This window comes from Parasteatoda tepidariorum, chromosome 8 (assembly GCF_982258835.1).
Source record: "Parasteatoda tepidariorum strain Cologne lab strain chromosome 8, Ptep-v5.0, whole genome shotgun sequence".
Lineage (NCBI taxonomy): Eukaryota > Metazoa > Arthropoda > Arachnida > Araneae > Theridiidae > Parasteatoda > Parasteatoda tepidariorum.
The window spans coordinates 65,403,557-65,691,914 of NC_141762.1; the positions used below are offsets into that span (position 1 = coordinate 65,403,557).

The window sequence follows — 288,358 nt, forward strand, 5'->3', positions numbered from 1 at the left end:
TTTTTAATGACTTTGTTCTCAATCGCTTAAACAAAAGAACTTTTCAATATATATATATATATATATATATATATATATATGACCTACTGCAGATCCCCAAAATTCAGCTCATCTTTTAAGGGAATGTAGTATTCTTGGCTGCTGATGAAACAATTGTACTATAACAATTGTAATGTTTGAAAAATACAACAATTGTATAGCTTTGTGAAACCGAAATGTTCAGTGTTTTCGCAGGAAATATTCACACATAAAATGAAATAAACAGAACTGAAGGAAAAAGCAGTTACGGGTGGTTGGGGAGTTTATCCTCTTAGTAGAATTAAAAAACACAAGACATATATACAATGCAAAATATGAGGATGTTTTTATTTCATTTGATATAAAATAACAGTTTTGATTTCAAGAATATCACTTGTTCATTTTTGCAAGATCGTTTTTTTCCTTTGATTATGTAATAAATAAATTTTTTTTATACCCCCTACCAATGAAACAAAAACCTTTAAAGGTTAATGAATTCCTTCTACTCCCTCCAGTTTATATTGTTGTTTCAAAGACTCTGTTTTAAATGTCATGTCAAGTTCACCATTTAGCAATAAAAAACAAATAAATATTTATTTCGTATATTTAGAGAAAACTGGAGGAAAAAAGCTTTCCTTTATACTCATAAGTAGAGGAAAAATAAATGTTTAGAAAGAGAAATACCACGTATTGAAAGTAAATGCCACCTGAATTTCTAATCAGTGCTATCAATTTCTTACGTCCCATATGAATTTTATGACGCTGACATAAACGGCGTCAAGGATGTTGTAAAAACTAAGACAATGACGAATACAGGAAAAGACAAGCCATTAGGGGCCATTATGATATAAAATGTCGATTATTAAGCATAGATCAGATATTGCTGATTCTTAAGTATTTAATCTTCTGACTGGTACAGCTAAGTAACTCTTTAATGGAAGTTTGTTTTTTGTTAGTTATCTTGATATTTTGTGAACTAGGTTTTTTCTTACGAAAATGCGCAACTGGATACAATGGAAATAAAACCAAATTGAGTTACCGGTGTAATAAATAAAAATATTAACGTAATTTAAACTATTTTCTGCAGGAAAATTCCATGCTTTAATGATAAAGTTTCGGCATTAATTATATGAAACTTAATATTTCCTCATTTCATTTCCAATTTGAAATTTCATTTCATTCATGATTGAACTTGCTGCAATCCTTATACGGGGCCAAGTTGAACTATATGGTTACTTAAAATATTATTCTGTGTTTATTTTAAATTTAATTAGACGATTGAATAGGGAAAACTGAATTGAATTTTTATCTATTTAACTATGTTATATAAAACGGTAATGGGTATGTTTATTGATAGCAACTAGTGGCAAGAAAGTACTTTCGAGCTGAAATATATAGCAAGTAAGCAGTCATAAGCATGAAAATCGAAACATCTAAACAAATCATCTGCTTTTTTGCTTTGCAAAAAAAAAAAAAAACAGTCTTTTTAACCCGAGATCTTTTTTAAAACTTCTATTGTATTTTAAAACTCAGAAATTTAGAATTGTGAATGTAATATATCATAATTGCCGACTTTTGTACAAACTATATTGAAAAACTATGCTTAAATTCTAATCAAATTCAAATTAAATTTCTTTATTGCTTTTTAAACTTCATTCTCTAACATTTTTCTCCACTTCATATGCACAAAATTAACGAAATTATCTTTGTTATTGATGAAATTATCTAATAGTGAGGGCTTTGAGCAAAGATTTCGTCAAATTAAAGAAATAACTTATCCTCTAAGTTGCGAGTTGAGGGGAAAATATTAGGCTTAATGTTACATATCTATTAGAAATTACATCACAATATTGAGAAAGCACGAGTGAGTTAACAAATAAATCATTCGCAGGAGTTAAATCCTTGTAACTCACCCCTGCACCATCCCATCAAACAGTGGACACTCATTCAAAATAACTTTCAGCAAAAAAAAACTTCCAAAAGGCTCTGGGTTGACAGCAGAATTAGAATGCCGTCTTATTAAATATTTGACAGTTCGTGTTTTGGTAAAAATTACAATATATGAAGAAATGAGTTTAAAAAATTACAAAACAGAGCTGGAATATTTCTAATTTGTCAAAAATAAGTGTTTTATTTTTTAAGCCCTTTTTTAAAGTGCCGCATAACATTCTTTTTCTTGCTAAACTATCTCATTATATTCTAATTAGTGAATAAATATTATATATTATTTTTATGTATTAAGCCTTATATATAATTTCATATTTATTCATTTCAATATATTCATCTCAATCATATTTATTCATTTCATTTCAATTTTAGTATTATATTACAGCCTAATAAACGCTGTTTAACTTACTATACTTTTTTTAATAAATTTTTAGCGAAGTTATTTGCTAATAAAACCTAATTCTTTTAGAATGGAGATGTTCATAAATAAAAAATTTAGTTTTCAATCAATGAGAATTTAAAGAAATTTGAAAAAAAAAATTCCAAACAGCATAGTAGGATAATATTGATAAGTAATTTACCTTTATAACTTATCTTTTAAAAATCATCTGTCTTAAAAGTAACTTATAAGGACGATTGTTCGAAGAAAATAAATTCTAGTTTTAATTTATAGTCCTGATGGTAGAAACTATTTTCTAATTTGTTTCTTGCTCGGAAATTAGTTTCCTGTAGCCAAAAATGAAATAGCACCGAAGCTAAGCAATTTAGGAGGAGTAAAATGCAATACTCTTTTATTTAAAAGGTATCTCATTAACTGCTTGTCAAAGGAAGTACGTTTGCACAAGATATTAAAAAACTCAGATTGACATATCAAAATTACTTTTTACCGTTCAATTAATTTTTTTGTCAATATTTTTCATATACTCTGATTAAAAATCCTTTGAAAGTAATCAAGTATGATATGCATTTTTGGGATAGATGGTAGGACTTAATACTTTTCAATTTTATAAGTGATAGCTTTAATTAAAAAGTATCAAAACCTCCATGCTTAGTTAAAGGATAATGATTTCAATGATTGAAGTTTTCGTAACATAAGGTAAGTATTTTTGATGAAGTTTTGGAGGACATCTTCATGTCTTCTGGTGAGGTCTTTTTCATTATTTTTTATAATTAATAATTAAAAATTGGAAGAAAAAAGAAGTACTCTTATAAATTACTGTACTCGATAAAAAGGACTATAATGTCTTTTATAATTATCATCAGGTGATACATTTCCTTTTCATACATATTCCAAAAATTGAAATGAAAAGTGCATGTGAAATTTTAATTCATAGTTAGAAAATGTTTATATTTCTAATTTTTTATTTAAAAGGAAGTTATTTAAAATGATGAAGTATACGCTTTAAGAAAAAATTACCGCAAAATAAATTTCGCTCTGGAATCTGTTTTGTTTTTCAAACGAATTGCTATAGCTCGTTCACCAGGAGTTGGCACTTGGCTCCGCCTTCATCACGTGGTATACGACGATACTATTTCGCTATTTTTGGGAGAAGGTTGTGAGCAATCCTGAACAATGTTGCTATTTGGCGATCGTTTGGCAAAAATATTTATTTCGCAAACTTTATGTGCATTTTTTTAACAATAAATATTTCATAAATTGGATGATATTTTGCACCCTTTTTTTATGATATTTCTTTCTTTTGAGTGAATAGTTTGTCCTTTATGAGACATTTCGCTGGGAGAACAGCAGTTTTTAAATTTAAACTATATTTAATTAGCTAGTGTAACAAAAGGTATAATAACAGATGATAAAGTAAAGTAAGTGACTGAAAAAGAATTCACTTTTTGTGTTTGGCTCAAATTAAGGGTTGTCTCAATTTCAACAACGGAGATGTTTCTCTTCTAACTCCCGCGCTGAAATGAACTCTGCGTCCCAGGAGGTGGAGTCAAGTCTCAACTTCTGGTGAACGAACTATACTAGATTATATTTCATTGGATAAATTACAAGTTTGCCCTTAATTTGAGACCAAACTAAACACAGTATATTTTTGAAAAAATGGTGCTTTATTAATGAATACATTCTGTAACATTACTAAAACTTTCTCACGACGTTTTACTAGTTTATCCTGCATGTAATTTCTTCCTACTTTGTATTCTATCTTTACGGTAGATAGAATTCTGTCATTTCAGCATCATTCCGCGAAACAAAAGGGGTTAAATCAGGTGAATATGGTGGTTGATAGAGGATTTTCTTTAAGTTCCTTTACCTTTTAGAGGTCTATTGAGTAACATTAGATTGTGATAATGGAAGAATAAAATTTTTATAATTACTAAATTTCCTGTTTTTTTTCTCTCACATGATTCGTTTTCTACTGCTTCTTATTTTAATGGGCATTTGGCTGAGATATCATTCGATAAATTTAAGATATTCATTAGATAAGCTGCATTTCATTACTTTTTTTTAACTTTAAATACTTTGCAAACCTTTCAAAAGTTAAAATTCTTATTTCTGAAAGACATATAGTTGCATGTAAAAAATACTCTTTCCAACAACATTATTTACAATCTGAGACTTTATATATATATATATATATATATATATATATATATATATATATATATATATATATATATATATATATATATATATATATATATATATATATATATATATAAAACTGTTAAAAGCACTTGCATTGCAGTATTACTTTTGATACAATTACAAGAATACTCCTTTTAGGTATTTGTTTGACAGATATGAATTCACTAAGAGCCGAAATACTCTGTTACACCCAAAGGAAATAAGAATTTCAGCTTTACGCTTCGTTGATTTCCGCCTTTTCCGATTTCAAATAGCAGTTCATAACTAAAGCTTATGAATGATGATTTCTACCAAGAAAGGCGTTACGCTACTACTCTTATTTTGCCCCAAAATAAATTTCAAATGGAAAGAAATTTTTATAGAAAATTTTTATATGCTTAAAAGTCACTTTGAAAATGATTGTGTGGGACAAATTCATTTTTGTAGTACATTTCAATGGTTTTTTTAAAATAAAAATATATAACTTACATCAATAATATATAAAAATGTGTGATTGCAATTTGGATACTACTTTCGTTTTATTCATTTTATAATATTGGCAAAATAAATAAAATATGTTAAGTAAAATTTGTCGTAGTTGAAAATTTCCACTCTCTAAGACTAGTATAATGAAATATCTGAGTTTTATTTTGTAAAACATGATTAACAGAAAGAGAAAAGGATCTTAAATCTTTGCTTCCCAATAGATTCTGCTGTCTATTCACAGTGCAACAAGTATTGCTTGAAAATGTTATGAATACTTATTATTTTCCAGAAAACTGAAGTAATTTTGTTTGAAATAAAAAATACCATTGTCACATTCCGCAAGAATAACAGGAAATTTAATATTATGTATTTATATATATAATATATGACATTTATAATTTTACGATATAATAATCCTATTCGGGCAAATCCGTGGCAAAAAATCTAATGTTTAACATCGAATTTTTTAAAATAAAAACGAAAACGAAATGTTAATAATTTTTCTAAAATCTTCAATATAAAAAATATAGAATTAAAATTCCACCATATTAATATTAATAATTTATAATTATCATTCAACCTTATCACTTATAATCTTTGAATTATCCAGTATAATATTATTATCTTGCCCAGGATTCAGATTAGGGCCAATCTAAGGTAACTTAGAAACCAAACGCGCTTCTGTACTTCTCTAAGAACGCTTCATAAGTTGATCCCATCATCTATATACGCTTCTGTATTCGTATTTTGTAATCCGGCAAACAAGTTGCGAAAATATTTTGAAAGGAATTTTGATTCAAAAACATGGATAATGTTTTTTCAACTTATTAATTAATACATTGAAAGAAAGTATGGTCAAAACTACCAGGATATGGTTCAAATAACCGTGTTTCTGGATCTATGAGAGCTTTAAAAATCTCGATACTTTTTAGTGAAGCTCTTTAGTAATGATTTAGGTTAAATTAATTATAAAATGTAGTGTTATGATCAGTGATAAAATTTTGTAAATGTGGCAAAATTTGGCAAAACCAGAAAATCCGTTAAGCCTTTATAAATTCAACGGAAAAATTACAAAATAAATGATTTATAAATAATTTATATTTTTAATTTAATTACCAAAATTATGTTCTTTTTTCAAAAAATATTTTTAGCATACAGCACGATAAATTTAAATTTTTTTTTTCCTTTTTTGCTAAATATTTTTTATCGAAATAATAAGATATAACTCTTGCTTTTATTGCTGATTTAAAAATAAGCCAATCTCTTTTACTTGTACACAATCAAACAGCAGCAAAACTCAAAATGACAAAATTATGTTTCATATAAGGCCGACCGGTCTGTGTAGGGGGCAGGGAACTGTCCTTGCATCAGAAAGGTTCTGGATTCAAATCCCGGACAAGGCAGGGATGTTCTTTTCTTCTCTGTACTATCTGTCTTCACTGTGGGAGCGACGTTGGCCCACTTAATATGGTGCCCCTGAAAGAGAGGCCAGCAAAATCGCCCTGTGTATGCCTGAATTGACGGATGTTAACACAGGTGGGCATTGGAAAAAAAATGTTTCATCTAAGCAACAAATGTTAGAAATAAAAACAAAAATATCGCATGCAAGAAACGTTTCCTAACCAAGTCTTTTAGCCCTAAAGCGTAAAGTTTTCTCTGCGTCCAGTTTTAGAACCGTTCTTCCCAATGATATTTACACACAAAAGTTCAAATAATAAAAACATCGCTATATTACTTTGGAAACATAAATTAAATTCTTTTAAATTTTGATCACTCCTTTTACAAAGTCAGAAAATCAATAAGAATTTAAGGAATTTAGACTTAGAAGGAATATAAAAAAGGAAAAAAGCCCTGAAAGCAAAATAACTGTTAATACCAACACTGCTTTTAAGTCAACATATGTTTTTCCTTCCCTTTTTGAAAAAAAAAGAAACTCTTTTAATTTATTTTAACAGGATGTATAAACCAATGTAAAGTTTAGGAATTCTAAAGAACTTGATTTTGAAAATGGTGATGCAAATTTGAAAACATTAAGTTCTTCTGTTTTTCTAAAGTAGTAAAATTCCCCTAGGTAAAGTGTGTTCCTGAAAAAATAAGCTTAATTTTACTCATTTATATTCTTGTTGTCCTTTGAATTCAGATATTTTTTTTGTTTTTTCTTTTACATATTAATATAGATTATCAAAGAAAATGTATTTGTCAGAGATCTGTGTTAAAATATGAAAAATGAAAACAGGTAATTGAAACTTTAACTGCAAATTTGTATGAAAATAGTTTGTGACAAAAACTCATTAAACGTATCAAAATTGAAATGAGAATTAATTTTACTTTTATTACAGATCAATAAAAATACAATACTTTGGATTCCAATGGGACAAAGTTTTGTTTAAAAGCAACATATTGGCTGTAGTAAACATATAATACATTGTTTAACAATGATTTTGCTTTCCTTTTAAAAAATGCATTACAGATTTCTTTTTATAATTTTTATTTTTTCTTTGAAAAAAAATTATTTCACAAATTGGTCTGCTACATACTTTATTCTAGTAAAACTACATTGTTCAAAGATATCTGTTAATTTACGGAAAAAAAATGTCAGCTGGTAAGCCAGTGTAAAACCATGTATTTCGCAGAAAAAATACTGCTGTTTGAAACAAAGGCATGTTTTTAAAGCAGATAAGTAGTTACCCCACTCGTACCGTCCACCTCCCTTATGACAAATACTCGCACTCCGTTGGTGAAGTCAGTTAAGGCGTTGCTCATACCGCTGGTTGGAGAGTGATTGGTTGAGAGCTCGATCCTGACAGTCGACAAAACAACCGGCGTGCATAAGCAGCAAGGTCCTCGTTAAATCTGCCATGGTTGAAAGTCGTTAGTTGTGGTGTGGAAAATTTTAGAGAAAGGTTCCAGCTCAGTCTTTATTCAGTTTGTCTGGCTAGTCTCGAAATTACGTGGCGTTCCTAACGTGGTCGTTAAAGGATGGATCCCTAAAGAGGGGGCTAAGTGCTTGACCACGGTTAGGTGATGATCATGATTTCAGATTTTTTTTGTGACAAATAATTAAAAAAAGAATACTGGAAGTCAGGCATTGATATTCAACAGTTAGGCATTCCTAAAGCAGCTCGTGGCAATCCAAAGAGTCAAGAAGTTTAAAAATGCTCATTAATTTTGAAACTTAGGCATGATGGTGGTAAACTTGTTATCGTTAAGCCCCGACTGCCTTTAATTTTCCGTCAAATTGGGACGATTAAATTTTGAATCGAACCCCAGTACTTCGAACCATATTTCCTCGAATAGTACTTCGAATTACATTTAATAGGACCACAGTACGTCCCAAGGATAGTTCAGTATCTTCACTACTGAGCCAATAAGGTAGAAACACCTACCACTGAGTCATAGTAAAGAGTCATCTTCACTTCTGAGCCAATAAGGTAGAACCACCTACCACTGAGTCATAGTAAGGAGTCATCTTCACTTCTGAGCCAATAAGGTAGAACCACCTACCACTGAGTCATAGTAAGGAGTCATCTTCACTTCTGAGCCAATAAGGTAGAACCACCTACCACTGAGTCATAGTAAAGAGTCATCTTCACTACTGATTCAATAAGGTAGAACCACCTACCACTGAGTCATCGTAAAGAGAACCTTGATAAATGAACACCAACTGCAACAAAACGAGACCAATAACTATTAAGGAAAGTGAATTTTGAATATCAAAGCCAGTTTTCCTGCCACAATAAATTATGAAGATGTGTCAAACAATTGTTATTCAATATTATTTTTTTAATAATTTCTCAGACATTTAAGCATGCTTTGGTGCATTTAAGCACGCTAATCATGTAATATTTGGCCAGATTTCAATAACTTATTTTTGTTTTTCATTCATTAAAAATCGCATGAATAAATCATCATAAGAAAGAAAGAAATAAACAATGTCTTAGTACGTTAATTTTCTTTGTAACAATGTATTCCTTCAAATAAGGATATATTATAATGATTGATATTTTCATGTATCCTAAATTGCAAAGTATAGATTTAAGTGCATTGAGGAAAAAAAGAATTATTTCTTTACGTTTTAAAAAGATTAAATTTACAAAGATTATGTACGAAAATGTTTCGAAATCATTATCATACAGCATATCGAGTTTTAAACCAGCATTAAACTTTTATATCTCAGTGAGATTATCGGTTAAAAATCGGAATATTTTATCTTAATGACTCTCTTTTAAGAAATGCTTTTGAGATTTAGGGTAGTTGATAAAGAAAACTATTATAAGCATAAAACCTTACTGTTCTATTGAAAAGAAGATAAAAGAAGTGGAAACTATATTTAGAATATTGCGTTTCAGAAATGAATATCTAAATTACGTAAAAGATGTGTGCAGTTTCAAGGAGTTCATTGATTTTTAGATTAGGTTTATTTTATAGTGAAAACGAATAGCATATTTTTTGCCGATATGGGAAAAAACTACTTTTAATTTTATTAGCAGAGTGTGCTTATAGTGAAATGACTAAGAAATATTTCTTTTGCACTTAGATAATACTTATAATTTTTGCTTTATAAGTCATATCAAACATAATTTAACATGCGGTTTTAAACTTCAAAGGCAATTTTAAAATTCAACATGTTGCATGATTTTCTTATCATGCATGTTTTTAAATTTAAATATTTTGAAAGTGATTTCGAAGAAATAAACTATTGGTAAGTTTTTAAACAGTACAAAATAATTCTTTTAATTTATTACATGTGTTTTATGCCGAGAAAAACAATATGGTCAGAACTACCAGAATAAGGTAAAATTTACTGTGAACTAATTTACGGGAATATCAAAAATCTCGGTAATTTTGTGCATGAAAGAATATAACTTAGGAATACAGAATATACGAAAAAATGAGGAAATTTTACATGTTGGCAATATAAAATGATAGCCTTCTTTCGTGTAACAGTTTGAACTGGGAAATTTTTTCCCCTTTTTTGGTCTTTATAAGAGTGTTAAGAGTGTATATCTGGCATCATGTTATCTTTCGCTCTTAATTTTCTTTATTACTCATTTTATTTGTTAATTTTGACATCAATAAAAGGAAAATCTTTCTGGTGCAATGGATAAAGGATTATTATTTAAGGGCAAAAATATCAGTATTAATTAAAAAATTTTTTGGTGAGATTATAATTTAAAATGGTTTTGTCAGCACTACGAATTTCAGCCTTGTTATAGCATGTTCACGAAAAACAAATCGAAAACCGCGTTTTTTCTTCTTCTTTTTTTATTTCAATTTTAATAGTTAATATTTCCTTAGTTAATATTCAAATCGTAATTTCTTTTATTTCAAGAAACTTCTTGTGAATTTTTAAACACAGCATCGAAATTTAAAACCCCTAAGTCTCATAATTTTTGTACGACAAAGTAAAATCTAATGTATATATAAAAAGGGAGAAAAAATCGTAAAAAAAAATTAAATTCGCAATAACTTTCGAACAAAGTTTAACTTCTTAAAAAGCTTCTATTAAATTCATAAGCAAAAATTACGTTTTCAGCTTGACTTAATGGGCAATGCTGCTGTCTGTTTGTTTCTTCCCCAACAAGTTTAACAGTTAGTAATTCTCAATCTAATTATCAAATCTTAGTCTTTGATATGCCATCGTAATTCTTTTTCATTAAACTACCCATCTTAATAATTTTACTTCTCTTGCGCAGCAAATTAAAACGTAACCTTAAATTGAACAGCTGAACACCTAAATAAAGCGTGGGGGGCCCTTTCCGAATTTTTAATAAAAAGAGATGCTTCATATATTTTCTCTTGATACGTCCTATTTTATTTTATTAAAATTCAAAAAATAATGCAATTTTACAAGCAAGCAGATTTAAAAATGGCAACTTTTTCAAATCGTTTTACAGATTTTAATTATTTAAATTTTTTTTTTGACTGAAATAAAGCATTTTCGGCTAAACAATGTTTTTTCTCCAGTGTGAAATAATAAAAAAAAAGCTAACATTAACCACCAAAGTTTCATTCAAAATATGAATACACTTTACGTATAAGGATTAGAAGAATTCTTAAAGCTATTATGAAAACATTCTAAGAGCATTTTTATCATTAAAACAGTAATAAAAACATCATTATCATGAAAATATAAACATTGTTATCTTGAAAAAATACTACTAAACGAATATAATAATAAGAGTATTATTATGAAAATATACTAAGAATATTATAATTGTAAAAAAGTCATAAGTACTAATAAGAATTATTACCATGTATTATTATCAAGAAAAAATATTTATAAGATCAATATTTTTCTTTCCGCTGTAATTCACAATGTCTATAAGAAAGAATCAATTTCTTTGTTTTCTTTTTGTCTAAATAAAAATGGTTTGGGTAAACTCTATTTTCCCCTCTTTTTTTTCAAAACCAGAAGTGTAGGATTTCAAGTAAAAGAAGTGAAGATTTTAAAAGACCAGCTTCAGAGAGCTTTTAGAGTTCCTTTGATCCGTTTGATCTATAGAAATAACCTTACAAAAAAGGTATATTTTGTTAGAAGTCACAACTCGAATTTTTTCAGCATATTTCCTTTAGGCCTAAATCTATCTTATTATTCATTTAAATTCAAAGACAGATGTGTATTTGAATCAGAAAACTTCCACAGAAAAAAATATTTGGTAATACTGGATAACTCTAATTTGCGTATTAGATAAAACTTAAGGTAACTTTAAGATTTAGCGGACAAAATGATTGTTTTTAGCTTACGTTAATTCTATAATTTGACTTTGCTAAATGTCTAAAAATTGACACCAAATTTTTAAATGTTGCTTTAAGATTTATTTCATTATATGTTAGTAAGAAAATTTCTGTAATGTTATAACATTTTAAAGATTTATATTTTTAATGCATTGCAATTATAACACAATTGTGTTCATGAAAGAATATTTCAAATAAGCATCAAGCATAATCTTTGTTTAGTGTTGGTTCGAGGTCACAATTAAGAAGTAACTATATTATTTCTAGATAAGCGTATAAGCATTCGTATAAGCATGTGTTTCTTTTGTTGTTTTCCCACTAGCAGCATCGTATATATGAAAAATATGATCGGAAGGTATTCTGTGCTCAACAAACCGTAATGAATGAATCCACAATCTAAGTTCAATGGGTATTTATTTTAAAGTTTATTTGAGTAGCCTCATTTTGCGAAGACATCCACCGGTGGTGACCGGGATAGCCTGGCTGGAAGGGCGCTGGACTCATGTTTGTGAGAACGGGAATTTGAATCCAGGCGGCCGAAGACTCCCCATGTAGTAAATGATGACAGGTACATGTTAAATCTGTAAGGTCACAAAGTCCTCCATGTCCCCATAACAAATCAATACCTCTGGAGGTACTGAATTGGACATTGATCGTTCTCTGAATTCCCGGATGAATGGGTGTAAGAATAGGTCCACCTTATAAACGGGTGAGACGGGTGGGTGTGGCAGAACTCAAATACGTGGCCATAAATGACGAACAGGACACTGGAAAAATTATGCACGATACTGGAATAGTAACACTGGAAAACAAGAACAATCGCACCCCCTCTGCCTTAATGGCAGACTACTACTAAAACAACAACATCATCATCCACCAATGGCATAGACAATTTAAAACCGTTGATTATAAGTACTGTATTGAGCCATCAATGACTGTCATCAGCCTACTAAATTTGTCATAATTAAGTCTAATAACTGAAGAGGCTATTGCGTTAATTTCTCCGGCCATGTTAAAGTGTCGCGTTTCTTGAAAAGAATATTTTCTTTGGAAATTTTATCCAAAGCGTGGGAAGAATTGATCTTAGGTAGGGTATGTATCGTATAATTAATGGACACATTTGTTTACTATACGAAAACTGGTCCGCTTAATTTTAATTTGATAAATGATTTGAAGTAGTCTGAACTTAATTTTAATAATATGCATTGAAATTGGATCATTCTTTTACGGAAATCCTGTATTATATGACTGAGGAGTATTCTCTTTTTACGTTTCCTTAGAGATAGATTATGTAAAGCTACAGACATTAACAAATTTATGAACGAACTTCTCATGTTTTTTAATCTGATTATTCACTTCAAGTTGCAGCAAATTTATTCAAAATGCGTTAAAAATATCTCTTAATCATTGGAAGCTATCTTTGTATTACTTTGTACTTCCACAACAAATCTTATCGATCTGCGAGATATGAGCTAGTTAGATGGGTAAGAGCTCCTCCTATATGAAAAAGAATTTATTCAAGCATTTACTCTCGGCACATCTAAAAAGCTTTAGATATTTTCTGAGCAGCACGAGTTTGTTTTCGTCTGTGAGTAACTGCAATTTTTGAGACTTGTAAGGCTTTAATCTCTCTCATTTAGGATCTGTTTCTGGCATTCGCCAAACTGATATACTAATTCCCATTTCACGAGCAACCATTCAAGTCCTCGAATTTCGAAGAACTTGCTGGACTGTCACCACCATGGTTAAGCTCTTTGAAATGGCAGATAGCATCAGGCACTGTTTGCCGGGGGACATTATAAGTACAATATTGAATTAATGTATAAAATGGCCTGTTTCAGTAAGATTTTATGCATAAAAAATTGAAAGTGTCGAGAAATAAAATTTTATTTAATTCAAGGAATTTTAAACGTTGTTCTTATTGCTTAAGTCGCCGTATATCTCGAAAATTAAAGACCAAAATGTTCCAAAAGTGATTGTATTCAGAACAAAAAATGTTAGAAGTGTTTCTTATTTTCTATTTCAAAGAAGAAAAAAAAAATCATAGTATGAAACTTCTACGTTATTCCAACTTTCTCAAATATATATATATATGATTCAAACTTAAACCTTGAATATGGATGTCTTGGGATATTCATCCACTTTTAAATGCACCTGGATAATTTTTAAAAATTTTTTTTACGCACATGCGCTGTATAAAGCAACTACTTCAATTACTCTTATCTGGCGCAGTTATCATTATTATTTTTTTTAATTTTAAAGCAAGAATTTAGTTATCAGTTTAAAATTTATTCAAACGATTTGTTTAATTTTTTTTAATATTTAAGCTATAGCAGTGGCACTAGACCTAGTATATATTTCGGACATTTACCAAAGGTCTAGTCATACTAGGTCTGGTTAAGTGCCGTTGCCCGGTATAAATTTGCCCGGTATATCCTACACTGATGTTTTTTTAAGGTCAAGTGCCATTGCCCGGTATACCCTACACTGATGTTTTTAAGGTTCAGTGCCACTGCCCGGTATACCCTACTCTGATGTTTTTTAAGGTCAACTGCCACTGCCCGGTATACATTTGCCCGGTATACCCTACACTGATGTTTTTTTGAGGTCAAGTGCCACTGTCCGCTATACATTTGCCCAGTATACCCTACACAGATGTTTTTTTAAGGTCAAGTGCTACTGCCCGGTACACATTTTCCTGGTCTACCCTACACTGATATTTTTTTAAAGTCAAGTGCCATTGACCGATACTCCAAACACTGATGTTTGTTCCAATCTATCGACAGTAAGTATTAAAATATCGAATAAATGTAATTATATCCACGAATAAATTAATATCAAATCGGATGTAATAAATATTTCGAACATTCACCAAAGCGACTAGTTTGATTGTCAACATTCACCAGTGAAAGTCAACAACCACCGATTTCGGTCATTCACAGTAACATGCACATCATTTACATAATAACCTCATCAGGAGGATTATTTCATACTTTGCCTAAATAGCATCCGGCATTTCAAAAAATAAGAATAATTGGTTTCGTTGGCGACGATCTCGTAAAGCGATAAAGAATCATGCATAGTACAGGTAAGGAAGATATTAACCTCGAAGGAAAAGTGGATGAATACCCCAAGGAACCTTGGATATGTAATAATATATAAATAAACTTAGTTTTGATGCTTATGCAAACTCGTGTATGAGATTTCTTTTAAAGCACTGTGTTAAAAGCACTTCTTTATTAAGTAAAGAGTTTCACATTTGTGAAACCTAGTTTGTGAGGTATATTTTGTCGGGATGCAAATCCTATTTAAAATGTAAGATAGAACAAAGAAAGAAGCCCCGTTTTTTATACACAAGAATAAAACTCTAATCAGTATTTAAAAACAAAAATTCGACGCGATATTCGATTTTAAGATTTGAAACAAGAGGCACATTTCCAAATAGGATTAAATTGCGGTTTCGTACTTTATTGGATTTCAATTTTTGTTACACTAGAACATCTCATTAAGCAAATTTCAAAACAGTAGTTTCAGGAAAGCTTTATTTTTAAAAAATGATATATATATGCTTAGTAAAGGCATATGAAAAGAAAAGAATATGTGGTAAGTTTTATTTTAAACATTTTCATTACATATAATTTTGAATTACCCTTTAAACCAAATACAGTAATGTTCATAATAAGTAAATAATTTCTATCATATATATTACATGCATCTAAAAATTTTCAATTAGTTATTGTAATTGTAAAATGGACATAATCAAGTGACTTCAATGCACTTTTACGTAAGTCTGAAAATTTAATTTTCGATGCTTTATTCCGGAAACTCATGCATAAAGAGATACCACTGTGCAATTGCTAAAATACTTTGAAGGTCAAGTCATTAATCACTAGTTCTATTTCACTCTAGTTTTATTATTTAATACTGATTGGTTATGAATGAATGTTTAAGAAAAACTAGTTTGCTACATTAAGAACTAATTTTTCTTCAGTAGCACTGTAATTAATTAATTGCCATTAGTTTGCTTTAAATATGCAGAGAATTCATGCATGATCAGGTTTGTGTTAATTTGACGTAGCCACCTCACAGCTCAGAATTTGCACTAATAATTGAGTTCGATACTTTTTTTATTCATTCCAATAACAATACATTTATGAATACAATATCAACAAATTTTTTCCAAGTTATGTTTATCGTAATTTTTTATTGTTTCAGAAATTCTTAAGAGCTAACAATTAAATGAAGATAGGGCTAAAATACACAATTTTTTAACATACAGAAATATAATGTAAGAAATGTAAATTGTAAACATAAGTAGGAGAAATTGGAGCATATTCATGCCAAACACTCGTGTTAAACATGTTTTTAGCAGGTTGTTAAAGAAGTTTTGTCGTTGCCAATGGTTTTCAAAGTTAGTCAGACGTTTTTTTTTCCTGGGATTTATATATAAACCAAAGATTAAAACAATTGAGCATAGTGTTCTGTTATTATTCTGAAAGTCGAAAGCGTCATCAAGCAGAAGTGATATTTCTTAGTTTCTTTTAATAAAATTTACAAGTCAAATATTTTATGAAAATAAGGATATTTCTCCTAAAGTACTGTGTTTTTCTTTTGAAAGTTAAAAGAAAAACTTTGCATTTATGAAACTTAATGGCTTCCTGCAAAACATCTTTTCTTGAATTTAAAAATCAAAATTGATAGTAGAACGCAGCCCTATTTTTCTTATAAAAATAATGTAATTCTTTAGAAGAAGAGTTGGCTCGATATGATTATCAGATATGAAGTTCTGATGCAACAACTCCTTTTAAAAGTATTAAATTGTGGTTTCGTTCTTTATTGGATTTATTAGTTTGACATGATTAAACCGAATGCGATGAATTAGATGAATCTATTTAAAATATTATCTCAAAAATTACACATTGCATTATTTTGGTAAAATTTCAATGCTTTGAAGCAAAACAAATATTAAAATTTCTTCATAACTCATATAGTATTTTCATGGATCTCAAAATCATTAACAAAGAAAAACCGGAAAAATAATGATTTATGGCAGGATGAAACTTTATCAATTTTTATTGTACCGATTATATTGTATACCTTTTATTTAATAAACCAAGTGAAATAATTGCTTTTTTTAAGCATTTTGAATATGTATTTTTAAATGAGTCTTGTAATGATCGACAAAGTTATTGCGAAAGTGATCAAATGTAAAATAGTATACTATTCTCGTTGAAATTTTCTCGCTTCATTATCTTTATAAATATAACAACTCTTACATGCCAAAGGTGATAATCAAGACTTGAATGGACAGAACATTTTAAAACATAGTGAAAAATGAATTTAAGTAAATTTATGACTTGAGACATGAAACTTTTTTAACTCTACAAAATTAACTTATTTTGTCGATTCTTTGAGATTCGTTGTTCTCAGTTCATAACTTTTCTTTCATAAATTTCGAAAATTATTATTATATATAATAATAATTTTCGAAACCATTTACTATTACGAAAATACTATATATTATTGATTATATTCAATATATAATCAATAATATATACTGTTTTCGTAATAGTAAATGGTTTCTAAAGCCGTTTCAAGCTAACCCTTACATTCTCAGAAATAAAACTCTCAATCTTAACGATTCAGCAATCTTTGAGCTGTATAAGTAATTTTGAGAATCATTTTGTGATTAAATCACTTGATTTGTGAAGAAACGAGAACTCTCAAATGTATGACGAAAATATTTCCTGCACTCGTAACCTCATTGCAATGCATCATGTGGATTGTTCATTAGATCGACAAAACTATAATGGATGGACTAGACCGTCGAAACTGTTTTAACGCTACGTCTCTTTGTTCTGAAGAAGTTTTCCACTTACCAGGAGGATCCTGGGTTCGAATCCAACCTCGAGCATTAATGTAATTTATCCCTTTGATCTAGCTGTCCTTATACTGTTGGGGTGACGTTGATCCACCTATATGGCTCAAACGGAGTGATCAACAGTGTCTTCCGTTAGATACCATGAGATACTATAAAAACCATGCGGTATTTGCATTTATTGTGGTGCTTTTTTGTTTTTAAAAATAAAATGGAATTTTTAAATATTTCTTCTTTTTTGACGTAGTTTTATCTCGACGAAGTGAGTAGAGATAGTTATTTTATAATTTTTTCAAATATTCACCTGTAGCATATACCAATATGCAATGGTTTTGTCAGAAACAAATAAAATTTCAGGAAATTTGAGCATAATTTGCCTTTTTTGGTACTGTGTGAAGATAAACTATCGAGCGAGGAAAATCTATCTTTCGACAGTAAATCAAAACACCAAGAATGCATAAGAAGATATGAAGCAGCGCAGACACTTTAAATGAGTCTTAATGATTCATATATATAAGACATCCATTATTCAATCTGTTGTTCGTGAAAATCATAATCACTTACAGAAGGATATAGACATAACTTAAAAATATTTTCTGTAAAAATAATTCAACCCTAATCATGCGACTTTGCATAGGTTTATCACCTTGATAATACCATATCATTTATAACAACAATCCAATTTTCACTTACTATACAGAACTGTAAGAGACACAGAGTAAGATGAAAATCGCTGTTTAAGTTATTATAAAGTAAACAATTTATTTTATATTTCAAACAAGTGATATTTTTTCTTCACCAAATTCTGTTATCGATTTAATTTCATTATCTTTAAGTATTAATATTATTTTTTGTATGAACTTCAATGAATAGAACTAATCACTGAAATCGTTCCGTTAGAACTCTAATCTATTCGAAATATTTAATAGCGGGTGTAATCATGCAGCGAAAGAATGTCACCGGCATATTTAAATGACGCTCAATGTCTAGGTAAGTCGAAATATATGAGATTCAGTGCTTAAAGTTAATTTACTGTCTAATTTATTTTACTTTAGCGAGATAATAAACCGGAAAGGTTACTTTCGCTTCCTTAATAGCCTATTAACTCATCGAGGAAATTACTAAGTAAAAATATTTTAGCCGAATGTATAGTTTTCCAGAGAGAGAGTTTTGATTCCTCCTTTAATATTTTCACTTATTGTTTTTCTTTTTAAGCTAAATCGATTACAGAATACAAAAAAAAAATCAAGATTGATGTATTTTTTTAACAATGTGATTCTTTTCTAATCTATTTACTTAACTGAACACTATCTGAGTAGCAGACTCATGTGTACTTTTTTCGAAAGAAAGTTTCGTTTTATCTTCAATATTTTAATTTTCTTTAACTAACATAAATATGGGACTAAAAAAAGTTTTAAGCAAAGTGTTTAGCCGAATATGGTTTTTTCCAAGAGAGAGATTTAAATTTTCCTGTAATATTTTCTCTTAATGCTTTGCTCCTTTATCAAATAAAATTTGTGAAATAAATCCAACAAAATTTTAATTTCTGTTTGATGCCTTGCTTATTTAATATTATGATTTTTAATAGTCTATTAACTCATGGAAGAAATTATCTGAGTAAGAAAGATATTTTACGATTATTAGTAAAAACGATTGTAGTAAAAACGACTTTACGATTATTAGTTCATCGAAAAAATTAATATCTTTAGTACAAACTTTATATATGATATTTCTGGGTATGACTTTTTATATATGAAAATATTTATCCCGACCTGCCCCAATTCAGGGCATACGGGTAAATGTTTATTAAACCAAGTAAAAACAGAAAAGAACATAAAAAGCAAAAAGTGCATAAAATACAAGAGTCATATGCCAACAGCTGGGTGGGCCGCCATATAGTGCTTAAAGCCGACGGCCCACCCTTATATTGAGCCAAATTACAATAGTGTTGAAGACCCCAACAAAGTTACAGGGAATACAGTATGTGTTACAATATATAATTAGTAGTTACAAGATATAAACATCAAAATAAAACAAGACAATTAAAAATATGAATACAATAAAAAAAAAAAAAAAAAAACTTTCTTCTCTTCTCCTTTTCCGTCTATTTTTGTTGATAAAAACGCTAAAATCGAATATACAAGTGAGTAAAAACAACTAGATGAATTAAAATTAGTGTTGAGGAATTAGAACAGAAGACCAACGGAGTCCCCCAGGATGCTCAAGTTTGAAAAATATAAAAGGGGAATGACGCGTTAAAATAGAAGTGGATTGGCAGTTCAGGTATTAAGGGGAGACATCAAGTCAACCTAAGTGTATAGGGTCCATCGGATCGTCCATTGTAATGGTATCTTCTAGTGTGCTTTTAATAATTTCTCTAATGATTTGTTGCTGTTGTTTTGTTCTGCACCACTTTTCGATTGGTTCCCTGATGTTAATATGATTCCCCCGGAGTGTCGAGAATTTAGGACATTCTGCAATTAGATGTTGAACCGTTTGGCTTTTGCCGCAGTATTTGCAGCTAGATGATTTCTGAAAAAATCTCGATTGATGTTCTCCGAACACTCCGTGGGCGGTATAGAATTGGTTTTTGTAAAAGTCACAATTTAAAAGTTTATCGCTGACTTTTGGAAAAAATTTGTTGGTATGTCTCCCGTTTGATGAACGGTCCCACCTTTCTTGCCATAAATCTCTGCTGACCTGCCGTAGTTTATAATTAAGCTGTGGTCTTGTAATAGAGTAGTAAAAATCTACTCCACTGAGCAGAGTGCCCGCTTTTGCTAGAGCATCCGCTTCCTCATTTCCAGCTTCCCCCGCGTGAGCCTTGATCCAGTTGAACCGGTAATTCCTGTGTTGAATAATACTCTTAATGTTTTCGACTATAATGTCCCTTGGTGTGGGATTCTCTAGGGCCTGTAATGAGGATTTGGAGTCCGAAAAAAGTACTAACTCTTGTATATCTGCCTCAATTGCCCAAGAAACAGCCAGGTAGATGGCGGTCAGCTCAGCCGGGTATATACTTGATTCGTCATTTATTCTGACAGACTGTTGGTGTATAGTTTCGCCGTTGAGTTTGACCAAGAAGCCACAACCAACTTTGTATTCATATTCGTTGGTTTCGTTGTTAATTACCTGCCTTCTGCTTCCGTCCGTGTATATTTCGTACCCTGTTCCGCTTGGCCCGCTGTATCCCGTATTAATAATCCTTAATTGAGTTGGGTCGTAAGTACAATTTGGGGGCGGGAAATATTCGTTCAGGTATTTAATCTGGTAATCGCTATCGAAGGTATCCTGATTATTGTTATTCCAAAATTGTTGCTTAATTGCGATGGATTGTCTAATTGTTAGGTCAATTGGTGTAATACCTGCGAGGATCTGCAGTGCCTCCGTACTAGTGGTGGAGTAACATTTAGTGATGTTTAACAGGGGAATTCTTTGGATGGAAATAAGTTTCTGATTAAGCTTAACTTTATTTGCATACCAGACGGAGGCACCATATATAATCTTTTTCTCGATAGCTTGTTTGTAGATGAGTTTAAGAATTGCTGGGTTTAAGCCCCATGTTGCTCTACTGTAGTGCTTGATTTTATCATAAAAGACGATGATCTCATTCTTTAGGTTCTCAAGGTGTGGGATCCAGCTCAGCCGAGGGTCCAGGGTGATCCGGAGGTACTTAAGGGTCTTAACATTTTTAAAATATGCGCTGTTCGTGCCCTCCATTTTTATGCACGGGAGTCTACGGACACATTTTGTGCCCTTGGGAAACGTAATTGCAAAGGTTTTTTCTGGTGCGAGTGCTAATTTGTGGCTCTTGTCCCAGTCTGTCAGGTTCTCAATAATAGTAGAGGCCTGTTTATCTAGTTGATAGAGTATTGAGTTTTTAGTTAAGAGAAAGATATCGTCGGCAAATGCCAGCAGTTTGCTATTGCTAAAATTAAAGTTAGTTAAAAGCGAATTGATGAGGATGAGCCAAAGAACTGGTCCTAAGGACGAGCCCTGGGGAACTCCAATATTGGTTGAAGATATGATGGTGGTATCATTAAAATTAAAACCAACAGAGCGATGGTGTAAAAAGTCATAAACAATTGCCAGTAGTGAGTCGCTAAGATTAAGATTGTTCAACTCCCGCTTCAAAATGTACCAATTTGCTGAATTAAATGCGTTTTTAATATCCATGGCTATGCCCACGGTATGACAACCCTCCAGTTTTGATTGCTTAACATAGTCCACTAATGTTCTCAGTGCGTCTTCGGTTCCCCTGCCTCTCCTGAAGCCATATTGATCACTATGAATTACATTATTGATTTCTAAGTGGTAGGTCAGTCTTTGCGTAATGAGTTTATCCAGAATCTTGCCCCAGGTAGAGAGCAGGGAAATTGGGCGGTAGTTTTGTGGCCGGGTATGATCTTTCCCAGGTTTGGGGATTAAGCAGATCGATGCAATCTTCCAGCTATCCGGGAAGGCTCCATATTGCAGACATTTGTTAAGGACTCCTTTAAACCAAGTCTTGTTACAATAATAGAGATCCCTAAAGACTTCTGAGGGGATCCCATCTGGACCCGGAGCCTTGTTTGTTTTCATATTTCTCACGACGTGTTCCACTTCAGCAGTTGTGAAGTGTTGAACCGAGATGTTCTTAAAGTTAGGTTGGATGTCAGGGTCATTTACAATTGGAAAGTGGTGGTCCAAAATATTTTTAATTGAATCTCTATAGTTAGTGGTGGGGGTTCCATCCTGCTTAACAGTGAGGTTGTTAATCTGCTTTCTTATATCGATACTTTTACTGCATTTATATGGCTTTCCAAAGGCGGAGTTCATAGTGAGGTTGCTCAGGTACTGTTTGATACCTTCTCTTTTATGATACCGAATCATTTTGCGGTATTTTGCCAGATTATGGTTGTATTCCGCTCTATATTTGGTCCTCTCAAGGTTGTCAGTTAGTCGTTGGAATCTCCTGCGCAAAGCCCGAACTTTCTTCCTCATAATAGTAAGGGTTGGTGTCCACCATGGTTTACTACCCTCCCCGCTATTATTCCTCAGTTTATATTTATGCTGCTTACAAGACTCGATAATTTGCTCGGTGACCCTGTTTATAAAATCATTCAAGCTTTCCCTGTCGGTTATTAGGTTGGGATCATTAGAATCAGCAATGTAAGTCAGGTCGACTTTTAAATTAAGCCAGTTTAATCTATTATAATGAATGCGATTAGGTCTATTAAAGTTTAGGTCAGGGGAAACAATATGATCTGCTTTAAAGTTACACATGATGACTTTTTATATAATATTTTTGGACAAAACTTTGCTATGTTTATATATATAAATAATATATTAATATATATTTCCTCTTTTGAGGGAATTAGGAGTGGTTTGGTAGGAAGAATATAATTTCTTTCTAATTTCTGTCTCGTATTTTTTTCATTTTGAATTGAATGATTGAATCTTGAATTGATGGAACTAATAGTTTAGAAGTTACACACGTTTCATGTATAAAAAGAATAAATTTGTACTTGTACCTGTTTACACATCTGAGATTGTTACCTAAAAAAGATTGAGATTGCGCAAATGCTTTTTCCTTACGCTGCTTCAATTGTGATTATACAGAAGTCAATTTTATACATCGTTTGGAAGTTTTAAAGTTTTTATGTATGAAAGGTCCTATTTTCGACTCGTTCCTGTGTACAAGCTTTCCATTGCTGTTTTCTAGGAACTATGGTAACATTTAAGATACATTTTCCAATGTAATTCATCACAGTGAACTGAATAAGACTAATTCCAAAAATCGGAATAATAGCTTAGAGATTATAAGGGTTCATAATAAGTAAAATACAAAAAAAGTAAATTTTATTAAGAAAAAACCCAAAAATTTTTGCTTTTGAAATATTAGCTCTTTATATACACTTCTACTCTCATTCGATTCGATGAGAAAAGATACCTGGAAACAATACCTCAATTGTCGATATAGCAATGCAAGACACGTAAATAAGAAAACAAAATTATACACATTTTGAACGTAAAACGCTTATAACTTTCAAAAATATTACTCGGTATTAGTCTTATTCAATTCTGTGTGGAAAATTGAAGCTGGTCTTGAATAAATTCTCTTCACCTACTCGAATCATCTCCATTTCTCTCGATAAAGAATTCCAAATCATCCCCATTTCTCTCAATTCAGAAGAGAGAAGGGAAGTTTTAAGGTATCATTTATAACATAAAGCTTTTTGTTAAAAAATATCCTGGGAATTAGTTTTTCAAAGAAAAAGCCTTACTTTACTTTACGTCGAAAACATTTTTCCAAAAGACAATTTTAATTTCTTCTTTATAATTTTCACTTCATATATTGCTATTTAAATTGCTTTCGAACTCACTAAATTTTTTATGCTCTATTTCTCGAATAATGTGAAACAATTTTGGTTGAAAAATATTTATGTTTGAATTTTTATAATTTTTTCTCTCCTCTGCTTCAAACGCGCATATATATATATATATACATATATATATATATATATATATATATATATATATATATATATATATATATATATATATATATATATATATATATATATATATATATATATATATATATATATATATATATATATATATATATATATATATACCTTGTAAATCAATTTAATTATGTCAACCGAATTTCTTAATCAAATGTATCTTTTCATTTTTCTATAAATCATTTCCAAGTTATTTAGAGAGTACCATGCCAATTGTTTGTGAACATCTTCTTAAATGTGAAAATTGGCAAATATAAGTTTCGCCGGTACAGGTGCTTTAGCTATTTTTATAATAAATTATTAATTCTTAAAATCTCTGTCAAATAAAAGAAAATAAATATAAATAAATTACTTAAGTAGAAAAAAAGTTGAATTTGCTTGTACCTGGTGACTGCATTGGTGACTTTACCGCCTAGGTGTAAAAAGTAGGTAAGAAAGAAAGTAAAAACTTAATAAAGTTACTTATTTCTAGTAAAAACTAAATCGTACTAAATCGAAAAGTACTGTGAAAAATTTGTCTTAAATATTTCTTGGTACTCCTCCGTTGACTGGGTGCAAAAAAATTCAACTTTTTTATATAGTTATTTATTTTTAAATGGCAGACAACCTCCAAAAACATACAAATAAAATAAATAAATAAATAATAAAAATTGAATTTAATCTCACTTTCTTGAGGAAAAAGAACCTTTTTTTAAAACACAAGAAATATTTTCATTCGAAAATGAAAAGAAAATCCTAAAAAAAATTTCACAAAAATATCTGTGTTTTAAGTGAAATTTTATTGCTTGGAAATATTTGTTTAGTTTCAACAAAAGTTAACCAAAAATCGATGCTTGTTCACATTAAATATCAGCTGTAATATTTTCAAGTTTGGTTAACAGAATTCAAGAGAAATCTTACTCCCCAAAGCAAATTTATTCATAAGCATCTTGAACCATATGTTCTGTTAGAAGCAATTATCTAGCACTTTCCAAAGTAAAGTTCTTAGGTTGAACAACAACATCCTGACGGAGCCGGATCTTCAAATATCTGCTCAGCGATGCCTTTACTCCATATCTCTGGCTTTTCCTTAAGCTTCGTTTTATTGCCATAAAGTTTCTGATATTCAGCTTTAGATCCAAATATTATTGATGGCTTTGGTTGTACATAAGGTTCAACAGAATATTTCTTTATTGGCCATTTATATTTGAATCGATATTCAGAAATAGCCGGCTCGTTTTCATGTTGTATGAAATGGATCACCTTCGCCTCATCGTGACTTTTGACAAATAAGGAAGCTGGATCAAAGTATTTCTGTCTTAAATCATGTTTATCATATCCACAAAGGCAGTGATTTGGCGTAATATGGTGGCAATGTACTTTGGTACAGCTAGTTTCTGGAAGGTAGCCAGTCATGACGATGGGGTTTGAAGAATGAAGATTTTTAAAGAAATGCAAAAATTCTGTAACGTATCATAGAAGACAAATAAAGTATTGTTTTGATAGAACTATGATTTACAACTTCAACTTAAGACTCATAACCGATTTTGCCATTTTGAAAATACAAAGGTCAGAAAAAATATGCATTTATTAAAATAAATATTTTAATGAGCTAATATTTTTTAAAACAATAAATGCGCCACTTTTTCTCATCTAAAAACTATAACGAGGTCTAAAAGGATGTGCTTTGAAAATGAAATCGTTAAATGTTTTGAGTTTAAAAGAAAACAACATCTGTTTAAAAATTCCTGCATTGCTTTTATTTATCAGTCAGCTTACAGCTCAAGCATTTGAAGTTTAAAAATTATAAATGAATTTTTACAATGACAGTATAATAGAAGAAAACTTTATGTTGTGACTGCAGCATGACTTTATTAGTTGTAAATAGATTGTGCGAAAAAGTGTTTAATTATTTATAAATCTAATGAAATTAGAAATATGCTAAAACTATTAAAAATACTTTATAGGAAATAGACTATGTTACTATTAAAACTAAAGTTAATGTGAAATAATAAATGTAGAAATTTCTTTTACATTTATATTTTTATGAAATTGAGATTAAAAAGCTTATGTTTTTAATCTAACTTAATTAATTTATATTTTCCCCATATACTTAGGCGAACTTTCATTTTTAGCCTTTTTAAATATTCTTTAATTTCCTTAACATATTTTGTTTACTGCATAGGACGTAAATGTTTTATTTTATTGCATCATCACCTTTTTCCATAAAACTTTGTAGAATTTCCTGTGTTTTAGTTTCTTCATAGCTTGGTATTTACCTTCATTGAATCTGTTTCGCCATAAAACTTCTTTTACGCGATGTTTTATGGTGAAACTCTTTCCGTATTTCCGATCATAATCTGTCCAAATAGAAAGTTAATTTGACAAAAATTGTGTAATACGAAGTGTATGATATAGTACAAGACCTGAGCGAAGATATGTTAACTCTAACTTATTTTTAATAATCTTTTTTTATAACAGCTTTAGATTATACAAATGTGTATTATTTAATTTATATCATCGAAAACAAATAATTCAAATCCATAACTAAGAAATTGCATTTTGGACATTTAAAGTATAGTAGTCTGAACTTAAGTGCTTTATCTAAACTAGGTCGTATGCTAGAAACAATAAAAATAATTAAAAATTTCTTATATGGAGTTTTAACTGCTTTCTACATCTTTAAGTATGTTGTTCTCCTCTAGCTGGGACATTGTTTACGGCCATATACAAATATTTGATTATTTGTAATGAAGTCGTATTCCCTCTTTTTCATCATGAAATTTATAATAGTTTTCTGCACCCATAAGTGCATTGTTATTCTAACTGGAACATTGTTTATGGCCATATACCGAGATTTTAATTATTTATAATGAAGTCGTATTCTCTCGTTTTTATCATGGACTTTTTAATAGTTTTCTGCACCATTGAGTACATTGTTGTCTTAACTGGAACACTGCTTATGGCCACATACCGAGATTTTGATTATTTATAATGAAGTCTTACTGTGTCTTTTTCGCACCATTACATAAATTGACGTTCTAACCCATATCAACTTTTTTTAAGCAATATTTCATTTGATTCATGCATCGGACGATTTTTTAAAACGATTCCATTGTTGAACTACTATTTTTTAATGCTTACATCATGTAAAAAATCTTCTATATGAGTTTTAATATGTTTGTTGCACAAAGAAGTTCTAAACGAGGACGTATCTTTTCAATTTTTTAAAACGATTCCATTGTTGAACTATTATTTTTTAATGCTTACATCATGTAAAAAAATCTTCTATATGAATTTTAATATGTTAGTTGCACAAAGAAGTTCTAAGAGAAGACGTATCTTTTCAATGCTTAGTAAAATTTCAACACTTCCTGATCGAAAAATGCACAGTGCGTTTTAGTGGAAATCTGTTTAACAGTGAATGTATCGTTTTTTATTTTATTATCAGTTTGCATAATGGAATATTTTATTATTCGTTTGATTTCTAGCTAAAATTACTGATCTCTATTATTTTCCAGGAATCTACAACATCGCTTGTGGAATACTCTACTCGTAAAATCTACAATATCAAGTAATCGTTTACTTTTAAAGTTTCCAGAGGGATCCACTGTGATTTGAGAAAGAATAAACTTTTTATATTTCACTTTGCTTTGATGTCATTGTTAAAAGCTCCTAGTCCATGGTTTATTGGAAAGAAAATAAACTTTGAGAAGCATAAAGAAACATTTTTTTTCTTCTGCGATTAATATTTATAGATATAAAATGTTAAAAAAATAAAATACCTAATGATAAATACGTTGCTTTTAGTTTTCTATGAGTTATTTCTATCTTTTAGATCAAATGTAGTATACCTTATTTATAAACGAGCAATATAAGGTTCTCTATAAACATTCTATTTTCTGTCCTTTTTACATCGCCTGCTGTCTAGATAATTTAGTGAGACAGAACTGAGTTTAACACCTTTATGTCCCCTGATAGAGATTAAATACGAACATCAGACTCCATTAGGAAGTAAATGTTCCATCAATTAGTTCCTGATAGACGTTTCTGAGATTTTACTTGGCCTTAATATGCTGCTAATAGTAGGCTTTCACAGTTATTTAGATGCGCTGTTAGAAAAGTTTGAAAGCTTATTTTAAATAATGTCTATCAAAAATGATAATTATAAAAATATTTACGTTTAGACTATTTACCTATTTATTTAAGCGCGTTTATTATTATGCATATATTTCAAGATATTCTCCATATTTAATATATATTTAATCCTCCGATGTATTTCAGAATGAATATGAAAACTTTTATAAGCACTTTTATAAGTACTTTTATTAATAATAGCAATGTGTGTCTAGCTTTAAATAATTATGTAAAGAGAGATTCATTTGTGCAATCGTTAAAATTAAGCTAATTTTATGCTACTGGTTTTAAAAAGAAATCAGCTATTTATATTACTTTGACTTGGGATAATTATCAAAGACCAGTTAAACCTGTATATTAATGATTTCATATCTATTATACAATATGCTTCAAAATGAGATAAAAAGAAATTGGCGACGTACATTAAAATATAATAAATTATAATTAAACTATTATAAAATATAATTAAATATAATATATTATAAAATATAATTAAAATATTTCTGGTACATCATATAAAGAAATTGAGCTGACGAAGGTAAAGATAATTTGAGAAAATTATCTTTAAAGTTTATAATTGGGAAAAACCTGTACATTCCTACCAAGTTACTTAAACTGTTGGCTGCATATTGTTCCCATTTTTGGAGTTTTACTTTCTCAAAAAGAAGTTTGTCGAAAATTAGGCAAGAACAGTCAGTTATTATTGTTTTAGAAACCTTCTTTGATTCTTGGAGACTTATAGACTGTAGCTTAGAACATTTCTCCATTGAAATCTATGATATTTATTGATATAAAAATATTAATGTTAAATAACAAAATTAGAATATTATACACAGGAGTAGCATATGTATTCGTTTTACAATTGTTGGTTTTCTCGAAAACCAGCTTTCTTCATGATGATTATCGAGATTTCTTTGAGTTAAATATAATTTTTCTTTGTTGCATTTGAAAAAAATAGAATGTCTTTTCCTATATTAGGTGCTTGTGGAAAAGGCGATTTATTTGCTGTACCTATTAGATAAACTTTAGAACAGTTTTCTAACAGGAAATCAATTAAAACTGTAACATATTTTACTGCCGGAATGCACATTTGAAGTCTTATACGTAATTCTTATATTGTTTGTATAAAAAGGGGATAAGCGAGATAATAATTCTGAGGTTTTTGAGCGAGTCAATGAGAAACGTAAAAAGCGTAACAGTATTGATAGCTACATTCGAAATAATCAGAAGAATAGAATCGGGAGTAGTCAAGAAACTGTTACCATATCGAGGTTACATGGAAAACATAGAAGCCAAATAATCGTCGACGCGCTTACTCTCTCAGAAATAAAATTCTCACTTTTGGCGATTCAGCAATCCTTGAGCCAAATTGTTAACTTTGAGAATAATATTGTCATGAAATCCCTTGGTTTTTGATGAAACGCGAACTCTCAAATATATGACGAAAATGTTCATGAGCTCGAAACCTCATTATATTGCAATGAGGGAGATCGGGACCTAGAATGACGAAACTAGTGGAAAGACTTGGCGATCTAAAATAAAATGACGAAGTAAACCGACTTGCTGTATGGTTTTCAGAGCGTTGGTCTTCTGCCAATGGGATCCCGTGATGGAATCCCACTTGGACATGAGTGCAATTTATTGTCCTGTTTTATCTGACCCTTTGTGTTGTTAGGGGGACATTGATCAACTTGTAAGGTTTCTCAGATAGGATGATTAAAAGAAAAAATAAATGATTTAGGCATTGCAAGCTGATTTTCGTTCCTTTTTTTCGCAAAAATTAGAAAGACGAAATATTTATTTAATTTGGCAAAATTCATTTCCTCGTAGGAAAGAGAATAGTTATTACGTCACTTTCACAAAATATTAGTTTGGAGCATATGACAAGAAACGGATTCGTTAAAAACGAGGAAAGTTTTGTGATATTTGAGTATCTATTTTTGACAGTGTAGCGGATGTGCTTTCGAAGCAAAGTTGATAAACGTTATTGTGGGAAACTTCGTGCAGATTAATTGTTTAACATAAGTTGAAAACATGCACTCTTAGTTCTCAACAAAACGGTTTTCTGTCAGGTCGAATAGAGGAATCACTGTGAAGTGGCTTAATATTGGTAGATTTAATAGGTTGGGCAGGAAAAAAAATAATTTAGTTGTCAGACTGTGGCTGGAAATTAATGGTGCAAGGATTCTTGACAAAACGTCTGTGAACTCCAAAAATCGATGATGTTAAACTTTTCAAAACACAGTACGCTTTCTCCTCAATATGAGGCGTAATTTTACTTAGCAGGGCATACAACGGAGATTTCGAAATTGAAAATATTTTTCTGTTTTCAGATAAAACTTGCATTCTTTTATTGTAAAAAAATTGTTTCGCATTATTATATTATATTGCTTCATCATTCTTTTTTGCCATAATAGTTATGAAACATCGGGGCACAATAAATGTGAATTTTAAATGTCTTAAAATGATTTTAGCAAACTTTAATTTATCGTTCACTTTGAAGAAAATAATGTTAACATTTTAAATTCCATATTAGACTGTATCTTTTTTTAAATTTTAAACGAACTATAAGAACTCATTAAACTTTAAATGAAGACACTACTTGCCGCAAAAGTATCAATTTTACTTCTTAGTCTTTAGTGTGTTCCCTAATTTAGTTAGAACAACCCATTAATGTCACTAATGAGTTAAGAAAAAACTTTTCTATTCATGTATCGTGTTGTTTTTTCAATAATTATACCCAATTAAATTAATACTCTGGTAATGGATTTGTTATATCCTATTACTTGAATGCAATTATTCAGAAAAAAGTGTATTAAATTCTGAAAGAACTATAATTGTATTTATCAGCAACATAAAATGCTATTATCATTTGCACAGTTAATGAGCTTTTTCGATGAATTGTAAACAAAGAAAGATACGAATTTCGTGAATAAATATTTACACTTTTTATTAACACTATTAGGCATCCATGATACCAAAATATTTCAGATGTCATTAAGAAGGATCGTAGATAGTTGTTAGAAAAAGAATAAAATACATATTAAGTTTTTTGTGTTACTTCTATTTCCTAAACTGCAATGATCAGTTATTTTAAAGCATCATAGTAAAGCATGTAGATATAGCTTCGTTTTTATGAAACTTTTCATACTTAAGCCATGTTTTCATACTAATATAGGCATCGAAGTTCAACTACTTTCGTAGATTAAATTTTAAAAGAGTGAATTTAAATTGTCCTAAATATTATTAATAATTCACCAATTAATTAATAGTGGTTGAATTCTCAAATAATAGTGGAAGGTTGGTTTTACGAATCAGCAACAAGTTTTATCATAAAGCCCAACAGGGATTATAAATGATAAGAAAAGTAACCATGCAAGCTTGAAACTATGTTAAAATTAACTATGCTGGCTCAGACGCTATCAGATTCTCATTAAGCTTGCATAAACAACCCTTTTCTATCGAGATTGAATCTTCCTTTACAAAACAAGACTAGGAAAACCGTAAGAAATCGAGAATTAATCATCATTCTCTATTCCAGAATGGAAAAAGTTCTCAAACTGAGGATAAATTCACCTTCTCTAGGCTTATTTTAGATTTTATGACCATCACTGAAACAGGTATTATTTGCACAGGCTTTTATATGCATTCTTTAACATTTTAAAAGTGAAGGTTGGTCTGATCATTAAGTTTTTAACGCTACCAAAATGCCACATTTCAGAGCCTGGACAGAGTTAGAATGAAATAAAAAGGCAAAAACAAGTTTTGAAGTAAAAGCTAAAAAAATGATATTTTTTGTTAAGTTTTTTGTATGCCTTTATTCATTTTTAAGGAAACAATCTTTCTATACTAATATTTTTACTAAGTTTTGAAAAAAGAATTAATCAGTCAACCGCTCTATGTCAACCAGAGGTTCCTTAACCCCTCTGTGCTAAGGTTGCCTGCTATCTGGGATTGTAAAGTAAAATTCACCAACCTTTTTCTATATTGTAGAAGAAAAACGAGGAATGGAAATAGTATTTTTCTGACTAAAGTCTAGTGAAAAAGAACAATTAACAATTGCAAAACGATGTGTACACACATGGCTATTTTTCACATAATTTTCATTTCAGTCCATTCATTTCACAATTCATTACAAAATCTTTATAGTTTTTCTTTATTATAATGTTTGTAGTAATTATTTTAGATTTTCGTATCAGACTAAGAAGACCTTTGAGAAGTGAAATTACTTCATCGTAAGCGCCAGTTCACCCACTTTACCGATAATGCGATATTGGGTTTGCAATGTTTTTAAGCTATACTTTGGTCAGGAATCATCTGAAGAAACATGAAAGAAACTTCAGCTCTATTATCTTTTGTCCCTGGAAGAATGATTAACTAAAATTCACAATCAAATGGGTACCTGCTCATTGATCAGGTGTAGCAGCGTCGACCTTTAATCAAACATGATAAGAGCTTTTAAAAGCCCTTGATAACATATCCTCAAATGTCAAGGAAATCTAATTGTTGCCTTATCGTTTCAGGTATCCTATTTGAATAGAAAAATAACTTCATACGGACATTAGACGAAGAAGATCTAAATTTGGATGGCAATTATCAACATAAAATTGATAAAATTTATGTTGCTGAAGAATCTTCTGGCGAAAAATATTTAACGGATTTTTATTGTCACTGAAAGTTAACTGTGAATTAAAAAAAAACGTGAATAAATTTGATGAGTAAACCGCGAAAATTATGTTTAAAATTTTATCTCAATTGAAATATATGTCTGCGGTACCAAACTTGTTTTAATACAATAAAGAAATCGGGCTCTTTTTTTATCAAATGCTTTTCATTATTTAAATGTACCAATCCGTTCAACTGCAAGATCAAAAATTATTGCAAACTAACCATGGTTGTAGGGAAGCAAATCTAGTAAGAGGTGAAGCTCTCTACTTTGTAGAAGCTGTGGTATAATATTTATCCAAATTTGTTGTTGAGCAGTTTTAAATATTTTGTCATGGAAAACTTTATTTCAATTTAATACCAAATGGAGCTTTTATACACACTTTGGTGTGCCTAACACTACATAAAAATACAATTCAAATTCACTTGTACACAAGACATGTTAACTCGAATCTATGTCGGGGTTCCTTCTCATCGATGCAGGTTGACATTGTCGATAACAATTCTCCCCACATTGGTGACCCTGACGTGATGTGAGCAAGCCTACCTTGACAGAAATGCCCACTTCGATGGATGTTCCGCATTGAACAGTTGACTTGCTACTTGTGATCGCGACATTGTCCACCTCCTCCCGCTGTTGCTTCTCAATCTCGCTCAGGCACAACGTTGGCCTGTATGCACACGACTGCGAGTGGCAACTTCGGAGAGACCACTAACGTGAACTTAATACAGCTCTCAGGATTAACATTTAAAAAGTACGATGATCTTAATACAGCTCTCTCGGCTTCTCCTTATATTGTCGATGTGACTATTCCCCCATTGGTGGCCCGGACGTGATTTGAACACGCCTACTTCGATGGATATCCCATTGAACAATTGACTTGCCACTTATAACTGAGGCATTATCCAACTCCTGGAGCCATTGCTGCTCAGTCATGATCACACACAACGTCGGCATGTATACACTCGACTGCTAATGGCAACACGGGACTGTTCACGACCATGAACGTAATATAGCCCTCACGCTCATCATTTAAAAAGTGTGGTGATCTTAATACAGCTCAATACAATGCAGCTTAATACAGCACAGTTTTAAATTTCTATCAACTATATTAAATGGTTATATAATGTATAATTTCTCTCTGTGTCTGGTCTGTTAAGCCTAATTTGAATTCATCTTAATCTTATCTCTGTGCTATATGTATGTTTTGTCCCCATAGTAATTTTAATTTTATTAAATAATAATACACATTCTAAGCTAGCTGTTCTTACTTTAAATCGTATAGCAACAATAACTTTTAGTGACTCGTATTTATATAATATTTTAGTGTTATTATAAACTTTAGTGTTGTTGCATAATTTAAGTTTTGGCCATTACTTTGCATCAAAAGTAGTGCAAAGAAACATATTTAATGTTTCACCACACATATTTATGGTGTAAAGTAGTAGACATTATTTTCGGTTGATCATATATATATATATATATATATATATATATATATATATATATATATATATATATATATATATATATATATATGTACTGAAAAAGAGTAAACACTAATTTTACAAGGGCATTAATATAGCAAAACATTTAAAATTAAACAAAATGAAATTTGTTGGACATATTTTCCACTTAAATACAACTACCCCAACTCATGAAATTTCCTAACAAATTCTGATACACTAAAGGACAACCAAAACATTGATGATTGAACTCAATTTAAACTGACCTTCAAGCCATAAGAATATTTATTTATTGATTTATTGAAATTACATACATTTGCTGACTTGTGTGCTCAATATAGGCTTATAAGTCATTGTCAAGTAGAAGATACAGATAGAACAATTCAGAGAAAGACATCACAAAGAATACATCCAGGGTTACGGCGGGATTCGAACCCGCTACCTCCACGCTTAACAGAGCGTTTGAACCGGCGATACCGCTCGGCCAGGGAGGCCCCCATAAGAATATTAAAACTGGAAGATTTGACGGTAAAGAATAATGGAAGGCCTTAGGAAAAACGAAAGACCACCTCAGACTTTTATGTGAAAGATGAAGCTAGATTCGTCTTTTGTTGATTTTAAAATTAATTAAATATTAATTTGATGTCATAATAAAGTCATAATATTTAGTTTTGTTTGTTTGAAAAGTTATAATTCAGATTTTTTAAAAATTCTACCTTTTAATTGAGTTAATATATGAGTAAATATATATAGTTAATATAAAAGGCCATTTATTGAGTTAATGTATGAGTTTTATAAAGTTTTCAAAAAAAAAAACAACTAGAGTACCACCAAAACATCAATGGTTTTATTCAATTTCAACTGATTCTTAAAATTGTAAAACTTGGTGGTTCAGAAAAATACATGGCGTAGCATTCTAAATATGGCGGAAAATCACCTATTATGTGAATTATGAAGCTAGATTAGTCTTTTTATTAATTTCACAATTAATTAAATATTAAAGTGGTGATGCAAGGAGATCATAATATTTAATTCTGTTAAAATTTGATTTTTAAGAATTCTATTTTTAATTGAGTTTTCAGTCGTTCTCTTATTTTTTTCACCAGTGTTGTGACGATTTTCTAAAAGAAGGTTTTTGCGAAAAAATGCAGAGGTTGAAAAAATATTCTACTACTAAGATATTTTTGCGATTTCCTTTTAATATTCATAAATATTTTCTGCTAAATGGGAAGAATTCCAAAATTTTGAATTAAATGTAATGTAAACTACAATTACTATTAAATTATAAAAATTTCAACTTTGTAATCGAAAGGATATTTATAGATATATTTTAATTTTAAATTTTCAACAATGATGTGATAATTCTATAAAAGTTAGTAAACGAAAAGAGAGAATGAATAAATGTTCTGATATTACTTATTTTTACACTTTTTTTAATAAGTTTTCTTCCATAAATTTTCTCTGCTAAATTAGAAGAATTCGAAAATTTCATATAAAATGGATGTAAATTACAAGTACTGTTAAATTGAAGAAAATTCACTGTGATATATATAAATCCATTTTAATTAAGAATTTTGACCAATGATGTGATAATGTTATACAATTCTGTGAAAGAATGAAAAAATGTTCTGCGAATATTTTGCTTCAATAATTTTCTTTTAACTTCTATTAATCTTCTTTGCTAAATTAGAAGAATTTAAAAATTTCTTGTAAACTATAATCACTATTATTAACTATATTGACTAAATATTTTGTATATAAACTACAATTACTGTTAAATTATTGAAAATTAAATTTAGCAATCGAAAAGAAGTTTATAGACCTGATCATGAATTTTTACCAATGATGTTATAACTCTATATAAGTCTGAGAACGAAAGAAATGAATGAAAAAAAAATTCTGCTATAACTTATTCTTTCCCTTTTATTTTAACGTCGATAAATATTCTCTGCCAAAGGAGAAGAATTCCAAAATTTTGAATTAAGTGGTACGTAAACTGCAATTAAAGTCAATTAAATAATTGAAAGTCAATTAAATAATTGAAAAGCTATTTATACTGACTGCAAGTATATACTGCTTACAAAAGAAAAACAATCAGTGGAATTAGCATTAAAAAGATAATCAAAAATAATATATAGCTTCCGCCTACTATATTCTATTTTCTCAACTTTATGGCAAGACTACAAAAGATTTAGTAGCCTGGCTGTCCCATAAATGAAATTAATTGCAGTAATCTAACTTCATTAGAGCCCCGTGTTCGATTGATCCCGGATCTTCGATTTCTGTTTATGGCCTTCAATAAGAATGCATTATTGGAAGTTTACACTTAATTGATTCAAATTTTGCTGCTCAACAATGAAATTTTAGGAATTTATACTCATTAATCAGCTGTTTTTAAGTTTTCGTTCCTTAAATTTAAGAAATTGAAAAAAATCCTAATAAATTTAAGTATTCCTTATAGGGTATGATTTTAAACAGAATTGTCTAAAATAATGTTTTTATTGCATATTCCTTGACAGTATTTCTTAAAATTTTGTATGACATCAGGATTTTTTTGAACTTTTCTCTATAAGTTATTTGAGGCTGAAGTTCGGTGAGATTTTAGTGAACACTTCAAATGATGCAAATGAATCGAAGAAAAAGGCCCCTAGAAGCTAATACCATGTTGTAGTTACCAAAAGAATCTTTTACTCTTAACTACTAAATTAATAACATAAATGTAGCTCAGAAAAAATATTGTGAAACAAAAAACAAATGAAATTTTAATGTTTAATTTAACAAAAAATATCTCAGCTTGTGAGAAAAAACACAAGAAAGTTCACTAAAAAGAAGAAAAGAAATGTTCTACTAATTCTTTTAAAAAACAAAGAGAAAACGTGAACTACCAATACAATATGTCCTTTTTTAATTTCATGCTTTTGGCCAACCTGGTAAAATATGACTCGTCAATCTTCAACAGCAATTTAAAAATCGTATGCTACTTTGTCTTTGAAAGTAATCGTCTACCACTATGTCAATCTTCAACGTACCACATATCTAAATCTTAAATGTCATTGCTTATAGACATTTCCTTATTTTCTTTTTTCTTTCTATTATTTTTAAACTATTTTTTAACCATTTATTAAGCTCATTCTGAAATATTTTAATATTTCCTCACGTTTAATAACCTCCTCAAGTTTAACTGTTGTGCGTTTGTTCAAATGAATATAGTACACAATATTTTTGGTGCTCCAATGATTAAATTTCTTTTCTCCACAATTACTAATTTTTTTTTACATCTGAATACATGTATAGTGACACAGTAACTAAAATATTATAAAAGGAGGGATTTCTGTTCAAAACAATTTTAAATGCAAAACTATAGCTATCTTCCTAAAGATTATGTAAATTTGGCAAAATAGCAATTGTTTTAAAACTTAATGTAAATATATAACTTTTAATTTTTTTCTAATAATTCAAATATATTTCATTTAAATATAATTATTTATTGCCTTTTAATGATATGATTTTAAAATAGAGATGTAAATTGATTCTAATGCGCATGAAAATATGTGTTGTCAGTAATAAAAAACAAATAAAATATGAATGAATAAATAAATGACAGAGAAAAATAAAATAAAAAATGTGACTACGTGCACAATTAAAAAGGTTATCTCAACTCCAAGAATGGTTGCAACTGCCTACCAAAAGTTTCTAACATGTAAAAATGAGCTTCAAATTAAACTATAATTTTCCAACAATTCCTTTTTTATCATACGCATGCTTGTATGCTCATGTGTCTACACTGGGATCAAACGTACATGAAGTATCATACGCATACTTGTATCATGTAAAGTAAAATCAATTTCTGGGAAAAAATGTATCATACGCATACTTGTTTTTCTTGTTTAAATGTTTGCATTTGGCTGAAGTGTGATTGAGTATCAAATCAATGTCAGTTGAATACTTAGAAATTATTTTCTTTTGAAAATTCGGTGAACATTCAGAGAAAAAAAATTTTTTTTTCGGAGTTAATTTTACTTAAAATTTAAAGGGTATTATATTTAAATTTCTTTAAAAAAGTGAGTGAGTTGAATGTTGTGTATAAGAACAATGTATGTTGTTAAATTCGTGTTTATAGTACTAGAATGCCAGCGACAAAAAATATTTCCATGAATTAAAATATATATATTATATGCTAGCTTTGTAAAAAGTTTTAGTAGTAATGCTACATATTTATTTTCAATTTTTTTATTGATAAGATGTTTCTTATACCACTCGCCATACTAGCAAGCCGGCTGTTAGAAACCAAGAGAATTTAGGGCAGAGGGGCGCGTTTCTTGTGCTTTTTGTGGTGACAAATATGGCCAAGAAAACGATTTCAGCCGCGCACACGTCACAGCCCGTTTTACAGCCTATTCATACTCTTTTAATTCATCCACTGATCGTACACCACCCAATTTAGTTCCCCCAGAAGGATTGATTTTTAATGGAAACTAAGAGAACTTTGTGACCCCGTCAGATATAACGTGAACCAGTCACCTTTCAATACACGCGGATTCAAACTCACGATCTCTCGAATACGAGCCCAGCCTCCTACCAACCAAGCTATCCAACACCATCTTTTAAATGAAAATATTAGAATCCAAGAATGATATACACTTATAGTACTGTATAAGAGAAATATGCACATTTATTATTTTACTCTATGTAATTAGCTTAATTCAAAATTAAAGGTGTTTTTTTTATTAAAATATTATTTTTTCTAACACAAAAACACAATTAGATTATTTTAATGCATTTCTTGTAATCGTTATTTCTTTGAACCCAACAAATTAAATGTTCTTCGAGAGCATTTAAAAAAAAAATTACTTTCACTTAAAACTTAAGGGGAAAAAAACCTTGCATTTTAATGTTATATTTTTATTCCCATTTCCAGTTTCGTAGAAATCTTTGAATTTAGAAACTAATTAAATGCATACCAGGAATTTTCTTATTTTTTATGTAGAAAAGCAATGTTACCTTACTATCGATTGTTAGATTAAAAAAAGAAACTAGGGAGATTTTTTTAATTTTGCAGTAGTACATTCTCAGTTGAAAAAAGAAGCTTTTACTACTTCAAACAGTTTTTATAATAGCTTTTGTCGCCTGAAATAAGAGTAACCATTCTCTTAACAATAGTACCTTTTATTTTCCCATTAATTTAAAATGTTTATTTTAGGTAAATTTAGAATATAATTTATTCAACTCCTTTTATCTTTTTTTAAAAAAAGTTCTCTTTTAATGTCTGTTAAAAAAAAGAAAGAACAGTTCAAACATTATCAACGAAAGAGTTTTATCTTATTATAATTTGTATTATAATAATTTATATTATTGTAATTTATATTTTATTCAGAGTTAAAAGAAATTTATTCACGGTGTCCTGTCCTGACCGCAAATAATATACTTTATTAGATTCATTGTTAAAATTATTAACATAAATGTATTCCCATTAGGGGATAAAAATTATTATGTGAGGGAAAAAAAATGAAAGCCGAACTACAAAAAAAACAAGTGGGCAGCGCTTCTCCTTCAATTTCTGGCTGTCCTCTACAGGAGTGGACAGTTCACCCAAAAGGTGACGGGAAGGAGAAGAATGTCGACATTTTTTCTGAAACAGATGCTGCAGTTTTCGGTTTCAGAATTTGGAAATCAAAAATAATATATTAGCGTTCCAATAAAAAAAAAATGCATTTAAAGGCATTTCAACGTATTGTGCTTGCCTCACATTGTATTTTTTTATTTTATTATTATTGGCTGAGTGGTAGTGCTTTGCGCTGTCGTGCCACAGGTCATGGGTTTGATCCTCTGGACGGGCAAGACTGACTCAGCTTTTCATCCCTTCGGGTCGGTAAAATGAGTAGTACGCTTGAGGACTAAACACTGGGGGTTCCTCGTTTGCCTGACCAATCATCCGGAACATCTGTTCCTGCACTCCACAGCCCAAGGACAAGAAAACTGAGATGGATGCAGTTGGCCTTGGCCCTCTATGGGCAGTCGCGTAACTGAATTTAGTTTAGTTTATAACTAAATTTATTCATCTTTCTTCAGTTGTCGAGATAATTTTTTGTCCATCAAGTGGCTATGAATTTCACATAATTTTGTTCAGAAAAAATGCAAGTTCAAAGAATAACAAGCAATGGCTGATAATGGAAGAGACTGGTGGGAGAAATACCTGAAAAATGTACACTAGCCAACTGTTAGAATGAGCGAACCAGAACATTATGTGAAGGAATTATAATAAACTTTAGCGCTAAGAATATTAAAAATGATGGTGACTACTTTATACCTGAAGTTATGCAAATAAATATGCGTGGTGTCTTACGACGCCAATAACTGTCCATGATGTTTAGCAAAACGTTTTTGAGTTTAATGTAAAATAGATGTCACTATTTTTGTGTTTTGACGCCTTAAAATGTTTTACAGTGAGCTCCGTAAAATCTGTGGCATAATGCATAACCAAACTTGTTGCTGAACAGACCAAAAATTGAGTGTGAAGGAACATTATTGTTGTTGTTGTTACTTTACGTCGCACTAGAGCTGCACAATGGGCTATTGGCGACGGTCTGGGAAACATCCCGGAGGATGATCCGAAGACATGCCATCACAATTTTGATCCTCTGCGGAAGGGATGGCACCCCCGCTTCGGTAGCCCGACGACCTGCGCGCGAAGTCGAGCACTTTACGGTAGAACAGTTTAACGAGAACCAATACCGCACACCCTCGGTCCCTACGCAGACTGATCCAAGTGGTCACCCACCCGCACACTGACCGTAGCCAGTGATGCTTGACTTCGGTGATCTGCTGGGAACCGTGTCTTAACGATCAGTTCACTGCGGGACGGAACATTATCATTCAAGTTAACACTAAATTGAGCATTCTTGTAAAATTAAAAGTCTGCAGATAAAGCAAAACAACTCAAATGCAAAACGCTTACACTAAGCTTGCCATACGTGACATTCACATCAGGCGTGAATCACTTTTACCTTCGTAAACTCGAATGTTGGCGCACAAGATAGAATCAAATTGAAGATTCTCTTCTGGGCCGTTCTCTTTACGAGTGACATTTCAAAACAAATAAAAATCTTAAGATAAAATTTACTCCTTATAATGTGTTTATGTCCCAAAAAAATTAAAAAATATTGTCATTGTAAATCGGTTTAAAATGAAAGAAGAAAAGGAAGAAAAAATTTCCGATATAACGCAAAATAAAATTAAAAAAAAATGCGTTTAAATTAATATAACAGTTATAACTAATATAACAGTTAACATAAAGTTCAAAGAAGAAAACATTATGTTAGTGCTTTTAACTTTATTGCATAAAATAATTTGTAAAAAATAGCAAATTAAATAGTTGGAAAAAATAATTGTAAAGGTAAAAATTACTATTGCATTTGCTACATACATACATATATATATATATATATATATATATATAAATATATATATATATATATATATATATATATATATATATATATATATATATATATATATATATATATATATATATATATATATATATATATATATATATATATATATTATATATATATATATATATATATATATATATATATATATATATATATATATATATATAACTAATTTAAAAATATTTTTCTTATTAGTGATTTCAATAGTGCAGGAAATTCAAAAAGGAATTAGAATGTAGAAGTAGAACTCAAATGGAATTTTCAATTCAGTAATAAAGAATTATTGAGAATGATTCCTAAAACCTACTTAAACTGTGCTCTTACTTAATAAGATTTTCGGCAAGAAAGTTTACCGATTCCATTTTCTCCAGCTTAAATATTCTCCGAAAACGAAATCCAATTTTGTCTTTTTGAACTATTTGAAACTTACTTCATTCAAAAAAGAGCTCGGTTTAAATAAAGAATGCTTTGGATTAAAAGTAAATAAAAAGAAAATATTTTCTTTCAAGGGAGAGGGAAAAAAATATTTGCCTAAATATATATATATATATATTGGTTGAAGAAATTGAAACTGCAAATTAGGATTCTCAAAAATAAGTGTGTTGCAAGAAAAAATATTTTTTTACGAAGTTTAAATCTTTCTGTTGAACTGCCACATTTTCTATGAATGTTTTTTAATTAGTGCACCGCTCGTACCAATAGTGCGCTATTGTTGGATTGGAATAGGATTGGAACACACCCACACGCATATATATATATATATATATATATAAGCTAAAATATTGAGAAAATATGGAAAATAATAAAAAAAAATAATGACAAGAGAAGAAAATTATTAACAATAATTTTTTAAAAGTATTTTAAAAACATAATTTACAATATCTTTAAACAAAATAAATAAAAATAAATAAATAAATAAATAATTAAAATTTGGAGAACAAAACTAAGAAAAGATATAATCTCTTCATCAGCTCACACGATTATATCCGCAAAAGGAGTGCTTTCCAATATTGTATTAATATAGCCAAAGCAAAATATATTAATACAACAGTGTGAGGAGCACTCAAAAAAATTGAAACGAAATTGGAACATATTAAGTAAAAAATATGTACTAAAAAACAAACAAATATATCAAGCAATAAACTGAAAATAAAATGTAAAGAGATTAGAGAACAGTACACGAAAGGAAATCTACATAGTGAGGAGCGAATTAAATGAACTTACGCATACCGGAATCTTTCAAGAATGATTTAAAATATTTTCGAAATAAGATTGCCAGATTACAATATATGAAAACAGAAGCATAAATAAAGTGATATCTTATGGCACGTTCGTACTGCGAAACAGAAGCGCGTCTAATTTGTTAGTTACCTTGGGTGGGCCCGAAAATGGATGCGTGCAAGGTAATAATATAATGCAGGATAATTTAAAGTTTGTAATTAAAAATTTTGATAATTAAAATAATTATTAAAAAAAAAAAAAAGAAAAAAGAGAGAGAGAGAGAAAAAAGAAAGAAACAGGATTTACTCGTTTTGAATTAATTTTCAGCGGGAGCCAAATTATTATTGCTGCTGAAATCCAAAAACTAGGCTCAAAGAGCAAAACCCTAAACACACGAAATTAGAAGACGAACTAAAAACGGAAACAAAAAGAAAACGAAAGTAAGCTAATAGTAGATAATATTAAGCGCTAAAGTAGTTTTATAGTAGTTTTTCTCTTTGTTTTTTTGTGCTATATATATATATATATATATATATATATATACACACATTGGTGTGTGTGTGTGCATATATATGCATCGATACATATACATATAATTTTAAATACAATTGAACAAAGAAAAGTATCGTATTAATTATTATAAAAGACTTCGTCACTTTTTTTTTAAATTTCCTTCTTAATTCTTTTGAATTTAAATGTCCACGATGGATCAGTGGTTCAAACCGCTGATCTGTCACTTTGAGGAACGGGAGTCAAATCATTGAAACATCATTGAAACATCAAATCATTGAAACATCAGTTCGACGGGTTCCAGCTTATGTGGGAAGTAAAGGCAGCCTACGATTAAATTTATCTGTATTTCTCCAATCGTGTCGTTGATGTCAAAATTTTGGTGATTTTTTAACTCTCGGCGTTCATTTTGTGGACGGCGTCTATTCTTTTTCAGTGATCTTTTATGTAACAATTGTTATTTCATGGTCCTTAATGCATACTTTACAGGCTGAACCAATAGTTATTACAATATAAAATTTAAAGTATTTCCTAACTTGAAATTTAAATATTTTTTTACGAACTGTGTCAAGAATTACTTCAAACGGAGTTAGTCCGTATCCTCACATTGAATTTTTTCTTCTTTTATGTAGAGTAACTAATCGTCATTCAAAATTAGGTCCGAGAATTGGCATAGATTGATTTCCAGGACTGCGTTTTTAAGTAATATTTGCTGGATTATGAATTTAAAATTACTTGAAACGAAAGATACCCTAAAATACTGACCATAACTCAAAAATTTATATAAATTCACATGTATTCTCTAAAGTTGCTGACAATGCAATCGCAGTTAAAAGGGACAGAGCCATCTGGATCAGCTGACTCATGAGTAGACATATCGGGAGCTGTGATTAAATCAAAGGAGAGAAAACGTTTCAAATTTGAAATAATTACTCTTCGGCACGAGTTTCCTATGGCGTTTTCTTGACGTTAAGTCAGGGTCGATTCTGTAGCCTTTACTCAAGGAACAAACCTCAGCAACTATAAATAATATTTAATTTGCTAATTGTGTGATTATATCTTCCGTCCTTCAACAAGATTTGCTGTAGTAGGTATTTAAAAAGACTTGATTCGATTGCTAGAATTTAAGTTATGTTACTATTAAATAATAGCTTATCTTATTATAAATGCTATAATACTGTACATTATCTCTATTAACTATATCCAATGTCGAATTTTTCCAGTTTTCAATTTGTATGCAAAAATTCTCTTATAAAAATGCACAATTTTGACCCCCATTTTATGTTTATAAATATTTTTGTCATCACTTATGTTATATGTGTTTTGAACTAATAATTTTTTTTTCATTTAAATTTCTGCTGTCCAAATCATTGCTTTTTTGTTAATAAAGAAGCAAAGGCTTATAGTACCAATAAATGGATTTTTTTATCATTTTTAAATCTCGTATGTATGCCAAAATACATTAATCTATTAAAACTGATTTAAAAGCTATTTAAATTGACGGTTTATGACTTTTCGTAACTATTGGTTGATTTTAATTTATGTTTAAAAAATGATATTAATTCCTGTTGTGGGCGTTTAAAATTAATATGAGATTGACGGTGGAGTTTTAATTAAATTTTCTATATCCTAAGCTATTATTAAATTTTCTATATCGTCTTATACTCTTATGGTATGCCATAAGCAGATTTCAAGATTCTTGACATTTAATTTAAATTTTGATCGGCTTAGATTCTAACGTTGTATTGATTATAAAATTTTCCGAAATTTGCTGCTATAAAATAAAGTGTTGAATGGTGATAATTTTAATTTATATGATTTTTTATTCTCTAAAACTATTCTTCAAAAAATGAGTTTTAAAATTTATTTTGTTTTTAATTACACAATTCTTGTGTTTTTCTCTTGAACAGTTTGCATACTAAGTAGGAAAATTTTGCTATAATATATATATCAGTTACAACTCAGATTTATCAAAAGAGTACTATTTAGAAAACGAAGATTAATTATAAAAACTTTTAAAATAAAATTTATAAGTTATTTCATCTAATTTCTCAGTAAAAGTAAAAAGTATAAATGAAATAAATATGCTTCATTCTACATTTTTTTCATATTCATTCTATATTTCCTTCTAGTGCGTTTACTAATGTAAATGTTTTATAAGTGTTGATTATTATTTATAATAGCGGGTGTAACATACACTACTGCTAGTTCATATTTTAAATTTATTAATCTATATTGACATACATAAAATGCATTTATATTGATTGATAAAGGAAAAAAATTATACAGATCCTTATACAAATATAGAAAATATAAAGATACATATACAGATACATATATACAGATACCTGTACAGATAAATATACAGAAAGAAAAATATACAGATACAGAAATGTTCGGAATAAGGAACTATTTTCTCTTAACTTGCAACTGAGTATAGAAAAATTATATTGTGTTGTCATGGTAAGAGAAAAAAAAACTAGTAAAATTAACTTACTATAAGGTAAAATCCCGGATAAAACCGTAGTTCTGTGTAATTAAGCCAAAATATACGGTATTTAAATCATTCATATGGTAATTTTTTAGTTTAGGTATCGGTTTACCGGAAATTCTGGTTTTCAAAATTATAATTCTTATCAAAACACATTATGATAAAAATTCACGAGCGAAAATTTAATTTAACAAAATAAATAGTTTTATGCCATGCGTTCAGGTATAATGATTATAACCAAATTTTACCACATTATGAAACAGTATATTATTGTTAAGTTTACCAAAAATATTACCGTAGCGCATCAGTTAAGAGTACCGAGATTTTTGGTGTTACCATAAAGCAAGAAAGATGTTAAATTTTATCATATTATAGTATTTATGAGAATACTTTTTCCTATGTGTAAGGCTGCACCAATTTCATCACTATGAAGTTGACGTCTTCTGTGATAATTCCATTTTCTTTGATTTATGTTTAGTTTCTCTTGTGCCAGGTTTATTCCGGTGGATCCTCTTTCTTGTGTTGGATACTCTTTTTTATGCTTTTACTCTGCTTTTGTAGGTCAGAGAATTTCTTGGAAATTAAAAATTATTTGTTTCGAAGGGAGATCGCTTGGAATTCAGCAACTTATGTATCTTTTACTATCTTTCATTTATTTATTTTAGTTTAACTTATATCAATTTTCACTGATGTGCATCTTAAATTCTATTGGTTTTTATTACTTGTAGCTGGAAAGAGTTTGAAATTATTATGTCTTACAGTGTCTTGTCCTGTGGTTGCTTCAAAATTTACCTTTCAGGCTTGTCATTTTCAATGTTGTGTTATTTATTCTTTTAAAAATATCCCATGATAATGTTTTTTAGTTGACTGAAATCTGTTACAAAAATATTGTATATCTTGCTCTCATTGTCTTTACTAAAGCAAAATGCAAAATACCGGTCACCTTATAAATAATATATGGAGAAAAAAAAGAATTTCAATGACTGAACCACTTGTTCAGTTTCGATTGCTTATGTGTTTGAAATTGAGAAGTTTAACAGAAGCGGCTAATCTGACTTACAGGACAGTAACTAAATTCAGATGAGCAAAACATTCTCTAAATTTACGATTTTAATATAAAACAAGGTAGTCTTTTGAATAAATGTTTAATTGGATAAATTTAAGCAATCAAGTAATTGCAGAATTATTTTACTACAGAGGCAAATTTATATTATGTACTTACTTTTAGACATAAAACAAACAGAAATCTACAAAAATTCTACAGTTTTAAAAACAATTTAGCAATTAACGCATTTAGATTTATTTTAAAACAATGCACTAAGAGGAAGCCATAATTATCATCCATCATTCCAAGGAACGATAATTAATCACTTCGTTTCCATCATAGTGTAAGCAAGCGCAATAATTAAATTTATTACTAGACCACAACATTCCCTCGAGAACTTTTACCTCTGTAATATTTCTTTCTTTTCGCCGAAAGTAAGAAAAATGGAAGTCCTTCTTAAGAACTTCTTTTGTTTCATTTCCTATTACACGAGCAGTCACTATCTAGCTAGATTCTTTTTATTATCTTTTTCAATCTTGGGAACGAATCATAAGTTAGGTGTGTTTGCTGATATATTTTGAAAAAAGAAAATATCCCTGAAAAAGTAAAAGACTAACTCTGCAAATAAATATGGCATTTAAGAAGTCTTAAAGCTTTTTCGTTGTTTAGGTAAAATTTATCCTAATGTGATTAATTTTGTGTTTATAAATTTAAGAAATTGATTAATTAAATATATTTTTTTTAAAATGACTAAAAACTACCGTTATAAAAATAAAAACATAGTTAGGGCGCAGGCAATAGCATTTAATATCATTAAGAAAATATCCAAATCATAGAAATTTTTTTTGTGATCATTAGAAAAGATCCAGACATTAGCTGCATGTAGGTGTAGTCGGATTAAGCGCCAAACACACCTCGTGGAGAGCTGGATGTCGTGAGTTCGATCCCTGCAGTCGACGGAACAATTAATATGTATATACAGAGCACGTTAAATTTGTGGTTGCATGGAGAAAAAAATTCGGGTAAAATTACCGTATTGTACGGTAGTGACATTTCTGGTTAAGAGGAACATAATTCTGAAAACTAAAATATATTTAAACCATTCATTTGGTAATTTTTTCCGTTCATATAGTAAATGAGATTCCAATTTTCTGGTTTCCAAAATTATTGGTCTTATCTTCATACACTCAGTAAAGATTGTAAAACTAAAGAGTAAATTTAACCGAATAATGGTTTTAATGATATCTTGATAAAAGTATCAAGTTTTCCCACATTTACCATATTTTATCTCACATAATAGAATCAATCTTAATTTTTCTAAAATCGTTACTAAAGCTCTTCGGCAAAAATTAAGGGGCTTTTTGCTGTTCCCATTGAGCGAGAAATACATCAATATTTACCATATTTTACTAATTTTGAACATGCGTTTTTCTCAGTGTGAAAGTCCTATCAATGGTTGTGGCAGGAAATCTTTGAAATCATGGGTAAAAGCTCAGACGATTAGAAATAAGTCAATATTATTTTAAAAGTATAATATCCTGAAAGTGGAAGAAGACCAGGTGATATCACCCAAGCTCAAATAGAGAAGCTCGTTCTAGTATTAAGAAATAAAAAGAAACCAGAATCGTTAAGGGATCCATAATTTGGCTAAATAATTAGCGATCAAAGGTGAATAACTGCTTATGTACAATTTTCTAATGATCCTGTGACGATTGGATCACAATGTGCTGAATTTTGAGGATCACTAAGTTTTGATAAAAAAATAACGAAAAAAAAATTATTCTCTTGAGAGCTATTACACAGTGAAGATAGGCTGGGTCGTGAAAAAATCCTTGCTATATGCGCGGCAAATTCACTTCATCATAGAATCGGCCTTCATGAACCTAAACCGATCTTCCCCCATATATATATATATATATATATATATATATATATATATATATATATATATATATATATATATATATAGTACACTGAAAACAAAACCGAACCAAAAATCTATATCAAAAATCTGAACCAAAAATATTATCTACTATTAGCTTACTTTCGTTTTCTTTTTGTATCCGTTCTTAGTTCGGTCTTCTCTTTTCGTGTGTTAAGGGCATTGCTCTTTGAGCCTAAATTTTTGCATTGCAGCAGCAATAATAATTTGGCTCCTGCTAAAAATCAATTCAAACCGAGTAAATCCTGTTTTTTTTTAAACAATTATTTTAATTATCAAACCTATTAATTACAAACTTTAAATTATCCTGTAATATATTACTACCTTGCGCGCATCCATTTTCGGGCCCACCCAAGGTAACTAACAAATTAGACGCGCTTCAGTATTGCAGTAAGAACGTGCCATAAGACATAACTTTATTTATGCTTCTGTTTTCATATTTTGTAATTTGGCAATCTTATTACGAAAATATTTTAAATCATTCTTGAAAGATTCTGGTACGCGTAAGTTCAATTTATTCACTCCTCACTAATTAGATTTCCTTTCGTGTACTGCTCTCTAATCTCTTTGTGTTTTAATTTCTGTTTTTTGCCTGTTATATATTTGTTTGGTTTTTCGTATATATTTTTTACTTAATGTGTTCTAATTTCGTTTCAATTTTTTTTAGTGCTCCTCACACTATTGTATTGATATATTTTGCTTTGGCTATATTAATACAATATTAGAAAGCACTCCTTTTTGCGGATATAATGGTGTGGGCTGATGAAGAGATTATATCTTTTCTTTGTTTTGATTTCCGGATTTTTAATTTTTTTATTTTTTATATCAGAAATTATATTTTAAATATTTTTGAAAAATTATTTTTAATAATTTTCTTCTCTTGTCATTATTTTTTATTATTTTCCATATTTTCTCAATATTTTAACTTATTTTATGAGTTCTATATACTTGCAGCTAATGCGCAGTTAATAAAACTTATTAATTTTCTTCGTTTATATATATATATATATATATATATATATATATATATATATATATATATATATATATATATATCATGCATTTAATCGGTTGTCCAGAAAAGAGTTTGTGCCAGTTTTTTCTAGGTGTTATGTAGGCAAGTTCGAATTCAATAGAAAAAATGGAAACAAACGAGAAGAGATGGAATTCTAAAAAGTATTAAACTCCATTGAACGAACAATAATTGAAAAGATTCATTGAAGATATGCATGACTTCATCCATGTTTCAGAACTCAAAATAAAATTGTTGGAGCTCCATATCCAAATAGAGCAATTATCATACACCAAATCGTGTGCATTTCCGATTTCTATTTATTTCAGTTCATACGAAAATCTTTTTATTGAAAAATTGGTCCAAAAGAGACAAAGGTTTCAAGATGCTGATTACTACTTTTAAATATTCTAGAGAAAAATTCTTTTTTAAAAAACGAGTTTCAACATTTTTTTAAATAAAAATTTAATTTTGAGAGGAACAAGTAGATTGCTTCAGTTAAAAAAAAATTCTTGCATAAGTAAAAGTTTCGCAATAATTTGTGAGATTCTTTAATTTTTTTTTTTTACCATCAAGTAATAAAACATATTTTCTTGCTTGAGCTTTCTTTTGCAGCCTCTAAAATTAAAATATATTCTGTGAAAATTTCCGGGCCAACTAACGGCAAGAAGTACCGGCACTCAAGTTGCTGCTACTTTTTACAGTAAAATTCCTTTTTATCGGAACATGTTACGGAACAACTTATATACTGTAATTTTTACATTAATAATTACCGTGAAAGCATTCAATCAATCTAATTAAATAAATATTACTGCGAAAATTATGATACAACATTTTACGATCAAAATGTATTTTATGGTCAAATAGTTTTTTACAAATGATGTACTCAAAGTGCCAGTACTGTAATTTTATCCGGAATTTTTTCAGTTTAAGAAAATGAACATCTTGATTTAAGCTGAAAATATAATTTTTCATTATTGTTAATGATAATTGAATACAGTGTAAGAGTAATTGGGTTTTTAAATTATGAAAACCTCTCAAATATTTAAAAGCTTAACAATGATTCGTGAATACCTTCTCTTTAATATAAAAGTATTTCACCATCCAGCACTCCTCCATTACATCTGATAGCTTTTTCAGTCTCATAAATGAGAATATACGAAGAAAGAGTTTCTTGATAAGTGCAAATGGATTCCAAATGCATTCTTCAAACCCTTGAGGCGAACACAGAGCACGCAAGACATTTGAAATGCATTGAAAACTGGCACACCTTATTTATATCATGACTGAAGAAAAGTGTCCAAATGATTCTTCACTTTCGAGAGTTTTATCTGAAACTCGGTGATTTAAATTCATGATTTGTTTGTCATTTTAAAGAGTAAAGTCCACCATTTTGAAAAACTTGCGAGGTAAGATTCTAAACGAAGTATTTTATTCTTGAGTAGCATTGATTTTTTAGGAATGCTTTTGCCACATTGATTTAATGGGGAAGTATTTCTTAGATATTTTTTTAATAAATATATATTAAAGCTTTATTAAATTTGATTTATGGAAAGACCTCAGCATTTTTCTTGTAATTGTTTTGTAACTTATGTTTTCAGTTTAAAGAAAATAAATATAAAAACTGTTTATAATATTTACATTAATATAAAGATATTACTTCGCCTTATAAAGTCTATAAAAATTCCGGATCTAACAAGGATATAAGGTGCGACACTTAGAGTGCGTCATCCGTAAATTACATTTTACTGTAAAATCTATTTTTGCAGTAAAATGTAATACCGTAAATTTTTCAGTAATATTTATTTTATTAGAGTGACTTAGTGATTTTACTGTAATTACAACTGTAAAAATTGCAATGTATCAGATGTTTTGATCCATAACATGTTCAATTAAAAATGGGTTTTGTAATGCCAGTATTTTTTACCGGAATTTGATCTGGAATTTTTCGCAGTGTGTTTAAAATTCGTAAAAAGAATTTAGTTAAGAATATTACTATTCGTTATACTCTTTTTAAAATAATGTTTTTAGCATTTAAAGCATAATGAGCAATAAAAATTAGTTGAAAGTGGTGTAACTATTCGAAGCTATTTCCCAGCATTTTGTTCTGAACTAAGCAAATGTAATAAAATAATGCACAGTGTACACAATAAAAATAATAATAAGTAATTGTCAGATTTTCACGGGCTAGAGGACTTAAGCTTTAGAGCTCGGATATAAAAAGGTATTATTTTGTCAGGAGAAAGGTCGAAAGTTTTAACAACTTAATAGCTTCCACTTTTGTGTATAATATTTTGTTATATCACCATTTTTGTGTATAATATTTAACCCTATCTTAGGCTCATAATTAATTAAGTGCGTAGAAAAAAATTCTAGTAATAGTCATAAAACTTGTTCATGAGACAATATTCCTTGTAAAAAATTACGTTTAATAATTATTTCTTCTTCATTCGTTAATTCACTATTGATTGAAAATTTTAAAAAGCAAAATATACAAATTTTTAAATTAATTTAATCTACTTTATTTTAATCATACAATTCAAAATTTGTAAATAATCTGATTAAAAATTCCTGCGAAGCAAACATTTAGAAATTGCCCTTCGTTCAGTTGGAGAAATATGCAAATAATGAAATTACCGAGACAAGTCCTAAGCTGTCAATAGTACGCCTGCCTAAACTATTGGTACCATATTTCCTCGATTGTGTTCTAAGTAACATTTGAAAAAACCCAAAACTATCCAAACTACTTTTTTAAAACTATCCAACTCAGTCAAATAAAAATGGAGTCAGAGAATTATTTGTTTGACTTTTTAATTAGCGTAATTGAGGTTAGGCAAACGAACCTTCAAGGGGGAGTTTTATTATTTGAAAATCAGCCGATAGTTAGAAAAATCAGCGGTCATTAAAATTATTCAGGGTTTTATTTATTTATTTACTTGTGATTCATTTCGCGCATAGCGCAGTTACATAATTTTTCAAGCAAAACCACTATCCTGTTTAGTCTGTAGTATCTGTAGTCAAGATTCTACAGCTAGTTAAGGAAACCATTTTTATTCTAGTATTGTAGGGCATGGGGTAAAATTAGCAAGAAATTGAAATAAAACAATATGGTCCTAACATAAATTGCTACGAATGCTACTATTCCTACTATGCTGCTAAGATTCTAACATAATTGCTGCATAATAATTGCAAAAACATAAATTGCCTTTAGTTACATGGTTTAAAAGAACTTAAATGCATCAGTGTAGTGTATCTACCACTACAAAAATACAATTCCAATTCACTAGTATATAAGACATGTTAACTCGATTCTATGCTGGGGAACCATTTCATAGATGCAGGGTGACATTGTCGATAACAACTCCTTCGATTTAAACACGCCTACTTCGATGGATGGTCCACATTGAACAGTTGACGTGCTACTTGTGACCGCGACATTGTCCTCCTCCTCGCGCTGTTGCTTCTCGATCTCGTTCACACACAACGCCGGCCTGTATCCACTCGATTGCTAGTAAGAACACAGGAGAGACCACTACCGTGAACTAAATACAGCTCTCAAGATTTCCATTTAAAAAAGTACGGTGATCTTAATACAGCTCTCAAAACAGCAATGAATCAACAAGTGGTATCTCATTCATTGAATACTATCACAGATAAAATTCTGGTGGGGGATTACAGTAGTGTATCTTCAACTAGTCACTAGTCATAACAATGCACTAGTATATTAGACATGTTAACGCGGGTCAATCGCGGCCTTTACGCGGGGTTGGGGTGCATTTTCATTGATGACGATTGACATAGTCGATAACTCCTTCCCCACAATTAGTTTAATGAAATTTGTTCGTATTTTTATTTTTTTGATACATCAGATGCTTCGTCGCATATGATATGGGACGAAACATTTTCTTTCGTCCTTCGAAGCTAATAAACACTATTTAACTTGATGACTTATTAGTGATGACTTATTAGTGACATTAAAAGTAAAAGAAAATGTGAATTACTATCGAACTAATCAATACAACCAATAAAAACACTTTTCTTTGTTTAAGATAGGAACAAATGCTTAACCAAATCTTGCTAAATTTTTTAGATTTTACTTCTTCAATCATCATAACCACCGCACAGGCAAAAGCCGTCTCAACAAGTCAGTTCTATCTGGTTAGATCAGACTTTAGGTTTCTCTGTCTATTAATATTCATGATTTTAAAAAATTTTCCACAAAAGAAATCTATCTGGGGTTTGTTCTTCTCCATTTTTGGCTGCCAGTGAACTTTCCAAAAGTCAACTTCTTAACTAGACCATCATCATTTCTGTAGATGTGACCCAACCATCTATTCCTTAGAATTTAAAAAGCTGAAATTATCTTTGATCGCTTAAACTTTCTATATAATTCATAATTGTACTGGATAGTCCAAACATAGGTTCCTTTAAGAGCTTCGAAAATGGCTCTGAGATATTGCCTTTTATAAATGGCAAGAAATATTACGCAATACAAAGGCTGTAATCATTTCATCTGTCTCGGGATATTACCTTCTTATCAAAGAAAATGTTTCACCTAATCTGATTGAATTCCTTAGATATTACCTTTTAAAGCTAACAAAGACTTTTATATAATACCAAATATGAAATCATTATAAATGCTTTGTAGGTTTTAAGAAAAATAAATATATTTTAATTAAATCTCCTTAGATACCATATTTCTCGATTCCTAATACGAACGTAACCTGATTCGACTAAATTCTTTAGATGTCGCCTCTTAAAGATAACAAGCACTTTTGCGTAATACAAAAGCTGAGATCATTCCATCTGTTTCGATGGTTACAGAAAGATAAATCTCGAGCAGAGAAGGGAGAAAAGTCATTTAAATTGTAAGGAGAAACGGAGAATCCTAATCCTTGTCAAGATTGAGAAGTATCTACCATTAAAATTATGCATGATGGTAAATTTAAAAAGCTGGATTCTGGGCTCTATTTGAAAAATTATTCTAATAAAAACTATTTTAAGTAATTGCAAAATTATATGATTGTAAAAATGAATATTTTACTGTTCATCTGTCAAGAAAAGTCATTAAGTATTTATATTGTAACACTGATATGACTTACGTATATATCAAAGAATAAAAAAATAATAATTTAAAATGATAAATACGTATAAATAGTTTTTTCAATTATTATATGAAAATCAAAACAATAATAGTTATATAAAAATTAGTCGAATGACAGAATTGGTCCATCATCCATGGTCGAATGACTGGTCTTTAAAAAAGTAATTTAAATTTATGATTTTTTTCTAACATTGTTACTCAGAAACTATTTCATCGAATTCATTTAAAATTTGTATTTTGTTATTTTAAATTACATAGTTTCAAATGGTCTAAATATTTGTAATACTTTCAACTTGTAAATATACATGAAAGTCTTTTATTTAAACAGAATTTTAAACACAAGAATTTTTTCATTTGTAATGAGAAGTAACTGTGGGATTGTGCCTTGTAAGAACTTCCAATGTCAAACTCACTTTCACAATTTATCTATTCAAATTTCGGTTATTTGCTCTACAAACTATTAAAATAACAGCTTTTTATATTGACATTAACTCGCTTACATTCAAAAAAGTTAAATTCGAATTTTTTACCCTTTCTTAAACTTGATAAGTGAACAATTCTTAAGTGAACAGTTTTTCAAATATATATATTTCTACAGGCCCACCGGCCAGTGTAGGGTCAGGGAACTGCATTAGAAAGGTTCTGGTTCCGAATCCCGAACAAGGCATGGATGGTCTTTTCTTTTCTATACTATCTGTCCTCACTGCGGGAGTGACGTTGGTCCACCTAATATGGTGCCCTTGAAAGAGAGGCCAACAAAATCACCCTGTACATGCCTGAATTGACGGATGTTAACACAGGTGGGCATTAGAAAAAAAAATATTTTTACAGTTTCATTACTATTTTTTATTTTTACTATTGTTAATTTTTCTGTTGTTAATTTTTTAATTGTTAATTTTTCTATTGTTAATTTTGAAGTATTTATATTTTTTATTTGTTTTATAAAAATAAATATTTACAAAAATTTTGATCAAAACCTTCATTTGAGAACTTGTATTTAATAATTAATCTGAATAGTAAGTAATTAATCTGAATCAAAAATTACTATTTCGCACCATCTGACGTGTAAAGTTTCCTAATATAGTATTCTTATAGTCTACTACTTTTTATCATTGAAATGGGGGTGAAATTTTTTTTAAATGAGTTCAAATAAAAGTTTGTAACAGGCCAAACTTTCAGAAAATTTAAAATTTTTGTTGAAAAGAATGAATGAATTTTCTTTTTCATTAACATGAAAATGCTTGAGGAAAAATTTCGTCGTAAGAATATAAAAATAATAATTTTCTGTCCCAAGTCAATTTTGTGTTATATTGTTTGGACAATATATTTGTAGGTTTTTGAAGAATAACCAATATATTCAATTTGATATACTTTAGTTTTAAACACTAATTAACCAATTTAATACTTAGTAATTTTTTAATAAGAATTCTGAGTGAAAAATAAGAAACTTTCAAGCGCAATAAGTAATTGATTAAAATTATTTGATCTGAATTCAAGAAGGCATTCAGTTTAATTTTTTCGGATATCAATTTACTCTTGTTCTGATTAAAATGAAAAATGAATTATTTTTCGTTTATCTCATATCGAATTTTAAATGCAAATTATATTTATACTTATTATACTTAAGAAATTTTCTAAAATATTTTCTACCTATAATAAAAGTCAAATGTTATGTCACACTATAAACACGTAAATCCTTACTCATCTAAAAGATTGAAAAATGGAAAATATTTCCTTAACTCTTAACATTTTTATAATAATTTCAAAAATAATATATATCCATTTTAAGAATTCATTTGGACATATTGAGATTTACTTGAAAAGAAGCAATCTACAATGTCAAATAGTACTTCTTCAGAAATTTAATCAAACACTTTCTTTAGGAAATCATTAGTAATGTTTAAAAATTTTGTTTGCTTATAAACCTTATCAATATTAAAAAGTTAATTTAATATTGATTACGAAGAAAGTACTTTTTATCAAAATGTTTCAAATATATATTAATTTAAGAGTATATATTTATCATAATTTAATACCATCAGCACCAGTAACAAAGTGAGTTAAAAAAATGGATTCTAATTCATTCTCTCAGGAGACGTTCCCAACTCATAAGATCTACTTGTCTGCAAAAAAAGCTGTAAGCTTATTAAGTTTATCTTTACGTCTTAAAACTAATGATAACGTTCGATAGATCTCTGAAACCTTTCTAACCACTCCATGGAACTATACCTTAGGTATTGATTTTTAGAAGGAGAAGAAAGAAGCTACACAGACAGTTATTGAATTTGTCTAGCTCTTGATTTAGAAGAAATTCATTTATTAGCTTTGATTTTTTTCCATGCTGAATAAAATTGAATAATATGGGAGTCAGAAAGGAGAGAGAATTTGTTAGGAAGGTATTACATTTTTCAAGAAATCTGTCATTCAGATAAATGCAGTGATTGTTAAAATAATTTCTTTCTTTATACGAGAGGGGGATATTATTTATCTTTTTATTGAATTATTAATTAATAGTAGAATTAAATTTGTATGAGTATAATTTGGATAGAAATCATTGAAACTAATCATATCATTCCATTTTTCACGAAAAATTATTGAGTTTTCAGAAATATATTTCTTGAAAGCTTTCGTTACCCTATAAAAATATTGTTTGAACAATAGGTTGGAATTTTAACGAGCTTCAAACGTCAAAATGACTGAATAGCTTTAACTTCGACTAAAAATGTTACATTTTCGTCAATGTCTGAAATGCGTTTATATATCGTAAAATCTATATAGGATTTTTATGCATCGAATTTTTTATTGTTATTATATTATATATATTATCGCCAAAAAAACCATTCCTTTATTACTGCCTGTAGGTGAGTTTTGGCTGTTTTGCATTTTCCATCTGTTGCCCTTGTAAAATATGTTCTAGAAGGTCTAGTCAAATTAATTTATTAAAAAAACCGAAGTAAAATTGCATTAAAAAGAGATTTGAATATCTCTCCCTCCATTATAGAGAGACGCACTGAAAAGGTAAATACAGATCATTGCGATATTTACTATAAACTTTTCTTTTTAATTGATCTTACACTAAATATTAAATAACTTTTAAAGGACTTCAGATTTGACTTCCTGAAATAAAAAAAATGAATAGGCATAATAAGTAAAGGGGGGGGAATATGGAAGAAATAATGACAAAAATGGTTTAAAAATAATTTCATTTATAAAATCCATTCACTCAAATGCTTCTAAAATACATTGATAAGGAATAGCGAGTCAACTTTAATAAATTTTTGAATTTTCAAATTTTTGTAAAAATAAACATGTTGGTAGAATTTTTCATTATATTGCTTTCTTCTTATTATTTTGACTTAACACCCACTCACATTCTTGAACATCGAGATCCTTCTTTTTAGCGCTGGTGTTTTCACACGATAGCGAAAGGTCAATTGTTGAATAAATAATGTTGAACGACCAGCAAAGGAGTAACGAGAGAAGTTATGTAAGATGGACTTAAACAAAAGGGTTCTATCTAAAAATACAAATTTGCAAAAAGATTTTGTTCATTTTCATATTTCAATAAATAAAAGAAATTTTTTTTTGAGAAGCAAAATGAGTGATGAAGTGTGGTCGTGAGACCATTAAAAACGATCCGTAAAAAAATTTATTAAGGCACCGAAAAATATTTTTATTTCCTTGATTTACGATTTGTGCAAGAATAATACTTTCTTTGGTTTAAGTATGACATATGGTTGAAAAGCTATCAAAAATTGTCACACCCTCTTAAAATCTATGTCAAAACGAATGAAAGAGGTTCTGAAATCGAAAGGATATACTAAATATTAGTTAAGAATAAGAAGGAATGAAATTATGAATAGCATTTTCAAACTTTAAAATAAATAAATAATAATGCAAATTTTTTTTAAGAATCAAAATGGGTGTTGAGGTGTGGTCATGAGACCGAGAAAATGTGTGAGTGCCCCCTGTAAGCAAAGCATCACAAAAAAGAAAATAATTACGGAACAAAAAATAAATGTATTTTCTTGATTCAAAATTTGATTAGGGATAATAATTTTTTTTTTGGTGTTAATATGATGTATGGTTGAAAAAAATGCCGAAAATTGTAATAGCTTCGTAAAATCTGCGTCAAAATGAATGAAAGTGGCTCTGAAATAAAAAAGATATACTAAATAATAGTTAAGAATAAGATAGAATGGAGTTGAGAACGTTTTCCTAATTCAAAATAAATAATAAAGCAATTTTTTAAGAAACAAATGGTGAAGTGTGGTCGGGAAACCAAGAATATCTTTGAGTGTCTACATGCAAAGAATTAAAAGAAAAATAATTATAGGTGTGGTCATGAGACCAAGAAAATGTGTGAGTGCCCCCTGTAAGGAAAGCATCACAAAAAGGAAAATAATTACGGAACAAAAAATAAATATTTTCTTGATTCAAAATTTAATTAGGGATAATATTTTTTTTGGTGTTAATATGATGTATGGTTGAAAAAAATGCCGAAAATTGTAATAGCTTCGTAAAATCTGCGTCAAAATGAATGAAAGTGGCTCTGAAATAAAAAAGATATACTAAATAATAGTTAAGAATAAGATAGAATGGAGTTGAGAACATTTTCCTAATTCAAAATAAATAATAAAGCAATTTTTTTAAGAAACAAATGGTGAAGTGTGGTCGGGAAACCAAGAATATCTTTGAGTGTCTACATGCAAAGAATTAAAAGAAAAATAATTACAGGTGTGGTCATAAGACCAAGAAAATGTGTGAGTGCCCCCTGTAAGCAAAGCATCACAAAAAGAAAATTATTACGGAACAAAAAATAAATGTATTTTCTTGATTCAAAATTTAATTAGGGATAATATTTTTTTTTTTTTTGGTGTTAATATGATGTATGGTTGAAAAAAATGCCGAAAATTGTAATAGCTTCGTAAAATCTGCGTCAAAATGAATGAAAGTGGCTCTGAAATAAAAAAGATATACTAAATAATAGTTAAGAATAAGATAGAATGGAGTTGAGAACATTTTCCTAATTCAAAATAAATAATAAAGCAATTTTTTTAAGAAACAAATGGTGAAGTGTGGTCGGGAAACCAAGAATATCTTTGAGTGTCTACAGGCAAAGAATTAAAAGAAAAATAATTACAGGTGTGGTCATGAGACCAAGAAAATGTGTGAGTGCCCCCTGTAAGCAAAGCATCACAAAAAAGAAAATAATTACGGAACAAAAAATAAATGTATTTTCTTGATTCAAAATTTAATTAGGGATAATATTTTTTTTTTGGTGTTAATATGATGTATGGTTGAAAAAAATGCCGAAAATTGTAATAGCTTCGTAAAATCTGCGTCAAAATGAATGAAAGTGGCTCTGAAATAAAAAAGATATACTAAATAATAGTTAAGAATAAGATCGAATGGAGTTGAGAACATTTTCCTAATTCAAAATAAATAATAAAGCAATTTTTTTAAGAAACAAATGGTGAAGTGTGGTCGGGAAACCAAGAATATCTTTGAGTGTCTACATGCAAAGAATTAAAAGAAAAATAATTACAGAACGAAAAAATTCCCTTGATTCACGATTCGTGCAAGAATAATACCTTTTTTGGTTTAAGTATGATAATATGGTTGAGAAAAATGTCAAAAATTGTAAGAGCCTTGTAAAATTTCTGTCAAAACGAATGAAAGTAGTTCAGAAAATAAATGGATCGACTGAATATTACTTAAGAATAAGATGAGTTATAAATCTGTTTTGAACTAATTGATATGCTCACTAGAGTAGATTTCTTTTTCGATCACAAATATACACAATTGAATGCATCAAAAATACACGTAGCAATTAATAAGCAATTTTGATAGACATAATAATGTTAATTTTATAGCAGGTATTGCAAGCAGATAATGTTAACTTTATTATATACTTTCATTTAAATCATAAGGTCAACGCGATTTGCTTATGTATGAATAAATAGCTTGTCGGTTGGACTTCGTCATAGTTTTCAGCATGTACGCACTTTTATTTGTTGCAATTTACAATGACTATTTTACATAAATAAAGCTGAACATAGTTGATACAGTGCTCGTTTTTTTCAATTCAAACGCAGTCAGTAATGAGCTTGATGGCTTAAACTTCAGATTTTTTTAAGTAACTGAAAGATACTAGTTTGCCAAATAGTCTGACTGGGTGCAATGCCCGAATCAGAAAATTTCACTAATAGGAAATGACTCAACATCGCTAAAAATATTGCTTAACAATTAAAATATACTTATCTTTTATCTTTATACACCCATTCTGCAAAAAATTTCAGATCAAATTACGGTATAAATTACCGGTACTTTGGATGCTCGTAATGCTCATTTTCCTTTAATCTTTATTATAGTAATATTTATTTAATTAGAGTAATTCTGTGTTTTTACAGTAATTTTTACAGTAAAATTACGGTATATCAGTTTTTTTTGTTCCATAGCATGTTCCGGTAAAAATGGTTTTGACGATATAAAATATCGATCTCCTGAATGCCGGTACTTTTCACCGTAATTTGATCCGGAATTTTTTACATCGCGAGTTGTCTTAAGCCATAGACAACATTTATGAGACCTATATATTTCAGTTGGATTAAATCTCAAATAGACATAAATAAGTTTTTTTGCCTGAAAATGATAAGAAAAATGTGAGGATTTAAAAACTTTGGAACATCTGGGTAATTTTAAAGTTGAAGTTGAAAAGCATTCCCAGACGCAGCTGAAGTATGCATTTATATATTTACGAAAAAAAAGTTGAATAAATGAAACGCAAGGAAAAACAATAAAAAAATGAACGAGAATTTCAGTTTCCTTTAAATAAATTACTTTCTGTACCAAAGTTTATTCATCACAGCTGCCTAACATTTTGATGGATAAAATTTCAAAGGATGATTTTTTTATCTCTGAATCACGGAACTGGAAGAGGATATTCAACTTCATGCCTTTGCGATCTTCACCAGAGCTGGTTTGAAAATCTCATTTATAAACTAAGATAGAACGGTTGTCAGGTATAGTTTAGTTGTTCCCAAATTAACTTTCTGTAAATCTAACTTAAGTTTTGTAATGTTTCTTTTTTTTAATATTTATAAAAGTTTAAAAAAATCGATAAAAATTGATGTAGGTATTTTTGGATAAGGCTTAAAATTGTGTTAAACTTCAATGAAAATAGAGAAAATTTTCGATTAAAATAAAGCTATAGCAACAAAAAAAGTAGTATGAATAATGAAAAAGTTAATTTCAGTACTATAACAAAACACTTTCTTCAATGTTAAAAAAATGAATAAAAAAAAAACAGATTAAAAGAGATAAATCCAAAGAATTAGGATTTTTCCAATTAGGATTTTCAACTAGTTACAACAAGGTAAAAAGGGAATTGACTAATACGATAGGAGAACTAGATGAAACCAAAAAAAAAATAATAATGATGTCAAAGTTTGAGGATAGTGTGATTCGGTGGTTAGTGGCAAGATGAAAATCACTTATAAATGCATAGAGGGTAGAGAAGAGCATACCCGCTACAGCCCATTTGGGACGGAATTAGACAATTGAATGGACAAAATGGTCAACACGGAGCAAAGACCTCCTTTATTTTCCAGACGAGCTGGTACCCATCCATCGGAAACTAGATATAAATTTGCAGAAAAAATTATTTCCAAGTTGTTCCAAAAATAAAATACTAGAAGGGTCATTGACAAAATTATAAGAATTTTTCTATTTTATAGTTTTCTACTAAATTATTGCTATAATAATTCTAAATGATTAGAAAGCTCAAACCAACGATTCGAAGTATTATTATTTTTACCTTAGTTGTCGACTTTTATCATTAAAGCTTATGGCTACGTTTGGTTAGCTCACTCAAATTATACAGTTGTATAAAAATATCTAAAATATTCCCAGTGGTAAATGAAACATGGGTTACAATCCCCTTGTCATTGGTTAACAGTTAGAAATTTTGTACTTTCGTGTGACAAAATTGCGGGTTAGTTTCATCAAAGAGTCTTCCACGAAAATGGGTTTCTCTTGCTTTCCTAAACCGTTCCTTTGTTCTATGGGTCGGGTACAAAATTACAGGGCAACAGAGTTGAGCAATAATAGCCACAAAACCAGTAAGGTTGGGCTGCTCTATCCTGGTGATAGCATGATATAACATTAATATGTGATATAACAATGTATATGATGTGATATAACATTACCACAATGGCGAGAGAAAAAAACGGTTATAGTTGGAAATTTCATGAAGTTATTACAATTATTTATACACAAGGCAGGTTTTTTTTCTTTTTCGTTTTAATTTTAGGTTTTAAATTTTCGTTTATGAACAGTGAAAGAATGATTGTTTGATGGATTTACTACTTCTCAAATTAATTGTCTGAAAACTTAAAGGAGATTTTGTTATATGGTGGATTTACAGGGTCGAAATAATTTAAAATATGTAAAATAAATATAACAGAACAAATATCCAATTCTGAAATAAATATTTTTAAATAATGTTTAAAAATGCATCAAACTTAAAAAAAAGCTTAAGAAAAATAATTGATAAAGTATTCCGTAAATTGAAAAAAATATTGGACTTGCTTATAATTTTATATTATATTTTATTAAGCTAAGAATCCATTATGTAATCCATTTTTACATACACATATTTCTTATGGTTTAAAAATCCGACTTATAACCTAAGATGGAACTGTTGTCAGCTGTAATTTAATCATTCTTATACTCGCCTTCTCACTGCGAAAAAAATCTGGTAAAACTACAGTATGCAATGATATTTCTGGCAGAAAAAAGCATAAATCTGGAGAGAAAAAAATTAAAATAAACGTTATTTAAACCATTTATTTGGTAATTTTTTAATTCCTATAAAAATGATTTGCATGCAATTCTTGTATTCAAAAATAAAGTTCTTATTACCACGCGTTTAGTAAAAATACAAAATTGAAATTAAATCTAATCGAATAATAATATTCTGATAAAATAACCAAAAAAGTGCTTTACAAATGCTATTTATCTAACTATTTACTTAGTAACATTAAAATTTTGACGTCTATGCTTTTCACCAAAAAGTATGGTAATAGACTGTTTACACTTTTATTGTTTGTTAAAAAAACATATCTATCAGATAATATTATAAGAATGCATCACATTACAACAAAAATTTATCTGAATCATCAAATATGTCATTTTATTTTAGAAAAATCGGAACATTATCATTTACGCTTTTGCAGTTATGTTTTTATTTATTTATTTCTACAAACATACGCACTATGAGTAAAAGTACATCGAAAAATTATGTTTTAAGGAAAATCCATTCTTTTATTAGGAAGTATGAAGAAAACTATTTTTAATGAGAATTCTTTTTCCAATTTTACTGCTGTCATTAACCGATAAAATACCAAATGAATAAATTCCTCATTCTTTTTCAGTAGCATAATTAATCTTTAATTCTTTGCGTGAATCATAAATCGATTCTTATCATTTTTGAGCTACGTGAAAACGCAGCTTGAAAAGGGATTATTGAACATTATAAAAGTAGAATAGTTCAAAGTTAAAATGCTTTGGTTTTTTTGAGCTGTAAAATATTTTGTTGTGGTTTTGTACTCTTATTCTAGCTTTATAAACGCTCATCATAATTTTAACTCATTTAGTTACATTAACTATCTTAACAAAGTAACTACTATGAGTTCTTGAACTGCATATAAGCCTGTTTATAATAACCATATCTCTCTTAAGTAACGTGAATGATTATTAAGAATATATTCCGTAAATGTTTTGAATTACACTTCTAATAATTACAAAAAATAATAAAAATCATTTGGTGGAAATTAAATATTAACGATATCGCAGCTGATAATAAAAACGATTGGTGGAATATTTATACCTTCCTTTGTATGAAATAAAAAATTAAAAATGGCTCTTGATGGGGTTTTTAATTACTATTTTGACCATATTTAATTATTATATTGACTATATGTATTTATACAAATATATAATCCTTATGAATATAAGATAAACAATATTGATAACTAGCATAAAATTAATAAATTAACTACAAGGAAATGTTATTTATTATATAAATATATGCTGTTTATTGCATTAATATATATTTTTCATTTAGAATTGATCAAAAATAATTATGTATCTTACTTTTAAAACGTTTTTAAACTGCATTATCATTCTATACAGAGGATAGTGTTTTCAGTAATAATTACAAGTTGTTTAGAGTAATTATGCGTGTAAAGATTTTCCAAATGATAAGGAGTATAAGAAGAATGTCATATAAACTGCTACTTTTAATAAATATATATATTTAAAAGTAATTAACAAATAATTGTGTATCCATGCATGTATCTGCATAAAGTACTTTAAAAATTCATTGTCGTTCTATAATGATGAATTATAGGAATACGAGAATGGTAATGATTACAAGATGAAGGATAATAATTACGAGTGCATAGAATATACATAATGTTGGAGCGTATAATATGAATGATGTTCATATTGAGAGCATATGCTGTCTGAATACAAGCCAATAAATATTATGTTTAAATAAGTTTTTCTTATTAAGAGTATAATCAATAATTTATAATAATCTTCTATTATTTTTGGTTATAAATAGCTGGGGCGATAAAAAAACTGTAAAAATAATAATAAATATAAGTGTGTAGTTCATGATAGCTAAATGAAGATGTCTAAAACACCATCATACCGTGCTCTCTCATATTTTATTAATAATAATAATAATGCGTTGTTTTATCTTCATAATGTACCTGTTATTTTATTAAAAATATAGACTTCATATTTAAATAAAATCTATGGAAAGAATAATATTTAACATCGCATTACATGCTCATATTTTATTGTATTTTAAGCGATGACACTAAATTAAAAACTGAATATCTTGATGATTTAAGAATTCGTATTTTTTTATAATATAAAAATAGTGAGATGCTTTTTGGTTGGTTTATATACACGTTTCCTTAGTTAAACAACTTAAATAGGTTTTTTGAATTGAAACGTTACCATCAGTTGCATTCAAATATATTTTAAATTTATAATAGATCAAAAATTTTTATAAATTCGATAAATGGGTGCTTTTAAAATTACACTGAAATTCTATGCCGAAGAATTATAGAATCGGTGTGATGATAATGATGAAAAAATGCTTAATAACAAGTATGGGTAGGATATTTGTTACTAAGCATTTTTTCATCATTATTATATCATATTCACCATTATCATATTAATTATGTGTAATCTTAATTATTTTGATAGCGTTGATTATGAGTTTAGGATGCATACCTAGAAACGCGGTTGAACGGGAAAAAAATAATAATTGCAATATGTAATACTTCATTTCATAAAAATTATTATTTATTGTTCGTTCTATGATTTTTATTTTTTATTTATTTTATTCGTAAAACTCTCTTTCGGTAAATTGTTTCATATGATACGGATGTTTTTTTCTTAGTTTATACGTAGCTTTACCAAAAAACTAATTAAACAGAAAAAATGAAAATATTTTACATTTAAAGGAAGCCACACTGAAAATGAAAAATTACGGATCAAATTATTGTAAAAAATATCTCTACTTAGAATGCTGGTACTTTTTAACGAAAATTCCATTTTTATAGGAACATGTTACGAGGTTAGAAATCCGATGCCCCGTTATTTTTATAGTAAACATTAACGTGAAATAACTAAATCACTCAAATTAAACAGAAATTAAGTAAAAAAATTACCATAAAATCACTAAATTACTCAAATTAAACAAATATAACTGCAGAAACTATGATATAATATGTTACCGTAAAATTACGTACATTGAAATGGATTTTACGGATGATGCAACCAGAATTCCTTATAGTGTAGCTATTTTAGTATACAGTATATTTTATTTAAAACTGTTGAATATTGATAGTTCCGTTTGAAAACTCTTTAGCGATAACATTTTATTGAAAGCTAAATCCCCAGATTTCCATGCTTTTTTGTCGTGGTGCATTTATTCAGCGGTGTTTTGGTGCATTTATTCAGAGGGAAACAAAATATCTATTTCTCCCTTTCTTCTTGTTTCCGCCTAACGTGTACTTTTCTTATTTCTTCCACGTTGCTGATTTGAAAGCGGGCAGTTGATGTATATATATATACGCAGAGCTCCGAAAACATTTCACTTCTTTTGTTTATTTATTTTGCACCTGGAGTCAGAAAATGGAGTATCGAATATTTTATGTGTCACTCAAAAATGTTTCTAAGTGAAAAGCTTTTTGAAAACAGCGCCACTGAGAATATTTTTGTTTTAAAATATTATTTATAGTGTGTTCTGTAGTTACCGCCCTAAATACAATTTCAATGCTAATTAAAATAAAGTACCATCTGGAGACTCTGACTAATACTTTGTGATAAAATAAAACCGTTATTCTCCAAGATGTTCGATATTATGAACAATACTACTACTGAAGTTTATTGTGAGGATAATTATTATAAGAAACATTTTTAACTTTAATAAACAATCAAACTGGTCCTGTTTATTTTAAACCCAACTTTCTTAATAATCGTCGAACCCAACTTCGATTTCGAAAAATTCATCTTTTGCTTTGCAAATTTTGAGTTTTGATCCCCTATGTTTATACTGTATAAAAATAACTGCCAATTTTACGGAATTTGTTTTTCATATATAAAAAAAACTCTTTTGAGATAAATACATTTTTTTAAAACTTTACACAAATACCCACGAGATGCAAAAAATTCCCTTTTTTTCAAACAGACTTTTTCTGTATATTTGACGATTTAAATCTGTTTTTCACAAAATAGTTTTTCTCTGTTTTTTATCCTAATCATAATCGGATTAAAACTCTCAATTCAAATTCTAGTTTTGGCCATGCAGTTTTGCTTATCGTAAGATATGCTTTTTTTTTTTCAAATCATTTTACGATTATTTTCTATACTTGCTCTTACTTTGAAGAAAATACTTCATGGTGTTAAACAATGTATGAATAAAATTCTCATTCAACTCCATTGCTGCATTCATAAGTTACCTGATTATTATTTGTCTTTAGAGATAGATATTTTCATAATGATGAACCCATATAGTTTTAAACGCTTTTGCACTAACTGTAACCAAAAGTAAGACCTTTCAGATAAACGCAGTTTAAGAGTTTTCTTTATAACAAGCCACTGGAACCATGGTAGCTCAGGGAATAGAGTGTTCGCCTTCCAATGAGGAACATGGTTCAAATCCCATCATTGCTGGTCGTTACGAATTCTCCATACGACTAGCACCAACCACAGTGCTGACGTAAAATGTTTTCAGTGGTAGACGGATCATGGGTTAGAGTCCTTTTGCCATCAGGCTAACCGTAGGAGGTATTCGTGGTTTTCCTCTCCATATAACGCAAATGCGGGTTAGCTCCATCAAAAAGTCTTGCATGAAGGTTAATTTCCGCCAATACTTGATCCATTAGTTCCATTGTCTTCTGCATTGGGTTCAAAATTACAAGGCTGTGGAGTTGAACATTAGTAGTCGTAAACCCAAAATTGGGTCAGTTGTTTTACGACGGTTATGAAAAGATAATAACAAAACACTACAGCTGTTGTGTCTCCAGGGACAGAGCTGTCACCACGTAATTACTGTGGTTTGAATCCTGGCGTTGTCTAGTTATGCAAGTTCTGCTCTTAGCTCACACTGACCACAATGCACAGTTAATTCACAGAGTTCTTATTGTTAAATTTTTGTTAAAATAACAGTGTTTTCTTGTTAAAGTAACAGTAGTTATCTGCTTAAAAATCAGGCTTCTGTTCTTGAACAAAAGTATTTTTCTTTCAAATAAACGGTTTCTGACAGATTTTTTTCTGTCAAATTAACATATTTTCTTAACAGAGCAATTTCTTGACAAAGATTTTAAATTATATAATAATTGAATTCATTATGGAACACTTTATACACATTAAATATTAAAACAAATGAATTGTTAAGATAAATTGTGATAACTCTGACTGCTTTAAGGATTAAAATAATTAGTTCGAGGAAAATTGGTCCACTTCAATTCACAAAGCTCAACATTTCTTAATGTGTATTTAACCACCAAATCTCTCCAACCATTAGCAGATTCTAGGAAATAAATATCTGACTGCAAATGTAGATCAAAGAAAAGGAGCCAAGCAACTTGAACTGGGGAATTTAAGTAATCTGCTCGCATCTCCAAACTAATTAACATTCTTCTGACAGGGTGCCAATTTCAAACACTGTTTAGAATTCCTGAATCTCTGTGTTTTACAGGACCTATTAGGTTGCAACATGAGTGGAAATAATTATCCGCCTTAAACAATTACTAACGTTCTAACATGTTAGGTTATATAAGATGACAGTTAGAGTCTCGTTAAATAATCGATGAAGCGTTCTGAGATTCACTAATTATTTATAAGCATTTAATGGTATATACAAGTCCCTACGCTTTTGCGTGGCTGGATATAACACTTTTGTTTACCGTTTGATATTTTTTCTTTAAAAAAATAACAATAAACTAGACATATATTGGCATAATTAATTTCATTTCGCTGTCTTATTATTTATTTGTAAAATAATTGATATCCTTCTTGAGATTTAACTAATTACTTGGATTCATTTGAAGAGAAAGTTGCTTTCTTTTGTGTTGAGAGTTTTAAGAATCCGTTACTGTGAAAATTATTAGGGTAAAAAATACCAGTATCGTAAAATTCGTAACATGTTACAGAACAAAACATCTGATATACTGTAACTGCTACAGTTATAGTTATTATAAAATTACACAATCACTCTAATTAAATAAATATTACTGTAAAAATTATGACACAATATATATTTTTAGTAATGGATTCTACGGTAAAATGGCTATCACAAATGATGAAATCAAAGTGCTTGTACTTTATACAGTAATTTCGTTAGGAATTTTTTTAGTGATAATTGCTTTCAGTGTACTAATTATTTTATTTTTATATTAAGTGCTGTTGTATTTTTAAACAGCATTAGAAGTGTTGTATTTATATCCTAAACGGCAAAAAATATTAGTTTTGCAAGAAAACATTTTCTTGATTTTTTTGGGTTTTACTAATTTATGATCCAAACGGGCCATTCGGTTCCTACTCAAAAAGTACTCATAAATGCCACTACTTTGCCTTTCCTACTTTGCAGATAGATATCTGACTTGTATATTTTATCGTCATATCTCAGTATTATGTCTTATATCTTAAAAATATTAATTTCTAAATAGTTCATAGAAATTTATTAGTTTTATTTCTGTGTGTTATTGGCTTTTAATATGAAAAGATCTATAATGCTAGTATACCAAAAATTTATTTTTATAATATTTAGAGAAGTTTTATGTTTCGAAAATATTACCCTCTTAATAAATCTGCATTTTCTGTCAGCAAGAATGTTTTGAAAATGGTTTTTTTTACAGATTTGAACGAGATGACAAATTATAGACGGCAATGGAGCTTGCTTCATTTTTTACTTCTAGTAAGCGTCATTCAAAAATATTTGACTTCAAATGCACTTATTCAGAATAAAGTTCTGAATTTTCATTATTTCGCAAGCCCAGAGAACTGATAACTGTAATATATCTCTCAAATCCTATGTACATTCGGAAATATTACAGTGATATTTCATAAAGATTTTATTATTTCTTACTATTTTTTAGAAAAATAGTAATTTTTTGGAAATTTTCCAGGTTGTGCCTGGATAAATATTATGAATGATTCTTTGCTATATTTATGTGATTCGTTCCGCTCCATTAACTAATGTACAGAATCTGTTTACTTTTGTATTTCTAATTCCTTTAAAGCGTTATCTAAAATGAATGGCATAACCAACAAGAAAATGCATTTTCAGAATATTTGGTGAAAAGGAAGATAAAGCGTAATAGGAAGTAAAAATGCTATACACATTAGGGATCTACACTAAGATGCAAGAGAGTGAAAAATTCATCATTAAAAATCTAATGGATTCATTAACGAAGAAAGAGAGAAAAAAATCCCAAAACTGCTTGACTGGAAAAATTTGCGAAAAAGCGAAAGTTGACTGCTTGAAACTCAGTGTAATATGAACCATCAATGAAACTGTTCTTAATATTTTCATTCTATCTACCAAATTTTTAAATAATTATTTGCAACCTCTTACGTCAATACGTTGCTAATTTCCTTTTTGAGAAGAGTTCAAAAATGTATATAAAGGGAGGTTTTCCAAACTACCTGCAAATAAAACTCTCACTTTTGACAATTCAGCAATCCCTAATTTATATTTCTTTAATTTTGAGAAATATTGTGTCACGAAATCAGGTAACTTGTGACGAAACGGGAACTCTCAACTCATTCCTCATCGTAGTGCACAGTGGGAGATCACGAACAAGTATGACGAAATCAAGATGAAGACTAGAGGATCGAAAATAAAGTCATGAAATTAGCCGTCCGGGTGTATGGTGGTCAAGAAGTTGGCCTCGTATCAGGAAGAACCCGGGCTGGAAACCCTGTTGGGGCATAAGTGCAAAAAGGAAAGACCAAATATTTCTTTTTTTTGACGAAATTTATTTCCTAGAAGAAATGACGATAGTTACTTTGTAACTTTGACGAAATGTTTGTTTGAGGCATATACCAGGAAACTGTTTCTTCGAAAACGAAGAAAGTTTTGTGAAATTTGAGTTTCCATTTTTCATACTGTGCATATAGTCTGGATTTGTGAGGAGACCTGAAATACCCATAATCTTGTTATAAATGTGTTTTGTGTTTGTGGGCGTTTTACAATTTCTATCGTATGTTAGGAGCAAATAATGCACTTGACGTAAAAAAAGAAAATAATCAAACTATATAAAAACGAAATACCCACTGTGACCCAGGGGGTCATGAATATTAGGGTTCCACAATTTCCAGACCAACGGCATGGTTTTAATAAAGTAGTCAGCACTACGCACAGGCCTCCTTTGCTTCACTTTCAAATTTTGAGTTATAAAATAAAACTTCACAACGTAATTTCCTAGTAGATTATCGAAAGATTAGATTATTAAATTTCTTATAGATTATTGAAAACAGTGGGGAACTAATTTTTTCTTTCATTTATACAAATGCCTAATTTTGACTGATACTGGACAGGGAATTTTAAACCTGAAGCTAGATTTTGTCTTTGTGCAGCAGATTTATTTTTAAATATAGCATTTTTAGTATTCTTTAGTTGAATTGTGAAAGTTTGAAACATTATATAATGTATAACAGAGGGTTGCGCAAATGTTGAAATTAACTTACGGGAGGGTTAAAACTTCTTGAAATTGCATAAGAACCTATGCCAGTAAATATAATTAAACTTGGTAAAAGATGCCTATGACCTATTCAGACTCACAATAAGAGACAATCAATTCAGGATAGGGGAAAAGTCCCTTTGTGTCGTATGACGACAATTCTGGGTATGAGTTCTCATGTAGACGGTGATCAATCATGATAATTTTCCCCACCTCGTCTAGAAGATTATCGCGACGTTTATGTGACTTCTTTATAAATATAACTTTTTTAAACTTATAAATTTCAAACAAAAATTGACTAAAAATTTCAGAAAAAAACAATAGTTTTGAGAGAGAAACCGATTGCAGATTTAAAATCAATGACGTGAAAATAAAAAAAAAACAAATCACATGCCGAAATTGCTCCCTTTAAAACATTAAATATCATTGAATACCTACCAATTTTACCTTAATGTATTTTTCTGTCCTCTGACAAATCTAAATTGCGTTCTGAGTGTCATTGCTGAACAATATTATGCAATAGAAAGTTTTCCCTGTACCTATTTGGAATGTTTTGTCTATATCAATCAGTAATTATTTTTATCTAAGTCATTAATTATACTTTTTTCACGCCAACTATAATTTCTCAATAAAAATTATTGAGTGATTTTGCATCATGGAACTTCTTGAATGATTTTCAAATAGCAATCATTAAATTTTACTAGAAGTAAAATTAACTTTTCGCAAAAATGAAAGAAATGTGAAAAAACTAAAAAATTTAATTTGTTTTTATTATAGCTGAACAGTAGGGAAAAAATGCAGCCCTGGTTAAAACAATAAATATCTTCCATATATTATTTTAGCTAATAGTATTAGCTGTCTATGAAATAATAAATTACACATATTAAGTAGCAAAGAATGCAACAGGAATTTATAACTATCATCAATAACGTTGAATCACTAATTAATTACCAAATATTTTATGCATAAAAGATTGATGGCTAATAATATGTATTCCCATCTTTCTTTCGAGATTAAATGGCTTATTTTTAATCAGATTCATTCCATTCATTTAAGAACGGATTCTTAAGATAAAAAGAAAAACATGACATGAAGGGCTTACAAGGGCTTTTCATTTTACAAAATGTCTTTTCTTAATTAAATAAATTGATTGAATATAACTTCAATTAATTAGAATAAAAACTTTGACACTTTGTTTCGCTTTATAAAGAAAAATAAGCAAAAAGCTGATAACATTCTTAATTATTTTCTTGAAGGAAATAGCATTAGAATTTGTCAATTTAATTAGTAAACTATAATGGTACTTTCTATTTAAATATATAAAATCAAAATTTAAAAATTTATTTATTTTACTCAAAAATTTATTTATTTTAATCTTACTTTTATATGTGCCAAACTAATGCACACTTTACTTATTATATTTTAATCATTTATAAGTTTCTGAACAATTTATTAATTTACAAACCATATATATAATAAAATATATAAAAACCATATTTAAATAATAGGTGTAAGTAAAGGTCAAATTGCGTTACATTGTACCAGGTAAGCAATGAAACATTACAAATAATGCAAGAAAAATTTAAATTTTACTACGTAAAGTATATAATTTTTAAAAAATTTCCAGCCCAGTTAGATAAAAGAGAATTCAGAGCATGATTAATAGAATAAAACAAAACAAAAAGTAAAAATATTGTAATATTTGGTGAAAAGTTGAATTATGATACAATATTAAAAAATATTATTTAATCTCATGCTAACCTGGCTAAAATAAGTTTCGGAAATTAGCTTTTCTGCTTTTCTAATCATTTGCTCTTGAAAAGATAGATGGCGCTTTTCTGCTCATCCCAGAAATTGTAAAAAATATTGCTATACATGTCTTTTAAAAGTAATTTACGTTCAACTTAATTTAAATTTATGATTTCTTCAACTGAAGGTCTTTGTTAAAATTTCTTGATTTTAACAAAATAATCCTTTAAAAGTAATCCTTTTATTATCCTTTTCAGATATTACATCTGTGCCAAATATTATGCCTTACTTATTTATAGGAGTTTTATAGTCTATAACTTGCTTTGATTTCATAGTACATAAAAAAATATTACAAATCGCATTGGTCTAGATAGCAATATTTAATTTTCCGCTCTTTCTTTACACTTTCCTCGTTCTCATCAAAACCTGCCGCATGAGGGGGTGCAACTTTTTGCATTTCACTAAAAAGCAAATGCAATTTTATTAAAATTATTAATGCAGTTTGGAATCAGTTCAGCCTCTGTAATTCATTTGCTTGACTATCTCTAACTTTCTGAAAAGATCTATAGCATTAAAGTTAAAGATTGCATTACTATAAATTGATTTTCGTTAAACATAAATTGATATTCGTCATAATTTCTTCAAACTTTAAGATTTTAGCGCTGTATAAGATCTTTTTGGACTCATCTTTATAAAAGGGATTCTCTTTTTTAAGATTCAATTGTAAAATCTGTAGACCAGTAAAGTATTAAGCTCTTTTACTCAAACTACAATGCTGCTGTTAAATCTGATCTATAAATTAAATTTCGATATTCTTTTATTTTTCGATTGTAATTGACATTAATGCATGAAAATTGTGAGTAATTATGATTTTTAACCTATTACTGATGTAATAGACCTGCTTAATAATTACCAAATTTGTTAGAGATGGATCATAGGCAGTTTTAACTTTGCAAATTTTAGAATGATGGTGCGCGGAGACACAATTCTAGTAAAATTAACGTATAGTATAGTAGAGACATTTCTGATTAAAAAAAAACATAATTATGGAAATGAAACTAAAATATACGGTATTTAAACCATGCATTTGGTTACTTTTCTATTCTCATGGTTAATGTTTACCGGAAATTCTGGTTTTTAAAATTATAATTCTAATTAAAACATTCAGTAGAAAATACTAAACTTAAATGCAAATGTAACCGATTAAATTGTTTCTATGCCATGGTCAAGCTATTCATGATAAACTTACCAAATTCTATCAGATTTTTTTCAAACTTTAACATTTATTACAAAGCAATATTTCAATATTTATTTTATTAAAATCATGACTAAAGCGCTCCAGTGAAACTTGCCGTACTTTTAGTGTTTCCATGCACCCAGAAATACGGTTAATTTCACCATACTCTTGTAGGCTTTAACCATACTTTTTTCCTCGGCATAAATAATAGATTTCTCTCTCAAACTTGCAAGTAATGAAATCTACTGTTTGACCTGTTACTTATTCCTGGCGTACTAGACACGTGAACTATTTTCAAAGTATATGCAGACAGTAACAAATCGTTAACTTTTTAGCAGACATTTAGCCTGGTATAAACCACTTAACAGAATTTCGATGTGCGTAGAAAGGATATAGATCAAGTATACACAATATATTTAATTAAATTATTTTAAAAAGACAACTTAACAAAAGCAAACTAAAGAAAACAACTTAACAAAAAAAGTTCTTAAAATATATGACTCGTTTAAATTTAATGCAAATCGGAATAAAATTGCATAACAACCAAAATATTAAATCATTTTTTTCAAGGATTATAAAAAGAAATTACTAAGTTTGTAAATAACTTTGAATGTATTGCAAAGTTTCTCTGTTGCTTTAAAAAAGTAAAATCTTACGGATCAGTGAAAAAAAATCAACAAGACAAGAACAGCGTCAGGAAAAATACCACCTCACAGATGGAAGTGACAGATTTATCCTACCAAACCCTCTAAGGAAAGTTAATGCTGAGTCGAGTAATATAAGGGCCTACGCATTCTCATTTTTTTATGTCTTGAAACATTATTTCAGAATGAATGGTTTTTTCACATTTCTGAATAATGGATCAATAAAAAATGTGGTTTTTATACATTTCGTATTATAAAAATATATAAATATGTATATATATATATATATCAAAAAGTACATAATGGTTTTATTCTAACCGTCCAAACATATAAAAAAAAGAAGTTTTCATTTGAATATTTCTGCCTGAAGATTTTGTGAAAGAATTTACTGATTGCAATGTTATTTATTTGCATCTGCAGGTTACATTTTAAAAAGCGGATTCTCAAATTTTATGAAACTTTCTTCTTTTTTGACTGGGAATTGTTTCCTGGTATATGCTCTGAGTAAAACTTTTGTCCAAGGGACGAAATAACTTTGGTCACTTCTATGAAGAAAAGAAATTACATGGATGCGATAACCTGGTTGGCAGGGTGCTGGACTCACGTTTGCGAGAACGGAAGTTCGAATCCAGCCGGTCAAAGACTCCCCGTGTAGTAAAAGGTGACTAGTGCACGGTAAATTTGTCTTGTCACAAAGTCCTCTTAGTAATTTTCTCGTTTATACGATAATAGTTTATCAGAAGTTCTGGTTATAGTTTTGACTATCTCAATTTAAGTTAAAAAAATATGAAACTGAAAAGTCAAATAAATTTCAAATTAATGCTTTTTATGCCACGCTCTAAAGTGTCAAAAAATTTACCAAATTTTACCACAAATTTTAAAAGTATATTTTTTTTTGTTAATTATACCAAAATCATTGCCAAAGTGCTTCTATTAAAAAAGATCAAGCTTCCCATAGAATTAAAACAAAAGTCAATTTTACCATATTCTGGTAGTTCTATCATGTTTTTTTTCTCAGCATAATATTTGAACTAGGACATTAAGAAATCCAATTTTTTAACTTTTAAATGGACTGCTTTTAGAAATTTTTAACTTTCAATTACTAAGCTTTCTACTTCAAAAAAATCTAACATTTACGACAAAAGTGCTTAATTGATTATGTCTTACCTTAGAACATTTTGAAAGTTGATGTTGTTTTTTTACTTGTTGGATAAATATACATAATTACACAGTAATATTCATCTTTTAAGATAATTAAAAAAGTAGTCAAATATAACGTCAATTGAAATCTGTGGTAGCTCTCTTTTCACGCATATTAGCGTTACGACTGATTATTCAACTGTTTTTTTTTAAACGATTTCCTCTGTAGTACGGAATGGTATATATTCTGAAATGTTTGCTTTTTTAAAATCCCAGGTTCAATTCATATATATGACCGAATGTGCATTCATAACGCTTTTATTTTAACTTTTATTTCTTATCACTTTTGTATCAATCTATATGTTGCATTCAGCCACATTCCTTCGACGAAATTCGTTTCCTTAATAGAATGATAGTATTTCCTTCAGATTGGTGGAAAGTGTGCTTGGTCTTAACTTGGGTTATTTTCCAAGAAACGGTTTTTCCAAAACAAGGAAAATTACATGATGTTCACGTATGAAAAAATTGTTAAATTATAGCACTGTATGGTAACGTCATTTCTGGCAAAAAAAAAGCGTTATTCTGTTTAATCCCAGCAAAAACATAAGTTCTGGCCATCTTCGAAATTACTGACGGTACTGATTGAAAAGTGAAGGTGCAAATTACTGTCAGCTGGGTTGATTGCTGGGCCACCCTATGAACTTTTGCCAACATTGTAGGAAGTGTTGGGCCTGTACATTACAAACAGCCGCATCCCGTCAGTCTGTATCTACCCAATGGGCCACCAAGTTAAAGTTGTCTGCTGCCGCCAGTGAAGCGGTCGAACGAGTAACTGTAACTGTGAATTTATTGTTTAGAAAAAGAAGCACGTTGGATTCTTATAATTTTCAAAAAAGGTAAGGTTTTATTTTTTTCTATTACATTGAAGTTATTATTTTAATCATTTTTGATTTACTATTGTTCAAATATGTTTACGACGTGCAGATTTCGGTTTACAAAGAACCGCGTTTGAAGTGCTGTTTTGGCGCTATGTTTTAGATTGGCAATCATCTTAATTCAATTAATACATCATAATTAACACCTTTCTAAGATAGAATAATACAAAATATTAAATTCAATTCAATGAAAATGTACAGACAAATGTTTTATCAACACCAAGATCGCCGCCGAATTTTTAGCGACAATCGAGCAGTAGCACGCCAAAAACAAATATAAATTCTGTTGTATGATGACTCTTTAAGTGCAATTCATAATATGTTGTAGCATATGATATAAATCAGGTTTATCTAAGTATATTATGAAAATAGGTTTGTATAATAATCAAGAATTTTCATTAAAACTTATTTCTTTATGTTAAATAATATTTAGATTTTAGTTAACTAATTGCTGTTAGTAATATTAAAAATTGTTTCTGTTATATGTATTTCATTTTAATGAAATTTTTGAGCTAAATTCAAGTATAAAAATAGGTAAAGGTTTAATAATTTATACTAAATAGTTTAAATTAAGATGAAAAATTTATTTGTACATGTTAATATAAATAATTGCGAAGAATCGTGCTGTGAATTCTTAAACAACCTAAAAAAAATATAGATTATGGAAAGTTTTTTAGCACGCAGTTGCTCATACTTAATTGTATATTGGCTAACCCCACTTATACAAAAAAGAAATATTACAAAATTCTTTTATATTTTGAAATCAATGTTAAGTTACTTCATAATTTTTGTTAAGAGTTAAGTGAATAATGTTTTTATTGTGAATTTCAAGTTAATATTCATATAAAATAATGCCCGATTTTTATAGGGATTACAAAAATATATAAAAGTTCAATACAATATGAAAACAAAATTCATACTCAATAAAAATAACAAACAACTCTTTTTCTATTAGTTTTAAAAATGTTAGAAAACCTGTTAGCGCTCTCCATGAATTTCTATAGGTTTTCTTATTTCTTGCTGTGTTTATTATTAATTTAATGAACTCGCACTCGTATTGGTAACATGCGATCAAAATTTCTACTTTTCGACTAGTTAGAGTACTAAAATCTACAGGAGCTCTGTACTTGTTGACAATTTAAATTACAATCATTTCCTGACCGCTATAGACAGAATATAATACCATTTTATTTACAAGTACAACTTCTTAAAAGGATGTTTGACCACTTTCGAAGTAGCCGAGGTGCTTCAAATTTAACTTGTATTCTATTGAGAAAACAAGTTATAACTGCTTCCAAATCACTGAAAGCTAAATTTATAATAATTTTTTGCAGAGAATCTTTCAGTGGAAATAAAAGTTTTTCAATTAACTCCTTGAAAGATTTTCAATGCTAACCTTATATTTTGTGATCCTAGAGCCGAACTTAGAAAATTTTGTTGTTTTATTGTTGACAATTCTGTTAAGAAAATTTCCTGACCTACAAGTTATTTTTCTCATTCTAATTTCTGAAAAATATTATTCTAATTTTCATTCAAACGTTTTGAGTGCCCGTTGTGTAATGCTTTTTAAATTTTTGCTGAAAGTTAAGCGAAATTTTTTTTACTGTATATCTCAAGTTAATATTCACATGAAAGTAAGACCTTTTTTTTTCTTTTACCTCTTTAAATGTTAGAAAACCTGTCCCAGTCCTCCATGAATTTCTGTAAGATTTATTACTTAATGTATTTATTATTTATTGAATTATCTCGCTTTCATGTTTGTAACAATGGTAACTTGCAATTGAAATTTCTACTATTTTCCAACTGGGTGAAGTACTGCGCCTCTGTTCTCATCAACTTCACTTTCCAAGTAGCTGAAGTGCTCCAAATTCAACTCTTATTCCATTGACAACTTACATCTTATCACTTAAAGGAATTTTTTTTTTCTTAAACTAAATATCAAATCCTTATATTGAGCTTTGTATGGAAGTGCTAGACTAATATAATTATTAATAATAGTTTATTAGACACAATATGCTTTAATATTAGATTCCATTGAACACTAATTTAAACGTAAATTTACGAGTAGTTTGAAACACGGCTTAACGAAAAAATCTAGCCGCTTTTTTTTTATTGATAATTTTCTTATTTTATTTTCATAATCTGTTTTGGCTTGAGCAAAATAGTTGTTGTTTGCCTGTCAGTCTGACCACAGCAAAGTGAGGGTTTAAACGCACATATTTTAAATTATTGTACTAGGGGGCGAACCATATGGAAACGACAAAAATTTGATTATAATCAATTTGAAAAGTTTTTTTCAAAATAAATTAAATTTCAAAAATGACTTTTATGTGAAACTGTTCTATTTTACATAAATTAAATTGAGAAAAGCAACTATTACCAACCAATTCCCCTGATACAAATTTTTAAATTTATTAATAATTAAAATGATTTATCAATTAACTTATTTTTTTTTTCATCATCTGCAGAATCTTTGATGTGCATAAATAATTTAATATTATTTTGAGAAGTAATATTTTAATTATTATTATTTGAATTATGATTTTAAAGAAGGATTAAGGACATTTTAATGTATTAAGCGAATTCATTTATAAAGTACAGTGAATTCTCACTTATGCACCAGTCTTTGGGACCAAGAGAAAAAGCGTATAAGATTTAAAAAACAGTAAGTTCATGCAAATAAGAAAAGCTTCAGATTCAGCAAAAGCTAAATTTACAATAATTTTTTGCCGAGAATCTATTAGTGGGAATAAAAAAATAAATTTCAATTAACTCTTAGGAAGATTTTCAATGCTAACCTTATATTTTGTGTTTTTTTTTTATTGTTGACAATTCTGTTAATAAAATTTCCTGGTCGAAAAGTTATTTTTCTCATTCTAAATTTCCTGGCCTACAAGTTATTTTTCTCATTCTAATTTCTAAAAAATATTTTTATTTAATCTTTCTGGGTGTCCATTGGGTAATACTTTTTAAATTTCTGCTAAGAGTTTACCGTAAAATATTTTTACTGTATACAAGGTAATATTTACATAAAAATATGACCTTTTTTTTCCTTTTAGCTTTTCAACCTGTGCCAGTCCACCATGAATTTCAGTAAGTTTTTTAACTTTTATCATATGCAGAATCTTGGATGTACATAATTAATTTAATATTAGGTACTTTGAGAAGTAGTATTTTAATTATTATTACTTGAATTATGATTTTAAAGAAGAATTAGGGACATTTTAATGTATAAAGCAAATTTATTTATAAAGTGCAGTGAATTCTCCCTTATGCATCAGTTTTTGGGACCAAGAGAAAAAGTGTATAAGATTTTAAAAACAGTAAGTTCATGCACATAAGAAAAGCTTCAGATTCAGCGAAAGCTAAATTTACAATAATTTTTTGTGGAGAATCTTTAAGTGGAAATAAAAAAATAAATTTCAATTAACTCTTTGGAAGATTTTAAACGCTGGCCTTATATTTTGTGATCCTAGAGGCGAACTTAGAAAATTTTGTTGTTTTATTGATGACGATTCTGTTAATAAAATTTCGTAGCCTGCAAGTTATTTTTCTCATTCAAATTTCTAAAAAATATTCTTCTAATTTTTACTTAATCTTTCTGGGTGTCCGTTGTATAATGTTTTCTAAATTTCTGCTAAAAGTTTACTGAAAAAATTTTTTACTGTATATCTCAAGTTAATATTTACATAAAAATAAGACCCTTTTTTTTCCCTTTTAGCTCTTCAAATGTTGGTAAACCTGTGCCAGTCCACCATGAATTTCTGTAAGTTTTATTACTTTTATCATCTGCAGAATCTTTGATGTGCATAAATAATTTATTATTTTGAGAAGTATTATTTTAATTATTATTATTTGAATTATGATTTTAAAGAAGGATTAGGGACATTTTAATGTATTAAGCGAATTCATTTATAAAATACAGTGAATTCTCATTATGCTTCAGTCTTTGGGACCAAGAGAAAAAGTCCATAAGATTTTAAAAACAGTAAGTTCATACAAATAAGAAAAGCTAGATAGAAAAGTTTCAATAGCTGAATAAAACTACAAATAGTCGTGAATAGCGGCTAAACCTTCTAATTGTTTTTAATGATTTCGAGTAATGTTTTTGTCATCTCTGTTTTCGCGTAAACTGAGTAATAGTAATCGCTATAGCTTTACATTCCTTGACCAAAAACTAACGTTTTAATTGGTGGTGGGAAAGACACTGCTAGATAAATTTTGAAAGCATATGGGTGGTATATATGGTGGTTTCAATGTGGGTGGTGTGATAGATAAGACACCTTATTCAAATTCATATAAAAAAAAATGTCTTCCTAGAAACAATAAAGGTGAAAAAAATCTCATAGGGAAGAAAAATGAACTGTATTACTAGATCCAGTAACTTATTTCCTTTTATCTGTAACGAAGATTGTTTATTTGCTTTAAACTGAAAACTTTTTCTAAAAAATGGGATTATTTTTTTCTATTTAAACAAAAAATAAAATCAAAATTTTAGACTTTTAAAAAAAAATTGTGTGCTGAATTGAAATATTTATTTTCTGAATGATGCATAAAGAATTATAATTATTATTATTTTCCTATATAATGATCAAGGGCCTTTGAAAACCTTTGTATATATGCAAAAAGCACATAAAAGAGGTGGCGCAGAAGTGATTGGTCACTGTATGTAGTTTTATATTTTAATAATGGTTATTAATTTTCATTTTAATCATTCACTTCCCTATTCAATGAAAAAAAGTGTTATATTTATAAATTTTATTGATGTATATAAAATATTTTTTTAAAAATTTTATTAAGTACAGTAAGATTTTGATTGTGAAAACACAATCATATTTAAAAACCTACCTTGTTAACATAGCTTAAAAACGTGTAGGTTAAAGAGAAAAAAAAAAGTAACGACAAAGTACTGATTTGAAGCATCTTGAAACTAACCTGTACAATATTGAATGCCTTCTAAGACATTATTTGGTAGAAAAAATTTTTGCGATAAGAACAATTTTTTAGTCCAAGCAAATAAAATGCCCCGTAAAAGTTAAAAAATTCTTAATAAAATGTGTAAGTAAATTTAATTTATGGTAACTAAGAAATAATGTTAATAACACCTACATTTCACTTATTTATCTATTCTTCAATAGTACAAAATATTTTTATTTGGCAAAAATATATACACCTACCTTTTTAAAAACAAAAAAGTTTTCTTGAAACAGAAGTTTAAAATGTAAACACATTAGGAATCTCTAAACTAACATTTAAGTGCGACAGAAGCAAAAAGATTATAGAAATCTTACGATTTTATGAGTTAAACGAGATGAAAAACATCAGAACCAGTTTAATTGCATATTGAAATGTTGAAGTTTTTAAAGATTCTTTTTTAACTTTCCGCCCTATAAACGGGTTGTGGTTGTGTGACGTGGGCGACCCTGCTTCACCACAGGTGCCCACTGGGTAACGAGAAGAAAGTAGTAGTTCTGGGATTCCTGTGGCCAATGGGACAACCCCCCAATGCCTGCAATTTAAAAAAAAAAGGGAAAAAAGTCTATAATAAGGAAACGCCCATTGTAACGCTCCTGTCCTTGGGCAATCAAACAGGTTTAAATGTTTTCAGTCTAATTTTTCTCTGAATTATTCATTAGATTTAAATAAGTTTTGTTTCTTTTTATTTGTGGCCCATAATGTGTGTATCCTATTACAGAGTTTATTTGCTAGAATTCGAAAAGTATATGTTGAAAGTGGTTAATGTGCAACTCCTGCTATTCTAATCTACAGAAAATGACAACTAATTTTTCTGTATCAAATAAAAATGCAGTGTACCTCCTCGAGAAGGGCCAACCGTCCTCACTGCCCTTTGACGACACTGTCTGATAATATTCCTTTTAAAAAATTTAATGTGTAAATGATGATTACACACTTTTAAAATTATTCGTGTTAATAAGTTTGATTCAGATACCATTACAAATATTTACTTTCTTAATTCTCAACTGGTTAAATTTTTAAAAGATTTTTTTAGTATCAATAAGTTTATTAAAAGAATTCTTAAAAAAATTTGAAATGAATATTTTTTTTAAAAATATGTACCTTTCAATATTTATTTTTAATTAATCGTTTATTAGTTAATAGTTTAAGTTATGGAAAAAGCCTTCAAGTTTAACAATATTTTTTTCTATTGCACAATGATTTTCTATTAGCCTGTTTTTTTTCTTTGTAAGCTACAAATTTTTCTCATTTTGATAATGGGTGAGAACTACTTTTTGAAATATACATGTAAAATAGTAGGTATAGGATGGTAATTTTACAGTTGTTAAGAATCGAATTCAGCTGTTACATAATAGTACACATTTTGTTAACTATTTACGGTGTTAATTAAAAGCCCTTTAAAAACTCGGTGTACCCTTTTTTTTTTAGGAAGCACCTTTCCCTTTTTTATTCCTAGGCATAGTAATGGAGTATTTAACAAATATTTTTTGTTAAAAGAAGGAACTAAATTAATAAAAAAATTTGAAGAAAAGAAATTTCATCAGAGATGTAAACAATTTTATTAATATTTATGTAAACTTTTCATTTTTTGTCTTACATCTATACCAGTTATATAAAGACATTACGGAAATCGTGACATTGGTCAAATCTGTCGTTATTCTTATCTAGTTCTTGTGTTTTTTATATGAGGAAAACATTAATTTCACAAAGCATCACCATTAAAGTAATTTAAGAATTTATTGATTTATAAAGTTATTACAGAATTGTAAAATTATCTGCCTTTTTAACTAGCAAATTTTGAGCAACCTTTTTTCATATGGTTTCAATTCTGGTTTCAATTCAATACATATTATTGTTTTGATGCCTATTTTAATATGAAAAATGTTGTAAATTTTGAAATTTTTTTTGTCAAGGGTATACAATTAAAAATTTAATCATAAAAGTAAAGCGAAAAAGAAATACTATTGATACATTCGTGCATGTAAGTAATATATATTTAAAAGTAATTTTTCTTCTATACCTTTCCTTGAAACAATAATTTACATTAGAATATCATAATTGTTTTAAATATTAAATGCAATAAAATTGAGCACCATAAAATTAATGAAGAAAAAACTGCATGTTTTTTAAAATTAAATATTTTCTGAGAAAAGGTGAGCACAAAATTAAACACCCTGAATAACTTTTCATTTAACAGTTAGATTTTCATGTACTAGTTGTCAATCTTAATGGATTCGTGGGTCAATATTCAATAATTTCATTCAGAAAGGAATTTTATGTTCAAAATCTTTCTAAATTATAAGACAGGTGTATGTTTTGCATGGTGTTACTAATTTGAAGACTAATTTGATGAGTCAAAATTTATGAATGAAATGATAAAAGCAAAAACTTTTCGATAGAAATTTTAGTTTTAAAAGCTCATTTTCACAAAAATACTTATGTTTTTAAAATATACGATTTGCATAATTTTTATTTTATTATCCTCTCTTTCAGGAGAACTCTTCTGTGCTATTCCAAGTGATTCTATGTAGACAAAGATATGATTTCTCTGTTGTTTTTATTATTTTTAAAATTAAATTGAAATTTGTGTAATATTTGTATTGATTAAGATTATGTCTTTGTATTTATATGTCTTTGTATAATAAAATGTTTGCAAGAGACAATGTTGATTATTCATTTAACTAATTTCAGGGTACATTCAATTCATTACATGACTATCTACATTAGTACATTTTTGTCCAATACACCTATTTTTTGTTAAATTTGCTGCAAGACTAAATATAATCAGTAAAACATGAATTCATGATCAGTATCGCACTAAATGATCATCTCTGGACAGCCTCTTAATATTATCGGCTGTAGGTTGTATTTATTTTTGTATAGGGTACAATAGTATCACTAGATTCCTTAAGAACACAGCTTTTATTTTAAAACATATATATACTGACTACAAGCTATTATAGACATATATATTGACTTCAAGTTAAAACTTGAAAAATTACTTGTGAGATACAGAATTTTCATAATTCTGGACAGCAGTTTTATTATTCTGCTTTTAAGTAGAATATCACTGTAAAGAAAAGATTATTACATATGTTTACCTAGTTTAAAAATGTATTGATAAGTGGAAGCATAGATTGTGCACAGCAAATCTTTAGGACTAAGGGGTTGAACTGTGTAAAAAATATTCTTTGCATAAAACAATTTAAATGAAAAAATTAACCTAGAAATATTTTCTTAGTTCATATATTAATAATTTATTCAGAAATGTATTAGATAGCTAGATATTTATTTAGCTAATTGAATTAAATAAAAATTAGGTTTGTGGGTTTTAATTACTCCTGTAACTAGGTCAATGACCTCTCGTAAACCTCTATAAACTAAAGGGATGCTGCTGGGTGTATATAAATTGCTGGCCCTCAATTATTGATTCATTGATTACCCTCTACTGGAAAATGTCGGGCAATCACTCACCCAGCGCGTTTTAGACAGTAACTGCTGGGTTAGGTACTACCGGCCATCGATAGGCCGGTATTGTTGGCTCGACAGAAGGCCAGCCATTCACTTTAGTACAGTTGAAAGTGACTTTTGCCGGCACAGACCCGTCGCTTTAGCTGGTGGCAAACAGCAGTTTTGTGGAGCTGGACCTACAGATTTGTTTTTGCTGGGATAAAACCAAAATATAGCGCACTTAAACCATTCATTTGGTAATTTTTTCGTTCAGACAGTAACAACTTACAGGAAATTCTGATGGATAAAAATACGTATTTTCACAGTAATATGTATCGTTTAAGATAGATTGTATGGGGAATAAGTAGTCTAATATAACGTCAATTGAAAGTCGTTGTAGATATCTTTTCACTCACATTAAAGTCTGCAATTTACTCACATTAAAGTCACAGCTGATTTTTCATTATTTTTTTCGTGGTTTTTAAACCACGAAAGTTCGATGCTGTGTAGCTACGATGCTCTACGGCAAAGACACATGCTGCATGGGACACGGGTGCACATGTTGACACGCGTGCTTTTTAAAAATCCCGGAACCATTCGTAGCGATGACAGAATGTACATTTTACATTTTATTTCTAATCATTTTTGTATCAATCTAATCCTTGCATTCAATCAAATTCTTTTGACGAAATTTGCATTCGCAAAAAAAAAAGATCGATTGAATTTCCTGCAGATTGTTAGAAAGTGTGGTGGGTTTTAATTTGAGTCATTTTCCTGGAAATGATTTCGTCAAAAAGTGAGAAATTTACATGATATTCACATATAAAAGTTTTTTTTTTTTTATCAAACTAAGCACTGTATGGTAATGCCATTTCTATTTTATTGTAAACCATTCATGTTGCAATGCTTTATTATAAACCATACATTTGTTAATATTTCAGTTCATATGGTAACAGTTTAAAAAAAATTCTGGTTTTTAAAATTATTGTTTTTATTTCTACACATGTAAAAAATACAAAACTGAAAAGAAAATTTAATTGAATAAATGATTTTACGGCATGCTTTAAGATATAACGAAGCTACCAAATGCTCTTACTTATTTTTGTCACATAAAAGCTTCGATAAAAATTGTCGAGATTATTGGTATTCCCTTAGAACCAGAGAGATTAGAGAGAGAACCAGAGAGATTCGAGAGGGAACCAGAGAGATTAGAGAGAGAACCAGAGATTTTGAGAACCTTGTTCTCAAAATTCTAATTCTAATTATCACGCATTTAGAATAAAAATACAAAATTAAAAAATTAAATTTAAATGCATGAATGATTTTTATACCATGCTCTAAGAGATCATGATGAAATTTCCTAACTCTTCCCCATTTACCAAATTCTATCACGCATTATAAAACCATTGTTTATTTTATCAAATTTATTACCAACGTGCACCGATCGAACTTTAAGTGATCAGGGAGCTGACCTTACGTCAAGAAGGTCCTGGGTTCGAATTCCGGTAAAGACATAAATGTTCTTTTATTCTCTGTACTGTCTGTGAGAACAACGTCGGCATGGCCATCTAAAATGGTGCCCCTATATGGTGGCGGCAACGTCGGCCATCTAATATGGTGCCCCTATATGGTGGCGGCAACGTCGGCCATCTAATATGGTACCCCTGAAAGAATGGCCAACAAATCTACCCTACTAATGCCTGGATGACCAGTGTCAATCTCTTCGGCATTGGAAAAAAACATTAAAGTGCTTCTTTAAAAATTGCCGAGATTTTTGCTGTTCTTATAAGACCAGAAATATATTAAATTTTATCATATTTTGGTAGTTTTATTCATCCTTTTTTATAAGTGTTTGATTATCGCTAATATGCAGTGTAATGAATTAAAATTGTGTCTAATTTAAATCCTTCTAATGCAATATATGAATGCAGAAATATTCATTGACATCATTTTATTTTTTCACTAGAAATATACAGCTTTTTTCATTTCCATCCAATACACAAACATCTATACATTTGCTGTTTCAATTGACAGCACAAAAATTATATTTAGCTGTCATTAAGGGCAAATAAGATATATATTTCAATTTAAAATAACATAAATACAGTTTCAATGTACAAATAATCATAAAACAGCACACCTAGCTTTTTTATAGTTTCCATGATTCTATTGGTTGTCTTATAACATCCCAATGCAATCGTAGGTACTATGTTGTACTTTAATGGTGCTGCTTCTTGTTTCAATCGTAATACATTGTTTCACAGAATTAACATTAAATGCTTACATGAAGCTACACATTTGAACCTGATTTATAGCGTAAGAAAACTGGTATATGTTTAGTAATTATTTAATAGTTTTTAAGGTAAAGTGGATAAATTTTAATAGATTGAAAAATGAGTTAAGGATTATTAAAAAAATAAAGAAAAGCTTTAATATTTAAAAAGCGTGTCGTAGAATTAAAGATAATAAATAACGCATATTAAATTGTAAAAAAAGTTTTTTTTAAAAATAATTTCATACACTTATATTATTAAATTGCAAAAAAATAAGAAAGAAATTTAAAACACAATATTTTTTTCTAATTTTTTTAAAAATTATTAATTTAATAACTAAATTTTAAAATCAAAAAAATGCTTTAAAACAAAAGAAAGTTTTATGCAGGTCGAAGAAGAAACTGGTATAAGTTTAGTAATCATTTAGAAGACTTGATCTTAAGTAATAGTTGGTAATTTAATAGATTGAAGGATGAATTAGCGATTATTTTAAAGAAAGAAAAGATCAAAATTTAAACAATGTGTCTTACAATTAAAGATAATAAATAATGCATTTAAAGTTGAATAAGAAGTTTATTTAAAGTGGTTTTAAGCACGGAAAATGATTTCAAACAGAAATATTACGAAATTAAAAAAAATATATTTATGAAATAAAATTTTTTTTGTAAAGTATTTTATAATAATTGACTTGAAAACTGATTTTCAAAATGAAAAGAGAGTTCAAGAAAATCTAATTAAATTCGAACAAAAAATCGGCATGTGTTTATTATTCAACTCTACGACTTAAATTAAGTTACGGTAATTATTATTAATAGTTTGAAAAGCAAGTTAAGGATTGTACAAAAAAGAAAGAAATGATAAAAACTTAAACAACGTGTCTTACAATTAGGGATAATAAATAATGCAAATAAAATTGGAAATAAAAGGTTATTCAAAAAATGAATTCAAACACAAATATTACGAGATTACAAAAAAAAGAAAGAAAAAATAATTTTGATACAGATATTTCTAAGTTTTTTTAAAATAATTAACCTTAAAACTAATTTTTAAAAATGAAAAAATTATTTAAAACAGAAAAAAAATCTAATGAAATTCAAAGAAAGATTGTATAAAAAAATTGAAGATAGATTGAAAAGATTAATAGTAGAAAGATTGCAAGAATTATACAAAAACGGAAAGAAGTGATGGAAATTTAATCAATGTGTCTCACAATTAAAGGTAATAAATATTACATATAAAATCTAAAAATGTTGTTATTTAAAAAAATTATTTCATACTTATATATTATAAAATTAAAAAATAATTTTAAATCATCATTTCAAAATAATCAACCAAAAGACTAGTTTTCAAAAGAAAGAGAATTAGTTAGAAAAAAAATCTTATTTAATTTGATTAAAAATTGGAACAAAACTGATTAAAAAATTAAGATTGCTATTAATGTTAAAAACAATTCCTAACGATCAAAAACAGAAACCTAATAATTTAGAGATAAATTTTATAGTTATTTTAACACTGAAAATTATTTGGAAGGTTACAAAATTAAATACAAGTTAAATTATAATACATTAAACAATATCAATAAAGTATAAAAAAAATAGGTAATAAAGAAAGTATTTTTAAATTTTTTAATTATTTCTTAAATACATTATTTTGCTTTAATAATTATGAGTTTAATTATATTTTACATATAATGTGTTTGTATTAAACTTATTAGCTCAATTATAATATGATAAACTGTACAAAATAGTACATGAATAATTTCCTAATGCATTAAATAATTTAAATAGGATTAATCAATTCATCATTCATTTGAACAAATATGTTGAATTTTTAAGGAAAATTCATAGATGTTTTATTGATATACTTTAGGTAAAAATTTTTTTGAAGGAAATGTATGAAACTTTAAGAGTCTTACATCAGAATGTAATCATTTTAAACTTTAATATAGAAGCTTATAATAATTTGAATATACGATTAATTTTGATATTTATTAAGTTAAATGGAATTAAAATATGAATAATTGTTTAAAATTGCATGCATGATTCTGGGTTTCTTTTATCCTATCTGCAAAACCAAGGAACTAAAACTACTGCTTATGAAAGATAAATCTAAGCGGCTATTATCTAATTTATTTGCGATTAATTGCATAGAAATAGAAGAACAAAGACTTGAATAATTATGCTAAAGTGTCCTAAGATTAAGTTCTTTAGATTCTCCGTGTGAGTCTAATTCAATTTTCGGTCACTTAAATTTTTTTACCAAATATTGCAAAATTATTCATTTTTTTTAATATTTTGTATTAATAATTTTGTGTCACTACATTTTATGCGAAAATCGGATTCATGGTAATATTTACTTAGAATTATTCCTATTAGTACAGTATAACCCCTATAATAAGAGTCTGGTTAACTGCATTTGATTGCGCGATACACAGTGGAATAAATTTCTGACAAAGCGCAACTTTGATGCCTGTAGACGAAAACTGTAAGTAAAACTAACTTCTGTATTTTATTTTTGTAGTTTTATGTATATGCCTAAGGTTCTTACGTCAATCTAAGCAGTTATTATCTAACGTATTTGCAACTAGTTGTAGAGAAATTGAAGAGCTAAATTATGAATAATTCTGCTCAAGTTTTGTAGATTTTCTACGTAATTCTAACTCAATTTTCTGCCATTTCAAGTTACAGTTCTTCTGTATTTAGCCTGAATATTTCAAAATTATTAATAATCTTTAAATTTTATATTAATAATTTTGTGTCACTACATTTCTATGCGAAAATGTCATTCATAGTTGTATTTACTTGGATTTTTTTTTTAATAGTATAATTCTTATAATTATAGAGTCTGGGTAAACGGTGCTTATATTACCCAGTCGAGCAAATTTTTGACATGCGCAGCTTTGCAGCCTATAAATTAAAATCATAAAAAACTAGCAGATTGTATTTTAATCTTGTAGTTTTATGTAAATGTTTCAGGTTCTTTCGTCAAAATAGTCAATAATTGGACACATAATTTTAACTACGACTAAAAATATGAAATGTTACGTACCAATGCTCTGGTTTCCATAGCTGATTTTCGTTGCACTTTTAATCATATTAGTTAAACATTTGTTTGCTATTTTTCTCTTAGACAAAAAAATCTGTTTGCCTAGAACAACCGAAAGAAGAAAATTTATGCAGTGCAGAAATACGAAAATGGTTTCTTGTTATTTTCACAATTACAGATATTCCCCAGAACTGAAATTCAACGGCATCATCAAATCATCAAAGAATATAGTTCATTATACACCCATTTTAATACGAAATGACTCTGAGATTTGAAAGATCTAATAAAACTTTAAATATATTTATTCTATATCCAAATATGCATTCAAATTTAAATGTTATTTTTTGTCAATGTCTGTTTAAGTATGACCTGCACATGTGCCAGATTTTTAAAGTCACAATATTTTGATAGTAAGTTTTTCATACCTAAGTTAGCAAGTTTCAATAATTACTGAAAAAAGAAAAAAATTAGCTTTGCACTACTTAGATTTACTTTACAGGTTTTTTTAATGACACAATCTTCATAACCCAAATAAACCATAAAAGCGTATGCTAATCAAACCTGCCGCACTCTTAATTAGCATATTTCATTTTATGCTCGCCTTTTTTTTTACGATCAAATTTTTCCACGTAGTTGTATATTCCAAGTCTATGTAAGGATATCAGGCTGTCCTTCATAAATTTTGACATCACAAAATTTAAAATATTAATATTCTCAACATTGTTTCTAAATATTTTTGCTTACAGCCCTCAAAAATGTATAATCTATATCATTTTTTCAGATTTTTACAAAATGTGGTATTTAAACTGAAGTATTCAGCTTTTATGCATTACTTTTATAACCATGAAACTTAAATATTAATGAGGTTTAAAAGGTTACAAAATTTTTGTTAAATATTTTTTTCGAAAAATATATACTTGTTCCTTTCTTTTTATTTTTGAACAACAAAACTAGTAAACTCAAAAGTATAAACTAATTTAAATTTTTGAATTTTATTTTAAACTTTTATCTGTTTTAGCTGATTTTTATGAATTCCAGGTGTTCCGCAAAGCCCATCTTCAATGTGTATTTTTGGAATCTTATCGGAAATGAAATAAAAATAATTATTTAAGATAGGAGAAATCAAAAATGCTATCGAAATCTGGCAATTTACTGATCAGGATGGTGACTTTAAAAAATATAAAACAAGTTTAACTGTAGGTTAAAACTTAAAGGTGTTACGGCTAATGGTCTTTTCATTTTTATCGATCACCTTTCGCAATAAAACCTATCTTAATGTTTAACTTATCCACCTGTGGCCGACATAGACTAAGAAGCCTACCCCTGCAAGATTTATAAATACGCTTAAACAAAAAATTTTAAAATTATAATATGAAATAAAAACATTATAAGGAGCCGGTATTTATTATCACTCATTTAATTTTAACTTTGATTAATTTATTTATTCAAATTTAAACAAATTATTTTTCAATAATAATGAATTAATAATTGCAATGGAAATGCGAAATTTATAAAAAAGTACTAAATCGAAACGTTGTAAAAACTTGCTGATTTATTCCATTGGAATGAAATTTATCTTAATAATTAGTGAAAAAAATTCATTATCTTACAATTTTTATATTTAGGGTTAGTCAAGGATTATTATTATTTGTAAAGTGAACAATTAAAACATTTAATAAATGGAGAAAAAAAATTGTAATTCAAATTGGGTTATTTTCTTCTGCAGCGTGCGCTCTCAAAATTCTTGCGCTCCCCGTACCACGGGGTTTACACCGAAAATTATTTATACAACTGATAACCTTTATATACTGTGATTTGTCAGATCTGGATATTTTTTTTCTCCTATCAATTTGAGACCTCTAATGTGTATATTTCTTATTATTTTTGATAAACAAAATTCTAAAAATACGTAATGCGAGCTTTCTTTAAAGGACAATCTGTACAGATTTTAACGTTTTGCTTCACATTTAAATACCCTCAAAAGATATTCAATTAAAGTTTTAAATTCATATTTTTGAGTTAATGATGTAGAAAAAACAAATTAATTAATATCAAATTAATTAATAGAAAATCAAATTAAAATAGTTCATAAAGATAATTTCAGTTTGGTCGGCTTTTTATAAAACATTTGTTGTCTTCTACACTGAAGGTTACTTAATACACAGAAAAAGTAAATAAATTTACACACCATAACACCGATCTCAAGCTCCTAAACATACATAACATTTAAAAGGTTTAATAAAGCTCGTATTTTCTGATGAAACATCGATTCCCGATACAGCATTGCTGTTACACAGATAAATCATTTCATTTCCATCTTGATAAATATATTAGAATAAAAACATTTCTCTAATATCTTTACCCTAAGTTCATATAGGATAAATATATGAAATTTATAGACATATCTATACGCTTTGATAAAATTCTTCTCTTTGCTAAGATGAATCGATTCATATGTATCATCTTGAAAGACGTACACACCAATCTGGTAATTAAATCATCATGATCATGTTAAGAACTTCAAGATAGCGTGAAAACGAAATAATAATGATTTTAGAATAATCATCATGGTCAAGATGAAAAAGGACAAATGGAAAATGAAACAGCAACTTAACTGACGGTTTCAGTTTAATTAAAAGATTTGTTTGGGACAACATGTTCGGGACAACTACAAACTATAATATATATATCCGTCTTGATTCATGGATTTCACGAAATAATGAGCAGACAATAAAACATTCTGTGGGATATGATGATCCCATGTAATGGTAAGCACCATCTTGAACTACAGCTTTGAGCCTCAGTAATCTTCGACAATGAATCTTCTTAAAGGCAACTCTTCCAATGGAATCTCATGCGTGCTGATTTCCACAGAGAATTCAAATGCCATCCTCCTTGTTGAGATTTTTCTCATGTTTGCGGAGTAGTGTTGTTGTTGTTGCTGTTGCTGCTGCTTTCTGGAGGTGTTACTAGGAATCTCCACAATCGTAGTTCATAGGCGATTTCCTCATCTCGATCATTTGCATGATGCCATTCTCTTGTGGTACTTCCATGGCGGCCGGGACATAAGTAGTACCTGGGATGCATTTGGAGCACTGGCGTCTCAGCGCTGGGCGTTGTCGGGAGGCTCGGCACTTGACGGCGAAACGAAGCTCCTCCGCCATCTCTGCACATAGGGACTGCTGTAAACGATATATCAGGGGCAAGTATTATAGTTTTTGTTAAATAACTCCTTATAAATAATTATTGCTTTATATAAATATATTCATTGTAATCATAAGAAATTCACTAGCATTTATAATTATAATTTATTACTTCTTTCATAATTTCTGTATAAATAAAGAAATAAAACTGTATATGGAATGATCTTGGATCTGTATATGGAATGATAAAACTGTATATGGAATGATTCAAAGTAGAAGATTCAATCGGGTCAATAATTCTTAATGAAAATTTCATTTATTCGAGTTTCCTTATGTTTGTGATTTTCTGATATTTTTTATTAAGTAATTAAATACTTCACAATTATTATATTAGAAGTTTTATAATTTTTTTTTTTTTTGTGTTTACTAAACATTTCAATCATAATATTCGACTTAAACTAAGAATGTTTTATAAGGAAACGTCATGTTTTATAATGAAATGTATAGCACAATATTTTATAATGCCTTGTTTTATAATCACGTCATTTACACATTTCACGTGCTTCATAATCACGTCAACACGTTATTTGATGATTAGCAAAGCGATTGTTTGAAATTTTGCGGCCCATATTAATGAAAAAATCTTTAGTATTTTTAAATCTGTCTGATAATTCTTAGGCGTATTGCAAATCGCTTATATGCCTGTAAAATAGTTAGGAAATGTTCGAAGTGTTACTTAATAGTGCTAGTTTTACTTAAGCATATGACAGTAAACCTTTAACTAATTAATGAACAGTAAGCCTTCAGACGTTTTAGAAAACTGTTCGAAAAAAATCATGGTAATTTAAAATAAATTTTTTTCATCATTTAAAAGTATGTAGGCTCAACCCAAAAGGAAGAAAATATCAGGCCGATAAGAAAATACTGGAAATTTTCAATCAGTTTGAAGCGTTATAAAATAGTAGCGGCTGTTTGCAAATGGCTATATTATTTGATTAGCCTACAGCATGTAACTGAACTTAGTGTCTTTTTTGAGGAAAAACAAACCTCTTCCCAAATTATTCACAAAAAAGATAAAAGTGTACATAGAATATCTCTATGTATTGCTTTAAAATGAGTTTACAAATTACAAAGCTATTTAAATGCTGTTACCTATTATACTATTCACACTAAATTATTGCATTATTATGAAATTATGGTATACTTGTAACAATATTATTAAATGCCTTAAGATATATGAAAGCTTTATTTTTTTTTAATCACATAATTTGATTTTTATTTAGCAATGATTTAAACTTGATTGCACTGATATTTTTATCATAACATAATTAGCACTAGAATTTCAGTTAAAAATAAAACTTATGTTTTAAAAGTAATTAAAAGCGTAATTTATTCTTTTAAAATTAGTCGGCGAAAAAAGTATTTGTAACGCTTTATATTTATTTTTTTATAAACTTCTCCCTCTTTTTATTACATGCGTGTTTTGAACTTCAACCATATCAGTTAAATTGTCGAGCAGCAATATAGGATGACATGCTTTATATAAAAACTAAAATATACTAAATGTAATTAAACATGTTGAAAAGATTGTAATAAAACTGCATTAGAATGTGCTAAGTTTGTAAATATGACGCAAGAAGAGCATGCATTATAGTTCTTGTATTTGAAAACCATTGCGAACGAATTCATAAAAAAAAAACAAATAATTGAATTAATTAAAACGATTTATAAAAACTTTGATGACAAAAGCGATCTAAATTTGTTAATGAAAAAGAAAAATTAGAAAAATTAGAGAGGTAACATCATGAGTAAATTTAGCCATTAGTATTTCTTTCGTGAATATCTTTTTTATTTTTAATTTCTTTTCTAAAATTTTAGATTGCTGTATTATTTGATCGATTTGTTGTACAGTTCTTCTCAAATTCTTGGATAAAAACAGGATTTAAATTAAAATAACCTAACTTAAATAATATACTAAATGTGTATACATTATTTGCATGCCAAAGTGCTTAACATTTTCTTCTTTATCTTTTCCCGCTATATCTTCTTCATTTTTCTTATTTTTTTATTCTTTTTTTATTCTATTATATCTTATAGTTTTAAACAAATTATGTCATAGTAAATGTATGTTAATAGTTTTTTATCTCTGAAGTGGTCTACCAAAATTAGACTAAATTTACAGGTTCATAAATTTCCAAAGAGTCTAAGAAGATAGAGCTGATTCTTTGAAAAAAAAAAAACATTTCCAAGGAAAAATTGAGCCATTGAACATAGAAACAGAAATTTCTTGAGAAGCTTTACACTAGGTACTGTTCTTAAGAAAGTTATCAATTCATAAGGGATTCTTCTAATATTAACTCTGAAGTGGTCGACCAAAATTCGAATAAATAAGTAAGTTCATACATTTTTATGTATGTAAGCACATAATTCAAAGTGTCTTTAGTATCTAGAGTTTACGCCTTTTAAAGGGATCATTCAGTAAAAGTTTAGAAAAATAATAAAGTATCAGCGTTCAGCTAACTAAATCGTAATTCCTTAAACATACATAATTAAATTCATCCCAGATTAACTAATTAAATCAAAAATCCTGATATATAGAGTAGTCCCTAAGTGAAGGGATGTATTTCAAGTTCCAGTCACTTTAAAGTTATTTAAATATTTTCATGTTATATTTTAAAGTAAAAAAAGCTTACAGAGGTTTTTAACTTAAAAAAAAAATTTAATGAATTTTTATTTGTCTCTGAACATTTAAGGTATCTCAATCAAACCCAATGTCAATCAGTTTCTCAATCATTTTGAGTCACTGAACGATTGTTTAAAAATTCATCCTATAGATTTTTTTAGCTTATTTTTAGAGCCGTTCTTTCAGTTATATTTACAAAACAATACATATTCTATTCACATTTTTGTTTCAGAATTTTTTCTTAATTTTCTTAACCGTTACGCTATCGATATTTCATGCTATCAATGAAAAATATCATTTTCAGGTCTATACATATGTATTTATTATCATTATTATTTAGTGCACCAGTATATTAAATTGTGCACAGTGAAATTTGGATTTTTACTTTTCGTAAAGTATTATTATTGACAAATATCTTTTTGGATATGATAAAAGATGATTTCTAGAACTAATTCTCTAATAAAATGGCTTTAAATTATCTAGTTACATGCCTACTAACGCTACTAAGCCTCAATTAGCGAACCTTTCATGCCAAGCAAATATTTTCTTTATTTTCCCGGTATCAGGCTCAATATTAGCGGAAGTCATGCTTTAAAAAATGTGGTAACGTAATGATTAAGAAAGCAAAATAACCATGCAACACATGCGTATTTTAAATTTTAGTCAAATAAAACAAGGTAAAACTTTAATAACAAAATGTATATCTATGAACTCGGTAGAATAACCGTGCATCTTTACCTGTAGGTAACCGCGATTGAATCCGTCGTTGTACTTCTGAAAATTAAAATTACTTTGTAAAAAAACACGCCGTGCTTTTGACACGAATACATTATAATTTATTTGATTAAAATAATTCCAATTTAAACACTTTTAATACGAATAAAGTAATTTAGAAAAAAGTAAATTTCTTTCACTTGAACGGCAATGTATTTCAACTCCATTCATACACGTATTCTAAAAAACAGTTATTAAGTTCCACATTTTTTTAATGGAATCAGTTTGCAAGGGAAAAACAACTAATTATTTGTGTTTAATAATTCTATTTAGTATAACTTCTATACTAAAAAAATAGTTAACGTTAAAAATAATATCATTTTACATTAAAGTCTTACATTATTTATTTAATAAGTTCTAAGGTTAAAAAAAATAATAATAACTGAAAAAAAAAACAGTTTTTCGGTTAAAAATTATTCGGTTTCTAAAAATTATTTATTAAAAAGGTTTTTTTTTAAATAAGTATTTAATCCATATTTCCGTACGCAATTCGTTTTAATAATTAGAGCATAAGAGAGTATGCTTATCTTGTTTACAGGTGTTTGAGTCGTATTTTAAACTGTAGGCAAAGAAGTAATTCCGGTTTTTTAGAAATAACACTGAATTTTTTCCATTTCAAGACTTTAATCTGTTAATTAAGTCACATGAAGTCTTTGAAAAGATTGGAAGATATTTGACTTTTAAAATGTTATTTCTTATATCGAAAAACTTGTGCTTTATTTCACATTAAAAAACTGGAAAAAATTTCTTGCCAATCAATAATTTTCTAAACTTCTTTTAAATGTGAATATTTACGCCTGTTTTTTTGTTTGTTTTAAAAATTCCAAATCCATTTTTTATTCAAGTAACATGAAAATTTCTATTCACAAAACATAAAAAATACTAAATCAAGAAATGTTTTATTTGCGATATGTTTTAAAATCATTTCTTTGTCCAAACTGCGCTCATGTTTGTAACCTATTGTTCAAATTTTAGTGTGTAATGAAAAATCTCGAGTAAATTTTATTTTTTTCATTATATATTTAGAATTGTGTTAGAGGTTTTCTAAGTAATTTGAGATCATAGTTATAATGCTAAAAAATATTTTATTATCAAATATTTTGTTTGATTTTGATTTTGTTATTGATTTTGTTTTTAACTCAGTATGAAATCTCTATATTAAATTTTCGAGTGGAGAATAAAGCTTTATAACTGCAAATATTTATTAGGTGTATAACTGATAGTAACTGATATTTTCTAAATATCTTAATGTCATTATTATTTATAACTATCTTGCAATTGAGTATGCTTATAATTGCATAAATACAAGAAGTAAAGTTACACACTTCAGTTATACTTTGAATCAATAAAAACTGATACTGACAAGTATAGATAAACTACGGGTATAATTTTAATCTATAAAATTTGATACTGACGCGCGAGTAACGCTGCAGGTATATTTTCAAAAGAAAAATTTAAAACTTATACATGTGAGCTAGGTGCAGTTTATTTTTTCTTGACAAAATCTGATACTGAAATTGAAAAAAATCTTAAAATTAATACCTAAAAATAAATTATATTAAATAATTTGTTCAGGAATGTTTCTTACTTACAAAACTTATCAATGAATAACTCGTTTTGAAATTCTTTATTTTCGTATTTTATGCGTTTCTTTTTAAAATGAAGAAGGATAAAATTATTTTGTGAAAATGAACTTCTAATCTTGTAAAAAGAGTAAAGTTTTCGGAAAAATATTATTTTATAAATAAATCAACAATTCACAAACACTAAAGTCAGGACTTAAAATATACACTGGTAATAAACGAATAACCTTTATCTTTAAAGTCAAATGGTGTTTGTTGCGTTTATAAGTTATAATGAATTCACAATTTTTAAAATATAATCTGGATGTGCTTAGAATTATTGAAGAATTATTGAGAATTATTGAATTAATATACGTTTTACTTTATATTTCTTAGAAAATCTTACGAACATAATTGAAAACATTTATAAGAATTGTGTGCGATATCTATTAGTTATAAATTATAAAAGAATTTTTTTTAAAACTGGAATAAAATTGGTTATATTTATCACTCGAAAATCAAAACAACAATTCAAAAGCAGTTTTCATTCAAATTTAATTATTCATATAGCAAATACAAACACTAAAAAGACATAAATGTTTCAGATTTCGTACACTATGTAATGACAATCATGCATGTTTTTACTTAAGAAAGAAACGTAAATGATTTTTTGTTAATAAAATTCAAATCTTTTTAAGGGTTATTACTTTTTCTTATTTGTTAATTTTATCCATTATATCTTCATGAAAAATTTATTAATATTTTAAAATCAGCAACATTTAATCAAGGGGAGCCTGTCATCGTAATAGTTTATTTTTTTATTTTTCTTTTGTCATCCATTTGAGAAAAATAATGTATGAAATTATTACTATTTTATCAACAGTTATCTTGTTAGAAAATACTGTTCACCTGGTACATAATGTTTCAAGTAATTATTTACCATTGTCTTAAATCACTAAAAATTAATAGCTAGTATTATCTTTTTATTTTGTAATATAAAGAATTTAAAAAGTGGGTTTTTTTTCTGCAAAAAGTTTATTTTAAATAAAGAAAAAAAGAAATTTTTTCTTACTAATAATTGTTGTTTAAGTAAAAAAGCATCGTTTTCTATGCGTAGAGTTTAAAGTTTAAAGATATGTTTTATTATATTCGAGTAATCCTAGATGCATTTAGAAACTTACTTTAAAAAATTATTGTCGATAAACTTTAAATAAACTCACTTAACTTTTTTACATAAGTAATAAGGTTTCGGTAAAATTGTATGGATAAAGTGTCCAACAAAATTATTTTAAAGAGTAGGAGTTACGTATTACAGTGAAACCTGCCAAGTTGACCACCCTTGTAAGTTGGGCACCTGCATAAGTTGAGCTCAATTATCAAGAACGGAATTTTTCCTATATAATATAAAGAAGCAAAACTTTTGCAGCTTGACCACCTGCCTATCTTGCATGTTGACCACTGAAATAAGTCAATTGTGTCTAGGAGTATTATGAAATTATATTCTAAAACCCTCATAAGTTGACCAGAAAAAAAAATTCAGAAAATTTTCTGTCATTTTTGCAATGTATGTTAAAATTTCACTTGTTTGGTGAAATAGTGTAAAAAGCTAATCTAAACCCTTTTATGAGTTGACCCTTAGGGGAAACTGTAAGGGGTCAGCTTTTGACCATTTCTTTCATCCGTTCATTGAAAACAGGTGTGTTAGTTGAAAAGTTGCTCTTCTAGTTGCAATAGTGAGCATTTAAATAAGTGAATGCTCTGAAATATGCTTTGATCCTTTATTTATGGTCTTTGATCTTTAAGTGTAGTAAATAAATTTTAAAGTGTTCAAATAATTTTATTTTGTTAAAGTTTTCAAATTACATGTTTTCGTGTTCTGATATTTTAAGAAATTATACTTATTAAACACTTCACATGCATAACTAACGAAATATTTTTTTTTAAAAAAATTAGCTAAATATTAGAATTATATGTATCAAATTGAAGTTCATTCAGGTTTAAACACATTTCTTAAGATATTCATTTGCATATTTTCTGAATAAAATTTTTAAGTCAAGTAAAAAAAAAAAAAAATTAAATATATAGCAACATGATATAGGAAACGAAAAAGTAAACAATGACCCACCCCCTCTATAAGTTGACCACTAAAACAATGCACCACAAGTGATCAACTTACACAAGTTTTACTGTGTATAATTTTGTACGCGAGACAAATGTTTTAACGTATCGTTAAATAAAAAATTGAAATTACGTACTATAAAACGCTAAATTCTAACATATTATAATCAAATATTCTATCACACTGTTAAATACAGTCGAACTCGCTTATGATGAGAACAAAGTGACAGATGCAAATCACTCGTAAAATAGAAATAATTTTTATAATCGTGGTTCAGCAGCCGACTCAATTTTGAGTTTACGACTATTCAGTAGTCTTGTAATTTTGAACGTAGTCCCGAAGACAAGGGAACTCTTGGATCAAGTATTGAGGGAAAATTGCCCACATAACCTACATTTGCGTTGCATGGAGAGGAAAACCACAAAAACCTCCTATGGTTAACCCGGTGTCTAAGGCACTCTAATATATAATCGGTCAACCACTTAAGATATTTTACGCGGGCACTGTTGTCGGCAAGAGCCCGGTGTGATATTCGTATCGACCAGCTATTGCTGGAATTCAGTACCTCATTGGGAGGTGAACGCTCGAGCCACCACGCCTCAATTAGAATGAATTAGAATCTCTTTATACGGTTCGTTTCTTTTATTCATGCTTTTTTTATAGCCTGAGAAATTTTTTAATATTCTTAGACTTCATAACGACTACTAATTTTCAACGCAATTTTGAGCCCAATCCAGAATACAAAGGAACTCCTGGACCAAGTATAGGTAGAAATTTGCCTACAGACTTTTTTGATGGAACTAACCGGCATTTGTGTGACATGGAGAGGAAAACCACGAAAACTACACACTGAGAGCAAGGAGATTATAATACATGATTCGTCAACCACTGAGGATATTTTACGTCAGCACTGCTGTCGGTTCAAGCCGGATGCGGAATTCGCATCAGTCAGCCTTCACTGGGATTCGAACCCGGTTCACCTCATTGAAAGGCAAACGGTCGATCCCCTGGCTAAAAAAATACTGTCCCGGGTGAGAACTAGTAATGTAACATAATTAAAAAAGTGCTACAACAATAAGCCGGTTGGAATACATTAAACTATTATAAAATAATTGAACTAGGAACTGTAGACGTAACCAATTTTAACTAAAGGCTCTTTTCATCTAACCATTTTTTAATGTTTTCAGTATTAACTAGAATTTCCCCATTGCATACTTAATAGTATTTAAGACTGTGTACTGCATTAATTTTGAAACAAATTTAAGAGAATGCTCTACAGCGGAATAAAAGCTTTATTTAGTTTTAAATACTTAAGTAATATATGATTAAACGAAATAAAAAAGTGCCATATAAACCATGAAGTTTAAAATGCGGAAAAATTTTCCAACTATCGAAATGCAAACAAATTATGGCAGGATTACTCTGGATTACGCAGTAGCAAAGTAATCCTGCTGTAATTTGTTTGCATTTTGGTATTAAAAAAACATACAGTATTTGATACTTTATGGTTTGGTTCTGATTAATCTCTTTTCTACTCTTCCTTAAATTTCCAATGGAGGAGTAGCAGATTTTGTCATGATAAGTTTTTCTTACTTTATAGCTTCTTAGAAATCTTTTAAACATACAAACTCAGAAAACCCAAGTCATTTATAAATTTCTAGTTTCATTTTTTTTAAAAAGAAAATTAACTACCCATTGGGGGGAAAATTAGCACTGCATTGAGCACAAAATAATCATTTTTAAGTTCTAAGGTCTTGTATACGTTTTCTTTGATCTTTTTCAAAAGATTGCTGCCAGATTTTTGATTACTGAAAGTTTGACTGAATTTTCGCTTTATTTTTAATAACGTCGAATCTATTGAACAATTTAAATAGACTTTCTGTAAATGCTAATATTCTTTAATGTGTGGTCAATTAAAATTTTTTCTTCGACGAAAAGATCGCTGTGTTCTCTTCTTATCAAAAACGTAAGACTATAAAATGAATGTCACACTGAAAACGATGAAACGATTTGGACATACTCCTCACAAACTTTTGAGAAACACATCCTACCATATATGGACCATCAAATTATCTCTTGAATGATTTACATCTCAACAAACACCCTTACTAATAGTGATTACCAAACATACGCACATCAACCACTACCTTATTCTTGACTCATTCGGTTTCCTGATTCATGGCAAGAAACATGAGAGATCTCATTTTTTTCCCAATTATTACTCATCTGAAATCAATTTATGATTAATTTGAACTGAATGAAAGTTTAGCTACTTTTTTGAAAGAAGTAAAATTCAAAAAAAATTAAGCGAAACAGTCTGACGAACTTTTACTGTAAACTTCAATACAACAAAATAATTTTCAATAAGCTTATGAAAATTTCTCTTGAAATCCAATTGATACCCTTCACAACAGTGTTTTGCATATGTTTTTTAAACAATAAACCAACCAATTTGCAAAAATTTCTTTGTTAAATCAGAGCTCGCAATAACCAAGTTCGACTGTATAAGGTTTTTCGTACTATGAGGTTTTGTACTTACGGTGTAAACGTACTGAGGAATATTATTTCTCAATGGGGTGAATATCTTGAAAACTATTCAAGAATTCGAACTAAAAGTGTCACGTTAGCATTTGAAACGAAAAACAACAGAAAGTTAGGAAATATAAAATCGTGCATACCTACCCTCGCGGATTGAGCACTCTTCTTCGAATTCCAGCAAAACTCCGCCACAGCAGTAAGTATAGCTACTGCTAAACCACACATGAGCACGACAAAGACACCACCGATATTGTCCACTCCTAGTGCGTTTGCTTTACCGTCTTTATTTTTATCATCTCTAGAACACGTGATGCCCGGACTCTTCCACCACTTGTTATAGAGCATTTGTATGACCCCTTTTTCTTGAAGATCAAGGATTGCCAGGGAAATTTTATCGCGCCACGGGGAACCTGAAAACAAGAATGTTTATTATATTAAGAGATTGACATTGTAGTATAGCATGTAATTCACCACTTGCACTGGATGGATGTGCAACACTCGTCAAAATGCTTTAGACGAAACTTATCAACAGTGTACTGTACACGTCAGCAGGTAATTATCAATGAAATATAAAATATATTTGTGATTCGTATTAGAAAAACGAAAAAGATTGTTCTGATTTCTACCAGGTATGTAACACCTAACTTCTCGTAATGAATTGCTTTTAGCCGTTTTGTTAAACGTATCCAGTAGTTTTATTGCCAGTGCTAGGGTTAAAAATAAATACATTATCTATCCCTTAAAAATTTCAAGGGGTTTTTGAAGTAGTTTTGAGGTGTCAAGGTTGATTTAAGTTGACTTCAAAAACAACCCTTCAATGTCAACATCTCAAGGTTTATAATCAAGGTAAATAAAGTTGTCTCATTCACACTTGATGTTGTTATGAGGTAGTCGAACATCTACTTTGGAGCAACCAGCTTAGAGAGGTTATTTTTGAGGTTTAGAGTCCATTTTTTTTCTACACTTCAAGCGAATAAGTATATTTGAGGTGTGGATAATTTCACCCAATCTCAACTAAAAGTATTGCTGAGATATACATGAGGATAATTTTTCGAGGTGTAAATGAGGTTGAAATTGAGGTTTATTAATGAGGTTATTTTCGGTGCAAACCACAAAAAATATTTCAACCTCGGTTACATTTTTTTACATCTGTTAACCACAAAACACCATACTTTTTTTGTAAGGGATGTGACTAATGGGATATCTTCACTTAATCTGTAGTGTAGAGGCATCTGGTTTCAAACATAGAAATTAGAGAATAACACATAGATAAGATCTCGCATTGATAGCATCTGATATAGAAATATAATGATATAGCATCTGTTGTAGAAATATAATGATGTTTGGGAATATTCCTATTAGGAAGAAATGGGCTTAAACTCGTGTTAACGTTGCATCATATTGACTGAATATCATATGATTCTGTGTTTTTTAAATTGATTTCTGGGTAATGAAAAGTACCACCTTCACAAAAACTTATGAAGACAGGATTGTTTTTGGACAAAGATCCAATGTCCAAAAATCTTGCATAGACAATGTATAACGTGTGAAATATATTGCATTCCTTGTAACTCGTTTGAGTAGAACTTCACGTAAGCGATTTTGTGTATTTATATTATAGAGTAAAAATGCATAATATTGAGTACAAGTGATGTGTTATCCGTTATGAATTTTAATTAAATTGTGTTTAATAATAAATATTATTCCTCCTTCCTTTTTTTATGCAAGATTTTTTCCGTAATATTTCACTTTATTAATATTTAATTATTTTTTCTTATAATTAAGGCTTTTTAATATTCTTAAAATTATTTTGCTTGAAATTAAAGGTGAGAAAATTATTGTTATTAATAGTAACGTTGATGTTTTGAATTTTATTGATAAAAATGTGGTTTTATTACTAATGCATTTGACTTTAAGAGATTTTTATACCAAAATACCTCATGCTCAAATATTTGAAATTTGTAGTGGCATATATGATAAATATTTATTTAATGAAGATATTGATAAGTCTTATTGGACAGATATTTGTACTTGAAAATGTTCTTTTAATGACTTTGATTTTTATAAACAAAATATAGGGATTCCACAAGGTAATTCTTTTTCTGGTGCTTTTGCTAATATTTTTTTGCATTTTTTCGAAGCCAAATATCTTGAGTTTAATTGTTTTAAAGCTTTAAGATACATTGAAGATTTAATTTTATTTAATTATGATAATTATGATTTTATTTTTAATATTTATCCTAAAGATTTGGTTTCGAAGAAGTCTAATGATAATTTCTTAAATGTTGAATATGTAGATTTTAAAATTGATATTGTTAATAAATAAATTAAAATTTGTGTTTAAGATAAAAGGCTTTTAAGTTTAAGGTTATTTTTTCCGTAATTTTGATACTAATTTGTGCAGTAAAAGTTAGAAAAAGTAGATAAAGAGGCAACAAGTAATTTTTTAAAAAAATTGGAAAATAATAGTTTTTCTTTTAATTTCTGTAATATTGAATTTAAAATTGAAAAAAAAAGATTAACAACTCTTAACTTCGTTTTCTTTTAATAGGGCAAGATCAAGTCTTTGGCCGAGTTGCTCCGGTTAAGCATTTTTACTAATAATGGAAACTGCTTTCTTGCTACTTATCTTTTCTTTTTTCTTCCTTCTGCGCATTAAATTAATGGGAGTTTTTTTTTTGTTGCTAATTTCAATTTAGTTGAGGCTTTGTAGTCTGTTGTGTTCTTTGGTTTTGGGATTTATTATTTTCAAGTAAATTTTTGAACATTATATTCTTTTGTATTGTTTCGGTATAGTTTTGTATTTGGTTTTTGAAATTTGTATTATATTTTCTCTCTACCTGAACTTTGACAAGTCCTTTGAGGTACAGAGAGAACAACTTAAGCATTTGTCGAGCTCTCGAGAGAGAAATGGTTTTGCATTTATGACTCCCGGGGCTGGTACCCCCGGTCAGCTTCGGTTGTCAAATTTTTCATTGTTTTTCTTTATTTATTCTTCTGGTTTCAATTTCCTTTCTGAATTTCGGCTGCATAGAGCGTTTTTCCCCTTGATGTGTAGTTTCTAATTGCTATAATAATTTCGATTTCTTTTCTTATTATGACCACCAGTCAAGTAAAATACATTACCAAATACTTGAAGTACATTTTCTGAAGCAGGTTTTAACATGCGTTGAAGTCTTTGACATGCATCCACAATTACAGAGAAAGATGTTTTTAATGATTGATTTCCAAATGATTGTGTTCAAAAGGGGGAATGGAATAAAACATAAAGATTTTTGTCTCATTATGCCTGCTTTAATTAAAAATTTAAATACTTAATAAATATTTTTCAACATTAATGTAAGATAATAATAAATTATATTCCGTGATACAAGAATAAAATTTATATTAATCGACAAAATGAAGCAAGACAAAAAAAATAAAGAGTCGTTGTTCCCGTAGTGGGAGCTTTGGCACCTACTGGGTTAATGGGAACAATAGAACTGGAAATGTTTGAATCTATGCTAACCGGATCGAATGTTATCATCTTTCAATATTTTTTTTTCCTCTGTTTAATCTAAAATTAGATTCATTGCTTTGATTTTCTTTTTCGGACTATTTAAACACACCAACTCTCCACTATTAAATTTCCGTGAAATTGTCTTAAATTATAAGAAAATTCATTTATAATTTCATAGTTATAATTTAAGTGTGTAAGAAAAATTATCACACATAATAATTTTGATGGAATTAGTGCTCTATTGTACAATTAAGACTTTGAATATTTTTATAGTTAAACTTGAACTCTTTGATTCTTATGTTTAAAACTTGCGATAAACTTACCCATGGGTGTAGCGATGCCGTATCCTTTCGAGTCCAACAGACCCCCGACTTGGGTCAAGTTGCAGTCCCTTTGAACCATATAATCTAGCATTGTAGATTCCATTAAGAACGCGTAGTTACCCTCCAGCACTCGTTGCACCCCTTCCTCGTAAGAGCTCACGAACACTCCGGGCCTACTCTCCATGAATCTCCACATTTTTAGATATGTTTCAATTTTTGAATCCTGAAAGTAATAACAACGAAGAAGCGCTTTTAATTAATGTACAATCAAGCTTACGTTTTTAATTGATATATAATCTCAGCTTAAACATTATTTTAACTATGCAAACTACGCCAAATAATTAATTAATCAAAAAGAAAGGAATCTAATATTAACTGTAATAAAATTAATTCTTCGGGGTTAAATTTCAAAATTATGAAAAAAAGAAAAAAAAAGCTAATGTAATTAAATATATGTATTTACCTTAATATAAAACAACTAATTACAATACACATAAAATATTACTAAAAAAATATAAAATTGAATACTCATAACACTATTAGATTTCGCTTGACTGCCACACTGTCATAAATCTCGCCCTACTTACCAAGGTATAGTTCGTTCACCAAGAGTTGGCACTTGGCTCCACCTCCTCAGACGGAGAGTCCGTTTCAGTGCGGAAGTAAAAGGAGAAGCGTCTCCGCACTTGAAATTGAGACTAACCTTAATGCTTGCCAAACGCAACGAATTATTTTTCAATCACTTCCTTCGCTTTATCATCTGCTAGTATGCCTTTCGTTGCTCTAGCAAATTAAATATATTGCAGCAAAATTCTCAAAAAGGACAAACTTTTCACTCAAATGAGAGAAATATCATCAAATTTATGAAATATTTAGAGTTAAAAAATGCACATTAAGATTGCTAAATAAATATTTTTGTTATAAGACGGCCAAATAGCAACTATGTTTAGGATTGTTCACATCCTTCTGCCAAAAATAGCGAAATAATATCGTCGGATACCACGTGATGAAGCAAAGTTTCCAACTCCTGGTGAACGAACTATACGCATACGTTGACCTGCATGTTCTTGAGTGCATTATTTTTTAATATTATAATAATATAGATTTAGAAGCTTCATACAAATCGCAGAACTACTAAGCTAAAAGAAAAATAATTATACAATAAATTATATAATATTTAAAATTAGTTAAAGTTTTGAGCACGAGGAATTAGCATCTTTTTTTCGAAACTTACTTCTGTTTTTGTGAAATTCTACCCAAATAAAATTATTGTGCTGCATCTATTTGTGGAAATAGATGCAGAAAGCTTAAATATCCACGAATATTTCAGTGAAGGTAGAAATATTTCAGTTCAGTATTTCAGTGAAGAAATATTTCAGTTCGTGTTTTTAGAAGCTAAAAAGCAAAGGTCCACAAATGTGGTTCGATGTAATGAAGAGGTAATGGTAATGAAAAAAAAAAAAAAAAAAAAAAAAAAAAAAAAAAAAAAAAAAAAAAAGGAACTCACCCTAAAGAACGTCATAGTGGAACCGCCTTCCAGCGTGCCGTATGAAATCTTGCTCTGCTCCGCCAGATCTTCGACGCTTTCTATTGGCGTTATCATGCGCTCTACGGTAAGGAAGGCGGCTAAATTAGCCGTATATGATGATATCATAATTAGAGTAAAGAACCACCAGATGGCGCCTATGATACGCGTCGATGTCGCTTTAGGATTCAAGTCGCAACCCTGGTGCATCAGGGTTACAATTGTAAACCAGAAACTGAAAGAGAAAGTTTTGAGAACTGGTTACATGTTTGTATCTTGGAAGAATCAGACATTTCAAATTTATTTGAAACTCTTTTCATATTAAATAAACTTTATTTCAAAAGAAAAAATGTAAGGGCTGCCGCCAACACTGCTTCCGGTGTACATTTTAACGTTGACCTTTTTTTTTTGCTGCCCAAAAAAACAATAGAACTTAGAAACTTGAAATAAAAAATATATATGATATTCGATAATTAGTTGAAAAATTATTAACCGTTAATCTTAATTAAAAAAACACCGTACGGGCCGAGCTACAGGTCGCAGAAATGTAACTATAGAAATGAAATTTGGCATGTTGAAAGGACCACATTTGTTAATGAATTTAACACAGAATTTCGCTTTTTCAAATTTCCAATTTATTCGAAAGTTAATGTAATGGAGAGTTAATGTCATTCTCTTTTAAGCGCCTTTTTGTGAATTTTTTTTCTCACTTTTTTTGTTGCCTTTAGGTTAAATTTTACTTTGCTGCTCAAAATCTATGGATTTATAAACTTAAAATTACTAAAGTGTGTATTAAAATATGCAAGGAGGTCAACGGATTGAAAAAATTACGATTCGAATATTAGTTCAAGAATTATTAACTGTTAAGTTTGATATGACATTAATAAAAAGAACGTATATCTTCTGAAATGCAACTACAGAGCTGAAATTTGACGTGCTGAGAAGACTATTTTATATTATAATTTTAACGAAAGCTTTTTTTTTTTTTTTTTATTCTTATTTGTTCGAAAATTATTACAAATTTAAGTTCTTTTTCGAGATGTCTTTAGTTTTTTTTTAAAAAAAAATTAAATACTCATTCCTTGTTGTAGAAAATTTAAATTAAAAAAAAGTTACTTAATTTTTTCGTCATTTGTTTTACTTATTTTGATGTTAAAAGTTTTTAATTAATGAAATTTAATAAGCATTTTAAATACAACAATTCAGATATAAACGAATGTATTATTACTATTATTCATTGCACCATTTAGTATAACAACATCATGATGAAACAACTGAGTTTTTTAAACATATAGTTTCAGTAGAAATTTTGAAGAAAATTTTATTTATTTCAAAATGTAAATATTTTCCTGACAAAATTCTAAAAAAAATTAAAAAAATATTTTGAAAAATAAACTTGTTTGGAAAGTGATAAAAAATTTACGAAGTAAATAAATAAAAATAAGAAGGAAAGAAAATAAAAAAATTCAAAACATTTTTCATGTAAAAAAATAAACTTTTCGATTGTAACAAAACATTTTTACAGAATCTTGCATTTCGAATTTTTGCAGAGACTTGGCATTCTGCTGGGATTAAAATTTACAATCCAAACCTTGAAAGTTGTAAAAGTGTCGGGATTCTGTAATAAATTCACGTGCCTTTTTCTCAACAAAAATGATTAACTATTGATTTTTTTGAGACAGGGAATAAAAAATATAATTGAGTAAAACTCTAATTCTCAATACATTAAATTAGTATAGAAATTTTTTAAATGGTGAAAATGTTGTAAATTATGGTTTTTAATCACATAAATGAATTTCTTCTTTCTGAAACACTATTTGCATTCATTCTTTTAAACTAGGAGGCTTCGCCCCCTGCTCGCTGGCGCATTTGGCGATATCACACTTATAGAATTGAAGGATTTGTTACTTCAAGCTCTCAGGTATCTTAATTTTGATTTAGTTGCGCTTCTATGTCATTTTGATATATGTTGCTAAGTTAACTTTCAAAAATTCTATGGCTGGCAACAGCATTTTTATTTTTTAAGTTGTTTATTTTTATTTCTTCTAGAATTCGTTCTTTGTTTAGCAAAATGTTTTTTAACCTAACAGAATTCTCTGCCGACTGTTATCTCTGTAAATGAAGAAAATAAAGTAAATATTTAAGTGTTGTGAAAAGAATCTTATTTAGTTGTACAAAGTACTTCATTAAAAATGAAAACTGTTGCCACCGGCGGAAAAGAAATACAGCCAAAATTTGGGAGCTACGTAAGAGAATTATATATACTAGATAATAATTAAAATAATACAGAAATACAAAAAAAATTAGCGTAATAATCGCTTTTTTTTCTTCTTTCCGTGCTATACTTTCCTTTGCCACACACAATTCTGTTATAAAATTTTTAAAAAAAACTTGAAAATGAATATAATTTGAGAAAATACCATACTGCTAATGAAATTTAATATACTATTTAATTGCGTAGATTCAACACTATCATCAACATCCTTTCAACATTGTAGTAAATAAATTTTGTCTAAAGCGCTTTAAATTTTAATGGCAATAGTACAGTTTTATGTCGTTTCAATTATATAAGTAACTACGGTTAGGAAGAAGTAATAAAGCAAAGCAGCTCACCCACTTAAAAACGTTTAAATATGTGCATAAGCAATCATTCAAATTATTAATTAAAAAGATTTCACGTAGAAATGCTTAATTTATTTGGTTTCTAAGCGTTGTTTTAAATTACCAGAAAGTAATTATGCCGGGATTAAAGCAGTTTTACTAAAAAACATGCCATAGCTATAAATCATATTTTTATTCGATTTAGATAAGTTATCTGGATGTAGAAACTCTAATACTACACAGATCAGTAGGTGCTAAGTCCGTATACCGAACGATAGATGAGTTGATTTCCGGATAGCAAATCATGTTAAGAATTTCAATTTAAAACTGCAGTTTCTAGTAACACATCAATGAAATAAATAGAACTGATCATAAATATATTAATTTAAGAAAAAACCACTCACCTATTCCCAAGGCTGAATTGGTTTTCCATAACGTCACATTCCGTAACGCAAGGATGAGGATTTTGCCACTCATATGGACTAAACCTTGCAACAATGAACATCGTACCACTGACCAGGACATAAGCAGCCAGCACGTAAAGCCAGATGTCCACTGCAAGGGGGCTCATGAAGGAAAAAAGTCTCACTGGCATATTTTTTGGCAATTTGAACAGGATTCCGATGCCAAGATTCATGAATGGTTTTGTGAAATCGATGACACTTTCCCTGGCATAGTTTATGGTCATTGGTGCGACAGCTAGATCAGCGTTCTTTCAAAAACAAAATGAGAGATAAATTAGTTTGCAAATAAAGATTCAATTTTTCTGATAATTATTAAAGATTCTGTTCTATGCATATTAATGTAAAATAACTAAATAATGCCACACTATTTATTAGGTACGATAAAATCTTTAGATAAGAACAAGCTGCTGGTGATATTTACATACTTTTTGATCTCTGTTGCCAGATTATTTTAACTTGGCAAATCATTTATTACGGTTACGTTTACAGTTAATTAAAATATTTTAACAAGGTATTGCGATTTAAATTAGGAAAGGATATTAATTGAATCACATATAGGAAATTTGAAAGATTTAAAATAGCGGCTTATTAAAAACACTGGCTCATTCGCCGTTTCGAGAGAGTATAAAGAAATCTTGATCATAAACTTGAATTATTAATTTGTTGAAGAGCTATAAAATTTTTAATGGCTCCCAACATATAAGAAAAAAAACATACTTTTAAGTAATCGTCACCACTTAAACTCTCGCAAATACGATTCGCGTCAATAATAGTTTGTCTTTTTTTACAGTCCTCGAAATGAAGTAAGGTCAAAGCATTTGTGCTAGCATTGGGGTATAGGGGAAGGAATAAGGGGCAATAAAATGGAATTGTAAATTGTTTGAGTAGTGCTTTTACTTCTCCATTTAGTACACATTCACTAGGTCAATCACCCATTCTCATCAAATTTCAACATATAGCAGTAATGCTTGATTTCTTTTAATACTTTTAATTGATACTACTTTTTTAAAGCCAGCTTTTTAAAGGAAACACTGCGATGTGAACTGTTCAGATCACTTTTCAATTCGTTATAAGCTAAAATAAGGCATCAACTTGATAAGTATTATAATAATAAAAGTTTATTATAATATATAAAAAAATTTGGTAATTAAGTTCCGCCTCTTGATTTTTATTAATCTATAAATTAATTTGCGTAATCCCTATTTCGCCTATACATTTAATTGCTGATGCACAAATGCTAAACTTTCCTAATTTAGATATTCGCTAATATATCGATATGTTGATTTATTGATGAACTTTTAAATCGTTGTTCCTTTTTTTATTTATTTCTTTATATAATACTAGGGGGCTAAGCCCCCTGTTCGCTGCAGCTCACCAACCCCGATTATTGCTTTGCAATATTGCTTCGCAATAATTGTATTTTCTTGGCAGAAAGCAATTTTTCTATTAAAGTTAAAATTATTCACTTAACATACATGTACTAAAAGGAATTCTGTTTACTTACTCTTGTGCCTCTACTTCCCACTTCTAAATATTACTCTCAAATATTACTTTACCCAAATATTAGATCTCTTGGTGAACGGAACTGATTTTTCGAAGTAATCATTTTTTAAAACAACATTTATATTCTTATAGTATTATTGTATTATTCAAACAAATTTGATGAGTTCACAACCATAATTTAATGCTCTCGCTAATAGTAGCAGTACTGGAAAATAAGTTTAAATTGGGGGTACAAAAATATTTAAAGAAAAACAATTCGCGATCGCAACGCTCGAGTACGCCGTCTAGCGGGAGCCTGTAAATATCGGACATTAATTTATCACGTTTTCATTTAGTTCCATCAAAGTCATTGACTGAATCAGACGCCATTTTTTAGCAGCAAATAGGAAACAAAATTTCCCTAAGGAAAAGGCCGAAGAACTTGAAAAAAATCTCCAGAATATTAGTAAATCTTTCAGGAACAGAACACGCCAAACATTTGAAGAAAAATTCTTCAATAATTTTTAATTTCTATTATCAACAAACTTGCAACTGATGACTTCCGATTTCGGATACTGTTACAGATGTGTGTATTAAGGTAAAATGCATTTCTTCTGTCTTCAATTCATTACGAATTAAAGTGAAGTCAACATTGCTTTCGTCATTCCAGTGAATAAATATGAATTCAGAACATACAGAATTGTAATAGTTATAGAATAGTATATATTACTGTATCCATATAATTCGGAAAACAACAATAAAAAATTATCCAAGTTACTTGAAATAGTGCCATTTCTGCTGATTCTTAATTAATTTAAGTCGTTTTCTTGGTAAGTTTTTTTTAATTTTGAAAGAATAAGTTCAACTAGAATTCAGCTATTCTGTTTTTAGCTACATATTCAAATTCATATCAATTATAAAATTTTGCTGTGTAGTATGTTATCTAAAAGTAATGAAGGTATAAACTATGTATCTATTATTTGAGAATAAAGTTTTCAAACAAGGAACTTATCATTTTGGAATTCTCCGGGAATCATAAATCAGGTAAGTGCAATGATTTTTACAATAAAAAATTTGCTTGTAAATATTTTTTTTTCATTTGATGATGGTTCTCTACACTACAGAATGGGTTTTTACGTCTGATTAAGAACTATAAGAATAATAAAAAAAGAAACAATATGAAAGTTTTTATTTCAATGTAAAGAATTCTTAAAATCGTTTTTTTATCCTAAGAATTCTTTATTTTCCGTTTTTTAGTTTATAATTTTTTGATAAAAATTGTTCTCAAAATACTTTTTTTGAAAAATTAAATGGTATAACATTATGTGTTTATGTATACTTCTTGTATATTCCAATGTTTGAAGTAATATGATTCAGAAAAGTATGGAATAAAAATTCGGTACTAACGTATTAACGCCACCGCCGCTACAGATTTGGCGGTTTTTAAGAGCCGCTAATCTACACTTAAAATTTTTGCGACAATTCATAAAATAAAACACTTTATTTAAAATCAAAATAGTTAATCGGATTTCGGTGGAAAATGAGCCGATATAGAGTTTAGCATAGATTCAAAACAATCATATCGCCATATGAACTCTGATGAATAAGATTCCAAATGAAATAACATTTCCAAAACGTACGTTTACCAAGATAAAGTTTTATGTTGTGGGAATTGGTACATTTTCGTTTTTTCGGTAAAATATTTCCCTCCTGAAAAAATAAAATTGCATCTTGTTTTGTTTTTGGCAAATCCCAAAGACGAATATTCGTAGCACTAAAAATGGCGACAAAAAAGAATTGTCTTTTTTTTTTGTTTTTGTTTCGTCAGCATTCTTTATTTTACGTTTCTTAGTTTATAAATAATGATTTTTATTGAAACTTGAAATTTTTTGATAAAAATTGTTGTCAAAAAACGTTGTTTACAAAATTAAATTTCATAAAATTATGAGGCTTATGTATACTTTTTGTTCATTTTAATTTTTGAACTTATTTTTTAATTCTTAAAACTATAGAATGTAAAGTTTAAATGGGCCTTTCATGTTATATCATTAAATTTAGTAATACTATTTCTCGGGCATTAGGTTTTAACTCTTATAAGAATATACATATTTTTTTCTGTTAATGTACAAATATTTTTCCGATGTGTTTTGGATGTTCCTTCTCTAATAAAAAGAGATACCATTTTGTTTTCGGTTGTACAAGAAAGAAGATCAAGCATTTTTCTTTTTTAAATTTAATAAGCCGCATTAAAGAAGGAACGTTGCAATGCTACACGCTACATTAACGACGTCTCCAGAGTAACTGAATGACGGTTCATATAGAAATCGCAGGTAAGCGTCTCATACAACAACGCCCCCTATAGTTCGTTGCGATCGCGAATACCTTTACGACTATTGTTAACTTTGTGCTTATGACAACCAAAACAATATGGAAATGAATGAGGGAAAACTGGATCCTACCACGTGATTTTCTGGCCAATAAAAATGCACCGACAACAATGGAAAACTGCGACACCATCATTAGAATTTTATATATAGTAAGATAAGAAGAGAGTGAAATGATAACAAATCGTCAATCACAGAACACTTGCGGTCAGCAGCGCACAAAACAGCCAATTAATATTGAGAACACATGTGTAATAATTTTAGAACGCATCGGTAATAATTTTTACTAATCCAGTTTTTCCTTATTCATTTCAATATTGTTTTGCTTGTCATCAGCATAAAATTAATAAAAGTCGGAAAGGTATTGTTTCCCTTTAAATATATTTGTATCCCTAATTTTAAGTTATTTTCCAGTACTGCTATTATTAGCGAAAATATTAAATTATGGTTGAGAACTCATCAAATTTGTTTGAACAATATAATGTTATAAGAATATAAATGTTATTTTAAAAAATGATTACTTCAAAAAATAACTTTTGTTCACCAAGAGATCTAAATGTTTATAATACTAATAGATAGTAATATTTGGAAGTGAGAAGTAGAGGCTCAAGCGTAAGCACACAGAATTCCTTTTAGGAAATATATGTTAAGTGAATAATTTTAACTTTAGTAGAAAAACTGTTTTCTGCCAAGAAAAGACAATAATTGCGAAGCAATCATCGGGGCTGATGAGTGGCAGCGAACAGGGGGCTTAGCCCCCTAGTTTTATAATAAGAAACATTTATAGTAACGGTTGCCATGGCGATGAGCTATTATTAAAAGAAATGGCTCATGATTACTTAAAATTACTATTAAATAACGATAGTTATATTTTCTCGCCATTTTTTTTACTCAAGTTTAAAGGTAAAGGTACTAATAAAATATAGGCGTGATTGTGGAATAATAAGGAGAATTCTCAGATTTACTGATTATTCCAGTCGTAAGATTTGCCGTAACTGTGATGAGCATCTTCAAGCGCGCTTGAGCCAGTGTTAGAGAAGTACGTGCAGTTACTTAATAACTTATGTACAAGAACGTACTGGATGATAAGTAAAAGTGCAAAATTCCTCGAATAAAAACGAATTAACACAAAGTGAAAACGAGTTTAATAAAATACTAATATAAACCAGCAAGTTGACACAAATCGATTAAATCGCAAACAACAAAAACATAAATTGTAGGACGTTTTCTGTTTCTTTGGTTTTACTTCAATTGATTATAAAAAGAAATTCTGGAAGTTTTTAAACTTCTTAGATTTACGTTTCATTCATGTTTCATAAATTTAATTCATTTCATTCTAAAGAAAATTCAGTTAGCAAATTAAAAAAAAATTCTACCCAAGATTTAATGCAATATATATTACGAAGTACTTTTCATAAATTCATCTTTAGCTTTTACTTATTTTAAGTGTTTTGTCTGTGATTCGATTAATAAGAAGCTTAGATTATCTGAAACAAATATAAATATTCATAGGCATTAATTAATGTAATGAAAGATATTTATTTATTTATTATTATTTTTTAAACTTAGTACTTTTAAATTTTTTCAACTTTAAATCTTATTTTTTTGGTAAACAGAACACTGAATATCATTTAAATAATTAGAGAGCTCGTGTATGTTTATGTAAATGAAGCTCTCTGTTTCTTTCTTTTCATATAATTTCAAGCGTTTGCTGTTTTAAAAAGAGCATTGTCAAGTATATATTTTGATCAATGGAATACCAATGAAGCATATATAATGGGCTTCCTGATTCGTTAATAATCAATGAATTTATTTGGTTTATCAATGAAATTATTTTAGCGTTGTGCCAAGTTTCTTGAAAACGTAGTTGGAATTTTTAATGGGCTTTTGAACAACGAATAATAATTTCCAACGAGTTTAGAAATAAGCATATATATATGCCAAAACTATGCATAATATGAGGGAAATAAAAGCTATTCATAATATTGCTTTATTAAGAGGGATAAGGCAATATTACAGCCGGTTTACCATTAATGTAAATCTCATTACGAAGAATGAAATAAAGGTCGTGAAACTGATAATAAAATATACAAACTGTTTATAAAAACGATAAATTTTTTATATTGAAATAGTTTAAATAGTACATAAGTTTCAATGCTACATCAGTAAAACATTTCAGTTTACAGCTAAATGTAAATAATAAGCGATGGAAAACATGAAAACATTTAATGCTTAGTAAAGTTTTTTGTGTTTACTTTTTTTCCTTGTGCACAGAAAAATGATGCAACATTATAGCATCGTAACATGTATGCTATTCATAAATATTTTAAGGGTTCATGTAGCTACAATGCTAAAAAGCAGTGAGATCTTATTACAAAAGAACATAGTTCTATCTTCGTTGACAGTTTAAGCGCACTCATCTTCTAATTTAAGAGATGCCAGTTTTCTTAGAAAGTGAAGCATCTTGGTTCAGACAGGGCATAATATAACCGGCATGATGTCATGAAACTGGAGGACCTTAGAGGTTCTCGGAGGAAACTGGAGGACCTTGACCGACACATTTGCTGTTGCGAAGGAACCTTGCAAATCATTTGATTTTTTAACGTAAGGTTAGTCTTTTAGTAATATAATAGCAAATACTGAAATCTTCTTCTCGTGATTTTATGCGTTTTAGATAAGTAGATTGTTGTAAGTCCACAATTTACGTTTAGGTACAGATCCAGTTTAATTAGATTGAAGAAATGGAGTTTTATTTCACTAAGGAGCTTTATAAATAAAACTCCTGACAAAGTAACTTTTTCCGTAACTTTAGTTAAAAAAATAAGTTAAAAGAAGAAAAATGATGCTTATTAACTTAATGAATGTAGTAAAATTAAGCATCAAAAAATTTTTTTCTTTAAAATACTGGTACATGTTATTTTTACCCATTAAAATTTGTTTTTATACTTTCCATAGCCGTGAGCCCGATGCAGCAGCCCTCCGGCACGGCAACGGGAGCTGCAAATTAACACAGCGCTTGCAAATTGTTTTCCAACTCATATATATATATATTTTTAAGTAAAGAAAAAATTGCCAGCTGAAAAAGCCGAGGACAATTAAAAATTAAAAAAGAAATAAAAAATGAAATGCTTTTTTAATAATAAAAAATGAGGAATAGTTTTTCTTCTTTTTCGAAATTTGATGCCGAAAAAAAGACAATGTTCATTTTTCTCGTTATTGTTTTATTTATCTGAAAAGCACCTGAGATATTATGGTAATGACTTTGTTCTGAAGAAACTTTTAATAGGCGCAAAACAGAGTACCGTCAAAAACAATTCTATTAATTTCTACCTAAGAAATGAAGCATTTATATTTCTATATTGTCTTTCCAAGTATAAGTCAATTTTTTTAAAATATATATTTCTTTCCTTCGCATTCCTTAAATGAGTTCAGTATAAGCATCTGTTTCTTCTCCTTTTAAACGAAGCTAAAGTATTGTTTATAAAAATCAAAAAAAAAATGTAAACAAATTAAGTATTTTGTGATATTAATTTTATAACATTTAATCTTTGAAAGTGCGTTATGTGTTAAATTAAGCTTAAATTTTGCAATATTTTCTGCCTGACTGCGTTAAGTCAACAGATAGTGCTTCATACTGACTCTATAAATATTGTTTCTGTAACCATGAATCGAACAAACTTATTTAATGGCTCAATTTATTTTTTAATTTGAGTCCATTTTAAATTTGTCTGAAATTGCGGCAATATGTGATTTTACAGCTTTACACTGTTTATATAAGGCAATTTAAAAATTATATATGTATATATAATTTATAAATTGTAATTTTTTTGACTGTTGTCAAAATGACTGCTAGTTCTAGGTACAAAGGCACACAATTCGTATTATCAGTACTTTATGAAATACCTTTTCAATTATTTCTTTGACCAAACCACTCCATTCACCGGAAGTGGTGTTTTCTGCACCAAACTTGTTATCAGGCACCAAGTACAACTCGTAGTTGAAACCAAGCAATTCCGCAATCGTCCGCAGGAGGTCAATACAGAAGCCTTCGAAACGGTCATTTCCAGTTAAATTGCGGTCACTTTTTAGCATCACATAGGGTGTAGACTAATGGGAAAGGTCAAGCATGGAGGAGAGCACAATGAAAGAAGAAAATAAATCTAATAAGAAAGCTTACCTAAAGATTCTAGAAGCAAAAGTAACAGGATTGCAGTATTTTGGAAATACAGGGTGTCCCTCGAATCGCACAAGATTTGATTTTTAAAAAAGACAAATTTTTACTTAAAAATTGTAAATTTTCTAGATTTACAAAATTTATATTGATATAGAATGCCCTACGCATAATAGGACTATGTATAATAGGACAGATGGCCTCCGCATTTTTGCTGGCTGAACTGCACTTTTTTGATGATATTTTAATGACCATTAGATATAAATCTAACTGAATTTTGTTCATACAGTGCTCGATTCTTCTCATAACGTGGGTGTATATAGGATTGTCGTTTTAAGTGTTAGATTTGTCAAAAAAAGCTTAAAGCAATCAGTCTAATCCAAAAGAAGGATAAGGTTAACTTTAAGCTGAGTGGACTAAAGCAAAAAACTACGTCAATCAAGCACAAATAAAAGTTCATCAATGGACATTTTACAGTTTCGGATTTGCATACACGAACCTTTCTCAGTTACTAATCACCAATAAATCTGTTAATGCGTTTTTAGTGTGGTGCTTCGTTTTCAATAAATCTAAACTGTCAGCTGTTTCATTCTCCATGTGGACGAAACTTTATGGAGCAATGACGCTAATTTCAAATCTTGTTTGAATTTCGGGACACCCTCTAAAATTATTAATAGTTAGAACATTTTACATCGCAGGATTTTTAGTGAGGGATATCAAGCTTTTTAAGCATTTAAATGTGATGCAATTTTAGATCTTTGCATCAAACAAATTGCCTATGGTAAAGTCTAATGGAATTATTCAGAGACTAATATCTTCTACTATTGAGCAGATCCTGATTGTTGAAATTTTTTTTATAAATTTTATTGTATTGGTTTTGTCTTATTTCGATTCTTTTACTAACCTTTACCAATAATTCCCTCACCATGCCGTTCCAATCTCCATTCGAAGTGTCTACAGCTCCATATTTTCTATCTGGGACTAGTTCGATAGCATAATCAAACTGGAGCCGATCAGCAATGGCATGGAGGAGGTCTATACAAAATCCGTGAAAACGGTCGTTACCTTTCAAGCTCGTATTTTCTTTCACCATCACGTAAGGATCAGCCTGCGTATGTAAAGAGTTCTTACTAAAATAAATTTTAGCTAATTCAAATGCAATAAATGGCATATTTAGTATTGTACCTCAGTCAGATAATTTTAAGTGAATTTTACAGTCAAATTTGTCATTAATTGACAGAAATGTTTCCCAAGATATGATCTGAGCCGATGATTCATTAGACTAAGGAAATAACTATCTTCCCTTTTTTGGGGAAACATATTTTGCTAAATACAGTAGGCTTAATGCAACATATCGGTGAAGTGTTTGAGAGTTCGCTTTTTATTAAACATACGTAACTTCGAGATAAAATGACTGTTTTTAATAACAAAATAAACCTCGAGGATTTCTGAATCATTAAAAATGAGAGTTTTATTTCGGAGAGTAAATGCAGTTAAAACTAGAGGTAAAATTTTTAAAATACTTGACAGTGCAAACTGAAAAGATAGTAGAATGAGTATGCATTCATTACTTTTAGCTATTTCCAAACTTATAACTCGTAGAAATAATAAAAGCACTATCTTGATCCGACAGTTTTTATTAAATTTGCGAGTCTAAATTACTGAGTGTTTTATTTATTTTTAAGCAATTTTGAGTGCTGCAATAAAATAAAATTGAAAAAAAAAATTACGAAAATTTACAAAACATACTAGAATTTCAACCTTCCTGTCGTAAGAAAAAATCTATTATACTTTAAAAGACATTTCCTCGTGAGATAACGGAAAGTGATCAGCAACAGTTACAGTGACTGACCGTAAAAATTAATTTATACCCAAAAATCTAACGTTACAATAAAAATACAGGTCTGTCTGCAAATGTTTCTTCGCAAAATCTATGGTCACTGACCGTAAGTTAAAGTTACGCTCGTAAAAGTAATGTTCAGTTCAAGCCTTGGCGTTGTGTGAGACTCAAGTGATTTGTTTGACGACTCAAATCGAACCGTGGAACGATGTAAAAAAGTATAATGCAGCCATCTACCAAGGAGTTAAAATTTGGGCATGTTCGTTGTCACAAATGTGGAGAGGGTACTTTGGTTACGGTTGTGATCAATTTAGAGACCTGCGTGCCCATTGCCTCATGAGCTAAAAAGGTGTGCACCAACAAGTTAAGTTTATTTTCCATAATAACCATATAAATAAACTGTTAACTCTACTGAACAAACGGTCAATTTAATTGGTTTTGCTGAAGTTCCTTACGTTTATGGATATTGGAATTTTTTTCTGAAACAAGTGATCTGCCCGCATAAATTAATAGCCAACTTCTCAAATTTAGCTAAAATTTCTTATAGAATAACATTAGTAAATTTTACTGTAGAACCTTAGAACATTAGTAAATTGTACTGTAAATTTATGAGAGAAAAATTTATATTTTTTAAAAGGAATTTATAAATAGCAAATCTTGCAGCTGAAGGAAATTGTTATTGTAAATAAAACTTGTTCGGTAGTTGTTAAAAAATGTCATTTATGATAGAAAATATTTCTCAAAATGAATATATAATTTATTAATAAATGAAATTATATTTTTTGCTTTTAGTGAGAAACAAAAGAATCCTGCAAGAAATAATTTCTATAACAATAATTCAAACATGAAGGAAGAGCTAATAAATTTGTTAATGCAAATTTCTAGAGTAGAATAAATTTGAGTAAAATATTCAACTTTACCCGTTTGAAAGAAATACTTCTTGAAGAATTTAAGATATTTACATTAGAATCTTTCTTTACACCTAACATGGAAAATCCATTTCAAGGTGCTATTTTTTACAATTTAGACGACGCTAATGCATTTCTGATGAGCAACTCTATCAGATTAATGTTAGAATTAGATGCTTCATGAAGGGTTCTTAAAATAATAATTACAGTTTGTTTAATGGGTGATGCATCTCATTTAGTAATGCCATTATTTTAAATAATTGAATAAACTGAAATAACTAACTAAAACAAAACAATGTATTTATTTATATATTTTTAGAAAGCAAATACTATCATTAAGGCATTTTACTAAAAATAAGCATTTTTCAAAATAATATTTTGCATAAAAAAATTAGTAAATTGAGATCTCATATTTCTTTAGCTTCTACCGTTTGCTCATGAAACATTTGCTAGCAATGAATTCTTTTTTATGCGAATATTTCAAATTTTATTTAAAAATTCAATGTATTTAAATATTTCCTATGTTAAGTCATAAAAATATAATTGATAAAAAAATTATCAAAAAATATTAACTAAATTGTTTAAATTTCCCATCATGTCCGACTTTCATCAAAATAAATAAATAAATTGCAACATCTTAGAGTATTTTTGTTTCTTTTTTTGTAACATTTTCTTTTCTTTCTTCCTTGAAACACAATCTTTAAATTAATTTTGCTTCTTAGGATTATTATGCATCAAAAAGACGCTAAAATGAAAAACAATGAAAAAAAATTTCAATTCTCTACCGTTATATTTGGTTCTTTTTTGAAAACTTCTATAGTCTGTTCTAAAATAAATCAGTATTCTGAGAAAACATTTTCCAAAAATTAATTTCTGTTATGTAAGTAAATATTTTTTATTGAAATTTCGCAATCAAGAAATAAGTTTTAAGCTTGGTATTATATTAAAGTTGCTTTTTCCCCCCAAGCTTCTTTTTTTTTGTCTTATTTCCTAAGAAAATATGTTCTATACTTCCTGTTGTAAGTAAATTTTTTTCTTCACTTATTATTTTTTAGCTTCATTTTAAGAGATATGTTTATCACAATCGCTTTTTTAAAATGCATAATATAACATCAAAAAAAAATCCATGCAAAATACTTTTATTTCTAATCTCTTTTCATGAAAAAATTGTCATTATTATTCGTAATTATTTTTTACTTATTTTTAAAATAGTTCAACGAAATATTTATGAGGAAAAAATTTCATGATGTAAAAGTCAATGAGTTTTCTATTCAGTACAGTTAATGGATCTTCTATTTCTTTAGACGTATCTCACAGTTATTTTTTCTTATATTTTGCGGAAGTTTCTTGCATTTCTTATTTATAAAAAGTTTTAATAATCAAAACCGGAATTCAAGAATTTTAAGTTATGATAAACTAGCGCGTTAAAAATTATTTTAGATTGCCTCTCAAAATGAATGTCACCATTTATTTAGGGTTGATTAGAGTTTTTAAGATATAATTTAAAAATTTTGTAAAAATTACGGTAATGTGGTATGGCAACTAAACAAAAATTTAGAATTATGTTAATAATAAAAATTAAGAATACATTTTTCATTAAAACTCGAAAATTTGCAAAAATTGAGTTTAAATTCATTTCTGTTCTGTAAAATGAACAAAAAGAACTCACAAATCTTGTCTGTATTCATGCTTATAAGCTAAAGAGCACACATATTTTTGTGGAAAAATCAATGAATAGGGAAATAAAACAAGCGATATTTTATGAGAAAATGCATGAAAACATAACAACAACAAACAAAAAATGTAATGTAATGAATTGACGATTATGATTTAATGAGTATTAGAGCAATATATTCCGAAGATGAATAAAAAAAATGGAGAAAGAGTTTAGTAAAGGGTATTACTGTTCCTGACGTCAAATTCGGTTGAACAATTAACTTTCATACGGTTTAGGTAGATGTTTGAAAGATATTCCAACTATAAATAGCTTGAGCATTCCAATCATGATTTATGGTATTCAGGATTGGAGAACTGGCTGACCACTATAACCTCTAAATATCTTCAGATTTAAAATATATTTAGACTAGATCAGTTTTCTATGGATGCGAGTTATTACGGAGTATCACACACATTTCTTCTCTTTCAAACAAAACCATCAACGCATGTTGGTCTTCTAACATGGGGTGATGGTCAATATTGATGGTGTTATCAGAAATTATGATGAAATATAAGTTGGAAACCAACAAAATATGTTGGTTCCGGAGAAATTTTTTTGTTGGACCATCAAAAAATGCCAACAAACCATGTTGGTTCTTGATGCATTTTTTTCTTGGATCATTGAAAAATACCATCAAAATATGTTGGTAACTGATAATTTTTTTTGGTTGGACTATCAAAATATACCTTCAAGCCATGTTATGAATTTGAATTGAAATGACGTCAAGAAAAATTTAAGAAATATATGTGGTGATTAAAATTAAATAGGAATTATTTTTAAATCAAACGCAATTCTTTATGTTTAATAGAAAATAATGCTTAGTAGATGCTGTCGTTCAACTCGAAACTGATTTAATTTTCATGGATGGGTAAAGAGAGTCACAAATAATGCAGGAAGTTTAAATGTTTTGCCTTTTTTTGTAATTAGATCAGATAAACTTACTTCTATAGTAGTAACTCGAAGTGTAATATTTGTGGTCCCAAATTCATGGAATGCATCGTGATTCGTTACATTCAAGCCATTTGCTGTTGACCATTCACCTACCTGAAAATAAAAAATATATCTGCGTTGCAATTTTGGGAAACAATAAAAATGCATGCTCATATTTTTTTAATTACTTTACTAGATAACTTTAAAAGTAAACAATAAATTAACATTGCTACCTTTATTAAATAATAAATAAAATTTCGTAACTTTGTCTCTTCATTGAATCGTAAACAGAAAATGTGATTTTTTTTTTAAATTTCGCACATGTTTTTTTTTTTGCTTTAATTTTATTTTATGAGATAAATTAAAAACGGGCAATCAATGGAACTATGGAATCAGGGCCAGAAATTTCAGCTTTGTAACTCTGCTTGCCTTCAAGAAAAACTTCATTTAAGAAAATCAACCTGCATTTGAGTTGCAATCAGGGGAAAATAACAAAGGTATTCCACGGTAAAATCAATGGTAAATGGGCAAATAAGTAAGTCGAAGAAGGGTTTTGAATTTGAGTCGGAAACAGTCTCTGTATTTAAGTTCGCTCTCAAAAATGTACAGTATTAAAGTTAGCAGCAATTTGATTTATCATTGAATCAGTACGTTACATATTTATTTAGAAACGCCTATCCAATTTATTTTTCTGCATTGTTATTACAAAGCAACTTATTTTAATTCTGCTTTTGGTGTTCTAAATAATCTGACAATATGACATCAATGTTTAGGTCTTTTGATCTTCTGAAATAATATAAAACTCCTGAATAATAAGTCTATCAATCTTTCGAAAGATTTTGTTCTTTAAGTCAATATGAATTCTTTATGGTCATTAGTTTCTGACTCTTCTTTTTAAAATATGAGCAAACTGTGCTTAAAATGAGTAGTCAAAACTACCAAATCATGGTAAACGTTAGTGCTCTATTGGAACATCAGAAAGCTTGGTAATATTTATCAAAGCGCTTTGGTAATGATTTCGGTAAAGGTTGTTGACGTATGCCTGTTTAGGCAGTGGGGTTGCGATTGTTCTTGTTTCCCAGCGGCGCCATCTATGGCCAAGAATTTTAGGTAAAGGTAACTGTAAAATATAGTTTTATGATATGCGATAAAGTTTGGCAAGTGTGCTTAAACTTAGCAACTTTATCATCATAACTTAGCGAATGGTATGAAATCCATTTATTTGGTCAAACTTACTCCTCAGTTTGAAATTTTTACTAAGTGTGTGTAAATAAGAAGAACAATTTTGAAATCAGAATTTCCAGTAAAGCTGTACCATATGAACCGAAAAACTACCTAATGAATGTTTTAAATACCTCATATTTTTGTTTTATTAACTGGTATTATGCATTTTTTTCTCCAGAACTGTTATTGCTACGAAGAGTATGATATTTTTACAAGAATTTTTTCCCCTCTCGTAATTTCTGTTTGATGAATGTGTTACTTTAACTACCTTTTACTCTTTATTATATATAAATAAATATTTTAAATGTATGGTCCTTAATAATAAAATAAAATTTTCTTAATAAAAAAAAGGTAAAATTTTCTTAAATAAAAAAGCAATAAAAAAACGAGCAAAGCATTTACTTAAAATGCTAAATTCCTCCGAAAATTTAAATATTTATAATGTGCCATTCATTATTTTTGACATAATTCAACGTTTCTAACCTCAGAGAAAAGTTTAACTAATTTTAAATAAGTTCAACAAAGATAACTTACTTTTTCCATATTGTTTTGTCGTAATTTCAGTAAATCAAGCTTTAAATTGCTACGGCGACCTTCTTTGAATTGAATTTTTCCTGTCAATCCACAAAATTCAACCTAAAAAACATAATAAAAAAGAGTAGTTATCATATTTCTAACAATTTGGAATTTTGTAACAAAGAACAAGTTTGAAAAACATAAGGTTAATTTATCAGCTTATTCCTTTAAGCCAAATAATACTTTTTTAAGTTGCTGCGAAGTTAAACCCACCTGTTCTCTCAGTTCCCCTACCCCCGTGGTTGACTCGCAATATTTTTTTAAACTCCATATTTTTGAGAAAATAGAGGTCATTTTGCTTATTAAATACATAAGTACAGGGTGTTCCAAAATTATCTTTACATCACCTGGCTTGAAATTGATGACATACTGGAAGTGCTTAGGGCCACCAATGGAGCGCATGTTGAAGTGTACTAAACAAAACTTTATTGGTTGCAGTAATACATGCAAAAGACAGAATATAAATATCTTGTTTATTTTCGAAGTTATGAATTTTTGAAGTTGAAAAGAGAATTTTGGAACACCCTGTATTATAATTTTATGTAAGAACAGGCTGTTAACATGTCAATTGCAACTAAATAGAACTTGGGCTTGAGAAATAATTAACTATATTAGAAAAATCAACAAATTATGTGACACAATAGGAAGCCATAAAGAGGAAGTAATTTTACTTATTATCAATATGTAACTATAACGAGTGCAAAAAAGGAAAACCGAGTGTAAAAAATGATTTCTTCGAGGGGGTTCCGCCTTTTTACGTGAATAGTTTACAGAAAATGCCCTGAGAAATTTAAAAGGCAGCAATGCGTATACCAATGGTCACTTGACTTGTCTCTTATATGAACAGGGGCGGAAGACTCTTATTATTTGCTTAAAGTGAAAAATATTTCAAGCATTGATTTTAAACCTCTCCTGTTGTCTGTTTTATGGAAGTTAAGGGACTTATGGAATTAGTCTAGTGGGTTAGACAATTTGGGTAGTCGAAACATTAACGATGATAACATGATATTGTATAACAGTTCAAATTGGAAACGGCTCTTATCTCTCCTTTATATTTTTTAGCATTCCAATAAAGGTTAAGAATTGTTTCTGGCAACTTCTATTCCCTTTTACTTCAATTTTCTTTGCTTTACCTATTTATATTTTTGTAACTTTTGATATAAATTGAAGTTTCTTTCTTTTGAAGTCAATTGTGAGCCTATGAAATGAAGATATCGAGAGGGATAAATACATTTTTTTACAACAATACTGCAGATGGAGGCCGCTGAACGTTTTTCTGTGTATATATATATATATATATATATATATATATATATATATATATATATATATATATATATATATATATATATATATATATATATACATATACAAGTTTATCAGCCCAGGGGATAGAGAGTTAGTCACCCAGCAATGAGGTAACCGAGGTTCGAATCCAGTTGTAGCTACATGATATGAATTCTGATATGAGATATCTTCTAATATGAAATATATTCAGTAGTAATAAGACAAACATGGGTTAAAATCCCCATACATTTGGACTAATCGTGGGAGGCTTTCGTGATGTTTCCTTCCATGTAATTTTCTAGTAAATTTTTTTTTAACCGTAGATACAGTTTTACACTAATCATATTTAACGTGAGGGAACATATTTTTCTACCTGACTTAATAACGTTTTAATAACTTTTTAATCCTTAGCAATATTTAAAATTTTTCAAGCTACTCTCTTGACTTATAAAAATATTTGGTGAAATTATGAAATAGGAAAACTACCTTGTTATGGACAAAGGTTGAGTTAAATTATTAAAACATATACTTAATCGATATTTCTATTAAATATCAAAAAATAAATACAATAATGACATACTTATTCAAGGAAAATGACGAACACTACGTTTGTGTACATTCTGCATTTTGGTATTGATGATAACAGTAAAAACTTAAGTGAGTATCATTGACATATCTTAGAACTTTAATAAATGGTTGAACTAAACAGCATTTCGGTTCAAAAGATTGAACGTTTCAAACTTACGATATTACATTTTTATTTTCAAAGAAAATATAATTTATTTTTGTGCCTGAAAACAGTCACATCAAATATGAATAAATAAGATTCAAGCTACCAATAATATAGCTCAATATTACAATCAAACTTTTACCGAGATTGTACCGAAATGGTTTTTTGTATATTTAAAAAATTCTTTTTATTCTTTATAAATTGATCTCAACTTCATTTTAGTTGTGACAAATTTAATATAAAATTAAACAGAAGGAAATGTTACGTACTGAATTAACATAGTTGAAGAGACTGCTTCCGTCTGTCCAGGGCACTTCTTCTTCACAAGACACATTGGCTGGACGGAGGGTAGCCCCACCCTGCAAGGCATTTAAGCCCCACGCTAGAGCGTACACGGAATCGTAGATAAGGGCTGGCTCGGTCTAAAAGTAAAAAAAAAAAAAACAATATATTGTACTAATATATTGTCTTCTGTACTAATATATTTGTCAATATATTGTCTTCTTTGTAAAATTAAAAAGAATGAACAGTTTCAATTTGTTTCCTGTTTTATCCCAATATAATGACCTTTTCAGCATTTTACACCAGGCCTTTTTAACATTTAAATAGAGTATTCAATACTTTGCTTTTAAAGTAATTTTTTAAGATTTATTTTACAAATTTAATTTCGAATACCATAGATAATAGTAAAAGAATTTAGAAAAAAAAAATATGAGCATTTAATGGTAATACATCATGTCAGCTTAATTCCTTTTATCCTAAAGTTATTCTGATGTGTTTTTTTTTTAATTCTTGGAATGCATTAAAAGCTGTTCAGAAAGTGTATAATTTAAGCGGATCTAATCAGTTCAGAAATATTTCGAAGTTTATTGGAGGAAAGAAGAGATTTTTTGATATTTTTCTTATAAAAATATCTTTTTATATTCGTTACATAAAAAAAGAGCAAATTTTGTGCTCTGCGTCTAGTCGATTCTTATAAAGCATGCACTTGCTATAAATAATTTTTTTTTCTAAAGAAATAGACTTGAATTGTATATAGCAGTTGTTCAAAGTAAAACTATTTCAATATGCTAATATAAAAGGCGTAAATTATGAATCTTTCTTTATTATATAAGAATTAAACGATCGAAATAAAATACTCTATTAAAAATTTACATATAGGATGTAAAAGCTATTGTTCATTGGTAACAACTTACCTTTATAACATTTGTTCTATTTATAATATGGTGACCTATAGATTGGAATTTTTCCATATCTTTTAGAGTATTCTTCGCACCACAATAATCTGTGTCTATGATTCTAAATGCTGTCATATTCACAAAATTGTATTTAAAATCTTCTAAGTTATAAGTCTCTACATCCTGAAAAATACGGTGAAAAACATACTTATGGTTACTTATGATTGCTTATAGATTTACTTACAATTTGTATTGCATTACATTCTTATTGTATAAAGAACAGTTACATTCTCAATAGTATAGAGAATTATATTACATGTTTATACTATCTATAACAGTTATATAGTTATAGTTATTACATGAAATCATATGAAATGCGTATAGTATGTACAGCAGTACACTTGTAGTTATTTTAGGGGAGCACATTACATGCTTATAGCATGCGTAGCAGTTGCATACTTAATGTTAGTACAAGGAATCCCATAACAAATTAATTGTATATATAGCAGTTTTATGTTTACACTTACTATAGGGAGTGGTATTAATGATTAACAACGATGCAAATAAAACTAAAATTTTACAATAATTTTTAAATAGAGTTGAGTAAAATCAAGAAGTTTTAAACGGAAGTTAATAAAAATAGACAGTTCAGGCATTGAAAGGTTATTTTCAGCACAAATTAAGTGTAAAATGTAAATTAATTTAAGTTTCAAATCCTTCAGAGGAAATAAAGCAAATTGTTAAGTAAAAGAAAAATAATTGGAATAAACTGTCTACCATGAATTGAAAATAATTCTTTTAACAGGTCTTCTATTCTCTTCGTCAGAAAATCGTCTGCTTATAAGAACTGATCACAGTTTAAAAATAAAAAAAAGAGTAAAATAAGATCTGATAATAATACACTTTAACGAGACGAAGACCTTGTAACATTTTATTAGTTTTATGTTAAGTATAACCTTTAAAAATTTTCAAGGATTTTAAGTTACACACTTTAAGTTATCGAGAAAGCAAATATTTGTTTTCTAATAAGTGTTTAAAATAGAATATCAAGGCCATTAAGAAGACTTGAAGGAAGAAAAAAAAGAAAATTCAACCACTTAATCAATTACGAAGATTAAATGAAAGAGTATGAGTGCAATGGAAATACTGATCCGAAAGCATTAAGAATTTATTTTAAAACAGTTCCTTTTACACTGAAATATTTTGACTATTTCACTTAATATGAAACGAGAATTTTCTAAAAGCTTTTTCTTTACAACTAAATTAATATTTTTTTTCATTTCAGATAAATTATTTGCATATAGAATACTAAGTACATAATAGAAGTGGAATTGAACTAAAAGTTTTGCATTTAGATTTAAAAATCCTTAAAATAATGCATTTACCTCGACATGAATACCAATCTTTAGTATTTACATTTCTTGAATGCTTAGATTGAAATTGACATTGTCTACAAAATGTAATTATAATTGTTTAAAATTCAAAGCATTTGAGTTTAACTGGCAATTTGATATGTCTTCGAGATTTAAGGAAAATACAAATTCTATGTAGTTAATTCTTAGGCAAAATTTTTAAGTATTATCTTTTTAAGCTCTTTGCTCACTGATATATAATTCAAAATGTATTTTGATATTTGAAATAAATACTACTGTTTTGAATCATTATCGTATATTTTTCATAAAGATTTAAGTTTATGTCAAAAGAAACATATTTTGCGAATACAAACCAAAGAAAGGATGACAATTTAAAAGTTAGTAGATAGTTGCATGAAATTTCATAACTATTAACTACAGAAAGACATGTTTTTCTCATACTAATAGAAAATTGAAGTGTGCTTTAGAATTTCTTTTAAGCACGATATTTTAAAGAGTTGTGTGTATTTGCATTCAAATTAGACTCGTGAAAAATTGCATTACTTCAATGCGTAATTTATTTCTTCTTCTTTTTATAGCTAGGCGTGAAACTTGTTTTTTTGTGAATTTAATTGACGTTAATTAAATGATGAACGTTAAATAAATTTATTCTATTTTCATTTTGCATTAAATTTTATTTCGCATGTATTATGAAATATTTCTAAACTAAACAAAAGCACACAAAAAAAATAAAATTATTCACTCACAATATTTGAAAGAAATAATTTTTGAATTTAAACATGATGTTACTGTGTTTAATGAATATAATATTTCGTGAAACATTCTACGATTTCAGAAAAAGTATGGGCTTTGAAGTGTATCAACCATACATTACTATTATAAAAATATAAAATGCAAAAATACATTATATGCGAATACTTTTTAAAAACTAAAATTCTTCAATGTTTTTTTCAAATAAGTTTTAAACTTTTTTATTTCTATAAACTATAAGAAAAAACGTACTTTAAAAAAATACAGAATTGTGTTGTAGAAAAGACTTAGAAATTTTTATATTGAATTTTGACATTTCTAGATTAATTACTGAGAAAAAAGTACAATTGAAATTATCAGAATATGGTATAATTTACCGTGTTTCTAGCTCTATGACAGCACTAAAAATCTCGTAAATTTTTTCCTACCGAAGTGTTTTAGTAATCATTTTGATAAAATTTACTTTAAAATATTGTTTCATAATATGCAGTAAAAATTAGGTAAATGTGGTAAAATATGCCAATTTTATAATGATATTTTAGAGCACGGTAGTTATTTTGTTAACTTTCAGATTTGTATTTTTTACTAAATGTGAAGATAAATACATAACGATAAGTTTTGAAAACGGGAATTTCCGGTTAACAATTATCATGAGGACGAAAAATTATTAAATGAATGGTTTAAATACCGTAAATAAATATCGTAATATTATTACCAGAGCTATGGCTTTTTTTTCTTCAAAAAAATCATCAGCATTCTGTACGGTATTAAATAAATAATCCCCAGACACTGAAGTGGTATGATGTTACCCTTTTCAAAGCTTATTTTACTTCAAAAATACATAACTAGGAAATAACAGCCGACATGGCTGAAGATCTCAAATAAGGGCGCCTGCTTATGAGCGCTTAAACCTTGGTTGATTGTTAGTTCATAATTATACATTTTTTAAGCGAATTAGTTTTTTAATCACGTAATACTGTACGATAATTTTACCAGAATTTTTTCCTCCATGTTTAAATATTTTCTTGTTCATTCTAAAAATAAATCTGCACTCTTCTGTAAAGCTTTTGATTTGAGAATGAGCATTAAATACTATAACTAAAGAAGAATTCCCGCAAAAGTCCGCAGTGGGTCAGGACGTCATTGAGGTTAAGGCTGTACAATTTCGTGACTAACGGCATAATTGTTGCATTGTGGACACAGATAGCCTTTAATTACCAGATAAGCAGGTACCCATAGATCTGAAGCTGGGTGGGCTTGAAACCACCGCTAAGGATCGAACCCCAGTTTTTCACAATGACTGTTCAGCGCCTTCACCACTGAGCCATCCTGACTTAAAGTACTACATCTATAACAATAAAATGAAAACCTTGTCTCTGTGTGTCTCACTTAGAACTTCAGAACAACTTCTGCTAGCTGCCTGAAATTTGGAAAGTGTGTAGGAGGGGCAACGTTAGCCCCCATTCCAAGAAACAGTTCAAATATTTCAATTAAATTGCTCGGTAGAGACGGTTGAAAGTCTAATTTTCTCATTGGTTCTGAACTAGTTTTTGTTTTAAATTAGACTATTAATGATTCCGTTTTATCAAACAATGTAATGATAACATCAGTATATTCGCTAGCTTGTAGCTCATATTGAAGCTCTATAAAAGAAGTTTATCGCATATTTTTTAATCCTTACTTACTTTTTATTTACAATGTCCAAACAGAAATAGACAGAGAGTTTCCACTCTAATACTAGAGCATGCATATAAACAGCGCGTACTTTTTTCGAAGCGGAAAAAAATAGCAACAACCTAGCTCAAACGGAATTTACGTAACGCAATGGAAAATATCTTAACTACAAGTTACGCAAGATTGATGCGTTTTTTTCCAGCATTTATTATTATTTTATTATTATTTTTATTTCAGAAGTTCTTTGTAATTGTTAGGTTATTTGTTTTGTTTTAGAGCCATAATATGCTTAGATATTAATTGTTTAAGAATGTCTGTGTTAATGAAGACAAAAACACCTTTAGAAAAATAAATTACGATTTATTTTAAATATTTTAATTTCTCCCCATTTTTCTTGATCTTAAATTAATTTTATGCTGAATAAAATACACATTAGCGTGGGTGAAATGCGCCATTAATCCGTCGCTTATAAACTAAAAAAAGAATAAATGCTGGAAAGGTTTAGTGATGCGGATTTTTTCTTTTTGATTCTTATAGAAGAATTTATTATCTGATAGAAGAGAATAAACAATAAAATATGACAAAAACACTATTTACGTATAATAGAAATAAAATCTGGAATAAAACAGATCAGAATTGATCAGAAAATTTTACGTTCCTGCAGTAACACGCCATATTCGAAAAGAATACATAAATCCACAGAATCCTATCAGTATTCAATAATTTTTATTGGAATAAAGAAAGAAAAAAAAAACACTACTTTAAAACTAATCATGCTTGGAGATGTATTTCATTCCTTTATGCTATAAATGTAATCATCGTCCATGAGATAATGGTAGAGAAAAATATGCCAGAGATTCAAGAGTTATAGACTCAGAAAAGTTATAACTGTAGAGAGTCAACTATTCAAATTTTCTCTATCAACATATTGTTTCTTTAAAGTATTGATAAAAAGAGCAAGGGCACGTTGGCCCAGGGGAAACGTTTAGAAATCATCGTGATGCTGTCAGAGGGGTTCAGTTTTAAGTATTTTAGTTCATGGTTAGATAAAATACACTCAATGACAAAGGTACCAGTTTAGTTATCTCAAAGCAGGTTCTTATTTTATTTTGTTAAAAGTTATGCTTTTAAAATGATGCTTAGAAAATTAAATATTTTAGAATCAAAAACTATTAAAATAAAATAAAAAGTTATGTGAAAAACAATGTAGAAAAGTTACTTATTCACTTAGAGGAACCTTAAAAAATCATCTACATATTATTTACGCCATTAATATTTAATTATCTTTAATAGGTACGAATTGAAATAAAAAAATAAGGTATGTACTAAAAATCAGAATTAATGGTGAATAGATAATAATTCTTTTAGGAGAACAGTAAATTATCGCCATAATAATTTTGACGTAAATGACGCTTAACTAACTAGGTAATGGAAACTAAATGAAATAAAAAAATATGCACTTGAAAGAAAAATTAATAGAGAAAGAGTACTAATTTGTTTAGGAGAAGCTTAAAAAATCGCTAAAAGTTATTGATGGTTAGTTGAATTGTGTCATAACCACTATTGATACCATGGTAATTAGTGTCTCTTAAATAGATACCAAATAAACTGAAATAGTGGCAATGCATTGTAAAAAATAATTTTGTAACTAATAAAACTCCTCAAGTTGATATTGGGTGTGTTTAAGATTCGTAGTCATATAAACCAAATAGAAGATTTTCGCGTGTCATCGGTTGAGGTACGTTAAAAAACTTCAAGTGTGTGAAGGGCTAATACTTTCAGAGGCTGCTTTCGAGAATTCAGTATCACGTGTATATGTTTTAGTTGAATTTGATCGTTGCATTTAAAGTTATTTCAAAACGGTAAATTTGATGTTGTGGTGAAACATATGGACACTTTTACTGTTCATTATAATCCTATTTCTGTTTAATATATATCAAGAAAGATTACTATCTGATTATTTTATATCACGCCAAAATCTACCGCTATCTAACGCTTAACCACCCTAGCAACCGTTTGTAATTGACATCTTAACAGGAAGTCCAGTGGTTTGACAAACGATGTGGACACACAGGCTAATATGTTTTATTACGTTTTTAAAACAGTACTTAATGACGATCCCTCCCTGATGTCTTCACGACGTTTTGTGGAAGTTTCTACAGGCCAAATGGTCCCATGCAAGCTCTTGCAGCAATTATAAAGAACGGTAGTTGATACAATAAATTTGAATAGTTGACATTCTACAATATCTAAAGTAGTGTGCTTGACATATTTTAATTTATTTATTTACAGTTGCAGCAAGAATGAATAAAAATTCTTTTTGATTTAATGTTATAAAGTAGAGTTTTAGCGTTTCACTTCGATATAAGTAATTGAATTAGTATTGGAAGACGGGGATTAACGTTAGTGTTTTGAACTCTTTTCTTTCTGTGAATTTATGTAGAAACATGGATTTTTTCTTAACTATTCCAAATATTTGATTTTATATAAAAGTTCTATTATACGTAAAATTTTTTTTCACACTTCCTCTATTTTATTTCCGTCATTTAATAAATTCTACAATAAATAGAGAAATGAAAAGGAATCTGGATTAATAACGCTTTTTTGAATAATTCTTCCTTTAGTTTAAAATAATTAGGATGCTTGTTATCCTATTTAATACGGAGTATATTCAAAATTGAAATAAATATAAAAACAAAAAAATAAACTAATAAAAAAATATGAAATACTTAAAATAAATAATAAATTATTTAACTAAATGAATGTGCGTCTACAAACACATATCATTCTTAAATAAAAAAAAAACATGTAATAATTTTGACGAGCTAAAACAAAGCAAATAACCAAACGATTACAAAGATCTCAATAAATTCATTCAAAAATAAAAGAACTCAAATAACTCTCCTATCTTACTAGTAGTTAAGCTTATTGGCGCAGCGTGGCGCTAAAGGCGTTTTGGTTAGAGTGGCATTAATAATAATAAAATGATAAAAAAGCACGTAGCTTTTTATATATATAGCATTCGAGCGGAAACTTTTTACATATTTTTCTGTGTCTTAAAATGTGCTGCTATAAAAATTAATAATTTAAAATCAACGGCAATTGAACAAAATGTGTTTAAAATCAAAATCAATGAAGATAATGTATATATTTGTTTAGGGGAGAAGTTGGCAATTCCCATATTATTGTTGATGTAAGGCAATTATTAAATAGAAAACAATAGTAGTGCGTTATATGGTGCTTTTTTAATTAGTACTGAAGTACTCATTATAGGTTCTATGGTTATAGACTATTTATGGTCTATTGAAAGGGATATATATCAGTGAAAATTGCTTGATTTCGGTAATTTTTGCCGTTAATGTGTAGCCCAAGAGCAACAGCGTGATTACATATACATTATGAATGCATGATATGCATTATGAATGCATGACATGCATTATGAATGCATGACATGCATTATGAATGCAGATGATCTTTGCTTTGGTGGTTTGAATTTTTAAAATACAATATTAATTATCATTATAATATAACATCACTAAGAAGGGTGATGAATAGAAATAAGTAAATAAAAATTGGAAAAATTAAATATTTGTTAATTGTGACTCATGTTCTTCAGCTCTGTGTCTGCTTTAGTAGAGTGCATCAAACAACTAACAATTGATCATTAACTTTTCACTCCTTATGAATAACGGTATTCAGCTTGACTCAGATAAAAAGCGGGAGATTTTATTTAAAGAAGATCAGCCCATGACTATTCTTAGTGAGCGGTTTTCTAAAGAAATTTTATTTTATTAGGGTAATATCGTGAAAGCAAATTATTTTTTCGTCTTTAACGAAAATGTAGTTTTAATACCAGAAATATTTAAAATACGTAAAAGTACACTTACCAATGTTGTGAAATGGTAATAATACTTATAGTCATTCATTTGCACTTGCAAAATCTGGAATATATTATTAAAGTATAATTTATTAGAGACATTTAGCGTATAATTGCAAAAATGTAAATATAATAAGAAAAATACATAACTTCTGGCTTGGCATATAAGTCACGGGTTATATGCCAAGTTTAATTATCAATTGTAAACATAAAACAAAAATCTATATGTTCGAACTATGATTTAAATGAAGTATAATATGAATGAATACAGATAGAGCTTGTCGTGAAAATCAAATTAATATTTTTGGCTTATAAGAAGACAAGTTAAGAAGATAAATTGCTTAATAGATTGCACAATTACCATCTATGTTTTCATTTTATCATTATGTGATCTATTTAATAGGTAAAATTAAAAAAAAGTAGAAATTAAAAGGAAAAATCGGCTGTTTTTGATAAGATTAATGCTTTTAATTATATATTCTTTTTCGTAAATGCAGAAATTGGTAGACTGACTTTTGATTCATTGATTGAATGCTTAAAAATTTTAAAGCAATATGATTTTTGTTCTGCAATCGCATCTCAAAATTACCCATATTTAAAACGAAGTCATTTACCATGAATTGGATTTTGTTATCATTTCTAATAAATGTTACTACAAACAAAAGAATTATTTTACTGTTGATAAAAATATATGCTGGATAAAATAATTGTTTCTGTTATTATATAAAAATTTAACAACTATTATAAAATTATGTAATGTGAGCAAACGCTTAGCAAATATGTATGAACAATTTGTGAAAGTATTACGAACAATAATTTTTTTTTACTTGGTAAGATCTGTTTAAAATAAGTCAAGAAAAATGCCGTATTATAGATTTTTTTCCTTAAAAGTAAAATATATCGGAATATCATCCAAATTGCATTTAAACTTTTTTCATGACAAATTAAACTACTTACTAAAAATAAACTTGACATTTCCTGAGTTCAAAAAATGTTAAATAACTTTCAGTTTACAACAGTGCATCGTATAAAATATATTTTTAATCAAGTTGTGTCTTTTGAATAGTTTATTCAACAGCAAAAGAAATGCAAACAGAAAACTGGAACAGCATTATCGTTTGTATTATGTTTTGTTTTTCTTCTTTTTCTTAATTTATTTGAAATTCCATGCAGAATGTTGGAAATTAAAGTATCGATTTATACATATGCTAATATTACTAATTTTGAAAGAAAATAAATTCAGGTATTTTACTGACTGATAATAAACTGAATGAAATATTTTAGCAATTAGATTTATGGAATTTTCAGAAACAGAGAAAAGGGGATAGCAGAATTCGAAATTACATCATACATTTTTTTTGTAGTTAAATTCTAAAATTTCAATCAGTATTAATACAAATTTTTCTTATTTAAACTTTATTGATCAATCTTAATTTTAATTTTCTATAACAGACTGAAAACAAAACCGGAATCACACTGCTCTAATACGCCTTTTTTACACTATTAAAATAATTTTAATGCAATCACACTAAATATCAATATCTGGTTTCAGTAAATTCAATATTCTAACGGAAATTAAACTCTGTAACTAGAAATTCGTTACTTAAGTCCTAAGACTTAAAAAGAAATATTTCGTGAATCGCTAAATGTCCGCTGCAACGTTTTGACTTGATGCGTATCCTCCTAGAATTGAATTACTCCTTACCTTTACTAGTCACTCTTCTTGCCTAAGTAGTAAATATGATTAGTTACTTACAGTTCCTTCCCTTCGATGAAAAATTACCATTTATCTAAAAAGACCCAATTTCAGAGGAGTAGGTAGGGTATATATCAATAATAATGAAACTAACTTTTTTCGATGTACCTTTTCTAAGAAAGTACGTAAGATATTGCTTTGACATTTTTTGGGGATATTTGAGATTATATTGGTTGTATACTGTGATAATGTTTCAGTGCCAAGAAATTATAAGTTCTTAGCTTATATTCAAAAAAAGAAATTCAGCAAAGGATATGTTATAACAGTCATCCTAGCGTAAACATGTGTATGTAAATATTCGGTGAAAAAAAAACTGATACAATGTCTTATTTAGATGCCGAGAAGAGGTACGTAGAAAAAGGCAAGTTTCAGCATTACTGGTATATGTCCTACCAACTCTGCTTTAAAAAAATACTGATTTATTGTCCAAATCAATCTACAATGACATTAATCAATTTATATTTGTATAAAAAACATACTGATAGCCATGCTACGAGTTATTTTTACCAAATATTCAGCAATTCAATAACACGCGGAAAATATGAACGTTTGATAAGTTATTGGATGTTTTACAAATTTAAATACTACTACGTTTAGTCTGAACTATTTTTTGACAGACAATCTGCTGTAATGGCAACTAATTCCCTTTTCAGTATTGTTGTTTTATTTTCAAGATATAATATTAATAAATGTTTAATAAATTGGTAGAGAGCACTTACAGATTATGTACTTACTGCTTTGAGCAAATGTGGCAGATTGTCGGGTTTCGTGTCAACGACGATACTATAAATGCCGCGTCCTTTGATGTCCCTCAGAACGTCCCGAAACCCTTGTTGGTCCGTCTTGCGAAACACATATTGGACATTTTTTGGAACTGGCAACTTCAGAAGCTCTTGTAAGTTGATGAGGGCTGAGAAAAATTAACATTAAATTGTTAAAACACAATTTGATCCCTCTGAGAAACTAATTAATCTAGCCATTGTAAGTAGAAATTGACTGGTAATTAATATATTTAGTTAGTGAGCAATTAAGAACGTTAGTAATAAGTGGGTGATTAAAAACGTTAGTAAGTATTAATTAGGGGGTAAGTAATAGCATTAGTAATTAGTAGGTAAATAAAAGCTATAGTAAGTAGTAATTCGAGGGTAACTAATAGCCTTAATAAGTGGAGATTAGCCTTGTTGGGTGGGCGTTGGGTCCATGTCCCAGAACTCGTGAGTTCGAAGACTCCCGCTGAAAACTCCCCGTGTAGTCAATTGTGACTGGAGCGCGTTAAGTCAATCGGGTCACATAGTCATTCATGTTCCCATAAAAATCATACCACTTTGGTACTGAATTGGTGATTGATCGTTCTCTGGTCCAGGTAAAAATTACGATCTGTAAATGACTGAATGGGCTCGCCCTATAAACGGACTGTGACGTGTGTGTAGCTAAAGTCGTATTCCTGGTCATAGATTTCGAAATTAAAAAACAAGAAATGCACCCTCTGCCTTACCTTCGCTTTGCTTAATCAATCAGGCTTGCTGGTATTGGCAAATGGCATTGGAAACAATAGTAGTAATTGGTGGATGACTAATAGCCTTAGTAAGTAGTAATTACCGGTTAATGTACAATGTACTGATTTCTGGGCAACTCATATCTCTAGTAATATTAATAAATAACTAAGCAGAATGCAGCAAACCGTACGTTTCTATTTTTTTTTTCAGTTTTCTTCAATGTCTTTTTATAACCATCTTTCATTTTTGGGATACTTATTTTGTACAATGATTAGTGGCTAACGAATTGCCTTAGTAAGTAGTAATTAGTGGGTTACTTATAGCCTTATTAAGTCATTTTTAGTGGGTTACTAATAGCCTTAGCAAATTTTTTTTATTGGGCTACTTTTATCCAAGAAGTAATTACCGGTTTCAGTAGTGATTTCTGGACAACTAATGTCTCTAGTTGTAATTACTAAATAACAAATAGTTTTTGCAAGCAATAATCACAGGGTGTTCTAAAAATGGCGGCTGATTTAAGAAATTAATTAAATTTTAAAGGAATGTTTGATATAGAAATGTATGGTTTGCTGCGTTCGATATAGAAATCTAGTTAATTTGTTTTTCACGGAGTTTTGAAACTAAGTACCAAGTTCGTTAGGAGATATAGATCGGCTGACAAAGATAATCTTTTGATAAAGCAATGGTTTCAAAATAACGACCGTTTGTAGAAGCTTAACTGTTGGGAAATTTCAGCACAATTTGACATTTAGATACGAAAAAAAATTTTGCTCCTGAAACAGAACGCAGCAAACCATACGTTTTCATAAATTTTTTATTTTTCCTTACTGTATTTCTGTAACCATCTATCATTTTTGGGACATATGTTCTAAGTAGCTAGTGTGGAGAGGAGTGCTCCCGCAATACAATTTAAGCAAATCTAACTTGAGAATTAATATTAAAAAAATAAAAGTAATTATGACTTTATCGATAAAATCATATATAACTGTGTAGAATCATATATAACTGTGTGTCCACCATTCAAAGCTCATACACTACGAATATTCAAGCATTATGTGAAAAAAACACCAATTAAAGACATAGCAAAACATTTTTATAACTGTAAAATTGGTGTGAAAAACGCATATGTGTATCTAAAAAAGTTTTATTATAAACATTCATGAGCGAAATTCTTGTTTAGTATTGAAAAGAGCTTATTTCATTTCATAGTTAGTAGTAATTAGTAATAGCAGATTTTTTTACGTCGTTTTCAATTACGACAGAGAAGAACTAATTCTGGGCAGTGATGGCCTGGTCGGTAGGGCGCTGGGCCCATGTCCGAGAGCTCGTGGGTTCGAACCCCTCCGGCCGAAGACTCCCCGTGTGGTGAAGTGACTGGTGCACGTTAAATCTGGCGAGTCGCAAAAGTACTCCCTGTTCCCATAACAAATCAATACTGGCGATACTGGATCGATAGTTATCTGATTCAGGTCAAAATTACGATCTGTAGATGAATGAATGGATGTATGAATGGGTCCGCCCTATAAACGGGTGCGACGCATGGTGCGGCAGAAGTCGAATTCTTGGTCATAAATGGCGCCACTGAACAACAAGAAGCTCACACTCTGCCTTAAATTTGCTCGGTTTCACCAAGCATGCTTGTTAGTTTGGCAAGTGTCATTAGAAACAACAACAACAGAACTAATTCCTAATTCAGTTGCCTCTGTAAGCCACATTATTGCATTCATGCTGTACATTTTAGTTATGTGTTTTTATAAATTGCTATCTTTGAAACTTCAAAGAATGCTTGCACTGTACATTATAAATTTCGAATTATTATCAGTATGAAAACATGATTATAATATGTTATTTTTAGAAGATCAGAACAACGTTATGCAGTACCATTGTCGTCCTCATAAATTATGGCCACTTTTGTCCAGTTGAGGTACTTCGTCAGATCTCTAAGGGCTCGACCCAGCAGCCAGGGACTCGGAAATAAATTGATGGAAAATTCTTTCACCTCAGGCTCGACATCTAATCTGGCTTCTATGTGGGGGATATCTAAAGCATCACATAAACTTTGAATATGACTTCCCATAAGAGCATTTTGAGGACCAAAGATGGCGCTTACGCCAGAGTTGACTTGTTGGCAGGCTGAAAGGAGTATAAAAAAATTGTAGATCGTTAAGCAATTCTTAAAACAATATTTAAATATGATCTACTTAAAAACCATTACGTACTATTTTATTTATTCAAATACTGATAAAATCAGAAGTTAATATCAAATATAAATTTCCGAAAAGTATATAAAATTATATTGTTACAATTTTAAAAAAAGTTTATGAATGCTTGTTTACGCATCAATTTTTTTTAATATTTCAAAATTACTATATGGAACTGACACCGAAAAAAAGTATGGTTATATCTACTAGAATATGTAAAATTTTACCGTATTTCTGACTCTATGGGAATACCAAACACCCATTAATTTTTACCGAAGCTCTAATATGACAAAATGTATTAAAGTTTAGTAGTTCCATTAGAATATCTTAAAATATGACATGAAAATAATTTATTCGATTAAATTTTCTTTTTAATTTTGCAATTTTTACTAAATAGAACTATAACTTAAAATACAGAAATTCTGGGATACCTTTACCTCATGAACAGAAAAATTTCTTCACCAATGGTTTAAAATATTTTGGTTTTTTATTAAACAGAATTTGGTTTTTCCTCATTAGTATGCAGTAAGGAATTTCTAACTCTATGTAACTTTCTGTAACTTCTCAATTGTTACTTCTAACACTGTCAGTTGAGGTACTCCTTAGATCATTTCATGAGAAACTTGCACTTTTCACACAAAAATCGTCTACGACAAAATGTTAAATCACCGCTTACTCAAACGAGAGTAGAATGTCAAGTCTGTAAAAGGACCTTAAACCTTCAAAATATCCCTTTTTAGAATTCATTTAAATTAGCGAGGCTATTTATTCATTGAATAAATATATTGCATTCTTTTTATTTTCTTTAAAAAGCAAAACAGGATCAAATGTTTCTTTCTAACCGAATTACTTAATTTATGGATTAGGAAAAACGCTAAGAACATTTATTGCGTTTTCAAACTAGTTAATGCTGTATCAGAATTTTAAAAATTTCTAAAGCGAAATCAAACGTCCTCAAAACAGATCCATTTATTTTGAAGTTATTTATTAATAACGACATGTAAATTCTATAATCGGTTTTGTCGATTTTAGTTCGAATCAATTCTAGTGTGCAAATGGATGCCAACATCTATCACGCAAGATGGTGTATTGATAATGATAAATTAAACATTTGATTTCAAATTTCAGACATCATTTGCGTTAATTATTTAAAAGCGTTTTAATTTCAATATTGGAATTTTGAACACTAAATGATAGATTCTTTTTATTCACAAATAAAATGTCATAATTTTAATGTCGTAGTTTAATGACTTAATTTAATGGCATAGTTTAAAGATTTAATATATTTCTTAGAAAGCTAGATGGATATGCTACATACAATGGATTTTAAAATATTTAAAAAAAAGTAGTCAAAGAACCCTGAAAAAGAAAAACAGAAAAATTGCCATACTGTCTGAAAATGACATTTCTTATGTCAAAAAACAAAAAAACGCAATTATGCATAATGAAACCAAAGTGCACGATATTTCAAAAATTCATTTAGTAGTTTTTTTCCGTTCGTATAGTAACGGTTTACAGAAAATTTTGGTTTTCAAAATCATAGTTTTGGATCTTTATTTAGATCAACGATTTACCACACTAAAAATTCATTAAAACGAGGAAGTAATAACTTGGATACTTCAACTTATTTATTTTTGACTTTGCGTATTCGTTTTATTTATTGAAATAAAACAAAACAGTATCAATAAATTTAATTCGAATTCAGTGACTTTTGTTACTTCTTCAACAAGTGGTATTACCATACGACATTGCCACATATTTAGCAATAATTTCAAAACTGGGAAGTAAATTTAACCGAATAAATCGTTTTATGCCATGCTTTAAAGTATGATGATAAAATTATAAATTTTACTTCATTTACTACAAATATATTATAAACCCAAATACATGGTAAAAAAACAACAAGTTTTGGTGCTTAATCTAGCAAAATCATTATCAAAGCACTTCGGTAAAAATTTCCGAGATATTAATGCTCCCTTAGAACGAAAAACACGGTAACTTTTACTACATTCGGTCAAATTTAACTATATTTTTTTTCTCGGTGTACTAGAATGTCTCCGTGATTTCAGGATTTTTTCAAAAGGTAGAGTAATATAATGATAAGACTCATTTTAAAATTTTCAGGAGATTGTTTTCGATTTATCTTTATCACAATTTTAAAATACGATTTAAAATTTTCAAATTTTCTACTTAATTTTTTTACGATTTTTTATCACGATTCGCTTATTACCAATGAAATCATTTTATGTGTCTGAATAATTTCTGGTAAAAATTATCGTAACTTGAAAACTCCCAAGTACTTGTAATTACAGTTATAAATAGAAAAGTACTGAAGAATAATGTGTTGAAAAAATACTACCATTCATAAAAGTGTTAATCAAAAATTATTGTGAATTTTTAATTTAAATTCTTTCAACTCACACACAGTTCAAACCTTTAAAAGCAAAAGCAAAAACTTTCGTTTAAAGTTATCTGAAGCAATCATACTAAAACAAAAGCGAAATTTTTATTTTATTTTTTAAAAGAAGAAATGCGCTCTTCGTTTTAAACGCAATCATACAATTCTATATACATACGTAGAGCTGCGCAAAAACATACAACAGCACGATTTGTTTTTCCGTCCATGGAAGATTTAAAGAATTCTTTATAGAAATGTTTATCCATGACCGTCACTGGGACGAATATATTTCCTAAGAATATTTGCATAGAATATCTCCCAGTATTTGGGATTTTAGCATGGACGCACACGCCATTTTGTTTACAGTTAACAAATCTCCAAAAAGGAAATAGTGCCTTTGGGTGTTCTTTCTCGATTGAAAACAGCTTGGGAAAAAAAAACTGTTTGTACCTTATTGTTTACGGCAAAGAAATTCTCCGTAAAGGATATCGATATTTTTCATTTGTCCACGACTACCTATATGGGTTCGCTTAAAATACATCATCTCATGAAAATAAGTAAACTTATTTAGAATTAAAATTATTTTAGATTACTTTAGAGTGTTTGTAAGGCTATTAAAGATTATTTTAGAATGTTAATAAAAATCTAATGGAATGTTTGCCATTTTAAGAGTTAATCGCTTGTCTGTTTTTCTACAAAATTGCTACTCATTATTGACCCGCTCTTGTAAACACTGCGAGAGTTTCGGTATTCTCATGTCATATTAGCTCACCACTGTGTTCTTCAGTTCTTGGAAGATTTAAAGAGTTCTTTATCGAACTATTTATGTATGACTGACACTGGATGAAATATATTTCCTAAAAACACTCGCATAGAATGCCTCCAGTATGTGGTGTTCTTGCAAGGAACCACGCGTTATTTTGATTACACTTAACAAATCTCGAAAAGGGGAATAGTGCCTTTGGGTGTTCCTTCTTGATCAAAAATAACTTGAAAAGAAACTGCCTATATCATGTTGTTTGCAGTAAAATAATTCTCTGTAAAGGAAATCAGATATTTTTCATTCTTCCACTACTACTAACATGGACAGTCTCATAATAAAAAAACTGATTGAGTAATAAAATTGAAGTATTTTTTTAAAATCTTGATAAAAAATTTTCTGCACATTTTTGACTACTAGAACTTTGAAAATTGATTTCAGAAATAAAAAATAGCATTCACTTATATGCAATATTTTTGCCATTTTAAGAGTTAATCGTCTGTCTGCTTTTCTACAAAATCGCAACTCAAAATTAACCCATTTTTTTAAACTTTGTGTGAAGCGTTATTTTCTCATGTCCTATCAGCTCAACACTAAGTTTTTTAATCAGCGGGGAAACTCATTTTTAAGCTTTTCTTCTTCGGAATCAGTTAAAATAGAATATATTGAAGATTCGATTCAACCAACAGTTGACCCAATTCTGCATTAAGCAATTCTGTTAAACTCCGTAGCCTTGTAATTTTGAGCCCAACTCAGAAGATACGGGAACTCTTGGATCAAGCATTGGGATAAACTAGCGTTTGGGGAGGACTCTTAGATGGAGCTAACCGGCATTTGCGTTACATGGAGTGAAAAGCCACAAAAATATCCCACGGTTAGCCTGACGGTGAGGGGATTCTAACCCATGATTTGTCTACCACTGAGAATTTTGCTTTAACGCTGTAGTCAGTGGGAGTTGGGAGTAGAATTCGTATCAACCTGCCGCCTCTGAGATTCGAACCTGGGCTACATGATTGGGAGGCGAACGTTCTTTCTATTGAGCAACCGTGATTTAAATGTATAGATGCCAGATTAGATAGTAGATTGTATAGATGCCAGATGCCTGTTGGATACATGATAAAAGCCGACAGATTAAATTAGTATTTCATCATTCTAAAGGGCAATGCAGCCAATTAAATTACTAGTTCTTGAACCAATTGCAAAGAAACTTTATAATATCTGCCTTCAGTTTAGACAGAACAAGTTCATCTAGTGACAATAATATCTTTGTAAGATTTGAAGACTAGAGGTTCCCAGAAAAAAAAATAATAAACTTTGAAATTACTGATGACAGACAAAACAAAAGCTTCATAAAGTTGTTTTCAGTTTTGACTTTTAGTATAAAATGATTTAATTCAGAATCAAAATATTTTCTGATTACCAGGTGATTACATATAATCAATCTATTATAAAGTTTTTATGTTAAATAATGTTCTCAATGCTGTTGTGTGTCTAGTAAAATTGTAGCCCAATATCGATTATAAGTAAGTGTGTAAAAGTTATGCGAGCATGTCAAATGAATTAAGGCTGAAGATAAATAAATTATATTTGGTCAATTGAAAGTTTTCTTTGATCGCAGGTCACACACCTTGTCTTTTCAATTGACATTTTCAGGTATTTTATTCTATCGACAAAAATAAAATTGAAGGGAAAATAAAATGATTCGTGTTTAAGCATTTAAAAGAATCCGTAGGGGATTCAGATCAGCAAATACTCAATTCTATTCAGAAAAAAAAATTTGAAATGTGTTTTGAAAAATAAAGAGATATTTATTATTTATTGAGAAATACTATGTGTTAGACAAGTATCTATACTTAAAAAAATATAAGTAAAAAACAGTTGTGTTTTTAAGTCAGGTACCTAATACAAAATCAATCAATACAGGCTTGCAATCACCTAATACAAAATATGAAATGCAAAGCATGTAATAAATTCAAACATTTTAACAAAGTAAAAATGTTTAAATTTATTACATGCTAGATTATAGTAGACACGTAGATTTTATCCAGACGCGATAAAATCTACGTATTTCTATCAAACATGATTCTAATGCACATTATTTTAATACAAACTATTTCTTAAATGGTTAGGAAAGGGATACATTTTGAAGCAGATATCCATGTCGATGATCAAGAAGATCTTAATTCCAAAAAGGGAATTCTATTTTGCTTTTGTTTTAAAAATGTCTAAATAAAAATGCGTACTGAAGTATAAGAAATATCTCTGATTTTGAGACACAAAGTCAAAATTTGAGCACTGATTTATTTTATTAATAAAATTGAAGCAATGGAGATTAGTTTAAATCTGAGTGCTACGATAAATTGAAGATACAAAAATGCCCCATTTATATATTCTTCTCTAAAAAGACATGTCTTCCTTATCCAATGGGAATTAAAAAGACAAACTATTTTTCAAATGTAACTACATAATGTTTTCATCGTCTAGATAAAAAAAAACGTAGAGATGTTTATAAACTAAATAAACAATATGACTGATAATATACGTTTAAGGTATCTCTCTTCCAAAAAGAACAAACCAATTTTTTATTTATTAATTTTTATAATTAATATAATATGTATATATAATTAGCATTACGTCTATTAAAAATAAAACAAAATATTCATTAAAATGAAGCTCTTTTTTGCTTTTAAAGCTCCAATTTTAATTCCATTTTATTAAACTTTATTCTTTAAAGGATTACAAAGTAAAAGGAAAGCTAAACTTTATACCCTTCTTAAAAATATCTTTTTCACATTTTGATACTCAATTTTTCAAAGGGCACAACCTTTGAAAGAAGTTTGCGTTTTTGTTTCATTTTTACTTGTACTTTTGTTTCATAGAGGCTTTTTTTTTTGGATTAGTTGAAGAGGTTTGTTGTCCTTTCAATTTTTTCCTCGGCTTAAACTATTTTTTTTCGTAACAATGTATCAAATCTGCCAAATTCAATAAAAATGTCACTAATTTTCTTAAAGAATCGAAGAAAAAACCTTTCAGTAAAAAATTGTTTTTGGATCTAAATCATTTTGTTATTTTTAGCTCATATCTTTTAAGCGAAGAGTATAAGTAGTAATAAAAAAATTAACTAAGTAATAAAAAGTAATTAAATAGAATAGCATTATCTTGGGGTAAATAAATGTATAAAACAGCTTTAATTTTTTAAAGACCCTCCAAAATAAAAATAAAAAATAAAAAATTACTATCTCAGTAATAATACATTTGGTGAATGTTACAGTTAAGGCCAAAATTGTGGTGTTAACTTCTTTAAAATCATTTTAAATGCAATATTATTTTTTGTGATGAAACCAAAATTAAGACTTAGAGTTTTTAACACAAAAATATTTAACATGCGTAAAACTGAAAGATTATTTTGTTTATTTTAATACAATATGTGCAGTTCATTAATGCTAACATTTAATTTATTTACAAGTAATAGAAGAAGTCTTTGCGAAAATATACAGTTTTTTAAAAATTATGTTTGCTTGTACAAGTAAGAAATTTAATTAAAATTTTAAAAAAGTTGTTTTTTATGTCATTTTTTTAATATTAGATTTATCTTGTTTTCAATAACTATGGCAAACTAAGTAAGAATATGTTTCTTTAAAACAAGCATAACAAACATTATTTTTTGTTTAGTAGTCGTAAATGCTTATTGAATGTTTTGTAAAATGTTTAAGTCTTAAAATATCTTTGAAATTTTAAGTAGAATTTTTCTGCAATGTGTCTTTATATTTAAAACACAAAATAAACGAAAAAAGAAATCCCCATATTCTTAAGTAAATAATCAAATGTATTAGTAACATATGTATAACAATATAATAATCAAATGTATGAATTAGTAACGTATACTAATTACATTGTTCTTTATTTTTATTTTATGCGTTAAAATCAAGGCTGCTGTATAAAAAGTAATTTGAATTTATATAATTTCAGTATAGTTTCATGAAAGTGATTCTACATCACAGCGGTTCCCAATTTTTCTCGGTTACGGAACCTTTTCTCGAAAGAACCTCGATCTGAAGAAAACAGTGAAGATACTGTGAAAAATTTAATTTAGAAACATTTACAAAAAAGAATGAAATTTATTATTTGTCTCATCAATAACAGACATAAATTAGGGTTTAAATTAGGCAGTTGAATTCATTGGTCTGGAGCTGCTTTTCGTCTTTTTTCGCAAAATGAATCTGAATTATGGTTAGTGAAATAAGATTTTTTTTTTAAGTCTTAGGCAGGTTATAGAAAAAAAAATATTTATTCATTGTTAAATTTTGTAATTATATTTTGAATTTTTAAATTATATGATAAATAATTATACATTAAAAAGATGAGAAGTAATTATGCATAAATAAGATCAGAAGTAATTGCGGGAATTATTTTTTTTCAACTATATCGATTGTCAAACAGCTAGGTCAAAATTTATCAGACAGCAATGTCGTTTGTTTAAAAAAATCATAAAAGCATTTGAAACATTAAATAAATGAAGCCGATCTATTAAAAGTATCAGGAAAAAGTATCGGTTAAAATAAAAAGCCCTAACTCGCGGAATCTCTGTGAATTTTCCATGGAACCCTTTAATTCCACAGATCACCGTTTGGGAACTGATGGTATATCACATAGTTTCTATTAACAATTTATTAGTAGAACTGTGTTGTTTGTAATATTAATTGAAATAGTAAGGCAAATTTCAAAATTTCAATTTATTACAGTTAGTTGAAATTTAAATTTATTACTTTATCCTGATGTGTTTATTCAATCATTAAGTAGCAGATCAACTTCATTCAACTTATTATATGAAACATTAACAACTACGTAGCACCTAAGCAGTCCGAAGTCATTAGGCATAAAAATCTCTCAACATATTTAAAAAATAGCTATCTCTCAAACCATTACCTAAAGACGGCGGATGAATATTTGAAGAATTATGCATACCATTGAAGTGGAACTTTATACTTGCTATGGAGAACAGGTGCTATATTCCCTCTAAGTTAAGAAAAATAATTCCCATTTTCTTAACAGAATAATAAAATATAGATATAAGAGTGTGCAATATATATTAATTGCATTATTTTTCCATTTTTGATTTAGTATTTTAAAATCAATGTTGTAATATAAATTTTAAATTGAAGTGATATAGTTTCTGTATTGCTTCATAAAAAGGATTCTTTATCATGTATTTCTATATAGTTTCTATAAGCAATTCGTTAGAAAAAATGTGCGGTTAGCAATTGTACTCAAACTATACCGTAAAGTTGTTATTTCAAACATATTTTAAAATTTAAATTTATTTAAAGATTTACTTTGTCCTGCTGTGTTTGCTTAGCCGTTAAGGAGCCAGTCAATTTCACACATCTTATGATACGAAACGTTAACAACTACATAACTCCTGAGTACTCCGAAATCATTAGGCATAAAATCTCTTCACATATATCAAAGATCTCTCAAATCATTAGCTAAAGATGGTGAATGAACATTTCGAAAATTATGCGTACGATTGAAGGGGAACTTAACACCTGCTACGGATAGTGCTTTAAGAGATGTAATTCGCTCAGGATCTAAATGCTGTACAGATAGTTTGACAGCTCGAAATTCTTTGTCAAGTAGAGAATCATGTTGATATTAACTAAAATCATTAATGCATATTTTGGATGATCGACATAGTTTAATGCATTTTTTGGATAACCGCATATTTATGGGTGTGAAATATATTATCTTTTATAGCCTCGCATTATTTTTTGTTCAAGAGTTTCAATTTAATTTTTTCATGTTTGTTTTAATATTTTTGAGAAGGAAGAATGAATATAAATTTTATTTGCTCCTAAAATATAAAATTTTGACATCATATTATATTTTTTAAGAAAATAGCAATTTATTTATTTTTACTTTATATATATATATATATATATATATATATATATATATATATATATATATATATATATATATATATATATATATATATATATATATATATATATATATATATATATATATATATATATATATATATAATAGGCCTACATGTAGGACTTTTTCATGGAATTAACCCGTAATTGCGTGTTACCTCGAGAGGAAAACTACGAAAACCTCCCACAGTTAGCCTGACAATAAACTAGCCATTGCCAGGATTCGAACCCGGAGCATCTCATTGGGAGACTAGCGCTCAATCCTCTGAGCTGCACCATGGCCCCTACTGAAGTTGCAGAAATAATTAAAAACAAGTAGGAATTGGATTTAAAAGTTTTGGCTTATGTCCTTTATGATTATCTGAAGTTTACTTAGTTCGCCGAGTCAAGCTTAAGCCTCACTTTTGAATTTACTGAAGTAGAGTCGTCAAGAAGGTAAATAAACTTATAGAAATCTAGATACGAGAGGTATTGTTTTCAATTGTTTCTTACGTTTTGAATGTAAATTGAAATTAAAAATAAATAATAAATTAAAAGATATTTTTCTCATATAAATACAGTGTAAGTTTTAATTTTTATTTTCTTAGTTTGAAAAGGTTCCGTTTAATTTATATCTGTTTATACTGAAGCTCAAAACACAAGTTAATATGGTTTATAGTTTATTGTTTTAAGGAGTTTTATGCAAATAGCAATTTTTAACTCATATCTATTAACTTGCTTGACATTGTAATCTAGAGAAGTGAATAATCATTCCTAAGTAATTTAAATTACTGTAAAATTAGACTATACTTAATTCAGTAAAATTAAGAAATTAGAAATTCTATTGTAATGAAAATTAAAACTTAGAATTAATTTTTACAGATAAAGCACTTTTACTTACTCATTTCAATTTAATCTTGATAAATTGAAATGAGTAAGTAAAAGTGAGTTTAACGTAATGTGAGTTTAACGTAAAATATACTCAAGGTGCAATGCCACGCTTGTTTAGGTAGAAATGTGAGATGCTAAGTTCGATCCAACCACTTGGTAAATTTATGATTACGGCAAAATCTTACATTGAAAAGAACTTAACTTCAAATATCAATATTGAACACAAACTACCACTTTTAAAACTATTTATAGCTTTTTCCTAAATATTCCCGGATGAAACTACTTAATAACTGGCATATAAAGCCGATTTACTTATATAATTCTGTGGTGATGGTGACCGTTTTAAATTTATTAGTGGATTTGTACATGTAGCATTATTGACTTTTTGGCCCTAATAGATACATCTTAATTTGAATGTAATAAAATAATAATTCTCTCAGAGAAATGAATAAGATCGTTTAAAAAAAATTGATTTATAATTTATTGAAAATGGCCATAATTTGAAAATATAAAAATTATAAAGAAACAAAATTCCTTAAAGGGATCAAGATAAAACATTCTCTTACATCGAGAATTTTAGTTACTATTTGCATATTCAACGGTTGGAACTGGGATGCCTAAAATGACACCCCAAGTCGCCAAAAATTTGAAATTGATTGAATTGTTCCAAACGGACAGTTAGGAGCATGGTAAGAGATCCAAGGTTGGCGATTTATTAAAAGATAACATCGCCAAAAATAAAGCTACCTTCCATAATCAATATTAGATTTGAAAATATTTTGGCGATCATGAATTGTAAGAATTAGTATCACCACGTAACTGAAACATGTTTGTGGTAAGAAATAAAGATCAAAGAGTTATAAATAGATTTTTGTTTTCGAGTTAGTGAATTAATGAGTCTTATATTAGTATTGAAATAAAAAGTTATCCGTTACATTGATCGATGAGATAAGAATAAATATTCGCTTTTTATAAATTTTAATAAAAATTATATAATTGATTTAATTTAATTAAAATTTGGATAAAAATGATTAAAAAAATAAGTGTAAGAAATTAAAGAAATTTTAAAAGCTAGGAAATATGTAATGCCTATTGTGGCATTACAATTTCTAAGGATAATTTTGATATTTTATTAAAGTAAAATTTAATATTTTAACATTAGAGTGGTCTGAAGCATACCTTTCTTAGCTGCATGGAAGCTGTCATCTTTGGGTATATATTGTATATCATAAACAAGAGTTGTGTTAGCTAAAAGTAGTTTATCCTTATTAATTCTATAAACTGAATATTTAAAAGCCAATTCTGAGGGACTGTCTCTTTGGTCTTCGGTGAAAAGAGCACCTAGAAAAGAAAGAAGAAAAAATAGTAAAACTAGTTTGCGAATGAAATGCATAAAATATGTCATTTCGGTCATAAAAATAAGCATCTTTTATTTTATCATAGTGATTTCATCTGATAAAAACTCAGTTTAAAACTACTTCTCTATTTTTAAGAAAAAAAACAGCATTTAAATCTTTTTGACTATCTTGTTTTGAAGCTTTAAAATGTGGTAATTATATTTAAGATTCTAAAATAGTTTTATTTATCACTCTAAACTAGTTTTATGATTCTAACATAATATTTTATAATTCTAATATAGTTTGATTACTGTATTTCTTGATTTCACTGAAATCTTAAACTGAAGTAATAAACATAATATGGTTTGAAAGTTGTCTGTCTGTTAAAAAATAATCCTTGCTAAATCAAATCAAACTGTATATTTCAGCAGATTGAATATCTATGCCATGAAAGCAACAATATTTGAAAATGAGTAGTTCTGTGAATTCAAATATATGCATACTACTTATTATCCATTTTTAAAATCTATGTCAAAATCAGGACGTACTATAAACGTAACCTTTTCAAAACAATAACATAAAGGATTTGATTCGAAACATCAAACCTGCTTGATTAAACTTGAAGATAATTTTTTAATTACTTTTTTTTCTCGATATAGAACTTAAATCATCTACAACCCAGTTTAAAGGTAAATAATTCAATTTAATTTCTCAATTTTGGTTGAAACAATTCCTAATTGTTGATGTGAAAACTCATTAATCCTGCTCTGATTATTTGGAAATATAACCTACAATGATTTTTCCACAATTTGAAACCTATCATGACATTTTCATGTTTCGGAACCCTCCATAATTTTTTCCTGCTTCGGAATCTATCATGATTTTTTCATGATTCGAAACTTACCATGATTTTTTCTTGATTCGGAACCTACCATGGTATTTCCATGATTCGGAATCTACCATGGTATTTCCATGTTTTGGAACCTACCAAATATTTCTGCGCGATGGCATCACTGCCGTTCATCGTATTGTTATAACCATATAATTTAGCAAGGATTTCTATAAAATTTACAATATAATGTTCTACTTACAATCTGCAACAGTACATTTAAACTGGATTCTTTTCTAGTGATAATACCTATTCATAGTTCAGGTCCTCATCCCTTTTTAACCTGTTTTTATGTTACTATTGTTCATCAGTCAATGTTTTTTGAGACTGATGTTTTGTATGTGTTAAGCGAATTTATTGTAAGAAAGTTATTCCTCAAGTAATTTGCTGAATTAGAACACATATTTATAGAAAAATGAAAACATATTTATAAACAAATGAAAGCATATTTTAAATTAGTGAAATTAAAATCATTTTGAATTTTTAAACATTTTGAAAATTAGAGTAAAATTAATTAGTAAATAATAACTAATTCTGGAAAAAGATTCACACTAGAACGACTGAAATTTTTCTTTACCCAGAACGAACGTTGCGGTCATTTTGACAGAAGTAAGAAAGCAGGAACAAGCATTTAATTTTAAAATCTAATTTGATCATAAAAAGTTAAAATAATAATTTTTTTTAATAATTTAAGTATTCCACAGTTTTAACAGAATTTTTTTTATTATGTAATAATTACTTTTCTTTCAGAATGAATAATCTCAACGTAAAACAGTTGCATGACATTTTAAATATTACGTTATATTTCTAAATAAAAGTACAATATATCTTTATTTAGTCCAAAAATTATTTTTAGTCAGGGCGAAGATTTAATTACATTTTAGACTTTTATTACTTGATGTTTCAAAACGCATGCATGCTGCTTTTTTAATAAATATGGAAATCTCAATTTGATGAGGAAATTCAAAATAAAAGACACAAAGATTTCAAGGAATAGAATGATTTACAAATGAATAGAATGTTTTACAAATTGGCCATTTTTTTAAACACAACTCGTATCATACGCAGCTGCCATACTAGATGACTATGCCTTAATTGTTAAGATTGAAAACGATTTTTCGGAAGATTTTTTTTATTGTTTCGGTTTTCAAGGAAATTTTCAGGTTATCAGCTTTGTTAACATTTCCACGTATGTTAAAATTGGTGGCTCAGGTGGCAGAACTGTTCGCATACGAAACTTTTTTAAACTCTTTCTAGATATTTTGATGATTAGGGCGCTTTAAGAAGCACAAATCATCAATTTCTTCGCTTGAATTGTAGCTTCGAAATTGGTGGGACTTTTTTGTGATTTAGTTATATTTTAGCAATGATTCAAGCTTTCTTTGCCCATGAGAGGTACGCAGGTTAACCGGATAGTTCTTCCTTCGCAAAATACCGAATTAATAGCGTCACAATGACAAGGTTACTCAGGTGCGAAAATTTGTAACTATCATTATCATTTGCTAGCTGCATGAAATCAGTTAAAATAAAGTTTCAGAACCTGATACAATTTCAATCCATTTTTTAAGAAAAATTATTTTACTTGTATTTAGTAAGTCTGCAAAAACTCATCGGAACTGTTAATCAATTGTTTTAAATTTTTTCTGCTATTAAACAAATACCAGAATTTTGCACAAAACTTTTTCACTGACCAAAAGAATTACAAATTTAACGTTTATAATCCAAATCGCTTTCTTATATCGCGAAGAGTTTTCAGACGAACTGGGTTGGCAGTTTCATGGTCTGGTGAGCGATAGCGAGTTGAAAAAATGTTCTCTGTAGTAAAGAGAACAAACTCGTACTATCTCTATGTACTCAGGTGCATGAAAAAATAAAAGTTAAGTAAATAAAAAAAGAGTGTGCTTTATGACGAAACATGTTTAAAACTCTGGTGCGGTCAATTTGATCTATATGGTCATGCAAGGTAGAACTTAATTTTATAAACTTATTTTTTAATCTAATAAAATTTTTCTTTAATGCTTTTAATGGATAAATGAATCTAATTAATTATTTTAGAAAGTAAATTTACTGTTTTTTTTTATTGTATTAAGCTAGTATAATTATTTTTGAAACTAGCGCCATTCGAAGTTGATTTTTCGGTCAAAATGACCACTCTGGTCACTCTTTGTGCTAACACTAAATGAAAAATTAATGATATCATTTATTGTCAAAAGCAAAGCATATTTCACTGAGTTTTAATATAACCATTTTAAATATAGTATATAACATGAATATATATAGTATATATAGTACATAGTATAATATACTATATATACTAATATACTACATATATTATAATATTTGAATATAGTATATAATATATAGTATAATATATGAATATATATAGTATAAATATAGTATATAATATGAAGTGAAGTGAATTTAAAACATCTTTTAAAATATCCGCTTAAAAAATTATTTCACGTCAGTGCAGCGAATTTAATGGGAGATAATGTTCGAAATATGATGAAAAATGTAGAGAATCAATCTAATATATCTTTTAAATTGTCTATTAATATTATATATTATTATAACATCTAACTTAAATATAATATGCTATTTACATTCCAAATCTAATAAAAGATGCAACGTATCTAATATATAATACTTGAAATATCCATTAAACTAGACCACATCTTTGTTTTTAGAATAACAAGGATCTATTTTAAGAGCCGCAGAGTCAAACAAGCATTAAAATCAGAATAGCTTTAGAGAATAAATCTGATTGAAGGTAAGGAAAGTCATTTGAATGATAAGTTGAATCAATGGAAAACTAAGGATTCGTATTCTCTTTGTCAGGTTTCGGGAATAGAAGCCTTACATGATCTGTTCCATCGAAAGTTTGTTCCTAAGGCACGAGTTAAGTGGAGTGATCTATCTCTTTATTAGTGGAAGTTCTCGATCGATATCGAAGCAGTTTAATTTGCTTTTGAGGAAGGAAAGAATAGGGATATGTATAAGATTCTCAGATTCAGAAAATTGGTTGATTTAATAAGAACTTGACTTTATTTTTGGAATATGTATAACGAAGGTTTTCTGCATCGTAGGAAGGATTTTCGAAAGTGTTTCAAAAAATCGATATTTTAAATTTTTTTAATTTATTTTCATCCACATTTATGTAAAAAAATTTAAAATGCTCAAATATTGATGTTTAGATAAAAGCGAATAAAGTATATGTCATTTTTATATTGGTTTATATTCGGTAACATTTCAGTAAAATTTAATGATCGGGCATATATTGTTGTACATCTAAATTATTCACATTAAATATCTAAAACAAAATGTTTATAAGAATTGCTCTCAGGATAAATGTATTCTAATATCAACAGCCTTAAAATGGTTCATAAGTTTCAGATGACATAATTACATCAAGTAATAGAAAATATGTATTCTGCTACTGGAAATAATTATTTCATAAGTAAATTTGAAATTATTATCTGTTACAAATTATTATTATATCTAAAACAAAATTTTTATAAGAATTGTTCTCAGGATAAATGTATTTTACTATCAACAGCCTTAAAATGATTCATAAGTTTCCGATGACATAATTAAATCAAGTAATAGAAAATATATATTCTGTTACTTGAAATAATTATTTCATAAGTAAATTTGAAATTATTATATGTTACAAATTATTATTATAATTATTATTAAAAATATTATCTGTTGATACTATTGATATTGGTGATCTATATTTATTTGAAATTGCCTGTTTTGGTATTATTATTATTATTGATTTTAATTAGACATTTATTATCATAAAACTGACATAATTAGCTAATTATATTGATTTTGGCTGCATTCTAACTTATTGTCATAAATTTCAAAGTTATTAAACACTTACTATCCATTTAAAATAATTATACCGAGTTCCTGAAAACAATGTTAAATTAATTATTATAACGATTGTTTTTTGTAACATAAATATGTTCCATTTATAGCTTTCAAAATATTTAAATAGCTACTATGGAAAAGCTAAAATAATTATTTAACTTAAAAATTAAAAATTAATCTATATTTTTATTACGTCAATTGTTTTCGGTAACTATCTGAAATTATTACGATTAATTTTTGAAAGATTACACATTTTTTTCGTAAAAAAGAATTAATTATACCAGGTTCCTTAAAACAATTTGCATCATAGAAATGCATAAAAATGTTGAAGCATGTTAAACTGAAAGTAATCGTTTTCAAATTTGTAAAAAATTTTCATTATATGCTTATTGAAAGGACCAAAAAAAAAAACCATTCAATTTACACCTTATTGTGTTTTTTACGAGAATTTTTTTTTCTATTTTACACATATATTTTGAGACACCTATATTTTAAACAATTTTTACCCCATATTTAATTTTACAATTAAATCCCATCTGCATACCTCATTTCCAAGGCATGTTAATAAAATTGCAGCATCCTGTTAGGTAATTGAAACTTTCAAAACAATATGGGAGTTTTTTATTTAAAAATTTTAAGTTGACCCTTCTTTAATAATTGAAGGTAGGCGTTGAGTTTGATATCATTGACTGATTTGAATTGATCCACTAATTGATATCATTTTTCTATTTTAAGCAATAGATACCCCATTTAAACTTTTCATTTATACCTCATTTCTAAGACATGTTAATCAATTTGGAGCAAAAGTTAGATAATCGAAATCTTTAATAAAAAATAACGAGTTTTTTTAAAAAAATGTTAAGATGTCTCTTCTTTAAAAATTGAAGTTTCGGGTTGAATTTAGTATCATTGATTGATTTAGATTACTCATTGATTTGGTATCATATTTCTATTTTAGGCCCCCCATGAACATTTTACATTTATTACTCATCTTTATACCTCATATCTAAGACATGTTAATCAAATTAGAGCATTCTGTTAGATAATCAAAATCTTCAATACAAAATAGATCATTTAAAAATGTTAAGGTGCCCTTTTTTCAATGATTAAAGTTGGGGGTTGAGCTTGGTATTATTGATTGATTTGGATTGATCATTGATTTGGATTGATCATTGATTTAGTATCATGTTTATGTTTTAAACAATTTTTACCCCATATAAATTTTACATTTATACACCTCTTACATTCTTACCTATTACATTTATACACCTCTTGCATTCTTACCTATTACATTCTTACACCTCATTTCTAAGGCATCGTTCTCAAATTGAAGCATTCTGTTAGATAATCGAAATATTTAATGAAAAATAGGGAAGGTTTTGTTTAAAGATGTTAAGCTTTTCATTCTGCTATAGTTGAAGTTGGGGGTGAATTTTGCATCTTTGAAAGTTCCTTTTGAAAAAAATTCCAAATGTTTATTTTTAGATTTTTGGACAAATTATTTATTCTTAGATATTTAATCTTTTCCATATTTTTCAGACACAATGTAAATATTCTATATGCATAAGCAAGACTGAAAAACATTAATGTGTAATGCATAAAAAGACTGATTTTTCTTCGATTTTATCCTTTTATTCTTTATATTTAAAAAGACATTAAAAACATCGATTTTACTTAAATAGCTTTCAAACGTCACTCCTTATATCACTCTCAACAGGCAAATTCTTAGTAAACTCGAAACTTTCTAAAGTGTCTTAAGTAAAAAGAATCGTTACACAACCTATGCAAACTTGACAAAAGGGTTTTTATTTATTTTATTCAAAGAAAGTACCTAACTTTCTATTTTTTGAAATAGTAGAAGGATTTACGCTAACATATGTAAAGATATTGTTTTAAAGATAGATGATATATTAAAAACATATTGAAATAAACTATGTAATTAAAAACAAATTATATAATTAAAAACATTTAAATTAGTTTTTTTTATAAGTTACATATATATTACATACAACACAGAATAGGTAACATAGATATTACATACTACGAAGAATAGGTCACATAGATAATTACTTACATATACTTTTAAACTATGAAAATTGCATATTTGAAAATATACAAATGTATGGAGGAGGCAGAACAAAATCATTAACTTAAATATCTTAATACAAGCTGTCTCGGCATCGTTCAATAAGAGCACAAAGGTAGATGTGGGTTCGTGTAATAATTTTTAAATTAGGCTCATATGGCCTTTACAAATTGAAAAACAGATTGCACAAGACAAAAATGGCATCACAAATAATTATAGCTTGTAGGTAGTAGAATTCGAACCCTCTACCTTCACTCTGCAATAGTCTTATCTTTGTAATGCGGGCCTCTAACTTTTGCTATCAATTCTTTTCCTCGTCAAGGTTTAATAATAAATTGTACTTTGTAATGAGGGCTTACGGCTACTATTGTTCCTTTCCGCAGTCTTTTCTAACACATGATCCGTCTACCACTGAGGATACTCTGCGTCAGTGCTGTGGTTGGTGTTAACCGCGTGAGGAATTCGAATTAACCAGATATCTTTGGGATCGAACCCGGGTCACTTCATTAGAAGGCAAGCGCTCTATTCCCTGAATCACTATGGACCCGTTTATGTCAAAAGTGAATTTGACATTCAGAGATGAGTGTAATATACTGCCTAAATTACTAACACGATATTTTACAGATTGTGTCTAGCCCCAAATTTTGAAGGGGAAAACATGGATGTAGGCCAAATCTGTAACAAAATAGGTTTGTTTTTTCGGAAAAATAACGTTTTCGTGTCTGATCCCAAAACTTAAATTGCTACAAATTAATAATCATATTTAAAATTGTCAATTTCAGCTCATGCAAGTGGTACAATGAAGTGCTTAAATAAAGTAAATCCGAACTGGTTTTAATTGGGTTTTTTTGTGCATTCTATGTACAGTGGGAAAAAAAGACACTCTGAGTACCTTTGATCAAATGATCGTACTTGAATTCAATTTGAATGATTCGATGGCCTTAATATGATTATTATGATGGCCTTAATATGATGAAATGATATGATTATTAATCTGTTGCAATTCAAGTTTTGAGATCAGACACAAAAACGGAATTTTTCTGAATTAACATACCGATTTTGTTACGGATTTGGCCTACATCCATATTTTCCCTTTTAAAATTTGGGACTAGATGCAATGTATAAAATATGTTGTGAATAATTTAGGCAGTAGACTACTCTGGAATGTTTTCTCACGTTTTACTGTCAATTTCACTTTTTGTATATTTTTCTATTTCTCGAGAACTCTTTGGTTACTATTATTCTAAAGTTATTAATTATTTTTTTTACAATTTTCCATTATTATTAATAAATCTTTTTACTAATTCTTTAAAGGTTACACATTTTTAGACTAATCAAAAAATAGAATTCCTGCAACAGCCCGTTGGGGAGAGGGGGTCATGATGGCTAAGGCTCCACTATTTCATCATCAATGGCATTATTGTGACAATGGTATCAGCATTTCACATAGTTTGGTTTTCCGAAATTACTTTCTAGATAACCCTTCTATTTGAAGCTATGGGTATGATTTAAACTGCAACTGATAATCAAATCCCAGGAAAAACTCAGTTCTTTATAATGACAATTCAGTGCTTTAACCACTGAACCTTACCACTTAACCACTTCAGTGCTTTAGCCACATAACTTTAAATGACAAGCCACAAAATTTGAAAGAAATCAGTCAAATGGTTGTCGAAAAAAAGAAGCAGCATTTTAAAGCACTTATTTCTTCAGAACTGGTATTTATCTAAATGTGTTCAAATTTTGTAATATAATATAACTTTGGGATTATAATTATATTTGAAATTAATTTTTGAATATAAACGAATCTAAATTAAAGAGTTTATTTGAAATGATTACTAACAATATCAAAAACTACATACAAAATTTCAAAGAAAAATGTATTTTTATCCAACTGACAAAAATGTGGTTAAGACAATCAATTTTAATTTATAATTGGACACTAAAACAAATTGAATGCTTTAAAAGTTCCTTAATATCTTTGAGCTTAACACACACTACATGATGTATGTAATGTTTTATTTAAAAAACAAAAATTGATATTTTTGTGCTAAAGATTATTGATAATTCATAGAACAATGATATCACTTAATAATTACGTATTTGTTATCCATTAAATGATATCAGTTTATCCATCTTGAACTACGCTTAATAAATAAATAAATAAAAAATATAGATAAAACAATACGTTAGTTTCGTATGACCTCCATAATAACTGTCTCTTAGCAAATAAATATTGTAGCTTAAATAAGCAATAAACATTACCATGAATCAAATAGAACGTATTAGCGATTATGATCAGAATTCTTAAGAAACGTAGTTAAGTAAATGGATTCTACAGCAGAATGACAAACATTCATATTTTATAAATTACTTTTTTTATTTGCATTTATTCTCTTTTTGCATGTTTGATGGCATAGACAACAATTATTCTTAAAAGAGTAAAATGAGCAAATTCTTCAGAGAAAAATATTTACCTTAAATGTATGATTATACATCAAAGTTATAGCATGGAATTTTCAAATTCACTTATTTTATAAATTTTGTATGGCTTAGTGTATAGTAAATAGCATCGGAAGATTTTGTTTGGATTTTTTGTGTAATATTTGAGGAAAATCTCTGAAAATATTTTTAAAAAAAAGAATTTTGACATTTTAACAGAATGTTTTTAAGTATCAAACGATATTTAAAGTAAATGAGGAACTTCAAATAAAATAAATTTTTATTTTATCTTCATTATAAATTCATATGAAGTTTCCTATGTTCAATTTAAAATATAATATAAGATTCATTTATAATAGGTAAAAATAAAAATATTATAAAAATAAATCAATATTAATTTTAAAGGAGCGAAATGAACGAATTCTCCGGAGAAAATATTCACCATTAATTTGTGATTATATACAAAGATTATTGCATGGAATCTCCAGAATCCTTCCATTAAGGAAACTGCATTTTTATTGTATTTCCCTACTTTAAATCAGTGTGTTTACAGTTTAAGTTACCCTGTTTAGACCGTCATACAGTCCATTATGATTGGCAGAATTCGATAAAACTATTGATCATGGAAAAAAATCGACATTAAAAATATAGTTTAAGTTTCAACGACCAACTGTCAGAATTACAGAATAAAGAAGTCGCCTCTCAATAAGGAAAGCCACTTAAATATCCCAGCAATTGTTGGAAAATTATTGTTATAGCATATGTTGGCAACAGCGTTCATGTTAGTCTAAGGCCGGTTTTTCTCTGTAAACACAGGTTAGTAGCATCTATCTATACTTCCACCTCGAAAGCAAACCTGTGCCTATTTCTGTTTCAAGAGTTTCCTTGTTTTATGAATCGGCTTAAAAATTACACTAGTACGAAGATAATAATTGATAGCTACAAATCCAGTACGAATAGATTGCTATGAATAAAACGAAACATATAAATTAGCTGCAGCATGCTCAACTGAATCCCGTATTTCTTCCTTAATTTAAATGATATAATTTTTAGGTGTTTCTAACATAACCTTGCATAATCCAATAATAACTGCATTTTTTTTTTTTACAAAACTATACGAAACTATACAAAACTATAAAAAAGTATAGAAAATTTTTTGTCTCGTTCTTTTGTTTGAACTTATCTTTAACCTTCATGGCAAGAAAAACTGGAAATTTCTGAAAATAAAAATAATAACCTTTTGACATAACCAAGAAAAGGATTCAGAAAGTATGTCCAAAAAGGAAAAAAAGAGCTTTGTAACCATCATTTTTAAGAATCTCCCGTATAAGTAGCTTGATTTTGATTTTCTTTTTTTCTCAATCAAACATCGCTTCAAGAATTTCAAAAAGGAGAACAAAAGATTCAAAGAAAAAAAAAACTAATGAAAAAGTTCAAAGCATTCATCATCCTTTTCCTATCTCAATGCAAGAAGAAGGTTGGATTTTACGGACGAAAGACATACTCCGGAATGTGCTGTCAATCATTCTTGCTTCAGTACTATTCTGGTCCTTTGTGTTCTGTTATAATCTTGAAAAATTACAAGGAAGGAAAAAGAAACTATGTTGATTTATCTTTGTTTATGAAAAAAACTCTTCGCAATGTTTGAAATTTATTATTTATGCATATTTCATGACGATGTTTTATATTCTAAGTGTAATTTACGGTATTTGATCAGACTGAGGTGAAATGAAGAAAAAATTCAATTGAAATAATCTAATAGTAGTTTAACACTTAAAGGGTAATTGGAAGCAAACTTTTTCCCTTGTAACTAACCTTTTGAACATTATTATAAAGCCAATCACAGGTAAATTTGATCATTCGTAAATAATCGATCCTTTATGGAACGATTACACTGTCAAAACTATGATGTATTATCTAACCGATTTTCATGTTATAATTTGTGTGTTATTGCAAGTTAACAATGAATCGAGCGTTTACAAACACTTTAAAGGGTTTATCAAAATTTAAACGTCAATAAAGCTTATACTAAGTTGGATACATTTACTACATTCCAGGGTAGCAACATACTGGGAACGTTGTTGCCGTTCTTTAATGTTCCAAAAATTTTGCAAAATAAAGGAAAATTGTGATTTAATTTGTATTTGAAGCGATATAATCGATGGCAGAAGACTTCCGCTACACATTATGATTGAGTTTACTTATTATCAGTCTCATTTCTTAAAATATGAATTTCAAAATAAGATATGAGCATAAGATATGAAGTATTTTTTTTAATATTTGATGTATGTCACTTTTCTATTACTATCACTCTTCTTGTTGGATTGAGTTGGCAAACTGACCATAGCCTATTTAATTTTAAGTAAGTTTCGATCATCTTGCTGATTGAATGAGAATATTGATTGTGGTTGATTATTCTCCAAGTAATTCCAATAATCTTGTTAGATTGATTTGACAAACTGTTATAAATAGCATGCATGAATTTAATAGTAAATAAAGATATTTATATCTGCAAAAAAACTCTGTCAATTGCATAAGGCAGTTTTATAATATTTAACTTCGATATTCGTTTCGGTTTTGTTAAACCAAGTTTAAATTCATATTAATATTCTCTTCGTGTTTTAAGTATGTTTAATTAACAAACCAATTTTATTTTCAAAAAATATTGTATGCATGCATCCTAAGTTAATGATTATTACCTTCTATTATACATGAAAAACAACTTCACTGACTCTTATGTGTATTATATCTTACAGTAATTATAAATTGTAGCGTTACTTATGAACAAAAATGGTGGCGACTACTTTATACCAAGTAGTGTAAAAGAGCATTCTTGATGCTTCACCACCTTAGGAACAATCATTGGTTCTTGGTGCATTGAAGCATTTAGTGGTACACCACTTTGGGGTAAAGTAGTTCAGCCATTTTTGATGCTGAAATTTCTTACAGTGTAAAAGTATCGTTATTTAAAAGAGAACTCATTGATTTTGTACTTCGTTAGCTGCACAATGACGAAAACTAATTAGGGTGATATGTCAACATTAAGTTAATTTGTTTTTAAAAATCACATCGTGAGGTTTTAATTTGCTGCTGATCGCTCTAGTTTTGGTTTTTGTTTCCTAGCTAGACTATATACAACGAGTAATAACTGAAGTTTACTAATCTACTTTTTAGAAAAACATAAATATTTCTCACAATCATGTTCGTCATAAAAAAAATAATAAAAAAATAAAAAAAAAGAACACCCATGTGTCATCCAACCACGCTACATCTATTAAATTTCAAAAATCTGTTTGTTTAACTTCAAAAACCTACACATCAATCGTAAAATGCAAGTAGAACCTTGTAATTAATGCGCCATTAAAGAAATAAGAAGAAAGAAATGAGAAGAAAAAAAACAATAATGCAATTAAGGAGCTCTTCAATGGCAATGAAACTGAATAATGAAATGATATTTTGTAACATAAATTGATTTCTGTACTAAAGTACGCTTCTTACAGCATAAGCGAATTTTTTAAAAAAAGAAAATATAACAGTAAGCTATGATAAATTTAAACTTTCATTTTAAAATCCTTACACGACATGATATTTTCCAAATAAAGCCGAGAAACTTTACGAACGCGACATCATTTGATTTTACTTACAAGGAATCTCGATCACTCAACCTAAAATTCAATACAATGGAGTAATGGCATCAAGAGATCTCTCGGTTTGACTAAATCACCTTCTGTAGATGTCAGGTGACAAAAAATATGAAAAATGTCTGCCTAGGAAGTATTCATGCATTCTTTTACTGTTCGCCTTATAATTTATGTGATATATGTTTTATTTAAATTAATTCATTTCTATCCTATTTTATTGCAACACAACTTTTTAGAAGTGGTTATATTTTATTGAATAACCACATTGTTAATTTTTCTTTCTTTTATTGCATTCAATTAGCACATACTCCTACTTCTTTTACAAAATATTCAGTATTTAATACATATTTTGCTAATGCGTCAATAAAACACTTTTATTTTTATTCGGTAACTCATATTTATTTGTTTTTATTAATTTTGCAAGTTTAAAAGAGAGAAACTCTACATATATGAGGGTAACTGCATATTAAAAATGGTTAAAATCACATTTATAAAAACAAGGGCTGCATATTTAAAGGGCTTCTGTTGCTTTTCCTTTTATTAACGAAATATTTCTACTTTTTATGATTGTCAAAGCATTTTTTAATGCAGTTCACCAAAAAAAAAATGGAACATCATAATAGCTTTCAGAGGGTTTCATAAATGCTATCAGATTGTCGATAATATGAAACAATCTTCGATTCAATGGCTAGCCTAGATTATGCCTATTAATTTATATATAAAAGAAGATTGATAATAGAGAGAGACAATTAGACGTTCAGAGACAATTATCTACTGAAGTTAATACGGAGTCTGAATTCGGGAAAATATGATCCTCATTTCTTAGTCATCAGAGGGGAAGAAAAATTTCAGGTCTTGGGATTTTCCTCTTTGTGTACTTCGTCATAATGTTTAAACTATTTCAGCGAATCAAAAATTTTTTTACATTACTATGAAACTTAGTTATTCAAAAATAATTCTGTACAAAAATATCTTCTGAATTATTTAATATTATTCTTTTAATTTCGAGGGAGTTTAACTTTTTTGAGTTGTAAGATGCTAAAAAGTTATGTTATTTTGAGCAATGTACTTTTTAATGGCAAAATCCTTAATTTGAACGAAATCAGTTGAAAAATATAAAAAAGAAAATTAGTGACTGAAGCGTATTTAAAATTTCATTATTCAGAAACTATGTGGTTAATTTTGCCAATCTTTAATTTAAATTATCTAGTTTAAATAAAATTATACCTTATAGTTAAAAAAAAATTTCGATCATTGGAATATTAAGTAATACAATTATATTTCACATTAAAGTATCTTTAGATCAGCAAATTGTATAATTATGTGAATAATTTTTAATATGCTTAACCCTTTCCAGGGCCGTGCAACCAGTGTGCCGATATTAATGAAAAAGAATGTTACATTCCAACGGAAGTGTAAAACTAACTGTTTTCAAAAATGCAACCACCATTCATTAAGCAACAAAAAGTTTAAGTATGTTGCTTCACATAGAATGTGTTATCTAAGGCCACACTTGCCAAGCTTTGTTTGTTTGAAATTTTCAATTGAAATTCGCGTTTCTGGGAAGTGTTAAAAACTGCTTGGGATGTGACAAAGTATGCAAAAAGTGTTATTAACAGAAAGGAACACTCTTAAGTAAACTATCGGGTCCATATGTTTCAGATTGCGATTACCCATTACATTTTGAGAGTCAAGAATGGAAATAAATCTAAAAAGGCGCATTTAATTAAACTAAATAAATTTTAGTGCCTGAAAATATTGTTTACATTAATCAATTAGCCTATATAACGAAACAATTCTTTAAAACATTTAGATATCACAATAGTAATACTCTATTATTATTTCAAATATATTTCGAGAGTTTCTTCTTTAGACAAGATAAAATATGATATTTTTCATCTTTTACAGCTTCAAATATCGCTCCAGTTGATCTATTAGTATATTTCAAGAAAAGATATCGAATTACTAAGATATAGTGTTAATACGTAACAATCCGATTAGTAAGTCATAAGTACTTCAAATGCAATGTTTTTTTTTTTAATTTTGTGCATTGCTGTATCACTATAATATAACTATAATATCACGCAAAATGTGAATGAGTTTAGAAATTTGCAAAATTGAGTAACGTTTTTTTATGCTGTACTTTATCATCACATAAAAAAAATTTAAGTTACACTGCAAAAAATAGAGACTCAAATATCACGAAACTTTCTTATTTCTTGAAGAAACTGTTTTCCGGTATATGCTCCTAGGAAAACTTTCTTCAAAGTGACGAAATACATATCGTCACATCTTCATGGAAATGAATTGGGTCAAAATAATAATTAAAAAAAATTGTCATTCTACTTTTTCTAAATAAAAACCTCGTAGTATCGAAGTTCATATTAACAAAGTTTTTTAATACTCACTTTATCTTAGGTACCATATATGCAGATCAGTGTCTCCCTATCAACTGAAGAAGGACAGATAGAACAGACAGGTGAATTCTGAAGTGAGATACGAACCCGGGATCTTCCTGGTCAGACAGATCAACCTATTTCGAAACTTTATATTTAATCGTCTTGTCCTCATCCTAGTTTCGTCATTCTAGTTAACAGTTTACCACAAAGCACTGAGATGGGGTTCTGAGCTGAAGAAGCACTTTCGTCATAGATTTGAAAGTTCGCATTTCATCATAAATCACGTGATTTCGTGACGAAATGATGCTCAAAATTAGCAAAATACAGCTCAAGGATTGCTGAGTGACCAAAAACGAGATTTATTTCTGAGGGTGTACTTAATTTGTATTATAGTATTGAAAATCTTGGTAACGTTTTACGGATTCAATAAATTTTTACGATATTTTTGTTCCGTACAATATAAAATTTCCACCTTGGTTGATAATTCTAAACACAAATTTCACATACTATTCAACTCCTAAAATTCAAATTCGAGGTTTAAACAAATTTCATTTAGGAGATAAATAATAGTAAATTTGAATAAATACTGAAAGGAAAAATAGCATTTAGATACATTTGTAATTGCTAAAAGGCTGATAAAATCATAGTTCTACTGCTGAAAACGATATATCTACGGTTGTTCAGTTGTCATCTAGTTCGACAGACATCCTTATACTTTTAAGTTCAGAAGAAAAAAGTACCAATCATTATTAAAAAAAAAGAGAAATGTAAAGTTTGGGAAATTATCTGAAATAAGTTCGAACAATTTCGAAAGAAATGAATAAAACAGAAAATGCAAAAAATCTAAAAATAAAAAGTTCAAAACAATGCGGAATAACAAACTCAATAAATTTATCAAACAAAGTGATTCTAAATAAAGAAAAAAACTTTAAAATTCCACAGAGATCATTTTTATCGCTATATAATGCAAAAGATTGAATTATTTTAACGAGTTTGATCAAAATATTTTTTTTATTTTTTATTTTTCAAAATTGATCAAAATGAAAATTTTATTTTTCAAATCCATTTATTTGTTTCTGAGAATATATTTCTCAGAATAAATAAAAGGTAAAAGCTAAAGCACTAAACAATTTTTTTTGTTCAAATTTCAAGAACTGAAATTTTTTTGTAAATGCAAATTTGTGTAATTAAGTATGTATTATCTTTCGTTATTATGTTTAGAAGCACAATTAATAAAATTCTATTTTTCAAAAGATTTTTGAATTAAAATGATTGACTTAAATCTTTAGTCTGTAAACTTTATTTGAATGTTTGAAACAATTTTCATACAAAGCGAATGACGATATTTTTATTGATATTTTTATTAGCGAGATAATAAAATACTAGAACAAAAAAGAAAGAAATTATTCAAAGAAGATTTTTTTAACATATTGTGGGACATGTTTGGTTATAAACACATAATTTGCAGTAATTCTCTTTATTCACGTTTGTTTGTTAATTTTCATAATTTTTAAACAAAAATTATTATGTCCAGGTGTGAATAGTAGAATCATTTTTAATTTATCTAAAATAAACACTATTTTTGACAATATATTCAAGTATGAATACTCTGCGCAAGTAGAAGAAATGCAGTATGCATAATCTATATTATTAGTTACTGCATAATAATATTAATGAATATTGTTTAATGCCTCTGATATTTGGGGGAATGTTGAACGTATTGTAAGTAAAAGTAACGCATAGTTTTTAAATTCTTTGATTAATTTGATTTCATTTTCCTAAAACTTTCATTTAAAATCTTTTTTAGATATGCCGGGAAATTTGATTTAAATTCAAGTAAATTATTTTAACTGAATAAATTCTAGAATGGCATTCAGTAACTAAAATATCTTTTAATTGATTTAGGTTACAAAATTATTAGAGCAATATATTATTAAATTTGTGATTTTCTAGGTAACATTCTTGCATAAACACGTTAGCAATAAAGTTTCTTTAAGTAAAACACTTTTCTGCAACAAGAAAAAAAATAAAATTACTTATAAACTAGTTTTTTGTATTAATTTTGTTTATAATTTTAATTTTTTTGTTATATATATTATAGCTATTTTTATTTTGTTCACTTTTTTGCTTTTAATCTAAATTTATAATGCACTTATTACTAATGCACGTCTCAAAAACTTTTATAACTATTTTTTATGAAATAATTCTCGTCAAAGAAAGATACTGTACTCAACTTACGAATTCTTTGACAATCTTTGTAACCTAAGATAGAGATTCGAGAAAATTTCATTAAATATCGATGCATCTTTCATGAATCTGACAAAATATTTTCTTTTTGATGGTTACAAGCATTGAAATAAAATAAAACAAGCAAACAGCGATTATGATGCAGGTGTTAGAATACCCGGCGTCACCATTCAGGTTCTTTTTTGTGGGCTTAGAGTGGGTAAAGCTGTCACTGACAGCTGTGCAATGGGTCAAATTTGAAGGCTATACCGACAAGTTAAGATTTCCGGCAACTCTATTATTTAATGTATTTTTTAAAATATTTTTAAACCTAAATCTTATTTTATGTTATCCTATTTTAAGTTTGAGTGTAAGTTAATCCTATTTAAATTCTGGTAATGCATGATTTGTTATGAAATCCTTAAGTTTCGAAAAAAATGGAATAAAACTTTTCTACCTTATAGAGAAGTTTATTTACTATAAAAAAGTAACGGTAATTTCATTTATTAATTATGTTTAATAAATATTCTCCTTTATGTTCATCACCTAAATAGAAAGTAACTGATCATCGATTATTTTACCCTTTATCTTAGATTATTGTATGATAGATTTCAAGTTCTACATATTTCACCTACTAATTATCATTTGAAACGGATAAGTAATGTTAAAACTAAACATTTGACTTATTCATCGAAACTCTATTCGTTCAATGATTATTACTCGATATTATCATCTTAAACCGATGTTTTATGGTTATTTTAAATAGCTTTATTTGATTAAGCTTTAAATTTTCAAACCAATTTTAATCTATTGTATGATTATTAATAAATTAAATACAAAATTATTATTATTATTATCAGCAACTTGGAAAATAATTTTTTTCTACAATTGTATTTTTCTTTTTTGCTTATTTCTAGTCATCACTCTCATCTCAATCGCATCAGTAGTTCAACTATTAATATTTTACCTCACCAATTAATCAAATATTTATCAATTTCAATACTTATGCACTTAAATATTTAAAAGTTCCTTTTGGATCATCAGGAACACTTGGAAGGAATAGTACTAATAGGGAGTACCAATAGCAGCAAAGAATATTTACTCCCACGATGCACTTTTGCAAAGTGATTTCCAACACATGCTAGAGAACCACTTTAAAATACAGCTGAAGGGTGAAACAACAGCCGACAGCGGATAGTAGTAATAAAATAATAATTGTGTACTAACTGAAGAAAGCTTAGATAATGCTATTACTATTTGCTCTTCCCTCTGAATCATTGTACACCAAACATAAGCCCCTATTGTCTTCAGATCATCATTAAAGGTGAATCCATAACCACCATTAATAACCGATTAGTGGAACTCTATTGAAACATTAGCTATCTAATCAAATCTAATGTGTATCTATATGCTGCTCGTCTTCGTGGGATCTCTTTTGAAGCAGAACTCAAAGCTTTTGCGGAAACTGTTAGGGAAATTATTTAGATAAGTAAAATTCTAAAAAAATGTAGAAATTGTTAATTGCTTTCGCGTTATCAACAATTTAAGATAAAATTGAGAAAGTTAAAGCACCATATAATTCTTATAGAATTGAAATGAAAATTGAAGAATAAGGCGCATTTACCAAAGATTCTATTTTGAAAAAAAAAAAGAATAATTTTTCAACAAAATGTACATTAATTTTTTAAAAAAAATGTAAATCAAAATATCGCAGATAGGTTTACAAAAAACATCGTCGTAATTTATATTCCTAAGATGTAGTGTTTAGATTTAGTTTTCTTTAGAATATTTTTAAGACATATTTTTATATGTGGCTGATATGCCACATATAGACATTTTTATATGTGGCTGATATGCTCAGAAGACAATTTAAAAAGAAAAGAAAAATTAAGTATTTGAAATTTTTCATGTGCAAATTAGAATTAGGCATACGAACGAAAGCAGCAAACCTTCGCTCGATAAAACATGCGTTTTTACATATTTTTTATTTCCTAGCTTTGCCATTGTTGAAGCTAGTCCTCTCACTAATAGTAAATGGTAGGTAAATGAATTGCTACCATGTGTAATTTGCGTTTGGTTAGAGTTAGATATTTTTTTTTCTTGTAAGATACACTTCTTATGGAGTTACTTCGCATTATTATACTTTATTTGTCCCTCTAAAGTGAACTTCAATTCAGTTTACATGGTAGATAAATTACTACCATGTGTTATTTGCGTTTGGCAAGAGATAGATATTTTTGCTTTGTTACATATACTGCTTATGACTTAACTTTGTCCTTATTATACTTTATTTATAACTGTCCAGTGAACTTCAATTCAATTTACGTAGTAGATGAATTGCTACCATGGGTTATTTGTGTTTAATAAGGGTTATATATTTTTCTTTCGTAACATATACTGCTTATGTCGTTACTTTGCCATTAATGCACTTTATTTGTCTCCGTCAAGATAACTTATATTCAGTTTTAGTCAACTGGAATCTATCTTTGCTCAATCACAGATGCATACAGATTTCATCAAGTACACTTGAAACATACAATTATACGTCCAATTACCTATATTCTCATATTTTATACAAATCTAAGACAGAATTTCATGGCAAAGGTGTTAACCGCAAAAAAAGCAAAAAAGAAGTAAAACTGGTCATAAATTATTTTGGAACATAGATTCGCTCGTCCTTTAATATGTATCCCACGCATGTAAGTATTTAAATTTTTATGCAAGAAAATAAAAGATGATAATGTCATCACATAAGAATTCCTTGTTAGCTTTCAGCAAAAGGGAAAAGTAGCAAGTTTAAACTTGCTATATTACTTTAAAAAAGCAAAATTCAAAATTACAATATTTTAATAAGTGTTGTTTTTTGTTAATTAATAAACTTTCCATATTAATTTAAAAATTCGTATTTATAATTTTCTTTATTACATACTATTCTTTTGGCGAATATATACAGAATAGAAAACTATTAATTTTATAAAATTCATTTAAGAATTTCATCATCAGAGAGCATTGATTTGCTGAAACGTACATTCTGACATTTCGAGTCTCCAGACGATTATGCATGATTGCGCGATTATGGACAATTGCGTCAATCTGACAGCAATAGGCTTCGATTGAACAATAGGTCTAGAATCGAAAAGGATATCTATGACAAATGATAGGAGGAAAGCTCAAAAGATCGAAAGCCATAAATCCGAATTCCTTAAATGAAATTGGAATTTTACTTTTGAAATATTTCATATTACTCTCTAGTAAAATTTAGGCTCCTGAAGCAGAAGTATGTTATCTTTGCATTAATTTAATTTTTGCTTATTTTCTGAATGGTTTTCAGCATATCTTCTAATGGTTATAAATTATTACAAATATATTTCTACTGATTTAAAATGAATGGAATTATTATTAGTTATAATATAGGGAAAAATTCCGAAAATTAGCTGTTCCATTTTGTATGTGCATTAATTTGTGCATGAATTTTTGGGTTGTATAATTATGTGGCAGCATTACAACAATGTATTTTTAGAAACTAAGTATAGCGAAATTTAGATTGTTTTCAAAATTAGCATCACGATGCGCTTTAATTCTTGTGTTTTGTATCTGAGGAATATTATTCCTCATGATTAGTTTAACATTCTTCCGAAACCTATCAAAAAGTTTCTCCTAGTTTGGTAACCACGAGTCCCAGAAATATACATTTCCTGTTTTGTCTCCTACATAGTTTACTGCGCAGTTTAAGCATCAGGCAAACATTACGGAACGCAAATTGCGTGCTACATAGTTTGCCTTTCCACACAATCTCGCACTATTAAATTTTGATTTTCCTTCACCCCTAGCAACCCCCTAACATTTTCAGCTAGTTTTTTTTTGTAAGAATCACTGATTTTCTTTAATTTTTTTTTTCAATTAGTAACTTCTAGAACATTTCGATATATTTTCCAACATATTTAAGAAGTGTGGGGAAATAAGTTTAATTTGAATTTACATTTTTTTTTTGGGGGGGGATGCATTCTTATAAATGCGCGAAGAACTCAGTTTGAAAATGATCGAAGCGACACAGTATAACATAACTATAACATAATGTTCGCAGCATTTCTCACTCCGTTCAATATTAAATGAACTAAAACGAAGTTAATTCTTGGTACATATGTTTCACAACTCTAAAAATCCCATCAAGGTAAATGAACATCTATAATTGCAATGCAGATATCAAGATAAAAATTTTGAAGCTTTTGTCCAGCAATAGCGGGTTACTTTAAAATATGTACCCAATTTAATTAATTTGTATTTAACGAAACGGAAATTGGAGATGAACATTCTACATGCTAATGAATAGAGGACTGTTCTTTTTTTTTCTATCATACCTTTGGCTGGTGATAAAGTGGTTGCGTGCGCCAATAAGCGAACCGTCATTTTCCCCGTCCATAAAGTGGCTAATACAGAGCATAACATTTTATGGATTCTTGAGTCTTCTGGCAGTTTGAGTGTTCCAAGAACTCCTGATCTCACGACATGTAACTTTTTCTTGTCGGAGCATTTTTTAAGAATTCTGTGACTTTATATAAAGAGGTTGCTTACGTCCCAACAATTCGATATGTGGAATCGTTTCAATGCTTCGATTGTCTTTGTAATTTAAAAGCTTTTTTGCTTGTAGAAGAAGTTTGGCTTTAACTTCGATGATTTCTGTGAAGCACATTAACCACTAAGCATTTGTTACCAGTGTTAAATAAAACTTTAAGCCTTAAACTTTATATTAATAAGTAGATTGTTCGTGTCTAATTCATATTTCATTATAAATTGATCAAATTGTGATCATCAATTCGATTAACGCTGTATTTTATTTTTTGATTTTAGTAAAGTGTTGTTGCTGATTAAAGATTAATTGCATATGTTTGAGAAAATACTCCATAGGATGCAGAATTAAATATTTCATATAAAAATAAAATTTGTTTGCTTGTCGATGCTATTTTTTTAAAAACTAAAATAAATTATAAATATTATTAGAAATGTTATATTTATGTAACTAAACCGTTTTTTATAATTAAAGTTTTAAAAACACTTAACCTTCATAGTTGTTGTAAATTTTACTTAAAATCTAATGATGTAAATTTTGCACACATAAAATTTACTAAATTATGCATTTTATTTAATAATTCGTGCAATAGGAGAAAGACTAAATTGAAATTTGCTATCGGCAAAGTGATATAAATATATTAAAACATAAAAAAATTGAAACCTCATCTTAAAATATCATTTTTATCGAGAGAATATTTTAGGGTTCACGAAAAAAAATTTAATGTTTCAACGGATGAAACCGAATAAATTTTGTAATAATGGACTTAATCTTACGATCTGGGAAAAAAATGTTTATTCATTTAGATTTCAAAGAGAGCCAAATAAGGTTTAAAAGGGGAGAAATTTACATTTTTGTAACAACCATTTTAAGTAGAAATTTGAAAGAGTATAAAGATGTATGGCATTCATAAAAATAAACAGGTTTTATTCAAAAGAGAAAAAGAAAAACTTAAAGCAATTAATCAAAACTAGACGAAAGCTCCAGCCATTCATTATTACAATTGGCGTCAGAAAGACAATAAAAGCAACCTATTCCAACCCCAGTTTCACTTGAGCTATCACTGAAACCTATCATTGCCCTTGGCATCTGACTATTGTCCAGCTTCTTTGTCCGGCATTAACTGCTGTCTCGTGGGAACTAAGAAATGATTTATTGGCATATCTTTCGGCTATAAATTGTTCTCAATGTTTTACTTTCATTTTGAAACCCTTAATATTGCATATTATGACTTTAATAGTTTAGAAATGTTTTAAGAGAAAAGGGTATAAGAAAAAGCCAGAAATAGGAATAAAGTTACTCTTTAAATGTTGTTTATTGAGTTGGTAACTAAATTCTTGACTTTTTTAATCTTAGCATTTCGCATGCTTTTAAATTCTTTTTTCATAGTGTTTTAGATCATTCGAAAGTCAAAGGAAGAGGATATTTTGTTCTGCCGAATAATTTCTTATTTATGTTTAACGTCTTCTTTTTTTCTTCTTTTTTTTGGTTTCGGGTAAATTTATGATAATTATAATACTATTAAAATGAAATGCGAAGCAAATAAAAAATTAGAATTTTCAACGCCTTCTTCTCTCTCTCTCTCTCTCTCTCTCTATATATATATATATATATATATATATATGTATATATATATATATATATATATATATATATATATATATGTATATATATATATATATATATATATATATATATATATATATGTATATATATATATATATATATATATATATATATGTATATATATATATAGCATGATCGAAATTGTTTGATAGTTTCTAGGAAAAATAATTATTTTAAATAATTGGGAAAGTGAGGGAACAATTTTTTTCCCATAAACTATTTTATTAAAAAAAATTATTTGGCCTAGTTAAGTTTTCGCACACTAAATATTTATAAAAACCTACTTTTTTTAATGTAACAAAGAAACGATTTTCTTTTTTTTTCTTCATAATTTTACTTAAAATGAGGAAGTGGCATCTATTAAAATATTTGCATGGACTACATTGAAAAGCATGCTCTATTTACAGTGGGATTTTCTCAAACCGAAAACAAAATGACTTCTTTTTTTTGCTACTATGCAAACAAGATTTTGTCAATATCAGCCACGTGCTGTTATCTACTGATCATATAAAGACTTGTTTATTGTTTTGTGAACATTTCCAACTCAGTTTCGGCTATTGCCTAAAACAGAGCTAGAAGTGTTCTAACTTATTAACATTTAAAGATAATGTGGAGGATAAAACTTTCTTGAAGTATACTTAAAAACTTTTATTTACAATCAGTTTAAATACACATGGTGGGATGGAGCATAAACTCTTTTTTACTTGTCAGGATGTGTGAATAAAGACATACTAAGGGAATTATATCTCGCTTTTAAAAATATCTTAAAATTATATTTAAATTCGAATGAGAGAATAGTTATAGTTTATATAGGCAACTGAATAGCATTAATAGCCACTTTTTGATTTTTAAATTTAAAAAAATATGTTTTCAGGACTCCCAAAGCATTTAATGGCCACTTTTCTGTAACTACATTAGGAGTCAGTAAAATAAACTCTTTTAAGCAACAACAGGAAAAAAAAAGAAAGGAAAACGCTGTTCAAAGCTAACTAATATCTATTCAGGACGGCCGGACAGAAATATCAAAACTTTTTTGATTACTGGAAAAAACTTAAAGAATGTGAAAGAGAATAATTAGATACAATTCAAAGTTTTATTAGGTAATAAAACTATTTTCTTTTATGCTTTTTATCTCATTTAAAGCTATTTGGCTGATTCAATTTCAATGTTTCTTGCACACATAATTTAATACCACAATGATATAGTTTAATACAACAAAGTAACAAAATATTTAATTGCGATAAATACATTGTCAAAGATTTTGAATATATATATTAAGAGTGTCATTATATATTAATAGCTATATTAGATATCAAGAGTAATCTTATATATTAAGAACCATATATGATTACATAGCATATTAAAAAAAATTTAGTTCATTGGGGGAGAGTCGGGTAGCCCGGCCCACTTAAGGAGTATTGCTTATATTTCTGTATAATATTGAGTAATAATCAATATTTTTGTATGTTTCTATTGTTTTATCATCTAATTAAATAATGCAAAAAGAATAAACCAAAAAAAGAACAGTTTAACTTAAAAAAATAGAAATTTTAAAAAACATGTTTTTCAGCTCTTTTCAAAATGTATCAGGTAGCCCCGCCCAGTTACAAAAATTATGTGTTTTGACTGTTTTTTCAGGTGTAAATGAAAATGACCTATGTATTGACAATAGATTAACCTCGTTTATGATTTTTATCACAAAATTATTTCATTTATTACATATTTATATACTTTTAGTGAATTCTATCATTTAATAACAATCATTTCATAACAACATTATATGTTGTTAAAAATGCATATAACATTCAAATTTGAAGCAATAAAATAATAATCTTTGCAACCGTACATTTATCGACGAAATAAAATTGGGCGGTGATACCCGACATTCATGTGAGCGGGGCTACCCGAAATCCAATTTTTTTGTAAATTTGTAATTACTTGAACAATTTTTCACATATAAACTTCTTTCTTTGTGCAAATTAAACTTAAGACTACATACTTTAATGCTGTATGTATATAAAAAATTATTTTTTTAGTATTAAAATGAAGTTTAATCGAAACATTCAACTAATTTTTCTTAATTCCATGACTACTGTATTCAACATAATTTCAAAACTATTGTTTAGCATGTTACCAGATGCATAAATACTTGAAACTTTGAAAATAATCTTTTATTAAGATAACAATTAATGTCCGATGGCCCATTGACTTGAAAAAATATTCTATACATATGAAATTGACAGTGGGCGGGGGTACCCGTTGGGCGGGGCTACCCGACTCTCCCCTACATATTTTTTTGGAGTGCAATATAACCCGGAACATATTCTAAGATTTGTTTCAGTTCAAATTTACTGCATCGGATTCAAAATGATTAAATTAATACACTTAATAAATTATTACAAAATATTCATTGCCAAGGATTCTGAAAATATATATTAAGAGCGATATTCGATTGTTAAACATTAAGGATATTAAGAGAAATTATTTTGTAATTACATTGTCTGAACGCTTATTCTTAATAGTGTAACAGACCCTGGAACATATTCTTCAATTTTTTTCTGAGTCAAATTAACTGCATCAGATCCAAAATGATTAAATTAACACACTTATTAAAAATCTTACCCAAATTGATACATTAACGTCATAAGCATTTTAAGCGTATCAGAAATTGATCATTAAATGCAGTAACTACCCTCTCAATTTTTCCAATTGATCATTAAAAATGAGAGTAGCTTTATTTGAATTCATAGAATTGAAGATATTACTCCCATTTTGATCGTTAAAGTTATATCACAAGTAGTAAAGGAAATCATTTACTGCACCTGCTCCAGCATTTTAAAGTACCCTCTGCATTGGTTGTGCACGTTATCGGGGATGTGATATATATTTTAAAAACGTGAGGGAGGAAAAATAATACTATCGCAACTTTGGGGCCACCATTTGTCGCTCCTTACTAGACAGATTAAAACTTTCTAGCTGTTAAATCGTTCAAAATGGATGTCCTACTTGAAAAAAAACTAGACGCGATGATTGCTTTTTCAATTTATTTCTTCTGAAAGGAAGCGAGTTTTTACCTTATGTAAGCTTATGGGGGATAAAAATACAGGAATAAATGATTTCACATATTTTTTGAGATGATTGTTATTTAAAGGCTAGAATTTGAAGCGTACAAATATGTTGTATGAATGTACTTTATCGCCATATTTGTACTTCATGTCGAAATAAAATTTGTATGCATCATACTTTATCTAAAGGACAATAAAATATTTGATGCAAAAAGAAGCACTATGGCTATTTCTCGCACATTAAAATGCTCTTAATTTATTTGAACGGAATTAAATAATTTCATTTGTGTTCTACATTTTTCTAAGTTCGTATTTACTATAGGCACGATTATTGCTTTTTCAGTTTATTTCTTTACAGAAGCAGTAAGTTTTAATATCCTGGGATACAAAAGTGCATGAATAAATGATTTAATACATTTTTTAAAATGATTTCTTGATTATTTTTTAAATGCTAGAATTCAAATCTTAAAAACATGCTGTATGAATGTACTTTAACGCCGTATTCGTACTTCATATCGAAAAAATGCTTTGTATGCATCATACTTTATCAAAAGAACAATATAATATTTGCTGCAAAAAAGAAGCACTATCGATATTTTTCAGCCATTTATATGATTTCAATTTATTTGCACCGAATTAGTTAATTTGATTGATGTTCAATTTTTTTTTAAGTTCTTAGTTACTAGACATGATATTTGCATTTTCAATTCATTTCTTTAAAAAAGAAGAAAGTTTTTACTTCCTGGATTATAAAAGTGCATGAATAAATTATTTAATACATTTTTGAAATGATTTCTTAATTATTGTTTAAAAGCTTGAATTCAAACAGTAACGAAATATTTTGTATGAATGTACTTTACCGCCGTATTTGTACTTTATGCAGAAAATAAATTTGTATGCATTATATTTTATCAAATGATCGTTATTAGCAACAATAACTACTATAACTACTTTTTATGCATTTAAATACTTTTAATTCATTTACATAGAATTAAAATTTTTATTTTATGTTCTGTTTTTTTTTAAAATTCTTAACTATTACATTTCATGTTTGGACTTTTAACAATGTCTTTGAAAATGTCGTAAAACTATGCAGTAATATATTTTACTAAAACCATTGCAATTTAGAGATAATCATTTTGCTAGACAGATTGAAACATTCTAGCTGTTATAACGTTCAAAATGAGCGTCCTACTGGAAAAGCAACCAGACATGATGATTGCTTTTACAATTTATTTCTTCTAAAAGAAGCGAGTTTTTGTATTATGAAGGATAAAAATATAGGAATAAATGATTTGATACATTTTTTAAATAATTTCGAAATTGTTATTTAAAATCTTGAATTCAGTTTTTAAAAATATGTTGCATGACATAAATATTTTTTTTAAAATTCTTATGTCGAAAAATATCGGTCTTCATCGCATTTCTTCAAAAGAATAGGAGAATATTCGAAGAAAAAGAAGCACTTTAGCTTGTTTTTTTATGCATTTTAATGCTTTTAATTTATTTACATCGAACTAAATATTTTGTTTCATGCTCTGCATTTCCTTAAATTTTTAATCATTAAAATTCATGTCTGGAAATTTTAACAATATCTTTGGAAATGTCGTAAAATTTTACAGGTTTTGCTAATTTTTATAATTTTGAGGTAATAAATTTTTTAGACATATTAAAACTGTTAAGCCGTAACTGTACCTGTTAAATCGTTCCAAATTGTTGTCTTACTTGAAAAAAAAAAACTAGACACGATATTTGTTTCTCAATTTATCTCTTCAAAAAAGAAGTAAACTTTTACTTTAAATAAAAGTATCGGAATTTAAAGCATTTTTAATAATTTTAAAATTGTTACTTAAAAGCTCAAATTCAGTTCTTAAAAATATGTTTTATAAAATAAATAATTTTATAATTTTATATCAAATTGCATTGCATTAAAAAAATAGGAAAATAATTGCAGAAAAAGAAGCACTTTAACTGTTTTACACGCATTTAAATGCTTTTAATTTATTTTTGTTAAATGCTGATATTATTATTATTGAAATGTTTATAAAAAGTCATCTTTATATGAGTTTTACTTAAAATGCGTTTTCTTATGGCATTTCGATTTCATTAGAATTTTGCGTGTTCTCTCCTCGTTTATTATTATTTTCATAGTCATGTATCAATTTTCACAAAGCGTAAGGAAATGTTTTTGCGAGATTTTTCTTTTTAATGAGGTAGATTGTCGTTGTTACACTGAAAAATAATTAAAAAAAAATAGATTGCCATTTAATCATTACAGTTTAACTGAATTGTTATTTTTAAATAATTAAGTTGGAAGAAATATGTTGTGTTGAATCATTTAATGAAAAGAAATATTATACAGTTTGTGTAGTCAAAGGAAAATAACAGTTATTTTTCTTTTGTTGTCTTGAAAACACCAATAGAGGGAACAAAATTTTTAAGAATTAATTACAGTCCGTAATCCAAAAATAAGTATCAATTTGTAAAAAAAGGCATAAAAATAGTCCATAATTTTTTTAAATTTATTTCATTTTTTTTACATAAAAAATGCACTATTGTTGAGACATTAGTCATATTTGTTAACCAACTCTTCAAAGAAAGATTTTGTCAATGAAGAAGTGATAGTTTAAGAGATTTATGACAATGTCATGAAAGACAGTTTTTGAAATCTCTGGAAAAGTAATCACGCGAAACATTCTTATTATGGGCCGTCTGTTTTCGCAAATTCTCTCTCTCACGTAAGCAACCAAACTATCATTAACAACAGAAAGCTACCCATCATGTACTTCGTTCTGAACTTTGGTGCGTCCATCATAGAAATTCAGAACCCACTTTCTGATAATAACTTCACTTATCACATGTTCTTCATAAATCTCAACTACCACTGCAGTGAATATAGAACATAACGGCATTAACTTTTCTGAAATGTTTCGTATTAAACAAAAATTGGTAAAAACAAAAAACATTTTAAGAAAGATATATTTTTTTAATTCTATTATACACTTATGATTCAAAACATTTCGACCACCCCCACAATTTTTAATCAACTCATCTGGATGACGTGTTGGGCACGTGATTAAGTTGGAATGGTATTTACTGCTGTTGAAATCGGTAAGGAATCATTCTTGCATTTACTTTTGCAAATGATAGAAAAGCTGATTTCAATACTGATCCAGCAAATTTGATAGAAATTGGATTGTGATGGCTCAAAGATTTGGATTTATTATTTTCGAAACTGTGTTTTTGGCAGGTTGCTCAGGATCTGCAGTTCTAAGTATTTTTGCTAACTGGATAAATGGTGAAACTTGAAGTAGTTGCAAGTTGTGGGGCGTCAATGCATTACAAAAGAAAAGGTACACCGGATATTGTCATCGTGGTAAAACAAAATCTGCGCCAGACAGCGGCTTAGCTGTCAGCCCGATACATTACAGATTCAAGTTCAAGTATTTTGAAACACAGAGTCAAGCGGGCCCTGCGGGATGTGGGATCGCGTACTCGTGTAACACTGCTGACCAAACCTCATCGTCAACTATGCCTACAGTGACCCAGGACCATGAATAAACGGTTAACAGTTGTCAGATCAGATGAATCGCAACTTTTCCTTTATCACTTCGATGGTCGTGTCTGGGTACACCGTCTTCGAGGTGATTGTTTCTAGCTACAAGTATAGCAGGTCATACACACAGGTGGAGGCGATATTATGCTGTGATAGTTCTTCTTATGGGTGACACGCACTGGGGCTCATAGTTGTAACAGAACACACCCTGTAAGCTGTGGACTATCTGCGCATATTTGCGAATCAGTTGAACTCATGTATGACTTAGGATTTCCCAACTGGAAATTAAATCTTGCAGCAGAAAAACGCTTTAATTCAAAAGGCTTAAATCATGTGTTTGATTGATTCAAAGACCAAAACTAAAAAATTTAAATTAATATCCTGGCCATCTAATTATCCGAATCTTAATCCGACAGAGCATATTTTAGAAGTCATAGTAAAGCAGCTTAGAGTTCAAATAACTGTTGCTTAAACATTTGGTATAACCTGTCCCCAGTTATCTAGCAAGAACTTGTAGCATTCATGCCACGGCGAGGTCTAGCTGTTTTTAAGGTCAATGGTGGCATAATGCGTTCTTAAGTAGGTGGTCATAATGTTTTGACTCTTCAGTGTAAATCAATTAATACATGCAGGTCTACTTTTAATTGCAAAACAAGCAGGGGGAAAATATGTTATTTATAAATTTACGCTATAAGTCGACTGACTCAAAATTGTTGAGAGTATAAGAAAAATTTGTAGATTTTTTTAACGCAATGAAAAAGCTATGAATTATAGTCATACAAGTAAATAGTAAAAGTAAAGTACATGATTGAGCATTCTGCTTCTGACTTGTGAATCGTTACATTCCTATAAGCGCTTATATTTTTCCTCAGATAACGAAATAAACCTCTGCTGCTATAGGTGAAAGAATTCGCACAAAAACCCGCTGCTAAATAATGTTATCAGTCGTTGTTAAAAAAGTCCTACTGCCTTCTGAAAATGATGCGAAATTTTCATGGTTTATCACTTCTTGTAACCGAGAAGATACTGCATTCCCATATGTTATATGAAACGCATGAAGTGAACTACATTAACACTAGAAAATCTGGGATTTCGATTACCCTTAAGCGACCACCGGTGACGTTTTGACACCGCGACGTAAAATACATAAAATAATTATAATCACAAATTAATTGCATGAGTAGTTTTAAGATTTTTTAATATTAGTTCATGTAATTATCATATATTATGACCCTTTGTATCGTAAAAAACTGCAACAAAACAAATTGCTTAGTCTTATAAAATTAAATAAAGCAATAGCATTCATAAACATTAGTATAATAATCAAAATCGTAATTTTTGTAAGAATGTAACTTTTTTAACCATTATTTATTGCTTTTATGCATAGTGCTTTGATGCGATGATATTTAATTTTTCCGTAATTATTCCGTTTTTAATTTTTCCGTAATATTTAATTTTTCCATTTTCTTGCAAGAGACGCATATTTTTTATTTGCATTTCCATTACACTCTTTAATTTTGCCCTTTTTCTACGTATTGTTTCAGAGTCTCTGCTTTGCATAAGGTTTGAAACTCGAGTGAAGTTTTTTATCATGGGCAGACAAGCAATGCTATGTAAGGAAACCCTTAGACGTAGCAATTTTAACATAATTCATTCCTTTCCGCTGAAAACCCAATAACACTGCATTCAAGGTCAAACAACTTTGTTATAGTACTTAAATTTGTCTTACTAATGGTATCTACTTAGTGAACTACCTTTTGTTGAAAGACAGCTATTCATAATGATAAATTGCAGTGGCGTCGAAATGGCACCAGCGGACGTTCTATGTATATTTAGCTGTTAAATCTCTCCTAATTAGGATAGAAACATAAAACTGTTTCATCATGTAATCACCATTAAAATAATTAAATGTCACGAAAAAATTTCAAATTCCCTGCAAAAATAGCGAAAGGAGAACAAATTGAATAGACTCCAGTGTTCAATCGACACCGACTGGTGTTATAGTGTTAAAAAGGAGTTGGAATTTCCGAGCAATCATGGAGGCTGTAAGCCGATTTTCTTACTATTATATTAATCGTGTAATGCAGAAGAAAATTTTTTTCACTCTTAAAAAAATAGCGGGGATCATGAAAAAATTTTGATTTAAAGATCAGGTCTTCACGTCCTAAAACTTAATCTTATTGGTTCGAGATGATTAAATTTAATTAAATGAATTAATCGATGAAAACGTAATTAACTGTAATGAAATCGGACACAGGAGCTTACTTTACTTTATCTTTATTTGAAACTTTATCTGAATAAATATGGATGCGTCCAAATATAGTCTAGTCAGAAGATAGATGAAATGTTTGGGTTTAATGTTAATTTCAATTTTTTGCCAGAAAATGAATCTTTCTTTTTATTAGTGTTGGTTAAAAGGAAACATGTGTCACGCATTTTGAAAATGTAAAATATCCATATTTATTGTACTTTTGAGTGTAATTTTAACACTTTTGCAAAAATTAAAAATTTCATTTCATGTTATTTGCTGTGATTTTTAATTTCCTATTTTATGGGTATTCTGACGATGATTCTTACACATCAAACAAGGCGCAAAAAACAAAAATGGTAAGAGGTCTTTCAGTCAATTCTAATTTTACGAGAAGCCTGCTTTCTAAGTTACTATTAACTTTAGTTATATATTTTTATTTATTTTTGAAGCTAGTTTAATCATGACTTTGCAGACCTAGCGTTTTCAATGAAAATCAACTCCTAATATGTCATTAATTCTTTACTACCGTGTAATAATTATTTCCTTTTTTGGAATGCAAATTTCTGGCACCTGGAGTTTAAAAATGATTATTTTTTCCTCTTAGTTAATTTTATTTTACATCCAAATAAATAAATTTGGAATAATAGAGAGTATGGCAGGATTGATTTTGCATTAATCTCATTTATTGCATCAGTTGATAGTCAAATATAAATTCCAAGATGATCGTCTCAGTGCCAGCAAATGTTATCCAGAGTTAATTTTACCAAACTAGACTATCAGTTATAAAACCATCTATAAATGATCACATTCTTATGCAGGAGGTCATACCTGTGCGAGTGGATCATGAAGCCATCGGAAATGAATTTAATGAATTTCTTTTTCTAAGCGTATAGTATTCGATCATTATCAATGCTTACCAAACCTTAACCATGAACGAGAGACGGCTTAAAATGTGTTCGAGTTGTATAGAAAATCTGTAATCATTTGCCAAAAAATTAATTTATGTTATCCAAAAAAAATGCCCTTTGTTTCCCCCTTCTAAAGTTCCCCAATCAAATCAAAAAGTTTTTTTTTCCGGAACTAATATAGAGCTGCTAACTCGGAACTTCTAAGACTCAGCAATATTTACCCCACAGCGATAAGACAGTGACAGCTCTTGAAATTAAATACTCAAATTTATTTCAACCTTGGTCTGTGCTTTATAAAATGAACCACAACTATCAGATCTATTATACTAGTCATGACGATCACACATTTCATCACTGATGCTTAAATTTAAGGGAATTTTCATGTCTTGTGGATAACTCAACAACTCTAGGCTGTTTTAAATTAAATTTGATACAGGGATATTTTGATATAATACAAATAAAATAGCTATTCAAAAGCTATTATACACAAGGATGATGGTTCGTGGTAATCATTGGAGATGGAAAAGTTTGGAACAGAAATTAGAAAATCAAACATAAATAGATTAATAACAATTTTAGTTTCCTATAAACTAGTGTTTAAGGAGACACAGGTTACACACTAATTATTTTATGCATAAAATTAAACAGTTTGGATTAGTATGACAGATCAGTATTTAATCAAAAACGTAGAAAGTTTCTTGTGATTTGATTATAAATTTTTTTACAGAGTAAGACTCAATTCAAATTACTTTCTACTAATACTATATCATATTTATCATATGTATAAATAATTGTAAAAACCAACATTTTCCGTGAAACTATTTTTCAATAAACATCTTTAATTATAAACAAAAATGCTTGGACTTGATTAAATAATCTTCAGATATAGTGATTATAAGGAAAATAATATAGTCGTAGAGATAACAATTCCAAAGAAGCAATGAGTGCTTATACGATTTATTGACAGTATTAAGATATTAGTCATAAATAATGGAGGAGTATAATTCTGGAATTTTTTAAACAATGCAATTCTAAATGTCGTCAACTAATATTAAGAGATAATAAAATTAAAAAAAATTGCAGCAATTAAGATCTCGTGTAAAATTAGAGTTGAATTGTTCTATTTCATTTAGATAGTTCAAGCCATGAAGCGAAATACGCAAGCAACATTGAGGAGATAAAATTTCACAATTCATATTTGAAGGTCCGGAAACCAAATTTTTCGAAGAAAAAGTAAGTTATGAAAAGTATATGATACGAATTTGTTAAAGAAAAACTTCATCAAAAGTATAAAGGATATTTTAAAAGTATGCTTCAGACACAAAATGTTAAGCACAGTTAAGTACGTTAGTAGTGATAATCCAATCCTACGATTATAAATTATTAGGATATTCTCTTTTTTGCACACTTTACGGTCCGAAACAAAGCGTCTTATTTAAATACATGTTATATAAATTCTATCTTATTCATAAAAAAATAAAATGCTATTTTGCTTTTTTCTGCAGTTTTAATCAAATTACTTCATATTTTGTATAGACTTCAATTTCTCTAAGACTTTACGCTGAATTAAAACAAATGTTGCTGTTTTGAAACTTTCACATTCAGTAAACTAGGACCAAAATAAAAATTCATGAAATTTGCTTAAATATTTAGTTACTAATGTTTTAAAATAATGCCTTTATTGTCTAGGAAACGTTTAAAAAATCTATATTTCCAAAAAGAAAGAATTTTCCAACAATTTCTAAATAAAGTCGAGGTTTACAAAGAACATTTTTATTTGCTACGATTAGGTGGTGCCGTGTTGCTTTACATAGCGTCATTATGCAGCTGATTGAACCTAAATTACCTACCTAAAATTGTCAAGAATGTATATTTCTGGAAATTTAGTCATACAAGAAGAAGAAAAAATACCTACAATAGCTATTTAAAATTATTATTTGAATGCATAAAAAAAGAAAATGAAAGCAAAAACGTTATCAATATCTGGCATATCATAACCAAGGTTAATTATAGTGATTGATTGCAAAAATCGCATAAAAAAGCTTAACGGGGTGATGAGGCTTCCCTTTCTTTATGTTTTTATCTCAACATCTTCATGAAGTTAAAACTCATTTTCATGTTTTTATTTCCGAAAATACTAAGATTGATGTTAATCAGAAAAATTAAATTTTATTTTTGTTTCTATTTTACTTAAAATATTCATAAACAATGTAATGTAAATCGGTAAAAATAATACAATTGAGATCTAAGTTACTCTGCAATGAAGAAAAATCACCGTTATATGAAATATAAAATAAATCTATGAATCTTTTCAGAATAAAATAATGTTTTCATTTTTTAAGCTATTAGTTAGCCTCGAGGAAAATGGTATAATGGTTTACAAAGCAAAATAATAAAATAACGTTAAGAGATTTCTCTAATTGTTTGATCTACTAGTTTAATAGTTCTATAGAGAAATTTTTTTTCTCACAAATCAAAGAACATATTATTCTTGTAATTTAACATATTTAGGCTAAATTTCAATTAAAAAAACAAAATAAAAAATCACCGTTAAATCGTATTTTAGATATTTTTATACTTAAAATCACTGAATATGATCATAATTTTAATTTTAATGAATACATATTATTTTTATTAATAAAAATATTTTATGTCGCAAAAATATTGAGTTTTCGAACTTTTTTTTTACAGAAGTTTGTGATATTTTTATTTTTTTACCTTATGCAAGGAATATATCGTTTGTAGATGTATATAAGACTTGAGCAACAAGTACTTGGAAAATTAAATAAAAAAGTCCTCATTTTTTAAAATTTATTATTTAATTTCAAAATTAAAAGATTCGTCATGAAATTGATTTATTAACTTACAATATGCACAAATAGTCTTAGTATATGTGAGCGTTTACTCTTAAATGTATCAAACATTGTTAAACATAAGGAAACATTAATAATTCTAAACAAAGACGTTACCTACTTTCAAAAGACGTTGCATACATTCATTATATGTATTACATTACAAGAGGCGTTGCATTCTTATGTCGTTATTTATATAATTTTCTGCTGACGTTTATTATTTCAACAAAAAAACTGTTTATTTTTATTGCTGAATTTCAGAACAATATTTACGTAAGCGTAGAATTATTTCTAGAAGCATGAAGTATAATAATTTTTGAAATTAATATCTATATTCCTTGAATAATGATCTTATAAAAGATTCCAGTCATGAACAAATTTATTTAAATCAAAGCGCACTATATTTGCGCTATTGTACATCGGGCACAAAGATTGAAAAAACAAAGCAATTTATGGCTACTCTTAATATCAAAATATATAACCTTTGTATGCTTGTGGAAAATACTCACACACATTTTTAGCAACAAGCAAACACAAAGTTATTACTTCAAATTCGAAGTATTAAATAGGAAACATCTATAATTACATTAAATGTTCAATAAATGCAAAACGAAATTGCAGTATAATTTTTTTTCGGATATTTGCTGGATATTTAGCTAAACTTTGTACTCATTTCACAAAAAACTACCCTTATAGATGACGCGTTTATAATATATTTTTAATAAATTCCGTAATAAAGCACGATTAGAAAAAAATTCCTGAAGAATCAAAAATATAAACTATTTTAAAGTAAAATTAAACTCTCAAATTCCAAGAAAACACTTCCAAAAGTTCACCGAAATTTCCTAACACCTCCTCGTTAACCATCAGGCGACACTCTCACTTTCGAATGACTTTGCCCCAGTAATACACCCACTTGTAGATCTTACCTGCAGACGAACTTTTCAAATCTTTCTAAAGAACGGAGCAAGAAAATCCAATAAACAAGTGATTATACATACCCACTTTGACCACTGCCGGTAAGGCAGCAACATTAGTAACCATAAGGATTATACACCAAAGGTGTATACCCATTTCTGTGGGTCGTGCTTTGTTTTGGAGGTTTCATCAAAACTTTAGTACTCTCTAAGTACCAGGGCCACGATCACCATCCTCCATGACTACTGAAGACATGCCTTGGATCAGAAGGGGCATACCCATAGTGTTCGGTTGTTTCCATGACAACAGAATCCCTTTCACTGTGTCCCTCTATCGGTGAATGTCTCATTCCAACATCTCCAAAAGGAGCTGGCGTGGAGTTGTTTGGGGTGTTCGTTAATCAGATTTGTTCTCAAACTTTAGATGGGATGGTATTCCGAGTCACCTCACCTTTTGGTTTCCGGAATAAAAATGGTGGATGGTGCTTTGATTTCCTTTTTGAGGGGATAGGATAATATAGTTTTATTTACGTTGTTGAAGGAATTTTGATTTGAATGTATCAAATATGTTGGAAAGAGATATTTAAATTCTCTAAAAATAATATTGATATTTTTCTGGGTAGAGGAGATGTTTTTGCATTAAAGGCAATGTCATTTTCCAAATATTTGACAGTTTTGTAATGAAAGTTTTCTTACTTTGCACTTACTTGAATTTGGAATATTTAAATCTTATAATACCATGATTTAAATGTTATTAAAAAGATATGTTGCCTCTTTAAGAAATTCTTAAATTATAGAATTGTCGCAACAATATCTAAGTTCATTTGCCTCATTTTTGTTTTTCATTTTATATTAAAAATACAATTTGAATTTATACCATTTAGACTTTAAAATTTTTTATAGTTTACACAGATATTTTCAAACTTTTTTTTTCTTTACTGAATCGCATATATAGCTCTATTATGTTGCATTGAATTTTAGATCATTGTTTGTTGTATTACGTACAACAAAATACGGTGTAACAATCAAACAATTAAATAATTTTATTTAAATAATTAAATCAGTATGAAATAACAAAAGAATTAAAGTGATATTTTATTTAATGTTAATTTATAATCTTCCAAATCTTAGACCACTTTCTTAGTAATCAAATGAAAACTAACGCATTTTATGAGAATCAAACCAGATATCAATACATTCTATGTCACAAAATAAACAGCAATTCCTTTATCATGTCTCATCTTCCCCCATGAGACTTTCAGTTAATTTTACTTCTGAAATCTAAAATATTTAGAATAGCGAATGTTGATATTCGTATATTCCCCTTAATAAAAATCCAAATAAAAATAATAATGTCGGCATTCACACACTTTGGTGAAAGACCAAATCTAAGAGTATCGACTTTCACATACTTAATTTGTTGAAAGTATAAATATAGCGAATGTTTTTTTTTTCATTCACATACATTTGTAAGTAAATAACTGAAGATACTGACGATACAATCAGATATTGTAGTGAAAATATTGGGCATGTAGACTTTGAGATGCAGACTTATACAGACAAGTAAAAGAACATAAAAATTACTGAACGTCATTAATGCTTTACTCGAATAATTTTGATATATAATGATTTAATTTTTTACCATAACTAATTTATAATAACTAAACCATGAGCTAATAGGTTTATTATAAAATATACTATCATGAATGTTCATATGTTCAGGTGTGCATGACTAATAAATAAAAATAATTTCAGAAACTCATTAGAATGACTAGTCAATGTCGACTGAACTTTACGATTAAATATACAGTTTAACTAACAAAGCTTATTGAATGAGACATATTTAATCGTTGCAAAGCTGTTTACTAACACCCATGCGTTCTCGTGCCCTAATGGATAAGGCATCGGTCTCCTAAACCGGAGATTGCTGGTTTAGTACCGCCGAGAGTACGAGAGAAGCCGAGAGAATTGTAATTATTGAGTTATTGTGGATCAGCAGATAGAGCGTTCGTCTTCCAATGAGGTGTACCGGATTTGAATGTCTGTGGTAGACGGATCATGGGTTAGAGTCCCCTTTCCGACAGGCTAACCATGGGAGGATTTTCTCGCCATGTTACGCAAATGAGGGTATGTTCGCTCAAAACGTCCTCCACGAAGGCAAATTTCTCCTAATACTTGATCTAGGAGTTCCCTTGTCTTACGGATTAGTTAAAAAATTGCAAGTTTGCGAAGCTGAACATTGGTAGTCGCAAACTCAAAATCAGGTCAGCTGTTCAAGGACGGTAATATAATAAAATAAAAGTTAAAAAAAAATGCACCAATATGTTCTCAGCTAATAAAAAATTTGCGTTCTCCTTGGTTTAAAAAAATAAAATTTCTTAAGTGCTGACATTTATAACAACCAAAATGCTACTTAAAAATTAGTGTAGACGCTGAACTAAAATTACCAGCTTCATAAAAGAAAACCATTTGGAACAGAAAAGTAAAACTATTTTTTTTCAATTTTTAGTATTTTTATAAATAGTTATAAAAATGAAATATAATATGTAAAATAAAATCATGAATATGTTGCAAAGCTCTTATTTTTTTAAAAAATATTTTAGAGTTTTTAAAATAATAAAATAGAACTCCCTAACAGGAGGAGCGTTGATGGTTAAAAAACACAAACTATAACATAATTTTAACCTAATACCAAAGAGAAATAAAAATAATAAAATACAATAAAAACTCATGCATTACCTTTATAATAATACTATATAAGTAAAGCAAATTTTTAATATGATAAAATTGAACTCACATAACCTGCAATATAATTTTAAGCAATTAATATGCCATATTAATTGAAGTTACATGTTTTTAAATATTATTTATAATTTTGTGTTAAGTTCATATAATCTTTATCAGGTACTTCCTATGCTTATTATGAAAACAAATGTGAAAAATGTCAATACAGAGAACAACTACTGTTTTTTGAAAATGAAGAGAGTTTGCGAACCATTTAACACACACCCACCAACAAATTTTGTTTTCAATAGTCGTGAAAAACGTACATTTGAATTTCTGGGAGATTTTTTTTTCATTGCTCTAATCTGATCGGAAAAAGTTTGATATACCTTGACTTTTACAGTGATAATTACGGTGAAATTACTGCATAAATCTAGTTAAATAAATATTACTCTAAAAATTATTGTTTAATATTTTAAGGTAAGAATGGATTTTTAAGATAAAATGGGTTTTACGGACGTTGCACTCAAAGTTCCGGTACTTTATACAGTAATTTGATACAGACTTTTTTTTACAGTGTATTTTATGATGATATTCCTTTGAATTATTAAAAAAGGTGAAAACACATAAAATATGCGAATTAATTAATTTAATAATATAGACATAATTTCCCTATAAATTGAGTTATAGAAGTTCGACAGAAAAGAATTTAAAAATTTTGAAATTATCAAACAGTATTTTTTCAATAATGTGCATGGTAGATTAATTTTTTAAACAAAGATTAACAATTTTAATAGCAAAAAATTTCTAACTACACACAGATTTTAATAAAAATTAATTCAATTCTATGATACCAAGCCAAAAACCCTCTGCAAATTCTAAACACCATTTAAATACACAGAACTACCGCATCTATTCATTAGGAAATATTAAACATGTGTATTAATATATTAGAAAGCTATGCATTAGAGTAATAAAGTATATTTAAGAAAATGAATGTAATTCAACTTTTATGCACTGATTGTATTTTAGAGATCTTTAAATTTGATAAAAATAAGAAATAAATGATGGCAGGGGGGAAAAGACTATTTGTAACGAAAGTATTTGTTTATCTTTTTTCGTTATTCTACTGTAATTTTTCTATCTCACTGTATTTGTTTTTCTCAATGTAAAATATTCTGGATCAAATTACGGTGTAAAATACAGGCACTTTGGGTGCAACACCTGTAAAATCCATTTAACTGCAAAATCCATTTTTCCCGTAAAATATTATGCCCAATTTTTTTCAAAAATATTTATTTTATTATAGTGATTCAGTAAATTTACGGTGATTATCATTGTGTAACATGTTCAAGCAAAAATGCATTTTACTGTAAAAAGTACCGACTCAAAAGCTCAAAAATACTAAATGCCTAGTTACAGCATTGGCAATTAAAATGATAAGGATATACTTGCATTTTTTTCAGACTCTTCTAAATAACAGATTTTTCAATTTTAGTTAGATAAAAAGAAAAAAAAAGTAATTTCATTACATATCTGAAACTAAAAATAAAATGTAAGCAATTCTGCTAAGTAACACTTTGTGAAACTTATAGTCAGTCAATATTGTTGAAGTTGAGAGTTTGTTGTACAGCATAAAAGACATAAACGGTGAAGAATTGTTGGCGTCCAATATCTGTATCATCTTTTCATAGCTGACTGATTTTGTAAAGATCCCTCTTCCTTTATGCCTTTGTTTGCTGTCACTTTCTGAAATGGCCTACTCGGCATAAATTGCTTCCCTCCTTTAAGCAAGGGAATCTTATCCTCAATTTCAAAAATGCATCTCTTTCAAATTGCCGACGTCTCTACTCCAATTTTGGTTGCATAACTGATATCCTTTCCAAATATGCCAGCAATAGTTTGCATGATGCATTTCTACTTCACTACTTTGTTGCTTACCATTCATGGAAACTCTTGTAATGTGAAATGCTTTGATGTTATATTGTTGCATGAAAAACTCTAATGTAGTCGATATACAATTTTATTTTTATCTTAGACAGGATGCTTTCACGAAAAACCAATAAATGATAGATGGATCCTTAGATCCTTATTGTAATTGCGTCGAATATATATACATACATACATATATATATATATATATATATATATATATATATATATATATATATATATATATATATATATATATATATATATATATATATATATATATATATATATATATATATATATATATATATATATATATATATATATATATATATATATATAACGTCGTTGCCGAGTGGAAGGATTAAAACAGGTCATAGGTCGGGAAGGAGGGTACAAAATTTATTTATTAATTATTAGACAAGAGCAGTCATGAGAATGAGTGAAAGTGAACACGAAAAGTTGTGCTCCTTGGTTATATGTTAGGGAAAATCTTGCAAAGTAAAATCCGTAAAATGTCTTAATTTAGGGAAAGAGGGAAATCTCAGCAGTTGCCATTGGATTATGAAATAGATCGAATGTTTCCCACACAGAGCAAAGGGAAAACTGTCCTGCTCTTAATTAAATGCATACTTGAGCCAAAAATAGATTTAAGAACAGGATGTGGCTTTTAAAAGTGTGAGAAAGTATTTCGATTAGAATAATTAATTAGGATGAAGTTTTATAGCAAAGAAACTAACATAAAAAGATTAATTGAAGCTTTTTATGTTACATCCCCCTTCGCCAAAATTGTCTAATTAGAATCCAAAAATTTTGAAATTATCCATTTGCAAAATCTTCCCTATGGTATAGAAGTACAAATAAAATAACCAAATATGTAATGGTAACAATATATAAAAGTAATATAAATTATAAAACATTTACATATGTTCTCATTGTAAAAATTTTAACACAATTAAAAACCTGTAGTAGCTTTATCAGCAAATTTAAAATTTTCATTTTCAACAGTTTTTTTTTCTGAATTAACAGCTTTTTCAATTTCAAAAGTATTTTGTTTAAAGATCACAACACAGCTTTTTCACTATAAGAAGTATTCTTCATAAAAACACTATTTAAGTTAACTCTTCAATCATGATAAAAAAAATTATAAACATTTTTAAAAATGTGTAAGTTAAAATGTAAGTAACACATAATACAAAAAACAGTTTTACAGGAAACATTTCAATCTGGAATTAGACTTAAGTATTGTTTATCTTGCTTGAAAAAAAATTTATAAAAAAAATGACATAGTGGTTGTTATTGTAAGTCCCAGATTTCAGTATTGTATTTATTTCACTTTATTTACCTTTCATTTTTTGTCACTTTAATAGCAAAATATCCACAAAAATTTTTAATTTTATTTTACTTATTTTTTTTTATGTCCAAAATTTGCCTTTTGTAACAATTTTGCTTTTCCTCTCGTATTTTTCTTTCTACTTTTTTCTCTTTTATTTTTCTTTTCTTTCTATTTCCTCTATATTTATTTATACTTTTTCTTTATTGGTATTTTTATTGCAATTATTAACCCGGATTTCAGGAAATATGTAAAGACAAATTGCTTTTATAATCAGAAAAGGTGATCAGTCTTCTTAGATTTTACATTACAACCCGTTTAACACAATTTATCGCTAATTGAAATCCAAAACAAGCTTTCAAATTTAATATGGTATTAAGGTAAATCAGTTTTTAGTTTTTGACTGATCTAGCAATTTTCCTTATTTTTTTATCTGAAGTGCAAGTTTGGTTTATTTGCAAATTACCTTTTATTTTTTTTTTCATTTATATCTTTCATTCTTTCTTTTTGGACATAATTTTTTTTTTAAAAAAAAATTTTAGCTCGGATGTTTTTTTAAAGTAATTTTTGTGCAGAGATCTTAATTGATAATTTAATTTGTCACAATTGTGTGTTGGGAAATTCAAATATTTCATTTCTATTTCTTACGTGTTTTTTAAGTGAATTTGGTTACTAATACTTTTCAATTTGTGTTTGATCATTTTCCTATCTGTATGCTAGAATTGTCACTCAGCAATAAGAGACTTTGTTTATTTATGGACATATCTGAGCTAGAACTGAGCTATGAACTAATTAACAACGTTGAACTAAGCATTAATGTCTGGTTTCACATTTAAATTCAAATTCTAAAAACAAATATTTTATTCATTTTTCAAAATTATTTGTGTGAGTTTTAACATTTTTTAATTTAATTTTTGCCACACCGTAATTGCATTCAAATATTAAAATTGAATTTCATTAATTATTGTAGTTGCAGTACGAAGAGAAAAATATTTAAATAGCATTTTCATCCTAACCCTAAACACTACAGTAAAACAAAAACATAAATTAAACTAATCAATAAATCATAGAAGCTGTAACACATAACACAATAAATTTGAAAATAATTTCTCGAAACCTTTCTTATGACAATCAATTCACTGAAAATAAAAATTTCAAGAAAAAAATTTCAACAGTAAATATGATCAATATATAAAAAGTAGTTTCACTTTGAAACATCAAATATGGGAAAAAATTCAAATCATAATCATTTAAGAAATTGTTTTATGAGAATTGTAAAAAAATTTAACTCAAAGGATACGTGAAAAAGTTCGAATTAGTCCAAGATATTTTGAAAACCACAACATCAGAGATTAACTTGATAGGAAAAAAAATTTGTTTCTTCCGATTCCAAAACACATTTTGAAAATCACAACATCAGTTGTGAAAGTTTTTTTTTTTCTTTTTTAAGAGGAATCACAAATTAACACCAATAGTGACGGGGAAATTGAAGCTTATTTTTCTTTTGAATGTCGAACATCTAAGGAGACCATCGTAAACCATTCCGGGGTATGAAAACAATTCATCGACGATAAGATCCAGCTCAGCACTTAAGAGTGGCAAAATCAACGCTTTCTCCAAGGGATAGGGTTTCAATAAAAACATTTTAATTATCAGGAGTTCGATGCAGTTTTTCTTTTTAGTCCAAGTAAGGAAATTGAAGCTCAGCTTTCTAGTAGTCTCAGGAACGTAGACAAAATATGCAGCATGGACATATGGAAAACCGATGATCGTTTAGTTCCACTGTGCGTAGGTATCATTTATAATAAACTAAAAGTTGGATGATTGAAGAGTTTTTTTTTTTGATGAAGATACTGGATGAATTAATTATTGCCATAAGTTGAAGAAGAATTTGACTGCTTATTTACCAACTGTTCATTTGAAAAAATGATTTGAAGTTATTCCATATTTTTTATGTACCCTCTTCCGAAGTTGATTTATTTATCTTGTAAGGGTAGCAGTCATGGTGAGAGATGTTAGGCCACGCAGATAGCAGTTGGAAGGCAAAACATATTTTATTAACTTCACATAGTATATTTAAGACATTTTCTAGCAAAGGCGGAGCTCAAAATCGCACTCAAAAACTGTGTGCTTAAGTTTTTATCTTAGGGAAAGTAGCAAAGGAATTTCCCTCTATTTTGTTATATTTGAGGGGAAAAGGGAAGTGATAAGGATTACTATTGGTTTATGAAAGAAATCTAGCTTTTCCCACAGAGAGCATAGTGAGATATGTCCTGCTCTTAATTAAATGCATAGTTGAGCCAAAAATAGATTTAAGAACAGGATGTGGTTTTTAAAAGTGTGAGAAAGAATTTGGAATAGAATAATTAATTAGTAATAAAGTAGGAGTTGTTTTATAGCAAAGAAACTAACGTAAAAAGATTAATAGAAGCTTTTTATGTTACATCCCCCCTCGCCGAAAAATTTAACAGGATGTGGCTTTTAAAAGTGTGAGAAAGTATTTCGATTAGAATAATTAATTAGGATGAAGTTTTATAGCAAAGAAACTAACATAAAAAGATTAATTGAAGCTTTTTATGTTACATATATATATATATATATATATATATATATATATATATATATATATATATATATATATATATAGCTAATATTCATGGGGTTATTCATAAATTCAAATGCATTATATTTTTATAGAAAAAACTCAAATGTATAACCTTGTTTACATTATAAATGCAATGTTTTTATTCTTCATAAACCGATAAAATAATGCAAGAGAGCTCAATCCCCTGCTCGCTATCACTTGTCTACCCCCAATACCATGCAATTATTCCATAATTTCCATGCAATTTTTGTTTGCTTGCTTCTCAAATGAAATATTTTATCGTAATTTTATTCAGAATTTTTAAAGTTTTAGAATATAACACTGTTTTTTTCAAAGATAATTAAAACTATTCTATTACATTTGTACTTAAAAGCAGAGTAATTGCTTACGCTTCCCACTTCAAAACATTTCAATTGTGTTAAGATCTATTAAAATACATAACTAATCGTGAATAGTGGCAGGCCCCTCTTTAGTGTCATGCACCTATCTCGAAAATTGCATCGCTGTAATTGTTGTTTCCTGACTGTAAGAAAATCCCGGATTATATTATAGTAAAAATGTACTGGTCACGTGAGTCCAACACCCATAAAATCTATTTTATTACAAACTCATTTTTACCGAAAATATTTATATCGCATGTTTTATTGCAATATTTATTTAGTAAGATTGATTAAGAAACTTGAAAAGCTAATCTATATTATATTTTTTGAAGGGTAATATTTTAAAGCGAAAATGGAAAATGGATTTTACATTAAAAAGTATCTGTGAACATTTGAACTATACTTTTTATTATAATTTTATTCGGAATTTTTTCACATTGTTGGTGTAAAGCAGTTTTTTTCTTCAAAAGATGAAACTATTCACTAATATAAGTATTATAAAGAAATGTGCTCGCTTACGCTTACCACTTTTTTAACATTGCCATTTCATTAAGATCTGATAGCAATTATAAATAATTTTGTTGAGTATTTATTTTTAAAATATCATTTTAAATTAAATTTTTTCCTAACCGCTTCCTGGTATATGCAATTAGCAAAACTTTTATAAAAATTACAAAATAACTATCGTCCATCACTTCTTCGAGGAAACGTAATAAATAAAATATTTCGTCCTTAAATATTTATTTCCTTAAATATTTATTCGTCCATAAATAAAATATTTCGTCCTTCTGTTTTTTTTCCATGAAAATAAAAATAAATAAAGCATCGTAATGCTTAATTTTACTAATTTTCTTAACAATCTCTTTATTGTAGGCACCATGAAAGTGGATCAATGGCACCCCAACAACTCAAGAAGTACATATAGAGCAAAAAGATGAAATACATCCTTCCCAAAGTGGGATTCGATCCCTTATCTTCCTGGTTCGAGATCAACTACTTGACCACCATGCAGCCAGTCTGCTCCATTTGTCACTTTATTTTCGATCGTCTATTCTTCATTCTATTTAACAGCCTGCCACTTTGTAATACAGTGAGGTTTCGAGTTGAGAAAACCTTTTCCTCGTGAGTATGATAGTTCACGTATCATCACAAATCACGTGATTTCACGAAGAAACAATTTTTACTATTAATGATTAGATTGCTGAAAGGTCAAAAGTGAGCGTTTTATTTCTGAGAGTGAAATCTGTCATTTTTGGTGTTTACACACAAAACATTTTTTGGAATACATTGGTGTCTAAAAGCAAAACATATTGCAAAATGTGGAGGGACGTGGGCGAATATTAATAAATGTATCTAAAAGCACTTTTGGGTACTTATTGCTTGAAAGTAATAGATCATGCATATGTTTTGGTTGACATAGACATGCGCAAAACATGAGTGAATTTCAAAACGAGTATGGAACTATCTCTTGCACCATATGGTGATCAGGTAGAACATGCGAAATTGCTATTCTGTCAAGAATAATACGTTTTATGCATAAAAACGCTATCAACCTTTGAACTATTCTTTATATTGAGTCACGTATAGTCTCATTTGATTTAACGTAAGCAAAACATATGAAGTGTTGCTTCAATTGTTCATGGAGAAAAATATTATGTTAAAATTACCGTACTGTATGACTTTCATGGTAAAAATTCTGGTTAGTTAATAAATAAAAGGTCAGTTAATAAATAAAATCATTTATACGTCTGTCAAATTAGACTTTTGGTTTCAATTAATTGCCAAAACGCTGCAAATGACAGATGACAAAAATGCCCAATAAAAAGAATGATTTGAGTCTAGATTTTCCTTACTGATGAGCTAAAGTTTTTGAAAAACAAAAAAATGAAGGAAAATAGAGGATACAGTTTTGGCCCTTTGGTTTGAGATATTGCCTTAAAATAATGCAAGTCATATGACAATAAAAAGGCTGAAACTCTATTGAAGTTAAAATCATTTAACTGTTTCAGTTAGTTACATTACTAGTAAAAACTGTTAAAATACATATAATTCTCGATGAAATAAAAAGACAATTGGAAACTGCATTTAATAGATAACACTGGGTGTCTAATGTATTCGCTTATAAAAAGAATTATGAGCAAATTACATTCAAAATCACCATTAATAGTTTGCTAAATTTTAAACCCAATGATTATTTAAAAATATTTTAACAATTATGCACATTAATTAAATTACACCCCTACCCTCAAAACACGATTATGTACTTAGTGAGTTGTTGTAAAATGTTCCGTTTTATTTAACTCATGTTTACTTGGGAAGAAAAAAATAGTTTCGTTTATTCTATATATTGTTTGAAAAGCAGATAGGGGAAAAAGCTATAAAGCACTTAAGCATTATTGAAAGGATTTTTTTTTATTACAAATAAAGACAAGAGTTGAAATTTGCTTTTATATTTCGCATTTCATAACGGAGCAAACATTGACTAAGAAAAGTGTATGCGATTCATTGCTCTAGTAAAATATGCATAGTCTTCTTTCAATTTTAATGCAAATGTATTCTTCACGGAGATTTTTAAGGAAAGGTAGCTAGTTTTAATAAAAAGTATTGCTCAATAATTGAGCTTATTAATATAAATTAAAACCCTAAAGTAAATGTTAATCTTTAAAACAAAAGTGATTTGAAAAAGAAAAGTAGGAAGGATTCTTTTGAAAACTTTTTTTTAACAATAAAAAAATTTATAAGTAAAACTCAATAAAATATGTTACATAATATTTTTTTTAGGAAAAATATGAAAATTATTTTAAATAATTGGTGTTTCTAAAGTTTTATATAATTGAAAGTTTCTATTATTTCTATTATTTCTATTATTTTTTAACAATGAAACAAAATCTCTTATATTTTACTTATTTTTTTTTAAGATGATAGTCACAAAATTATTAATATCATATGGTCAACGTAGTTTTTAGAGCATTTCATTTACAAAATTTTATTATTTTTAAAGTTGCTTAAAACTGTAGGAAATTATGAACCATTTAATTATAAAAAACTAGTAAAAAATACTACAAGACAATAGAAAGTTGAAAAGCTATAATCTAAATTGAATGTTTATTGCGTTGCTCAAATAACTAAATGCAAAACATAATCATATATAAAAACATTGGTTTTTAGTATGAATTTGGATGTTTACAAACAGAATTATTCCTTGTTATATCAATATTTTTGTTTTATTTTTTTGGTCAAAAACTGCAATTTTAGTTACTGTTTCATTAAGTATGGTATGGCCAGAAAATGAATATTTCGGAAAAGCAACTTTGAATAACCAAAAAGTGGTTTTTTTTTCATCCTTACTTTGTGAAAAATATTAAAAAATGAATATTTAGTTCTTTGGGTCACACATGAGATTCAAAGTTTGAAAAAAATCTAAAAAAGAACAAAACTATAAAATTTTGTAATTAAAATATAATTATTATAAATTTTTAATCCAATGACATTCACTTGCTTTTTTGACATTCTTACGAACCTTCATTAAAAATATTTATATTGTTTAAAAGTTTTCAGACTATAAATTAAAATTTCTATGTTAAGCTATAAAATTTCTTGAAATTAGCAAAACGTTAACTTTTATTTTACGTAAAGAAATATTTATTCTTTCGTTGTCCAGCTTTACACTTTGCTTGTTATACAAACCTAATGTATTCCATTAACAACCTAGAACTCATACCAAGAGGGATGAGTCATTTCAAAGTTCAACTTGGTCATCTCCAAGACATAAAGTACGGTTATTTACAACATTTAACGTATTTACAATACTTTTGCATTTTTAATCTGTATATGATTTTAAACAAATATCGAGAATTTGATTGAGGTTTAATATTGTATTTATGTTGCAGTTTAGATTTTAATGATCACTTGTTTAAAATGATTCTTGAAACTTCATCCCTGGCATATTCCCCAAATATATCTTTTCTGCAGATTAGCTGACTAGTTCTGCAATCTTTTTAACAGCTTGAGTATGATGTGGGAATTTTAAGAAATGTAAACTTCGGTGATTGTTTTATTTCTAAAAATGACTAAATATCATTTTTTGTGTATGATTAAAGGAGGCGAAATGAACACGTTGGCCAATTTATCTGTTATGTATGAATTGTAAAAAGTTGAAATTTCCCTCTGAATATGATGTTGAACAACCCAAAAAATTCTGTGAAGGAACAATTTATTTCGGGTTAACATCAAATTGAGCATTCAAATATGGCTGCAATTTAAATCTAAACTCTTATAATATAATAAGTTAGCACCAAATTTTTTCTATTTTATACAAAACGAGTATTATCTTCCTTCTCAATATTCCCGATTGCTGCTGAGCTTTTTTGCAGCCAGAAGTTGCGTTTGTAATCGAGAGTTTGTTGCTTTTTGTGATTTCTTGTGTGTGATTGAGTGATTTGTTCTGAGCCGTCAAAATAGGTAGGTATGTTTCAATTGTATAATAAGGATAATTATATTTTAAATCTCTGTGATTTTCACACGTATAATTTCTATCAGTTTTCCGTTTGATTAGACTTATTTGAGTTCGCCCTTACGTTATTTCTGTGCTACACGTAAGTATAATTAAAAAATAAATTTTATTTTTATGAATTAGTGCATCATTCAAAATCAACGATTCTTACTTTATATGGTGTCTTAAAAACACATTTACTTATTTTTGTGTATATTTTGCCTTACTATAATTATAAATATTAGTATTATTGAATGCAAAAAATGGTGACGGCGACTTTACACCCAGTAATGTAATCGAACATTCTTCGTATAATGAACACTTAGAGGAGCAACACTTTGATATGAGGTATTTGAAATCATTTTTCGTCTTAAGATACATTCTTACATCATTTCTTACAGTGTAGTTTAAAGCTTTGAAATTTAATTACGGAGAAAAAATATCTTTTAGATGTAGAAGTCGTGCCTTCTCAATATAGTTCTGTTGACTTCAATATTCATAGTCAGACCAACTTCCTTATGTGCACATTAGTCATCCCCTGTTATGGTCAACAACATATCTTTAAGACAAGGCTTTACAACACTTTAAACAGGTTATCAAAAAAATTACTTAGTTTGCATGATTTTTAATAAGAGTACAGGACCCTGCTCCACCAAATGATTTTTTTTCTCTTTTTTTCATAGCAAAACGTGCTTAATCGTATGTTTTTAATATATGATAAATATCTCCATTTCATTTACATTGTAAGTTACCTTGGAAGTACGCAATAAAGAGTTTAGATAGTTAGTACGCAATAAAGAGTTTTTCATGCCAATTTTTGAAATTTCGGTTTCGTCAAAATGGACTCTTTCAAAATAAATACCGGTAACTTCTCTCAGCCTATTAAGGTATTAACAATAATTCAGGAAAACATATTCACTCATGAAGTTATGCTATCTAAATGTCAAAAAAGTATGTTTGAAAGGAAGCTCATTGAAATGGAGAAGGCATATTTACTATTTCTCATGGACGAACATATTTTTATAAACTATGCAGAATATACTTTTACTTTCATGTCTTACATACTTCTAAATATAAATTATATAAATGTCAGAATCTAATGAAAATTTCAAAATCAATATTGGTATAACAAAAAGGTTACGACAGATATTAGGTGTGAATTCATTACTTTCACATGTTTCGTAACTTTCAAACAGACTTACTGCTAATGCATAGTTATTTACAAACATTAATGTAAATCACACGTAGAATTCAAATGCTATTTCCTAGCTTTTTCTCACTAGCTTTAAACTTTGATATACTAATTAGATTCAAAGATTTTTGTGTTATAACTCAGATATCCATTAATCTCAAAATATCAATCTAAAATTAGTATATGCTATGAGGAGGCTCATCGTCGTGTATACAGCTGAAGGATAAATTAAAAATAAATAATTAACTTATGGAAAAGTGTAGCTGATTTCTGACATTTGAGACATTAAACTCTATTTTCCAATTAATTTATATACGGAGAAAAAAATTCTGTGAAGCTATCGTACTGTATAATAATGAAATTTGAAATTTCTGATAAAAAAAAGAGAAAAAAGGAACATAATTCTGATTAATAATACCAAAATACACGGTAATTTAAATCGTACAGTTTTTTGTAATTTTTCAGTTCATATGGTAGCGGTTAAACGGAAATTCCACTTTCCAAAATTATAGTTCCACTTATTTTATAAAAATTACAAAACTGAAAAGTAACACTTAAACCATGAAAGTTACAAAGGTTCACATAGTTCCACATATTTAGTGAAAAATACAAAACTGAAAAATAAATTTAATCAAATAAATGGATGTTAAGCCATGCACTGAGTTATTATGATGAAACTTATCGCAGGTTTTAAGACAATATTCGAAATTATTTCCATAGCACTTCTGAAAAAGTTACGGAGCTTTTTGGTCTTCCCATAGAGTCAAAAGTAATGTAAATTTCACCATATTCTGCTAGTTTTGACCATACTATTTCCTCAGTTATGGTGCTAAATATTTCATTTGAAGCATATTAAAGTCTTAAGATATTTATTATTGAACAAAGAAACGTGTTTTTATTATTCTACGAATCTGTTTAGGAAGATTAAGCCTTATTACAAAATAACACAAACTTAAAAAAAAAAATTAAAAAATAGAAGATGAAGAAGAAATACCTTGCAGTTTACCGAATTTTTTACAATAAACTCACTTGACATTTCTATTTGTCTCTCATCTTAAAGGTTTCAAGAATGTTTAGGGAAAAAAAAGTTTTCTAGCTAAAAGTTCTTCTCTAAAAGAAGTGTTAAAAGTTATTTTTTTTAATCTTTAGCCTTTAGCAACGACTTGTAAGGAAGTTTCCACTAAACAATTTCGGGATTGTTTAAAGCACTTAACACAGCCACTAATTACGACTGAATCACTATATGCGTTAATTGAAATGAATTTTTCCATACGAACCACTTAAAGAACATGCATCACTTAATTAAATTGTTTTCAAGAGAGATAAAATGGCATGTTGAAAACAAATGAGAAAAAAAATAAATTACACTTCCTGATAATGTTTTAATTAAGATGTGATGAGGTTTTAAAGGAGTATATTGCTAAATAATCTCATTATATTTAGAATTTATCTTCTTAAAATGTAGAAGTTAAATATTGCCATGACAGTAATATGAACGTTTGGAAACATGGGATACCAAATTCTTTTTGTTTTTATCATTGTTTTTAGTAAATCAAGCAACTGTGTCGCAAAGGCCTTAAAGCTAAGAGAAAAACGAGAATAAGAAGACACCTCATCGCTTATGCTTCACAGAATCTTCTTCATTTTTTATTTATTTTTATTTTTCAGTATCCACAGAGCATCAGAAAAAGTGGTCAAATAAATCGAAACAAATAGCTACATTTAATTTTTATCTTACGGTTGACCAGGAGGCCGAGTGGTTAGCGTGCCTGACTGCGGAGCCGATGGTTGTGGGCTCGAATCCCGCTGAGGCCATGGATGTTTCTTTCTCTCTCTGTGTTCTATGTCCTTTCTCCTTTATGTGTGATTGTCTGAATGTGATCCGCCCTATAAACGGGTTTGTGGTTGCATGACGTGGGCAACGCTGCTCCACCACCGTGCCTTCGCCACAGATGCCCACTGGGTAACGAGAAGAGAGTAGAAGTTCTGGCATTATAAGGCCAATGGGACAATACATCCCAAGTGCCCCGCCATAAAAATAAAAATAAAATTATTTTACCATATTCAAACAAAGCAGTCAAATAATCATAAAGGAGAGGATATTCTAACTGTTAATTGGGAGAAAAATCAGTTATTGACGGATTTCTTTTAAGACGCAACTTGACTCTTCTTCTAAAGATATTTAATTCCTTGCTCCTGACTGCAAACTATAGTCAAAGGGCTAATGTGTCAGTCTTGTGGCTTGCGGAACGGGAGTTTGAGTCCCATATATAACGGCACAATATTTCTTCCATTCCTTCAACACGTGAAAAGTTTTCAGTGTTCTTCACTCCCCAATCGGTGGCACTGCTATTAGAATACGAAACTCTTATTCAATTATAGATGACAGCACCACAGAGCTTCGTAACACAATAAAGTTTAATATTTCGTATTTCTCACGATAGATGGCGCAACTAGATAAACTAATTAAATCACTCTCCACGGTTTACTTGAAAGAAACGAAACCTAACAACAACCTACCTCCAGTGTCCATTACCTAAAGAGAAACCTTTTATAACCAAACTCCTATGTTTATTTAGATTTCTTTTCAAAAGCCACGTTTCTTTTTAAATGGTTACTAATTCGTATAGTTCTTTATTATCGCATAGTTAACGGTTTTTTAACCGTAAAGGTAAAAAATGTTCCTAACCGTAAATTTAACGGTTAATTGGAGGGACAGATTTTTGCCTTTTATTTTACTAACAATATAATACAAAATGCCTCTGATAATAATTGACGAGTGTTTTTTTTTTCTTCTTCTTTTTTCTTTTGTCATACATTCCTTCTCGTCCGGATCGCGTATTGACAAAACATACCGTAGATTGTAAACGTGGCGATTGCAGGTGGAGTTGGCGATGGATTACGCGTAAATGTGGTGGGAGAACGAAATTACATTAACCTAAGCAGTGTAATTCGATATTTTCTTCTTCTCCTCGACTAGCCATTATGAATAAAAATAACTCATTAATTCCTTTTAGCAGAGAAAATAAAAAAGAAAATAACACCTTTTTATTGTCAGGATCACTTTACAAATACACTGTATTCATATTTCATTAAGCGCTATAATTTATATTTTATAAAACGATCTAGTTTTTTGATAAAACAGATTCAATTTTTTAATTTTTTTTACAAGAATTGTGTTTGCGAAGAAATAAAAATAATTTATTAATGAACCAATCACAAAAAATAGCGTAACATTTTAATACTATGTTTTATTGAAACGCTATTTTGAAGAATTAATTCTATTTAACTTTTATTGTAAGAAAACATAACCTGTTTTATTTTAGTGATATTTTCTATGAAATCAATATTCTCTATAAAAGAATAATGTAAGCTTTTTTATAAAGATTATTTTTTTAGAAATTAACAAAGACATATTATTTACTAGAAAAAAAATAGAGTATTCAAAAATGTTATCACGCTTTAAAGTAATAGTTTCTTGTAAACGAAATAATCAATATTTTTAAAATAAAGTTTGAAAGCGTTTGTTTCATTACTAGAAGCATTCGTTATAAAAAAAAATATATATTAAATTACTTTTTTGCATAATTTTATGAAATAACTTTTTTTTGGAATGAGATGAGATTTTAAACTTTGTGAAAAATTGATTCAATTCCTTAATATATATAAAAGTCGGTAAATACTTCATTCATTATGGAGGTTATAGATAACTTGATACCTTTTCAATATAAGAATAATAAATGCAATTAATAGAAAATGCACAATTTTAAAAATATATTTTATTTACACGCATTGCGTACAGGTTATAATGCAACTATCATACATGACATAAATTTATAGATTCCTAAATACTGTTATATGAGTTTGGTAATTAAAAATATAATTAAAAAATAACATAATTAAAAAATAACATAATTGAAAAAAATTTCAACCTTCAATTGAAAACTTCCTGTTGTCATATATTAATAATAATTATAATTTTTAGCAACTTTTTTGGGCACAAATTTTTAATTCTCGAACTTAATACTATCCTTTATATGAAAATATCAGAAAATTTATAAAAGAAAAACTATATTTTAAAATTGAGACATTGGCGACAACAGAGGTTAGATGTATGTGCTGAGTTTAAATAAATTATATGTTATAAAACTCACATTTAAGATTTAGATCAATTTATTATCAGGTCACAAGAGTGTTTTTTAATAAATAAATGTAGTGATTGTTTGATTTACAATTATAAGGTCCTGGGTGTTTAATGTTAAGTTATACATTTCTTTAGAAATAATATTTGAAATATGCAAAGCAGGGCGGCATTCATTTCAACTTAAAAATCATCAACTTAACTTTCAATAACTATAGATAAATAAAAAACAAAAGTTTGATAAAAACTTTAAAAGAAATACTTTTAGAAAAATTCTTTCTAAATAATATTTAAATAAAACACAATCACTTCGTCTGAGTGATTCTGTAAGAAATTCTAAACTTTACAATTTTACAAGTTAGGTGAAAAGTAAATATCGACAATAGTGGTAGGGAATTAAGGAAATTCTAAATCTAAAGTTTGAGTCCTAGAACGTAAACATCTGATCATTAGATCAAAAGTTAGTTTTAGATTTTTCGTTTATTGCTCACTGTACACTAAAAGGTGATTTTTTTTTCTTTTGAAATTTTGATTTTAATGCCCTTACTTCAACCTCCTTCGAGTTATGCTTACTTTATAAATTTAATCTCAACTTTATTTTTCTTTTCACTTTTAAACTGTAAAAGACTTTTTCTCCATTTGTAAATTATGAAAAAAGTTATTAATCTGATTGCGTAAACAGTTAATTTATTAAAATTGAACATTCTCAATTAATTCCTTTTAATAGTCATTTATATTATTAATAATAATTATTTACACAAAATTATAATAGAGGAAAGTTTGATTAGAAATTTAAAAGTTCTTGCTACAATAATTAGGGAATTTCTATTGACAAATTCAAGTAATTTTTTTTCCGGATCAAAATGCATTTTTATTTAAAATGGAACAGTATTGACTTAACATTTATACGATAAAACACTCTCTAATCGCTAACACCGATGACAGGAAAAAAATTTCGTTTTTTTTTTTCTTTTCCACAAAAAGTTTAGAACTTAAAATGTTGTTCTTTCATTATAAAGCAATAGCATAATATTCTCGTATCATGTGAAACTTGATAACGAAGTTACTTATCTACCGTTTTACAGTTATAAAATGAAATGATTATTGAATTCTACTTGCATTTTAAAATGTCAATGTCTCCATCGTTCAATGAATTTTACGATTATTTTTATAAAACTGTGTATAATGAACATTTCAACTAAAATAATTAGTACAAAATAGCTGCTAATAATTCTCTTAAACATTTATAAATATTATACATTTATAAATTTCAGCTTTTCGCATTATTGCTAAATAACCTCTACGTCAAAAAATATTTAAGGAATTCCATAATAACTGAAAATTAAATAAAATTTAAAAAAAATTGTAAATGGTTATCGAGCAGAACCATTAAGTTTAATTAATGAATATAGAATTAGTAACAAAGTCACTGCTGAACAATAATTTTTTTTTTAATCTTTTAAGTAAACAAACTTTATTGTAATAATCATTTCATTATTAAGGATTAGAGGTTATTGTGAAATTATTAATTTTAATAAGTGGATGAGTAGGTAAAGAAGTTCACTACTCGAAATACGCGTATACATTTAATGAAAGTTATGAAAATACAGAAGGGGGCTATGGAGGTAATAATATATAATTTTTTTTTTATCTTAGTTTTATTACGATCTTCTAAAAAACGCTAATAAACACAATTATGTTAACAAATACAAACGATTATGTCGGAGCTATAACGAAAAAATACGCTTTATATTTCATTTAATGCAGAAGAATCTAATGAAGATCAGCTTATTTGAAACTCTGAAATGTGACACCCATATATAACTTGGTGAATGATAGATACGTGATACCGAAAACAAAACAAAAACATAAGCACACAGCTGCTTGGCGATTTGCGAGACTCTCCTTCAACGCCGATAGATATTTTCGCCAACCCCTTTACAATCTACGGTATGTTTTGTCAATACGCGTCCGGATCACCGTGGAAGTTTTATGAGATAGACTCATACTTTTTAATTCAAGTTCGTAAAGGAAGTGAATATTGTAATAAAAAATTAAACATGTATGATTTTAGAGTGTAAAGAAAAAACTGATTGTTAGACTGAAAGTTATTCTGGTTGTTTCGGTTTTTATTTTGCGTAATTGAATTTACTTTCGAACAATCGGGCTCTACTATCTGCTCGTAAAGCATGCCAACCCCTGTAACCATTCCATTTACACCTTTCTACAACTGAAAAGCGTTTCTTCGATTCAAGTTCCGATTCTTCGATTTTTTCGAACCCTCGATTGTGACTGGTTTACTAATTTCATTCAAACATTAGATCACTATCGAAGTAAAAGGAGAGCCCATTTAAGAAACTTATCTCTTTCTGCAGGTCACGTGTCCACCACTGCCTCCACCAGTAAAATAATTCATGCGCGTTTTCTTAACTATGGGTTAGGGCAGTATTTTTACTATGACCTCTAAATTAGCGCCGGCTCTAAAAGTTTCATCCTTATAACAGATACTTGAGTCTAGAATCATCCAAAATATTATTTAAACTCTTTAAATATTTCAAAGTCTCAATAGAATTTTTGAAATTCTTTTTTATAGAATTGAATGATTAGTTTAATGTTGAAAAATTGTTTTAAACGATTTCGAAAAAGTTTTCATTTTTAAGATTCCCCTCATTAAATGTCTTACTCTCTTATTACATACTTTAAATTTTTAAAATATGTTTTAAAATATGATAAAGGTACTTTCACAATACCCCTAGATTATAGCTTGTAATTTCCAATCTGTTAACAATTTTCAAAATGCTTATGCATAGAAAAACCTAGATCAGAAATCGTAAGCCTGTACCAAGAACTGTAATGAGATAATATAATTGCAACTACCTTGGAAAAAATATATAATTAATCAAGTATCCACTATTTACCTTTATTGGTAGTAAATGCATGAATTAATTATATATGAATTAAAAACAATTAATTTAATTCCTTAATTTATTATGTTATTTAATACATGAATTAAAAGCAACTACTGTTAAGGTTCAAAACATAGTTTTGAATTTCAATCCCGAAATTACTTTATAAATGCTACTAAGTAATTCGAAATATTTGCATTCTCTTAATTAAAAATTAGTATACTATTATTCAATGAGCCTATTGCTTGTGTAACATTTTCAGGGAGTATGTAGTGTTTGTAACTTATAACCAAGTTCTTATCTTCTTATCCCCTTGGTTGCTCTCAACCACCACCATTGAATAGGGAAAACTGCCTTGTGATTGGTCAAAATTGATTCTTTGGCCATCAAGCCATCGTGCTGCAACGTGTCAAAAACGTTCGAAAAGCTTCAGCTCATCAAGAAACTGACATTTTTTGAATAAATCGAGAGGAAACTACTTCACTACAGGCCATTAAAACAGCTATGCAGGCGAGAAAGCAAAAGGAAAGAATGCAAATAACAGAATATTTATTGGGCACATACATAATAGTTGGGAGAACAAGTGATTTTCAGGATATATGGATCCTGAGGATTCAGTACTCAGAGCAACCTCCCCTGGCAGCAATAACAGCTGTTATTCTCCTGGGCATCAAGTCGAACAGAAATTGGATAGCATGGACGGGTGCATTATTCCATGCAGCTTCAACATAATGCCACAATTCATCGACCGAAGTGACTGACGAGTGGTGGCGTGCCAGTCGTTCGGCAACCATTGACTAGACGTCATCAATTGTTGACAGATCAGAAGAACGTGCTGATCAGGACAACAGGCGAAAAGGTTCTGTGTCAAGAAAGGCCAGGACAGTGCGGGTAACACGTTATCGAGCATTGTCATGCTGAAACGTAGAGTTATGGTGACTTCGAAGATAAGGCAGCCGACCCTAATGCATCAGAAATGTAACGACTGCTGTTCAAAGTGCCGGTAATGAGAACAAGATGCGATCGAGACGTGTATCCAATGGCACCCCATACCATTACTCCAGGTGATGGGCCAGTATGACGATGTCGAATGTATGCTGCCAATGGGCGTTCTCCACAAAGTCGCCATACACGGATTTGGCCATTATGATGATGCTGTATAAAGAACCTGGATTCGTCTGAAACGACGACGTCATGCCATTCCTGCGTCCAAGTTCGTTTTTGATCACACCATTGAAGGCATTCCTGCCTGTGATGCAGCGTCAAGGGTATCTGAAGCCATGGTCGCCGTTCAGACAGTTCATGCTGCTGCAAACATCATCGAACTGTTCGTGCAAACACTTGTTGTCTAGCAAATGACTCCATTTGTTGACTCAGGGTTCAAGACGTAGCTGTACGATCCCTTGAGGACATGTGGATTACATATCTCTCTTCTGGGCTGTTAGTGATGTGGGAACACTGAGATCCTGCACTGCGTTCCATATGACCGTCATGAACTCATCGATTCCCTATTCTGCTAACATTCATGGGATCTCGACCAACGCGAGTAGCAATACTTCGGTATGAAAAAACCGCAATCCCGGTAGGCCACAATTCGACTTCAATCAAACTCAGACACGTGCTGATAGATATTTCTCCTTCTTACATGAAGCGTAACAAAAACTTTTTTCCGCAAGAACAATGCTCAAATTCAATTTTTGTATGAGAAACTTACCGTCAAATATCTTCTTTTATACACATTGTAGATGTCACTACCGCCACCTGCTCTGTATGAGTGCGCTGATAAGTTGATTATTCGCAAACAACAGCATGCTTTATCCGTTCTGCAAATTTCACGTTCGTGGTGTGTCGCCTTCCTGGTGCAGCAATTTTAATGGCCAATAGTGTTGTTTGATTTAGTTTCGTTTCAGTTACATAAGGCTATACCATTCCACTTTGGTGGTTCGGAAAAAAATTATTACTACAGTACCTATATAAGTACATTAGGTATCAAAAATACTTTGGTAACTTTTTTAAAATGTCACAAAATAGTACTTACATTTTTCTCGTAAACGATACAAATGGAATTAGATTAGTTTAAATAAACAAATACCTTTTATGTTCTAAATCAGTATAATATTTTTTGAGTCACTCAATATTTATTTTTTCTAACTCCTAAAGCAATTTATTATTACGAAAATACTTGAGAAATTATTAGTTCCGCCCATGTTATAAATAATTAATAACGAAGTGACATATATTGCATACAAAAATAGCGTTACCTTCATAATGAAAACTATGTTGTTGAATCGAACTGCAGTTCATTCATTGAAAAGTATGGAAATTTGTCAATCACTTCTAAAGCAATTTTAGTTCCTTACCGTTCTTGACCAGTCAACCCAATTCTTAGTTTATGACTATCAATGTTCAACCCCGTAACCTTGTAATTTTGTACCCAATCCAAAAGACAAGAGAACTCCTTGCTCAAGCATTGAAGCAAACTAGCCATCGTGGAAAAATTTTTAGACGAAGTTAACCCACATTTGCGTTACACGGAGTGGTAAGCCACGAAAACCTCCCAAGGTTAGCCCGATGGTAAGGGGATTCTAACCCCTTACCCGTCTACCACTGAGGACATTTTATGTCAGCACTGTGGTCGGTGCAAGATTGGAGAAGAATCCGTATCAATCAGCAAACGCTGGAATTCGAATCTGAGTCACCTCATTGGAGAACAAACTGAACTTAATGCTTCAGAAATTCAAGTTTGTGTCTATGTGATTCACAGTTAAACTGATATAGTTAACGATTGCATTTAAAAAGCATACTAAATATTTTTTAGGCTAATTGCTCGCTTTCAAATTTCCGTTTTTCTTTGTTGCCAACTTCTCGTTGCCAACTTCTTTGTTGTCAACTTTGTTGCCAAGTTTTCTCGATTTGGTGACAACAATACAATATTGTTGATAATTCCATAGAAAAGCATCGGATTTCAGTTCACTGAGTAATATTCAATAGTTAAACGAAATACCCATTAAATAATAATGGAAAAATATCCCATTTCCAAGAATAAAACCGCTAATTCTATAATGTAATTTAATTCGCTAACCTTTTGAGATTTATATTTTCCACAATCTTTCCGTGGATTATTTACGATTTCATTTGGATTGCATTACGTGCCATATTTAAATTCTAGAGGCAATAATAACTGAGGACCTCTTATTCAGCTCTCATGAGATCCTGCATGAAGAAGTCTTTTAGATATAAATCATCCTTTCATTTTCCTGGTAGCATCGCCAGGAGGCTTAATTTTCTCGGAACTAATTTCCTATTTTTGGCGAATTCACATCCATTTTAATGCGCCCACAAAAAGCTCTCCAATGTTAAAGTATGCGGAAGCTAGAATACCGTAGAGACATTTGGGATATTTTGCGATTAATATTTAGTCAACTTGGTAATCGTGTTAAAATGAATGTTCAAGAAATTTAATTTTTCAAACATAAACAATGAAGCATTTTAATTATTTGTTTACGGTTGTTTCATATGAAATAATAATTTAACAATTTCTATATTTTCAATCTTGCTTCCATTAAAATATATTTCAAAAAGAAATTGTGGTACGTTAATCTTGCAATGCTATTGTTGCACGATTCAAATCGGAAATCGTTTGTTATTTTTGTATCCAGTACTGATTAAAAAAAAATTTTTTTCTATGATCATGAATGTAAAATTTTAAAATTTAAACGGTTGTTCAGAAAACAACATATCGAATGGAAGTTCGGGGCCTAGTATCAGTCATCGTACTTACCACCGTGTTACCGTTTTTTCCCCCTTATAACAATTTATTTTAATTTTTTTTAAATTGCGGGCACTTGGGGGTTGTCTCATTGGCCACAGGAATACCAGAACTGCTACTCTCTCCTCGTTACCCAGTGGGCACCTGTGGTGAAGCCACGGCGGTGGAGCAGCGTCGCCCACGTCACACAACCACAACCCGTTTATAGGGCGGGTCACATTCACGCAATCACACAAAAAGGACAAAGAACACAGAGAGAGAGAGAGAAATAAACATCCATGCCCTGAGCAGGATTCGAACCCGCGACCAGCCGCTCCGCAGTCAGGCACACTAACCACTCGGCCGCCCGGCCGGCTCCTTTTAAAAATAACAAATCCTATTTTGAAACAATAAATGATTTTAAAGCAAGAATCCGGTAAATTTATTTTTATTACCAATAAATCATATCATAGTCAATGAAAAACACGTTATATTTTTCCATGATATCATAAAACGCTATACTTTCAAAACACATCCACGCATGGTAGCATCAGAAATATGTTAGCATTTCTTCCGGGAAGAAATTTATAAATTAAGGAAAGATAAGTACACTACGAGCTGTGTGAATGTAAAGTCGTTCTAACTTGAATAAGCCTACATAAACAAAAAAGGGTTAACGCAAAGCGAAAATTTATCGCCTAATACTGCTGTCTATTAAGAATACTGTGTAGGACTAGTGAAACCAGTTGCGAATAAATAGCTTAAACATTTAGGTAGAAGTTTTGCTTCCTTACATCAGTATTGAATCTACCAAAACCCAGTAGAAGCAAACTCTCTGACTTCCTATGAATTCTTAGATGATACTATTGAAATCATTAGGAATAATCAGAGTAGCTTGACAACTCACAACATCTGCTCAGCTCTTTGTCTGAAGAAAGTAAAAGAATGGTTTAATCACTTTTTAAACTCAAGCAGTACTATTATGCAGTGTGGTCACAACCTTTTTTTCTCGATTTTATATTAACTTTAAATACTCATATTTGAAATATTTAACCAGTTATACGTAATATGCGGTGCACCCTAGCTACTTTCCTTCCTAATTTTTTTTAACATTTTATGCTAATGCTTTTGTTTCGTTGAAATAAATGTTTGAAAAAAAGTATTAGTTATATAAGATACTGAAACTGTATGATAACTATAGTTTTTCATGTAATCATTCACAGATGAGAGGACAAGACAATTGCGGGAGAGATTCTTTGTGATAATATTAATACAACATTTAAAACCACAATAATAAAATTTTTTATTAAGATCTATACTCGTTTCGACACCAAAACCTGTTCCAGTTTGTCGCAATGTTACACCTCTTCCAGTAAGATAAAATTTATACAATTGTGTATATGATAGCATAACAGGTCTTAAAGACAAACAGATACAGTAGGTCTCTTATCATACTGATTACGGAGTAAATATAAATAAGGGGGAATATATATATATATACATCAGAACACACTTCGGTTTTGGGCTCACCTTCCACACTAAGCAGACGGGATTCATGGATATAATCTTAGATGTATATGATAGTAAATCCATTCATTAAAATTGTTTTGTAATTACTTCCTAATATTTTCTAATAAATCTGTTTATAAATTGTAATTATTCAGAAAAGAAATAAAAATGAAAGATTTAAGTATTCAAATAATTAAAGTAAATGTTATAATTTGCTTTATTAAAATGTATGTCACTTTTAGCACCTTATCCCAAACATCAATTATCTCTTAAAAGTCTTTCCAAGATATTCCACAATTTCTCTCTCAACCATGTTATTCTCTGTGCCCTCTTTAATGTCAAGAAAGTTTCAAGTTTTCTTTCAAGTTTAATTTCGCCTAAGACAATATTTACGAGCTTGGCACAGTATTTCCGAGACTTTTAAGCGAACAAACACCGTTGTGCTTGCAAGGTTGACACATTTTCCAAGGATAGATATTGATTAGTGCCTGTGTTGCAAGTCCCCGTTTATTAGCTGACTGAATGTAACTGGAGCATGTAACTGTCACAATGTATCAAAGCTTTATTGAGTATCTTACAACTGTTATGCGTACTTATTCAAGCAAATGTGCATTCTAATATTAAAATAGAAAACAAATACATGGCGTATTAGAAAAAAATATATATTTCTTTGAATGAAATATCAGTTAATAAATTAGCTATAATTTTTATTATTTATTTACTAATAATAACTCAATTATTAGCTGACTACATATAACTGGATCATGTAACAGTCACAATGTATCAAAGCATATTTGAGTATCTAATAACTTTTAAGCGTTCTTTTTAAGCAAAAATGCTTTTTAATATTTTGAATAAATATACGATGTCTCAGAGAAAAACACCTCTTTCCTGAAATTGAATTATATGGTAAAAATTTAAATAAATTATAAGTGGTAACATTTTTCTGAATAAAATATTTTTATTTAAGTTGAAGATTGAAGTTGTTTATCATGCGTTCCACAGCGCTATCTTTATATGTTATTACTTTTTTGGTTATTTTTTTTACACCCGTATTCCCCTTTATTTTATTTTTAGGCTCTGTTTTCTACCGTCTGGTTTCAAATCTTACTTTTAGAAGGTTCTAGAAGGTTCCGCCCTTGAAAATCAACAATTATACAAACGAGAATTTAGCTTATAGCTCGCTTAGAGAAAAGAACTGAATATACAGTATAATTTCAACTCAAAAGTTTTTAGTGGGATACCTGCAAGTAATGTAATGTGGGTACCTCGATCCTGATTGATTGCTTAACTGTTCTTTCCTTTCTGCATATTTGAAGCGGTAAGCTATATATTTTTTGAATAGGAAAACTATATATTTTCGATACACTGAACAATTTACTTCATAAAATGGTGTACAGTAAAACCTCTGTAAGTTGACCAGTTACGGTACATTTTTTAGCGGCAACTTAGACAACTCTGCACCTGACTGCAGTGCTGACAGAAATATCCTCCATGGTAGACGGCTCATGGGTTAGAGTCCCCACACCGTCAGGCTAACCATGGGAGGTTTTCGGGGTTTTTCTCTCTATGTTAGTTCCCTTAAAATGTTCACCATGAATATAAATTTCTCCCAATAATTGATAAAGGATTCTCTTGTCTTCTGGATTAGGTTTAAAATTGCAAGGCTACAGAGATGAACAGTGGTACTCGTAAGACTGAAATTCTGTCGGCTATTCTGCAACGGTTACGAAATAAAATTAAGTTAGAGTGATTCTTTGAATGACTTATTTAAATGGGTTGATGAGAAATTATTACCTAATTAGAGTGATTAAATAATTTTAAATTTTCGGAATTTACATTGAGTAATTGGTACAAAACACTTCCAACACTCAAGGTACAAAAACACTTCCAAACTACATAGAAACCATATCCCTCACTCTTTTTTTCGTTAAAAAAATCAAAAACACTTTTTTGAACAATTTTAAAATTTGGCTTATTGTTCCAATCCTTAACTCTTTAAATTTTTGAAACATTTTACATTTTTCCTTATTCATGTGAAAATAAGTAATTTTCATTTAAGGATATTTAAACCCAATGTGTTATAAAATACATCTTGTACTTCGTTTGTATCATTACCATTGCCACGATGAAATCTCTCCTAAGTAATTGTTTGATGTTATTCTTGTTATTGCAAACACAATACCAACACTTAATGAACCTTTTAAAAGGCGATAAAAATATATCTCACCTACATTACTCAAACTTTAATTTGGAAATTAATAACGACAAAGGGAACTTGTCTTAGCCATTTAGATTGCATGATTTGTATTACCATAACCACTTTCAGTTCTCTAACTACCTTCCAATTACAGCTCTTAATCTCCATCAGTTATAACTCGGGGATTGTGTGGATGCAGAGTAGCTATCGCAGACCTCATTAAATATTCACGCTTACAATACATACCTAAGCTAATTGGGAATTTACGACAGAATTTAACAAGCATATTTTCTCGCTCACTTCGTTTCTAACAAATGCATTTGTTTTCTTCAACAAGTAGAATTAGCCGATGCATAAATGTAATCTCGATAGTTTTACAAGAAATTTTGTCTTTTAATGATATTTAAAGCTGAGAAAATTAGTATTTGTAAAGGTATTGTCTAATGAGGCAAGAGTTGTTTGTTTATTAAAGTTATGATTAGTTAGGGTTTAAAGCATATGATAGAACTAATGAGTCAGTTTAATTGAAAGTATATGCACTACTTAATGTTTATGAGATTTTAAGTCACATTTTAAAATTACACAGGTGAGGGTTTCCAAGATTATGTCAATTGAAATAAAGTATATCATAAATTTGGTGCAATGTTTTTTTTCTTCCCAACAGGAGGTATTGAACTCTTAAGTTCTTCACCTGGGAAGATGCCGGAAGTGTTGCTCATTCAACGTTACCCATTGGGCACCTGTGAACCAAAGTGACGGAGGCGAGCAACATTACCCACGTCATACTACCGCAGATACCAGTTCATAGTGGGCCGCATTCACACTTTACACACAACAGAGGAAATCACAAGGAGAGAAACATCCATGCCCAGAGCGGCATTCAAACCCGCAACCATTGACTTCGCTGTCAGGTGCGTTAGCCGCTTGGCCACCTGGCTGGCATTTGGTGCAATGTATATAATATACCACAACTATTTAAAGAATTTCTGGTAAAAAAAACCTCAATTTCCACTTAAACAATTTGTTTCTGCAGTATCTAGTAAAAACTCAGAAAACCTGTAAAGATTATCTGAAAGCATCGTCATAAAGCGAAGGTTTAAGAGCCAGTTGCATAAAGTAATTTTTTTTTAAATTTATGTAACGCGTTTATATAACTAAAAAAATAGGTTAATTGAGTGTTTTACAAAACTATTTCTTGACGCTCAAAAATTTTAAATCGTTATGAGTTGTCACATAATTAGCAAAACTCTTTTTTAGAAAAAAAAATGATTATCGAATTGGACTCTTTTTTCTTTTTTTTTTCTTTTACTAAAGCCATAAAATTTAAATTTATCAAAAAACAAATTTCAGATTTCACATTCAAACACCTAAAGCTTTGAACGAAAAGAAGCATTAAAAGAAACCTTAAATTTACTCGGAATCTAGATAAAGTAGTATGCGAGGCGAAATTGCTGTACGATTCAATCTATATATATATGTGTGTGTGTGTGTGCTTTTTTAATGTGACATGTAACTGCTGAACTTAACGCGTTTCGAACTTGAAAAATAACATCTGTTTTGTATTCATGCTTTATTAAGAATACAAAAAGCAATGTTTATGACAGTTGAATCTATGCATAGACGTTAATCTAAATAATAAAACTTCAGGCGCATTTACTTAATTTTTACTTAGTTTGACTGACGATTTATTATTTATTTTTTTAATCTCAATCACATATTTGTGAAATTCATGAAATTTTGAATTTTGAAGGATAGGAAAGTTAACATGGCAATAGATAAAAATAAATTCTGAAGTACACCCTAAAAAGTACGATCAAATTTACCAGAATATAATAAAATTTACAGTTTATCTAGGGAACACCAAAAAAATCTATTATTTTTACCAAAGCATTTCGATAAAGATTTTGGATTTTGGCAATATAATATTCTTTTATAATATGCGTTAAAACTTGATAAATATTGACAATTCAATCCTAATACTTAGAATGGCATAAAAACCATTTATTTAATAGAATCTACTTTTTAGTTTTGTATTTATTACCAAATGCGTGATAGTAAAAACTATAATATTGAAAACTATCATTTCCTGTAAGCCTTTTCCCCTCGGTAAATTATTCCAGATCAACTGACGGTTTGAAATATCCGGGACTTTGGGTGCATCACCCGTAAAATTCATTTCACTGAAAAATCCATTTTATCATAAATCTGTTTTTACCGCCATTACTTAATTATACCCCAATTTTTACAGTAATATTCATTTAATTAGAGTGAATAAGGGATTTTAATTAGAGTGATTTAGTGACTATTGCTGTAAAAATTGCGGTAGGATATCAGATATTTTTTTCCGTAACATATTCTGGTAAAAATAGATTTTTCTGGAAAAATGCCCTGAGTGCCGTTACTTTCAGCGCAATATGATCTGGAATTCTCTTCAGTTCATATAAATAAAAAATAACCAAACAAATGGTTTAAATACCGTATGTTTTGGATTTTTTAAGTAGAATTACAGTTTTGTTCTCCCGGGAATGCCATTACCATATAGTACGGTAATTTTACGAGAAATCATATCTCTGTGTAGTATTGAATTAATTAGGTTCTACTTAAACCAATTAATCATAAATTAAAGCGCCTAGGCCTCGTAGTGTAACTAAATTATTCTTTCAAAAAAGATTGATAAAAATTGAATTATGCCACCATTATACTATAATGAATAAATCCTTCAGTTCTTTATTTTACATCGAAATTTTCATCGGAAACTTTATCGATTATAGAGTAAAGCGAAAACGTCAAACTTTAATGACAAAAACATATGATGTAGAGGCATCTGGAAATAATAGCTCAAACACTGAATGATAGATTGTGAGCCTCAAAAACTTCTGAAGTTTTGTTTAAAATAATATTATGAATGATCCAAGAGAATTTTCTTTCATTCAACACTGAAAATAAAAAGTTTTTTTTTCTTTCAAATGCAAAAACTGTACTTAGAAGTTGAGTATGTTTTATCTGTTCTAAACATTTTTGAAATGTTTACCACGAAAGTTTAGATACGATTCGAAAATTTTAGCAAAACACTTTTGTGATTATTATTATTACAAAGGAAGCAAAGTAATCTGATGTAAGAGATTCTGAAAAGTGTGAAGACAAAGTTCCAGCAAATCAGTAATTGAAATAATCGGCATTGAGAAAAAAAAGCATGGCCAAAACTATCAGAATATGGTAAAATATATCGATTTTCAGGAGCTCTGAGAGTATCGAAAAGCTTTGTATTTTTTCCCGGAGAGCTTTGGTAATGATTTTGGTAAAATATAACAATGGGATATAGTTTTATATTATGTGATAAAATTTGATAAATCTGGTAAAATTCGTTAATATCATCAAGGTATCTTAGAGTATGACATAATAACTATCCAATGGATTAAATTTATCATTCAGTATTTAATTATTTTATTAAATTTGAGGTAAAAAGAACAATAATATTGAAAACCAGAATTTCTGGTGAACCACCGTTACAATATGAACGAAAAAAATAACAAATGAATACAGTATATTTAGCTTTTTATAACAATAATAATATTTTTTACCAGGTATTACGTATATTTTACCACGCATGTTTTCTCCGTGAATCAATACGGTAATGCGTGGTAATATAAGCAGCTGAATTAGGGAATCTATTATTTAGAAAATTAATAAAACGGCATATAGTGAATCAGATATAAAATGATGATTGTGGCATGATGAACTAAGACTAGAAACTTATAATTTTTTTCTGTTTAATGTTAGTTCAGTCAATAGAAAAATCAGCAAATCAGCCGAACAGAGAATCAAAATACCGGAAGATTACTGAATCAGTTAATAAGTAGAAAACCTCGTAAAACCTATACTTTGTAGCACGGTAATTGATGACCACAGCTTCTTATGTCTTTTTCATAATTATTTCAGTGAAAGAGAGAATTAGAAAATCAATTGAACAATGAAATAGTTATTCAGAACATTAATGAATCTTTGTAAACTTATTTTTATCTTGGCAGACGACGAGCATAATCTCATTTCTTTTTTAAGTAATGCGAATTAGAATAATGCTAAATACGAATTAGTTAGCGATGAAATATTTAATCGGAATATTAGTGAATTAATAAAGATCTCTTTGATCCTGCAAATTCTAATTAGTCAGTGAACACGAACAGTTTTTTTAAATATTTTTTTTCACTAAATAAGTTATTTCACTAATATTTTCAAATTTTATCAAGTCATTTCTAATGAGTCTGGAAAAGGTTCGTCAGAAGATAAAATGCGTAAACAATTTAATTTTATTGTAACGTAACTACTACTACAAATACTAAATACCAATTCGCTATTATATAAGACATGTCAACTTGATTCTATCTTGAGGTATGGACATTGCCCTTTGATAGATGAAGATTGACATAGTAGATGATAGTTAAATCTTCAAATTATAATTATTTTTCTTTTGTTTAAAGTAGAATAAATTTAAATATTATATCATCTTGAGTTTCACACACATAAACTATTTATTCACTTATTCACAAACAAACAGCTAATCAAAAGGAACTCTTTTTTTTTCCTTGAAGTAGTTTCCCGATATCGATCCTTATCGTTAGAATCTTTTCTTTCTCTATTCGTGTTTTCTTAGAGATTTACAAACTCAGCAAGGTCAAAACTTCTAACAAATTTCGCCCTTAGGGACTAAAAACATTTATTGATCCTTCAAAATCAACTATCGAAATAAAGCAAGTTCAAGTTTAACAAACATACGATGGAGCTGTTTAAAGTATTTTAACATTCAGTTAGTGTATTTGTATCTTGTTATTTTTATACTAAGTATCAAATTGCAAAAAAAAGAGACAGAAAACGTTGTATAAATATTATAGTGTTAAATTTAAAACATTTTCTCTTTACATTATTACAAAGAAGTCATTCACAAATTATTAATGATAATTATCCCTAATGATAATGAGGATAATTTATCCTAATGATGATTGTTTCGATTGTAAATATATGAAAATATGTTTCATATTTGGTTACTAGATGTATTCCTTTTTCTTCTACGGGGTAAAAAAAGTAATTAACGAATGATTCGGTATAATCAATGCTACGCAATCATGTACAAAAACTAACAAATTAAAAACAATTAAAACACAACATTGCCACAATCGAAAAAGTTAAATTAATAGCTATATTTTCTATTATCAATTGTGTCCATTCCAGTAATTGTGGATTAAATAATTTTTATGAAAACATGATAACAAATTTATAAGTAAAAAATGATTGCCAGGTATCAGATAGTGTCTTTATTCCACGAATATTTTGCTTATGCTTAACCGAGACAATTTTTCAAAAATAAAGAATCACTTAGGAAAATAATATAAACTATTAAAGAAACTTAATTTTTATAAAACAAATGCACCAGCTTAAAAATATAGTAGATGCTATGTTTCGAATATTCGGAAAAAAAAATAAATAATTGGATGCTTGCAAGTGATAATATAATTTCAAAATATGAGACGAATTTGATAAATATAGTAAAATATAGTAATTTCATCATGATACCATAGTATAAAAATCATTTACAAGGTTAAATTTAATTTTCATATTTGTATTTTTTCCTTAGTGCATGGTTATAAGATCTATAATTTTAAAAACCAGAATTTCCGATAAACCATTACCGCATAAACATAGAGATTACCAATTGATTGGTTTAAATACCGTATATATTGGCTTTCTTCACCAAAACTATGACTTTTGCTTACTAAAAGTATCTTTACCATACTGTAAATTAATTTTTGCAGGAACTTTTCCTCCGCTTTAAATGCATCACAACTATAAAAATTTCTTTTATGATAATAAAAAGATTTCTGTTACAGTGATTTTTATTTTTAGCTAACTATTAGATATTTGTTATTGATTTGAATATAAATTACTTATTCTTATAGGCTGTAGAAGACAAAAAACAGACTTACAGACAAAGACGAGGATAAAAGATTACTTAGTGTTCAACCTCTTGATTAAAAAAGTTTTATTATATACCCATTTACAAAGCTTAGAGTTTAGGAGAAGTTTTATATTTGATTACTTAAGAAAGTAAATTGCATTACCTTGGATCGAACTCATTTTCTTTTAACCCAGAAAACGAACAAGACTATTCTGTATGCTCTTATTTCCTAGACATCTCATAAAAGTTTTTTAAAGATTGCTTTCAGGTTAACTCGATTAGTTTCTCAATTTAGAGCGTCTACTCCTAAGTTGCCTTAATTAACGTTTAAAAGTAAAAATAATTGTTTTCTTTTTAATCTTGTAAATTTGGCAATAAATGTTTTTTGGAAGAAAAAAAATTTCTTTTCTAAATTTTCATAAGTTAAATTTATCAAGATTGTCGAATCAACCATATATATATATATATATATATATATATATATATATATATATATATATATATATATATATATATATATATATATATATATATATATATATATATATATATATATATATATATATATATATATATATATATATATATATATATATATATATATATATATATATATATATATATATACATTGGGCAGAATAATAACTTTGTCATGTCTTTGCTCGTATTCCAGCCATTTTTCTCAAATGCACGGCTCAGACGAATCAATTGTAGTCTATACCGATCACCCGCAATGGAATCACCAGGTTGTAGCAGCTGATAGTATACAAAACTATTCACCATTCTTGAAGCATCGAAACCATTCCCAACATGATTCATCAGTTGGAGCATTGCCACCATAAACTTCTACAAGAATTCAATGAGCTTCATCTGCACTTTTCTTCCAATTATGGCTGAAACATAAAACTTCCTGCAAATGGTGCTTCGTTACCACAAAACTTGACAAACTCAACAAAGAAAAAAAACAGGGTTTTTGTATGAAACTCAAAGCAATATAAACTGAATATTATTGGCAGATGTTCAACCTCTCTGAAATCACCGAAACCAGCTGTCACTATGAAACATTCATAACTGCAGAACCATCTCTTAAAAATGTACCGAACTTATTTGTATTCCAAATATATATATATATATATATATATATATATATATATATATATATATATATATATATATATATATATATATATATATATATATATATATATATATATATATATATATATATATATATATATATATATATATATATATATATATATATATATATATATATATATATATATATATATATATATATATATATATATATATATATATATATATATATATATATATATATATATATATATATTTATATATATATATATATATATATATATATATATATATATATATATATATATATATATATATATATATAATATGGATCACATTGCCCCCATAATTCCACTAGTTGTGATAGAGCCCAAACTTTCATGAACAATTGGATTTTACAGAAATACTGATGTTCGAAGAAAAAAAAGAGTAACAAAGTTTTAAGTTTTGCTCGATTTCTCGAAAAAAATTAAACAAGCAAGAACAAGACTTTTCTTAAGTTCGATATATACCGGGTGTTCAAAGATGATAAACGATTTGAAAAATGAATTAAAAAGAAAACTGTTAACATTTATAAATTACAGCCTTCTGGTCGGAAAGCCATTTTACTCGTTCTCGAGAAGTTACCATAAAAGTTTATAAAAATTATAAATGGAGCTGCTGACTAGGAAAAGATTATAAAACAATGTTTTCTGCAGCTTGTCAACCCACTAAAACTGGAAATATTTGCTCAAGAGTATGTTAAGTTTGCCGTTAAACTAAACTACAATGTAATGGCATTTTTTTTAAAAACTCATTTACTCACTCACTTCTTGGTGTTCTGTAAAAGATCTTGGCCTCCTTCACCATACTTCTTTAAACTTTTTGAACCTTCTTTAGAGCCTAATGCCTTCTTTTAGAGTTTCTAAATTTCATAACTTTTAAGTTTCTTCCAACAACCTCAAGCCATCGTTTTCTGAGTCTTCCAACACTTCTCTTTCCTGTTATTTTTCCCATAAAGTCCTTTTTGAACTTTCGGTTCTATCTTAATTTTTTTAAGAAGCCCAACCCCTGTTATCCTTTTAGACATTATGTTAATTACATCGTTTGTTTTTATATAGTTTCTCAATTTTTAGATTTGATCTAATTTGCCAAATATGGCCTCCTTTACTAATCCAAATGTTTTTCACATTTTTCTTCCAAAGTTAAAAGTAATTTTTCTTCATATTATGCAGTGTACTAAGTTCCACTTTCGTTGGTTAAAACAGGTCTCAATGTTAGTTTGTAGATTTTTAATTTTGAGGTACGTGATATGCAATATGATCTAACTGTTCACGAAAAAAAAAATAGTACGTGGAGTCCCTCAGCGCGGAAGAAGTTAAGAATGTAGAAGAATCAGCAGTCCTAGAAGGATCACTAGTTCTATTCAACGACTCTTTTCCTGCTCCGCTCGCTTCCGTGCTCTGTAATCACGGTAATATTGCGCATTTTTCCCTCGTTGACCTCTTGAACCAGTGGAAGTGCTTGTGGTTGCCTCATCGTCTCGCCCTGGAAAATGTATTTGTATTAATAATGTATGTGAATGCCTCATAATGTAATTTCAGAAGAGAAACAATCAATTGATATTCACAAGAGACGTACCTTGACTTAACCTTAAATCCGTCGCATTGTCCGTGGGATTGTTTTCACTCATTTTTTTACAATTGTTATCCACTAAATTTGAAAATAAAAAATACTACCTTATTGAATTATATGTGTATCAAAACAAACTAATAAAAATATTTATAGAAAAACAATACTTTTATTATTTTTATGCTACTGAGAAACAAAACAATATGGAAGTGAATGAGGGAAAACTGGATCCTACCACGTGATTTCCCGGCCAATAAAAATGCAGCGTTAGACGTTTAACGCAACCTTGTTGGAAATCGCATAAGAAGTATAACTTCAAAAACATCTCTCTTCTGGCGCAAGTCTTGCCTTAATTTAAATTTTAGTGGATTAATTTCTACCGTTCTAGATCCAAAGTATTTAATTTCAAAGATTCTTTCAAACTCTTCACCGTCATTGACCTGAAGTGTCGATGAAGTTCCATTTTTCTTCCTGTCCATCAGCATGTATTTGGGCTTCTGTCTGTTAATTGCCGGTCCTATTTCCATGTTCTACTTTTTAAAGCATCTTTATTTATAATTCATCACAGTCAATTGCACCATATGGTGACAAACTTTGTACATAGTTTGGAAACTTGACGATCTAATCTCCCTCGCGAAAAGAATGATACCATGCATTTCCATCTCCCTTTTTTTCTAATTGGTTTCTTTTTTAAAATCATTGGTCAATTTTGTTACATACTGTATGGGTTTGACATCTGTTTTTTAGGGTACTTCAGTCTAAACCTCTAGATGTCTAGGACTCAAGACACCAAAGCTATTTGATTATCAACGCTAATTAACTCAATAAGGCTAATTGATAAAAGTATGAGGATATATTTGTATTTCAACAAGGGCAATGTGAAGTCTAATGTAATGCTTTGTTTTCAAGTCAATAAATGAAAAGAGCAAATTTTTTATTGCATTTATACGAGTACTTAATCCTACTTAATTTGAGTAAAGGTATTTCATATCTAAAATTAGTTTTGCTCTTGCAGCTAAAATTTTTTTTTCAAAGTGGTATTTTATTCAATTTCTCAACAGTTTAATAAAATACGGAGAGATATCTTACAAATACATTAAATAAGGTTCAAAACCAAACAATTTAATCATTGTAGGATACAGAAAATTTATTGGGAAGATATAATGCTTGAAAAATTTCTTCAGAAACCAAAAAGGAACCTTCTGAAAGCATTCAACTATAATACCCAGAGTCAAATTTACGCTAGATAGAAGCAAACCAGATTTTGTTCATTTTCAACCAATGCAAAGAAGAGTCTTTTTATTCACCAGTGCTGAAGCCAAGGGATTTTCCCTTTTGATGAATCTAGCCAAGAGGCTAAACCTCAGAAAACCTAGACATCCTTTAGAACACTTTAATGAGGAAAAATATTAGAAAGCAAGTTGCTGCATGTAGTAGAAAAAATAAGAAATTATAATATGCCAACAGCTTTGATTATATATATATATATATATATATATATATGTATATATATATATATATATATATATATATATATATATATATATATATATATATATATATATATATATATATATATATATATATATATATATATATATATATATATATATATATATATATATATATATATATATATACACCAAAGAGACAATACATTATGACCACCCTCTATCCATAACAATGGACTCGCCCAGTTTTTCACGGTTTCTCGCCCAGGAACAATGTTTTCATGGGGCACATTAGGACCCATAATCCTCATAGAACAATCCCTAACGTCTGTAAGCTACTTGAACATAGTTACAGACCAGGTTCAGCCATTCATGGCAAAAGTTTTTCCTTTCGGAGGATGGTGTTCACCAACAGGATAATGCACCACGTCATAAAGGGCGAATCGTCATGGATTGGTTCGAGGAACATTCCAGTGACTTTCAAGTCATAGCTTGGCCCCCAAATTCACCTGATCTTAATCCAATAGAGCATTTGTGGTCCTACTTGAAAAACCAAATTCGTAATGCCACGCTACACCCTCGCAATCTGAGGGAATTGCAGGACCAGTTGGTCAGCGTTTGGTACCAGATACCTCAGACTACCTATCAGCACTTTGTGGAATCAATGGCATGGCGGGAGCTAGCAGTTTTGAGGGATAAAGGTGGTCCTACATGTTATTAGCATGGTGGTCATAATGTAATGGGCTCTTCGGTGTATATATATATATATATATATATATATATATATATATATATATATATATATATATATATATATATATATATATATATATATATATATATATATATATATATATATATATATATATATATATATATATATATATATATATATATATATATATATATATAAATTGTTCATTCATTTAAAATTTTAAATTTTCGTTGGGAAATAATGCTGTATAGTTTTCGCATTGCATAAAAGCAAATTATTCAGAGAAAATAGTTAGAATATCTATAAAAAAAGTTAGACGCTCTCTTGAAGATATAAAATTTTTTAAACATATTTAAATTAGTTTAACTTGAAGTAAGTACGGATAAAACTTTAGGAAATGTACTTTAACGCCAAAGCAAGTATTAGTCGAAAGATTTAAAACCTAACTTTTACGTAAGAGATAAAATGCAGAAAGTTTAAAATATTTTTTCTCGAGTAAATAAATAAATCAATAGTTTTCTTTTCTATTGACTAAAAGATATTCCTGTTGCTTAATGGCTCCTTTGGAAGAAGATTATCTACAAGTGAAACTTACGAACTGGAGATGTATGTAAATTTTCTAAAAGCTGCAGATGCTACGGCGGCTTTTTTTGGCGTTGTAATTTCCCTCTGAGGACCAGAATTGCTTTCTTGCTATACAAAATGTACATAAAAGAAATTTCTCTTTGGGAGACTTTTTCCTATTCAATAAAAAGTAAGCTCTCCTTTGGGGTTTAGTTGATTTTAAAAACTAACTTATAGTTGTGGAGACATTTTATATCTTGTTAGGCTATAAACTTTATCAAGGCTTTCATCTATATACTTATGTCTGTATATATATATATATATATATATATATATATATATATATATATATATATATATATATATATATATATATATATATATATATATATATATATATATATATATATATATATATATATTCAAAATGAAGATAAAACAAAGGAAAATTACAGACATGTGAAAAAAGGGGGAAACGAAAAATAAAAAAAAATAACAAACAACGGGGGGAGGGAAGGAAAATTTTTTTTTAAAAAATCCTGAAAATAAAAGATATAATCATTTCATCAGCCCACACGATTATATCCGCAAAAAAGAGTGATTTCTGATATTGTATCAATATAGCCAAAGCAAAATATATTAATACAATAGTATGAAACTTATTGTTTTTTCAATTTTCTTCGTGTTTTTTTTGTATTTATTTATTTTGTTGTATATATATATATATATATATATATATATATATATATATATATATATATATATATATACAGTCGGACCTCGATATAGGGTCATCCGCATATAAGGTCACTTTTCCAAAGTCCCGGCTCACTGAATAGGAATTCTTTGTTACAGATTATCGGATATATGGTCAAAATTTAAAACTCGTTATCGCTTATAAGGTCATTTTTATCTGAGGCGTAGCATGGTGCCCACCAGATGAATAGCAAATTGTTTTCGTCATGCTGGTTTTGTGATTTCTCTGAATACCGTGGATGACGAAACCGAAGAAGACAATATCCCTCCATCTGTTCTGATGGAAGAGTTGAAAAATCGTGGCCATGCCAATGAAGAGGAAGCTGAATATGGTTTGATTGATAAGGAAATTACCACTACTTCTGGAGCTACGATTTCTGAAATTGTTTCACAAGTTGTTGACAGTGATCCTGAGACTGTAGCTGTAACCCAACGGAAAGCCTTCAGTGCAATAAATGCCATACGAATTTTTTTTACAAACCATGAGGGATCTGAGGAACATTTTGAGAAGTTACAAAATCTTGAAATATTGTACGAAAAATGAAACAAAAAACGAGACAGACCTGTATAAATGGTTACTCTGAATAAGGAAAGGTTTAATGTATGTATGTACACTTTGAGGAAATTTGTAAACAGCTTTATTTTAAATAAAAAAAAATTTAAAATCTAGCTTTTTTTAATTCTCTACTAATTCTGCTAAAATTTATTGACTTAAATATTTAATTTTCGGATTGTTAAATTATTTAATTTACGGATTGTTACGGATTGTTAAATTATTGATCGTTTTCGTTTGTCTTACCATTTTAAATAATCCTAATGTGTACTATTTACGTGCTTAGTTATGAACTGCTAATGAATCGGTTAAAAGGTCATCCCGCTTATAAGGTCACTTTTGCGATGTCCCTTAGGGTGACCTTATATCAAGGTCTGACTGTATATATATGTATATATATATATATATATATATATATATATATATATATATATATATATATATATATATATATATATATATATATATATATATATATATATATATATATAGTATATATATATATATATATATATATATATATATATATATATATATATATATATATATATATATATATATATATATATATATATATAGATTGAGCTAGATTTCAAGAAGAATGTTTAACATTTCAATTCATTCAAACATTTTCTGTTTTGAGTAAAAGTCTGTTTTGTGAAAAGGCTGTCTGTTCCTAATTTCTATTTAAGAAACATAAGTGAATTTAAATTTGTTTTCAAAGATATTCTTAAAAAATACACTTGTATTGAACTTTAAGAAAATGTAAATTGCATAAAATTTTACTCCAATACATTTAAGAGAATTCCTTGGATATCAAATACATCACTTAAAAAGAGAGTTACTTATGATCAATTCAATTACATAAACTTATTCAAAAAATTGAATTAACTCGAACCGAATCATTTGAACCCAATAAAATTTATTCCTCGCTTCAAAAGAACTTCATTTTACTCAAGAAAAATTAAAATGAGGCAGGGATAGCTTGATAACGAAACATAATAATTCTGACAGCAGGGCATTAAAAAACCCGGCAGTTTCAGAATTTAAAATATTTTCATTTTTTCTAGTTTTAAGGTATTGCGCATTTTAGTAAAGATTTTATTTATTAAGCTTGAATTTTATTCAGAGATAGAAAAAAAAAAACAATTGTCAAAAGATAACTGCCTTTATTTTCAACATATTGTCTCTGGAACATAAAATGACCCGAAATTTATTAGTTTGAAATCTACCTGTTTTACTTTGTCGATAAAAGTTTCTGAAGCAAATTGGATGATCTGCATATTTATTTCAGATTTTACTATAGCCAAATGATTTTTGTAGTGGATGAATTTCAAATGAGTCAGATAATCAATTATTATATGGATTGAAAGATATTTAATGCATTAAAGAATATAGGTAATTTGAAATTATCTAAAAGCATTTTACTTCCGTTTTGTTTTAGACGGAATAATTACAATTAAGAGACATTTAATAATAAATAACTTTAGTAAAAGAATAATTTTTAGAAGCGAATAATTTTAATTAATTGCGATTAATTAAAATTCAAGAACTAGAAGAAGAAGTCAATCATCGAATATCTGCGGTGGTTAGACAGCGTCCTAAATTATCTCAGAGCCACGGAAGTAGAAAGAAGGGGATTTTGTATTGAACCGCTCTGCTTGGAGAAATCAAAATAAGAAAACCGTAGTCTTCACTGGCCTGTAGTGCTGATGAAGAAGGAGCACTTCAAGTGAATTTTGCTCAATATCTTAGCACGTTTAATCTATTAAAACTTTATTTATAAATCAGTGCCTTTCATGCTAAATTTTTCAACACATTAATTAAATTCCTTTTTTTAAAATAAAAATGTTTGATAAATTTTTGATTTTGTTTTTATATCTAAATTATCCATTTTTCACTTCCTTTGCACACAAATTATCTTGTTTACTTTAAATGTAACGCTGTTCAAACGTATTGTAATTGAAATAAAAATTTTTGAAAGGAATATAAATTATTCGATTGAAGGGATTAAAATTTTATGCTGCAAAGTTTAAAAAATGCAAAAAAAAGTATGTTGATTTAATATTTACAACTTCAAATGTCACACCTATATGCTCACTTCTTTTCTCAACATTTGTATAAAAAATTTTCTGGATTAATAATATTTATTGTTGTTATTTTCCTTTATAGTTCATTCAAATAAAAATATTTGACGAAATTTAAAATTAGTGGAACATATTCAGGACAATAATAGCACTGCTGATAAGTACATAAAAATAAAAATAAAAGAAATTACTATAATTACAAATTTTTAATTTAACTCAAGAAGGCAATCGTTGTTTTTAAAACATAAAGGACGAATTAAAAATACGTCCACAACAGGAAATTAAAGTTTTCTTTTTGAGATTTAGAAGCAATATAATATTAAAAATTATTTACTGTGAATTATTTATTTGCTGCATAGTTGCGCATTGGAATTATTTCGAAAACAATTTAATGTGAAATAATTTTAGATTGTCGCATTAAGCTTGGTCTTGAAAACTGACTTCACATATTTGGTATGATGACTTTTTGTGCATTCATAAAATATCTTTTAATTTATTAATTATTTTTAATAATAACACAAATTATGTGACAATTTATTCTTAGCAAAAGTATTACTGTGCATCACACTAAAATTTGAAAAAAAAAAGAATATACACTCTATAACAAAAAAATCGGCGCACCAAGAAGCAATCATCCGATTGCTTTAAAATTTCGTATGCATGAATGTTTTGAACAGATCAGGCTGGAATGATGCCGACTGGGGACGTATCGTCTTTAGTGACGAGTCCCGCTTCCAACTGTGTCCTGACGATCATCGAAGACGTGTTTCGAGACGCACTGGGCAGAGAGGGGATCCTGCTTTCACTATTGCCCGCCACACCGGCCCTCAACAAGGCATTATGGTCTGAGGAACCATTTCCTTTGACAGCTGGACCCCTTTGGCCGTCATTAGAGGTACACTTACTGCACAGCGGTACGTCGACGACATCCTAAGACCTGTTTTGCTACCGTTCCTTTTGCAGCGCCCTGGGCTGGTTTTTCAGCAGGACAATGCCAGACCACATACGGCACGTGTTGCTATGAACTGTCTGCAAGCCTGTCAAACTCTTCTTTGGCCTGCCAGATCACCAGATCTCTCTCCCATCGAGCATGTCTGGGATATGATGGGAAGGCGATTGCATCTGGCGCGGAATGTTGATGACCTCGTTCGACAATTGGATCGAATTTGGCAGGAGATACCGGAAGAGACCATCCGGGAGCTTTATCGGTCTATGCCTCGCCGTGTGGCAGCTTGTATCCAGGCTAGAGGCGGGTCAATACCTTATTGAACTTGTTAATGTAACTCTGCAATAAATTATTCAATTGTTATGAAATTTTAATCATTTACTATTTTGTACATTGTCTTCCTATCCACCAATTTTCGTTTCAATCGGACAACTTCTTCTTGGTGTGTCGAGTTTTTTTGTTATAGAGTGTATATTTAAATGAATAAAAAAAAACATGAAAATTTTTTAATTAACTCATATGTGTTTCTCAACATTGAGTTTGCCCTTTATTTATTTTATAATAATTGATTGGCTGATTGATTATACTTTAAAAAATTAGGATATTTTATTGGCATTAAAAAGAGTTAAAGAGAAAATAAATTTAGCATTTTATTCATAAATTATTCGTTATTCTGAAAAGAAAGATGTCCTGGTAGGTTACGCTAGAATAAGTAAATCCCGGCATTTGCCGATTGATGTTTGACACTCACTCTTGACGTCACTTACAAGTATCCAATTAAATCCAAATTAAATCACATAATTAAGCTAAATTGCTTTTCTTTTCTTCTCGAGCTGTTAGCACCCAATTGCAACAATACATGAAAAAAAATCAGAATACTAGCAGTGGTATTAAATCAGATTAACATTGTCATCGTAGGTGTTAAGAGTAAATAAAATCAGATAGTTTAAAAGAGTGAAAGAAATTTTGTTAAAAAATTTTCAACGTCTAATTATCAGTAAAGTTTTTCTCAACAGGACGAAAATAAGCATGATAGTATCGCTCAACAATGCACCGATTTTCCAGAGAAAATAGTGTATGTTCATGCATCATGCTTCCCATTAACTACCTAAAGAATGCATTTTCAAATTGAAGAACGCTTAGTTGATGAAAACTAATTTTCGATCAATAATCTCTTTCTTGGATATAGAATTTAACTTTATTTTAACTAAATTCCCTTACCAAATAACCATCACTTATAATTTTTAACCATTGAAAGGTTATTAATTTTTTCCATCAACATGTTTTTAACGATCACTTGCAATGCAGTTATCTTTCTTTTTTTTTCCTACTTTTTAAATTACTATAGTAACTCATTTAATTTCTGGCCCTATTTAGGTCACGTCTGCTTTTGCATTTAATTAAAACCCTGTCCCAACGTTTAGGTGCCATCTCTCCATTCGTTAAATGACTCAGCATATTCTATTTAATAACTAAACGCTTTTCATTATCTTCGTGAGCGTTCGCAATTTCATCTAGACACATATCATAATTTAATAAATGAAGATAGGAATTTTTTTATGTAAGCTTTACTGCATTACAGATGTCATTTGTATTATTGTTTTTTTATAAACATTTTAACTTCATTAGAAAAATTGCGTAAAAATTTAAAATATATATTTTTTTCATAATTATATTTATTGAAGAGGCCTCCTAAGTTTAACAAAAAAATGGATATTAGTGACATTTTTAGCAAAAAACCAAAATATTTTTGACGAAAGGAATACACTTTATTTATATATTAAGAGACGGTTACTGTCAAGAGTTTTATGTGTGTTGGAAATGGTGGAAATAATAGTGAAGTATTTTAGAATGAAAGTTTAAAGGAATAGCTGCCATTGGAATCATATCTAGAATGAATAAAAACTAAATTGAAATAAATTTTCTACATTCTGAAAACAATTATTTTCAGAGATGAGCCTTATTTTCGGTTCTATCTATTTAAATAAAGCAGAGTGTATTTGTGTATGTTTATATGTATGTGAGTACCTTATAGAAATCTGGAATTCTGTTACAATCTGCTAAAAAATAAGTGCATAAAAGCTAAAAAACATGGCGTACCTATCTATCTATTTTACAAATCCCTCCAATCACGCATTCACACACTACTTCTCAAACAAAGAGTTTTCCATAGGATTTTATATAAATTATATTATATGATTTTTTTCCATTTCCTTTTATTCCATCGTACTACTTATATACTTTTCCACTTATCTTCATTAATTTCAAGCTTCTAAGTTTTGAACAGCAAAGCAAAATGTAGCGCAAGATAAAAATTTAGCAGACAAAAGAACTTAAAATTTCAATAACTTTCGAACAAATTATAATTTCGAAGAAAAAAAACTGCTTTAAATTTATAAACACGTGTAACTCTTTCAGCATACGCCAAATTTCAATTCTGTAGTTGCATTCTTGAGGCCTGTAGAGCGACCCTTATGGTATTTTTCTAACAAGCTTAACAATTAATAATTTTCGAATAAACTGCTGAATATAAATTTTTTATTATATTGTAACTCGTGTACTATTTTCTATTCACTGTAATAATTTCAAGTCTTTATGCTTAATACGTTTTCTCAGTAAACAAATATATATATATATATATATATATATATATATATATATATATATATATATATATATATATATATATATATATATATATATATATATATATATACAAATTAACATGAAAAACATGAATAAAATAAAAAACTAAATGGTAGAGAAACAGGAATGGTAAATATATATATATATATATATATATATATATATATATATATATATATATATATATATATATATATATAGATAGATAGATAGATAGATAGATATAACGCTAAGTTGAACATCCAAAACAGGAGTGTCTGCGTTGGCCCTTACTATTTTTTTTATATAGCCTTTTTTATAGAGACAAGGGAACCACTAAGTATTAAAATATGGATTTGCCCACAGGAAATTTCATTTTACGAAATAAACGAAATAATCTTGCGCTATTAGAAAATGCATTCAGTTGAAAAAAATTTGAACAATAACATTTAAAAATGGATTATTCATTCAAACTTAATTGCTCTTAAGATTTAAAATTGCCAATAATAAACAATATTTTAACCACCATATAAATGCTCGGTTACACATTATAGATAATCAATTTTTCAGTAAGTGTTCTGAATAAAACTCATCATCCTGCCTTTGTGTTATTCTTGATCTTCAAACATTATGCTTTTGTCCCGCTCCCAGTATTTAAATTTGCAGAATAAATTCCTTTCTTTTTCTCGAACAGAGACTTCAATGGAGTATTTTTTATCGATTATTGGAATACTTTATGTAAGTACCTAATACTTTTGTTTTGGAAAACAAGGTAATGGCATGGAACATAACTTTCCGTTTTGTTTTTATTCTCTGAATCCGGTACTTTAACACGTATTTTTGGAAGAAAAAACAATGAATTGAAAGAACTTCAGTCAAAAGTTTGGAGTAGTGTTGATAAACTAAAGAATTTCGAATACTACTTTCGAATGCTTTGTTTAAGAGGAATAAAATAATGCAGCTTATTTAATAGGTCTAATTATGCATCGAAATATAGCTTTGGAATTTACAAAGTATTATTTTTATTTGTCGTATATTTTGTAATTAAAATTGGGTTGTTTTATCGTTGAGCTGAAATTCTTTTTTTTCAATAAACGTTATCAAATCAAAAGTAATATAAACTGTACGTACTATTTGCGAAAGGTAAACAAAACTATTTCACAAAATTTTTTTCTAATGATTGAATTTTCACACATAAATATACAATTTAACAGGTTAAAGTTTATAACCTCACCAATGTATTAAAGTCTTAATTTTATCAATAAATTTTATAATAATTTGTGCAGATGATATTTTATGTTCTGGCACACGGAGCAAAAAATACAGGGAAAATTACCGGACCTGTATCGTAAAGCCATTTCTGAAATAACACAAATTTATCAAATATACAACACTGAAAAGTAAATTTAACCGTATAAATGGTTTAAACTTACTTTTACAAAGTATATTTTACTTTCAAAGCGCTATTGAGCAGAAAATATGTTTTATGTGATCAAAAGAAAATCGATATAAAACTAGAATCGGAGAATATCTCCCTGTCATGCATCGTTTTTAAAACTTATTAAAAACAAGCAAAATTGAATATTTTTCTGAATTTTTTAATTCAACTTCACATTTTACAATTTATATGTAATGGTGCCTAATTCATGGTTTAAAAATGGGTAATTTGTTAAAATATCACTATTAATTCAATACATATATCGATTGCTAAAATTGTGTTTTTTTAGAAAAAGGATCATGTAATTTCTTAAAACTTTCTCATTAGTTGCTACCCTGACTAATTAGGCACCATATTGGATAACTTCCATATATATTAGCCCTATTGGATTGGAAGGGGGTAATCATAATAACCTGGACGCTTCACTTTTACTTTAGATGAATTTCTACATTCTCATCAAATATGTCGCAAGACTTTTGAAGTTTTTAACTGTTTTAATTTCATTTTGATTTTGGAATTTCAGCTCAAGAGTAGAGCAGGGATTTAACATAGATTTATTTTTACTGAATAGAAACTAGTTTAAATATATTAATTTTTATCTACCAGGTTTAAAAAAAAATTCCAGACAGTGGCTAACCAGGCTGACTTATTGTTTTATCATTTATTAGTGTAGTGTTATTTATAAATTTCGTACTTGTTTGCTCACTAAGTCTGTCATTACGGAATAGTATTGTTTATTACCAATAAACCACGACGGTGGAAAGCAAATTGACATGTCACACAACTGATACGCATTGAAATAATAATGATATTTGAACTTTCATTTTTTTTTTAAATTGTTGTTGTTTTATGATCGGAGCTGAACAGTCGATTCAATTCTGTGTTTTTGAGTGTCAGTCCTCAACTTCGTAGTCTTGTAATTTTGAACCCAACATAGAAGACAAGTGAACTGCATCAAGCTTGCATTGCGTATTGAGATAAACTAGCCTTCATTGAGGACATTTTTGATAAAACTAACCCACATTTGCCTTACATGGAGAGAAAGGCAACTAGAATCTTTCACGGTTAATCCGACAACTAACCCATGATCCATCTACTGAGGATATTTAAATCAGCACTGTGAGCGGTGTCACCCGGGAGCAGAATTTACATCAACCAACCGCTGCTAGAATCCGAACTTCAGGCACCTCATTGAGAAGTGAATGCCCTATTCCCTGTCATATTCCTAACATAGCTCATCAGGATATAACAACCTATTTTAAAAAAAATTTATATAAATTTTCTTCCTTTTGTAATAGGCCTACTTTCTGTTTTATAGCGTTTTTCGGCCCACCCTTATATGTATGCATTTTACAATCCATCTAACACAAGATGTGAAGTGTTGAAATTACCGCGTAACGGCGAGTATGCAAATGATGCGACGTCTCTTTGCTTCGAATTGTACATTTTTGCTGACAACCCGAAACCAAAGTTGTTTTTGTTGGTTCCTTCGTTGAACTGATGCTGTTGAAGCCTGATGCTATGCTGGTCACAAGACAGTGGTTTTGCTTTTTTCTTGATGATTTTAATTTGTAATAAATAGATTTTGTCTTATTAAACTCTGTTTTAAATTATATCTACATTATGAATAGCATACACTTTTTTTTTTATTGAAAAACCACTTGTAATTGCAGCTTTTAAATCAAGAAAAGAAAAAAAAATATTATGATTATGAGAGATATTTATATTGCAACCCTATTTTTCATACTATATACCTTTATGTCCTTTTTATAGTATTTCTGAAAATCTCATTTTTGGAAATACATAAACTAAAGTAGATCTCAGAACTATTTTTTTCAGTATCTCAGTAACACGCTTTTCCTCTAAAAATCAATTTTTTGTTAAAAATAAATATAAAATAGTAAGAAAAGGTGTTGTGTTCGAGTATTTTTAGCAATATATGGAATTTATTCCGCTTTTTTACTTAGAAAGAAGCAAAGAATGACAAGAGTAGCCTTTATAACCGTTTTGATAGAAATCTTTTATATGAGTCGAAATCGTAGTTTGAAAAACTGATATTTACGTGGAAAGCTATCGAATAATAGTAAAATTTTATACTAGGTTTAAAATATGACCTCTTTATTGTAGGGAATATGAACTATTGCGATGGAAATGCTATAAATTTTTCTGTTGAGATATTTATGTACTATTTAATATACATATGATATAAATATTACTTAAATTTCTTTAAACATATTATCTATAAGCTTGTTCGAAATGTGAAATTACTACTATTTTATTTGCAATTATAGATTGTGTATCATTTAAGAAATGTGATTTCTAATAATTTTACGTCAGAAATAATTTTTAGCAATTAATAAAAAGTGTAGAAATTTTTTAGAATTACTTTCTTATGAATAAATATAAAGAAATGATTATAATTTGAAAAATAACTCATCTTTTTTTCCCAGATTGTGTTTATGTTTAGATAATTCTAAAGCTAGTTATTCAGTATTTTTTTTAGCTAGATTTCAAAAGCTTTTTGATTTTCTAAGATATTGTTTTGTAACAGAGTTGTTTCTTTTACAGTATACACTGAGATTTAAAAAAAAAATCATGCGGAACATTGTAAAAATTTAGTATCCAGCTATCGTATAAAGTACCGGAAGTTTGGGTGCATCATTCATAAAATCCATTTTATATGTAGAATCTATCAATCCATTTTTAGAGAAAAATTTTATTCTGTAATTTTTGTATTAGTATTTATTTCATTATAGTGGTTTTACGGTACTTATTTCTGTAAAAATTATGCTAAATCAGTTTTTTTGTTCCGTAACACGTTCTGGAGAAAAGGGATTTTGCGATAAAAAGCACCAGCACTTTGAGTTCTGGTACTTTTCACCGTAGTTTAATACAAAATTTTTTACACTGTAAGGCAGAATCCCTAGCAATCAATGGTACGTTATTTAATATTTCATTTATTACTTTATTTACATATTTGATATTGTGAAAACACAATTGGCATTACATATTTCCAGGTTTTCAAAATTTCTTTAATTACTTAAATTTATTTTTTTAATTATTAATATTCTAATTATATTTAAATTAAATCAGTTAATCTTTATAAAAGCAAACATGAAATATTTTATTCTTTTTATATCGATCAATGTAACAGCTAATTTTTTATTTCTATATTAATGCAGACTCATTAATTCACTGTCTCGAATAATCGAAAATAAAATTTTTTCATAACTCTTTATTATTAATTTCTTGCAGCAAATATGTTACTGTTGCATGGTTATAAAAATTCTCACAGTCTTGTTGGCGATTTGCGATCACCAAAGCATTTTTAAACCTAATATTGATTATGGGGGGTTGGCTTTATTTTGGCTTTTGTTATCTTTCGATAATTCGCTAACCTTGGATCGCTTTCCCATGCTCCTTGTTGTCCGTTGGGAACAAATTCATTTACTTTCAATTTCAAATTTGTGGCGACTGGAGGTGCCCATTTGGGCCTCCCAATCTCAACCGTTGAATATTATTCCCAATCAAAACTCTCAATGTGGAAAATGTTATCTTGATTTCTTTTCTTTATTATGTTTATATTTTAAATATGGCTATTTTTAAGATACTAATATTTGCTTAATAAATCACATTTTTAGTTAAGCGATTTTATTCATTTCCTTGAGGTAATTATTTTATTATATCCAAATTAAGATGTATATGTAACGGCCAAAAGTCAATGATGATACAACTACCACTAAATATTAGTAATGGTGATCAAAGCCAGCATAGATATACATAAATATTTTATGATATATAAAAACACTGAATTTTTTTAATGTCATTTAGGTTAGTATGTGTGTGTGTGTTAAAAAGAAAGTGTTGAATATTCCTTTGTCTTTATATTCGTCATTGGATTTATCATTAACCATGTATTCATTAACAATGTATTTAACCATGTACGCAATAAGCGAGATGTAGGAACAATGCAGTAATTAAGTCATGATTTTATTACGACATTTTACGTCAACTTAAATTTTTGCAAGGGTGAATCCTCATTATAGAAACTGTTGAGAGATTAATATTGTTGCAATAGCATAAATCTCAAGTTGTTATTGTCAATTTCGGTTTTTATGTGCATTATTTATTCATATATTTATTATTTTTTGATAATGTTGCAAAATGTCGTAAATGTAAATAACTCAAAAGAAAATGTCCAGCTTCATCGTATAGCAATGCATGCATAATCTTTTAGTATGAAAGAAGCGCATGGTGGGAAATACATATTCAATATTTTGACTATTTAGTGCTGCGTAAGATGACGAACTTAAAAGCACAATTTTCAAATACAGAGATTTGAACAACTTTTCTTTTTTAGTGTAATTTTTCTCAAATTTTTTTAATTTATATTGTAGAAGTTTACTTATTTGAAAGCGTATGAATCTTTGAGTTGTTTTCTGCACTGTAATTAAAGAAACGGCAAAAAGAAAGGTTTGAACTAAAATAAAAGACTATTTCATGATCTGTTTTTGTATTTCATTTACAGTAACATAACGGATTAAAAAATCAACTAGTAACGTATGTATATTCTTTTCGAACCCAATGGCAACTTTCAATTGAAAAACAAACAATAACGGTACTAAAAAATTTCTTTGAAAGCATATAATAAAGAAATTTTTCCTTTTGAAATATTTCAGTTAATAATCAATATTTGCATATTTCATAAATTTAATCAAATTAATTCTTCTTTAAAGAAAAAATGAAATAACGGCTCAAAATACGAAATATTTTTATTGATTAAATAATAATAAATTTCTATTTACTCGTGTTATTTATTTTGATATCTGTTGTTATAGTCCATACGCTAACAATAAATAATACAAAATAAGCTGCATAGTTTTTTTTTGTCGGACTATCTTGACTCTGATATTTTTTAATTCAGTTAATTAATTTGGTTATTTTTTACATACTTACTATATTTCAGTCTTTGTTTTATCACTATTTTAGCAACCATTTTCTTTATTTCTTGAGGATTGTTAGCTTTATTCTTTAATTTTTTAAATGTTATAAGGTTTTTAAGCATGTTCTATCGTGCACGAAACATAGCTTACTGTCCTTAAAACTGTATTAGTAATACATGGAATTATTCGTGATAAAAACATGGAATGAATTAATCATTTACCTAGGTAATGAATAATTTAAATTTAAATTGTTTGAATTTTTATCAAAATGACCTCAGAGAAGTTGAGGCATTAGAACATGTAAATTAATATGTAAGAGAGTAAGAAATAAAAATATTTTCGGTTATATGGACTATAGTATTACAATAAGATAGAGATAACTGCGCTCGAAAAGTTAATTAATAAACAAAATTTTACACTCCATCCTTGTATATCCAATTTTCCATTTCAAATAAACGGTGTCTTTCTTTATGACTAAAATATTATTTAAGACAATGAGAATTAATTTCAAGAGAAAGTTATACTATTTTTCAAACATCAAACATACTGTGGCGTAACTACCACTACAAAAATTAAACATCAATTCACTGGTATATAAGACATGCTAACTTGATTCAATCAAGAGGTCACCCCCAGTTCGACTCAAGCCTCTGCAGAGTGCGGTTGTGTTGAAACTAGCTCTGTGCGCACCATGTCTTATCAACGTTTTTCCCGAGGTGGGAAGCGGCGGACCGAAAGGCCCGTGCAGCAACCCGAACCTAGTGAAAGATTTGCTATGCTGGAAACTGACGAAGAACGATTGGAGTTCTGCTCTACATTTGCTAATCAGTGCCTCACTAAGGAAATCATTGATAGACAAATTGAGATCATTAATGTTTTAATGAAACGGCAAATAACAAACGGAGAAAAGCCATCCTTAATGCACGAATTTAAAGTGAAAGCTCTCAACATCAGAAGAAATGAACTATTCCCTGGGGAGTCTGATAAGGAAATCATGCGTATAAAAACAGTCGCGCTGAACCAACCAGATACGCCAAAAGAATCCTCAGAGATAGAAACTACTTCCGAAACGAACTCTCCAGTACCGGAAAACAACTCGGAGCTTAGTGAAGAGGCCTCGGCCTCAGAAGCTGAGCCCCAGACCCATAACCAGAAAGAACAGCCAGCCAAGAGGAGGAAAAGGAAGAAGAAGAAGCAAACTCATGGAACCACTACAAAGACTACTAACAGCCCTTCTACTCCTGAATCCCTCCCAGTGCCTGAGCCTACTACTGACACCACTTTGGAACCCAAGGAGGAACAACCACCCAAGTTTGCAAAGATTCTCATCCGAGGGCTTCCAGTCGACTTCAAAATAGAAGATATTTCTCTAGAAATGGAGAAATCAGGCATCAATTCACATAGAATTATAAGAGGGTGGGTGGAGCCTATAGGCTCCTCCCCCTTTTCCTCGTCATCACTCCACTGGCCAATCAGCAGAAAGTTCACTCCATCCAGAGTATCATGCAGATTCTCATTACTACCGAGAAATTTCGTGGCGGCCGCCGGCCCATACAGTGCTTTAAATGCCAAAGATACGGACATACTCAGCGCTCCTGTGCCAACCAGCCGAGAAGCATGAAATGTGCAGACTTCCACTACTCATACCAATGTGAAAAAGACAGAAATTCTCCCGCCAAATGCTGTAACTGCGACGGGAGCCACACCTCCAACTTCACTGGGTGCGAGGCCCGCCCCAGTGGAAAAAGACAACAATTCAAGGACACACCTGCATCCACAGCTCATCGCCTGGTCTCACTTGTAAAAGAACTGCAGGAGCTCCTCAAGAACCAAGAAGTCACAAGCCTACTTCAATCTCTACTGAATGGGGTCTCCCCATCACAATGATGATTCTCACACCTCAACTCATGCCCATCTCCACTGATGTAGTCTCATCTTACTAATCTTATCTCATCCTCATTCCAACCACAAGGAATTACCTCATCGACATCATCACAAGATGAAGGGGTAAAGGGCCGTTCCGGCCTTAGGCACCCCAAATCACCTCCCAGACTAGACTAGTCAATCAAGAGGTACCTTTTGATAGATGAAGGTTGACATTGTCGATAACTCCGCCCCCACATTGGTGACCTCCGGACGTGATTTGTACAAGCAGTAACGGCCACTTCGATCTGGTAACGCCTACTTCGATGGATGATCCACATTGAACAGCTGACTTGCTACTTGTGATTGCGACATTACCCACCTCCTCACGCTGTTGCTGCTCAGTTTCACTCACACACACAACGTACACACTCGACTGCTAAAGGCAACACAGGAGGGTATACGACTGCGAAGCTAATACACCTCTCACATTTCACCACTCAAAAACCCGGTGACCTTAATTCCAGCTCTCCCGGTCCTTCACAGGTACAGCAACTAGTGGTATCAGTTTATGGAATTCTATCCCTGATAAAATTCTGTTAGGGGAGTATTGTGGCGTAACTACCACTACGAAAATTAAACATCAATTCACTGTTATATAAGACATGCTAATTTGATTCAATCACGAGGTACCTTTTGATAGATGAGGGTTGACATAGTTGATAACTCTGCCCCCATAATACGATTGCAATGTTTTTAGGGTAACCAAAAATTATGAAAAAGTTTAAAAATCTGAATAAACATAAATATGGTTAAAATTCAAAATTTTCAAAATATATTCCAGTATTTTCAAGAAATTCATTAAATGATACCAAACGTGACCCATTTCTTACTCACTGGAGGTAGAAAAACTTCGATATATGAATAAATAACTTTCATGTCTTTATTGCAGATTTGGATTCTCCAGAAAGAAACCTGCCCACTAAAGTTTTCTTCTTCACCTCCTTCACTTTCTTCAGTTTTCTTTCCTCTTTTTTTTTTTTTTTTTTTTTTTTTTTTGAAATTCATGGGAACACTGAAACACCTCACTAATTATATATTCAATCGAAAATAATAAAAATAGACGAGTTTGATATTTTGAAAAACCTAATGCCACATAACTCCGAAACTCATCCTTAAGTATTGGGGGTCACCCCTGCAATAGTCAAGATTATTTAACATTTCTCAAATTCAAACCTTTATTAAAGTGCATAATTAATTTTACCTTGGAATAATACTTATGTTTTTTTAAATACGATAAGTATTGTATTGCATTTAATTAAATAATCATAACTATTTAAGCTAACAAATATGAAGCTACTGAAATAAGGATATCCAATTACATAACTCTCATAATATTTTTAGCAATTTATAATATATTTCCGAGTTTCTGAAACAACCAATTGGTTTCCGCAGTCAAACGTTAACAAATGTAATCTAATTGGACCACATGGTCATTAAAACTAAATTTATGTTCACTATTTTGACCTTTAGAACTACCTGATACATTTATAGCCGTTTCAAATTTCGTTTGTTGGAAAATATTTCACAATATTGTACAAGCGAATTTCCAAGGGATAATGAAATTAATAGTTAAACTTTATAAGTTGTTGCAGCTTGTTTCAGAGATTAACCAGTAATAGAAAAATGTAAAACAATGTAGCAGTTAAATTTTACAACTAATTAATCCTCTATAGGTCAATCATAAAGTAACTTAAACCAATTGGTTTAATATCTATAGAATATCCCACTAATAGTTTAAGATAAATTCACTTTAAAATAAATTCAATTAATTATTCATATCAGCAACTTACATTTGAATTGTACATTCAATGTATATGATTGATAGAAAGTATTATTTATATCTGATCCGTATGGAATCATTTGCCGAATGCTAATGAAATTTAACTCATTTAATTAAATTTAGCATTTCCAATCCGATTGTGTAAATAAGTAAAATTTTAAATTGCTGAACTCTTTGTGCTCTTTATTGAATAAAACTCATTTTAGTAAATGCAGTTACGATTAATGGAATACGTTTTATAATAATTATTCCGAAGCAATTCTTTGCTAAACGGATTATGTGACGGATCATTTGTTGTGGCTTATTTTTTTCAAACACATTTTACATATAAATTAATTTTGAATCAATGTGCTAAGAAACTGGTTATATACACTCTATAACAAAAAAATCGACGCACCAAGAAGGAGTTGTCTGATTAAATTGAAAATTGGTGGATAGGAAGACAATGTACAGAATAGTATATAATTAAAATTTCAGAACAATTGAATAATTTATTGCTGAGTTACAGTAACAAGTTCAATAAGGTGTTGACCCGCCTCTAGACTGGATACAAGCTGCCACATGGTGTGGCATAGACCGATAAAGCTCACGGATGGTCTCTTGCGGTATTTCCTACCAAATTCGATCCAATTATCGAACGAGGTCATCAACATTCCGTTCCTGATGCAATCGCCTTCCCATAATATCCCAGACATGCTCGATGGGAGAGCGATCTGGTGATCTGGCAGGCCAAAGAAGAGTTTGACAGGCTTGCAGACAGTTCATAGCAACACGTGCCGTATGTGGTCTGGCATTGCCTGCTGAAAAACGAGCCCAGGGAGCTGCAAAAGGAACGGTAGCAAAACAGGTCTTAGGATGTCGACGTGCAGTAAGAGTACCTCTAATTACGACCAAAGGGTTCCAGCAGTCAAAGGAAATGGCACCCCAGACCATAATGCCTTGTTGAGGGCCGGTACGGCGTGCAATAGTGAAGGCAAGATCCCCCCTCTGCCCTGTACGTCTCCAAACACGTCTTCGATGATCGTCAGGACACAGTTGGCTGCGGGACTCGTCACTAAAGACTATACGTCCCCAGTCGCCATCATTGCAGTCTGATCTGTTCAAAACATTCATGCATACGAAATTACAAAGCAATCGGATGATTGCTTCTTTTTGCGTCGATTTTTTTGTTATAGAGTGTATATATAAATATATATTGTTTATATACGTAAATATTTAATTTTAAAATTTGGATTGTCATCGGAAACAAAATTAGATATACTTAGAATATTTACTCTAAAACTAATTAACATTAATTATTTAATTGACATTCATTGTAAAATGGAAAAGCTAGTTATAGATTCATAGAGAATTTCTTATCACATTTAAGTTTTATCAATAGCAGCATGCTTGTTTAACATGTAGATGTTTTGCTTGCATTACAATTTTAAAATTTGGATTGTCATCGGAAACAAAATTAGATATACTTAGAATATTTACTCTAAAACTAATTAACATTAATTATTTAATTGACATTCATTGTAAAATGGAAAAGCTAGTTATAGATTCATAGAGAATTTCTTATCACATTTAAGTTTTATCAATAACAGCACGCTTGTTTAACATGTAGATGTTTTGCTTGCATTACATAAATGCACTAAATTTTTTTTTCGTGAATTCTTTTGATGCAACTCATTTAAGATCTCAGATCATGAGCTAAAAAAGTACCACGGCGTCTAAGAAATTAATTATTATTTTTAAGTATTTTCTTTTCTTATAAAATATATACACAGATTTGTAGATTATTTATATTTTCAAAGATAGTTATTTTAGAATCTTAAAATATTATTAAATTTATTTAATTTCTGAATTAATTTATTGATTTTTATTGAATAAATATCTCAATAAATACGATTAAGAGAATGCGTATTTTTTGTAATATCTTACATAAAATTTGTTTTTGAGAGTGTCCTGATATTTTTCATTCTGTTTTTAACAATTACAATTTATTTAACGTTTCTCAAATTCAAGCAGGATTTTTGTTAAAATTTTTCCATCCAGTTTTAGAACTTTCCATTAATTCCTCTTCATTCATATACTCAGTATTTAAGACAATTTTAAACTTGTGCTCTATAGTGAAGTGAGAAATTCAAAATTTTATATATACTTTATTCTATTCTATCTCCGGCGTAATATGTGTTTAAGAAAAGCTCTCCACTTAAAAACTATCTTTTCATTTAATAATAAGTAAATGGATATACTTTTGTAAAAGCTGGTGGAAATAGTTTCTTCATTATAATGCGTATTACTCGAAGAAATTTTTGTAAAAATTCGAACAGTTGACCATTAATTTTTACGACCAATTCCTTCTTCAAGAAAATGATCCAGTGCCCATAATTTTAACGAACTTCAGAAAGAAAGAGTAGAGTTAACTGTTTATATATACGGCTAATACATAAAGGTTCCCAGTTCTTGTACGAAAATAAATTTTCTATGTTCGAACCTAGCCTGCACCAAAGAACATCTCATCCATGCTTTCTCCACAGTGAAGACCACGGACAACAGGCTCTTTCATTTTACTACAGATGACAGCACTACAATATTTCATCTCATCCTATTGTTATCCTTGATATGAAAAACGCTTGCAGCTCAAACAATACCAATACCAAGACTAAGCAACAATACCAAGTGATAACAATACCAAGTGAAAGCCTAAGTGAAAATAACTTTTATAAATATGATAATAATATACGATCAATGGCCATATATTTTACAAAAATAAATTTACTGGCAGACCTGTGTTTTTACGGTCAAGATTACTTTACGGGCATATATTTGTTTTGAGGATCGGTGATTGAAGCAATTTTTCCCGGTTACTGACCGTAATCTAGAAGTGAATTTTTTAAATTCTAGATTCTAATATATCTTTTAAAAAACGTGTTTTATGAAGAAAATAATTCAAATTTTTCTCAATTAGATTTTCATAAAGTAGCCTTATTTAATAGTAAAATGTTATCGTTTATGAAATATTCAAAAGCTAAATCGTCATTTACGATTGCTAATTTCTGAAGACAGTTTATGAAATTTTGTATTAAAGGTATTTTAATTTAATACAGAAATTTTAACTAGGTTTACGAACTAGGTTTTGAAGTTGAAGTTGAATTTTCATTACTGAATGCTTAATTGTAATACTTTTTTCAATATTAACCACTCCAATAGCAAAAATTAAACACTAATAATTAAGTTAGGTTAGATTAAATAGTTACGATTAACTAGTTAAAATTAAAATTAAATGCTTTATATTCATACTTAAAATAAAATCCTTTAGAGCATAAAATACGAACAATGATAATTAGAGGTAGAATTAAGAATGAGCATTATCGATAGAGTAGAAAGTTTTAATGAGTCTTTCTCGAGTGTCAAAGGAAAACTGGTTTATCCTGAGGCTAGGAGGATAATAAAGTATCAGAAAGGCTTATGTCAACTTTCTCGAATCAAAGCCTTAATTTGTGAAATTCAAAAGTTGAAGAAAATCATAAATTTTTAATAGGAATTAAGACAAAAAAAGTTCTAACGCTCTAAAGTTAAATAAAATAAAAGAATAAACTGGTTATTTTTTGACAGCTGAATAATAATTAATAAAGTATTAGCTTAATAAAGTTAGCTTAATAAAGTATAATTTTAGGCGGTGAAAAAAATTTAACTAAAAGATGATTAAAAAGTAGACGCCATTCCTAAGCAGCAAACATTATTGAAAAACATGTTTTGAAATTGCAATTCAACACTCAAACATTTAGCAAAAACTCATATTTTTAAGTAAGGAAATGGGATTTCAGTTTAAAAAACAAAAAACAAATTTTACATATTTTATTACTGATGTTCATATAGTCTGCTACTTGATTTGTATTCAGTATTTCACATCAATGTATGCGCTGAAACTAAACCTAAGAAATAATAATTAAATTCATCATTTTTATATTTTTGATTTATTTATTTTTACGTAAAAAGTCTTATAGTTCATAATTCACTCGTAGATTACTTATTTCTTCCAGAGGTAATGGTAGTGAAAAGTGATGTTAGCATCCGCTCTGAATATTATTCTCTGTTTTTGTTACTCTTTAAAAGTTAATAATTAGTCAAATTCATTTTTATTTTTAAATTTTCATTTTAATTATTATTCAAATTTAATAATAAATACAATAGATATGTTTTGGTATGTATAAATGCAAAATAATCAAATGACATGGCTTCATAACACAACATTTTGCAATAAACATATTTAGTAAGCGTTTTACAATTATTTAACAGTAAATAAGTCATTTTTAGATTTTAATATGTCATACATATTTTCTGATAATATTTATGTAAATCTGTGAGTATTCTGTGTATTTAAATCTGTATATGCAACGAAAACACTACTGTTAATAATCGTTCAGTCGAAAATAATGTTGCTTTTTGCTAAGAAAGTTTCCTACAACCGATTATGCAAAAGTAATTTCTCCCCGTGCCTCATTCATCTGAATGGAATATGGAAATGGAGTATTAATTCTATGAAAAAGGAAAGTATTATGTACTTATTTGAGTTTCGAGAAATTGCAAAATGTATTTAATGCTGTATGAAGTTACTCAACAAAAAAAATACCAATAAGCTTAAAGAGGGTAGGAATTTTAATAAGCCACTTTTAAAGTTTAATTTCATATGTAACATAAAAGTTCTAAATAACCATTTGAATTTGCATACAAAAATAAACGTTAAGCAAATTAAGTTTAAGGTTCATGTTTAGAAATATAATACTATCCGAAAAAAGCTCTCCCTACTGTTTCACTAACTGTTTTGTTCTTTCACTCTACTTAATGAAATAAAATAAAGTATCGTGGAATAACCATAATATGTGGAATAACCATAACTTTTATTACTAAAACTCATGAAATGGGATTTTTGAACTTCTTTTTTTCGAAAGTCTCTGTTATTTTTATGCTAATGCTTATTTTATTTTTCTTTTGTAAATAATGACATTGCATATTTTAACCTATATTTTCCAGACTATATCATATATTTTGAAGAAAAACCATTTAAAAAATTGATTTAATTCTTTTAAACAATGTTCTGGACGTTAATCATTAAATAAATTAATGTCATGTCTAGAGTATTTTTATTATTTATTATATTATAACATTAAAAATTATATTACATGGAAATTTACTTAAAATTAATTATCATTTTAAGTAAATTTCTATGCATTATAAAAAGATAATTCCTGATTAAAAGTTTCGTGCATTCTCTTTAGGCTGAAAAAATTGCATGTTGGGATCATAAACATATAAAGAAAATTTAGACACCTTTTTCTGCAATCGGATTAAATTATAAACGGATTTTCCTGCAAAGGATTTATTTATTTTTTGGCAATGGTTAGCAGTAATTTTATTTTTATCCCATCTTAATTTTATTCTTTGTTATTATAACACTTTTCATTTTGGTTACTATGTAAAAGTTTGCTCTTAAAGGAGTGTTGTTCTTTTTTTACATTGCAATTTAGCTAAATAGTACCACTTCATTATATAACTCTTAAGTTATAGAGATATTTTGCCACCGTTTCAAAATAATTTGATTTTAAGTAATGTCCATTAATTTTCCCTAAATTTTATTTACTTTTATACAATTTTCCAATACGCATTACGTAAAACATTTGATCAGTCAAAGGTCAAAGGCTGCATTGAAAAAAAATAATACAAAGTATTTATTTAAAATTATTATGCGTTATTAGGAATTGATTTCTTGAGTATTTCATAAGTTTTTGCAATGTTCAGAAACTTTGAGAAGCAATATTCTGAATATATCAAATGATTTCTATTTCTTTAAATGAATATGGATGTATTTTTATGCTTTCTCAGAAAATATGTATGTTTATAACTACTCAATGTAATTTCGGTTCTTTACAATAAATACATCAGAGGCAAGAAGAAAAAATAAAAAAAGCAAGGGCTGAAAGAATCAGAGAACAAAGAATTTTCGGAAATAAAGAAAATGAAATTTTTATGGCTTAAGATATCAGAAGAAGAAAATAAATCTAAAGGTAGGACCTGAGATAGTATGCGAGTGACAGATTTCAAATTTAGCACACTGTACGAAAAATGTATAAAAATATATGCAGACGTTCAAGGCAAGGTTAAAATAATTCATTTTTACTTAAATCTTCCTATCCGATTGTATATGTAGCTTGAATTTTGATAAATAATATTTTAGTGTACAAAATATTATAGAAGATTTATCGTCGAGGAAGAAACAGGCAAGGCATCAAAGAGAACTTGAAAAATGCAAAAAAGTCACTGATTTTGCTATATACAAATTCGTAATTTGTTATTTTCTCAGTTCTCTTATCTTAATCACAAAAAAAGGAAGAAAAAATAGTGGTTCTGTCTTGTTTGAATTTAAGAATCTGCCTGCATTTCTTCTGCCTTCAGAAAATATTTAAATTTTTCAACAAAATACAAAATCCCATTATTTATTTTTCTTCTGTGCCATGATATTGATACAAAATATTTTAAATTCTTTCTAGAGAATTCAAACTATGCAAAGAGATTAAAAAAGTAGTGTTTAATTACAGCACTAATTTTTAAAATTCAACTACGATGGATATTTTTTTTTGTAATTTTATGCCATACTCAGCATCGAAATTATGAATTTAAAAAGTTTTACGGAGGCTTTTAAACAAGTTGCTTTAATGAAGGGAAATACATTCTGTCTTAAAGCAAAATTTTAAAATACATAAAATACTTAATATTTTAATAAAGCCGAAACTATTTCACCCTTTAAAAATACCCTCTCAAAAAATTTATCCAATACCATTTTATGAATCTAATAAAATACTTAAATTTTCAAGATGAAATTAAACCTTTTTTTCCTATCTATTCTTCTAAGTAGTGAGATAAAAACTTTCAAGAAATTCTTCGACGAAAACTATAAAGATTTTATCGTCTATTAATAAAATATATGCCCTTCTTGCCCTTTTAAAGAACATAATTTTTCAAAAATTGAAAAGCAAAATTCTGAAGTTAAATTATTTTGTAGAATTCTTATGAAAAGTTATTAATTTCTGATAAATTATAATTGGTTTAAGTTTTATATTTATTAGAAATTTAACAATTTTATATTTAAGATTATAAGTTACTATATAAATAGGAATTATATTTATACACTCTGTTAAAAAGTAATTAAAGATTACAGATGAATTATTATTGTTTTAAATTTTATACTTATTAGTGATTATACTTATTAGTGACTATGTAAGTAGAAATTATATTTACTCTGTAAGAAATTGGTTCAAAGGTCGAAAACAATCATGAATAGTTTAACAGGTGAATTAATGGCATGATATGGTTTCAACTATACACAAATGCTAAGTTTGTAGTTTGTGGGAATACTCTCCAAACTGTTCCACCTACGTTTGAACCATCTCCAAATTTTTAAATAGCGTGCATTTTTAATTACAAGCAACAAGTGTGATAATAGTTCAACTTACCACCATACTAACGTTGCATTATGTGCGAAAAATTATGGTTCAACACTCTTCAAAATTTCTTGAGCACATAAATAACTTCAATCAATATGAGTGACAACATGGTTAACCATAGCACCGTTAAAAAGTTGCAATATGTGAGAAAAATATGCTTCGACACCCTCAAAGTTTTTAACAATACGCTGTGAGTCAAAGGAAAAACGGACCTCCCTAAGTTACTTTTGATCTAATGACTGGATCTTTACGTTCTTAGACTCAAACCTAATAGCTCGAGTGGTTGATAGCTCGAATGAATTATGCTAATTAATAAGTGCAGACGATATTTTAAGTCACAAAATCAGACACAAAAACGTACTTTCTCTGAATACACATAAATTTTTTTACCGAATTCAAAATTTCTGATCCCTAAAAATAGGGGTAGCACAGTCTGGGAAGTAGGGTCCCAAAAAGACTCCAAAGTGTGAACCCCTTAATATTAATTTTACGTTTTGTGAATTTCACTGTATCTCGAGAATTTTTTAATCGAATTCAAATTTTTGGACACGATTCTGCAATTTGTTTATCCAAAGATAATACCACTAAGAAGTAGCTCTTAACAAATATTTATTATTCTGAATATTTTTGTTGTTTTTGTTAATTTACGTCGCACTAGAGCTGCACAATGGGCTATTGGCGACGGTCTGGGAAACATCCCGGAGGAAGATCCGAAGACATGCCATCACAATTTTGATCCTCTGTGGAGGGGATGGCACCCCCGCTTCGGTAGCCCGACGACCTGCGCGTGAAGTCGAGCACTTAACGGTAGCACAGTTTAACGAGGGCCAATACCGCACACCCTCGGTCCCTACGCAGACTGATCCAAGTGGTCACCCACCAGCACACTGACCGCAGCCAGTGATGCTTGACTTTGGTGATCTGCTGGGAACCGTGTCTTAACGATCAGTCCACTGCGGGACTTTATTATTTTATTAAATAATAATGATCGACAAAATTTAGCTCAATTATTAATTTTTTTTGCTCACTGTGCATTAATAATTTAAAACAATAATTGCTATTCAACTAAGCACCATATTAAGGTTGCAGTGTGTATAAAAAATTTATGCTGCAACTTTCTCCAAAATTTCTAACAGTGCATTATTAATCACGTGCAATTGTTTCAACTAAGTACCATATTAAGTTTAAAATATGAGGGGAAAAATTATGGTTAGGCACCCTTTAAAATTTCTAGGACTGCAAGTTCATAATTACAGGCAATGCAAACAGTGTGATAATATGATCCAACTTAGTACCATATTATGGTTGTAGTATGTCTGCAAAAAATGGTTTAGCACTCTCTAAAATTTCAAACGGTGTGCATTAATAATTACAAGCAATAAATGTGACAATATGGTTAAACTTAGCACCATATTAAGGTTGCAGTTCGGATAACAAAATTATGGTTCACCCATCTCTACTTTAAGCATTTCATAAAAAATGTTTATTAGGTTACATTTACTTTGCAGGTTTGTAATTTTATTAAATGTGTGGTAATAAGAAATATATTTTTTTAAATTCAAATTTCTGGTGAAATATCCCAGAATTTTTTTCTCCTCTCAGAATTAACTCCATGGATTTTAATGCATATCAAGTTCCATCGTCTCACTAGTCCATATCTTTAAGTATTTAATTTAATTGTTTCATATAGATAAAAACTTGGTTGATAAGTTCATATAGATAAAAATTAACTTTAAGTTTCAAATTTTTGTCATGCAAAATTAAATATTAAAATTGATATTATTAGTCAGTATCTTCAGCGTCATTGACAGCTGCTGATGCTTCAGTAGCTTATTTAACATAACGCTCTACTACTTGTGAATGCTACGGATATTTAAAATACGAATTTCATCCCAAACTTCATATATATTTTATTGTCATAAAAAGATGCCGTAAATTATGACTAATTAAATGTAACTGCACTCCAATAACTTTATATATATATGTCATTCTCTGCTTATATTTTTTTTTTTTAAAATTTTTGTACTATTTAAGCACTTACTTCTAGCAACAATAGTCATTTTTTAATGTCTTAGACCTCTTGAAAGTCCAACTCTATAAGCAGTTTCCTGTTTCCAACTGAATATTTTCTGCATAATTTCAAATGCTCATTTCTCTGGAAGGATCCTTCGGTAACAAACTTTATATTCTCAGATAGAAATTGAGATTTTCTTTTCAAAAGTATCTAAACTGGTGTCACCTCACTTACCTGCCCAATGGCAATCCATCAATGATCATTCAATAAGATAACAGCCAATAGGAATACGCCTCTATTGTTATGGGACTACGCATTGTCCAATAGGAATATTGCAAATAGCTAGTTGCCATTCACAACCACTAAATTACGATAATTGAATACATTTAAGGATGTAGTTCAGCTTCTGGCCTGTACATCTCTATTATGTAGTACAAATGTTGATTGCCAAGCTGACAAAATAGTTGAGTTTTGATACCAAACTATGCAATTGAGCTCTAATAAAATGCTCACCAGTTACAATTGTTAAGTTTTCCTATGGATATCGTGTTAAAACATAAGATCGTAAAATTTTATTTTCTTTCATTAAATTCATGGACTAATTCGAATTTCCTAAATACTGTCACGGAAATCTCGCTAAATTATATTTAAAAGAAATATAACATCGAAATAGAGAATAAATATGGAAAATGTCCAAAAAATATTCTAATTTACACGAAATTCAAATGATTAATTTTTTATAAGTATCGAACGTAAGTTAAGTTTTTTTGAACATATAAAAAAAAGAAAAAAAAACATTACATTTCGTCTAATGTAGCCAGATAGTTTTTCAACAGATTTCAGTGAATGAAAGAAGGAAATGTCTTTTTTCTCCGTAAAAAAGCAAAAGCATGCTAAAACAAAACCTCTTTCCAAATCCTTCTGAATCCTGTGAGTATAAAAGATTATGCCTGTTTTGTTTCACTCGGTAAGATAATACAATGCAAGCAATGCGATGTTTCCAAAAACTTGTAATCTGATATGAAAAAAGGGTTGGAAAAAAAAACTGAGAAGCCTTGAAGTGAGAATATTTTAGTTCTTTCACTAAAATGCTGGGTTTAGTAAAAACAAATATGAGCTTATACCTATGTTGGAAGTACTAGAGCTGACAAAATCATGGTTGTAATTGTTTTATCATTACAGAATAAAAGCATGCATGTGAGTCCATCGTTTTCTAGAACCCTAATTACAAGAGAATATTTTGAAATTCTTTAATTATATTGTTTTATTATCATCGATCAATTGAATATACATAACAATTTAAATGAATCTAGAACTTTCATCACGCATTCTTGCCATTTCCAATAAAAGCTATCAGTTATTAATTTCAATAAAACATTTGTTTTGCATTTTCTTTTAACGAAATAAAAAATACGGTACTTTAATGTAATATGCATTCAATTTAAATATTTATCGTGATCAATAAACATGCTGTGCAAATTTTAAAACTAAATATATGAAGTTTAGCACATACACTTGTGACTTTGAATGAACATGAATGAATATTTTTAATTTTATCAAGCGCTCTAACTCTCTAGTGATTCGACAGATTTAGATTACTTTTTGCTTTATATATAATTTAATGTGATATATACGTTTTTTATTTCATTTTTGATAAGAATTCTGAAAGTATGCATTAAAAACAGTAATTAATAAATTTCTGTTAAACTAGACATAATTCACATTATTAAACAATTTAATGCTTTCATATTTTTCAAGTTGTTTGAAAGAAAAGTATGGAATAGAGCTTTACTGTGACTGATAAAAATTTTTTTAACATTGAATGGACATCCTTGAAAAACATTTTAAAATATTATGTAAGACTAAATAAGTAGTAGTTGTAATTTAAATAATTAGTATTTTTAACTTATTTTTAAACTGCGTGTTTAATAATTTAGCAATTAAATATTGGGAAGCACTTTTTGTTTTCCGAGTTCATATTTCATATATTAAATTTCTCTAAAGATTTTTTATTTTTTATTCCTGCACTTAAACAAATTGTTATTTTTAGAAAAATCATATTATTATCATATTATTATTATTATCAATCAATTATCATTAGGAGAAAAAACTATTTCGAACAATTATTTAAATATTTATAAGACTTTGCTTAAAAAATAAAAAATCTTGCAATTTTTAAAAAAAATATTATAAATTTTTTACTACATCACAGTTTATGGTAAGTTAAATTAAATATTTTACAACTCCCATTCATATCCTCTTATTTATTTCTCGTTAATTTTAGAAAAGAATGTAGCAATGAACGCTGCATTTTTTAGTCAATCAATGTAAATGCTTATATTTAAATAATTTAATTTGTACCCTATTTCAAGGAGCTGCTTAACCATATAACATCGATCTTGGTATAACAAATTACGTAATAACAATATTTAAGTAACAAATTAAAAAAATATATATATATAGTATGAAAAACTTTAATAAAATATTTAATGTATATATATATATTAATTTGCAAGAATTTAAGTTCTTTTAGCAAAGTATCACTCTTTATAACAGATGGAATTGAATATTTTGCAATGCACAGGCAATTCCTGTCACTTTTTTCTCATTATTTTTAGGAAAGAGTTTAGCACTGTACTCTAAATTCTTTAACCAATCATCGATGTAAATAATTTCATTGAAATCCTCTAATTTGTTTCTATTGTATCTCAGAGAAATGTTTAACTATGTAACATTTATCTCAGATAATAAATTGAGTTGCAACAATATATCTGTAGCAAATTAAAAAATTGTAGAAAAAACTTTGTTAAAAAGACTTAAAATCTTGCAAATTATAAATTTTTTGACCTATCAAAGTTCAAAAGAAACTATTTTTTTTTATTTTACACGCGCATTTAATTCCTCTTATTTAGTTCTCATTAAATTCCTCAGTCCTCCTAGTTATTTCACATTAACTGCAAGAAGTTTAGGAAAAAATGCAGCACTGTACGCTAATTTTTTTCATAGATTGCGGTAAATATTTTCCTTCAAATCTCTTCCAATTTATTTCGATCCTATTTCACGAAATGATTAACCATGTAACTGCCCATAGGTAAAAAATTTTTAAAAAAATCTGAAAAAAATGCTAAAAAGACTTAAAATGTTGCTAATTAAATATTTTTTAATGTATCAGTGTTTATGATAGGTTAAGTTAAACATTTCCCAATTCACATTCATATCCTCTTATTGATTTCTCATTAATTTTAAGAAAGAATTCTGCAATTATGCTAAATTCTTTAATCAATCAATGCTTTCATTTGCTTTCATTTAAATCCTCTAATTTATTTCTAACCTATTTCAAGGACCATGTAACATCAATATTGGTATAGCAAATTACGTAGAAAAAATGTTTAAACAACAAACCAAAAAATTGCAATAAAAAACTTGACTAGAAAAACTTAATATCTTACGAATTAAAAAAATTATGAATTCCTTTAACGTATCAAAGCTTATGACATATTAATTGCAATATTTTGCGAGAATTTTAAAGAAGAATTTAGTATTGTACTTTATTTTTTTTAATAAATTGCTGTAAATATCTTCAATAAAACTTTCAAATTCATTTTGATCCTATAAGAAATTGCGAATACTAAAAAATCTGTAAGAAATTGCGTAGTAACAATTCATAAAAAAATTAAAAAAGTTGCAGAAAAAGTTTGTTTGAATAAGCTTAAAATCTCAACAAATAAAAAGTATATATATTCTAATTTTTTTATGTATCGACAATTGTGATATACCCTATTATATATACTTTACATTTATATAATTTTTAATACGCATTCTATTTCTCTTATTTTTTTCTCATTAATTTTTGGAAAGAATTTAGCATTGTATGTTAAATTCCTTAATCAATCAATATAAATACTATTATTCAAATCCTTAAATTTATTTCTATAATATTTCAATGAAATGTTTAGCCATATAACGCCAATCTTAGTATAAAAAATTACGTCTATATGTAACAAATTTTAAAAAAAATTACAGTTACTATTACATTGCCAAGCAATATTTTAACTATAAATAATGACTTAAAATAATTATATAAAATATAAATAATGATGTAAAAGTACTGTTTACAAAGTAAATGAATGAAAAACTTCCAAACCTCACTTTGAATTAATGTATCCCTTCCAATTCGGAATGTAGGCTTTAACATAGATTTCACACCTTATTATAAACATGTAAAACGTTTTGAATCTTCGAATTAATGAATACTTAAACATCAAACAGATGGAAATTCCTTGTATCAACCTCTGTTCAGAATGTCAATTAGTTCTTAGAGGAAGGGCATGCATTCTGAATCCGTTATCCATTCTGTTATATCTTCCTTCACTGGTTTGCATATGATGCCACTTTCTCAATCGGTATCTACAATTAATGGCTTTGGGAGCATTAAATTATGTTAAAAGATTCTCTAAAGCAAGCATTAAAATGTTTTCTCTAAAGCAAGCTTTATTCAAATTTAAGTAGAAAGAAATGTGTTATTTAACAGCTTTTGTCATCTAAATAAAACTTAAGCTGTTTAAGACATTCGTAAAATGTAGAGATATAATATTGCGAAAAAATATGTAAGGTTGGAATGTTTTGGGGAAATAATTAAAATTTTAATTTTTTTTCAAACAGCTCATTTGATGAGCTGAAAATGTTTCTTGGGTAAATTTAAAATTCCATAAAAAGTACTATATCAGGAAATGCTTTTGTTTTTAAAAATGCAGTTGCATCACGCTTTATGGACTTTCGTTACAATAGTTATTTTTTCGGCCTTAAAAAGTATCTGAAATTGAACTTCATCAGCAGAAAAACAAAGATTCTGATATACAAAACTTTGATGAGACCCATTCTTACTTACTCTGCTGAGACTTGGACAATGACAGAAAAAGTAAAGCACATTATTTCTGTGTTTGAAAGAAAAATTTTAAGAAGCATATTTGATGGCCTTAAATGTAACAATATCTGGAGAAGAAGAACTAACTCCGAACTTTACATACTATTTAAAGAACCTGACGTAGTCAAATATATTGCAATTCAGAGAATCAAATGGGCGGGACACCTATCAAGAATGGATAATAACCGCGTTACAAAAAAGATCTTCTCTGCCAGACCATTAGCCACTCGAAAAAGAGGAATACCTAGACTTAGATGGCTCGACTGCCTCGAAAGTGATTTAAATATTCTAAAAGTCACAAGTTGGATGTATATGGCCCAGTGTAGAAGAGCCTGGAGTTCAACTCTGCGGAAGGCAAGGGCCCATCCTGGGCTGTCAAGCCAATGAAGAAGAAGAAGTTTATCCTACAAAGACGGAAAATAAGTTTCTAATTTTAGGTCAGGAGGAAATAAAATTATTTTCGTTTGCTTTTTGTCTGCTTGATAAACATAGTTTATTTTTTTAATTTTTTTTTTACCCATTGACCAATTGGGTCTTGGTTAAGATTTGATGGCATCCTCACTTTTCAGCTGCAGTAATTAAGAGTAATATTAAAGAGTGCGCATGCGTTGCTAAGACAACCTCTGCTGTTTGATAATTTTTTTAGAACTATTACTTTTACTTTTAATTTCGTTATGCATTAAGTTTGTGAGTTTATTTTTGAGATATGGGACCAGAGAGATCCCATAAATACTTCTTGAGTTGTGAATAAAAGAGAATTTCATCACTTAAACAGTAGTTTTGCTTTTATTGTTTTAATAACGGATCAAAAATTCTAACCTTCAGTTCAAACTGGATCGCTTTCAATACTAATTCAGGTGAATATCACAAATAAAGAGGGTCCAAACTAATTGACAGGATCTCAAAGGTTAGAGTTGAAGCAAGAAAAAGCGTTGGCAAGGCTTAAACTTACCGAGGCTGAAAAATCCAAAGCCAAAGAACGTAGACGGGAATACCTTAAGCGTTACATACAAATGGAAAAATGAAAGGATTTCGTTCCCAAACGCAAGCATGAAGCCCGTCCCTCACAAAAAAAGTAGAGTATAAAATATAGTAAAATAGTAAAGAAGAAAAATAGTAAAAAAGTGGTTGAGAGTGGTTGAACCCTACCGAAGAGCAAATTGTGGCCCTCTGAACCCCTTTCATGCAAATACGAGAACTGGGTGTTTATCACTGTCATCCATTGTCAACGTACCTAATGACTTGCACAAGACCGTAGACTGTCTTCGTTGCAATATAAATGATTCATTCACTGTTCATGTAAAATTGAAAAAAAAGCCTAGCTTTCAAATTATATTTCCTGTATGAACTTGTGAATCCGAAATGGGTGTATGATGCAGCTTACAATCTCCTTCAAACACCATTGAAATCCAAAAATGTTAATATTGATCTTGATTAGCTGTTCAATGTCTATTCAGTCATCAAAAGAATTTACACTGAATGTGTCTGAGCTGCATTCAAATGTGTCTGCGAAATTATCTACCGAGCAGTTCAGGATTAACAGTTAACGATCTCCAAGATGAAAACACAATAAAGTTGCTTTTCCAAAAAAAATTAAAGAACAATCATTTTGTCAATGGGTAACGTGTCATATCCTTGCGGCGGTCACATTTTTTTTCTTTTCTTTTTTTCTGAAAATGCTTGCTTCCGTTTGTTTGTCTATGTCACAAAGTAGCAAAGATTTCGATTTTTTCGATCAAACAGAGGTAAAATTGCACCTGTGTTTTACGAAGTTTTACAGTACAATTTTAGGTTAGATTGATCTAGTTAGAAAGTGGAAGAAATTTCCGTTAATGATAATTTCTTTTAAAAGATAAAATAATATAGAAACTTGCTTGCGTTTGTTAGAAATCTGCTGAAACTTAATTTTTTTTTTTTAAAGTGCAGTTTCCGAAAGGATTCGAGTGCACCAGCCAGTTCTAAAAAGCATTCACATTTTTCACTCCTATAATCACCAGGGTGAAACAATAATAAAGATGTAAAAATAAAGGATTTATATGACAAATGAAAAAAGTAAGATGATTAAAAAAAGAAATCTATACCTATAAAAAGAATTTTGGTAAAATTACCGTACTGTACTAGCATTTACTGTACTAGTATTTCCAGTTAAAAATAGGCTAATAAAACCAAACTATATGCTATTTAAATCGTTTATTTGGTAATTTATTCATCCCTATGGTTACGGTTTACCGGAATTTTTGGTTTTCAAAATTATAATTCTTATTTTCCCACATTTAGAAAAAAATTCAATGTTGAAAATTAAATTTAACTGAATAAATGGTTTAATGTTTCGCTCTAAATAATCATGATAAAATTACCAAATTTAACCACATTTACTAAATTTCATCTCACATTATAAGACAATAAATCGTTAATTATACCAAAGTCATTACCAACGTTCTTCCGAAAAAGATTACCGAGCTTCTTAACATTTTGTAATGTAGTAATTATTGAGTGTAAAAAAAATATACATAATGAATATTGTGACGTACACTGCGATGATAATTTAAAGCTCCTCAATAAGCTCTTTTGATTTAAATCAATTTCTTGCACGAAAAGAAAGATTTAATACTATTGAAATTCTTCGTCCTAGAAGGATTAATTCCAGGTAAGCCGGGTCGATGCGATATTTGTTTTGACAAGTAAGGTTGTGACAGAAGAGTTTCTTATAATTTTATTTCTATATTCACTTGAGATTCTGACATCATCAGATACAAGAAAGGTGGATCACTCTTGATCATGTTTCCATTACAGCGAAGAGACCATATGGGAAATACATTACCCCTTAATGGTTACAGTTAAATAAAAAAGAATGCACTAAAAATATCATTCAATAAATTTAAAGGTAGCAATGCTACCGCGGTTAAGAAAACCGAAACTGAAATAACTGAACTAAATTTTCCTTGCAAACGATAAATAACAAAAAGCAGTTGAAAATAAAAAATAAAAAAATTATTTGGGAAAAGTGTGATGCCCCTCAAAAATAAATAAATATAAATAAACGTTACATTTAAACATATCCTTTAAATTTGACCTATACTTTTTCCTTAATATACAAAACACAATATTAATAAAAAATATCAATGAATTAAATAATTACATAAAACTAAACACAAAAACAAACGGAAAAGGACATGAATCACTTAACTAGTTGATGCATCTTTTCTGGAGATTAAAGAGAAAAAAGACTATATTTTAAATAAATCTTTCATCAAAAGATATTTTTCAAATATTTCAAAAATAATCAATTTATTTACTTAGATTAATTTTGCAATAATTTTTAAACTTGGTATTCTCTTACAAAATCAAGCTGAGTTATAAACAATGAAGAAAGTGTACATTAAAATATTTTTCGTTGTTTATATTCTATTGTTCTATAATTTCCCCATCTTTCAAAACTTTTGCTTGAAAGGCTCCAGTTTTGGATACGCTCATATTATTACTTTCAAAGCAAACACAATAATCCTCTCAACACCTGAGCAGTTCTTTTGGTATAGTCAACTCAAAAGGGATTATTTGCATCACAAAAGGCTGAAAGAAGACTAGATAATTAAGATTTGTAATGAAAGTGTTCTGTTTCAATAAAAGGCTCAATTAAAATTATAAATAACCATTCTATTGAAGGTTCGATAAGTTCAGATAAGATTGAGCGTGGAACAAGCATTACTTAACTAATACTATAAAAGCTAGAAAGTTTTAATTGGAAATATTTAATTGCGCTTAAGTTTTAAATGTATTTTATTTGCTTATGGTAAAAGTATTGTTTTTGCGTAAGTTTTAAAAGTACTTAGTTAATAGTTTAAAGCAAAAAAAAAATATCGTTACTCTTTATAAAGTCAGAGAAAGAAATAGTTAAACTACTTATTTTCTGTGGCTCTTTTAACATTTTTTACAAGAATAATTTAATAAAATTGTGAAATTTAATTACCTAATTTTATTGTATTAGTTAGACTTTGCTAATTATTTCAACTTCTTACAAGGCACAAATATGAAGCAGAAAAAACGAATATCGAGTTTAATAACACATTTTTAAATATATCATGCATATAATATTAATAAATAAAATTTTTAACTCGATTTCAGTTTAAATTCTGCGACTTATTCGTGCTTTGTAAAAAATAAAAATAATCTGCTAAGTTTAAATAACAATATAAAATTAGTTAAACTTAGCTAATTATTTATATTTTTTACAAGGCTCAAACAGGTTGCAGAATAAAACTAGTATTGAGTTTAAATATATCAACCATATAATAATAATACATTAAATATTAAACTCAATATTAGTTTTATTCTTCGACCAGTTTGAGCTTTGTCAAAATAGAAATAATTAGCTAAGTTTAACTAATTTTATTGTGTTAGTTAAACTTAGCTAATTATTTTCACTCTTTCAATGGTTCAAATTTCTCTCTTGCCGAACTTTTCTATTACGCATTGAGCTCATCAGTTCCAATGCGCAATCTACGGGGCGGGGCAGCTTCAAACATCTTAAATGTACACTACAGTGACAAAAATACTTGTGAAAGTGTAGGAAAAATGCAGACAAAAATGTCTGCTGATCATTTTTTATCCTGTAACTCAGTTGCGTACAACTGGTGACCCGGATTTTTGACATGGCTACAAAAAACAGTGAAAAGATCGAAGCAACGATCGCCATGGACGCCGAAGCTAATAAAGTAAGCATTAAAATTCCACCTTTTTGGAGAGAGAAACCCGACATTTGGTTTTACCAAGTAGAAGCACAGTTTCAAATAAATAAGATCACAACTGAAGAAACCAAATTTAATTATTTGATATCCCAACTGGAACCGAAGTATGTAGAAAATATTTGGGACATTATTAAAGACACTAAGCCTAACAAATATACCTTGGCGAAAGAAAGACTTTTAAATACGTTTAAGGAAAGCGAAAACAAGAGAATTCAGCGCTTAGTTACAGGATTAGAACTTGGAGATTACAAGCCAAGCCAACTTTTGCAAGAAATGAAAAATTTAGGAGCAGACGATTTTTCAGAAAAAGTGTTAAAATCTTTATGGCTTGATAAAATGCCGAATTTTATACGAAATATTCTGCTTGTCAGTGAAGAAAGTTTAGATAAACTGTCTACGATGGCGGATAAAATTCACGAAATGAAAACTGGGGAAGAAATATGTGCTGTTTCACCAAATGTTACCAACAATGATGCTTTAATTGCACGAATAGCAGCATTAGAACAGAAGATTGATTCACTGCAAATAAATGACCGTAGTAGATCTAAATTTAGAAATAATTACCGAAATACATCTCGAAGTCGCAGTCATTCAATAAAAACATTCAATAGGAAAGGTAAATATTGTTACTATCATTTTAAATTTGGTAATCGTTGCCGACCTGAGAAATGTTATTCACCATGTGCTTGGCGAGAAAAGTCGGAAAACTCCATGATGCAACAGGATTAGCGGCTACAACTGTTGCTGATGTTAATGAAAGCCGCCAGTTCCGATTATTTGTAAAGGATAAAAAGTCAGGTTTACGATTTTTAATTGATTCAGGAGCTGATGTTAGTCTCATACCTGCAACTCTCACTCGAAATAAGACAATAGAAGATTTTAAACTATATGCAGCAAATGGATCCGAGATTACAACCTATGGAATCAAAATATTAACTGTTGATTTAGGACTTCGCCGCTCATTTAATTTCCCATTTATTATCGCCAAAATTAATAAAGGAATAATAGGGGCCGATTTCCTTAATAAGTTTAATTTATTAATTGACATTAAAGAAAAAAGATTAATTGATGGAGTAACCAATTTAACAGTTAAAGGAGAAATTTCTCCAATATGCATGACGGAAACAATTTCCACTATGGATAAAAATTCTAAGTTTTCTGAATTATTCTCTTCATATCCAAATTTAACTAAGCCAAACTTATTAATTAGTGATGCTAAACATGAAATTCGACATTTTATCTCCACAACGGGAAAACCTGTGTTTTCTAAGGCACGACAATTAGATCCAAAAAAATTGAAAATAGCCAAAGAAGAATTTCAATTCATGCTAGACAACGGGATTATTAGACCTTCAAAATCGCCCTGGGCAAGTCCCTTACATATGGTTAAAAAGAAGGATGGGTCTTACAGACCATGTGGAGATTATAGAAGACTAAACGACCAAACAATACCAGACCGATATCCAATACCAAGAATCGAAGATTTCCATCATATTTTAAAAGACACCAAAGTATTTTCTAAATTCGATTTATTTAAAGCTTATTATCAACTTCCTATAAATGAAGAGGACAAACAAAAAACCGCAATAATTACCCCTTTCGGACTCTTTGAATTCAACGTTATGAGTTTCGGCCTCAGAAATGCACCTTCAACGTTTCAACGCTTCATAAATGAAGTTCTGTGTGGACTTGATTTCGTTTTTCCTTATCTAGACGATATATTAGTGGCATCTCGAAACAAAGAAGAGCATCAATCTCATTTAAAACAACTTTTTGATAAATTAGATAAATATGGCCTCAGAATCAATATCTCCAAGTCAGTCATTGCTGTGGAGAAATTGGAGTTTTTGGGATATGAAATCAGTTCGGAAGGATCCAAGCCCCTTTCCCAAAAAGTAGAAGCAATCAATAATTACAAGTTGCCAGAAACCATACGTGAACTGAGAACCTTTCTTGGTCTAATAAACTATTATAGACGATACATCAAAGACGCTGCTAAAACACAAGCAATTCTCCACGAATATTTGAAAGGAGCTCATAAAAATGACAAAAGAAAAATAATGTGGACTGAACAAGCTATTAACATGTTTGAAAAATGCAAACAAGACTTATCCAATGTAGCCTTGCTAACATATCCGAAGTTTGAATTACCTCTATGCCTTTGCTCAGATGCTTCAGATTTCGCAATCGGATCTGTATTGGAACAATACGAAAATGGTGCTTGGAAACCGATAGCTTTCTATTCAAAAAAATTAAATGATGCACAGAAATCATATAGTACCTACGACAGAGAATTATTAGGGATATATCTTTCTGTAAAGCATTTCAAACATCTATTAGAAGGTCGAGAATTTACTATATTTACAGACCATAAGCCACTGGTTTTTGCCTTCAAACAAAAAAATGAAAAAGCATCTCCAAGACAAAATAGACATCTCCAGTACATATCCCAGTTTTCGACTAACCTTCAACACATTATTGGCAAAAATAATATCGTCGCAGACGCGTTATCCCGAATTCAAGAAGTAACTAGTGTAGATTATGAGAAAATTGCTGATGATCAAAGTAGTGATGAAGAATTAAAACAACTAATGCAATCAGACACAACCTTAAAATTTAAACAACAACCACTACAGTCTGGTAAATTTCTATGGTGTGATATCTCTGCTAATAAAATTAGACCATATATACCTAAAAATTCAAGAATGATTGTTTTCAAACTGATACATGGTTTATCTCATCCAGGAATCAGATCAACTATCAAACAGATAGTGTCAAGATTTATTTGGCCTGGAATTCGAAAAGATGTTCGAATTTGGGCACAATCCTGTATTGATTGCCAAAAAAACAAAATTTCAAAACATACTAAATCCCAGTTTGGAGAATATCAACAACCCGATGAAAGATTTAACGAGATACATATTGACCTAATTGGACCGTTACCCCCATCCAATGGAAACAGATACTGTTTGACTTGTATTGACCGTTTTACAAGCTGGATAGAAGTAGTTCCTATACCTGATATCAAAGCTGAAACAGTCGCCAGATGTTTCTATGAAAATTGGATAGTTAGATTTGGAGTGCCATACAGAGTAATTACCGATAGAGGATCACAGTTTGATTCTGAAACGTTTAAATCTCTTACCAACTTATGTGGAGTAAAAATCAACAGAACAACTGCATATCATCCTCAGTGCAATGGCAAAATTGAGCGTCAACATCATACATTGAAAACTGCAATAAAGGCACACAACTCTATTAAATGGTCTGAAACTCTTCCTACTGTCTTACTTGGTCTCAGAGCTGCTCTACGCGATGACACCAACTATTCAATATCTCAGATGGTTTATGGTAAATGCATTAAACTTCCTGGTGAATTTTTTGATAACTCAAAAGTGACAACATCCACGGAAAACTTTATTAGCAATCTTCAAAATCAAATGGAAACATTAAAACCTTTAGAGTCCAAATATTTCAAAAGGAACAAAGTATTTGTGCACAAAGATTTAAGTTCATGTTCACATGTTTTTATGCGGATTGATAGAGTCAAGAAGCCATTAGAGTCTCCTTATCAAGGACCCTATAAAGTGATGGATAAGTCAGAAAAGTATTTTGTAATTAGTTATAAAGGAAAAAACGTAAGCATTTCAATAGACAGGCTTAAACCAGCTTATCTACTGAATTCTGAAAATGAGAATCCAGATTACGATGAAAACCTAAAAGCTGCAAAACCTAACGAATGTTTAACATCAAATAAATTACAAGAAAATGCAGCCAATCCCGAGCAAAATGTTAAAATGTCTAGATTTGGCAGAAAAATAAAAAAGCCTGTTCGCTTTTTAGAACAAAACTGTATTAATTAGATACATATACATTTATTTTATATATATATTTTTTATTGCATTGAAACTAGAATGGTATAATTTGTATATATGTTATATTAATATCTTGTATATATGTTTTCGTATTATGATGAGTCATTATGTAGTATAATTTTTGAACTGTATATATGCTGTTATATTATCATTATATGACAAATTTGACATACTTGCCAAGCATCGTAACTTAGTTACTGGTGAGGGAGTATTGTAGGAACATCATATGTCACATGACTATTCATATTACTTTTATGAGAGTTGCGAATGGCAACAGATCAAAAAATAATAATAAAAAATGAGTGTTCTAAAAAATGTCTGCTGATCATTTTTTATCCTGTAACTCTGTTGCGTACAAAAGTATATAGTATGCAAAGATACTTTTACAATTATTATTGCGTAAGTAAAGTATAAATTGGCATTGCGTTATAAGTCTTCTAATTGTAGAAATTTTGCATAGCGTTTATCCTTCGCAAATAATAAATCTTAGTTTATTTTCTACATGGAAAAAATAATTCCGGTAAAATTAACGTATTGCAAGAAAATGATATTTCTAATAATAATAATTTTGATTAACGAAACCAAAATAAATGGTATTTTGACTATAAGTTTTGCGATTTTTTCTGTTCATTTAATAACTCCTTACAGGAGATTCTAGTTTTCAAAATTTAAATTTTCTGCGGTTAATTTAAAGAAAAAATTATAAGACAACGTTGGTTTCAAAAAAATCGTATTATAAGTCTGAACGCATAGAATTTACCACCTAATCATTTATTTAATTTTTTTCCTCGAAAAATATTCTTATATTCTCTCTATGTATACAAATATTGAGCTACTTTTTGACCTTTCAAATTAATTGTTCCTAAATAAATATTTATTGAATACTTATCTGGCAGAGTACCATTTTTTATTAATATTTTAAAGTAATGTAATATCTTTAACAATTTTCTTTTTCCACAGTTCCACTTAAAATAACAAGTTGTATTAAATGGCAGTATAGCATTCACACTTATTTAACAAAATTGCAGTGTATATGTGACGTAATATACCAAATATGTAAGAATTCTATTAAATACATTGAAATTCAAACTGTAATTAATGTATGCAATTTTTAATCGATTTTTTTTCCGATTATCAATTTTTGGTGATTTTTTTCGATGATTTTTTTTTTAACTTCCTTCTTTAAAGCATAAATCGTATTTATCCTATAGCATTCATGTTTTACTAAACGAAATATATTAACCCATAATGAAAGAAAAATCAATTTGGAGAGAAATCATAAAATAAGAAGAGAAGAATAACATTGTTGATTAACTATTGAAATCATAAAACATTGTATTTTGTGCTTTGAATGTAAATTGGAGTATTTTTTTCACAATCGCATCTAACTATCAAACGATTCACATTCCAAGTATTTTATCCGAGAAAAAAAGTAAAATATTTAATTGCACCAAATAATAAGGAAAGGTTGCATGAAGAATAGGTTCCCTCATAGCACTAACTTAATATATTTTAAGGCATATATAGTTTTTTCTCCTATTTCGCTTATTTTTTTAAATTATAGTGTTAAAAGTTAGCTATAATTACTGTATAATAATATATTTTGAATAAAATGCTCTATTTACACTTTCAAAATATTAAACTAAAAGATATAAATATATATTTTTCATTTATTGCAAATTGATCTTTCAAAATCTATTTCAACCTTTCCTTTTTTAAGAGTTGATGGTATCGATTCTATAGCACCAATTGATGCTTTCTAGAAAGATAAATTAAAAGGTTTTTTTTAAAAGAAGACACGAATGCAAATAAAATAACTTAAATGAATATAATGTACATCTACTGTATTCACACACACACACACACATATATATATATATATATATATATATATATATATATATATATATATATATATGTGTGTGTGTGTATTATATGTGTTTGTTGTTATTTTTTAAAAAAAAAATTTTGACTGCTCCTCACACTATTGTATTAATTTATTTAGCTTTAGCTTTATTGATACAATATCAGAAAGCACTCTGTTTTGCGGATATAATCGTGTGGGCTGAAGAAAAGATTATATCCTTTTCTTTCCGGTTTTTTAATTAACATTTCATGTTTTTTTATTTTTTTATTATTATTTTTAATAAACTGTTGATTGTTATTTTTTACTTATTATTTCCCCCCTTTTTTCATATGTCTATTATTTTTCTTTGTTTTATTCTTCGTTATGAGCTTATATATATATATATATATATATATATATATATATATATATATATATATATATATATATATATAAATAAATATATTAAACTAAAAGATATAAATATACATTTTTCATTTATCGCAAATTGATTTTTCAAAATTTATTTCAACCTTTCCTTTTTTAAGAGTTGATGGTATCGATTCAATAGCACCAATTGATGCTTTCTAGAAAGATAAATTAAAAGGTTTTTTTTAAAAGAAGACACGAATGCAAATAAACTGTATTCACACACACACACACACACATATATATATATATACAGATGCAACCTTCCTCTGCTTGTCAAGGGTCTTCAAAACACCTAATTTTTTGCAATATAGCAACAACACAATGTATTGATGAGTGTGTACAGGCAATAGTTTTAAATCAGTGAAAGCCAATAAATAGTATAATGTTGCGACTTGGTTTTGTCAGGTACAGAAAAAATCAAATAAAAAAAATTTCTAATTTTTCCAAACAAAATTTCTAATAATTTACCTAGTGCTAATTTTAAAGCATAATTTTCAATACTCGCGACATAAATTATAACAATAACAATAAAATATATAACATTATTGCTATTAATAATAATAGCATTAATATTAATTATATAGATGACAATTACAATAAAATTACTCATAACTTTAAGAAAATTAATAGATTTCTTTCGAACTTCTTTTTATTTTTCCCTGAAACGTTTAAAAAAAGTACGCATTGAAAATTTGCAACGATAATTACAAAAAAAAAATGTGCCTATATTTCAAATCAAGAAGGTTAACTGTGAAAAAAATAATGTTTCATTCGATCTTAAGATGTATTGGATATATTTTAAGATATTGGATATATATTAAGATCTATGATAAATTTGATATTAAGGCGATATTATGTTGTTTCAAAGTTACCCCTTCCAAGAGGTGACTTTGTGATATCAAATTTTTTTGTTTTGTTTTCCTTTAATTCCATTTTTTTAACTTTTCCTAATACTTATCCTGATGTTTTACTTACCACATAAAAAAATAGTCTCACAGTTAGGAATTGCATAAATATTTTGAACTTCATATCGCATTTTTACCGGGTCAGCCTAAAATAATGTTGCAATGTAACACACTTAAAATTATTTTTCACATTTAAGTGATTAATATAAGTTATACTAAGTTATACTTACACCTCCTTTAGGCATTATATTTTCTAATGTTGAAGTATATGAAGCATAACTTTCATGCTTTCCGGGCCGAAAATCTTCAGCAGATCATGACTAAAATGCATTTTTGTATAAAAGGCAAGAGAAGCGGTTCATGCGATCCATTGTTTGAAACTTTATGCAAACTCTTGTGTAGTTTTCCAAAAATGTTCAAACCATAGTATTAAAACAATAATTTCTATTTAATAAGCTTAAAAATCTATCATAAAATGCTTTTTTTTTTACCGGCAGATACTTACGCAATTCTAAGAAAATCTTTCCGATTCTCGAAGAGCTATTTATAGCTAACAATGAACCATTTTTCACCCTTAAAGTTTATTTTGACAAATTGTTCCAATCTTTCCTTTAAAAATAATGGTTGCTGAAACTTATCTTTTCAAACGAATTCTTAAAAAACCGTTTTCAGAAGATCAAGTAAAGTGTAAAGCCATAAGAATTCCTTGTAGCTTTTTTGTTTACCCAACCAAAAAGTGTTAACAAACTCCGGTGGGAAAAGGAAATGTACTGGCGAGTGTTTTTAGGAATTTGTTGCAGATTTTTCAAGTAGGTTTTGATAAAGTAATCCCAAGAAAGTGTTGTATTCATTCTTACAAAATATCCACAGGCAATGTAATTTATATTTCATATAATTTCAAATAAATTAATGTTATTGTAATTTTATATTTGACTTTGTAAATCCCTTTTGATAGTTTGTTAAAAAGAATCATATCATCAAATTTTACTCTATGTTTTCTGTTATTTTAAAAACTTCGGTAAAATTAATGGTAAAATATGGCTTTATAATATGTAACAGAAATTGATCAATGATGTAAAATTTAGTAGGTTTTCTTTCATGATACTTTTGGACAAGGCATAAAAACCATTCATTTGGTTAAATTTAATTTCCAATTAACCGTTACCATATAAAGGGAAACATTGCCAAATGAATGGAACCAAATGAAAATTGTATATTTTAATTTTATAAAGCAGAATTATATTTTTTGTTACCAGAAATTTACCATACAGTACTGCAAATTTACCGAAATTTCTTTTTCTGTATAAATTTTCATCATTTCAGGAAAACCAAACAGCATCTGGAAGAGTATACAAATAATTGCTACAGTATTTCTAGTAAATTGAAAATGAACTTAAATGCTTTGCTACGTGACGTTTATGAACATTTTTAAAGTATACATCTTACATTTTGAGGACACGTGTCTTCTCAGTCAAATTATGAATGTCCCTGAAAAGTAAATAAAAATTTGAGATGATTTTCAAAACAAAAATCTATCTGAATGGTTCAAAATTTCGAATGTCAGCTGTCTGACGTCTTACTGTTTCTAATTTTTTTTATTTATATATTTATAATGGTAAACCACGCTGACTCGGTTGCAACAGGCATTAAGATTATTTGAGGCATCAGGAAGGATTAAGATTTCTTTCCTCAGTCCACTTAGCTACAAATCAATGGGTATCAACTTGAATAGGACATAAAAAAGGTATTCTAATGCTCTATTGAAGATTAAAAAAGAGATTATGCGTTTATAATGGTAAGCCACGATAACTCATTATTAGAGGCATTGAGAAGACTGAGATTGCTCGAGACACTATAAAGGCCAGGGATTTTAATCCTCAGCCCACTTAACTCCAAATAAATGGGTATCAACTTGAATAGGAAGTAGAAATAGTATTCTAATGCTCTATTGAGGATCAAAAAAAGATTATGCGTTTATAATGGTAAGCCACGATAACTCATTATTAGAGGCATTGAGAAGACTGGGATTGCTCGAGACACTATGAAGGCCTGGGATTTCGATCCTCAGCCCACTTAACTCCAAATAAATGGGTATCAACTTGAATAGGAAATAAAAATGGTATTCTAATGCTCTATTGAAGATCAAAAAAAGATTATGCGTTTATAATGGTAAGCCACGATGACTCATTATTAGAGGCATTGAGAAGACTGGGATTGCTCGAGACACTATAAAGGCCTGGGATTTCGATCCTCAGCCCACTTAACTCCAAATAAATGGGTATCAACTTGAATAGGAAATAAAAATGGTATTCTAATGCTCTATTGAAGATCAAAAAAAGATTATGCGTTTATGATGGTAAGCCACGATAACTCATTATTAGAGGCATTGAGAAGACTGGGATTGCTCGAGACACTATAAAGGCCAGGGATTTTAATCCTCAGCCCACTTAACTCCAAATAAATGGGTATCAACTTGAATAGGAAGTAAAAATGGTATTCTAATGCTCTATTGAAGATCAAAAAAAGATTATGCGTTTATGATGGTAAGCCACGATAACTCATTATTAGAGGCATTGAGAAGACTGGGATTGCTCGAGACACTATGAAGGCCTGGGATTTCGATCCTCAGCCCACTTAACTCCAAATAAATGGGTATCAACTTGAATAGGAAATAAAAATGGTATTCTAATGCTCTATTGAAGATCAAAAAAAGATTATGCGTTTATAATGGTAAGCCACGATGACTCATTATTAGAGGCATTGAGAAGACTGGGATTGCTCGAGACACTATAAAGGCCAGGGATTTTAATCCTCAGCCCACTTAACTCCAAATAAATGGCTATCAACTTGAATAGGAAGTAAAAATGGTATTCTAATGCTCTATTGAAGATCAAAAAAAGATTATGCGTTTATGATGGTAAGCCACGATAACTCATTATTAGAGGCATTGAGAAGACTGGGATTGCTCGAGACACTATGAAGGCCTGGGATTTCGATCCTCAGCCCACTTAACTCCAAATAAATGGGTATCAACTTGAATAGGAAATAAAAATGGTATTCTAATGCTCTATTGAAGATCAAAAAAAGATTATGCGTTTATGATGGTAAGCCACGATAACTCATTATTAGAGGCATTGAGAAGACTGGGATTGCTCGAGACACTATAAAGGCCAGGGATTTTAATCCTCAGCCTACTTAACTCCAAATAAATGGGTATCAACTTGAATAGGAAGTAAAAATGGTATTCTAATGCTCTATTGAAGATCAAAAAAAGATTATGCGTTTATAATGGTAAGCCACGATAACTCATTATTAGAGGCATTGAGAAGACTGGGATTGCTCGAGACACTATGAAGGCCTGGGATTTCGATCCTCAGCCCACTTAACTCCAAATAAATGGGTATCAACTTGAATAGGAAATAAAAATGGTATTCTAATGCTCTATTGAAGATCAAAAAAAGATTATGCGTTTATAATGGTAAGCCACGATGACTCATTATTAGAGGCATTGAGAAGACTGGGATTGCTCGAGACACTATGAAGGCCTGGGATTTCGATCCTCAGCCCACTTAACTCCAAATAAATGGGTATCAACTTGAATAGGAAATAAAAATGGTATTCTAATGCTCTATTGAAGATCAAAAAAAGATTATGCGTTTATGATGGTAAGCCACGATAACTCATTATTAGAGGCATTGAGAAGACTGAGATTGCTCGAGACACTATAAAGGCCAGGGATTTTAATCCTCAGCCCACTTAACTCCAAATAAATGGGTATCAACTTGAATAGGAAGTAAAAATGGTATTCTAATGCTCTATTGAAGATCAAAAAAAGATTATGCGTTTATAATGGTAAGCCACGATAACTCATTATTAGAGGCATTGAGAAGACTGGGATTGCTCGAGACACTATGAAGGCCTGGGATTTCGATCCTCAGCCCACTTAACTCCAAATAAATGGGTATCAACTTGAATAGGAAATAAAAATGGTATTCTAATGCTCTATTGAAGATCAAAAAAATATTATGCGTTTATAATGGTAAGCCACGATGACTCATTATTAGAGGCATTGAGAAGACTGGGATTACTCGAGACACTATAAAGGCCAGGGATTTTAATCCTCAGCCCACTTAACTCCAAATAAATGGGTATCAACTTGAATAGGAAGTAAAAATGGTATTCTAATGCTCTATTGAAGATCAGAAAAAGATTATGCGTTTATGATGGTAAGCCACGATAACTCATTATTAGAGGCATTGAGAAGACTGGGATTGCTCGAGACACTATGAAGGCCTGGGATTTCGATCCTCAGCCCACTTAACTCCAAATAAATGGGTATCAACTTGAATAGGAAATAAAAATGGTATTCTAATGCTCTATTGAAGATCAAAAAAAGATTATGCGTTTATGATGGTAAGCCACGATGACTCATTATTAGAGGCATTGAGAAGACTGGGATTGCTCGAGACACTATGAAGGCCTGGGATTTCGATCCTCAGCCCACTTAACTCCAAATAAATGGGTATCAACTTGAATAGGAAATAAAAATGGTATTCTAATGCTCTATTGAAGATCAAAAAAAGATTATGCGTTTATGATGGTAAGCCACGATAACTCATTATTAGAGGCATTGAGAAGACTGAGATTGCTTGAGACACTATAAAGGCCAGGGATTTTAATCCTCAGCCCACTTAACTCCAAATAAATGGGTATCAACTTGAATAGGAAGTAAAAATGGTATTCTAATGCTCTATTGAAGATCAAAAAAAGATTATGCGTTTATAATGGTAAGCCACGATAACTCATTATTAGAGGCATTGAGAAGACTGGGATTGCTCGAGACACTATGAAGGCCTGGGATTTCGATCCTCAGCCCACTTAACTCCAAATAAATGGGTATCAACTTGAATAGGAAATAAAAATGGTATTCTAATGCTCTATTGAAGATCAAAAAAAGATTATGCGTTTATAATGGTAAGCCACGATGACTCATTATTAGAGGCATTGAGAAGACTGGGATTGCTCGAGACAGTATGAAGGCCTGGGATTTCGATCCTCAGCCCACTTAACTCCAAATAAATGGGTATCAACTTGAATAGGACATAAAAATGGTATTCGAATGCTCTATTGAAGATCGAAAAAAGATTATGCGTTTATGATGGTAAGCCACGATAACTCATTATTAGAGGCATTGAGAAGACTGGGATTACACGAGACACTATGAAGGCCTGGGATTTTAATCCTCAGCCCACTTAACTCCAAATAAAGGGGGTATCAACTTGAAAAGGAAATAAAAATGGTATTCTAATGCTCTATTGAAGATCAAAAGAAGATTATGCGTTTAATGGTAAGCCAAGGTAACTCATTATTAGAGACTTTGTGTTCCGGCAAGAAGTTAGCCGCAATCCTATAGAAAGTTAGATTTATAAAAACGTTAAAAGTTACTCTTAACGTATCATCGATGATTTTTTTTATCAAATATTATAAGGTTTTTAAAGCCAGTCGATTTTCAAAAAGTGTAACAAGTAAGTATAGTACAAAGTCTGAAAACGGTCCCTTTCATTTTTTTCTCTCAGTTGCAAAAATTCAAACTAAATTCGAAAAGAACCTTGACATAAGGATTTTTTCTAACTTAAGTGTGGTCAAAACAAATGGCTGCAAATCGGTGGTCAGCAAAATGTGGGGATATTAATGATATGAATGAAACTATGAAAACTATGAATCTCCAGTTTTAGAAAATCAATTTAAAGTTTTAATATATTTAAAATATTGTCCTGTTCTATCAACATATCGCTAAATTCCACACATGGTTAATTGTCAAATTATGTCTCGTATAGATATAACTAGATAACCTAATCATAAAAAATAACTTGTAGTTAAGAATTTTAAATGATCTAGTCCAATTACTAATCCTACGAGATGTATTTTTAAGATAAATTAGTTTATAAATTATCATTCGCATAGTAAAAGAATTACAGAGTTTTAAAATTGAAATAAATTGATTTAATATACTTTTAGTAGATTTACATAAGCATTAAAATCAAGTAATATCTTGTATTAAATGAAATATACATTTGATGCTCTGCTTCAAAATTAAATTTATAAAGAAAAATCATATTCCTATTAAATTTAAATTCAAGGACACATAAATATAAAAAGAAATAAAAATAAATCAAAAATCTTCCTCACATTCCGCTTTCAATTTATGTAGCTTTCTTTAAACTGTAAAAAAAATGAGTTCAGTAGTTTTTTTTCTCTTTTCCTGAGGACATTTATCTTTATTTCGAGGAAAAGGAATTCTCGACTACAAAGGAAAAAATTAACAAAAATTCGGGAATGGTATTTCACAATTTACTTTTATAACGATTGTATCTTCAGCTAGAAAAGTATAAAAGAGTGAGAAAAAAAGACAAATAGCTGAAGAAAAATTTAAAAGAGATGGAGGTATCTTTATATATTTTAGAAAAAAAATTGAACCTATGTGTCCTAACAAATTTATTTCTCAAAGCAAAACTATCTCATTTTTGCGGAAAGCATTCTTTCAAAATATTTTTGCACTTATAAAATATATCGGTTTGGAAAACATGTGTCAAAGCATAGAGTGCAAAGAATAACTATTGATCTAATGCTTATATTTTCACGAAAGTGGACTCAATTTTAATGGCTTAAGAACCTAAACTCAGATATGCAAATTGATTAGTGAAGAATAATTTCAAGCAGCGAAATCAGACATAAAAGCACATTCTCTCTGAATAAACTTACCTTTATATCGAGACTTGGAGTTTTGACTCTCAAAATATTGCAGAGGGGAGGTGCAATCTGTCAAATATGGTACCTATAGCTTGGTCAAGAGATGGGTCAAAAGTTTGTTTAACATCATTTTTTGCGCATTCCGCTATATTTTGAAAGTGTTTTAAGCAAATGTATAACTTTTTGCATATAGTAATGAAATTTGCCTTTTCAAAGATAATTATATAAAATGTAATTTTTAATACTTATTTCTTATTTTATAATTAATTTAATTCATATAATTCAAGAAATATTAGAATTGTAAGGTAACCATAATTTAAAATATTTAGTTATAATTTTTAAATATTTAGATTTAAATTACAATATACAAAATTGGTACGAAGCTGCACAAATTTTCTTTGGGAAATTCAATTTTTAAAATAAAATACTTAAAAGTACGTTTTGTTTTAAATGAAAATTGATAATTCGTAAAATATTCAACGGATTTCACTCAGACTTTTTATTTCGAAAATTAAAATTACAATTCACAATAAATAAAAGTTTTATAATTAACAGTTCAAGATATAAGAAAAATAATAAATACTTATTAAGAAGTATTATTTTATTCGATTTGAATTTTGGTTAAATGAATTTATGATTGTGTGTAAAAAAATTTCTATTCGCTTGAAAAGTTTTGGAGACGTTACGAAATATGTAAAAAATGAAATTAACAAATAAGAGATCCAAACATTAGACTGCTTTCGGGCCTAAGCTATTGGGACTTAATTATCAAAATTTTGGCCTCCCCGAAAATTATTTTGAAGGCTAGACTCCAAATCTATCAAAATAAATGTATGTTTATTCAGAGGAGGTAAGTTTTCGTTATTTCGCTACTTAATATAGCGGCTGCTGTAGTTATGTGCATATTTAAGCTTAGGCCTTCGAATAGTGAGTGTTAATATATGAACTCTCACTTTTTTATAAATTATCTGACGCATTTCATTCTTAATTCAAGACTTATAATTAGGAACCATTAGTCTATGGTATTGATTGAGAGTATTTGTTAATATTTTGAAGTTAATTATAGTTAATATTTTCGTTTTTTGCTCATAGTTTAAAACGTAAATTTTTTTTTAGAAAAAAAAAGCTGAAAATGTTTTATCGACATTCACTTCAATAGAAAATTTTTGTAAAGGCCAAAATTTTGGCAAAGCATTCTCATAAAACCTAAGAAAGTGTCTTTCACCAAGTTATGTGTCTTTATAAGCGTTTCTCTTCTCTGTAGCTCAATGAACTCTTGAACTTCCACCTAACTTTTCAGTATATTTTGAATTAAGAGGAATTAGGCTCAAGATATTTCAAAATATGGTCATGAGAGTCAGATATTTTAGTCCTTCGAGTATAGGTTTCAAAATATTTCAGGCAACGGTGAGTAATATTTAAGATATTTTACACCTTGAGGAACAATATTCAAGTTATTTAAGTGCTTAGAGAATTGACCTAAAAGATATAGAATTAAAAGAATTTAAAATGCAAAATAGGTTTCGAAATCTTTGCAATAAATATTTTCAGAACACCATTCTATGAAGTCGGAAGTCTTTGGTGTGAATCCTGCCTGTAGCAAGTGAACATCTTTTTAATGCATTTTTAAGACATTACTTTTGAAATTATGCAATTTGTACAAAATTGATAAGCTGTTTAAACTTTGTATTGGGCTTTCAAATTCGACAATTATTAGTTTCGGAGTTATTTTGTCACGTTTTTGTTTAGTTTTTTTGAAAACCTTTTCTACAGTAGAGATTTCAGAGGAATTTTAACAATAATTATTTAAATCCTAAATTCTCAAACACTTGAAATTATTTTATAATCCTCCAGTTCTTAATAAATATACGGTACTTAAAAATGTTTTCGGCAAATCTAACTGCGTAGGCTCATCCTTATTCAAGGGTGTGTCACAGAAATAATTCCATCCAATTAAAAATGAATTAAGCAAAGTCAAAAGTAGAATTATCGCAAAATCATTATTGAACGAGCAGAATAAAAGGCTTTGGTGACTAATGACTTGTTAGTGACATTTTCTGCGATCGTAATTAAATAGGTTTCTTTGTTTTGATTCTTGAGTTCTAGAATAAGTACTTTCGGCGATCTAAACAACAATTATACTATTTGAAAAGTCCCTCTAATGAAGGAATTGAGTAAATACCTATTTTATAAGAATTACTTCCTTATTGAGCGGGATTTCTGTTTAAAAAAAATTAAATTATTCCACAAAACATGATTGCATGTAAATAATAATAAATTTCTCATTAAAGGGGCTTTCTGGTAAATAAATAAATTATTCCACAAAATATAATTATGCTTAGACTGTAATGATTTTCTTATTGAAAGGAATTTCTACGAAAAAATCAAATTCATTACGCAAAACATGATTATATTGATACTATAGTGACTTTCTTATTGAGGGGGGTTTATGTTAAAAAAATAGCTCTAAAATGCATGATTATATTTAAACTATGATAACCTTCTTAATGGGGAATTCTTTTAAAAATAAATTAAATTGCTACACAGTCTCATTATATTTAGACTATAATAACTTTAATCTTAAAAAGTTATTTTCTGGTAAAAAATATTAAATTGTTCCAAAAAGCATGATTACATAGTCATAATTAAAGATTTGCTTCTTATATTACATTTGTAAGAACTTTACAGAAGAACACATTCGTATATTTTGAAAAAAAAAACATTTTCAAAAGAAATGAAGAAATTATGCAGTTGAGGGAAGTGAAAAGAGAACAAAGGAAGTCCAGTTTTTCAAATTATTGCTAGAAATGAAATTACAAATTGAGCTTTTATATAGTTTTCCCCACTTGGAAGGGAACGTTACAGTTCTATTCTGTTTTTTAACTACACCAGAGGCAAATCTAACCTTTAAGAATTGTTTGCAGTGCTTTATTGACATTGTAAAAAAAAAACTCGCTGCTAGATTTCGGTTAAAAACCATTCATTGACCATCAAAATAAAATTACTCCCGCAAAGCTATCATGACCATAAAAACGCAACACATGTTCACCTTTGATTTTAATTTCTTAAAATGTATGGAGAGTGACGGTAAAATAACATTAAAAAAGTAAAAGCTACGTTCAGTTAAGGCTTTCACATTATTGGAGAAACAAAAAATTTGTTTGTCAAATCAAGAAACTCAAGAAACAGTCACGAAGTAGTGTACTGCTGCCATCTGTTGAGGAGTTGTGAAGTTGCTTGTTCGTAGTCACTAATGTGATGAATGAGGGAGATAGGTGACTTTTGGCACCCATGGAATCAAACCCGGACTTTCAGTTCCGCAAGCAAATGCTGTAATGACACTCGGAAATGTTGCACACCCAAATTTAGGCAAGAAAAAAAAGTCTCTTAGAAGACGATTAATTTCATGGGACTTATTCGCAAAGAAAGGAGCTGGCCATATAAATTAACAATCAACTTTATAAATTTTTTCTGATTTTGTAATAATAACGGGTTCTAGAGAGGATTTTTTTTCTCCAAAACTTTAACCTTTAGCGCTAGTTATTTTCTTAGATAAAAGCTTAAATATGGCTGATTAACACTTTTTAACACGTGGTTATCTAATTTAATTATATGCTGTTTAACTTCATTACAAGCAATAAAATTTTAAATATATTTTCATCTTCATTACAAATAAAACTATTCCAAGTGCAACTTTTCAGTATTCTTTATAATCCCTGAAGTAAAAAATCTTCGAATTTTAAACTAAAATAAATCTTATTCAAAGACTTTGATTTTGTATTTATTATAATTTTATCAATTCAAGGTGATGTTATTAATTACTTTACAAATTCATTCTTTTATTAATGTTATGTTCTCAGCTTGGCAAATCACGAATGCTAAAACTTAATATTTAAGCAAAGCGTATTGTATTTGAAAAAAAAAATTGTAAAATATTATATTTCAAGATTTATTTGTGATATGACTTATTTCTTCCATGCAACAATCCTCTCACATTTCTTTGCATTCAAGTTAACTGGACAAAAAAAAAGTTATTCGCTGTCAATAATATAGGTTTTTCATTACTCTTAAAGAGCGAATGATGTTTGTGGATTCTTGACATTTTCAGGAAAAATGTTATAGATTATCGCATTCCTTCCGTTCATGGTCCATTAACTTCCTAAATGTTGGAAGAACATTTTATCTACCTCGATAAATCACAACTACTGAGAAGATAGGGCCCTTACTCTATTTAACTCTTTTTTTCAACAATGCTGATGGTAAGACAGAGGTTAGATCTAATAAAGCGTTCTTCAAGTATTTAATAATTTATGTTTAACTATAAAAATTGAGCTGTAAATCCATTTACGTGAAAGATTATTTCAAATCCATTTTATATTATATTTTTATTTAACTGACAAGCAGTCCACCGAAAGATTTAAGAATGTCAAAAATAATGATTTAAAAGCTGGTTTGTTGAAATCTTTTTCAGTAAA

The 288,358-nt window shown here is 28.9% G+C and overlaps 1 protein-coding gene and 1 long non-coding RNA gene across 8 annotated transcripts; one reads left to right on the plus strand and one right to left on the minus strand.

Annotated features, from left to right (window-relative positions):
- The first annotated feature begins 77,822 nt into the window (after nt 1-77,822).
- On the plus strand, nt 77,823-85,802 carry LOC147806208 (uncharacterized). 4 transcript variants are annotated; one of them, XR_015435869.1, is made up of 4 exons: nt 77,823-78,123; nt 81,222-81,255; nt 81,884-81,928; nt 85,633-85,802. It is a non-coding gene; the product is annotated as an uncharacterized LOC147806208 (long non-coding RNA). The 4 variants fall into 4 exon arrangements; XR_015435870.1 differs by lacking the exon at nt 77,823-78,123 and adding an exon at nt 78,380-78,534; XR_015435871.1 differs by lacking the exon at nt 77,823-78,123 and adding an exon at nt 78,905-79,865.
- An 8,715-nt stretch (nt 85,803-94,517) lies between these two features.
- Nucleotides 94,518-193,583, minus strand: LOC107450782 (glutamate receptor ionotropic, kainate 2-like). 4 transcript variants are annotated; one of them, XM_071181262.2, is made up of 16 exons: nt 193,382-193,583; nt 155,839-156,000; nt 144,373-144,624; nt 141,730-141,905; nt 139,250-139,303; nt 131,584-131,748; nt 130,657-130,809; nt 128,329-128,430; nt 126,583-126,684; nt 120,908-121,111; nt 113,079-113,386; nt 110,056-110,308; nt 108,549-108,771; nt 104,871-105,136; nt 98,472-98,507; nt 94,518-95,089 (listed from the first exon to the last, which is right to left on the minus strand). In XM_071181262.2, the coding sequence occupies exons 1-16, from the start codon at nt 193,452-193,454 to the stop codon at nt 94,877-94,879; spliced, it is 2,742 nt and encodes a 913-aa protein (XP_071037363.1). In that variant the 5' UTR covers nt 193,455-193,583; the 3' UTR covers nt 94,518-94,876. The 4 variants fall into 4 exon arrangements, with proteins under 4 accessions (XP_071037363.1, XP_071037365.1, XP_071037366.2 ...); XM_071181263.2 differs by lacking the exon at nt 120,908-121,111 and adding an exon at nt 122,080-122,283 and having other exon boundaries at nt 94,738-95,089; XM_071181264.2 differs by lacking the exon at nt 98,472-98,507.
- Between the last annotated feature and the right edge of the window lie 94,775 nt (nt 193,584-288,358).

Bases quoted from the DNA above. Each gene is read 5' to 3' on its own strand.
- LOC107450782 (XM_071181262.2), bottom strand. From the start codon at position 193,454: ATGGGTATACACCTTTGGTGTATAATCCTTATGGTTACTAATGTTGCT. The intron at 144,625-155,838 runs GTATGCTTCAGA...TACTCCTTTCAG, and splicing joins CTTCCATGCAGCTAAGAAAG to CCTGCCAACAAGTCAACTCT. The intron at 113,387-120,907 runs GTATTTCATAAA...TGTTTTTGAAAG, and splicing joins TCAAAGAAATAATTGAAAAG to AACGCTGATCTAGCTGTCGC.